At 45.9% G+C, this 288,358-nt stretch overlaps 1 protein-coding gene across 8 annotated transcripts; it reads left to right on the top strand.

Moving 5' to 3' along the window:
• The first annotated feature begins 73,200 nt into the window (after nucleotides 1-73,200).
• TMPO (thymopoietin) lies at nucleotides 73,201-268,762 on the top strand. 8 transcript variants are annotated; one of them, XR_003856674.1, is made up of 12 exons: nucleotides 73,201-73,483; nucleotides 99,826-99,952; nucleotides 153,676-153,831; nucleotides 187,105-187,202; nucleotides 202,332-202,436; nucleotides 202,827-202,946; nucleotides 203,042-203,137; nucleotides 219,005-219,151; nucleotides 238,364-238,462; nucleotides 238,550-238,617; nucleotides 238,786-238,880; nucleotides 257,637-257,771. XR_003856674.1 is itself a non-coding variant. In XM_029601545.1 (12 exons), exons 1-12 carry the CDS (start codon nucleotides 73,235-73,237, stop codon nucleotides 257,938-257,940), a joined length of 1,665 nt encoding a protein of 554 aa, XP_029457405.1. In that variant the 5' UTR covers nucleotides 73,201-73,234; the 3' UTR covers nucleotides 257,941-268,762. The 8 variants fall into 8 exon arrangements, 7 of the variants coding, with proteins under 7 accessions (XP_029457405.1, XP_029457404.1, XP_029457406.1 ...); XM_029601545.1 differs by having other exon boundaries at nucleotides 202,332-202,415; nucleotides 238,550-238,639; nucleotides 257,637-268,762; XM_029601544.1 differs by having other exon boundaries at nucleotides 238,550-238,639; nucleotides 257,637-268,762.
• Nucleotides 268,763-288,358: the final 19,596 nt, after the last annotated feature.

Below are 288,358 nucleotides of genomic sequence, written 5' to 3'. Positions count from 1 at the left end.
GAATATCCAGCTTATCCTGTTCCTACTTATCCTATTCTGAAGGAGGAGAATGCCATGAATTTTTATTGGGCTGGACATGGGGATGGTAAATTGGTCTAATTAAGGTCATTATTAGGGATGTGAATCGTTTTTTAACGATTAAAATTATCGTCCGATAATTTTAATATCGTCTTAAATCATTATAGAACACGATACAATAGAAATTCTAACGATTTATCGTTAAAAATCGTTAAATCGTGTTAGTGCGCACTAACGGGAGTTAGTGCGCACTAACTCCGAGTTAGTGCGCACTAACTGAAAATGATACAAATTGACACTTTCCAGGTCAGTAAAGGTCAGTTAGGAATGAATATGTGTTCCTATTGGCTGGCTGCCCTCTTATCTATTGATGTTAACCAGGTTCCCACTGAGGTGATGGTTGGGGGGATGGGAAATGGAAATGGAAACTCAGGAACACTAACAGAAAATGATACAAATTATTGACACTATCCAGATCAGTAAAGGTCAGTTAGGAATGAATATGTATTCCTATTGGCTGGCTGCCCTCTTATCTATTGATGTTACCAAGGTTCCAACTGAGGTGATGGTTGGGGGGATGGGAAATGAAAACTGTTGGTAGTTGACAAAAAAAGTAATGTGATCAGTCAATATGACTAGAACCTGTGCCCTATTCCTGATACCAGGGGTGTTGTGATCTTCCTGCACTCAGTGCCCTATCCCTGATACCAGTCTGAGACAGCTCCCTCCCTGCATTACTAGTGAGAGGCTGGCTTCACAGACAGGGGGGAGCTGCCTGACCCTCACTCCTGACTTCCCCCATGTCCCAGCTAGTGAATGGTGTGTGGGTGAGGGGGGGGGGAGGATGGTGAAGTCTGAGACAGCTCCCTCCCTGCATTACTAGTGAGAGGCTGGCTTCACAGACAGGGGGGAGCTGCCTGACCCTCACTCCTGACTTCCCCCATGTCCCAGCTAGTGAATGGTGTGTGGGTGAGGGGGGGGGGGGAGGATGGTGAAGTCTGAGACAGCTCCCTCCCTGCATTACTAGTGAGAGGCTGGCTTCACAGACAGGGGGGAGCTGCCTGACCCTCACTCCTGACTTCCCCCATGTCCCAGCTAGTGAATGATGTGTGGGTGAGGGGGGGGAGGATGGTGAAGTCTGAGACAGCTCCCTCCCTGCATTACTAGTGAGAGGCTGGCTTCACAGACAGGGGGGAGCTGCCTGACCCTCACTCCTGACTTCCCCCATGTCCCAGCTAGTGAATGGTATGTGGGTGAGGGGGGGGGGGGGAGGATGGTGAAGTCTGAGACAGCTCCCTCCCTCCCTGCATTACTAGTGAGAGGCTGGCTTCACAGACAGGGGGGAGCTGCCTGACCCTCACTCCTCCGGGGTATTGTGATCTTCCTGCACACAGTGCCCTATCCCTGATACCAGGGGTGTTGTGATCTTCCTGCACACAGTGCCCTAACCCTGACACCAGGGGTGTTGTGATCTTCCTGCACACAGTGCCCTATCCCTGGCACCAGGGGTGTTGTGATCTTCATGTACACAGTGCCCTGTCCCTATTAATACCAGGAGTGTTGTGATCTTCCTGCACAGAGTGCCCTATCCCTAATACCAGGGGTGTTGTGATCTTCCTGCACACAGTGCCCTATTCCTGATACACCCCCGGTATCAGGAATAGGGCACTGTGTGCAGGAAGATCACAACACCCCTGGTATCAGGAATAGGGCACTGTGTGCAGGAAGATCACAACACCCCTGGTATTAGGGATAGGGCACTGCGTGCAGGAAGATCACAACACTCCTGGTATTAATAGGGATAGGGCACTGCATGCAGGAAGATCACAACACCCCTGGTATCAGGGATAGGGCACTGTGTGCAGGAAGATCACAACACCCCTGGTGCCAGGGTTAGGGCACTGTGTGCAGGAAGATCACAACACTCCTGGTATTAATAGGGATAGGGCACTGTGTGCAGGAAGATCACAACACCCCTGGTGCCAGGGTTAGGGCACTGTGTGCAGGAAGATCACAACACTCCTGGTATTAATAGGGATAGGGCACTGTGTGCAGGAAGATCACAACACCCCTGGTGCCAGGGTGGCTTCACAGACAGGGGGGAGCTGCCTGACCCTCACTCCTGACTTCCCCCATGTCCCAGCTAGTGAATGGTATGTGGGTGAGGGGGGGGGGGGAGGATGGTGAAGTCTGAGACAGCTCCCTCCCTCCCTGCATTACTAGTGAGAGGCTGGCTTCACAGACAGGGGGGAGCTGCCTGACCCTCACTCCTCCGGGGTATTGTGATCTTCCTGCACACAGTGCCCTATCCCTATTAATACCAGGAGTGTTGTGATCTTCCTGCACACAGTGCCCTATCCCTATTAATACCAGGAGTGTTGTGATCTTCCTGCACACAGTGCCCTATCCCTATTAATACCAGGAGTGTTGTGATCTTCCTGCACACAGTGCCCTAACCCTGGCACCAGGGGTGTTGTGATCTTCCTGCACACAGTGCCCTATCCCTATTAATACCAGGAGTGTTGTGATCTTCCTGCACACAGTGCCCTAACCCTGGCACCAGGGTTGTTGTGATGTTCCTGCACACAGTGCCCTATCCCTATTAATACCAGGAGTGTTGTGATCTTCCTGCACGCAGTGCCCTATCCCTAATACCAGGGGTGTTGTGATCTTCCTGCACACAGTGCCCTATTCCTGATACCAGGGGTGTTGTGATCTTCCTGCACACAGTGCCCTATTCCTGATACCGGGGGTGTATCAGGAATAGGGCACTGTGTGCAGGAAGATCACAACACCCCTGGTATTAGGGATAGGGCACTCTGTGCAGGAAGATCACAACACTCCTGGTATTAATAGGGACAGGGCACTGTGTACATGAAGATCACAACACCCCTGGTGCCAGGGATAGGGCACTGTGTGCAGGAAGATCACAACACCCCTGGTGTCAGGGTTAGGGCACTGTGTGCAGGAAGATCACAACACTCCTGGTATTAATGGGGATAGGGCACTGTGTGCAGGAAGATCACAACACCCCTGGTGCCAGGGTTAGGGCACTGTGTGCAGGAAGATCACAACACTCCTGGTATTAATAGGGATAGGGCACTGTGTGCAGGAAGATCACAACACCCCTGGTGCCAGGGTTAGGGCACTGTGTGCAGGAAGATCACAACACTCCTGGTATTAATAGGGATAGGGCACTGTGTGCAGGAACATCACAACAACCCTGGTGCCAGGGTTAGGGCACTGTGTGCAGGAAGATCACAACACTCCTGGTATTAATAGGGATAGGGCACTGTGCGCAGGAAGATCACAACACCCCTGGTGCCAGGGTTAGGGCACTGTGTGCAGGAAGATCACAACACTCCTGGTATTAATAGGGATAGGGCACTGTGCGCAGGAAGATCACAACACCCCTGGTGCCAGGGTTAGGGCACTGTGTGCAGGAAGATCACAACACTCCTGGTATTAATAGGGATAGGGCACTGTGTGCAGGAAGATCACAACACCCCTGGTGCCAGGGTTAGGGCACTGTGTGCAGGAAGATCACAACACTCCTGGTATTAATAGGGATAGGGCACTGTGTGCAGGAAGATCACAACACCCCTGGTGCCAGGGTTAGGGCACTGTGTGCAGGAAGATCACAACACTCCTGGTATTAATAGGGATAGGGCACTGTGTGCAGGAAGATCACAACACTCCTGGTATTAATAGGGATAGGGCACTGTGTGCAGGAAGATCACAACACTCCTGGTATTAATAGGGATAGGGCACTGTGTGCAGGAAGATCACAACACCCCTGGTGCCAGGGCTAGGGCACTGTGTGCAGGAAGATCACAACACTCCTGGTATTAATAGGGATAGGGCACTGTGTGCAGGAAGATCACAATACCCCTGGTATCAGGGTTAGGGCACAAGTTCTAGTCACATTGACTGATCACATTACTTGTTTTGTCAAGCTACCAACTGGTTCCATTTCCCATCCCCCATATACTGTCAGTGGGAAGCTTGGTAACATGAATAAATAAGAGGGCAGCCAATAGGAATACATATTCATTCCTAAACTGACCTTAACTGACCTGAAAAGTGTCAAATTGTATCATTTTCAGTTAGTGCGCACTAACTCCCAGTTAGTGCGCACTAATCGGAAAAAAACGATTTTTAACGATTTTTTAACTAAAAAATCGTGCCTAACACGATTTTCTTGCCCTGCCACACAATTTCTATCGTTAAGACGATATGGAAAACGATTCACATCTCTAGTCATTATAGTCACTAAAATTCTCTGTGGGCTTGAAACATTGGACAAACAGAAGAGTCAGAAGTACTTTCCTGCCAGGGCCAAGTTTACAGGTTCCCATCTAAAAAATCTAAAGGAGCAGGGGTGTAGCCCTCTGAAGACCCTATTTCTTCCTCCCCCATGCCCAGTATCCCCTCCCTCCCGCTCAGCAGCATTCCCTTCTCTCTCTCGCCTCCTCTCCAGTACCACTCTCTCCCCAGCCCTCCCTCCCCCCACACAGCAGCATCCATCTTCTTCTCTTTTTCTTCCCCCTCCCCCCAGCAGGCTGCAGCTATCTCCAGTAAAAGCCCTCATTCCTCCTATCAGCGGTAACTCCAGGCCTCCAGCACAGTGCTCCCTCTTGTGGCAGGGGCAGCGCCCCAGTCTCACATTTAGTAGCTGGTGGTAGTTATAGCAGCACTTCTATGCCTGTGCCTGGGGTACAGGTATATAGGGTCACTGTCGGGCTACGTGACAGCCATCATCACCCATGCACTGTGCTACAGTCCTAGCGGCATGTTTTTGTTTTTTTTAACAGGTACACCATGCACAATCATTTGAACGCTGCTCCACATCAGTGCCTGCACAGCACATGACAGGGAACCTTGGTAGGAAGAAGTACAGGGATCTTGAACACAAGACACAGCATGGCTCCTCTCCAGAGGCAGCCACCCTAGGCAGATACCTACTTTGCCTAATGGAAAATCCAATCCTCCTCCCAGCACACCTTTACTACTTGTTTTTCATAAATAAAATATTTACAACATATAATTTTCTGTCTGTTTTCTTTTGGTTTTTACATCATGTATTTGGCCTGGCAGATTGGCTCCCTTGCAGAATCTCCATCTCTATTCTCAGAATTAGTCCTAGTTCAGTTTTGCAGCTTACCCAGGTGAACCCAAGCACAGGCTGAGCCGGTCATGGCTTTGCCTCCCATGGCATGCATGGAGTTGTAGTTCTGCTCTCCCTAAGAAAAACAGGTCTATGCTTTATGCATGCCATGGGAGACTAAATGAAGACTGGAACAGCCTGTTTGGGTTGATTGGCTGATGTAGCAGCTCTAGGCCCCGTAGGATTCTGGAAACATTTTGTAATGATTCTTTTTCTGGCTCTACATAGTTTCTTTCCTTCTAGACTTGGGTCAGTCCTGTTTACAAAAAAAACAAAACATAATGGAAGATGACCATACCATCCATCTGGTCTGTCCCATTTAATTTCTGATAAATGCCATATCCCCCAGTTGATCTCTAGCCTTTTCTTTGCCTCTCCACAGCCAAGGAGCCTCTGTGCTTATCCCGTACCTTCTTGAATTCCATTGCTGGTTGTTTTTACCCACACCACCTTCACCAATTTGATTACTAGTCTAGGAAACTTTTTCATTGCTCTCCCTGGAAACAATTCTGGGCATCAAAACTCTGAACAAGCTTGCATAGCAGCTCCACCCCTGAAGAGAAGGCACAATGAAACTGTCTTCTTAGAAGAATCTCAGTACTAATAACTAACCACTATCTAAGACTGCAGTCCCTTGTGCATTCCTTCTGGAATTCACTCTGTACTTTCCCAATCCATATTCAATTGATACACCCCAAAACTTCTTCACCAGTTACTATGTCAATCAATGTAATTGTCATGAGGCTTCATAGGAGATCCTGTACACCCAAGGAGTCAAACCCAAGCAAAAGGCCATAACCTCTACAGGATTTCAACTCATGTGGCTTCTCACAGGCTGACCCACACAGAGAGCACATATATAATATGAATGTGGTAGGGATGTGCGTGGAAACATTTTCGTTCCACTTATTATTTAAATTTGTTTGCTATTTTAATTCATTTTGTTCATTTCAATTCCCAAGTTAATTTGTGAATTTCATAGTTTCATTTAATTTGCTTCTATTAAAGTCAATGGGGGAAGCAATGCATCCTAACATTGGGATTTTCTATCCAAGTTTAATGAAACTTGCAGGTTGGCATCAGCAGCAGAGAGAACATCACTCCAATAAACCAAGAGTATCAGAGTGGCACCAAAGTGGCATGAACGGTCCAAGGCACTGTGGGAGAGACAAAGCAACACAAACAGTGGAGAGGATACTCTGTGGCACTGTGATAGAGCCAAAGCAGAACAGACAGTAACAAAAACACCCCAAGACACAGTCTGTGGCCTTTGGTACAGGTAGAATAAAATGCTTTAAATAAATGAGACAAAGCAGCACCGACAGTGGTAGGAATGCCCCAAGGCACTATGGGAGTAGTACAGCAGCACCAGTCATCCATGGCATCATAAGAAAAGCAAAGAGGCATTAACCAAACATAGGGGAAATAGAAGAGCTGTGGGCAAAACTAAAAGATATTGTAAGGACAACAAATCTTTCTGCTAGAAAAGTAAATAAAGGTAAGAGAAAAAAAAAAAAAAGAGGTCATATGGTTTTCTAAAGAAGTGGCTGAAAAGGTAAAGGGAAAAAGATTAGTGTTCATATATTTGCAGATACTAGGAGGTCTCCACTAGATGGCCCTAGTTCCCCACCCTTAGTTAGACAGCAGCAAAGGGCCATACCCATTCGATACAGCACCTTCCCCAGAGGATGTCTGGATTGGAAAACCCTTTAGGCACGGCGGGGCTAATCCTAGTTACAGTGTGGCAGTGTAGATTTGATTTTGAAGGAGAAGGAGCTGTTTCAAGTTAGCCTCCAGCTCAGCACAGAAGGGAGAGATGCTGTCCTGCCGGTTCCTCTGATAGGCCTGGATGGGAGAGAGTGAGAGACAGAAGGATTTTTGCAGTTTGTCTCAAGTGTTACTGTTTTTGACCTGTACTATTCCTGGTAGGCTGTGGTGGTCAGGAGGACCTGTGTACCTATTCACCTAGATCAAGAGGAAGTTGCAGTACCCTGTTAGGAAAAAGGTTTCCCAGTTTGTCTATATACAGAAGGAAGGAAGCTGTTTTTTTTCCTGTCATCCTTCCTTGTCCAGAGCTGGAAGCTGTAAGGATTGCTTTCAGTAGTTGGCCTTCCCTCCAGGGAGGCCTGAAGCTATCTCATGAAGAGGCATCCAAGGGAGAAAGGTGGAGAAAGTTATCTGGAGACCCCAATGGAGTTTCCACCCCTGGGAATACAGGACACTGCCAGGTTGGAGTTCAGGATTCATTGTGGATCTCAGGTACTGTGGGAAGGGATCCAGTCATGCTTAGGATATCCCAGTTACCTTGGGACAATTATCATTCCATGCCATGGAGGATAAGTAGGTTCCATGCCCCTGCACATCCACAGAGGTAAAGATCTTTGTAATCCTGGCTCTTGTACAGCTAAGGACATTGGATGTAAATGCAGACTTTATTTTTTGCACTATTAATTCTGTTGAGAGAAATCACAGTAAATTTTAATTTGAACAACCATCCAGTGAGTCTAATCTGTACCTGTCCCAAAGAGCTTTAATAACACACATACATGGGAGATCACTACTGCCTGGGCGAAGAAGGCTAACCTTCCTCCCACAGAAAAGAATTCACACCTTAAGAACATAAGAAATTGCCATGCTGGGTCAGACCAAGGGCCCATCAAGCCCAGCATCCTGTTTCCAACAGAGGCCAAAACCAGGCCACAAGAACCTGGCACTAAAAAGATCCAATGCTACTGATGCAATTAATAGCAGTGGCTATTCCCTAAGGAGCGGATTTTAAGAGCCCTGCTCGCCTAAATCCGCCCAAATCCGGGCGGATTTAGGCGAGCAGGGCCCTGCGCGCCGGTGAGCCTATTTTACATAGGCCTACCGGCGCGCACAGAGCCCCGGGACTCGCGTAAGTCCCGGGGTTTTCTGAGGGGGGCGTGTCGGGGGCGGGCCCGAACCGCGCTGCGTTTTCGGGGCGTGTCGGGAGCGGGTCCGGGGGCGTGGCTATGGCCCGGGGCGGTCCGGGGGCATGGCCGCGCCCTCTGGACCCGCCCCCAGGTCGCGTCCCGGCACGCTAGCGGCCCGCTGGCGCGCAGGGATTTACTTCTCCTTCCGGGAGGCGTAAATCCCCCGACAAAGGTAAGGGGGGGGGTTTAGACAGGGCCGGGCGGGTGGGTTAGGTAGGGGAAGGGAGGGGAAGGTGAGGGGAGGGCAAAAGAAAGTTCCCTGCGAGGCCGCTCCGATTTCGGAGCGGCCTCGGAGGGAACGGGGGTTGGCTGCGCGGCTCGGCACGCGCCAGCTATACGGAATTGATAGCCTTGCGCGCGCCGATCCAGGATTTTAGCGGCTACGCGCGTATCTACTAAAATCCCGTGTACTTTTGCTTGCGCCTGATGCGCCAGCAAAAGTACGCCAAATCGCGCGGTTTGAAAATCTACCCCTAAGTAAACTTGATTAATAGCCGTTAATGGACTTCTCCTCCAAGAACTTATCCAAACCTTTTTTGAACCCAGCTACACTAACTGCACTAACAACATCCTCTGGCAACAAATTCCAGAGCTTTATTGTGCGTTGCGTGAAAAAGAATTTTTCCCGATTAGTTTTAAATGTGCTACTTGCTAACTTCATGGTATGCCCCCTAGTCCTTGTATTATTCAAAAAGACAGAATAGTTGGGGAAGTGGCAGAGAAGGTATCTCCTAAAGAAATTATTTTGTGTGTTCTTAAGATGACAGTCAAATCCACCGAAAAAGGGTTACATATTACAAACAAACAAACAATCTCAGAACAATAACGACAGGCAACAATATCTGGAAAAGCTAAAAGAAATTAGGAAAGTAGCTAGGACAGCGAAGGCACTAATGGAAGAAAAAATAGCAAACAGTAATACAGAGGGATAAGACTATTTTTAGATATGTTAGTGACAGGAGGAAGCACAAAACTGGGATTTAAAGACTCATAATTGAAGGGGGAAATGTATGGAGGTTGATGAGGAGAAAATTTAATTCTTTAATAAGTATTTCAGTGTTCAATGAGGAAAGGCTTGGAGTAGGACCACAGGAAACTGTCAAACACTAATGGAAGTGAGACAGACCTCAATATTCATAAGACTGTATTCACGAGAATTTAGCAAAACTAAAAGGTAGATAAAATGATGGGGCCGGATAGGATACATCTCATGGTATCAAATTATTTAAAGTTCTGCCAGCTCTGCTTTATGCCATTTTCAATACTATTTTAGAGTCAGGAAGTGGAAGTGAGGAGGAGTATGAAAACTACAGGATGGTTACTTTGACCTCAGCTGTGAGTAAATGAATGGAATTGCTGTGAAATAGAGGACAGTGCAGTTTCTGGAATTCAGTGGATTATAGGAAGCATGGTTCTATCAGACAAATCTAATCAATTTCTTTGACTGGGTGACCAGAGAGTTAGATCAGGAGAGAGTGCTGGATGGAGTGTACTTAGATTTCAGCAAGGCCTTTGACATAGATCTGAATAGGCAATTTATAAACAAATTGAGTACGCTTGGTAATAGCTCTAAAGTGTCTGACTGGATTAGAAACTCATTGAGTGGGAGGTGACAGAGTGTAGTGGTAAACAGAGTTCACACCAGGAAAAAAGGGATTACCAATTGTGTACCACAGGGACTGGTCCTCGGTCTAGTTCAGTTCAACATTTTCATAAACAATATAGAGGAAAGGTTACCGGGAAAAGGTTCTGTCTTTTTGCAGATGATACCAAAATTTGGAAGGTGTGGAAAACATGATGAGGAATCTAGTAAAGCTTGAAGAATGGTCTACAGTCTGGCAGCTAAGATTTAATGTTAAACAATGCATGGAGGGGACGGGTGCTCTTCCGCTGGGGCAGGGAATGGTCGCATAGACGAAGGGCTCTCTCCTCGGAACATAAAACCAATCATAAACCTGGCAGCGTATGCTTAAATTAAATTCTGGATCTCCCCAAGCACTGCGGATGCTCTACAGATGGTGGCAAATCAGAAAACGGCTGACCTCAAGCAGTTTTCGTTCAGTAAACTGCCGCCAGAGATAGCAGCCGGTAGCGTGGACAGGCCCCAACAGGCTGCAACGAGCAGCCCCGCGACTCCTCCCCAAGATGGAGCCAGCGATGCCGAGCAGGCAGGGACTGAAACATCGCTGGTTTCACAGCAGTTGCGAGATGAGATATGGGGGTGGTTCCTGGAGTTCAGGTCAGATCTAAAAACACATAAACAAGAATTGCTGGCCTCTATTAATGATTTGAGAGATGATTTCAACAACTTCGTCCACCGGGTCGATGACATTGACGCACGAACGGACAGCCATGCGGTTACACTAAATAAATTGGACAAGCAACATAGTTTGCTGGAAAATGAAATGGCCTCCCTTCAGGACAAAATTGAAGACCTGGAGAACAGGTCCCATAGGTGCAATATTCGCATAAGGGGGGTTCCTGACTCGACTGAGTATGGTAATGTACAAGAGGTGGCTGAAAAGTTGTGCAGATTTTTGCTACAAGATGGGCACTCACAGCTAGCTATAGTGGAAGAAGAACCACGAGTTATTAAACTAGAGAGAGCGCACAGAGCGTTGGGATCACGGTCAGATGCTGTTGCGACCGTCGCTGCCCAACGTCTCCACTACGCCCACCTTACCTCTTTGGTGACTCCCTCTTTGCCTGTTGGAAGTTTGGCTGCCACGACGTTATCATGCCATTCTCCTCCGGCGTCCCCGGACTGGCCAGACGCCACACTCCGCCATGCGTATGAAGATTGTCATACCCACCCTGGTACATAGTGCTCAAGCGGGTTTTATACCTGCCCGTATGGCAAGCGACAATATCCATAAAGTGGTCGATTTAGTGGTCTGGGTTAAAGGCAGTAATATTCCACCCGTCTTATTATCTATAGATGCCGAAAAGGCTTTTGATTTGGTTCACTGGCCCTTTTTATTTAAAGTACTCCAGAAAATGCAATTTGGGAAGTTTTTCCAACAATGGATAGCGAAGTTATATGACTCTCCCAAGGCCAGGGTCAAGGTTAATGGGGGATATGGACCCAGTTTTGATATACAGCGCGGCACAAGGCAAGGATGCCCGCTGTCCCCTATGTTGCTTGCTCTTTTTTGGAGCCCTTTGCTACCTGGGTTGTAACTCAAAGAGCATCAGCGGTGTTATACTACAGGATATGCACTTTAAAATATCCCTTTTTGCAGACGATATTTTATTTACACTCGCAGAACAAGGAGCTTCTTTAACTGCAGTGGTGGGGGAGCTCGATAGCTTTCATAGGGTGGCCAGCTTCAAGGTGAATTATGATAAATCGGAGGTTTTAAACATAAACCTCCTTCCGGCCGAGGTGGCTCCTATAAAGAGAGAATTCCCCTTTCGTTGGGCCAAAAAATCAATTAAGTACCTGGGGGTGCAAATAGGTTCTGATCTGTCTGACCTCTTTGAACTCAATTACACACCTCTTTGGAAAAAGATTGAGAAAGACCTTAGCAATTGGAGCCCAGAACACGTTTCGTGGGTGGGTCGAATAGCGATAGTAAAGATGAACATATTGCCCCGTTTTCTGTATTTGTTTTCCACAATTCCCATTCATATATCCGCAACCATATTAAAGTTGTGGCAGAAAAGGATCTTTAGCTACATGTGGAGAAAGAGACCACCACGCATGGCTAGAGCTATTCTTTTTTTTGCCTAAAAAGAATGAGGGTATGGGGGTTCCTAACTTGTTATGGTACTTTGGGGCTGCATAACTTAGCGTCCTGATAGCTATTCATAATAAGGTCGCAATTAAGCAATGGGTACGATTGGAACAAGTAATGGTGGGGGCCATGCCGCGACAGGCACTTCCGTGGTAACCCAGGCAGACCTGGAGGCCAGTAAGGCATATGCCACTTGCATTGGCAAATACTCTTAAGGTATGGATCCAATGGAAGCCTAAATTGGTGGGCTCTTTTAAATATTTCCATCTTACCCATTTGTTTCACAACACCACCTTTCCTGCGGGCATAGAATCTCTAACCTTCTTGCTATGGGTTGCCCATGACATTTTGTGTGCCAGCCAGCTCTTGAAGGAGGGTGTGGTGGAGTCACATGCAGATTTTAAGGCTAAGCACCAGCCATGTGCAACTAATTTCCTAGGTTTTGCGCAAGTGAGGCACTTCTTACAAACACTACAAGACACCAAAACGCTTTGTGCAACCAAATCTTTATTTGAAAATTTCTGTGAACATGCTGATAAAATGAGGGGAATAATATCCAAAATGTATTCTTTATTCAGTGTACATTCCCCATATGTTTCTTCACACATCAAAGCATGGACACAGGATTTGGGGGAAGCACTAAGTGAAGAAGATTGGGACATTGTGTTTTACAAGACTGCAAAATGTTCCATTTCGGCAGCTATACAGGAGCATGGTTATAAAATTTTATATAGATGGCATTTAACCCCGGCTAGACTCCATGCAACATTTCCTAATGTCTCTGATAAATGTTGGAGGAATTGTGGGCAGACAGGCTCGCATATACATATCTGGTGGACCTGCCCCAAGGTGGTACTCTTCTGGGACAAGATCAGAGGCTGGCTAGCTGACCTAGGGGTTGGAGAGGAGCCCTTAGAACTCAAACATGTTCTGTTAAATATGCCCACAGAGAAGCTTAGTAAAGCACACCAAACATTTAGTTTACAGGTATATATTGCTGCTCATTGTGAACTGGCGAGGGCATGGAAGCAACTTGATCCTCAGTCTCTAGCAGTTGTGATCCATAGGCTCCACTCACACTATCGAGTGGCATACCTCACTGCTATGAAACGTGCCAGGGTAGCAGCTTTCCATGAAATATGGGACCCAATGAAGGTGTGGCTAAAAGGACACAGCTTCGTAGGATAAATGGAGCATTGTTCTGTTTTCAATTGTTCCATCTATTCCAGGATAGTCTCACAGACTTTCAGCTTCTAGGTTATGGTATTGCTCACTTTGGTTTCATTACATGATATTGCATTAATTTACTTATTTATTTTACTCTGTATAGGCACATTGGTAACGAATGGAGAGTCGGGGGGGGGGGGGGGGATGAGATCTACGGGGTAAGTTGTATACATTATTTACAAAATGTTTAACCAATAATATTTATGCTGTATTTTATGTCAAACACTCCATTGTCAAACCCCTCATCAAAAAACCCTCCCTGGACCCTCAAGACCCCTCGAACTACCGCCCCATTTCCAATCTCCCACTTTTCGCAAAAATTATGGAAAAAGTGGTCAATACCCAACTCATGGACTACCTTGACGTTAACAACATCCTTCACCCCGCCCAATTTGGCTTTCGAAAGCATCTAAATAATGAAACCCTTCTCCTATCTCTCTCAGACACCATTCTCATAGGCATTGATCAAGGACACAGCTACATCCTCGCCCTCCGACATCTCTGCTGCATTTGACACCATAAGTCACAACCTCCTGCTATCCCGCCTCACGGATATTGGCATCTCTGGTACTGCCCTCCTCTGGTTCGCTTCATACCTAAACAGAAAATTCTCCATCAAAATTGGCAACGCCGAATCCCCCCACAACCCCCTCTCCCAAGGAGTCCCTCAAGGCTCTTCCCTCTCATCCACACTATTTAACAAATACCTCCTTCCTCTCTGCCACCTCCTAACCAAATTGGGACTCAAATTTTTCCATCTACGCTGACGATGTACAAATCATCATCCCCATACAAAACTCCCTCTCAGAAACCCTCAATTTCTGGGAAAAATGCCTCAAATCCATAAACAACCTTCTCTCAACCCTTCAACTAGCCCTAAATTCATCCAAAACAGAGCTACTACTCATAACCATCAAACCCTGAAGCCCGCACTCGCAAGTGACCCTGCCTTTAATTCCTTTGCTACTCAACCCTGTGTACGAGACCTTTGAGTCCAAATAGACAAATCCCTAAACTTAAAAAATCACATTAATAAAGTATTGAAGGAATGATTCTTTAAGCTCAACGCAATGAAAAAGCTTAAACCCCTCCTACACACCCACGATCTCCATACTGTCATTCAGTCAACCCTCATATCCAAACTCGACTATTGCAACTCCCTATTCCTAGGCCTCCCCTCCTCCACCATAAAACCATTACAAATGCTGCAGAACGCTGTAGCAAGAATCATCACCCAAGCACATAAATCAGACCACATCACCCCCATCCTTAAAGACCTGTACTGGCTCCCCATTCCCTCCTGCATCCTCTTCATTGACTATTATTCACAAATCTATCTACTCACACAATTCAAACTGGCTCGATGAACCCGTCCAAACACAACCCAACCGTCCCACCCGATCCAACTGCCTTGGTATGCTCCAGATACCCTCCCTCAAATTAGCATGTCTCTTCCACAAGAGAAAGAGCCTTGTCTATTGCAGGCCCTACCCACTGGAACAAACTACCTCCGAACCTCTGTCTTGAACCCTGCCCTAAAAATTTTAATAAAAAAACTAAAGACCTGGCTATTTAAACAGGCCTACCCAGAATAGAACCCCCCAGGATTGCTTGATCACTCCCTTTATTTGTTTTGACTCCTATATTACTTTCCCCTCCTTCCCTGGAGAGATTCGCCCTGTTCCCTTCTATCTCTCCTCCTCCCCTAAATTATTGATCCCCATTCCCTTTAACTCCTCCCCTCCTCATGTACCTAATGTTGATTCCCTTAATCTTACTATCTCATGTATAATCTCGTTACTTGTAATTTGCAATATTTTTTGACCTCCATGTATCGCATTATTAGTTAACTCTTTCCTCCTCTCTGCCTCTTCTCCTCCTAGTTATCAGGTCCCTCCCTGTCCCATGTATTTTCATACTTTAGTTCTGATGTAAACCGAAATGATGTTCACACAAATACCGGTATAGAAAAGCTGTTAAATAAATAAATAAATAAATAAATGTATGTCTCCACACAGTCATGCTATGCTATTTTATGGTCAATAAAAATTTATAAATTAAAAAAAAAAAATGCATGGAGATGTGCATAGACAGACTGGATAAGCCAAATGGTCTTTATCTGCAATCATGTTCTATTTTTTTTTTCCCCAACAATGGCAGGAACACCCCAAGGCACCATGAGAAGGCAAAGAATACCAACAAAAGTGAAAAGCCTTGGTGAATCAGGCATTTAATGTCACTTTACATATGATCTGGCCCTTTTCCCTTTTAAACAGAGAACAAAAAAATTTAATTGGACCTTCCTAGATACTGACAGTCCTCCTTGACATCTCATGGAGATTAATAGGGGACATCTGTAACCTCTTAACGAAGTCCAAGGATGTTCCTGGGTAATGACTGGGCTCTACAGGGCATGACAGCATTAGAAGATTTCTAAAAAGGTATCTCTTTAAAAAATTCTGAATTTGTAAGATCTAAGTGGAAACAAAAGTCAATAAACAAAAACAACCATGTAAGGCGATATGAAATGTTAAGTTAGTTCAATACAAAGATAATTGTTCTTGTTACTAACATGGCAAACACATTACTTTATCTAAAATCTACAAGAAAATCATAACTCTACAAATTTTACATAGTTATTAATTTGTTTTCTACAAGTCATGAAAATGGATTGCCTCTATGTGAAAGTACATGGATGTCTTGTCCTCAAATGTAATTCTTGTAAATTTATCGTAGTAGAAAAAAAAAAACTCTTGAAAATAAGATCTGCTGTCTTCATAAAAAACAAATCTGTGATTCAGTCTATTAAATGGCAGGATCATCTATATTTCTTGTTTTATTTCCAGGGATGAAACTATGACACACGGATCTGATTTCTATAAAGAGTTTTTCTAATAGAGAAACCCCTTTATAAAAACTAGAGCCTTAGTTTGTCATCGTCTGAATGTATTTGCATCAATTTTGAATAGCCCATGTTACTGGCAATCTATGCAGACACCTATAGCCCATGTACATTGTGGATAGTTTTCAAAGAGCGACCACATGTTGATTCCTTTTGAAAAATAGCAGCTGCAAAGTGTGTGCACTTTTCACCTGCTATCGGTGCTGATGGCCAGGTGTGGTGGGGGTAGGCAAAATAGCAAATATATGTTTGAAAATCAAATGTACACTTGCTATTTTACTCCCCATGGGCACAGCTCTTTTTAACCCTTCTAAAAGTACACACACTATGGAAGCCCATGTGTAGTTTTAGCTGGGCAGAAGGGAGGAGACAATGTTCAGTCAAGTTATTTACCTGGGTTAAAGCTTTGAAAATTGTCTTGACTAGGTATTCTGACCTTCATTATTTCCTAAGAAGTCCATGTCATCAGCTTGAAGTGTATCTTTCCAAATGTACTGAACATGCAGAATGGGATTCTTAGAGCGGTACAGCAGGAAGACTAGCTGTTCTTACAGTTCAAACTTAACATAATGGATGATGGCAAATAAAGACCAAAATGGCCCATCCAGTTTGCCTAGTTGAGATTCAGCCTGTTTTGGTAGATATGCATATAAAATTCCCAAATGCAACTTAATACCAACTCCCCCTTGGGTCTTCCACTTGATCTCACAACCTTCCTCTCATATCTGCCCCAAGCATGGCCAAAATCCACCACATGGCCTCCCCATGCTTATTCGAAGCCCTGATGCAATTGTACATCTGCTGTTAACTGCCGCTCCATGTGGCTTACCCTCATATCTTCTTGGAGCCCTGATGCAATACTGTGGAGGGTTAATTTCCTATCTCATGCTCTTTTCCAACTCTTAAGACACAACCAATATTTTTTTTGGACTAGACTAGATTATTACAGTTCAAACAATAAATATAAAACTGGTCTCTGGTCTCAGTGACTGAGAAAGCAGCCATTGTATTTTGTGGTGCCAGAGTGTAAGAAAACAGGACATCAACCAAAACCCATCCTTACGAAACCATTAAAATGGTGGCAACAGAGGTGATCCCAAGCTTCTTATGTTACCTTCCAGAGTTGGAGAAAGCAGAACCTACAAACGAGTATGGGGGCACACAGATCTGGGAACCACCATGTAGCCTTTATGTAACTCATCCTGAACCAGCAGTTGCCTTGACCAAATCCAGCATACAATACAGATGCTCACATCTAAATAAAAATCAAGACATAACTGATGATCTATTTTTCCATACCATATTAATGGATTGTCCTTTGCAATAAATAGTCCAGCCAGAACTGCCACGGTGACCATCTTAATTTAGAAAAAGAAAAATCATATGGCTCCTGTGCAAGGCTCAATGGACCCTATGTTAACAATGCACAATATGCAATAGAAAAATCTATGAAACTGTCAGAAGCAGAGTGTTACAGTTTTGGCTGCAGTGCTACCGCCTCACCACCAGGGGTCCCTCTAGTGCTGGCTCTCCTGACAGGCTCAGTCCATCTCCTATGTCCACTCTATGCTCTGGGTGTGCCCTTATAACCCTGCCTGACAGTTGCCTCGGTGCTTCGGCATCGAGCTCACCTGGGCTCCCTGCTCTAGCCTTGCGCGGCCTTCGGGCCTTTCCTTGCCTGGCCTTCGGGCCTTTCCTTTCCTTGCGCGGCCTTCGGGCCTCCTTCCTCGCTGTTCTCACCTGGCCTACGGGCCTTCTGACCTGCCTGCTCTGCTTATGGTGTGTGGCCTACGGGCCTTCTGACCTGCCTTGCCCCGCTTATGGTGTGTGGCCTACGGGCCTTCTGTGTGTGTGTGGCCTACGGGCCTTCTGACCTGCCTTGCCCTGCTTACTGTGCCCTGACCCAGCCTGGACCCAGACACTGCTTATTGCCGCCTGCCCTGACCCAGCCTGAACTTAGACTCTGCTCCTTGCCGCCTGCCCTGACCCAGCCTGAACTAGACACTGCTTATTGCTGCCTGCCCTGACCCAGCCTGGAACCAGACACTGTTTCTAAGCTTCCTGTCTCTCTCCACCTGGAGCCACCCTGCTGGGTGGTGTTCACGCCTCCTGACAGGAGCCCAAGCGTAACACAGAGGCTTCTACCCCTCTTAGCTCAGTTGGATTAAAATGATTGATCTGCTTTTCTCTCTGAATGATGGGAAATCTATCTTGTGGAAGGCAATTTTGAAAGATATTTACCTGGAAAAAATGACCTGGCTGAAAATTCCTCTCCTCAAGTGCACTTAACACTATGCATGGACTCCATAGCATGTGTACTTTTAGCTGCATTAAAAGGTGACATTCCTGTGGTTGTTAATGTCACAGGCCATGAAGAGAGAGTGTGTACGTAGAATTTCCCACACAAATAGCAGGTGCAAAGTACAGCCATGGATGCTTTTAACAGGTGTATGTTTTGAGGGGTGACAATGTATATTGGCTAAAGTAGCCCACATACTTTTGCACATAAATTGGGCTATTGAAAATTGACCCCATAGTGTCAACTCTACCTCAAATTAAGGGGCCTGATGCACTGAAGTGCACTAACATCAGCCAATGTGCTAAAATACAGTATTTATTGTGCAAATTCATGGTCAATGTTAATGATATCCACATAAGGCATGTGTTATTTCAGATGCTAAAGTATATGCATACATGAGGAAGGAATCACAAAAGTTTAATTACATCTCTCTGAGGTGCAGTTAAATTTTTGCATTAATGTGTCTGCAAAGCATGTGTGCATACTTTTCTGCTGCACCAATAGGTACAGTAATGGGCTACTTTGCATACATTTGCATCTTTACCTCGTTAGCATAGATTTTTAGTTAATGCTATCGCAAGCAAGTTTATGCATGTTAACAACACAGTTACTGTAGCATTTAATGCATGTTAAAATCTGCGCTAGCATTAACACCCTATAAGTTATTATCTTGGTATTAGACATACTCAAAAATTAATTTGCTTATAATGACCAACTTCCAATAATATGTAATCTGCCTCTTCATCGGATGCTACAAGGCTGGGAAAATCTGACTGCTGACCCGGATCAGGATTCATCCAGTGGGGGATAGCTTTTGCTAGAAGGCCCAAGAGGATTCACAAAAATGCAGTCCCACGACAATTGGTGATAAACAAGAAAAAAAATGATTATAGAATCCAACTCTATAGTCCAGCTGAAAGGCAAGAAAAATCAGCAAAACAGTTCACAAATTTGAGAAAAATAAAGCACAGTTTTGAACGAGTTGCTCACTTTCTCATGTCACTAGAGTACAGTCCAAATGAAGGTTTTTCCCTCTCAGCTCCACAATAAGGTTTTATTCTTTCCTTTAGGCCCCACTAAAGAACGAGAAACTACTTCTTCTCTAACATCTGCAACTGGCTTCAGATCTCCCTGGCCGGGATGGCACTCTCCTGGATTAGGAGTTCCCATTCCTCCCAGATGGTCTTTAGCTCTTGCCAGTAAAGAGTCACTTACACTCTCCCCAGTGGATCAGGATAGCTCCAGCTACACTAGCTCGGAACTCCTCAGGACCAGACCCAGATTCTAAACACTCCAGAACTCAGCCTCTTTCCTATGACTCACTGAGCTATACTTTATACCAACTCAAAAACACATCCTTTTTTTTTTTTTTTGGGGGGGGGGGGGGGGGGGGGAGTGGGAGGGAAGGACCAATCAATCACACCTCGGACCTCGCCTTGCTGGAAAGTTCCCCATGTTCAAACAAGACACAATAACACTTGTGCAAATCATTACCATGTAATGATGTAATCTTGTTATTTTCTCTACAGTTCTTTCTTTTTTTTCCCATTTGCCATCCTTTAATTATTTCTTTAGTTTTTAGCCACTGTTATCCCACCCCTTTCCCTATCTTCAGTTTGGATGTAAACCAATATGATGTACCCACTAATATCGGTATAGAAAAACCTCTAAATAAATAAATAAAGTCCAAATTGTAAAAGGAATTTCTATTTAGGTATACATATTTTTTTAGTTTATTTCATCTTTGTGCTGTAACATTTTCCTGTTTTGCAAGGTGATTTTAATGCTGTTTAATTGTTATAATCACTTCCATTCTCAGCAAAAGTGGAAAGCAAGCATGTTGGACATTTACCACCTTTGAGTACTGTTGGGAATATTTTTCAGGTCAGTTGCTTAAGTTTAAGAAATAAAGAGGGAATACTGAAACACCCACAGGTAGCTTGCAGGTCTGTTGCTGTGATGTATCTGAGGATCTGCAAGCTAAGTTTCGAAAGGAAGCTTCCCATGGAGTCTTTTGAAAGTTAAAGGTTGGTGGAGACCCCTTGCTTTATAGCAGGTGCACACAGGGATTTCAAAATTAAACCCCTGTGCATACTTTGCCTCCTCTCACGAACCCTTTCCCCTGTGCAACAGCACACACGCTCTTTTAGCCAGGGAGGGGAAGGCAATTTTTAGCCTACACATGAGTGACTGATTAGTTATCAGGCAAACCCCTTTGAAAACTGTCCTTCCTGTGTACAGATGCTGCTAAATGCACACTTTGTGGAAAAGTTTAGAACTGGCCACAAAAATATGTTTTTTTCCCCTTTTGGCCATAGGGCTCAATGATTTTTAAATAAAATAAAAAAAAAAAAAATTTTAAATGGTTCTCAGAACCAACATTCACATTCCCAATTTCCTAGGTTGTGGCGCCATCATGAGGCCATTTGTTGTAATTTGCTCATCTGAAACTTCATATTCTATCTTTTCAACATCTATTCATCTACTTACTTACTCCTTTACTAAATATCAGCTTTAGTTTTTGATCAGATAGCACTTGATAAAAATATTGAGAGAAACTCAGATGCATAAGAACATAACATTTGCCATACTGGATCATCCCATGGGTCCATCGAGCACAGCATCTTGTCTATAAGAGTGACCAGTCAGGATCTCTAGTAAGCACCCCACAGACCCTAAAGAGTAGATAATTTCTTATAGCCTGCTCACAGGAATAGGCTAATAATTGTTTATGGACTTTTTTCCCAGGAATTTATGCAAATCCCTTTTAAACTCAGCTGTGGTAGATGCCTTGACCACATCCTCCAGAAAACAAATTCTACATCTTACTTTCTTCAATTTGTTTTAAATCTGCTATTTTCATGGAGTATCCCCTAGTCCTTTTGCTATTTGAAAGAACAAACATTTTATTTTTATATTCTGCCTTTTAGCACTTCAAAGCAGATTACATTTGAGACTGGAAGTATTTCCCTATCTACAGAGACTTACAATCTAAGGGGGGAGATTTATCAAGCCATAAAATTTTATCATCAGACGGGTGAAATATCGCAAGAGGTATTCCCTTGATATTTATCCCTTCTCCATGTCACGATTTCTCCTACTATGCAGCCTCTGTGCTATGGTTCAGCCTGCTGCACAATCTCCCCTCTACCATGGGTCCTCAGCAAGCCCCACTCACAGCTGTGCAAGTTTCCTCCTCACTGATCACCTGATGCCTCAGCCCCAGCCTTACTTAGCCGAGCCTGTCTTTCCCTCAATGCTTCCTTGACTTGGCCAGCCTAGTCTTGTTTCTCTGTCTTGCCTCATGGGTTATCTAGGCCTCCTACCTTGCTCTTGAGGCCTACCTTGGCTTCGTGCCATTCTCTAGAGCCTTCTAGGTTCTCCTGTATTGGTTAGTGGCCTTCTGGGCCTATCTATCCTGCCTTGTGGCCTCCAGGCTTACTAGAGTTACCTTGCCCATCTTATGCCCATTTGGACTTTGTTTTCTGTTGCCTCTTTAGCCCTGTTTTGTCCAGTCCTAGTCTAGTCTTGTCTTTGTCCCTGTCCATTCTTGTCCTTGTCTAGATCAGTCCTTGTCCAGTCCTGTCCTTGTCTGGTCCAGTGTTGATCTTGTCCGATTCTTGACCTGCCCAGTTCGTTTCAGTCCTTTTGTCTGTTTCCCAGGTCTTGCCCTTATTCTTGGTTCAAGCCTCCCTGTATCCAGTCCTTGTCTGTCCTCAGCACCAGTCTTTTCCGCAGCCCTGCCAGGATCCTTACAGGCCTGAAGGAGCACAGAGAATGAGATGGGATTTAAGGAAGCTAGAAAAGTGGTCGAAGATATGGCAGCTGGGATTCAATGCCAAGAAATGCGGAGTCATGCATCTGGGATGTGGTATTATGAAAGAACTATGCATTGGGGGGTGAAGGGCTGATGTGCACGGAGCCGGAGATAGACCTTGGGGTGATAGTGTCTAACGATCTAAAGTCGGCAAAACAATCTGACACCGCTATAGCCAAAGCCAAAAGTATGCTGGGCTGCATAGAGAGAGGAATATCTAGTAGGAAAAGGGAAGTAATAATCCCCTTGTACAAGTCCTTGGTGAGGCCTCACCTGGAGTACTGTGTTCAGTGCTGGAGACCATATCTCAAAGGAGACAGAGACAGGATGGAGGCGGTCCGGAGAAGGGCAACCAAAATGGAGACCACCCACCAAAGGTGGGTGGTCTCCATCAAATGACTTTTGAGGAGAGATTGAAGAACCTGAATATGTATATCCTGGAAGAGAGGAGGAACAGGGGTGATATAAATCAGACCTTCAGATACTTGAAAGGTTTTAATGATCCATGGTTGTCAAACCTTTTCCATTGGAAACAATTTAGTAGAACTAGGGGTCACGATTTGAAACTCCAGGGAGGAAGACTAAGAACCAATGTCAGGAAATATTTCTTCACTGAGAGGGTGGTGGATGCCTGGAATGCCCTTCCGGAGGAAGTGGTAAAGACTAAAACTGTGAAGGATTTCAAAGGGGCATGGGATAAACACTGTGGATCCCTAAAATGCTAGAGGATGGGAATAAATAAAAAAGCTTAACCGGCACGGAGTGGCAGTTATTGCCCTTAAGAGAAACATGGGGGTAACCTGCATGGAGCAGCAGTTACTACCCTTAAGAGAAACAGAGGGGTAAACCTGCATGGAGCGGCAGTTACTACCTTGGGAAGCTTGCTGGGCAGACTAGATGGACCATTTTGGTCTTTTTCTGCCATCATTACTATGTTACTATATGATCCAGTTCCCAGCCTGTGCTTGAATCCAACACAAACTGTGATGTTCCCCAGGAAGAAAGTCTTACTGGCCCCCAGAACCCAAGGACTCAATCTCAGGGGAGGAGGCTGGTTAGGCAGACCAGTTCTAGCCCTGCCTTACAGTCCTGTTTCTCTTCTGCAGGGGTGTTCCTGGATTTCAGCATGCCAGACAGTGACACCTTGACAAAATACTAAGGGGTATCACTGTGTGAAATTTTATTGCGAGACAAATGTGTGACAAAAAAATAGCACAGCGAAACAGGGCCTTCTTGCACAATAGCAGCCCAAAGCGGCCAGGACTCCCATCGTGTTAAAGGGCTGAGTCAGAAGAAGTGAAACAGGTCTCGATCAAACAGGAAGATGTAATAGGGCAAATTGACAAGCCAAAGAGTAGCAAAGTACCTGGACCAGATAATATACATCCCAGAGCACGGAAAGAACTAAAAAATGAAATCGCAGACTTATTAGTAATCTGTAAATAAATCATTAAAATCAGCTACACAGGGCCAGTGCAAGAATATTTGAGTCTAGGTGAACTTTGGCCATTCTCTCCCATTCCCCTAACCCCCCCATTTATATCCAGCACAACACTCTCTCCTACCAGTGACACTGTCTCCAGCATAGCGATCTCTTCTTTGGCAATATTGGCTCTGGCACAACACCTCGCTGGGCCTTGTGCTGATGGGATCTTGCTGCCCCTCAAATTTTGGCACTCTTGGCAAGCGCCTAGTTTTCCTAATGGCAGCATCAGCCCTGCAGCTTCAGTACCTGAAAATTGAAGGGTGGCCAACGTAATGCCAGTTTTTAAAAAGGGCTCTAGGGGTAAGCCAGGAAACTACAGACTGGTGAGCTTGATGCAAGTGAGGGGGGGAAATGGTTGAAACTATTATAAAGAGCAAAATTACTGAAAATATAAGTTGCCATAGTTTAATGGGACAAAGCCAACATGGATTTAGTCAAGGGAAGTCTTTCCCTAACCAATCTGCTATATTTTCTTTGAGGGTGTGAACAAGCACATTGATAAAGATGAGGCAGCTGATACTGTATATCTGGACTTTCAGAAAGCATTTGACAAAGTACCTCATGCGAGACTCTTGAGGAAATTAAAAAAAGTCATGGAATAGGAGGCAATGTTCTCTTGTAGACTGAGAAGTGATTACATTTAGAAAACAGAGTAGGGATAAATGGTCAATTTTCTCAGTGGAGAAAAGTGTATAGTGGAGTGCCCCATGAAACTCTACTAGGCCCACTGCTTTTTAACATATTTATAAATGACCTAGAGATGAATGAGTAAGGTGATCAAATTTGCTGATGATACAAAATTATTCAAAGTTATTAAATCACAAGAGTATTGACAGAAATTGCAAGAGGACCTTGTGAGACTGAGCATCCAAATGACCAGTGACATTTAATGTGAACAAGTGTAAAGTGATGCACATTGGAGAGAACCCAAATTGTAGTTACATGTCCACTATAGAAAAGGATTGAGATATAATCATTGATGGATGTGTTGAAATCCTCTGCTTAGTGTGAGGCAGCGGCTAAGAAAGCAAATAGAATGCTAGGAATTATTAGGGAAGGCATGAAGAATAAAGCAGAGAATATCATAATGCTTTTGTATCCCCCCTAGTGCAACCACACCTTGAGTATTGTGTGGAATTCTGGTCACCATATCTCAAAATATATACAGCAGAATTAGAAAAGATACAAAGAAGGGCAACAAAAACGATAATGGGGATGGTACAATTCCCCTGCTAGGAAAGGCTAAAGAGGTTAGGGCTTTTTAGCTTGGAGAAGAGATGGCTGAGGGGGGATATAACAGATATGGAATGGCATGGATAAGCACCAATCAGTTGTTTACTCTTTTTAAAAGTACAAAGACTAGGTATACACAAGGAAGATACTAGGTTACACATTTAAGATAAATAGAAGAAAATCCTTTTTTTTTTTACTCAAATCATAATTAAAGTCTGGAATTCACTGCTGGAGGATGTGGTAAAAGCTATTAGTATAGCTGGATTTAAAAAAGGTTGGACAAGTTCCTGGAGGAAAAATCCATAAACCATTATTAAGGTAGAGTTGCAGAAATCTACTGCTTATCCCTGGGATAACCAGCATAGAATCTATCAATCTTTTTGGATCCTGCCAGGTACTTGTGACCTGGCTTGGTCACTGATGGAAACAGGTTACTGGGCTTGATTGACTTTTGGTCAAACCCAGTATGGCAAATCTTATGTTCCTATCCCATCACTTTTTAGTTGCCAGAAGAGCCTCTCTTAAAGACTTTATAAAATGTCTTTTGAAAATCCAAATACACTATTGACTGGTTCACCTTTGTCCACACCTTCAAAAAAATTCTAATAGATCAGTAAGGCATGATCTCCTTTCGCTAAATCCATGTTTATCCATATGTTTAGTGATTAGCCTCTACCATTTTACTCAGCAATGTCAAACTCACTGGTCTGTAATTACTTGGGTCACCACCAGAACCCTTTTTGAAAACTAGCGTTACAGTGGCTACCCTCAATGACAGTTTAAAACTGGAATAGTTTAAAGAACTGGAGATAAAGAGACCCAGGCAAAATGATCCTTTCCATTTGACGGTTCTGCTTGTATTCCCCTACCCTGTCCTCTCCACCCAAGATGCAGATGATTTGAACTGGGATTTCAAAATATATTGTGGAGAAAACTATTTATCGTAGAGAAACGTCACTGTACTCATTAGCCTAAGCCCTTCATGGGGTCCTCGCCTTTCACATCAACAAACCATGAAGGGTTTAAGCTGAGTACAGTGATGTCTCTCTACGATAAACAGTTTTCTCCACAATGTATTTTGAAATCCATTTCAAACCAGCTGCATCCTGAGAGGAGAGGACAGGGCAGTACAGACAAAGGGAAAGGACTGTTTTGCTTGGCTTTATTTTTCTCCAGTTCTTTCAACTATTCCAGTTTTAAACTAAGTCACTTTCAGTTATAACTCAAACTTACAGGCAAATTTTAAAACAAGCGCGCCATGCGCCCACACATGCGTGTATCAGCGCACAAGCGGAGATACGCTAGAATTTTAAATCATGAGTGCACTTGCGAGTGTATGTTTTAAAATACGCCTACCGCGTGTAAGTATACTCCTAATTTTAAGAGGTTATTCAAGCAAGCCTAGTGCATGTATCTTCCATCGGACTTTGCCGACTCTAATGCGCGTAAATTAAATTTTAAAATATGCTCGCATGAGGGACATTCCCAGTTTTTCCAATACCAGTTTGCCCAGTCAATCTCATGATCTTCCAGACCCCTCTGGTTTTTCGCCCCCCAGGCCCCTCACCCTGTCACAAAAACCCTAAAAAGCAAGATTACAGACTTGCTCCTCATCTAGAGCAGCAATAAAAATATGTGGCTAACAAGCTGCCATGTGCTGTGGCCTCTGGTTTTAAAATAGGCTACACCCATGCGCCATCCCTTTTCCTTCCCATTATTTTTGGTGCACACGTATATATGGGCATAAACTGCAGCTTTTAAAATCCTCATTGCTCGCACGTGGCCCACATGAATTTGTATATGGCCATTTTTGCATGAGTAATACTTTTAAAACCGAGCCCCTAGAATTTAGTAAAGATCATAAATTAATAATACAGGTTTTATTGCTTAAGACACCCAATTGGTCAGGACAAAATACATTAGATTTCATCTTCTTTCTATCTTCCCTCCCTACTCCCCTAAGTTTGTTTACCAGAAAAAAGTTTCTCGGCATCCACATAAATATAACATGGAGTTTGGACTCCCTATCTCACAGAAATAATAACAAAGAAGCAGTAGAACCAAAAAAGTTACACACTGGTAGCCTAATACCTATGGAAGATTTATACAACTCTGTGCACTTGGAATATATTTTTTCCTGCTTGTACAAAGCTATTCTACAATATTGACAACAAAACAATTATGCTAGTTGAATCCCAGAGGTGCATGCATGCTATACTACTTATTGTTAGAAATATGTACTTGTGATATTTACATAGTATAAATGCTGCAGCCAACTTTTCAAAAGAATTGGGGTTGTTAAACACCAATTACTCCTCCCTGGACATAATGGGGCTGATGCAATAAGGTGTGCCCAGCCTAGCACACAGTTTAACGAGCGGTTGGATGCGTGTTTTGGTTGCACGTACATTACCCCGGATGCAATAAGGAGGATCAGCATATCCAAAACTCGCATCAAAACAAAGGCATAGCTAATAGCGCTCATCATATATAAATACTATGTAGATGAGGCTATTAGCTATTACCCTGCAATGCAAAGAATCCCCATGCGCCTGAGGTGCACTTTTTAACCTGTAAAATTTTACGCCTGCCCTGGAGCAGGCTTAAAGTCTTCCCACGCGACAAGGGTTCAGATTAAAAACAAAAAAATCCTGCTTGTCTGTGGTTCCTCCTACTTAGTATTGCTGCGATACTAAGCAGGAAGAACAGAAAGCAGCATCATGCAAAAAAAAAAAAAAAAATTTGACGTAAAAAAAAATAAATTCCGGGGCACACATTATACACCCACAATATACCCCCTCTGAGTCGCGTATATTGTGCAGCGTATTGAGTCTGTAAAATAGCTGCCGTGGGATAAAACAGATGCTCATAAATTAAGCATCCGTTTTCCTAACCCAAGCACAGACCCTTCTCCTGGGCACCCAATGCCATGGACATGCTATGGGTGCAGTAGCTCATTTACATATTGTATCGGGCACCCAGGAGAGGTGGATGTGCGCACGTTAAAAATCGTTGCCCAGTTTGGACTCGCATTTCTTACGTGCACTTTATTGCATCGGCTTGTATGAGGGAGTTTGCTCAGTACTGGGGGTTGCTCAAGCACTCATGGCACCCACAGAGTTGGCCCCTATGACTGCAGCATCACAATCTACAATGTGTGCCCTGGATCACTGCACGGCAGGTGCAGTAGGCCCGTTGGATTGCTTACAAAATAAAAACATAAGAAAAGCTTAGGAGAAAAGAAAAAAAACTGACTAGGAGTAAGCCCAAATGAGGCAGGCAAATGCCTATAAAAACAGGGAAATTGATATTTTGTAGACTGTGGCAAGCACTGCAGCATTAGGAATAAAAATGGTTCCAAGACACTGAAGTCGTAGCCCATAGTGTAAATCCTGTACAGGGCTCAGTCCAGTACTCACAAGCTGCTCTAAAAGTACTTTTTCAGAAGCTCCAGCAGTTGCTGCTCAGAGCCCGCTGGTTTTACAGGGGGGGGGGGGGGGGCCCAGGGAAAGCCTTGTGCTCCCTCTTTCCTTCATCCCACTCCCAAGGGAAAAAAAAATCGCAGTGCTGGAAATGATATAGCAGCTATTTTAAGCACAGTTAGTGAACACCAGATTAAGTTGCATTGCATGCCACTTTAATGCCTACATGTTGATTACAGGTAGGCAGGACTCGAACTGTGAAAGCAAGTAGTAATAGTTTGCTGCGCTTGCCTGGGATTCTTTTCTTGGTTTGTGGGGTTTCCTTACCCCTATATATTTTTATTCCTTGCTAAACCATTACCCCAGGTATATTTCACTCTCCTAGAATCCATACATTATTGGCATATAAGAGGAGTTTTCTATGAGGAGCTAGGCCACTGTAGAAAGGCAGGAGGAAGAGAACTAATGGGCCTAGTCCATGAACTATCTAAGGAAGAAAATCCCCAGGGCTTCAGATCTAGATTGACTTGTCTGTTCCTTAGTGTTTCTTTCTCATGATTTGGGATGAGGTCACAAGCTTGTGCCATGCATTCAGGTAGGTATTGATTGATTACGTGTGTCTGTACGCAATTATTTCCTAGGTATCCTGCACAAAACATAAATCACTGTACCCCCAAAGCATCCAGAACACATGGTGCGTATAGCAAATGTTGCTTACCTATAACAGGTGTTCTCACAGGACAGCAGGATGTTAGTCCTCACATATGGGTGACATCACAGGATGGAGCCCAATCACGGAAAACTTCTGTCAAAGTTTCCAGAACTTTGACTGGCCCCTACTGGGCATGGCCAGCATGGCACTAACCCTGCAGCCAGCAGGGGTCTCCCTTCAGTCTTATTTAAAAGCTACAGGCAGTACTGAAAAAAATAAAATAAAAAGTTACGAACCCAACACAATGGGGCAGCAGGCAGGTTTCGTGAGGGCTAACATCCTGCTGTCCTGTGAGAACACCTGTTACAGGTAAGCAACATTTGCTTTCTCACAGGACAAGCAGGATGGTAGTCCTCACATATGGGTGAGTACCGAGCTGAGGATGTCCGAACATGCACCAAATGTACCCAAAGGCGTGCAACAGGCACAACAACTGGGGTGGAATTTGGTAGAGGGCATCCTGAACCCCACTGGGCAGACGGAAGGGTGTTGGTACATCACGTTGTAAACAGGTTACGAAGGACAGAATGGCCGAAGATGGAATCTTGTCTTCCGGCTTTGTCCAAGCAATAGTGGGCTGCAAAGGTGTAGAGAGAACTCCAGGTGGCAGCCCTGCAAATGTCAGGAAGCGGCACAGATCGTAGGTGGGCTACTGAAGTTGCCATGTCCCTCACAGTGTGCTTTAACACGGTCTTGAAATGGAATGCTCACTTACTGATAGCAAAAGGATATGCAGTCCACTAACCAGGAGGAGAGAGTCTGCTTACCCACAGGCTGCCCTAATTTATTAGGATGGAAAGAGACGAACAACTGAGTGCTTTTCCTGTGGTCAGCTGTACGGTCTAGGTAGAATGCTAGAGCCAGTTTACAGTCTAGGGCAGCGCTTCTCAACCAGTGTGTCGCCAAGCACCTGAAGGCTATCAGCACGTTCAAGCCCAGTGGGATCAGCAGCGGTGCAAGAAGAAGCTGTGGCACCTGTGGCTGGCCTTTTCTTCTTCCCGCGCCTGCCCCGTGACCCGGAACAGGAAGTGATACACAGTGCGGTGCGCAGGAAGGAGAAAGAGCCGGGCCGCATGGACAAGTAGCAGCGGCGACAGCAGCAGCAGCAGCGGCCCCCGTGTAATCGAAGCAGCTGGTAATCAGGAAAGGAGACAGCAGCATGAGCCTCTCGCGGCCGATGGGATTCTTCTTTCTTGGCCTGCGGGGGCTGGAGGAGGAGGCTGCTGCAGCTACCATTTGTGCTCGGGAGGGGGGAAATGAATGAGAGAAAGAGAGAAGCAGCCAGCCAGCCTGTTTGTAAGTGAGAGAATGTGTGTGTGATTGAGAACCTGTGTGTGAGAGAATGTATTTGATTGAGAGAAACTGGTCAGAGAGCAGATGTGTGTGTGTATATGTGAGAGACAGTGAAAGTGACTGTTCAGGGAGATGACTGATGTGTATGTGAGAGTGTGAGACATTGGTCAGGGAGGTGACGTGTGTGAGTAAGCATGGGAGTAAGAAGCCTGGTGTTGTGGGGGTGGGTGTGAAAGAAAGCATGGGAGTGAGAAGCCTGATTATGTGAGAGAGAGCATGGGAGTGGGAAGCCTCTGTGTGTGCATGCATGACAGAGAGAGACTGGTTGGTAAGGTGATGGTGTGTGTGAGAGAAAGAATGTGATTCAGGGAATGAGAAGCCTGTGCACGTGGACAGCGAGCATGGAAATGAGAGAGAGAATGGTGTGTGTTTATGTGTAACAGAGAGAAAGTGATTATGGTAATGAGAAGCCTCTGCATGTGAAGAGAGTGAGCATGGGAGTGAGAAACCTCAGTGTGTGTGAGACACAGCATGGGAGTGGGAAGCCTGTGTGTGTGTGTGTGAGACAGAGAAAGTGATTATGAGAGTGAGAAGCCCGAATATGTAAGTAGAACACGAGAGTGGGAAGCCTGTGTGTGTGTATGGCATGAGAGAAACTGTTCAGGAAGGTGACTGGTGTGTGTGTCAAAGATTGTTTGGGAGATGATTGGTATATGAGAGACAGAAACTGGTCTTGAGGGCATGACTGGTGTGTGTGTGTGTGTGTGTGTGTGTGTGAGACAGACATGGGCCCTAAGAAAGAGGACCATGAGTATAGAGCTTAGCCACTACTGCTGCTTCTGGTGTGTGCTACGGCCTGCATGGAGGAGGAGTAGGAGAGCTGCTGGAGAAGGTAAGTAAAGGTGGCTTTTTAAGTTTATTTTTCTTGATTGACTGCCATTTAAATTATTTAATATTTATTTATTTATTTAAAGGCTTTTATATACCGGAGTTCATGCACTTGTGCATACCACTTCGGTTTACACAGAACAAGGAACAGAAAATTACATCAAACAGATTGAACAATTAAACAAATATACAATTACATCCAACAATTGGGTGTAAATAACATGGCTAACTTAGTAGGAACTTAGAGTTTGAGGTAAAGGAGAGAAATAGTACCAAGTGGTAACAGAACAATGTTAATAGCTAAATAATAAATATAAATAGTAAATACAAATTCTTATAATAAATACAGGTGTTTACAGATTATATTATGTGATGTCTGCTTTTTTGAAATATTTTATTGGTGTTTGGAGAATTTGTAATAGTTTTTATGAGTTTTTAAATTGTTGGATGTTGTTCTGTTCATAGCTGTTTTGTAACATTTATTCTGCTTATTAGTATAGTTTTACAATTATTTCTGTGAGGGATCTATAGCTGCTTGCTAGTTCTGTTTTCCTAATAAGAGGTGTATTGGTTTTTAGGGCCTGATTTAATATTTGTAGTGTTGCCTTTTCATAGATAGGGTTGCTCCTGTTTGAGTGTATTCCATAATACAGGTGTAACTGTGTGTGGATTAGTTTATGTGCATTACCACAGATCCTGGGAGTATGTTAGGTCGGTTCTGTATCTGTTACCGAGATGAGATATTTTACTAGCATGTAAGCGTTTGTATCAGTCTTATTTGTTGTGTTTTCTCAAGGAGGACATGCTTTGGTGGTAAACTGCTGTCTTTTCATAAGTAGGGCTATTGAGCCTGGAAGTAGAAGGAGTTTGAGTTGCTGTTACTGAGATGATACCAGAAAAAGAATATCTTTTTTGTAGGGTGAGTTGTATGGGGAATGTCAATTCTGCTTTACATCCACTATTGTGGGTCAGGGGGGATCCCATGGATGCAAACTGTACTTTTACATCTAGTCCCATGACGATCATGGGTCACTGTGTCATGCATGTGAGTACCACATGTCAGGTGTGTCCTGACAGAAAAAAGGTTGAGAACCACTGGTCTAGGGTACGCAGAACCTGCTCTCCTGGGTTGGAATGGGGCCTGGGAAAACAGGTAGGTAGTATGATGGATTGATTGAGGTGAAAATCAGAGACTACCTTAGGTAAAAGTTTAGGGTGAGCCCGGTCCTGCAGAAGTTTAGTGTAAGACGGATAGGTAACTAGGGCCTGTAATTCACTAACTCTGCGAGCTGAAGTGATTGCCAAAAGGAAAATCACTTTCCATGTGAGATATCGAAGTTCACAGGAGTGAAGAGGCTCGAATGGTGGTTTCATGAGCCGACCCAAAACCAGGTTAAGGTCCCAAGAAGGGGCCCGAGGACGCAGTGGAGGCTTGAGGTGAAGCAAGCCTCCCGATTTTTTGGGGATTAGAAAGTACCAGGAATAGAACCCTAGGCCGTGCTGAGAGTAGGGTATGGGTTCTATTGCCTTGGACTGGAGAAGGAGGGGAGACCTCTTGATCCAGAAGGATGGAATGATCGGATGTTCTCCACAATGCGGTAGAGGTGGGGAGTCTGGTGGCAGGGAGAGAAAGTTTTTCACTTGGATGCAGCTCCATCACTGCTCTCTATGATAATGGTGGGGGTGGAAGGGAAATAGAACCAAGAGCTAAGAGAAACAGATAAGTATGAGAGAAGCCTTTTAGAAAATGTGTTACAAGGCTACCGCACTGACATGCATCCTAATGGAAGACGTTTTTAGACCAGATTCTGATAAATGCCAGAGATAGTCCAAAAACTTTGTGATTGGAAAGGTAAAGGGGTCAAGAGACTGTGAAGAGCACCATGACGTGAACCTGTTCCATTTGTAAGAGTAAGCTTTTCTCATGGAAGGCTTCCGCGAAGCAATCAAGACACGGGAAACTGGTTCAGAAAGGTTAAGTGGCTGAAGGATTAACCTTTCAACATCCATGCCGTCAGACAAGGCGTGAAGATTGGGATGACGGAGGCACCCGTAGTTTTGAGTGATCAGGAGCGGGTCCGTCCCTAAGGGAATGAGCCTGCGAATGGAGAGATCCTGCAGTATTGGAAACCACACTTGGCGTGACCAGTGAGGTGCTATCAGGATCATAGTTCCCTTGTCCTGACGTAACTTCACGAGAGTCTTCAAGAGAAGAGGAAGTGGAGGGAATGCATAAAGCAGACCAGTTGTCCACGAGAGGGAGAATGTGTCTCTGGGCTGAGAATGTTTGCTGCGAATGAGAGCGCAGAAGTCCTCTACTTTGCGGTTTTGAAGGGATGCAAAGAGGTCTGAGGATATCCCCATTGTTGGAAGATGGAGTTCGCCACCGAGGGGTTGAGAGACCACTTGTGCGGTTGAAAGATGAGACTCAGCTTGTCTGTTAACACATTGTCCACTCCCGGCAACCAGGTGGCCCTGAGGTACATCGAATGGGAGAGAGCTTCTGCCCATATCTGCGCAGCTTCCTGACACAGAAGGAAGAATCCCGTGCCCCCTTGTTTGATGATGTACCACATGGCCACCTGGTTGTCCGTCTGGATCAGGATAACTTGATTTGAGAGGAGATCCTGAAATGCCCTGAGAGCATCTCTTATTGCTCGAAGCTCCAGAAAATGTATTTGATGTTTGGCTTCCTCTGGAGACCAAGATCCTTGTGTCTGCAGATTGGCCACATGGGCTCCCCAGCTGAGGTTGGAAGCATCGGTGGTGAGAGTTATTTGAGGGTCTGGAGCCTGAAAGGACAAGCCTTGGAGGAGATTGTTCTGATTTTTCCACCAGGCAAGAGACTGACAGAGTGAGTCTGTTACGTGGACAATGGTAGACAGGGGCTGAATACTTTGAGTCCATTGAGACCTTAGAGTCCACTGCAAGACTCTCATGGCCAAACGGGCCATTGGTGTGACCTGAACTGAGGATGCCACGTGTTCCAGGAGGATGAGAAAGTGGTGTGCAGTCGCGGAGTGCTGAGACTGCAGCTGGTGAGCAAGAGACACGAGAATGAGAGCTCGCTCTCAATGCAGGAAAGCTTTTGCCTGCAAGGTGTCCAAATCTGCCCCAATGAACGACAAGGTTTGAGATGGGACTAAGTAGGATTTGTCGTAGCTGACGAGAAATCCTAATGAAATTAGAGAGTGTGTAAGGTTAGTTTGAGGGACGACAGAGCAGCTTGCTGAGTGGGAGCCCTAATTAACCAGTCATCTAGATAGGGGTAGATGTGTACACCTTGGGTCCCGAGGAAGGCTGCAACTACGACGAGGCATTTTGTAAAGACTCATGGCGCAGATGCTAGGCCGAATGGAAGCACTCTGTATTGATAGTGCTTGGGGCCTACTAAAAACCTCAGGTATTTGCGATGAGATGGGGTTATCGCAATATGAGTGTATGCGTCCTGGAGGTCCAGAGAGCAGAGCCAGTCTCTTCTTTGTAGAAGAGGAAGAAGCGAGCCTAAGGTTACCATCTTGAACTTCTCTCGCTGGAGGTACTTGAGGACCCATAGGTCCAGGATAGGACGAACGCCTCCCGATTTTTTGGGGATTAGAAAGTACCAGGAATAGAACCCTAAGCCGTGCTGAGAGTAGGGTATGGGTTCTATTGCCTTGGACTGGAGAAGGAGGGGAGACCTCTTGATCCAGAAGGATGGAATGATCGGATGTTCTCCACAAAGCGGTAGAGGTGGGGAGTCTGGTGGCAGGGAGAGAAAGTTCAGATGGTAACCCTGAACAATTATTGCCAGTACCCATTGGTCTGAGGTGATTGAGTGCCATATGTTGTGGAAGTGGCACAATAGACCTCCCACTGGTATGTGAGGCAGTGGAATCTGGCTGCTGCTCTCTAGGTGGAAGTCAAAAACCTGAAGCAGGCCCTGGCTGAGGAGCTGCTTGTGGCTTTTCTTTCCGTGTCTGGCGAGACTGGGCTTTTTGAATAGGTCTCGTGGCACGGGATCTGGTTGGTGGCGGGTAGGACTTCTTCAGCCGGAAGGAGGACTTCTTAGAGTCCTTTCGGAAGGGCTGTTTTGAAGAGTAGTCAGGAGGAATCAAAGAAAGCTGTCTGAGAGTCTCATGATGGTCCTTAAGTTCCGCCACTGTCTGTTGAATCTGCTCTCCAAATAGGTTATCACCTACATAGGGTAGGTCAGATAACCTGTCTTGTACCTCAGGGCGAAGGTCAGAAGACTTGAGCCAGGCCCATCTCCTTGCCGAAATAGCTGCTGCAGACACTCTGGAAGCAGTATTGAAGATATCATAGGATGATCTGATCTCATGCTTGCCTGCCTCAAAACCCTTGTTTACTAGGGTTTGAAGCTGATCTTGGAATTGTTGAGGCAGGGTATCTGTCAAGTCTTGTATCTGCTTAAAAATGACCCTATTATATTGGGTCATATAGAGCTGATAAGCGGCAATCCAGGAGATGAGCATTGAGCCTTGGAATACTCTGCGTCCAATGGCATCTAGAAACTTCTGTTCCTTGCCAGGGGGGAAAAGAAGTGTAAGGCTTTGATCTCTTTTGTGCAGATTCAACAACTACAGATTGGTGATCCAATTGAGTTTTCTGAAAGCCTGGAGCTGACTGCACCAAGTAGGTAGTGTCAGCCTTTCTATGCACTGGAGCAATGGATCCAGGATGTTCCCAATTCTTCTTGAGGAGATCTAGAAGAACCTGATGGATAGGAATGGAGGTTATTTCTTTAGGAACATCCAAGAATTGGAGCAACTCCATCATCTGATGTCTGTCATCCTGTTCAGTCTGCAACTGGAAGGGAATCAATTCAGACATTTCCTTCACAAAATTTATAAAGGAGAGGTCCTCTGGAGGAGAACGCTTCCTACTTTCAGTGGATGAAGGTAAATCGGTGTCTGGCGAGGAATCAGTCCAGGTATCATAAGGATCAGCACCTGTCCCTCTAGGAAGTAGAGGGGGGACGGGGTGGGGGCTCCGAAGTAAAATCGGAGGAATTATCAGAGGCACCGATGAAGGCATCGATGGATGGCTCGGTGGCGCCGGATGTATTGGCACCAATGGTTGGATCGGTGGTGAGGTTCTGCAATCCTGGAGAGCAGCGGTGCCAATGCTGCCGGAACCGGGTCCGTGGATGGTTCCGCAATCAGTACCGGTGCCGGAGGAACCTGGAGTCGTTGCATCCCCTTGTCGATGGCCTCCTGAACCATCTGGGCCAGTTCTTCTTGGAGACCTGAAGCAAGCAGCCCCGGCTCCGGAACAGAAGAAGGAGGCAGAGGCATAGCCGGAGGGACCACCGTTAAAGGCGAAGTCACAGCTCCCAATCCCCTGTCGGGTGAGGGTTGCCTCGGTGACCCGGTCGCCAAAAAGGTCGGTGCCTTTTCTGGATGGAGTTTCTTCGACAAGCAGCTCGGATAATGGCAAGGTTGATGATTTCACTCCCTCAATGGCCCGAGACTTACGGTGTCGATGGCGATGTTAGTCTCTACGATCCCCTCGGTCCTGAGGGGGAGTAGAGGGTGTCGAAGGCCAAGATGCCGTCAATGCCGGACGGTTACTGGCCGGTGGTCGATGCTGGTGCGAAGACGATTGTGCCGGTTCTGACGACGTCGATGCAATGGATGGAGTCGGGGTTTGAGCACGGAAGAGAAGTTCCATCTTCTCCATTCTGGCCTTGCGACCTTTTGGTGTCATAAGGGCACATTTGGTGCAGGTCAAGACATCGTGCTCGCGTTCTAGGCACATTACACAGACTTTATGGGGGTCTGTGATGGACATGGTGCGATTACAGTCTGGGCACAGATGGAACCCCGACACCATGGCCATGGAAAAAATCGTGCCGCGGTTCGGTCAACAGCCAGTAGGCTGCGAGGGCCAAACTCTATGGTAATCGACGGAAAACGGGTAAAAACTTACCAGAGTACCGCGGACTGAAAAAAGTTAAAGGAGGGACCCCTGTGGGGCAAATAAACTTTTAGTAATTTTGTGAGGAAAGTTCCTGTCAGGAATCTCTGCAGAGCTCCTTTACCGCGAGGCTACTGCTGCATGGAAAAAAGAAGGCTGAAGGGGGACCCCTGCTGGCTGCAGGGTTAGTGCCATGCTTGGCATGCCCAGTAGGGGCCAGTCAAAGTTCTGGAAACTTTGACAGAAGTTTTCCGTGATTGGGCTCCATCCTGATGATGTCACCCATATGTGAGGACTACCATCCTGCTTGTGCTGTGAGAAACCTCTATAATCTGCACAACCTATCATGTTACTCCATATGTACTTTAGTTGCCACCAGTATTTTACTGCTAGAGGAAACATGATGCCAGAAGTCAGGAGATTTTCAGGAGTGGTAGAGTAAAGCACAGTTAAGAGTGTGAAACACTTAAAGCCTTTTTCATTTAGTAAATTTCCTGTACAACAGAAGATTCAGATACTCAGTAGTGAAAGATGTATAATTACTTTTGGTTTGTGCATTATAAAGAAACAATAGAAAAACTTTATGATTGAAGCTACTTGCCAGTGAGCTTTTAACCAATGTGGACATTTAAGGTGACTAATGCAAATACTGGACAGGCAGCATAAAAAAAAATGTACCAGTTTGGGTAGAACATGCATTATAACTGCTCTTCATTTTTGAGCAGAATGAGTATCTGGTTTTCCTCCATTTCCCTTGCTAATACAAATAAAAATGCACGCATATTAAAGTCCATACCAATCTAGTCTTTAACAAATAAATTGTTTATTACAACCCATTGCAGTAACCAGTTCTATTGCTTTGCTCTTATGTTGGCAACTAATTTGTCTCCATCTCTAACTTCCTTTTTAGATGAGCAAGCAGCAGGTGTTTGCCTCCTCACTGACAGCTGGGTCAAGTTGCTTCCCTGCAAGTAGCCTATGTAAGTAAATATAAAGCCAGGGTCATCGTTGGGCTGGAGCAGAGCCTGGTGTGGTAATGAAATGTGGAGCATTTCATAGGCCCTGCGCTCACTGACAACTTGCTGCCACTGATTTTACAGTAGTCAGACCTATGAATGACTCCAGCAGCTTCCCCACTTTGGAAGTGAACTGGTATAGAGGTGTGTGGGAGAAAAAGAGCTGTGCTTCCAGCCCTGCTCCCTCCTCCAACCTATGCTTGAAGGCTGTCTTTAGACCAATGTGGTGTGACCAGAACAGGCCCCCTCCAGCTCTGATGCCTGTTGTGATTAAACCTTAAAACACCTACCTAAAGATGGTCCTGCGCACAGGCCAAAGCTATTCTGTGGTCATGTAGGCTACAGTTCACTCAGCAGGCAGGCGCTGGAGAGGATATCAGGAAAATTAGTTTCTTTCTTGTTACATAGAAACATAGAAATGACGGCAGAAGAAGACCAAACGGCCCATCCAGTCTGCCCAGCAAACTTTCACACTTATTTTTTCTCATACTTATCTGATACTCTTGGCCCTTATTAGTAACTTTTTGGTTCTAGTTACCTTCCACCCCCACCATTGATGTAGACAGCAGTACTGGAGCTGCATCTCAGTGAAGTATCAAGCTTAATTGGTTAGGGGTAGTAACCGCCACAATAAGCAAGCTACTCCCACACTTATTTGTTTACCCAGCCTGTGCAGTTCAGTCCTTGTTTGTTGTTGTCTGAATATAAATCCTCTTTTCTTCATCCCCCCCTGCCGTTGAAGCAGAGAGCTATGCATTGAAAGTGAAGTATCAGGCTTATTTGGTTTGGGGTAGTAACCGCCACAAGCAGCAAGCTACCCCCCCCCCCCTGCTTTTTTGTGAATGCAAATCCTTTTTTCCACATTTCATCTTGCCGTTGAAGCATAGAGCAATGTTGGAGTCGCATTAACCGTATCTTTATTGAATAAGGGTATTAGTCACCAGGTAGTAGCTGTCATTCCCGCAAGTCATCCCCATGCCTCTTCTCTTCATTCACATCCTCTAGACTTTATGGATCCACAGTGTTTATCCCGTGCCCTTTTGAAATCCTTCACAGTTTTGGTCTTCACACTTCCTCCGGAAGGGCGTTCCAGGAATTCACCACCCTCTCCGTGAAGAAATACTTCCTGACATTGGTTCTGAGTCTTCCTCCCTTGAGTTTTAAATCATGACCCCTGGTTCTGCTGGGTTTTTTTTCCCAATGAAAAAGGTTTGTCGTTGACTTTGGATCATTAAAACCTTTCAAGTATCTGAAAGACTGTATCATATCACCCCTGCTCCTCCTTTCCTCCAGGGTGTAAGAACATAAGAAATTGCCATGCTGGGTCAGACCAAGGGTCCATCAAGCCCAGCATCCTGTTTCCAACAGAGGCCAAACCAGGCCACAAGAACCTGGCAATTACCCAAACACTAAGAAGATCCCATGCCACTGATGCAATTAATAGCAGTGGCTATTCCCTAAGTAAATTTGATTAATAGTCATTAATGGATTTCTCCTCCAAGAACTTATCCAAACCTTTTTTTAACCCAGCTACACTAATTGAACTAACCACATCCTCTGGCAACAAATTCCAGAGCTTTATTGTGCGTTGAGTGAAAAATAATTTTCTCCAATTAGTCTTAAATGTGCTACTTGCCAACTTCATGGAATGCCCCCTAGTCTATTATTCGAAAGTGTAAATAACCAATTCACATCTACTCGTTCAAGACCTCTCATGATCTTAAAGACCTCTATCATATCCCCCCTCAGCCGTCTCTTCTCCAAGCTGAACAGCCCTAACCTCTTCAGCCTTTCCTCATAGGGGAGCTGTTCAATCCCCTTTATCATTTTGGTTGCCCTTCTCTGTACCTTCTCCATCGCAACTACATCTTTTTTGAGATGTGGCGACCAGAATTGTACACAGTATTCCAGGTGCGGTCTCACCATGGAGCGGTACATATTTAGATTCTTCAATCTCTCCTCATAAGTCATTCGATGAAGACCATCCACCTTTCTGGTCGCCCTTCTCTGGACTGCCTCCATCCTGTCTCTTTCCCTTCGGAGATACGGTCTCCAGAACTGAGCACAGTACTCCAGGTGAGGCCTCACCAAGGACCTGTACAAGGGGATAATCACTTCCCTTTTCTTACTCGATATTCCTCTCTCTATGCAGCCCACCATTCTTCTGGCTTTAGCTATCGCTTTGTCACATTGTTTCGCTGACTTCAGATCATTAGACACTATCACCCCAAGGTCTCTCTCCTGCTCAGTGCTTCTTGCATATGATTAAGATTTCATGACAGCAGTCAGCTGTTGAATTTGGCAGAGATCAGCCAGGCCTGTATGTATGGTAAACTGGTTGAGTGTAGACCATCTTCCGTTGAGAAGGTGAATGGTCAGCCGTTTGTCTTTCTCCACATTCACAGGCTGCGGAGGTGCAAGGATTCCAACTATGCATACAAGTGTAGTTCCTGTTTCATGGTTTGGGAAAATCAGGACTGGCAGTTCTTCTCTATCAAAGAACCGCAATGTGGTTCGATATGGTTCCAGCCCTGGAGGAATTTCCCCATCTTCCAAGTAGCCAGGATCAACCTCATCAATGCCATCCAGATTCCTGTTGGGAACACCCGCAGGGAGCAGAGGCGAGCCCCAACGCGTAAGCATAGGACTGGAAGAGGGAGGAGCCACTGGCTGAAGGTCTGACCGGACAGAAATGGGGGAAGCGGAGGACTGCGCCTGAAGAAAGGCTTGTAAGCCTTGAAAAATTTCCACACAAGAAACGGCAGCTGGGTCCAGACCAAGCCCAGAAGGAACTGGAGCTGATCCCACAGAACTGATCTCACCAGTGGAGGAGCCAGTCAAGGGAGAACCAAGATCTGGCATCTCCCCAGTCAAGGCAGTGACCAACCCATTATCAGAATTGGAAGAGCCAGGCTTAGCAAAATCCGAGGAAGACAACTCTCCCTGAGCGTCTGAGCAGCTCTGACACAGGTTAGAAGCCAGGTCAGGCTGAGAAGCCCTATTATGACAGGCAACACAAATAGGAAGATACTTAGGCTTCTTGCATACCGGCACCATAGCTGCGATAAATGTGCGTTGGAAGGCTCACGCTAAAAAATGAAATGCACCAAAAAATAAGTGCCTAGAAGAAAGCGCGGCAAGGCACATGCACATCCTGTGCGCCAAGCGCATAAAAGTTTGTGTGCATAAAAAGCGCGTCCAAAAACCAAGTGTACAACGTGTGCATAGACCCAACACACTGCACACACCAACAGCGTATAGGGGGCAGCAGAACACACACAAGAGCACGCAAAAATGACTGCAGTGGCCTACCACGCGGTGTGCAAGAAAAAATCCTAAATGCGAGGGCCTAGCTCACTGGGTGCCGCTCAACCAGCCAGGCTGCCCAGTTCCCCAATGCCAATGGGAGCGGGAATAAACGTCAGCACAGCGCACCAAGAACGGAGAAAGTCCTGAAACTCCTCTGTCTCTGATTCAGGGAAAACTTTATTCTTTTTTTAAACTTACCTGAGCTCAGTGCTTACCGGCCGAGTACAGAGATGGTTTCCGGCTGCAGGGGGAGAGGGCATCTGCACCTGCTGCCTTTCAGCTGAATTAGCAGCTAAGTCCACGCCGGGAAATCCAGCTACCAGACCAAGGCACACCTCTGAGGGTCCACGGAAAATCGCCTCAAGAACTCTCAAATGGGGGAGGGATCTTTAGGTATCACCTCAGGAGAGCAGGGCTTTCTTTTCTTGAAATTAGAATTTCAAATTTCTCCTTTCAAAAAGCTCAAAGAAATCCCCATAGGGAGATGCATGTCCACCGTCTGCTGGAGACAGAGAATACTGGGAGGCTGGGGTCACTGCAGGGTTATGTATACTGTGACATCAGCTTGCTCTGTCTCCATCTGCTGGCAGGCGAGCATAAACCCACTGGTCCTGAGTCCATCTGTCTACATGCTAGGAAAATGGTATAATTACTAGGGGTGAGAATTTGTTTGCAACAAAATAGGAAATAAAGACATTTCCTATTTTGTTGCATTTCGGGAACAAAAACAATAGGAAAAACATACATACATACATACAACTTGGTCATTTGATCCTGGTGATTGATTACATTTTATACTTTGTCGTTGAAGCTTGGGTTCTAGATCTGAGTCTTAGATGGTGGTGCCTACAGAATATACATTGTAGTGAGTTCTATAATAAAATTATGAATTTGGTAAGGGTTCTGCTCTGGTTTTATATAATTATATATGTGGTGTATAACAAGCATGCCAAGATTAAAGGTGTCAGATGTCCTAAAAAAGGTCCTTGTCTAATTAAGACACTCTAAGATGCTTGATTCAGGTTGTGGGTTTATGGATTCTTAAGCCCAAGTTATAAAGGGCATGAGAAAGCACATACTTTTAAGCTTCCCTCCCATTTCCATGATGAACCACCCCCCCCCTCCCTAATATAGTGTTATATGGTTATAAAACTGATTCTAATATTGGAAACACTGTGACATCATCATCGAGCATGCAGCAGAGTCTACAGATTCAGACCAGATCTGATCACTGAGAGAGTGGGTTTGATTATGTGTCACCAGAACCACTTTTTTTTTTTTTTGCATAATGTTTTTATTAACATTTTGTAATAGGTTATCAACATTACAGGATCAGGCATCTACCAGATGGCCATAAATAGAGGGTACTAACGTCAGCTAACATTAACAAGTCCCCCCTCCCTCCCTCCCATCCCAACCATCCAGGGGAGGATGAGAATACCAAGTATTAGAGATGTGCTTCGTTTTTAGGAATCGGATCGGGCTTCGGTCGACCGATTCGTTTAAAAGTTTAGTTTTTCGCGTGTGATTTGGTTTTTTTTTACGAACAGAGTTAGTGCGCACTAACGGGGTTAGTGCGCCCAAAGTTCCCGTTAGTGCGCACTAACTAATGCTAGTGTGCACTACCAAAAATTGCAACTTTTAAGTAAAACGTATCAATTTTTAAGGAGTTCGTTAGCTAAATGTACAGTTCTGGGCTCCCACTGGTTCGCACCACCTGGAAAACAGCCAATGGGAATGTAGAATCAGTATTTTAACTCATCCGTAGTTAGTGCGCACTACCGCTGGATAGTGCGCACTACCGCTGGTTAGTGCGCACAAACGCGGATTAGTGCGCACAAACGCGGATTAGTGCGCGCTCTCTTGAGCATGCTCTGTGAGGTCCCCAGAGGCCATTTTGCTGCACGCACTAATAATTATTTTCTTACTACGTGCTGACAGAGGAGAGCAGCAGTGCCAGTGAGCTGAAGCTGATGAGCACAGTGTTTGAGCTGTGCACACACGTCACAGAGTTACAATATCATCAACTTCAACTTTACCACTGTAAGTGTATAATATAATAAATATATAAGATTCTGTTTTAGTTTTTATACAGTATTACTTTACTATTAGTTAGTTGGTTAAGTTAAATAGTTAATGCACTTTTTTTTCGGTGAAATAGCATAAAATAATATAAAAATAATATTAAATGAAGTTACTTACATTAGGGGAAATTAAAAGTTTAACACACAAAAGTACTTCATTTAATTTTATGCTAATTTAGTGAAAAAAAAGTTTAACAGAGATTGTCAGTGTCACACAGACAGCTCCCTCCCTGCCTGCATTACGTAGTGAGAGGCTGGCTGGCTTCACAGACAGGGGGGGGGAGCTCAGCTGCCTGACCCTCACTCCTCCCCTCCCCCCATGTCCCTGCCACTGAACTGAATAGCGTACTGTCTGTCACTGTGAGGGTGAGGGCCGAGACAGCTCCCTCCCTGCCTGCATTACGTAGTGAGAGGCTGGCTGGCTTCACAGACAGGGGGGGGGGAGCTCAGCTGCCTGACCCTCACTCCTCCCCTCCCCCCATGTCCCTGCCACTGAACTGAATAGCGTACTGTCTGTCACTGTGAGGGTGAGGGCCGAGACAGCTCCCTCCCTGCCTGCATTACGTAGTGAGAGGCTGGCTGGCTTCACAGACAGGGGGGGGGGAGCTCAGCTGCCTGACCCTCACTCCTCCCCTCCCCCCATGTCCCTGCCACTGAACTGAATAGCGTACTGTCACTGTGAGGGTGAGGGCTGAGACAGCTCCCTCCCTGCCTGCATTACGTAGTGAGAGGCTGGCTGGCTTCACAGACAGGGGGGGGGAGCTCAGCTGCCTGACCCTCACTCCTCCCCTCCCCCCATGTCCCTGCCACTGAACTGAATAGCGTACTGTCTGTCACTGTGAGGGTGAGGGCCGAGACAGCTCCCTCCCTGCCTGCATTACGTAGTGAGAGGCTGGCTGGCTTCACAGACAGGGGGGGGGGAGCTCAGCTGCCTGACCCTCACTCCTCCCCTCCCCCCATGTCCCTGCCACTGAACTGAATAGCGTACTGTCACTGTGAGGGTGAGGGCTGAGACAGCTCCCTCCCTGCCTGCATTACGTAGTGAGAGGCTGGCTGGCTTCACAGACAGGGGGGGGGAGCTCAGCTGCCTGACCCTCACTCCTCCCCTCCCCCCATGTCCCTGCCACTGAACTGAATAGCGTACTGTCTGTCACTGTGAGGGTGAGGGCCGAGACAGCTCCCTCCCTGCCTGCATTACGTAGTGAGAGGCTGGCTGGCTTCACAGACAGGGGGGGGGGAGCTCAGCTGCCTGACCCTCACTCCTCCCCTCCCCCCATGTCCCTGCCACTGAACTGAATAGCGTACTGTCACTGTGAGGGTGAGGGCTGAGACAGCTCCCTCCCTGCCTGCATTACGTAGTGAGAGGCTGGCTGGCTTCACAGACAGGGGGGGGGAGCTCAGCTGCCTGACCCTCACTCCTCCCCTCCCCCCATGTCCCTGCCACTGAACTGAATAGCATACTGTCTGTCACTGTGAGGGTGAGGGCCGAGACAGCTCCCTCCCTGCCTGCATTACGTAGTGAGAGGCTGGCTGGCTTCACAGACAGGGGGGGGGGGGAGCTCAGCTGCCTGACCCTCACTCCTCCCCTCCCCCCATGTCCCTGCCACTGAACTGAATAGTGTACTGTCACTGTGAGGGTGAGGGCTGAGGGCTGGCTTCACAGACAGGGGGGAGCTGCCTAGCCCCTCCCTGCATTAGTGTGTGAGCTTCTGAACAAACAGCTGTCCTATAGCACATACTTTTTTTCATCTTCTTTTTTATTTTCTCATGGTAGGATGGAACGTGAAAGGGAGTCCGGTGAGGACAGGGGGAGGGAGTCTGACTCCTCCTCACCGTCCTCCTCCAAGGTGGCAGCAAGGTCCAGGAAGCCCCGCTTTACCCAGGGCGACGTGGACCTCCTGGCCCGGCTCATGCTCCTGGATGAGAGGAACCTGTACACCCCCTCAGGCAGCAGGCCTAACCTGCAAAGGGAGACTGCTGCCTGGGCCTCTCTCCAGGAGGAGTTTTGCCGGCGGGCCTCCTACCCTCGTGAGGTGGAAGACCTCAAAAAGAAAGGTGAGAAATAATAATGTTGATCATATTATTCAATTATAAATTATGTATATTATTTTGTCATTGAAAATTAAATAGAGTATGATAGTAATACTAGCTACAGTAGCAGCTACTAGTAGCATACAGTGAGTTATATAATTATAATGTAATAATTAACTACTATAAGTAATAAAAGTTATAATGTTAAGTAAATATATTTTAAAAAAACAGAAATACTAGTAGCTAGCTACTAGCTAGCTAGCTACTAGTGTACCACCCTTACCCTATACTATACTAGTATTAATACTTAATAACTAGACTACAAAGGAAATAAAATTATCTGTGGTATATTATTGATATTTATATTTATCTTTTTGAAATGGTGGTATTTGGGATTTTTTTGAAAGCCACATTGAAATATAAATAAAATAGTATTTATGTATAACTAACTTTTGTATGTTGCATAAAAAATAATCTAGTAGGTCAAGGCAAAACATGGGCATGTTGTAAAAATTAATCAATGTTATTCTTTTTCCTGTATATTCCTCTAATTTTCAGGTCGCCATCTGCGATTGCACGAGGGTAGGTGGCTCGAGGAGGTTCGCCGAACCTTGCCCCGTTCCGTGCCTGGTAAGTTGTTTTCAGAATACTACACAAGAACAACACACATTACACAACTATTCAATTAATTGTAATGGAATTTGTGTTAAAAATGTTTCTTTACTATAACAGTGAATGAATCATTGTGTCTGATCTCATTCTTGTTTTTAAAATTCTAACTGTTGTTCTCTGAATTTTGATTTGTCTTGTACAGAACAACACCCAGGTAGGGACGAGGCGGGGCTTCCTGGGCCTAGTGGGAGGCAGAGCTGTCACCAGAGGAGGACGGAGGCAGCAACAACAAGTGGTCTAGGTAGGAAATAATATATCTTGGCACAGCCAGTACAGTAGTATATATTATCTGAGGCTGAAAAACAAAATCTTTTTTTTTTTATATCAGTCAGTTATAGTGGCTGGGGATTGGGAATGGGGGGATGTGTGTATTTATTTATTTGTATATATTAAATGACACTGAGTGGCTATGATAGTAAACTAAAGAATTGAAGGTGAAAAAAAAGAAGAGGTTTGTAGTGTATCTCCTACCATCATATTCTGTGTAACCTGAGATTGACTATTATTTCTCCTTCCAATCCTTCAAATTATGTATTCTCTCTAATCTATGTTGATAGATTTGATATCCCTCCACTCTCCCCCTCACTCCTTCTCCCCTGCAATGGACTCCTCATTTTTCTATAATCCTCAAGGTCAATAAACTAAATAAGGGGTAGATTATTTTATAAACTTGCTCACACGCATCCAGTAGTATTTGCTTTTTTATTTGTCATATCTGACTATGTAATGTATGTATAATGTATAGTTCTGTGTCTCATGTTGAATTATTATTTATTTTAATTTCTTTATAGGACCACCAGAAAAAGCTGCCAGGAGCCAGCGGCCCACCACTGCCACCAGCACCACCACCAGCACCACCACCAGCACCACCACCAGCGCCAGCGCCAGCACCAGCACTGCCGTACTTCCTCCAGGATCTCCTCCAACATGTAAGTGCTGCTGTGCACAATATTCAAAGTTGGAGGAGATCCTGCAGGAAGTACGGCAGTTCAAGGCGAAATATGATGCCGACTTCATGATGTTGCAGCAGAGGGTCGGAGAGGTGCAGGCCAGTGTGAGCAATGTGGAGAGGAGGTTGTTAGCCCTGGAGGAGGCCCCTCAGGAGCAGAGGGAAATGGCTTCTCCTCCTCATGAGATGCCTCATGAGGAGGAGGTGCCAGTTCCCTCTGCTTCAGAGGAGGTTTCTCCAGTGGCGACACCCTCCTCTCCACATGAGCCTGACCCTGCTGCAACATCATGAAGTCAAGGCATCATATTTCGCCTTGACCTGGGCTGCTGGCCTGGGTTTTTTTTTTTGTTTTGTTTTTTTTTTAAAATGTGTGCATGTACTGTGGTGGTGGTGTGAAATATAAATGTTAAAATAAATTTGTTTATATTGGAAATGTTTGCTTGTTCTTTTTTATATATTATTTTATTAGTCATTTAACTAATAATTATTATTCCAAAATAATATAGTATGGTACTACTAAATTACAAAGAGCAGACATGTACGGATGTATGTCTATTATAATCCAACACATTTCATTGTTTTAGTAGTAGTAACTAAGTTAGTCATACACTTCCATACAACATTCAGTCTGGCTGAATTAGCACAAGTTGTATACTTGTGAGCAGTAGCGCCAACGTCAAGGCTTCAACCGTGGCTACTGACCATTCACACATCTTTCAACCTGGCCAATACAATATTGTGCACTGTGTGCAGTGTGTGCAGCACTCAAGCTACTGCAATGACTCACACGTCAATGCCAAAAATTGCTCCATGACCAAGACAGCCATTTGAAGCAAAAAATGTAATGCTTGTGATACTAAAGTAGGAGTAAGGACTAGGAGAAAGCAGACTCATGAACAAAAAATCCTTCAGAAATGTACAACTTCTGGGTGCTCAGTTTTCTCTTTTTATTACACTCAAGGGTGTCTGTATATATTTGGTTAATCAATATATTGTTACAGTAGTGGATATAACAGACAGTAACAGTTTATATCCAACTAGTAGCTAGTAGTAGTAGCAGCTACTAGTTGGATATAAACTGGATATCCAAGTAGTAGCTAGTACTTGGATATCCAGTAGCTAGTAGCTAGCTACTACTAGTACAGCCACTAGCTACTTAGTTAGAGTATCAACCTCTCTGTGCACTGTAAGTGCAATTTAATATTGTATTGGCCTGAAATTCTTTCATACTTCATTCACACAATCATGCTGTCGGAGATGGACGCTGAGGCAGAAGAACCCAGCGAGGACTTGCCTGCCTCAGAGGTGGACATTGGGGGAAAGGAGCCTGGGAGTGAGAAGCCTGTGTTGGAGACGCAGCAGGACAGAGTGTTCATGTCTTGTGACTCCCAGACTGGCTTCTCCTGTGGGCCACAAGAGGCAGCAGCGGCAATGTTGTGGCCGCTGCTGCCTCTTGTGGCCGGGCGCCCCAGCAAGCGATGCGGGGAGCACAGCTGCATAGAGCCAAGCCTCTCTTCCACCCCTTGACCTTGGATCTCGGCCCTCGACAAGAGACTCACTCCTCCCAGTCACAGGGAAAGTTCGGATACCCAAGCTGTGGAAAGTTCGTTTTGATAAAAACCAATTGCTCGACTAAGTCTGGAGACAAACGTGCACGGTGTGGACTCACTATGTTCCCTGTCATTGAAAATACTCTTTCACTTTGCACACTTGTTGGCGGGCAGGAAAGAAAGTGCTGTGCTAGTATTGCAAGATCAGGCCACATTGAAGCTTTCTGTGCCCAATATCTCAAGGGATCTGAGTCCATGCTCTGAATTGGCTCAGACAGAAAACTCTTAACATGCAGTTCTGAAACATTCTCCTGCAGGTAGGACTCAGTAGTAACTCTTCTGCCAACAGCTGATGCGATTGCTTGTGACATGGCAGGCAGTTCATTAAATGTGGAATGACTCATATTTTGATGTGTTATGGAAGGGGTAGGGGAGCAGCTGATCATACTAGTACTTGAGCAGGATGGAGTTGGAGACTGAGAGGATGATACTAAATCTTTTTCATCGTTACCAGTGGAACAGACCCTGTTAAACATTATGTTTTCAACCATTGTAATCAACTTTTTTTTCCAATGTGTAAGAGCATTGTTCTTGAGAGCAATACTGCCTTTCACACGTGGGTCACACATCGTGGCTAACATATAGCAATCCCTTTGCATGAGAGGTTTCAATCTTTTTTCAACTTGCTCTTTTAAGCATTTAACAAGCATTAACACTTCCTTAGAGAAATCTGGATGATGCAGAAATTCCTCTAATACCTCCTCCAGATAGTTTATTACAGGGATGACACCACCCAAAGTGGCATTAGCTGAACTCAATGCATCAGTATATACTTTGAAAGGCTTGAGGACATGCACCATGTGTGCAATGTTTGTCCAGTCCTGACATCCAAGAGGATTTTCCAATCCAATTTCAGTTGCCATTGCCAAATCATGAAGAGGTGTCTGCTGTTCAGACAACCTCTCCAACATAAGATAGGTGGAATTCAATCTGGTAGGCACATCCTGAAGAAGGTTGTGCAAAGGTGCGCCAACTGCTATTTGCCTCTGAGTTGCTTCCCACTTTTTACACTACGATTGAAATGCCCAGCTATTTTGCGACACTTTTCAATCAACCGCTTCAGGAGTTGACTACTACAACTAGTAGTACCACCTTCCTTGCCACTAAGCCCCAAAGCATCCCTCACTATCAGATGCAGGGTATGTGCAAAGCATCGGATGCCGTTGAATCTACCATCAGCCAGAGCCTTAATAATATTGGAACCATTGTCAGTAATGAAAAATCCATTTAAGCATTCCATATCACTGCTTCTAAGGAGCCCATTCCATTTTTCCATCATCCCCTGAATTGCGTGTAAGATATTTTCGGAAGTATGTCTCTTGTCTAGCACTTGAGCATGCAGTAAAGCCCAATGGTATCCTGGCGAAACCTTTTTGGAGCTGCTGCCACTGCCACTGCCAATGCTGCTAGTGCTTACAGGTATTAATGCCTCATCCAGCTGCCACCAATGTGCTGTTAGAGATAAATATGCATGCATTGCATTCATACTAGTCCAAACATCAGTGGTGAGATGGATGCTCCTCCCCTTTGCCCTTGCCATCATAATCTGCATTTCAGCACGACATTTTCTGTATAGGGAAGGAAGCACCTGACGGCTAAATGTACTTCTTGAAGGAAGTTTGTAGTAAGGGGCGAAATAATGGAGCATCCGCTTAAATCCCTCATTTTCTACAATCTGCAGCGGCTGATCATCCAAAGCAATCATTAGAGCAATATGTCGTGTACCCACTTTAGACATTGCCTGCTTCCTGCTCTGTGACATTGCAGAAGAACACCACCCCATCTGCTCCATGGTAGCTTGCCGCTGCTGCTGGGGATGAGGAAGAGGAGACTGCTGCTTCTGCAGATGCACACAATCTGTATCTTCTTTATCTTTAGTACTACTACTACTTTCCTTCTGTGGCTGCTTCCCTGTTGCTTTACTTGAAGCCTGGGCAAGCACAGTGGGACCAGCTTCTTCTGCAAGCAACAGTGCTCTATGTTCTCTTTCAAGGTGATATTTCATGTTGCTGTTAGTAAGATGTCCAATAATTCTTCCACGGCTCACCATCTTTTTACAATGGATACATTGTCCAAATCTCTGGTCAGCCACAACATGATAATGATTCCAAATCTTTGATGTCCTTGTACTGTTCCTTACTCTAGGCTGGATACTTGTCATTTTCATACTAGTAGTAGAAATAGTAGTAGTAGTAGTAGTCACACGTGGATGTTCAAATGGTGTAGGGGACAGGGTACCAGCAATACTGCTGGCACTGGCAGTAGTTGTTTGTTTTGCAATCTGACTAACATTGTCATTGCTTCTGTTCTCCTCCTCCTCCTTCTCCTCAGAATGTTTACTAGCCAAAAACTCCTGATCATCATCCTCCTCCTCCTCCTCCTCCTCCTCAATATCTGATTCATCATCATCATCCAATACTTTCTGTAGCACCATTCTTTCATCTAATCTTTTCACCTTTCCCTCAAATTTTGCTCGTTCCTTCCCTTGCAACAAGTTTCCTTGCACTTCTACATCCTCTTTCTTCTCAAAAAATCGCAGTTTTTTCCTAGGGACTGGCAGACAGCTCTTTCCAGTAGCACTATCACTAGCAACACGTTTTTTTCCAGAGGGTACTGGTAGGGGCATTATGATTCTGTGGTCAAAGAAATATATAATAAATATAGTACATTAAACAAGTTAATAAATTAGTTTGGTATTCATTTTTAAAACTTTATTGAGCTAATAGCATTAGCTAGCTAGCTATTGCTAAGGCTACCCCCAGACCACAGGACAAAGAAGGATATAGTGATTATTTATTAGTCAGTGAGTGACACTGACAATTGATAATTTGATATAGTATACTTACTAATATATTATATTGCAATTTATACCATGCATTGGCCAGAGCATCAAACTGCAGCAGACTGAGACTGAAACTAGGCTGCAATACTTCAGTTCACTCATTACACTAGCCTCCTGGCAGGACTGGCTAGTGGCTAGGCTTTTCTGCATTGAGGTTAGAGAAGTCCTATTCCTATTTTTTCATATCCTTTTCAGGCCTATTCTGTTCTTTGAACTAAAATAACTTCTCCCTCCCACTTCAAGTCTTACCCACAGATCTCACACACAGGAGCAGAAGCCTCAAGCCAAGCACAAGATACATAATATAGGATATTGGACAGACTATTGGCCAATTATAGGTTTAGTAGTAGAATTGATTTGATAGTAGTGACTCACTGGCTTTAATAGCTAGCCAATATAGCCAGTGACACTAGGCTAATAGCCAAGCTAGCTATTAGCCTAGTGTCACTGGCTAGGGCTAGCTAGCTATAAACACTATTAGTGATAAATCTGGTAGATTACACATACATCTATATAATATTGATAAATATAATATTATATAATTTTATATCTTTATAAATCTATTAAAACTCTACTGCTGCAATGTTCAGAAAACAATCAACGCACCTACCTTAGTACCTTCACCTTGTCCTTTATAAGCAAGCCCTGCTGCTGGACTGGAGTGCTGGTGCCTGCCTATGCCTAGGCTAGGAATGCTGCGAACGAAGAGCTCACTCAAGAAACAGAAAAAAAGAGTAGAGCTCAGCTCAGCTCACTGGTTGTGGCTATTGGCTATTTTGGCTAGTGGCTTGGCTGCTACCAGTAGCTAGCTATATGCTACTGTGGCTAGTGGCAATGGCTGGCTACTGGCTGGCTGCTAGTATCATAGGCTGATACTAGTATCAGCTAGCTAAGCCAGCTAGCAGCTAGTACCCCTTAATAACAATAAAGGCTGTATAATATTAACTAACTATCAAATCAACAGCTGCAGCTAGCTATAAACTGATTGACTGATGTTTTCTCCTCAAACCCACAAAACAAAAGCAACACATAAGCAGAGCACCCCTTATTATATAGCTATTATTGCTACCTATTGACTAAAAGTAGGAGGGAAAATAAACCTATTAATTTAAGTGGCCAATTCAAAAATGATGCAAATGAATATTATGCATAATATATCAAACAAATTCTAGTCACATGATTGATGACATAATCACAATATCCACAGACACACTACTACAGTAGGATTAGAACTTCAAGCTAATAGCTCTATCCCCCATTCCCATTCCCCATCCCCCATATAAAACAATCTGTAAAAAACAGCACCTTGGCTGTTGGTAACCTTGGTAATGAATAAAAAAACAAGAAGACACCCAATAGGAATAGATATTCAACCTTCAATTTTAAAAAAAGTGTCAATTTAGTATCAATTTACGTTAGTGCGCACTAACATATATCACTGCGCACTGCCATGTACCTAGTGCGCACTAATAATCCGTTAGTGCGCAGTACGGTGAGGCGCCATGTACTGCGCACTACGTCCAGCGACTGCGCGCTAACGGATAGTCCATGCGCACTAACATCCGTTAGTGCGCAGTAATAAAAAACCGACTTTAACCCGAAAATTCGTGGAATTTTGATTCTTTTTCCCAACTTCCCCAACAATGACGAATTAGACAATGTCGTTGGCATTGGCTAAATCGTGAAAAACGAAGGCACATCTCTACCAAGTATAGCCCAACAAGTGAAATTACAGACCCTAAAAGGGTACCGCACAATACAATACAAAGAAATTATAGACCTATACACAGGGAATCGCTATTCAGTGTAGGGTACAGCTCCCATCAATAATAAGATTAACCTCCCCAGACAAGGTATTCACAAAAGGCTGCCAAATCTTGAGGAAAATACGGAGATAAGAAGGAGGTTTCAATCTAATGGATTCTGTTCCACTAGTTTCTTATGCCACATAGCTTCCAATGGAGAATCCCCATCCAACTATTTTAGCAAAATACATTGCTTACCCACTATACAGCCTTTATAAAGAAACACCTTCCCCTCTTTACTCGGCCCCCTCAATATCTGGGTCAATGTCCAATACACACATAGCAACCAAACTATACAGTGATTTCTGCCACCAATCCCCCCCATCAATCTACAAACTTTATCCCAACAATGCCACACCTCCGGACATTCCCACAGCCCATACGATGCCCACATTTTAAATAGTTCCCATGGTCAGCAATACCCGCCCAGAATGCACATTGGGGGCAAAAAATCATCCAATGGAAAATTCCGAATTGCAATTCCCTAAGGGTAATACAATTCAGCCTCCTGTATAGTACATAGGAGCAGACAAAGACCATCATCCACCAAATCCATTCCAAGGTCCACGCTCCATACAGAGCTAAAGATTTAAGGTTTCATACTCCATAATGAAATGCAAAATACAACCATTGGAAGGCATCTGAAAAGAGAAAGAAGAAAGAATAAAACTTCATCTTTAGGTATACCAAATAATCTAATTGCAGAAAACCCAACACAATAGGCAAAAGGTTGCACGCGCTTTAAATGTAGATCAACAAAAGGCAGCACCAATGCTTTACACATTGAAGATCGAGAGCCCTATACTGGGGTACATGCTCACCAGGGATAAAATCTGGATTACCTCTAAAGGGGATGAGAAGATCGATACCATGGGAGATTTAATTATGTTCTAAGTGCTTTCCAAGCCATACATACAGCTGTAATCCACATAGAACCTGACAGATGGGTTGGTAGGCGGGAGAGAGTTGAATGGAGAACATTACAGGCAGATATCTGCTCATCCAAAAAAGTAGCACAGCATATCTGAACTCCGATGTTGCCAATTTTCTCACCCCCGCCTCTCGACTGAATGAATAAACAGTGTCAGGCCAAGGAGGAATGTTTGTTATAATGTATGAGTCCATTTTCTCTCCACCTACACATTAGCATAGCTGTATTATCCACTGTAAGAAATGGAAGCCCAGGATTGCTTGTGTCCAAAGCCAATGTATGCTAATCGGGTGCAGACACAGTGCATGCTCTGGTGTATCATTGGTGTGGAAAGGAAGATAACGATCCCAACATCACTTCCATACAGAGATATAGACAGAGGCTAACTCAGCACATCACACACCCAGACACACAACACATTGGTTAGGACATTGTTGTTTACAGCTTCTCTCTAGCACTTTGGTTACCTACTGAAGCCCAATTTTGCTGTTCCTGGCCTGTTCGTCATCAACCATAAATGAAGTCTGTGCCAAGCTTGTCCCTACCTGCTAATGAGTTAATCAGTGACATTAATCCTTACAGAAGATTGTCTACATCTGGCAGTCTGACAGGCCTCTGTCAGAGGCATGTCTACTCACTGATTTGTCTTTGTTACAGATATGGGCCCCTCCAGGCCTCAAGTGCCCCTAAATGCTTATCTTTCTACATCGGGGTCCGAGCCCGAGCCGAAGGCCGCAGCCCTACCCGGATGCACGACGCCAGAGGACCGCCCACCCGGGGTACCTCACTTCCGGCGGAGGTGCCACTTTAAAGCCACTAGACAACCCTCGGCATCTCGCGCCGGGCGTCTCGCGCCGAAGGAGCAAGACCAAGGGGCCTGCCCCTTGGTGTGCCCCTTCCTTCCTTTCCTCTAGCAACTCCTCAGAAGTGTTACCCGCCCCTAGTCCCCCCTTCCCCTATTACGCCCTCCAGCGACGCACCCTTTCTCCACACATACCCAGCTCACCACATATAAAAGCTCCTAAACTCCAATTACAATGCTCTCCCATCCCATTCCCATCCTCAAGCACTTCACCACCAGATACAGAGCCCCCCAGCATTATCCTTACCCCCAACACCACAGATCTCTAATCCCCATCATGGCCTCCCCACTCACCCAACTAATTGGATTTACCACTTTCACTATCCTCCTCCTAAACGCGCAGCCTATTGTGAAAAAAGCCACTTTACTCAACGACATCCTCACGGACGACAGCCCCAACATCTGCGCAATTACAGAGACATGGCTAAAAGACGCAGACTTAATAAACCAACTCCCAAGCGACCTGTACAACATCTACTCAATTTCCAGACTCAAAAGAAGAGGAGGAGGCATTCTGCTTGCTGCTAAAAAGAAATTCAGACTCACCCTACAACCTATCACACCCCCCTCCAAATTGGAGATAGGTCTATTTAAATCACCCTCCCTCCAAATCTGTTTAATATACGCTCCCCCAGGGACTCTTGAAAATAACCCCTCCCCCCGACTGAATACATCACCAAACATTTAGACATAACCTCCCCAGCTATCATCCTCGGGGATCTGAACCTCCACATTGACTTCATCCCCCCTTCCCCCTTCCTGAGATTCCATCCTGGCCTCCTTGAATGCTCTAGGCTTCAAACAGATTATCACTAATCCCACACACTTGATCTCATCTTAACCAACTCCCTTATTCAACCTGACCCCCCCCCCCCCCCCCCCCCCGATGTACTCCCATCCCCTGGTCTGACCATTTCTGCATTGATACCAGTTGCACAATAAAAAATACTCCCTACCCCACACTCACCAAGAAAACCATCAACTTCCACAGACCACATTGAAGCCCTTTCGGATGAACTTCCCAAGCTTGACCTTACTGATGCCGACACCGCCCTTTCTTCTTGGTTTCAACTTACCAACACTGTGGCTGACAACCTATGCCCCACACAATATCGAGAAATCAACCCTGCCAATAATAAAAAGAAACAGTGATTCACCCCCGAACTCAAAACCATGAAATCTAACCTCAGAAAACTCGAAAAAAGATGGCACAAAGAGCAAGCCCCTGCCCTACAATCTAAGTTTCGATCCTACCTCCACTCCTATCGAGAAGCCACTGACAAAGCCAAAAAAGACTTTTACTCCCAAAGAATTCATCAGTTCCAATTCAACCCCAAGCCCTCTTTCAATACGTTTCCACTCTAATTAAATCCCTTCACAATCCCTCCCCTGACAATGACAAACAAGCCAAATGCGAAAAACTGGCCCTATTTTTCCACAACAAAATAGAGAAACTGATGTAACGCTTCTCCTCCACCCACACACCTACCAACACCCTATCCACAAGCTCTACGCCTACCCCTCTCGTGCTCAATACCACCCAAGCAGCTAACACCACTGCTATATAGGGATGTGAATCGTTTTTGAACGATTAAAATTATCGTCAGATAATTTTAAAATCGTCTTAAATTGTTAGAGTGCACGATACAATAAAAACACCCCCGATTTATCGTCAGGGGCATTGTATCGTTAAATAGGGCACGGGAATTATTTGGGGGAGGGCGGGAAAACCGGCACACCAAAACAACCCCTAAACCCACCCCGACCCTTTAAAACCAATTCCTTACCCTCCCTCCCCCCCCCCAAAAATGTTAAATTACCTGGTGGTCCAGTGGGGGGGGGGTCCCAGCACGATCTCCCGCTCTCGGGCCATCGGCGCCATTTTGGCTACCACTAATTAAAATGGCGCCGATGGCCCGATAAAAAAAAACAAAAAAACCACCTGACCCTTTAAATCGACCCCACCCTCCCGATCCCCCCCCCAAAACCTTTTAAAATTTACCTGGTGGTCCAGGGGGGCCTCGGGGAGAGATCCAGGGGGGCCTCGGGGAGAGATTTCCCGTTCCCAGGCCGGCGCCATCTTTAAAGATGGCGCCGGCCATCCAGTGCTCCTACCATGTGACAGGGGCTGGCCAATGGCACGGATACCCTGTCACATGGTAAGGGCAAAGGGGCATTGGCGCCAATATTTTTTTTTTAGAACAGGTGATACCTGGGAATGGGAAATCTCTCTCCGAGGCCCCCTTGGACCACCAGGTAAATTTTAAAAGGTTTTTTTTGGGGGGGGGGGGGGGGGGGTTTAGCGGTGCAAAAAAAAAAAATTAGCGATGTGAATTTGAATCGGAAACGATTCCAATTCACATATCTTAACGATCAGATTCCCCCCCCCCCCCAGCCGAATCTGATCGTTAAGACGATCTGGCACACGATTCACATCTCTACTGCTATACTAACTTCATTCGAGACTACCACCCCCTTAGAAATAGAATCCACCCTCAAGAAAATCAAACCTGCAGTGCATCCCTCAGATACAATCCCTACCAAGACCCTCCTCACCATTCCCAACATTAATAAATCTATATCCTTCAGCTCAGTCCCAACGTAACTTAAACATGCCATTATAAAACCCTCCCTTGATCCCTCTGAACCTGCCAATTATCGCCCTGTCTCCAACTTCCATTCTTTTTTAAAATCCTAGAAAAAATTATTAACCGGCAGCCATCACATTCTCTTCCCCTCACAATATGGGTTTCGCAGACACCATAGCACCGAAACCCTTCTCATCTCCCTCTCCAAATGCATACTGAAAGCTCTTGATAAAGGGCAATCCTACATTCTGGCTGTCTTAGCCATTTCGTCCGCTTTCGACACGATCAGTCATAATATCCTACTAAAACGCCTTAAAGAAATCGGCATTTCTGGAACCCCCCTCCACTGGTTCCAATCATATCTAAACAGGCAATTCAGTGTAAAAATTAGACACTGTGAATCAAAACCTATTGACCTGTTGCAAGGGGTATGGCAAGGCTCCTCACTGTTGTCCTCTACCCTCTTCAATATTTACCTCCTCCCACTCTGCCATCTCCTCTCCAAACTTGGTCTTCCGCACTTTATGCCGATGATGTGCAGATCCTCATTCCCATAATTGACACATTACCGAATTCTTTGAAAACCTGGGATTCAGCACTCAGACATTAGCACCCTACTCTCAGACAACTTCCTGGCTCTTAACACCTCTAAAACAGAGCTCCTTATTATTTCACCCCACAACAATACCCCCCCCCACACAATCATTTTCCACCACCTCCTCTCAGCATGTTCGCAGCCTCAGCGTAAACCTAGACAACCACTTCAATCTAAAAAAGTTCATCGCCTCCACCCTCAAAGATGGCTGTTTCAAGCTTCATACTCTTAAAAAAAACCAAAACTAAACTAAAGCCCTTTTTACACCTTCATGACTTTCGCTCTATTCTCCAAGCCACTATTCTAGCCAAAGTTGATTACTGCAACTCTATCCTCCTAGGCCTTCCTAAAAATGCAATCCAACTCCTGCAGATGCTACAAAATGCGGCTGCCCGTATCCTCACAAATGCCCACATCACGCCAGTCCTCCAACACCTACACTGGCTGCCAATTACCTCCAGGATAATATATAAATCCCTCACCCTCATACATAAATCCCTACACAACCAAAACATGCACTGGTTCACAGAGCAATTCAGATTTTGCAAGCCTGACAGACCCACCAGAACGCAGCATCAGGCAAAACTACATACACCATCGCCTAAACTCACTAAACTTGTCTCCACTAGACAACGCTCACTCTCCATAGCAGGACCAGCCCTTTGGAACAAGATGCCCCCAAATCTCCTTCAGGATTCATGCCCCAGGAAATTCAAACAGAACCTCAAACAGGCATACTCTTGATCTCCATGCACCCTCTCCCCCCCCCCCCTGTTAATCACTCAATATAAATCGGACATTCTGGCACTCCCTCTCAATATAAATTCTCTGGTAGTACCCTCCCCTCTCCTGTTAATTCACCCTGTAACCCTATCCGTTAAAGCATTTCCATTAATCCATTTTTGATCTGTACTTTTTTTGAACTCATTTCCATTATGCAGTTCCTGTTAACTTATGAATTTGTAATGTAAAGCCTGTTGCTTTTTGTTAGTTCTTTCACGTGTTTTTTGTAAAGCCCGTTGCTGCATTGTTTTATTGTAAACCAATGTTATGTTCCAAACGTGCTGCTGTATATAAAAACTCTTAAATAAACAAACACTGAAAGGGCAAAAGACATCATGCCCACCACATGATACCTCTGGGAGCTGTTGGTCTCTACATTTTACACAGTAGCAAGCTTCTGAAAGAGGACTGTTGTTGGCTCATGATGTTATCAGCTGACAACACCTTCTCTAGATTTAATGCTACGCACAGAACTTATGACTGAGAATCTATCAGCACACCTGCTTTCATCTCAGTATCCACAAAGTCAAAACAGCTCAAACAGCACAGGATACCCATCCTATAGGACAGCAACACTGCTATGTTGGCCATAAGTCATGGCAGCAATGCAAACAAGCAAGGGCTTCAAAATTGAAAAGACCTGAAAGGTTGCGACTCAGAGTGGAAAGTTACCATTCTCCTAGCTTGTGTCATTTCAAAATAAAAACTCTGACCTATATATTTCAGAGGTGACTTTCTACAACATGTGAAGGCATGACCCCATCCTATTCCCAATCATGCCTTCAGATAGACCATAATCCTTGGCTAGTCTCCCCGAGCAGTTAAGATAACCAACATGATAGGTCAAGTGACAAGGCCCTCACCATCTGTACATGAGAGTTGCCTGTTTGCTTATCTAGGTGTAGCAGAGCCCAGCTGTGCATGGTCATGTGCAACCCCTATGAGATCTGTTAGCTTGAAATGATATTTGACATGTGCTTCCCAAAAGGTTGTAAAGCGAAGGCCTGCTATGTGAGCACTCATATGTCAGCACAGCCTCAGAAAAGGTGAGGCCGTGCTGACCCCTGTGTCTTTGCAGGCCCATGTGACAGCATGGATATATTCCAATGCATACGGATGTCAGCTAGGGAATCTTGTAATATGTCGAGTGTGTGATTGATGATTGTAACCTTGTAGCTTCAGGCTGAGCCTTTAAGCAGCTGAGCTACTTGTGATTTCTAGGACTTATAGAGCACTTGGCACCATGTCTTGGGCCTGCTGAAGTTCCATCATACTATCTCGCCAAAATGTGAGGCCTAGGACAGGATCAAAGGCATAGCTGAGGCAAGCAAGAAGGTACAAGCTATGGTAAGCTATGTACACTGTAGTGGCAGTCCTACACGAAAACTATGGCAAGACGTGAGTCTTTTGGATTGACAATCTATATGAATAAATTAGGCCAGCCACATCTCTTTGGTGTTAGGTTTATTTTGTGTCTACTTTGTCTACTACTGTCTATTTCACTTACTGCTCCATTATCACAATGTTGCCTAATTAGACCTAAGTGGTTTCCGTTATACACTGACCCAGACAGAAGACCTGTGAGAAAAGGATAGAGATGAGACCAGGTAGAAGCACTCTGCTGGGTTCTCTTCCATGGAAGAGGAAGGAGTAGATGAGGACTAACAGGCAAAGTAGCATTGTATTGCTTTGCCGAAACTGGCTGCCAGTCCGTTTAGTCTCCTCGGCTTCTGCAGGGGGACATGGAGGATCCTTCGGTAGATCTGGAATGACATCTCCTGGGATACTGTACTGCACAGCCAGATTAGAGAGTACATAGCCAGAGCAGAGCGCAGGCCATTTGGCACCTATGGCCAAGTGAAAACGTATGCCCTCAGCCTGAACACAAACATGATCTAGGAGACTTAAATGCAGGGGGCTTTGTAAACATACCATACTAAAACAACATTAACTGCCAGCACTCAAAACACCTTACCTGTGAAAAGACAACACTGAAAAATATTACACCAGGTCCTAGAACACCAATACACCTTCTATTAGGAAAACAGAAAAAGCCTAGCTACTACAGATCCATATACAGAAACAAGCTAATAGAATCCCTCATCTTGGTCATACATGCAGAACACAGAAACTATCTCAAATACAGAATAGAGAGACCATAAAGTATAAATAGAAATGTGCAGACAAACACTGAACTGGAAACCGCAACAAGCAAGACTCTGTATGTAGTGCAACAATGGAAAAACAGTTATCGCCATTCATCATAAAACAAATGATAAAATAAAGAAATATAAAACATTCTAATAAAAAAAAAAAGAAATATTTCAAAACAGCAGATGAATAGAACATCCAATAATTAATTAATAAAACTTTTCCGAATGCGTGATTCAGTAAAACAAAATATGTAAATGAGGGCCCGTGGTAAAAGGAGGTGCTATGCACACTAGCGCTTCCCTAGCACCTACTTTTTGACAGAAGCGGCAGCTGTCAGCGGGTTTGACAGCAGACGCTCAATTTTTCCAGCATTGGTTCTTGAGCCCGCTGTCAGCCACGAGTTCGGAAAATGGACGCTGGCAAAATTGAGCATCCGTCTTCCAACCAGAGGGCAGATTTTAAATTTTTTTTTTTTTTTTTTTTAACTTTTGGGGCCTCTGACTTAATATCGCTATGATATTAAGTCAGAGGGTGTACAGAAAAGCAGTTTTTTCTGCTTTTCTGTACACTTCCCCGGTGTCGGCCGAAATTAAAATGTGCGGCTTGGCTGCACATTTTACTTTCTGGATTGCGCGGGAATGACTAATAGGCCCATCAACATGCATTTGCATGTTGTGGGCGCTATTAGTTTTTGGGGGGGGGGTTGGCCGCACGTTTTCAACGCGCTATTTTTACTCCTTATACAGTAAGGGGTAATAGCGGGCTAACAGTGCCCTCCGCTGGAGCGCACTTTACTGTATCAGCCCGATAGCTAGTTAACCAAAGAAGTGTTTAAACAAAAAGGCAGCGAAATTTAGTGTTAAAACACTAAGTAGATCACATTTAACAACTGAGTGGAATTTGGATTTGTCTAATTGTAATCCTAAACAATGCAGGTATAAAAGTGTTGGGACACCACGTTCCTTGTGGTTATGAAAATAATTAACATTAAGATTCTCTGTGGACAGTCGCACAGAACAGCCCCACATGTTAGGTGACATCACAGACTGTGCCAATACGGACCTATTGGAGTCTTCTTAGCTCCGAAGTTTCTCGAAGAACTTTGGGAGCATGTGTGTAGGTTCCAGAGCAGAGTCACTGTCCTGGAATACCTCAGTCACTTCTTTCCGCAGAATGATATGACATGTACCGTATCTCTAGTCTTCGTTGAGCCAAACGTCTAAACCATAGTCTGTTATTTTTGTTCAGTTTCTATCTTGCAATACTTCATGGAGAACCTGACAAAAGTTAAGGCTCTATTCAAAAAAATTCTGGAGATATCCCAGACACATGGGATCTTTAGATCTACATAATGTCTGCTTACAAAGTTTGGATCCTGACAACTTGTGGCCCGAGCGGATGCATTTCCCCTAGAGTCTTAAAGCATCATTATTATAAATTGGCGATGGAACTAAATAATATAAATCACTCGTAAACAGTCTTCTCTGGTGAGATTTTATAAATCTAAAAGACTTAGAAAGGCTACAAAGGAAAAATCACGAGTCACGTAAATCTAAACATGAAAGAATAGTCTAAACTCAAAAAACGGCATACCAGATAACCTTCATCTAAGACCCTCCCTATAGAGACAATGTTATTGGAGCCATCAGATAAGGAAAGTGCACACACCTCAAAGATATAATATCTACATGCCATTCGGGGCACTCACACTCTTCGTGCCAATATGTGCCATTCCAAATTCTGCGCCAGCTGACAAAGGCACCATCACCTTCACTACACCATAGGGAATAATCACATTCACCACACAGTATGGAGCCAACCATTTCACCATTATGTCACTGTTAAAGAAATTATAAAATGCAGCATCTCTGCGTCATCGCTCAGCTTAAACTACTCAAAGGGAGTCATCAATTTCATCTCATTATTAAGTAACCTCACACTCAGCTCATAGCAAACACAGATCGCCATCCAGAAAGCTTAGCATCTCTTCTCAGCTAGATTTCTCCCATTCCTCATAAAACCCAAGGGTTCTTGTACTTTAGTCTGAGGGAAATTCTCCTTCATCTTCTTTCACTCACAAAGAAAAAAGTTTTCAAATGCAAAGTGAAGAAAAAACATTCAAAATTAGCTTTAACTTTGGATTCTTCAGAAATTTCTGAAAAAAACATTGAAAAAAAGGAAAAAGCAGGTTTACTTACCGTAAACGGGGTTTTCCGTAGATAGCAGGATGAATTAGCCATGCTGTCTGGGACATCCTCCGGGCGACCCTGGGCAGAGGTTCTCTCAAAGATCACAGAACTTTGACTGTGTGTGACTGCGCGTCTCTTACCGCATGATCACCGATTCTCCTCTGTCTTTAACATAGTTTATCCAGTGCAGTGAGAGTGGAGAGGCTGTCCAGGGAGGTGGGTGGGTTAGCATGGCTAATTCATCCTATGTATGGAAAACACCGTTTACGGTAAGCAAACTTACTTTTTTCCCCATCAATAAACAGGCTGAATTAGCCATGCTGTCTGGGTGTCCCCAACTTAGGGTTGTGTCCCACACCCTGATGTACTCTGAAGGGGGTGCCCACCTCTTGCAGGTGTAATTGATCTTGTGTGCTCAACTCGCAATGGTCACGGACAGCCTCATTTCCTTGAGTGCCTTAACATTGCTGCACCCGAAGATGCCTGCTGGTCAGGGTATAGTGTAATGTGAAAGTATAGAGATGACCACATGGCTGCTTTACAAAACGCCCAGCAACAGTAACATGTGGAGATGTGCAACTGAAGCAGTTATGGCTCTCACTTGATGTGCTCTGAATGGGTTGGAAAGCTCTGCCAAGCGCTTTGAGTAACAAAAGTGAATGCACCGGGATATCCAGTTTGACAAAAGTCCTCTTTGCCACCAGTAGACCTGGCGCAATTGGTTTGAAAGACACAAAAAGTTGAGAAGTTCTATTCTCTGCATGCATTCATCGCTTGTAGTAAGCCAAAGCCCTTTTACAATCTAAGGTGTGAAGGAGTCTTTCCCTCTCATTATGTGGTTTCAGGGAAAAAGTTGGTAATGTGATGGTTTGATTCAAATGAAAAGCAGAGATTATCTTTGGTAAGAAGGAGGGATGAGTTCAAGGTAACTGTCATGGTGAAACTAAATACTGAGGGTAGTGAACAGGTATCCTCCAATAAGGGCGAGGAGTAAAGGGCGACTGGCAAAAAGGCGTTCCAAAAAAGGTGTCACGAAAAAAGGGCACGCCACAAAAAGGCTCGCCTTAATAGAGGCGAGGATTGATAAGGGCGTGCCTGTCGCCCTTTGCTGCCATTCCCAACACTCCCCCACTCAGCTGTCCAGGATACCCCCCCCCCCACACCGGAGGCGAGCAGTAAAGGATGACGGGTGCACCCTTATTAATCCTCGCCTCTTAAGATGAGCCTTTTTGTGGCGAGCCCTTTTTTCATGGCACCTTTTTGGCATGCTTTTTTGCCCGTCGCCCTTTACTGCAGTAAACCAGTGAACCAGGGCCTGCAGTTCACTAACCTGCCTTGCTGAGGTTACTGTGACCAGGAACACCACACGTTCCAAATCAGATATTTCATATGGCTACTATCCATGGGTTCAAAGGACGGGAACATGAGCGGCTCCAAAATCAGATTTATATCCCAAGAAACCAGAGGCTTTGTCACAGTTGGCCTCAGTTTCAGGATCCTTTTCATGAAGAATCGGGACACCAGAGGATGCTGTAGCCAACCCTGCTTGGTAAAGTGTATGCAAGTAGTCCAGCAGAATGGGTCGACTACCCTCTCATCACACCAGGTTATATAATGCTGCGATTTACTTTGGTAGTTTTTCCTTGTGGAAGGCTTTCTTTCTGACACTAAGATGTCCCGGATCCCTACTGACAACTGAATACTCTCCTTTCAATCTCCAAGCTGTAAGATGAAGCAAGCAGTGTATAGGGTGCAGCAGTGTGCTCCCTTCCTGAGTTGTAGATACAAGATAAGAGGCGTGATGGACAATCAAATTAGATAGGTGTACCAAGGTTGTCTTGACCATGCCGGAGCGATGAGTATCAGGTCCGCGATGCATTTCTGGATCATTTGGGATATTAGCACTATAGGGGGATGAGTGTAGTAGAGTCTCTCCATCCAAGGAATGATGAACAAATGCTGGGCAAATCGCTCCCAGCTCAGACAGATCGAGCAAAACTCTCAAACTTTACTTTAACTGTTGCTAGAGTGTGAAAGGTTTGAGCTCTTTCTTCTGGGAAGTAAGCCTTCCTAATGATGGTGTTTATGGTGGCCCCTATGAATTGAAGAGTTTGTGTTGTTGAAACTGGTTTTCTTGTAGTTTATTATGAATCCTAGACCTAAAAAATGTATTGTGTCCAGTATGTGTGTTTGGAGAGCAGTCGCCTCCGAAGACACCAGAAGCCAATCGTCCAGGTAAGGAAATAGTTGAATTCCCTTCCTTCTCAGGTGGGCCTCCGCTACTGCTAAACCTTTTGTGAAAATTCTCCAGGCGGACAAAAGTCCAAAGGGGAGAACTTTGTAATGATAATGCCGCGTATTGACCTGGAAACACAGGTAGCGCCATGAAAAATAGTGTATTGGTATGTGGGAGTAAGCATCCTTGAGATGCAGCAAGCACATCCAATTATTGGGCTGCAGGAAAGGCAGAATGGATTTGAGGGATGTCATCTTGAACATCTCCCTCTGCAAATACTTGAGGGTCCGCAAATCCAAAATTGGGCGAAGGCCCGTTTTCTTCGGAATAAGGAAGTACAAACCTTTGTTGCATCGGTGTGGAGGCACCACTTGTATTGCCTGTTGAAGTAGTGAATCCATTTTCCTTTGCAATTGTTGTGCTTGAATGGAGTCTCACACTAAGGAACAAGATGCGGTAGAGACGGATTCATTTTGAAGTTTTGCCTGTACCCTTCGTGGATGATGCTTGATATAATAGTTTCCCAAGAGTTATAGAATCTGGATTGTCTGCCCCACACTGGTAACAGTAGCGGCAGTTGGGCCCCTCCTCAAAAACCCTGCTGTGGTTTTGGTTTGTTGCCCCATAACTGTCTTTGTTGACGTTGGCCTCTTGATCTATTCCTGAGTTACAAACTGTTGCCTGGGCTGTTGGTATACTAGTGGACAGTAGATGCCCCGGAAGGGGCATTTTTGGTAACAGGACTTCTTGTAGGTCAGGTAATACTTCCTGTTTGAGGACTGTTGGTCTCCCAGGGTAGACAGGGACAAGACCACCATGTTCTGCTCTTTAAGCTGGGATACACTTTCCTGCAGCTTGTCCCCAAACAGGTTGTGTCCTTTACAAGGCAGATCTGCCAACTTCTTGTGTACATCCTCATATATGATACTGACATGCAGCCAGGCTATTCTCCAGGCCGCTATGGATCCCACCAATGTTTCGAACACCTCATACACTGTCTGAAGGCGGTGGCACAAGCCCTCTGCCAGATCTGTGAAGGACTGAGGCAACGCACTGTCCAACAGTCCAAACTTGATAAGCAGTTTTAGGGATTGTAAACACTCATACAAGTATTGAGTGATATAGAATTGGTGGTATTGGATTTAACATTCAGCATCACCACCTCAAAGCTTCTCTGTCCAAACTCATCTATGTATCGGTTGTCTTTACCGGGCAGGGTATTTGAGTGAAGCCCCGACTTCTTTGACTTTTTCATGGCTGATTCTATGACTACCGAAGCATGGGGTAGTTGTACTGTTCCATAGTATGGGAATTTCCTCATCCTGAACTTCAGGTCAGTTTTCCTGGACATTGCTGGTCCTGAGTAGGGAGATTCACATGCCTTGTCCATTACCATATCAAGGACTGAATGGGAGGGCAAGGCTGTAGGCTCAGCTGGGTCTTCAAAGATCTTCAAGATCCCCAAGACCTCCGAACTTGGATCTGGCACCTTTTTGGTTTCAATCTTCAAACGTATTCCCACCTTCTCAATAAACTTAGAGTAGGACAGGTCTTCTTGGGACGAAGACAGTTCAGGTGGTTCCTCTGGCTGGTCTGACAGGATTCCTGTAGAGGAACCTGGTGAAGTTGATGGAGAGTCACAGGGCTCCAAAGTTGACTCTGGAGAGAACTGTGACTGGGGGTCCACTGCCTCGTCTTGTGGGCTGTGATCATCCTGTGTGGGGGAAGAAAACTTTTAAGCCGGGGGGGGGGGGGGGGAAGGAACAATTTCAGTCAGCAATGCTATCAAAGCAAATTGCTGCCCATCAAATACAAATACCTGTTTAACACAATTCAGGATATCAAGAAGATGTCACACATCTTTTAAAAGATATCAAAATCCTAAACTCTCACCTTACTACTTTGGAAGAAGCAACTGGTCATTTAACAAGGGCAGTATGATCTTCAGCTACTGTCATTGCCTCCTGGCACCTAGCTTGGTTGAAGGCTTCCAATATTCGGGAAGATTTGATTGCATAGCAGTTGCCCCAAGTTTAGGGGATTAACCTTTTTGGAGTAAAGGTTCAAGAAGCAGTCAACACTATGAAAGAACATAGCACAGCTCTTCAGTCTCTGGCAAGTTCTTCTTTTGTTCCTTTCCAACAAGGAAAAACCATATGGATTCAATTATACAAAGAAACTTCCTGCATATCAACCTTATAGGGCCAGAACCTACAATCAAAATCAGTACCAGACACCCACTGCACTGACTACCAGAGGACAGAGATCTTCTAGGGGAGTATCTCAGTTTATTCAGAAGGTTAACCAATCTTTTTGACAATCCTCTTTGTTAATTACCAGTTGGGGGAAAGAGTGCAACACTTATCAATGATCTCAAATTACATCAGACAAATGGGTTTTTATCAATTATAAAGAAGGGGTTTATCTCAATTTCATTTCAAATCCAGAACAATCTCATTCTCCTCCCATAAATCTGATGAAGGAACATCAGAAGAAATAGAAGCCTTCCTATCAAAGCAAGCAATCAAGAAAGTTCCCCCAGATCAGGAAAGGTTGAGTTTTTATTCCAGATATTTCCTAATATCCAATAGTCTGGAGGGATGTGCCCAATTCTGAATCTTCATTTGCTAAACAAATCTCTGAAAAAAGAAAAGTAAAAATTAACTCATTAGGTACAATTGTCCCTTTCATTCATAGCAACAGTTGGTTCACCTCCCTAGATCTGGAAGATGTGTTATCTTCACATCCTTATTCATGTGCATTCAAAATTCTTAAGATTCCAATGCCTAAATCAACATTACCAATACAAAGTGTTACCCTTTGATCTCTCCTCTGCTCCAAGAGTCTTTACAAAGTGTCTAGTGCAATTTCGGCTTTGTTGAGGAAACAAGGAATTTCACTCTAACCATACTTAGAAAACTGGTTAAAAGCAAGTCCCTCATACAAATCCTCTTCTTAATAAACTTTACAGGTCATGAGAACATTGCAACACCTAGGTTTTCTCATAAATTGGGAAAAGTTCAACTTCACACCTTCTCAAATAATAAAATTCATAGGTGCCCGGCTGGACTCCATATCTCAAAAAGCTTTCCTACCGAATATCAGAATAATAAAGGCACTACAAAAGCAGTTATCTCTCAGTTGAACTTCACCAAAAATGTTTATGCACTTACTAGGACACTTGCTCCTTGTGATCTTGGGCAAGCCTCTTTACCCTCCATTGCCCCAGGTATAAACTTAGATTATAAGCCCTCTGGGGATAGGGAAATAACCTACAGTACCTGAATGTAATCTGCTTTGAAGTGCTGAAAAAAGTGTGACAAGCGGAATATAAAAAACAATAAATAAATATGGCAGTGGCAATACATTTGGTTCAGAATAAATATGTGAATGGCCTAACGGACTCTCAAAATGCAATGGTCTCAACTTCTCCACTCCCTATTGCAGAACATTCTCATTCCTCATCAGTTAAATCCAGTCTCAAATGGTGGTCAAATACTCAAAACCTGAATAAAGGAAAACCAATCTGTCCCACTGCGCCAGCAAGAACTCTGGTGAAGGATGCATCTCTCAAAGGGTGGGGAGTTCATTTAAACAACATGTGCACACAGGGTCAGTGGACAAGAAAAGAAGCCAATCTCCACATCAACTTATTGGAGTTAAAAGCAGTGTACAATGCGCTTTCATCTCTTTTCAAAATTTGCTGTCCGTTGTCATCTTCAGATCCAAATGGACAATCAAGTACAACATATTACATAAACAAGCAAGGTAGGACAAGATCTCTCAGTCTATGCTCGGTAGCAGTAAAACTTTAGAAAGAAGTGATCTCTCGAATGAATACACTTACAGGAAAGTAAAATCTGTTAGAAGATGCTCTCAGGACACAAATACTTCCACACGCGTGGGAACTGAAACAAATTGGTAGCCAATTCTCAGTTTCAGCATTGGCGGTTTATTTTATTTAATATTTATTTAGCCATTTTATATACTGTCACTCCAAGTGAAGATCACAACAGTTTACATCATGACATAAATATTATTGGTAGCCAATTACAATCACTTGATATGTTCATATATCATCAATTTTAGTGAAAGACGTACATTGACTAACGCGGTCAGGGGAGGGGAAATATATAGGGATGACGTAGTAGGGAAGAGGTAGCATTTTTAACAAAAGATGCTGTAGGGATCTAAAGAAGGGGGTTGAGCAAGGGTGTTTCAGATTTATTTATTTGAGTTGGGTTGGAAAGAAAGTGATAAGGGGTCCTGTAGATAAGTTCATAATGAGTTTGTCAGTGTAGGAGCAAGTGATGATTTCAGAAAGGTTAAGTGAGATTATAGGCATTTTGAAATAACCACATTTTGAGGTCACATTTGAATTTCTTCGTTTCAGTAGTTAGGCGCAGAGTCTCAGGTAGCGAGTTCCAAAGTGTAGGGCCTGCAGTGGTCTCATCTTTGTTAGGTGTGTATTCTGCAATGAGAGCACAGCTAGTCGTCTTATTATGAGATCTTAGTGGTCGCTGTGGTCGTCGGTTCAGTGTGCTGCGGCAGTCAAAAAAGCAAACAGAACATTGGGAATTATTAGAAAGGGAATGGTGAATAAAACGGAAAATGTCATAATGCTTCTGTATCGCTCCATGGTGAGACCCCACCTTGAATACTGTGTACAATTCTGGTCGCCGCATCTCAAAAAAGATATAATTGCGATGGAGAAAGTACAGAGAAGGGCTACCAAAATAAGGGGAATGGAACAGCTCCCCTATGAGGAAAGACTAAAGAGGTTAGGACTTTTCAGCTTGGAGAAGAGACGACTGAGGGGGGATATGATAGAGGTGTTTAAAATCATGAGAGGTCTAGAACGGGTAGATGTGAATTGGTTATTTACTTTCGGATAGTAGAAAGACTAGGGGGCACTCCATGAAGTTAGCATGGGGCACATTTAAAACTAATCGGAGAAAGTTCTTTTTTACTCAACGCACAATTAAACTCTGGAATTTGTTGCCAGATGATGTGGTTAGTGCAGTTAGTATAGCTATGTTTAAAAAAGGATTGGATAAGTTCTTGGAGAAGTCCATTACCTGCTATTAATTAAGTTGACTTAGAAAATAGCCACTGCTATTACTAGCAACGGTAACATGAAATAGACTTAGTTTTTGGGTACTTGCCAGGTTCTTATGGCCTGGATTGGCCACTGTTGGAAACAGGATGCTGGGCTTGATGGACCCTTGGTCTGACCCAGTATGGCATTTTCTTATGTTCATGTATGGTTGCAGCGCCACCCCTACCAGGCCAGCGTTGTCAGAATGGAGGGAGGAACGTATTAATGTTAAGACTTTGTAATGGATTTGGGATTGTATCTGTAGCCAATGCAGAGCTATCAGTGATTGTGAGATGTGGTCGAATTTCCTGGATCCTGTTAGGAGTCTAGCTGCTGTTGTCTACGGAGAACTCCTGGCACAGATATGTAACCCTGATATTTCTAGCAGTTATTATAATGGGGATAGAGGCCATGGAGAAAGAATTCATATAACAGAAAAACAGTAAGAAGATTTATCACCTGGAAGAGACATAGCATCTTATTTATTTAGACATTTTATATACGGTCGTTCCAAGTAAAGATCACAACGGTTTACAAAAATAACATTCATAGCTGTAAATCAGCAGGTAATGATGGGTTACAGAGTTAGTATTCAAACGGTCATTAACATCTATCAAATGAAGTGATCACTGCATATTAACTAAAAATCTAGAACAAAAGATGTGAAGTATAGAAAATAAATTAAAATAAATTTCACATTTTGGTCAGTGCATGGAGCTTTTTACAATCTCTGGTTAAATTTGTTCCTCATGTTCAATTAGTATCTCTTGTCCTTCTTGTTCTAGTTGATCTCTACATTCTGATGTTTTAAATTAGGTTGTATGCATTTTTGAAAAGCTATGCTTTTAGCTCACATTTAAATCTTTTTCTATCTGGTATCAGGCGTAACATTTGAGCTAGGGAATTCCAATGGTTTGGACTGGCTATGAAGAACACATGATCTCTTACATGAGTCAGATGTGTGCTCCATTTTGTGGGGACATTCAGTAGTCCATTAATTTGAGATCTAAGCGTCCAGTGCGGTGCATATGGTTGTAATGTTACACCTATCATACCAGTGTTACTCGAATGATTTTGATTAGCGATAATACTTTAAAATAGATTTGGACTGAACTGGCAGTGCAGAGGATGTGATGTGATCAAATTTCCTAGTTCCTAACAAAAGTCTTGCTGAGGCATTTTGTAGTACTTGTAATGGTTTTAAGAGACATGCAGGAAGACCTAGAAATAAGGACTTACAGTAGTCTAGGTATGAGAAAATTAGAGTTTACAATACAGTTTGGAAGTCTTTGAAGGTTAATAAAGGTTTCAACCAATATACTATACGCAACTTGGCTAACCTGTATTAATTTATTGATGTGCTTTTTCATAGTAAGGTTCTCATCTAGATGGATACTTAAGTCCCGTACTTACCTGAAAGACAAGAAAGCCACTAGCTATCTTTTAGTCTTATTTTATTAATCCTGTTTTTGTAATTTTTATTCTAATTATTTATATTTTATTTTTTTTAATTGGAATGTAAACCATAATGATAGAAACTTGTTTCTATACAACAGTGTATAAAAACTGTGCAAATAAATAAATACATAAAGTCCAAAAATTCAGAGTCCAGGAAGCCTAGAAGCACGAAGGCACGCACTAAAATATCGATGATGGAGGAAGTACTGATCAGGGGTACTCTAGCAGCGCCTGCAGCAAGCATGCTTCATTTAATACTTGTACCTTACAGTAAACATGTTGCAGCCTTATTTTACAAAATATCTTCTGTTCATTCTGTATAGTCCCACTAACACTGCCCCCACATTTTTTTTCACCCTTAGATTTCCCGTATAAACCGTAAAGTGTTTTGGGATATGAAAAATGTCATAAATCAGCACTATGTTAAACTAACACAATAATAATTTATTGCATTTAACTAGCCTAAAACTGGAAAGGGTTACAAAAGTTTCGCGTCTTGTTTAACACCTGACATTAATACCTTTGTTTCAGGACAAAGTATCATCGTAGTACACAGTAAACCACAAACAGCGGATAGAGAAGGGAGAGGCAAAACGCATGCGCACTCTTATCCGATTCAAATATTTGGCCTCCACCGTCCAGGCTCCCGCCATCTCTGCAGCTAAGGGGAAAGACCTGGCGTCGCGTAATTTTAACTACAGTTGAACCAATCAGAGATGTCCTTTGTCCCATCGCCATCCAATAGCGTAGCGTGTTGTTAGGCAGTGCGCGGAGTTCGGCCCCTCTTGTCTCCTTTGAACGGTGTGCGGAGTTTGACTGTTTTCGTTCTGGGCCCGTTTTTTCCTCGCTAGGATTGTGCTTCTTTGACCAGGCGGCGAATTGGAGGAGCAGGGATAGCAGTCCTGAAGAGCAGCGCGGAGGGGGTGAGAAAGAGAACGGACGGGGAAGATGCCGGAGTTCCTGGAAGACCCGTCGGTTCTGACCAAAGATAAGTTGAAGAGCCAGCTAGTGGCCAACAATGTGAGCCTGCCGGTGGGCGAGCAACGCAAGGATGTGTACGTGCAGCTCTACCTGCAGCATCTCACCGCCCGGAACCGAAGCAAGAACCGCAGCCCGGACTTCTCCAGTGATGAGGAGCGCGAAGCCACCCCGCTCCCTAGCAGCACCAATCCTGTGGGCAGGGGCAGACCTGGCAGGGTGAGTGAAGGGTGTGCGCGGGAAGGGGTAGATAGGGCAGGGCAGCTGTTTGGCTCCTACCAGTCTTAATCCCGCGGTTGGACTACCGTCCCTTATTACCCCGGGAGACTAAGCGAGGGGCGGTTTGTACATGGCGCCGGAGGAGGCGGGTCCGTTGCGTGCCTCTATGACTTCTGTCCATGGTGCTCATGGAGAGGAGGAGCGGGGGTTGCTCCTGACGTCGGGGCTTCTCTGTTCCTGGCTGGCCCAGTTTCTCCTCTGTCTTTTCTAGTTACCCGGGTGGCAGAGTTTAGGCCCTGCGAGCTTCATCCCTGGCAGCTGTAGTTTCTGGTCAAATCGTATGTTTTGGTGGGGAAATACTTTTTTTTTTTCCCCTGTAACTTTTTAGTTTGAGTCTGGGAAAGAAACGTGAGTATTTTTCCCCCCCCCCATTCTCTTTTTCTTGGTCTTGCGCAGATTAGTTTTAAACAGCCCTCGTTCTGAACCGAATCTTTAGCTCTAAACTGCCGTTTTATTTATTTATTTCATGTGAACTTGTTTTCTAATAGATAAGCAGGTGTAACGTGCAGAGGAGCCGTTTTCTTAACGTAACTAAGGGGATACCTTGGGAGGGGGCGGGTGTCGCATTGTTATTTTCCCGCTTAATCGAGTTTGCTGGAGAGCGCCCGCTGGAGGTAGAAAACGTTGCTAAATTTGACGTTTAAATTTCGTGAGTAAGTTTCTCTAGTCCCGCCTTTTTTAAATATTGGTTGTTTAAAAATTCTATAATGTTTTCATTTATCAGAAAAGTCATTTTTTCCATCTTGCTTCTTATTAAGCAAGACTATAGCGGTCTTTTAATCAGTTCTCGGATCAGTTAGATTAGCCATTGTATATTACATGGTTTGCTTCGGGGGCAGTTCAAACTTCATTTCTGCTTGATAGGTTCTTATTTTATAAGCGGCGTTTTATGTTGTACATCTTAAGACCATAGGGTAGTGGAATAAAATCTTATTCTTGTGCAGTCCTCGTTTTCGCCTGATTTTCTTACCCAAAGTTTTGTGACATGAACATTTTGAAGGCAGAACATAATTCATATTCCATAATGCAATATTATGGGCAGAGGATTGTTTTCCTACAAATGAGGGTAACATAATCAATCCTGTAACCATTGGGGAAAACCGAACCTTAGTACCGATTCCAGAGACAAATGTAGCTTTTAATTTGTGATCATCAGAGTATTCTTTTAGGTATTTTTGTAAGATTCCAAATAGAATAGATGGAATTTCATACTGGTAAATGTGCCAGTCATAGAGTGGAATTTGACTTTTACTTGAAGAAATACTTTACTTTTCACACGACTTCACATAATTATTTGAGCTTTCCAGATGGCCAAATGGCAGGAGATTTAGCTATAAAGTAGTTCAAGAATTTTTTTTTTGTAAAAGCTTATTTTGTCTTCAGGTAAAAAATGGCACTTTGCCAATTTTGTTAGAAATGTTTAGAGGTCATATCGCCATGATCAGTTGCTGATAATTGTATACCAGGGACATTTGTGAGCTATTTTATTGCCAGCCAACATATAAAGCAAGTAGAATAAGATAGTAAAATTTAGTATTTCTTCAGCGTCAGGGGTTTTAGCTCACTGTAATTAGGATGTACTTAGTTTTATGATTTTTTTTTTGTTTTTCATTACAAAGCACACCTAAATTAATTTGAAAAATATGAGCAGGGACTGCTATGTGAGATGGGTTTAGTTCTCTTGAGCCTGACTTCTGTTTGTTCCTATTTTTTTGGGGGGGAAGAGCATAGGAATGTGGTAGAGGCAGTCTTTCCCATGGTGAAGTAGGTAGTTCTAGTCATTATACAATGATGATGTCTCTTGGCACGGCTCAAGATGCATATTTACCTAATTCCAGAGGGGCAGCCATGGTCAGTGGTTCTGCTGACATTTTGTCTATGATCCAAGACTCAGTGGGTAACTAGCACATCAGGATTTTTTTGTTGGCCTTATTTGTAAGCCTCTTCATGTTACCAGTTATTAAAGTCTACCTCAAGGTAGACTAATAAAATGTCTCCCTCTTCAAGGTAGCTCATGTCACCTTAAAGGTCCCTTTCCATTCATGTGGCCTGTCGGTACTGTTAATGGAAATGGTCCAAAGATTTTTGTTAATTCATCAGACTATTTAGGGGTGAAATAAAAACAAATTAGACATGACATTGATGCTATCTGAGAAACATAACATGACTCAATTTTATTTTACTTTTTATCAGCATTCAAAAAAAACCTGTTACAACAGTACATTTATTTATTTATTTATTTATTTATTTATAGATTTTTATATACCGGTGTTCCTGTATTAAAATACAGATCACATCGGTTTACATTGAAACATAAAAATTACGCCAAGAGGCGGTACATATAACAAGGTTATGGAACTTGGAAAACATGGAAAACAGGTTCGAAAAATAACATTGAGAAAATTGTATAGTCTCTTTGAGAAACCAAATCATAAAATAAGGCGTAATTGTCTAAGATAAATGTGATCTGCGATGGTGAGAAAATCTTGATAGCTGGAGGTAAAAATAATCAAAGTTCTGGAAAAACTTGGCTAAAGAGCCAGGTTTTAATTTTCTTTTTGAAGGAAGCGAAGCAGATCTCAAGGCGGATGTCTGGCGGGAGCATGTTCCATTGGACGGGTCCTGCTAAAGAGATGGTACGTTTCTGATGTAAGGATATTGTTGAAGGAACATAGAGTGTGCCTTTATAAGCTCCTCTGATAGGTCTAGATGAAGAGTGAAAACGAAGTTGGGTACTTAAGTGGAGTGGGGATATGTTGTAAATAGATTTATGAATTGCTGTGTATACTTTATAGAGAATCCTTTGCTTAATAGGCAGCCAGTGGAGGAGTTTTAGTATGGGGGTTATATGGTCTCTTTTATTTGTATTGGTAAGGATTCTAGCTGCAGAGTTTTGAATCATCTGGAGGGGTTTGATGGATGAGGTAGGGAGGCCAAAAAGGAGCGAGTTGCAATAATCGATTTTTGTTAGAATAATGGCTTGTAGAACCATCCGAAAATCATTGAAGTGGAGAAGTGGTTTCAATTTTCTCAGGACAAGAAGTTTATAGAAGCAGTCTTTAGTGGTGGTGCTTATAAATTTTTTGAAGTTAAGCTGATTATCTATCATGACGCCTAGATCACGTACATATGGTGAGTGATTAATTATAGGCGTGGTGGAAATGAGTGGGACAGCTGGGTATATTAGATTGTTATTAACGTCATGATTGATAATTAAGATCTCTGTTTTGTTGTTGTTGAGAATAAGGCTGAGACTGGATAGAAGATGATTGATTAGTTGCAAGCAATTATTCCAGTGAATCAAGGTTTTGTGTAGGGATTCTGAGATTGGGATGAGTATTTGGATATCATCCGCGTAAATGTAGTGTGTTAGGTTTAGATTATTAAGAAGTCGACAGAGAGGGAGAAGGTAAATGTTGAAAAGGGTTGGAGAGAGGGAGGAACCTTGAGGGACTCCTTGATTTGCTGGGACCGGGTGTGATTCTTTGTTGTTTATCTTTACCTTGAATTGTCTATTAACCAGGAAGGACTTGAACCAGCTGAGTACTGTTCCTTTAATGCCTATGTCTATCAGACCTTGTAATAAAGATGAATGGTTGACAGTGTCAAAAGCCGCAGAGAGATCTAAAAGAATAAGGAGGTGAGGTTGTTTTTTATCCATATTAGTTAGAATATTGTCGGTGAGAGAGATAAGTAGGGATTCAGTGCTTAACGATTTACGAAAACCGTACTGGGAAGGTGCAAGAATGTAGTTTTCTTCCAGGTACTCTGATAGTTGTTTATTGACTATCTTTTCCATAATTTTGGCGATCATTGGCAAATTGGCTATTGGGCAGAAGTTAGCTGGATCTGTGGCCGGAAGATTTGGTTGTTTAAGAATTGCTAGTTTAAGTTGGTCAGGAACTAGACCTTGGGAAAGAGAGCAATTAATGATATCGGCAATTGGCTTTGAAATGGTATTCCTTATAGCAATGAGGAGGTTGTTTGGAATTGTGTCTAAGGGATGAGAGGATGGTTTCATTTTCTTGAGAATATTTTCGATCTCAAGAGCTGATGTGGTTTCAAAAGTTTCTAGAGTTGTATTTAGTTTTGGTGGGGTATTAGGTGGAGATGTAGGAGAAGAACTAGATGAAGAGAAAGAGACAGTCAATTTATCAATTTTTTCCTTGAAGTATTCAGCTAGTTCGGAGGCTTTGTTGAGAGCTTGATCATCTGGGATGGTAGGAGGGGTTGGTTTAGTGAGGGCAGAAACGTAGGAGAAGAGTGCTTTCGAATCAAAGATGAAATGATGTATTTTTTTAGAGAAAAGTCTTTCTTAGTTTTAAGAATGTTGATCCTGTAGGCATTGAGAGTGGTTTTGTATACAGCTAATGTTGTGGGGGATGGGTTTTTTCTCCATGTGTGTTCTTTATTTCTTAGTTTTTGTTTAAGCAGCTTCAGTTCAGTGGTGAACCAGGGTTTTCTGTTGTCAGGCGAAGGTTGTACTACTTTGGTGATTGAAGGACAGGTTAGATCTGCGATTTTATTGGTGATGTTGCACCATGAAGATATGGCTGTAGAAGCGTTGGAGAGATCAAGTTGAGATAATTCATTAGAGAGATGGTTGCTAAGAAGGTCTGTGGAACAGGGTTTCCTAAATTGAATAGTGGTTTTTGGGAATGAAGTGGGAGGATGTCCTGAGAGCTTGAGTGTCGTGTTGATAATTTGATGGTCCGTCCAAGGGACAGGAAAACAAGAGGGTGAATCAGGGGGCAAGATACACTGATTAATGAAAATAAGGTCCAACGTGTGGCCTGCTTTATGGGTTGGGCTTTTTATTATTTGTGTGAAACCCATATAGCTGAGTGATGAAAGTAGGGTAACACAGTTTGCTGTTTGTGGTGAAGCATCGACATGTATGTTGAAATCTCCCAATAAAATGGCAGGTTTATCTGGGTTGAAATATTTGGCGGTAAGTTCAATGACCGGAGAGGGGTCAGAGTCTATAGTTCCGGGAGGAGCGTAGATTAGGCCAATTTGTAGATGCTCGGATTTAAAAACTGCAAACTCTATGTTCGATGTGATATTTGAATATTGTAAAGTTAAACCTAGCTCTTTCTTGGATGCTAGGAACAGACCTCCTCCCTTTCTTTTGAGTCTAGGGATGGAGAAAAAATTGTAAAGTTGAGTAGGTAGTTGGTTTAATAGAGCTATATCTGTGGGTTTAAGCCATGTTTCTGTGATTGCACAGATATCTGGGTTTACTTCTGTAAGGTAATCATTTAAGATGTGAGTTTTTTTCGAAAGCGATTGTGCGTTGAAAAGTGTTAGGGATAAAAGAGAGAGGCCCAGGAATTGAGTGATAGGTGAAATCATAATTGGAATTAGCCTTTGTTGACGGTTGTAATGTTGTGGTAGAGGTTTAGTTTGATGATTACGTTGTTTCCTGATGATAGGAATGGAGTATGAACCATGGCAAAAATGGTGATGTAATGGGATTGGGAAACCAGTTAGCAGGTTGGTTGTTGGTGTTGACTCAGCTGTCTTGACTCTTGTTGCCTATGTAAACCTAAAGTTTTGAGGGTGAAACGCTGAGTTCTTTTCAAGATATGAAAGGAGAAAGACATGCATGGGTATGTTTACCTTCACTAATAGTGAGCAAATTCTTGACTTGTGCTTTGTTAGAAATTCTTGGTAGACTATAACTACTGTAACACTTGCTTTTCATTCCTATCCTTCAAGTGTTTGCAAATAATTTGTTAGTAGTGCTGAATGTTTTTAATTAACTTGAACTAAGGCATTTGTTCAGTTTTTCCCTACAGGAGAGAGACTGGCAGAATATCCATATTGTGTCATTAGACTGTTTGCCTTTTGGATTCAGTCAGGGCCGGTGCAAGGGGATTAGGTGCCCTAGGCGAGCCTTCTCCCTTGTGCTGCCGCCATCCCCCGGTCTCGGCCCAGACTCCTACCTCATTCTCGATCACACCCGCTGACTCTGTGGTTTTCTGGGTCGCGAGCAGGTTGGGCACTGCTTGCGGCCCGCCAAATCTCCACTCCTCTTTGCCACCGCTTGCAGCCCCCTTATGGCTTGCACCCAGTGGCGCACCAAGGGTCTCCAGCGCCTGGGGGCCAATGCATTTGTGTGCCTCTCCAGCATCTCCCCCCCCCCCAGTAATCCTTCTTATATTAATGCTTAAGGTCACAGAAAATCAGTGGCATCTCTAGACAGAAGAATTTTTTTGGGGGGGGGGAGCCAAAATGACATTTCTTCATCACACCCATCTCTATAGCATGGATCCTGCTTTAAAATTGGTTATAAAAAAAGTGTTGTTCAAAAAGTCCAAAGGATCTTCTGCATAATTTTAAAAAGCTGGCCAGTTTCACACTTCTAGTAAAACTACTATAAAATTATTTGATAGCCTCGTTCAACTAATTCTATATGGCTATGAGAGTGAAGTCTGGAATATATAGGAAGGGACACCTCCAGTTCTGTAACTCTGTGCATCCACTGAAATTCCCCCAAACAATGGAGCTTGGATGTTTCCCTTACAACTCATCATACTGAAAGATATTTTCAAATTCTGGTCTCACCTCACAGTAACAGCAGCACAAACACCTTCCACTGCCAGACACATTGTGAACTAACACAAAACCCCCGCAAAAAAGACACTCAACATCTATACTGCAATCCTATCATAACACAACAGTAATAACACCAAGGACTCAAACAACAATAACCCTACCTGTGAATAAGCAAGGCTAAATATTACACTGGGTCCTAGAAAACCAATACACCACCTACTGAGGAAACAAAACAAACCCGAATGCTATAGATCCCTATACAGACACTGTATGCTAGCAGAATCTGTCATTATTTGGAACATCTGATCGGTTTACATCGAACAGCTAAATTCAGCAACAGGCTTTACATGTAACTTAGTGTGTAACAAGATTGGCAGGAAAATAAAGGGGGGGGGGAACAACAAGGGCAAGGTAAACAGCAAGTGGGAAATAAATCTTTCTAAAAAATAATGAATATATACATATATTTACAGCTGGCGTATGGCAAAGCGTAGTATTGCAGTCTTGGATACAATTCGAGGGGGGTGTGAAGGGGAGTTAACTTGGCTCTTCAAGCAAGCCTTCAAGTTTTGAGGTTTTGTTTAAATTTTTTATAGCATGATTCTTGTCGTAAGGTGTGAGGCATGTTCTATAAAGAAGGGCCAGCAATGGAGAGAGCTCGGTTCGCGGTGGACTTTAGTCTTGTCATTTTGTGGGACGGGGTGTGAAGTGTGGCTGCATGTTGTTTTCTGGAGGGTCTACTGGAGTTGTGGAAATAGAGATGTACCTCGAACCATTGCATGTGATTGTTGTAGAGAGATTTATCGATGAGGGTGAGTGTTTGTTTTATATTGTATCCAGGAGGATATGGGAAGCCAGTGCAAATGCTTGAGAACAGAGGTGATATGTTCGTTCTTGTGTACATTAGTAAGGATACGGGCAGCAGCATTCTGCAGGATTTTTAGGGGTTGGATCGTGCTTTTTGGTAGACCTAGGAGAATGGTATTGCAGTAATCAATTTTAGTTAGAATGATGGCTTGCAGTATGGTACGAAAGTCACTTAGGTGTAGAAGGGGTTTGAGTTTTTTTAGTGTGTGTAGTTTGAAGAAGCCTTCTTTTAAAGTAGAGTTTATGAAGTTGGTTAGATTAAAATGAGTGTCAAGTATGATGCTGAGGCTGCGGACGTGAGATAATTGATTGGGTGGTGTAGGGGAGCTGGTGGGTTGGATGTTGTTGGTGATGGTGCTTGGGGAGATAGCAAGTAACTCTGTTTTTGCTGTGTTGAGGGCGAGAAAGTTGTTGGTGAGCAGTGAGTTAATGGCGGGGAGGGCTGATTCCTAGGTCTTGAGGGCATTAGCAGGGGTGTCAGTGATGGGGATTAGAATCTGAATGTCGTCCGCATATATAAAATGCGGAAGACCAAGGTTAGAGAGGAGTCGGCATAGAGGGAGGAGATGTATATTAAATAAAGTGGAAGATAGGGATGAGCCTTGGGTACGCCTTGCGCTAAGTTATATGGTTTGGATTCATGATTCCCTATTTTTACTTTGTATTGACGGTTACTGAGAAAGGAATGAAACCAGAGGAGGGCGGATCCTGTGACTCCAATTTCCTGAAGGCGTTTGAGTAATATATTGTGACTAACAGTGTCAAAGGCAGAGGAGATATCAAGTAGTGCAAGGATGTATGATTGACCTTTGTCTAGGGCTTTTAGGATGTAGTCGGACACCCAATAATTAAAACTAATAAGGATTTTAAAAAGCCCCTGCTGTCCATACATGGGAGCTCTTGATTTCCAGTCACCCTGATATTGTCGAGGATTAGGAGGTTATCCTCTCTCTCACACACACACACACACTGTTACATACATACACATTCATGCTCTTATACCCAACATAACCTCTCGCTGTCACAGACACTGACACACTCTCAGGCTGTAAGACACTCTCTCTCCCCCCCCACACACACATATACTTACTCCTCTGGATTTTCTCATACACACTCATGCTCTCACTCTCACTGGCTCCCTCACATACACACAAATACAGGCAAGCTCCCAATCATTCTGACACTGACCCCCAGGCAGGCTCCCATTCATTTTCACACCACTCCCTCACCATCCCCCAGGCATGCACACATTCATTCTCACACACATATACCCCCAGGCAGGCACCAATTCATTCTCACACACACGTACACCACACACAGGTAGGCACCTATTCTCACACATACAAACCCCAGGAAGACATCCATTCATTCTCATACACAGACACACCCTCAGGGAGGCACCCATGCATTCACACACACACCCCCAGGCAGACTCCCATTCATACACATGCACACACTAAAGGCAGACCCCCTCTCTTTCTTTTGCCAGCAACCTCAAAGCACCTCGCATTCCTCTGCTGCCACTGTCACTGCTGCCGCGTGGCTATTGGGGAGGTGCTGATTGCTGCTACTGGCACTGAAGCCCATTCTGCTGCCTCCTCTGTGCAGGCCCTGTGGGCTTCCACTTCCTCCATGCTGATCTCGTACATTGTGAGATCTGCATAGAGAAAGTGCTACTCTTGCACATTCCCAAAGATTACATGTGCCAATCAGTTAAAAAAAAAAGAAAAGTATTTTTATTTATTTATTTATTTTTTACATTTGCTGTCTGATCTTAGTTTTCTAATAGGTATTTCACAGGCTTTTTTTTTTTTTCACCTTCCCTTCCTTATTTTTTTGCCAGTCCCTTTTATATTATCTTTTTTTCTATTTCTTTTCTTTCCATCTGTCTTCCCTCAAACACACAGTCAGGTTCTCATTCTCACATGCTTTCTCTCTCTCTCTCTCACACACACACACATTCTCACTCACATGCTCTCTCTCATATAATCATTCAAGCACACAGTCTCTCACTGGCACATGCTTTCTGACTCTCACACACACAGGCTCGCTCTTACTGACACAAACTGTCTCTCTCACACACACAGAGGCTCTCACATGCTGTCTCTGCGAACATTCAGGTCCTCACTCCCACACACATTCTCTCAACTCACTCTCACACACGATCTCTCAACTCATCTTTTACACGCGCACATACACACTCTACAGGTCCTCAGCCTCTCTCTCACCTCTGGGCCTCCTCTTCACCGGTCGCCGCAGGATGGGCTCTGCAGCGGCCCTGGTCTTCTCGGGCCGCCCGCAATGTGGGATTCGCGGCGGCCCATAAGCGCTGCTCCTCTTCTGCATGCGGCTGATGCTCCTCCTCCTTCCTGCTCGCGTGACTCCAGCAACGTTTTTCTTCCGGGGCCGCGTGGGCAGGAAGGAGAAGGAGCACCTGCAGGTCTAGACGTGACCTTTTTCTTCAGGCCGTGGTGACGTGAGCTCCACCACGACCCTGCCAATCTTCTTTCTGTGTGTATCCGGCACACAGCACAGCAGTAGTTCACTGCTCAGCCGCCAGTGGGGTGATGTCCACCGGTGGCCGCATGAGCCTTCATGTTGGCCATCAGCGGCTCGGCGCCCTAGGCGATTGCCTAGTTCGCCTAGTGCTTCCATTGGCCCTGGATTCAGTTGATGCTTTCACTATAATTGGGGAAGTACCATTATATTTTTTCTTAAAATATTTGTTCATAAGATTGGAAAACACAAACATGACTACCATGCTTCCCTTGTCAATTTAGTTTAATGTGACGCATCCAAAAAAAGGAACTTAATACAAAAGCTGTTGTGAGTTTTTTATGTTCAGGGTTTGATCAATTTACTTGCCCATTCTTCTGTACTAAGAATTTTTTCAGCAGGCAAGGAGACATCTTTAGGTCTAATTGGGGCCAGGGGGTGGGGAGATGGTAGGAAGGGGCAGAAAAAGTGAGTGGGGTGGAGTAGGAGTATGAAGGGGTAGTAGAGGGTAAGAAGACTGCTCCTGAGTGAGGTGGGAAGTGGAGGAGGAGAGAGAGATGATTGCTTGAGGGTGAGGTAAGGGATGTGCATGTTTGCCAGGAAAGCTCTGGAATTTGTTGCCAGAGGATGTGGTTAGTGAAGTTAGTGTAGCTGGGTTCAAAAAAGGTTTGGATAAGTTCTTGGAAGAGAAGTCCATTAACTGCTATTAATCAAGTTTACTTAGGGAATAGCCACTGCTATTAATTGCATCAGTAGCATGGGATCTTCTTGGTGTTTGGGTAATTGCCAGGTTCTTGTGGCCTGGTTTGGCCTCTGTTGGAAACAGGATGCTGGGCTTGATGGACCCTTGGTCTGACCCAGCATGGCAATTTCTTATGTTCTTAAAGAAATGTGATCACCTTGTACACCTGTTACCTGCCCCCACCTCAAAACATTGGAAGATGGAAGGGAAGTGGCAGATCATGACAAATACATTTTGGCCCTGGCAATTAAGTCCTGGAGCAATTTTTGAAACCCTGGGCGTGTTGGTCCAATAAAACTGTCATAGCCTATGTAGAATACAGTGTCTGTGATGTGGTATATAGTGAGATCCTATTTCCCTCATATAGAGATGAAACCTAAAATGTTTTTAGGATTCTGTTATTAAGGGGAAAATTCTTGATTTGCATGATATGGTGATAACTGTGAACCACAGTATTTAAAATGTTAGAGCTGTGAACATTAGGTTCTTCATATCTGTTATCTTTTTAAGTTTTTAATGAGTGGAAACTACAAGGTTTGTTTGATTTTCTTGCTTTAATTTAGTTGTAGTGTTTGCATATGTAAGTATGTCAGCACTAAATCATTTTTAAGTAAACCTAAGTGCTAGTCAAAATTCTTAATAGCCAGGGGAGAAGGAAAACTTATTTTTAATAGCTTCCCCTCCCCCACCTTAGCTTTTTCTTTTGACATTTTTGTGTTCCCTGTGCACTCCAGTCTTTTCCCACTTCTTTCCTTCCTTTTACAGCCTAGCCACTGTTCACCCAGGCCCTAGCTTCTCTGCCTGATGGCAAAGTAGGAACCAAGTAACGAATTTTAGGCAGATTAATTTATGTGTTTCCAACTGATTGAGGAATAGCAGCAAGATATACTGGGTTTGCACACTGAGTGACCTTTTGTCAGACCTCAGCTCATTCTACATCAAGTTAAGTTTCAGGGTGCCAACTTAGTGTCCAGACAGATGCATAACCCACTGGTTTTGTATTCACTTCTACCAACAGATGGCGAACGAGCAAACTGACGTCGCAGAGTATATATATATATATATATATATATATATATATATATATATATATATATATATACTCCAGCAGTGACAGCCTGCCAGTAATCTCAGTCTCTAGCAGATGGTGACTGTGCATTTCCTTTCCAGGGATTACTTTAGATTTAGAGGAGAATTAATTGGAGATTTGGATTGCCCCGCTCTACTGCGGTGATACCTAATGGTCCCTCCCCCAGTTGAGAATTCCTGAGGTGGTTTCAGTGATCCCTCAGATGAGTACCTTGGTCCAGTAGTTGGCTGTAGGCTGGCATGGACTTAGCTGATTAAGCATTTGAAAGACAGCAGGTGCAGGAAACTGAGCGCAGTGGTGACAATATATGCCTTTTCCCCCTGCAGCCGGAGACATTCTGTTCTTGGCCAGGAAGGCTGCGCTCAGGTACGTTTTTTGGGGAGGGGAACCAGAGACAGAGTGGAGGGGTTAGTTTAAGACTTCCTCTGTGCTCGGTGTGCCATCCCGCTATGTTCCCGCTCCCATGGGGGTTAAGGGAACTGGGCAGCCTGGCGGGATAAGCGGCCCGATTGGGCTAGGTCCCGCCAATAGGCATCTTTTTTTGTGTGCCTTGTGGTAGGCCGTGGCGGTGTTTTGTGTGTTGTTTTTTTCTGCGCAGTCCGCTGCCCTCTACAGGATCATCTGTGCGTGCAAGTGCATCCTGCTGTACGTCCGAATTGTGCACACAGCCTTTGCACGCACTCTTACACATTTCGGCTGTGCGCCAAGGTTTGGAGCAGTGACAGTGCACTTAACCTTTTGACGCACAAACTTGGGACGTTTAAATTTGGTGCGCATAAAATTTGTATGCATAAACTTTGTTTCAGTGAGGCTTAGGCTGGGTGCACATCTTCAGTCGCCTGTTAAGTGCACTGATGGATTAATGGTGCTCGTGGCTAAGAAACCTAAGCAATTGATGTAAGCCACAGTTGTTGCGTTGTCCAACATTAATCAGACTGCTCAACCCTGCATCTGAACTGCAAGCACATCCACCGAACCTTTTTCTTTGTGCTGCCTGTCATATTAGGGCATCTCAGCCTGGAGTGCCCTCTAACTTATGCCAGTGCTGCTTAGAGGCTCAAGTAGAATTTATCTTCATCTGATTTTACTAAGCCTGTGTCTTCCCAGCCTGATGGCCTGGTCAAGAATATGTCAGAGGGACGTCTGACCTTGGAATTCCATTGACTGGTTCCTCAGCAGGGGACGGCAGCTCAGTGGGCATCGCGCAAGTGCCTCCTGGTCTTGGCATGGATCCTTCTGCCTTTTCTTGGGTACAGATTCCCTCCCCAGGATTGCAATCCTTCATTCAGACGCAGACCTCAGCACCATCCAAGCCTGTCAGTTCAGATCCTTGGGTGGTAGCCTCCGCCTCTTTCAGTACAGCGTTTCAGCACCAAAGTAATCCTCAAGCTGCAGGTGTACCTGACAGGCATCCAGATGGCACTGATGAAGAGGCAGATCCTGACTCCTGGGAGGATGGGGGAAATCCCCTGGAGCTGGAACTGTATAGAACTATAGAAACATAGAAATGACGGCAGAAGAAGACCAAATGGCCCATCCAGTCTGCCCAGCAAGCTTCACACATTTTTTCTCTCATACTTATCTGTTTCTCTTAGCTCTTGGTTCTATTTCCCTTCCACCCCCAGTTTTAATGTAGAGAGCAGTGATGGAGCTGCATCCAAGTGAAATATCTAGCTTGATTAGTTCGGGGTAGTAGCCGCCGCAATAAGCAAGCTACACCCATGCTTATTTGTTTTACCCAGCCTATGTTATACAGCCCTTATTGGTTGTTTTTCTTCTCCCCTGCCGATGAAGCAGGGAGCTATGCTGGATACGAGTGAAGTATCAGTCTTCTCCCATGCTGTTGAAGGAGAGAGCCATGCTGGATGTGCATCGAAAGTGAAGTATCAGGCACATTTGGTTTGGGGTAGTAACCGCCGTAACAAGCCAGCTACTCCCCGTTTTGTGAGTGCGAACCCTCATTTTCTCCCCTGCCGTTGAAGCAGAGAGCTCTGCTGGATGTGTGAAGTATCGGTTTTTCTTCTCCCCTGCCGTTGAATCAGAGAACTATGCTGTATATGCATTGATAGTGAAGCATCAGACTTATTTGATTTGGGGTAGTAACCGCCGTAACAAGCCAGCTACTCCCCTGTTTGTGAGTGTGAATCCTTTTTTTCCACATTTCCTCTTGCTGTTGAAGCTTAGAGCGATGTTGGAGTCACAGTAAGCATGTGTATGTTTATTTAATAAGGGTATTGACTCCAGGCAGTAGCCCTCATTCTGGCGAGTCACCCACTCTTCATTGGCGGCCTCTTGACTTTATGGACCCACAGTGTTTATCCCACGCCCCTTTGAAGTCCTTCACAGTTCTGGTCTTCACCACATCCTCAGGAAGGGCATTCCAGGCATCCACCACCCTCTCCGTGAAGAAATACTTCCTGACATTGGTTCTGAATCTTCCTCCCTGGAGCTTCAAATCGTGACCCCTGGTTCTGGTGATTTTTTTCCTACGGAAAAGGTTTGTCGTTGTCTTTTGATCATTAACACCTTTCAAGTATCTGAAAGTCTGTATCATGTCACCTCTGCTCCTCCTTTCCTCCAGGGTGTACATATTTAGATTCTTCAATCTCTCCTCGTACGTCATCCGATGAAGATCCTCCACCTTCCTGGTCGCCCTTCTCTGTACCGCCTCCATCTTGTCTTTGTCTTTTTGAAGATACGGTCTCCAGAACTGAACACAGTACTCCAGGTGAGGCCTCACCAAGGACCTGTACAAGGGAATAATCACTTCCCTTTTCTTACTCGATATTCCTCTCTCTATGCAGCCCAGCATTCTTCTGGCTTTAGCTATCGCCTTGTCGCATTGTTTCGCCGATTTCAGATCATTAGACACCATCACCCCAAGGTCCCTCTCCTGCTCCGTGCACATCAGCCTTTCCCCGCCCATCGAATACAGTTCATTCGGATTTCCACTCCCCATATGCATGACTTTGCACTTCTTGGCATTGAATCTCAGCTGCCATATCTTCGACCAATCTTCCACTATGTTGCATTTTTTTCATAAAGATGAATTTTTTTCATAAAGATGAATTACCGGCCCTGATTTCCCAGTCATTGAAGATGCTGGAGTCCCTGGGGCAGATTCCATGTCTGAACCAAAGAGAAATCCCATTTTGGTTTCTTTGTGTAAAGCCTCTTGTTTTTTCCCGGTTATGGAGGCCATTCAAGAGTTGACTGATGTTGCATGAGGGATGCCCCTGAGGCAAATTTTAAACGGGGTCAGAACTTGGAGACCCTGTAACCCCTGGATCCAGTGGTGAGAGAGTCTGCTTTTTCCGAAAGTGGATGCACTTGTCTGCCGTCTCTAAATGGACGACTATACCTGTGGAGGGAGGCATGACCTTGAAGGATGTGCATGATAGGACTGAGGCCATCCTTAAGCAAGCATTTGAAGCAGTGGCAATGGCATTGCAGATAGCTGCCTGTTGTTCCCTGGTGGCCTGCTCTTATTTGTTTCTCTCAGGAGATTGATGACCGATGTGAATTTCAAGGTAATTATGGAACCTGCCGCCGCCCTTTTATGGGCTGTGATTTGGTCAGTACCTCGGCCAGAGGAGAGGCTTCTGTAATAGCAGCCAAGCATCAGTTATGGCTGAAAAATTGTTTGGCCGATGCGACCTCTGAAGCTAATCTTACAAAACTGCTTTTTAAAGGCTTGCTCTTGTTTGGGAGTGAATTGGAGAAGCTAGCTAGAAGTGGAGTGAATCCCCGGTTCCTTGATTGCCGGAAGATGATAAGCAGTCCCAGTGCCCCTTTGGTATGAGGGGTCGTCTCAGAGGTTCTAGGTGTTTTTGTCCCTACAGAGGGGCGATCTTTCAGAGGACTCTGCCTTTTGGCAGGTCTCAGTCCTTTCAGTCCAGATGGGGCAAGGGCTCGGTTAGTGGAACTTCCCGAGTCTCCCAATGAAGGTTTGCTGATCTACCCCCTCGGAACAGGAGATAAGGAGATGCCTCTCTCTCTTTTATCAGAAGTGGGTCAAGATTATATCAGATCAGTGGGTCCTAGAGGTAATACGAGAAGGATATACGGTGGAGTTTCGCACTATTCCTTGGGACGTGTTCATGGTGTCTCCCTGCCATTCCACGCAGAAGAAGCATGCAGTCGAGCGTATACTGTCAAGGCTCCTCAGTCTGAGGACTGTGGTTCCAGTACCCACGTCTCAAAAAAAAAATACAGGTAGATATTCCATTTATTTTTTGTGCCCAAGAAAGAGGGCTCATTTCATCCCATCCTGGAACTCAAAGGGGTCAACCGTCATTTGCGGGTGACTCATTTTTGCATGGTGATATTGGCCCTGCAGTCAGAATTTCTGACCTTCTTGGATCTGTTTGAGGCATACCTCCATATTTCTATCAGATTGGAGCACCAACACTTACTGCGTTTTCTGGTGCTGGGGTGCCATTGCCAGTTTTGGGTGCTGCCTTTTTGGTCTAGCCACTGCTCTGAGATCCTTTTCCAAAGTTATGGTGGTAGTGGTGGTGGAACAACACCCATATTAAGACAACAGGTTGATTTGGGCCATGTCTCTGGAAGAGAGCCATCTGGTGACCCGCAGGTGATCTCCTTGTTGCAGGAATTCGGTTGGGTGGTGAACCTAGCCAAAAGCAGTCTTCAGCCATCTCAGTCGTTGGAATATCTGGGTGTGCGGTTCGACACAAAGCAGGGCAAATTTTTTCTTCTAGAAGCTTGTATTCAAAAGTTGAGGGTGCAGGTGCGCTCTTGGTGAACACTATATGCCCGACAGTGTGGTCCTATCTGCAGGTGCTCAGCTCGATGGCGGCAATCCTGAAGTAGTACCGTGGGCTCTGGAACATATGCGTCCACTTCAGCATTCTCTGCTGCCTCAATGGAACCCGCAGTCTCTGGACTATCTGATTCAGCTCCACCTGCCAATGGAAGTCTGCTCTCACCTCCAGTGTTGGTTGCACACGGATCATTTGAGAAAAGGAGTCTCTCTAATGTCGCTGGACTGTTTGGTACTAACAGATGCAATCCTCCAAGGTTGTGGAGCTCACTATCGGGAACTAACAGCGCGAGGGCACTGGAATACAGAGGATTTCTTGGTAGGCCCTACATTTTGTCCGCTGCATAGCCTTTCCTTGCTGTTACTGGTGGCAGTTTATTCTGCGTGAAGAATTTCCGAGCTGCAGGCCTTGTCTTGCCGGGAACCGTTCCTTTGGGTCACTCCAGGGGCAATGCAATTGCATACTGTTCCTTATAGCCTAAAATGGTCTCTGAATTTCACTTGAATCTATCCATTTCGTAACCGTCCTTGGATAAGGAAGGATTTGGAGGAATGCAGCCTGTTGCGTCCCTTGGATATCAAGACATGTCATGAGATTTCTGGTGGTTTCTAAATCTTTCTGAAAGTCGGATCGCCTGTTTGTCCTTCATGGTTAGGGAAAACAGTGTGAACCAGCTTCGCAGGCTACGATAGCTCGCTGGATTAAGGAGGTGGTCACAGCCGTGTATGTGGTGGCTGAAAAGCTGCCTACTCGGGTAAGGGCTCATTCCACTAGGGCTCAGGCAATGTCATGGGATAGATTTTCTGTTGACATTTGCCGAACCATGACATGGTCCTCCTTACACACCTTTTCCAGGTGTTATCGTCTGGATAGGCAGGCCTGAGAGGACACAGCCTTTGCACGTGCGGTTTTAACTGGACCGCAGGCAGCCTTCCGCCCTGTTCGGGAGTAGCTTGGGTGCATCCCACTGATTCTGGCTTCATCTGTCTGGACGCTAAGAAATGAGAAATTACTACTTAACTGATAATTTCCTTTTTCTTTAGGACAGACTGATGAATCCAGCAACCTGCCCTTGGCTGCCGAATGATTGAGTTTTGGTCTTCCTACAGGACTAAGTTTCCAGGGATTACTGATAAGTGTTAATCCAGTCCCTAGACTAGTGTTAATACAATCTGTGACTGAGCTCAGTGTTTCTTGCTTGAATACAGTATTGGTTGTCTAGAAAAAACTTGATTAAAAACAGTCTGTCCACAGTTGCTTTTGAAGAGAATACTGGCAGGCTGATATCACTGCAGGAGTATATATAGTATGACGTCAGTTTGCTCCGTCTCCATCTACTGGTAGAGGTGCATAACTCACTGTCCTAAAGAAAAGGAAATAGTTAAGTAGTAATTTCTCATTATAAGGCATGGATGATGCATAGTGCCAAAGGCCAAGAGTCGAAAAATATTGAGAAAACTTGGACACTAACCAAGAATTTTTAGCCCCCAGGGAACATTTTTCATGAAAAAGATTTTGCTTTTTCTATCTATAAGCAGGGCATTTAGCCATGCATAGTGGGTGGCATTGTCCATGACGTCACGGAGGCCGAGCTTTCTCTCTAAGCTCGAAGAGCTTTGAAGTGCGCATGATCACGACTTCCTGCGCTCCTCGAGCCTGCCTCAGTTTTTGTTTTCCGCGGCACTGCACAGTCGTGTGGAATAGCTCTCTCGCTCTCTCGTATCGCCTCACTGGACAAAAACTTCACTTTACCGAACTTCGACGGAAACAATGCCAAAGAGCCCAGGATTCAAGTACTGCTCCTGTGGGAAAATCATGTCTGTGACCGGGCATAATTACTGTAATTTATGCCTTGGTCCCGACCATGATCAGGCCGCTTGCCGGGACTGCGGAAGAATGTCCCTGTGAGCAAGGAGGCAAAGGGCAGAAAAACTGGAGAGGCTGAGGCACTCATATGCTCCCTCTCTGGCGGATGGAAGATCAACCAAGTCCTCCCCGGGTAAGAAAAAACCCCGGTACGGGTCTCCTCAACGCACGCATTCAGCCTCCGAAGGCCTTGCGTCACAGCCTGCATAGTCTATCACGCAGATTGCGTCGCGCGCCGTTTCTGCCACGACTCATGCGTCGGCAACATCTGCGTCAAATCAACTTACTTCGCATGCGTCGACTTCGCTGAAAGCGCAAATGTTTCGTTGCATCATGACGCAACTAAAGATCTCGCGATTCATCTCGATGCAACTAAAAAAGATTACGACGCATTCCATTCACAAGCGTCAAAATACTCATACTTCTTCAAAACGAAAAGCCTCAGTCCCTCAATGACCTGAAATACCAAGAAAATCAGCATCAAAGATGAAGCATATTACACAAAATCTACTAGACAACAATCCACATCCCGACATGGAGATCACCATTCTCCATCCTCTGTATTATCCGATATAGTAATTGATGAACCAGTGGGAAATTGGGATTCCTCACCAGATATACTCGCTTGACATCCACATTCCAAAAAGAGACTGACATCTCCATTACTAAAACACCTGTCAAGCGTATCTAGAAAGCCACAAGACCGCCTGAACATCCTCCTCGTGCTACAGCTGAAGAAACGATGTCGCAAATCACTTCTTTATTACACAGTTTTTTCCAAGGTTTACCTCCGGATCCAAATATTCTCACAAGATCCTACATCGCCACATATTTCTTCTTCTTTACCTCCAAATCTGCCGTCTCCGACACATTCTAATTCTCCAATATCATCTGCACACACGGTTTCTCCGGGTTTAACTCCATCATCTCCAGGGAGTTCAACTGGTATTCCTTCAGACCCTCCAAGAATTACCTCAACCAACATCACCTCCTGAAGATCTAACTTATGCTAAATTCCTGGAGAAGCTAGGTTTAGCTCTTAACATAGAGACCTGCAAACTCCCAGACCCAAGATCAGAGGTTATGGGAATTTTGCAGATTCTGGACATTCCATCTGAACCCACTGCTCTACCTCCACATCAGATTTTAGAGAGCCTGACATCCCACTCATTCTCACCCCAGTTTCCAAGAAACTGGATTTAAAATACAGAATGCAAAAGATGTCCTACTACTCACATGTTCAACTCCCTCATAATTCAATAGTAGTAGTCTGTGCTGAAAAAAGCCAAAAAGAACAGGCTCTTCTCTAATGCTCCCCCAGGGAAAGATAATAAGCTACAGGATGATTTTGCAAAAAAGATCTACCAAAATTCAATGCTGAATTCTCGCATTAATCATAATCAGTTTTATATCATCCAGTATCTTTTCAGTTGTACGCAGAAACTACAACCTTGGCTGCATAACTCACAGGGAGACTCTTCCTTGCCTCAGCCATTCCTGGATTTACAAGAAGGTCTACAGCATTTGTTACGAACCTCATATGAAGCTTTTGACACTTCAGCGCATGCGTCAGCAACCTCAATCTCGGATAGATGCCTGGCATGGCTTCGAGCCAGCAGTAAACCTGACGATGTTCATGATCGTTAGGTTGTCTGGCCTACATGGTAAATTAGCCAATTTGGAGAGAAACTTCAAGAGACCGTATCTTTAATCAAGGATCAGAATATTGCTGTTCAATCTTTAACAGCTCCTTTAGACACACAGTCTACATCCAGACGTTACTTTCCCCAATATAAAAGAGGTTACTACTACCGCAGACCATACCGGTACTATCAACCCTATCAATCCAACTATAGGCCGCAGGCTTTCCAACAACAGATCTCAATCTCAGATTCAGGGACAAAGACTACGTCAGAGATCCCAGAGGCCACTGAAACCTCAGGCTACTCAACCAACCAACCAAACAATTTTTTTAAGTTCAAATGCCACAACGGCAGCATATGTGGGAGGAAGACTATCCTTGTTCCATTCCCAGTGGACTCATATCACCATGGACCAATGGGTCTTCAGCATTATACAGCAGGGATACCGCCTACGTTTCAACTCCATAACCAACATTACCTCATCTCATTCACCCCAACACTCCATTGATTCAGATTCCATCGCTCCTGAAGGAAATTTCACTCCTCCGTCAACAGAAGGCTATCCAGCCGGTGCCTTCCAATCAAATGGAGAAGGGGTTTTATTCCCAATACTTCCTCATCCCCAAAAAATCAGGAGGCCTTTGCCAAATTTTGGATCTTCGAGCACTCAACAAATATCTACAGACAGAGAAATTCAAAATGACCTGTCAAGACAATCCTGCCTTTTCTCCAGAAGAACGACTGGATGTGCTCACTCGATCTAAAGTATGCATACACTCACATCCCGATCCACAAACATTCGGGCTGATACAGTAAAGCGTGGCCGTGGTTACCCGGTTTTTAACCCGCTTTGGATGCGTAAGGCGTATCCGTGATTCAGTATCGGCTTTTACACGTCCTTACAGCTTGCCGAAAAGGACGCGTATCCCTTTCCGCTCACCGCATGTATATGACATGTTAATGATCGGATTAGCTATTCCCTCCAATACAGTAACGTGCGCCCAAATTATCGCCCTGTTAACCAGCTCATTTACCGCGTCTTTAACCTGAATATTTACTGCCTACCCTGTCCCTGACGTTAGTGTGGTGTTCAGTCAGCTTCGTACCGGACAGCGGTTGAGAAATGCTTGAAATGCGAGGCCCGCCTGTGTGTGTAGTGGTGCGTGAGCATGCTGACATGATCACCCAGCATCCCTAATACTTTTATAATATAGAGAGACTAGCGGATTCGCTCGCCAGCCCTCGGCTTGGACATCAGAGGTCCCGGGCGCTCAAGGCAGCAGTGCCTACAGTTGCCTACAGCGGCTTGGACGTCCGCTGCCTTGAGCGGCCGGACGTCCAAGCCGCGACCATGGACGTCCAAGGTCGCGGCGTCCATGATCGGAGGCACCGCTGCCTTGAGCGCCCGGCCAGACGTCCAAGGTCACGGCTTGGACATCCGGCCGGGTGCTCAAGGCAGCGGTGCCTACAGGCGGGAAGGTCCATGAACGGAAGCCGCGACCTCGGACGTCCGAGGTCGCGGTTTCCGTTCATGGACCTTCCCGCCTGTAGGCACCTGTATCCGGGTGTCCATGATTGGAGGCACCGCTGCCTTGAGCGCCCGGCCGGACGTCCAAGGTTGCGGATTGGACGTCCGGCCGGCCGCTCAAGGCAGCGGGGTCTGTAGAAAAGAACCATTCACTTACCTGGTGGAATGACATTTGACATTTCAAAGGACAGGTACCAGCGCACCCTGGATACTGTATAGGTGCTGCATACCGCTCTATACAGTAAAATGGATTGCGAGCGCCTACCGCTTCATTGATGCGCTTTGGCGCCGCTTGGATTTGCGTCTAATTTGAATACTGAATCGAGCGGTATGTGAACGAAAATATGCGCACGGCAAACGAGTGGGCGCCCAGCACTACCGCACTGTTTCTTACGCGTCCTTACTGTATTGGCCCTATTGTTGGCAATACATCTGTTTTCAGGTAGGAAATCAGCACTTGCAGTACAGAGTGCTTCCCTTTTGGTCTTTCCTCAGCTCCAAGAGTCTTCACAAAATGTCTTGCTGTTGTTGTGGCACACTTGCGCAAACAGGGCATAAACATATTTCTTTATCTAGACGACTGGTTGATTGTATCTCACGATGCCCACTTGCTACAATCTCACATAGAAAACACACTCCTCTGTCTACAAGAACTAGGTTGGATAATAAACTACGAAAAATCTCAACTCCATCCAACTCAAAACATTCAATTCATAGGAGCCATAATCCAGACTCCACTTTCCAGAGCTTTTCTTCCTCCAGAAAGAAGTCAAACCTTACGATCTCTAGCTCAATCTCTGATACATCAGAAAAACGTTCCAGCTCGACAAGTTATGGTCCTCTTAGGTCACATGGCTGCAGCAATACATGTATTTCAGAATACTCGACTTCACATCAGAGGCCTACATTGGGGACTAAAATCCCAATGGAACCAACTCACTCAACCGATGTCACACAAGGACCAAATTACGAATTCCATGAAAAAAGATATCCGATGGTGGCTTCAACCATCTATCTTGGAACAAGGAAGCCCATTCCAACACCTCCCTCAACAATTGATTCTCACTATGGCTGCTTCAACAACGAGGTGGGGAGCGCACCTCCTCCATCTGGAAACTCAGGGATTTTGGTTCGCAGCCGAACCAACCCTTCAAATAAATTTGTTAGAACTCAGGGCAATAAAAAAAAATTCCCTTCTGGCATTCCAAATATGGCTACAAGGGAAATCTCTGATCCGTACCGACAATCAGGTAGCGATGTTTTATATAAACAAACAAGGCTGATCCGGTTCCTTGATTCTTTGCAAGGAAGCGGTTCAAATTTGGGAGTGGGCAGAAGACAACATCTTCCTTCAAGCATCCTACCTACCAGGACTAGCAAATACCAGAGCAGACAAACTCAGCAGGATTTTCCACCCACACGAGTGGTCCCTCAATCAGAGGGAGACAAAATCTTTGCGGCCTGGGGGCCTCCAGACATAGACTTCTTTGCATCCGAAGAAAACCGGAAAGTGAAAACATTTTGCTCTCTCCGTCCCTGCAGATACAGAATGTCGTAGGATGCATTCCTGATTCCGTGGGACAAAGGTCTCCTATACGCTTTTCCTTCAATTCCACTAATCTCGTGCACAATCCAAAAATGTATAACAGACTCAGCAGACTTAATCCTCATAGCGCCTGCGTGGCCGAGACAGCCATGGTATGCCTATCTTATTCGTCTGTCTGTGAATCCCCCACTACCAAAGGACCCACTCTTCCTTTCACAAGGCGGAGGAACCTTAATACACCTGATGCAAGCCTCCCTACATTTGACGGCATGGAGATTGAATGGCAACTACTGAATTCATTGGATCTCTCGTCCGGAATCACATTCTTGTTGCAGCAAGAAAACCAGCTACCAGACGTAACTACGCTTTCAAATGGAGACGATACTCCGCATGGTGCGCCCTCCAAAAGGTCGATCCTTTTTCTTGTCCACCAGCAACATTGCTGGCTTATTTACATACTTTATCCCTCTCAGGACTAGCAGTCACATCCATAAGTGTGCACCTCAGTGCTATTGCAGCTTATCGTCATTGGGAAAAATAGTTCCATATCCTCTCATCCCTTGATATCCAGGTTTATTATATCTTCACCCGCCAATTAAAAAACCAATAGTGCCTTGGGACATTAATGTTGTCCTGGAAGCATTGATGAATCCACCATTTGAGCCCATGTCAACTTCTTCACTCAACTTTCTAACATGGAAAGTTCTTTTCCTGGTTGCGGTCACTTCTGCGAGAAGAGTAAGCGAACTCCAAGCCCTTGTAATTAATTTTCCATATCTTCAGTTTCACCATGATAAAGTAGTCTTGCGAACTCATCCTTCTATTCGGCTTTTCACTTGAATGAGACAATCTCCTTACCCGTTTTTTGCCCGCAACCACATTCTAACGATCGACGCAAACTACTTCATACCCTTGATTGTAAAAGAGCCTTAGCTTATTACAAGAATACTACTGAAACAATCAGACATTCATCGCAATTGTTTTTCCTTCAACCCAAACAATTCAGGTCAACCAGTTTCGAAGCAAACTCTAACTGGCTAACAACTTGTATCCAGTACTGTTATTCCACAGAAGCGCCGCCTCTTGCGGGCCCAGTTAAGGTCCAGCAAATCAGAGCAACTGCGGCTTCTATTGCGCATATCCAAGGGGTGCCAATTCAAGACATCTGCAAAGCAGCGTCCTGGTCTTCCATACATACATTTACTTCCCACTATTGTTTAGACCAGCAGTCGGCAGCAGATTCCTCATTAGTCTGTAAAACTGCAGAACCTATTTCCAAATCATAATGGCTGTCCACTTTCTTTAGGCTGCAAAAAAAAAAAAAATTGTTAAACAGTGTGTTTGTTTTAACCATTACTTCATGTCTGATATTTTCATATCTGCACCTATAAGCTTGGGACTCCCACTATGCATGGCTAAATGCCCTGCTTATCGACGGAAAAATGCAAGTTTGCTTACCATAACCTGTGTTTTCCGTAGATAGCAGGGAATTTAGCAAGCATTCCTTACCGCCTCCCTGGACAGCCGTTACTTCTTACGACACCTACACCAGCATTAGCTTGGAAAACCAACTGAGGCAGGCTAGAGGAGAGCGGGAAGTCGTGATCATGCACGCTTCAAAGCTCTTCGAGCTTAGATAGCTCCGCCTCCATGATGTCATGGATGATGCCACCCACTATGCATGGTTAAATTCCCTGCTATCTATGGAAAACACAGTTTACGGTAAGCAAACTTGCTTTTTTTTTTTGCTCTTTCTGTTTTTGTTTCATTATGCTTATTTTGATTTTTTTTCTGCTTGTTTTGTATATTTTCTATTTTTGACTGTTCTCCCTTTCCATTGGCTTATTTTCCAACTTCTTCCTTCCTGTGCTCTACCCTTTTCGTTCAATGTCTAGCTTGAACCCCTTGACAGTCAGTTAAACCTCTATCCCAGCTGCAGATATCGGGTAAATTCAGTTCTTGGTTATCAAAAACATTTGAAGAACAATTCAATATTTGCAGTAGATGAGAAGGTCCCAAGAGTAGCCAAAGAGGTTGAGACATACTGAGGTTGATCGATAACCTAAGGAGATGTACTTTAAAAAAAAAAAAAAGAAAAAAAAGGTATGAATGACAGACTATTAGGAAAAATAGAAATGCCAATTACAGAAACAAGAACCCATTTGGAATCACTTATTGCATTTATATTTCCACTGTATCAGGAAGACAAACATGCAGAAATGGGAATGTCTTTCTTTTGGAATTGTATGCAATAATTTATACTTTTCTCTCATGCTGCCCTAATAGATATTCAGGCTGGTTCATATGGCTTGGCCCACAGAGACTTAGTCCTACATATATGATCTGCACACCTCCTAATTTCACAGAATAGTAGCCATAGACATGATTGGAAATTCCTTGGGTGCCAGATCATCTGACATTCAGCACCTGGCACCAATCTGGATAAATGAACCACATAAAACCAGGTCAGGGCCAAGAAGAGCTGCTGCTGCTGCTGTGGCTGCTACAATTGGGGCTAGGACAAGGTGAAACTAGAGGAAGACATTAGGGGTTATGGATAGTGTTGGAAGGAGGTGTTCTGCCATTGCAGTACATGTATGATTTTTTTTTGTTTAAAAAAAAAAAGTTTTTTGAAACACAAGATTGTTATTGTTGGGAATATTGTAATCAACGTTTTGGTGTGTTTATGTAGCCATCTGGTGTCTTGTGATATTGCACAGCTAAAGAGTTTCTACAGAGTTTTATCCTTCCTAATTAAGATTTTTATTAGAAATACTAGTGGCTGTACCTCTGCTTGCTTCTCTTGCCAGCCCTGTCAGTGAGCTTTCTGTTCTGGATACTGTGTTCCTGCCTACACGGAAAATGTAAAGAAAGTTTAAAAAAAAAAATGTTCTCTGGGTGCCAAAAACTTTTGGGTGGTTCCTAAATGTCCTAAATACTTTTCAAACCTTGTTCATAATATGAGGGTCCAGCAAAATCCATCTGTTCTTGATAGCAGACTCTCACTCTTATCTTTATGTAAATGAAATAAAGAATGGATGTCTTCCTTCGTGGGACAGTTAATTTGTCTAACTTCTCTGAGAAGCAAAAATATTTATAGCATGGATGTATGAAGTACAATAAGAAATACTCATTATAAATTAACTTACTTCTGTACAGAAAGCCACAAAGAAAACTGATAAACCAAGACCAGAGGAGAAAGATGATCCAAATATACCTGAGCTCAGTAATGAGGAACTCAAGGAACAACTCCATAAATATGGTGTGACCCCTGGTCCTATTTTAGGTATGTGTCTGTAAAACTGTATTTCTTCATTATTTATTGACTTTGTGCACAGATATATTTGGTACATGGAAAGCAGTCTATAAATATGAAATATAAATAGTTACAACTTAGATACAAGTTTTGAATATGTATGTCGTAGAAACAGAAAATGAATTTTTGAACAGTAATTGTTACCTTTTTTTTGTTTATGTAGTGTATGCATCACAAAACATATGTAGCAGGGCTTCTGGTGTTCAGCAATATTGTGGCAAGGGTCTCATAATCTAGCTGTTGCCATGGAATTGCAGGAACTGAATACTGAGTTGAGGATGTGTGGAGGCACTCCCCACCCCCCCTGCCCCCCAACCCCATGTGATCTCCACTCCCGTTTTCTCTCACCCATACCTCTTACCACCACTGGTCAGGCAGCAGAGGAAGAGAATGCACTACAGTCAGTGGCAAGGAGTAACTAGTGAATGAGAGGAGTAATCAAGTTAGGGGTGCAGAAGATCTGGAAGCTGAAAGAGGGAGTGATTGGTGATGAGACAGTTAGTAAGGGATGGGGATTGACTAAGTGGCAGTTAAGACATAGTTGGATTCACTTGGGGAAACGAATAGGGAATGGAATTGGAAGCTACTGATGCACATATCACATTTGCTGTCTTTAGTTGCTTCATTCATGAAATTTCTGTACAGTCAGCATCCAGTCTGACTTTTCATGAGTTTGTGCTAGCAGTGGTTAGCTCTTTATTTCATACCCAGTTCAATTAATGATTTAAAAAATGTTTTTATACCTTATTCTTGATTAAATATTCTGTCTTATGCAATTGGTCAGCCACTTCAAAGCGAATTACTTTCAGGTACTGTAGGTCATTCCCTCTCCCCATACGGCTTATAGTCTAAGGGGTATATTTACTAAGCAGTGTTAGGAGTTTCCTACAGATAAACAGGCTTAATTAGCCATGCTGTCTGGGATGTTCCTCTGGGGCAGTTGAGGCTCTCAAAGATCACAGCTTTGCTCTGTGTGGCTGCGTGTCCTTTCCTGTGCAGCACCATGTCTTCTCCTCAGTCTGTATTTTTTTTCCACGTTGCAGGTTCCATGCAGAGCTTTTCACTCCTCGGTCGAAAATTTTGTTGATCTACAAATAGTGCTTTTCAGTGCTATAGCATGGCTCCAAAACCATCTGACTTCAAGTACTGCCAGTGCAGGAAGATTATGTCCATCACAGACTAACATAATTATTGTTTCCTTTGCCTGGGCCCAGAGCACAACCAATCCTCCTGCAGGGACTGTGGTCAGATGTTGCCTCGGGCCCAGTGTCAGCATACTCTGAAGATTGCCCGTTTAAGGGAGGAGAGTTCGGGGTCCTGTGCCCCACCATCTGAGCGCCTGTCGGCCCACTTGTCACCAGGGCTGCACTTGGATCGCCGGGAAAAAGCCAAAAGGCCAGGTGGGTCAGCCCCCCACGGTGCCTACATGCACCCATGCCTCCCTGCAGAAAATGGCGTCAGGAGACTCACTGTCAAAGTCCGTGCATAAGTCTGCAGCAGCCAGCATTGAGGGATTGCCAGCATTGAAGCACTGTGCCCGAGAGGCGCCACCGCCTACCAACGCAACGCAGAGGTTGAAGCACCGTGCACAATAAGCACAGTCAGTATTTGCATCGTAGACAAAACATCCGCACAAAGATGCATCACGGCCCGACACAATGACGCGCGTCATTGGACACTACACAAGGGGGGATCTTGACGCAGTTACCGACACATAAACCATTACCATTGAAGCCCACGGCGCAGAGAGCATCGGAGCTGCCTGAGGAGATGATGGAACTTGATTTCTCTGATGTAGAGCCTATTTATGAGCAGCTGTTTACTAGTTCCTCGAATGTTTTATTCGGATTTGTCTTGTGTCCAAAAGAAATAGGTCTGTCTTACAACTGCAAGAACCTCTCCAAAAAAAGACACAAGGAGTTTTCTAGGACAGAACTGTCGGAACACTGCCCCAGGGGTCCAGGCTGTGACATCTTGCTAGCTGCTCTGCTTCCAGCAGATCATGTTCGGAGAGGAAAAAATCCTACCCCTAGCCAGGGAGATCTGGTGTTGCAGGCCATGTCTCAGATTTCCCATATTCTGTCACACTTCTTCCCCTCTTTTGAGGAACAGAGGGGCTGTCCATCTAGCCCTCCTCCACTGGAACCTCGCCTCAGGAAGGTCACTCTCTCTGCCTCCCAGGGAGAGCAGCCCAGTTCAAGAGCCTAGAAGCCTGTGTCTTCCGTTTTTCCCGCAGCCAGACACTGCTCCAGAGGACTCCCCTCCAAACTTGCCAGTTTCCTCAATAAGAACATAAGAAAATGCCATACTGGGTCAGACCAAGGGTCCATCAAGCCCAGCATCCTGTTTCAGTGGCCAATCCAGGCCATAAGAACCTGGCAAGTACCCAAAAACTAAGTCTATTCCATGTAACCATTGCTAATGGCAGTGGCTATTCTCTAAGTGAACTTAATAGCAGGTAATGGACTTCTCCTCCAAGAACTTATCCAATCCTTTTTTAAACACAGCTATATTAACTGCACTAACCACATCCTCTGGCAACAAATTCCAGAGTTTAATTGTGTGTTGAGTAAAAAAGAACTTTCTCCGATTAGTTTTAAATGTGCCTCATGCTAACTTCATGGAGTGCCCCCTAGTCTTTCTACTATCCGAAAGAGTAAATAACAGATTCACATCTACCCATTCTAGACCTCTCATGATTTTAAACACCTCTATCATATCCCCCCACAGTCGTCTCTTCTCAATGGGGGATCCCATCTGAGCAGCCAGAACGTCCTCACTGCCAGAAGACCGTTCCTACTCCAAGTTCATAGAAAAGTGGGGGTTTGTTTCAACATCAAGACCAAGAAAGCTCTGGATCCATGAGCAGATGTGCTGGGAATTCTGAAGATTTTTGAAGTCCCAGCCGAACCTACTACCTTGCCATCCCACACAGTTTTGGATTCAGTGATGGCAAAGACATGGGAGTCTCCCTTCTCCAGTCAGGCAACCTCAAGAAAAACTGACCTGAAGTTCAGAATGAGGTAGTTGCTGTACTATAGCATGGTCCAGTTTCCATACGCCTCAGTGGTGGTTGAATCTGCCATGAAGCACTCCAGCAGACCCGCATTCAATCAAATACCCCTCCAGGTCAGGACTACAAGTATTTGGATGACTTTGGCAAGAGAGCATTCCAAGCAAGTATGCTGAATGCAAAAATGCAACATCAATTTTACATCCTGCAGTATCTGTATGAGTGCTTGTAGTAGTCCCTGAAACCCCATTTTGCCTCGTTGTATACAACCCCACTGCAGCTTGGAGAAGAGACGGCTGAGGGAGGATGTGATAGAGGTGTTTAAAATCATGAGAGGTCTAGAACGGTTAATGTGAATTGGTTATTTACTCTTTTGAATAATAGACTAGGGGGCACTCCATGAAGTTAGCATGTGGCACATTTAAAACTAATCGGAGAAAGTTCTTTTTCACTCAACGCACAATTAAACTCTGGAATTTGTTGCCAGAGGATGTGGTTAGTGCAGTTAGTATTGCTGTGTTTAAAAAAGGATTGGATAAGTTCTTGGAGGAGAAGTCCATTACCTGCTATTAATTAAGTTGACTTAGAAAATAGCCACTGCTATTACCAGCAAAAGTAGCATGGAATAGACTTAGGGGTAGATTTTCAACACTAAAAAGAATCCATGCTACTGATGCAATTAATAGCAGTGGCTATTCCCTAAGGGGCGGATTTTAAAATCCCTGCTCGCGTAAATCTGGGCGGATTTACGCGAGCAGGGCCTTGCGCGCCTATTTTCCATAGGCCTGCCGGCGCGCGCAGAGCCCCGGGACTCGCATAAGTCCCGGGGTTTTTTGTCGTGGGCGGGGCCGATCGACGCGGCATTTTGGGGGCGGGCCCGGGGGTGGGATGTGGCGGGCCGGGGGCGTGGTTTTGGTCCGGGGGCGTGGCCGCGCCCTCCGGAACCGCCCCCGGGTTGCGTCTCGGCGCACCAGCAGCCCGCTGGTGCGCGTGGATTTACATCTCCCTCCGGGAAGCGTAAATCCATGGACAAAGGTAGGGGGGGGTTTAGATAGGGCCGGGGGGGGGTGGGTTAGGTAGAGGAAGGGAGGGGAAGGTGAGGGGGAGGGCGAAAGAGAGTTCCCTCCGAGGCCGCTCCGATTTCGGAGCGGCCTCGGAGGGAACAGAGGCAGGCTGCGCGGCTCGGCGTGCACTGGCTGCCCAAAATCGGCAGCCTTGCGTGCGCCGATCCAGGATTTTATAAGATACACGCGTATCTTATAAAATCCAGCGTACTTTTGTTGGCGCCTGGTGCGCCAACAAAAGTACGCGAACGCGCCGTTTTTAAAAATCTACCCCTAAGTAAACTGATTAATAGCCGTTAATGGACTTCTCCTCCAAGAACTTATCCAAACCTTTTTTGAACCCAGCTACACTAACTGCACTAACCACATCCTCTGGCAATAAATTCCAGAGCTTTATTGTGCGTTGAGTGAAAAAGTATTTTCTCCGATTAGTCTTAAATGTGCTACTTGCTAACTTCATGGAATTGCCCCCTAGTCCTTCTATTATTCGAAAGTGTAAATAATCGATTCATATCATCTCGTTCAAAACCTCTCATGATCTTAAAGACCTCTATCATATCCCCCCTCAGCCGTCTCTTCTCCAAGCTGAACAACTTACCTCTTCAGCCTTTCCTCATAGGGAAGCTGTTCCATCCCCTTTATCATTTTGGTTGCCCTTCCCTGTACCTTCTCCATCGCAACTATATCTCTTTTGAGATGCGGCGACCAGAATTGTACACAGAATTCAAGGTGTGATCTCACCATGGAACGATATAGAGGCATTATGACATTTTCCATTTTATTAACCATTCCCTTTCTAATAATTCCTAACATTCTGTTTGCTTTTTTGTCTGCTGCAGCACACAGCCAACGATTTTAAAGTATTATCCACTATGATGCCTAGATCTTTTTTCTGGGTGGTAGTTCCTAATATGGAACCTAACATCGTGTAACTACAGCAAGGGTTATTTTTCCCTATATGCAACACCTTGCACTTGTCCACATTAAATTTCATCTGCCATTTGGATGCCCAGTCTTGCAAGGTCCTCCTGTAATGTATCACAATCCACTTGTGATTTAACCACTATGAATAATTTTGTATCATCCGCAAATTTGATAACCTCAGTGGTTCATCTCTACAAAGTTCCTTTGGACATTTGTAAAGCCACCACGTGGTCATCACTACATACTTTCACATCTCATTATTGTCTTGATAGCAAGCCTCATTGGATACAGTGCAGGGCTCGGCAGTACTACAGTCAGCAATGAGATAGTGAGACTATAGTACAGAGCTTTCCAAACTTTTCATGTTGGTGACACACTTTTTAGACAAACATAATTTCGGGACACAGTAATTCAGTTTACTAGCAAACCAGAGGTTAAAGGTTAAACAAACTAAATGTATTTCGACAATTTATGTATGTTTCCTTAAATATATACATAATAAAATGTTTCACGACACAACCTATCTTGTGAAAACCTCTCATTTATATTAAAAATATATAATATTCCAAGCTTAATGTTAATGTACTAATTTATGAATAACAATAATAAAACAAAGTTATTGTGTTATTCAATTTACCTCTTTAATGAGATATATGAGCTTGATGGGATGAACACAGATTTTGAATATTTGGTGTTAATAAGAAAGTCCAAAGGGTCTTCTGCGTAATTTTAAAAAGCTGGCCAGTTTCAAGACTGGAATTTATAGGAAGGGACAGAATGTCAATATAAATCCTGCACCTCCAGTTCTGTAACTCTGTGCATCCACTGAAATTCCCCCAAACATAAGACGCACCTGACCATAAGACGCACCTAGGATTCAGAGGGGGAAAATAAAAAAAAAAAAAAAATTTGTGCTAAACCGGCTCTGCTTCTGGGCGTCTTATGGAGCAAATTAGGGGAGTGTATAGCTTTTTTTTTTTCTCCCCATTTTGTTTTCGGGACTGGGGAGGGCCATTTCGGTCCACTCCCCAGATCAGAAAACTTTTCTTTCTCTGGGAACCCCCCCCCCCCCCCCCCAAAAAAAAAACCCCATCCCAACCCTTTAAATTAACAACCCCCCACCCTCCTGACTCCCCCCCCCCCCCCAAGACCTACCGACTTAATTTACTACAACCCCCCAAGACCTGCCGACTTAATTTACTGCAACCCCCCACCCTCCTGACCCCCCCCCCCCCCAAGACCTGCCAAACGTCCCTGGTGGTCCAGCGGGGGTCCGGGAACGATCTCCTGGGCGTGGGCCGTCGGCTGCCAGTAATCAAAATGGCGCCGACGGCCCTTTGCCCTCACTATGTCACTAGGACCGACCGCTGCTATTGGTCGGTCTCAGTGACATAGTGAGGGCAAAGGGCCGTCGGCGCCATTTTGTTTACTTTCAGCCGACGGCCGAAGCCCAGGAGATCGTTCCCGGACCCCCACTGGACCACCAGGGACGTTTGGCAGGTCTTGGGGGAGTCAGCAGGGGGGGGGTTTGTTAGATTTTTTTTTTTTTTTTTTTTATATTCTCTCCATAAGACGCACATACATTTTCCCCCCACTTTTGGGGGAAAAAAGTGCGTCTTATGGAGCGAAAAATACGGTAAGTTCCACCACGGCTCACCGATCTTCATGCTGTGTGTCTCCGGCACACAGCCCAGCGAAACTTCACTGCTCAGCCGCCAGTGGGATGAGGTCCACCGGCGGCTGCATTGGTTCCCACTTGCCGGTGTGTCACGTGCACCGGGCTTGCGCGACACACCGGCACACCTCAGGCGACAGTAAAGTGTCGCGACACACACTTTGGAAAGCTCTGCTATAGTAGGTTGGGCGCACAGTAGCATTCTAGGATGGCAGGACTATTCTACGTCCCATCTGACTGCACTCACAACCTTCAGCTGGGGACTTCCAAATAGCATAGCTAATTCAACCTGCTTATCTGCGGGTGGGGGGGAAGCAAGTTTGCTTACCGTAAATGGTACTTTCTGTAGATAGCAGGATGAATTAGCTATGCTGACCTGTCCACCTCTCTGGACAAGCCTATAAGTTCAAAGCTTTGCTTGATGAGCTATGTTATAGACTGGGGAGAAACCATGGCGCCATGTGGGAAAGGACATGCAACCACACAGAACAAAGCTCTGTGATCTTTGAGAGCCGCCTCCTCTGCTGCCCCAGTGGGACGTCCCAGACAGCATGGCTAATTCATCCTGCTATCTGTGGAAAACACCTTTTACAGTAAGCAAATTTGCTTTTATCTCACAATATTTCACCCAAAATAATGTATGTATGTTAATATTGAGCTGCTTTATATGCATAGGTTTTGCTTATACATGCAAAGAATCTCCTATAATTTTATGTAAAGTAACACAGCTTGCCTCAAAAAAAAAAAAAAAAAAAAAAAAAAAAAAAAAATTGCAAGCTGCATTATTTTCTTGAAAGTTAGCTTCAACTCAAGAGTTGTAATTAACGTTTCCCAGGGGCAACTGAATGTTAAGCTCCATGCCGATTGCTTAAATCCAAAATGGGTCCGGCTGGCTGTCATACTAAATATGCCCTAATCGCCATTTTGGTTTGAATGATTGGCTGGCTCAAAGCCTAGAGGGTGAGGTAGGCCCCACTAGACTATTAGGTATACCCGGATTGGGGGGGGGGGGGGGGGCGGCGGCAGTATTTTGGGATTGGGAAAATTGCTTTTTTTTTTTTTTTTTTTTTTTGAAAGGGGGGTTTGGTAGGGGGCAGAGTATTGATGTGTGACTCTTAAATTTAATTTTTCTCAACTTTTCACTTTTGGGTTGCCTATAGAAGCAGTGAGCATATCAAGACCACCAGGAGGGCTTTTAAACATTGAGTGGGTGGGTGTGTCTTTAGGGATGCTGTACCTTTTTAAAAGGGGCTGCCCTGGGCAAAGGGGACACCATCTTGCAATTTTTGATTAAGTTCCCCACTATTTTTTCTTGCAGTATTTTTCTGAGGGGAAATACCGTCTGGGTTCCATAGATGTTATCTATTAGTACTACACTTCTGAAAGCCCCAGTAGTATTTCCTCTTTGTGGAGAAATGCCATGGTTCCCTGTACGTACCTGGATCAGTCCAGACAGTGGGTTATGTCCCCAATCCAGCAGATGGAGTCAGCACAAGCTTTGAGGGGGCGTCACCATAAGTACTACTACCCCCTCTGCAGGAGTTCAGTATCTTCTGACTCCAGCAGATGCGAGTAGGGGAATCAGGCTTCCCCTCCTTTTCCTTTTTCTTCACTTTCTTGCTTGATTATGGCTTGTTGTTGTCTTTTTCTGTGGATCAAGTTTGTATCAAGTTTAAAAAAAAAAAAAAAATAAGGCAGAGTTCTTTCAACTTCTGGGGAGTGGCTTCTCTTCCTTGTCTCTTCTCTGCGGCCTTGCTGTTTATTTCTCGTTGCAGCCAGGGGTAAGTTTGTTTTTCCTTTGTAGTTTTTTCCTTCACAGCTCAGTCCCCGGTGCCCGCGAAAGCCGGTGGAGCCGGCCTCTTCGCTCTTTACTCCCTCACCCGCGGCCATTTTACAGCTCCTCATGGGCTGCTGAGCCATTTAGGGAAAGATGTCTGGGGCGGGTCGTGTGGCCAGGAAGGCCCCCCCGCGGCACCCTCCTCTATTTTCAGACAGCGGGCAGTGCGGGCCGACCGGGCCCCCCCGCAGCTGCGCCTTTGTGCGCGTGGCCCCCCCCCCCCGTGGCTTTTTCTTTTCTCCTGCAGCGATCCCGATGCCGCGGCCGTCCCGCTGTGCGGCCTGCGGAGACCCGGGGTCCCGGATTTCCCGGGAGGGCATCTGTGCACGATGCCTTCCCGGGGGGGAAGGTACCTCACAGTCCCTGACTGATTTCTCTTTTTTGCCCGGGCGGTGCGGGCCGGCCACTCCGCCATTTTTGGCGGGAACGGCAGCCATTTTACATTCTGAGCGCCCTGAGGCGCAGGCCACGAGGGGGAACGGATCCCTGGAGGCCACGAGGGAGAACGGATCCCTGGAGGACTCTACCAGCGGGGGTGTTCCCCCGATTTTGGTGCAGGAACCAAGCACCCAGAGCCAGGGAGCAGGAACCACGCCGCCCCCGAAGCGCACCCGAGCAGGCCGGGGTTCTCTCCGGAGTTTATCCTGCTCATGCATACCGCTTATCTGCAGGGGCTGGAAGCACCTGTGGGCCCCCCCCCCCCCTCCTAAGATCCCTCGGATGTCGCCCTCGACGCTGGCCCCCCCCGACCCTCCGGGAGTGGGGGCCTCCCGCCTTCCTACCCGGGTCCGATCCACGCCCGCGGCAGTGGGGGCGGTGCCAGACCCAGCGGGACATGGACTTGACCTCCCGGACGGGGGACAAGGGGACGGCACACAGGAGGGGGATGATCCGCGTACCCTACGCCTCTTCCAGAGGGAAGAGCTGGACGACCTCATCCCGCAGATCATCCAAGAATTAGATTTGGATCCGCCACCAGACCCGCCTGCCCCAGTAGCTCCCGCTGTCATCACTTCTTCAAGGAAGGGAGATCCTGTCCTGGCGGCACTCCGGCCGAGGGCTCGGGCTTTTCCCATTCATGACTCGTTTTTACAACTTCTCACCAGGGAATGGGACACCCCGGAGGCCTCCCTGAAGAGCAGCCGGGCTATGGAAAAGCTGTACCCGCTCCCCGAAGATTTTCTGGACCTCATCAAGGTCCCAAAGGTGGACTCCGCAGTGTCGGCGGTCACGAAGAGGACGACTATCCCAGTGACGGGAGGTGCGGCGTTGCGGGACACACAGGATCGTAAGTTGGAAGTTTTCCTTAAGCAGGTTTTCGAGGTCTCCGCTCTGGGTATGCGGGCGGTGATGTGCAGTTCGCTTGCCCAGCGGGCTAGTCTCCTTTGGGTGCAACAACTCCTCACGTCTCAGAACCTGCCGTCCGATGAGGCTGCCCAGGCAGATCGGCTAGAAGCCGCAGTGGCGTATGGGGCGGACGCCTCGTACGACCTTTTTCGGGTCCTCACAAGATCCATGGTTTCGGTAGTGGCAGCACGACGACTACTGTGGCTACGCAATTGGGCGTCTGATACGTCCTCTAAGTCCAGTCTGGGCTCTCTTCCCTTCAGGGGCAAGTTCCTCTTCGGGGAGGATTTGGACCAGATCATCAAGTCCCTGGGGGAGAACGCTGTTCATCGGCTGCTGGAGGATAGGTTTCGACCATCCAGAGCGTTTTCTTCTTCTCGGACCAGAGCCAGAGCGCAACGGCGCTACAGGGGCTACAGACAGACGGGCTCCCGGCCATCCGCCCCCAGGTCTCAGCCCTGGTTGCGCGCCTTCCGCGGGCATCGGCCCGCACGCACTACTCCCGGAACCGGGAACCCCTATACCAAGTCTTCACAATGATGCCAGTCTCGCCCACTCCCCTGTCCCCAGGATTGGGGACCGACTAACGTATTTCTAAGCGGAGTGGGCACGGATCACCTCGGACCAGTGGGTCCTGGATACCATAAAACACGGCTACGCATTGGAATTTGTCCGCCCCCCCGCAGGGAAGGTTCATCTTTTCCCCCTGTGGCTCGGACCTCAAGAGAGGAGCGGTGCAGCTGACTCTGGACAGACTCCGGGAGATAGGCGCTACTGCGCCCGTGCCCTTCGGAGAGGTGGGCTCGGGCCACTATTCCATCTATTTCGTCGTACCAAAGAAGGACGGTTCCTTCCGGCCTATCCTAGTCCTCAAGGAAGTCAACAAATCCCTTCGAGTCGTTCGGTTCCGCATGGAAACGCTCCGGTCAGTGATTGCGGCGGTGCATCGGGGGGAGTTCCTCGCCTCCCTGCACTTAACGGAGGCCTACCTGCACATTCCCATCCGCCCGGACCACCACAGTTTCCTTCGTTTCAAAATTCTGGACCAGCATTTTCAGTTCACGGCTCTCGCGTTTGGATTGGCGCCGGCGCTGCACACCTTCACCAGATCATGGTAGTTGTGGCGGCAGCTCTCCGGAAGGAGGGCATCCTGGTTCATCCTTATCTGGACGATTGGCTCCTCCGGGCGAAGTCATTCGATCATGGACGCTCAGCGGTGACTCGAGTAGTACGGTTTCTACATTCCCTGGGATGGGTAGTGAACTTCTCCAAGAGCTCCCTCATGCCCTCGCAACGCTTGGGTTTTTTTTGGGGGCAACTTTCGACACCCTACTAGGCAAAGTTTTTCTGCGCCAGGACAAAGCTCAATCCTTGCGGGATCACACACGACGGTTCTCTGCGTTACCAGAGCCCACCTCCTGGGACTACCTGCAACTCCTGGGAGTGATGGGGTCCACCATCGACCTTGTACCTTGGGCTTTCGCGCACCTCAGGACCTTACAGTGGGCGCTCTTCTCCCGTTGGAAACCAGTATTGCAGGACTATCAGATGATTCTCCCGCTCCCACAGAATGCCAGGGACAGTCTGGGCTGGTGGTTGGATCCGCCGAACCTGGCCCGTGGCATGTCCCTCGATCTGCCAAATTGGGTGGTGGTGACCACCTATGCCAGTCTAGCAGGCTGGGGTGCAGTCTGCGATCGAAGCGCCACGCAGGGGACGTGGTCCACGGTGGAGGCGAAGTGGTCAATCAACCGTCTGGAAACCAGAGCGGTCCGGCTAGCTCTGCGACATTTCCTCCCGCTTCTTCGGAACCGAGAAGTCAGAATCCTATCGGACAACGCTACCACCGTGGTCTACATCAACCGACAAGGAGGCACGCGCAGCCCGCAGGTCGCGCTCGAGGCGGCGCTGCTGATGCAATGGGCGGAGCGTCATCTCGTCCGGCTAGCAGCCTCGCACGTCGCCGGTGTGGACAACGTCCAGGCGGACTTCCTCAGTCGTCAACTGCTGGACCCGGAGAGTGGTCTCTCTCCGACAAAGCAATGCAACTTCTCGTCCATCGGTGGGGGGCCCCCCACTTGGATCTGATGGCGTCCGCTCTCAACGCCAAGGCTCCACGCTTCTTCAGTCGCCGGAGAGAGCGCGGAGGGAGTGGATGCCCTGGTCCTCCCATGGCCGCCATATCTTTCTTTTCCACCATGGCCCCTGGTGGGCAGGATGCTCCGCAGAATAGAAAGCCATCAGGGGACCGTGGTTTTCGTCACCCCAGAATGGCCCAGGCGACCCTGGTTTGCGGACCTGCTACAGCTGGTGATCGACAGGCCAATCAGGCTGGGGCACCTCCCCCAGCTCCTACATCAGGGCCCGGTATTTTTCGAGCAGGCAGAATTCTTCTGTCTTGCAGCCTGGCTTTTGAGAGGCGCCGCCTCCGGCGTCGGGGCTACCTGGAGGCGGTAGTATCCACGCTATTGCGGGCACGAAAGACATCGGCCTATGTTCGAGTCTGGAAGGTGTTCAAGCTATGGTGTACCAGCCAGGCCACGAGACCCGCTAAGGCTTCTGTACCTCAGATCCTTCAGTTTCTACAGGCGGGGGTGGAAAAAGGGCTCACCTATAATTCACTACGGGTTCAGGTGGCCGCCCTTGGTTCGCTGTTGAGCGATGGGGGCTCTCTTCTACAGCATCCTGACATTGCTCGTTTTCTCAAGGGTGTCAAGCATATGCGTCCTCCGTTACGGGACCCTTGTCCCTCCTGGAGTCTTAACCTTGTGCTTTGCTCCCTGTCGGGACCACCGTTCGAGCCGCTGCGCAGCGCAACGATAAAGGATCTCACTCTCAAGACTGTATTTCTTGTGACCATCTGTTCCGCTCGACGCATCTCGGAGATGCAGGCTCTGTTGTGTAGAGAGCCCTATCTCCGTTTCTCCGACTCTGGAGTTTCGCTTCGCACCGTTCCCTCCTTCCTTCCGAAGGTGGTTTCTGCATTCCATGTGAACCAGACGGTGGAGTTGCTGTCCTTCTCTTCCTCAGAGCCGAAGTCTCTCCGTCTCTTGAATGTCAAGCGCACTCTGCGCCTCTATCTGGAGGCTACAAATGAGTTCCGAACCTCTGACCATCTCTTTGTACTCTGGGCCGGTCCTAAGAAGGGGTCTCAGGCCTCGAAGACTACCATTGCCAGATGGCTGAAGGCCGGCATTGCTGCTTCTTACATTGGGGCGGGTTGGACTCCCCCACCCGGAATCGTAGCGCATTCTACACGTTCTCAGGCGGCTTCCTGGGCGGAGGTTCGCTCGGTATCCTCGCAGGAAATTTGTAGGGCAGCCACCTGGAAATCGTTACACACGTTCTCGAGGCACTATCGTCTGCACCTCGCCTCTTCGGTCTCTGGACACTTTGGCGAGCAGGTTCTCCGAGCAGGCCTCGCAGGACCCCACCCGATTTAGGGAAGCTTGGGTACATCCCACTGTCTGGACTGATCCAGGTACGTACAGGGAAAAGAAAATTATTATTTACCTGCTAATTTTCGTTCCTGTAGTACCATGGATCAGTCCAGACGCCCACCGCGTTTGGGTTCTTGATCCTGCTCAGCTCTGCGCTACTTCTTGCTCGCAGTGTTCTGTGTCTTCACAGTCGTTTCTTTTCGCTGTTTTTCACAGCTCCCTACAAGTTGGTAGGATGTTTGCAGTTACTTGTTGCGGTTACAATTGTTTTCATTATCTGTTTCCACAAACTTGATCCTTCGGGGGTTTCTACTCGGGCTTTGATATACTCGATACTGAACTCCTGCAGAGGGGGTAGTAGTACTTATGGTGACGCCCCCTCAAAGCTTGTGCTGACTCCATCTGCTGGATTGGGGACATAACCCACTGTCTGGACTGATCCATGGTACTACAGGAACGAAAATTAGCAGGTAAATAATAATTTTCTTTTTAGTAAATGACCTCCTAATGAACATATTTGCATTTTGGGTATCATTAAGACAACTTCAAAAGTATTATTATTATTATTTATTTTTTTTTAGTTTTCATTTTATACACAATTTGTGTTCCTATATATTTTTTTTTTAATAGAACATGTGAAGCTAAAATTTTTGTTCATGATTCCTGATGCTCACATTTGACTATTTTAAGACTTCTATTGTGTAGCAGTGTGAGCTATTCCATATTCCAAATACCAGTTTCAACTACAAAATTATTTTAAAATGCATTTTTTGGGGGACAATTTTAGGTAGCTAGTATTGCTACAAAGTATTTCCCTTTTATCTAGGGTTCAAAACATTTATACTCAAAGCAGAGTAAAGCAGCATCATAAAAATGTCTTTGAAAATTTACTACAAGTTATATGAGTATAGAGTGTCTGCATACTTTGCACCTCCTGTTTCCATGTAGCGTGGAACATTGGCAAAAACCCCTGCATTTGTTAGAAAATGCAATCATATACGCATAGTTTACTATCCAACCAAAACACAACAGGTCCGCGTGTTGAAAGCTTGCATGCGTATGCAGCCAATGTGAGAGGGTTAATTTTCTACTATCTAATTCTCTCTGAAAGTTCTGAGTTTATTTTTGTTTTTGGTAATGAGAGCAGTATTCATATAACTATTCACATAATTCTTATTTGTTCCCAGCCAGTACAGAATTGTTTAATTCCTCTTAAGTTCAGTCAGGCCAGTCCATTACAAGTGGATTGTGTACACTTACACTGGGCAACAATGAAAGTGTTACTGACCTAAAAAGGTCCTACTCTATAGTATCTTGATGTGCTGAACACAAATATGACCATGAAAAGTTTTTATTGGCTCTCGTTTTGAAGATATTTAATATAGTTCACTTTCTATGTTTAGTCATGTAAATTTATCCAGTAAGACTGTAAATAAGCCTAGAATGATGTAATATTGCATAATACCATCATGCACACATCATCCAGAGTTTATTACATCATTTTCTGATGCAATGCAGTTCTGCTGCCATGCTGCTGCTGAGTAAGCTGACGTCAGCAGTGTACTATATGAATCCCAGTCAGAAAGGGTGAGCATTTGAAATATTCATGCTGGCTGACTACTGCTGGACACTCTGCAGAGATGCTCCCGAACAGGTGTACAAGAGACAAGTAAAGAAATCTAAGACGTAGTCTATGACTTCATTTTTCAAACGGTATTAACCGCAGGTCTCCTACTATTGGCATACAATTCAAGATGTAATTATATTATTGCATATTACAAAAAACTAGAGCCAATTTTGCATTTTCACATTCATGTTTAGCACATGGAAATGTATAAGAATTGACTAATTTCATTTCCGTAACATGACTTTTGTGAAAATTTGTTACCCAGTGTTATCAGCAGATGAAGACAGAGATCCACAGGCTCGATGATGTCACGTCTCTTGCTGACACCAGCTTGCCAGCATTCTCTGTCTCCAGCAGATGTTGGATGTACTTACCGCATGCTGTGGATAGATTGAGTCCTAGCTGAGATATTGAGGGCTCTTGAAGAGACAATTTGGATCTCACTCCCTCAGTTGATCAAAGGGGGATGCCTTGATTCTAATTCTTATTGCAGGGAAAGGGTACCAGAGGTGACAATTGGCATCCTCTCCCTCTGGGCTCTGTTCATTGGCTTCCAGAAGGGTAAGGTGCTCCTTTTGGTCCCTTGAGTTCTCTCTGTCTCTCTCTCCTCTCCTTTATTTGGGGCATTAGCAGCTGGAAAGGCCCCGGGGAGGATCAGGAGAGGCTAGGCAATAAAGTTTGGGGGGGGAAGAGGGGAGCTCAAAAGCAAGCAAAACAGGATGTGACAGTGTGTCTTGAAAAGGGGGCGGCTAAGCCTGTTTAAGATTTCAGGTGAGGTGATGCTGGATGTCGTGAAGGGGAGTATCCACAGTTCATCTCTGGCAGCAGAGAGCAGGCAGTGGGGCGCTCATCACAGGACAAGGTGACTTTTAAATTTGTTGGGCCGATCTCAGTTAAGAAGAGGGGGGAAGAACTTGCAGTAATGACCAGTGCAGGTCAGCAGGACAGCCTGCGTTCATGCACTTTGTACATCACCAACCCCAGCGTAGGCATTGACTCCAAGACTGCCTCCGGAATCGTGGCAGGAAGGTGTTTGCCTAAGTGCTGGGGAGGAAGCAGAAAGAGTGGCATGAGGCAGCGTGCAGACAAGAAGCAAGACTGGATTAGTCATTGCTGCAAAAGGGTTGCAATGCTGAAACTCCACCTTTAAATGAGTAGGCCACGGCAGCACCAGCCTCCAGCCAGATTGGGAACTAAGCGAACACTTCCAATGGGCCACCCCCAGGGAGCAAGAGTGGGGAAGCGGATTCCGGGTTGAGCAGGGGCAGCCGTAGTATACGTCAGCATACCCCCAGTTAGGGATTTTGTGATTCTCAATGGGAACTAGGTACAGTATGGGCCACAGGTGGGGCTTTGCAGCAATGCATCGAGTTTCCACTTGAGTATGCCTGCACAGGGCAGCAGTTTAGCCTAAGGCAGGCGAAATAAGTAATGGGCGTCTCCGTTCTATGCTGGTCCTCATGAGACTTATTCCTGGTAACCCCCCTTTTTGGCCCCTGTTGGGTGGGATCTGTGCCTACTTGGCATGGTGGCACAGTATCTTGGACCCCATAATAGGAAGGGCCAGGTGTTGCGAGTAGTGACGGGACCATGATGGGCGTGGTTTCAGTCCATTTGGAAGTTCAGCAGACCAGTTTTTGAAGGACCTGTGTCACAGGTGGGCCGGAAGGTCGATGTTGGTCTGGAAGCAGCGCAGTTCCAGGTCGGGCTGGAGACAGATGATCCAGCAGCAAGGGTGCCTAGTGGCAGAGAGAAACGCCAAGGTGCCGAATGAAGCTGTCCAAAGGGGTGAGTTGGTCAGAGAGCAGGGGGAGTTTCACGGGCGAATGGGGATGAGAATACTGGAAAAGGGAGTGGAAAGTCAGCTCGGGATCTAGGTCTGGAAGTTGAGGACAACTCTGATTCAGGTTCCTTCTCGGATGACAGTTGGCACAGCCAGTCACTGATGAATTGGAAGCAAGTAGGGCACTTCTGGCCCTTATTAACCTGTCCCAGCTGTGATGAAAGCGTCCCTAAGTCACTGTGAAGCAAGATTTTAAAAAGAGATGTTACATTGACACATTCCGGGTTTTAGAGGGTAGGAAGAACAAGGGGAAGAAGAGGGATGAGGCAGGGGGTGGTAAAAGAAAGATCCCTAGAAATATAATTAATTGGATTGAATTCCTTCGAATTATCAGTGAGGTTGGGCAGGATGACCCTTCTCAATATAGTCCAATGTTGAGCTATTATATTAGAGGCCTATAGGGACTACTAGAGGTGGGCATGGTTAAATTATGTTGAATGATTTAGGGATAAAATGGAAGAAAATCATTGCATGTCATGGGGGTCACAGGCTGTCGCATTATGGTTTAGACAGATGATCAATAAGGCCAATGATGTGGGTGCTTGGGGCAAATTTGGGTGCAAGAATAACACTGCTGCACCTGGCAGTAGCCTAACTTGGGCCAGCAATGGAAATAGTAATATGTGCTGGTGCTTCAACAAATCTTCATGTAACTTAGGCATGTATGTTCAATATGCTTTGCGGTGCACCCGGCTACTAGGTGTGCTAGGAAGGATATAGATGCAGGTGGGAGTTCTGGTAAAGCAAAATGACCCTAGGCTGGTAAAGGCCCCGTCATCGATATCCATGCTAGATAAACTTATCAGTCTATCCGTGGTGCAGGGATGCTCAAAGAATAGCGGAGGGTTTTAGGGAGGGATGTTTTACTCCATTCCAGGGGGAGATCAGTAATAATTGCTTTGGTAATGCACCTTTAACAGCTCATTATGCAGAGATTGTCCAGCAGAAAATAGATGCTGAGGATGGCAGGTCCTTTCACCGATCCCTCTTTCGAGGTGATGGTGCTTTCACCTCTGGCAGTAGTCCCTAAGAAGGAGCTAGGCAACTTCCGCCTCATTCAGAACTTGTCCTACACTTGCCGCTGGAGGAGTGCACAGTGCAATACATGTCTTTCGATAGCTTTGTTGAGGCAGTGCGGGAAAGGGGCATTGATGGCGAAAACAGACATTGAATCCACTTCTAGATTGCTTCCTGTGCACCTGCACAGTTTCCCACTCCTGGGTTTTCAGTTTCGGGGTTTATATTTGACAAGTGTATGCCCATGGGATTCTCTGTTTCATGTGCCTACTTTGAGCTTTTTAGTACTTTTCTGCATTGGGTAGTGGAGAGTAGGATTTGGATTCCTAAAATAGTACACTATCTGGATGATTTTCTGTTTGTGGGTCCGATTCCTGTGCACACATGTTGCAGGCATTCCAGTTCATGGCTGAGGACTTCAATGTTTGCGTGCACAAGAAAAGACTGAGAGTCCTTCAACTGTGATTTCCTTTCTGGGCAAAGAGCTTGATTCGGATGCAATGGTGTCTACCTCGGGACAAACTTCACAAGTTGTTGGATATGCTCCAGTAGGCCTTAATGGCCAGGAAGCTGATGCTGGTTGCCCTGCAGTCTATAATTGGCAGCCTGAACTTTGCATGCAAGGTGATTCCCATGGGTAGGGCATTCCTGGGGGTTTCGCAGCCACACAGTTTCATCCGAATTTCCAGGCCCATGAAGGATGAAATGGCGATGTGGGTTACCTTCCTGAAAGAATTTAATGGGGTTTCCGTTTTTGGTAGGAATCCCGTATTGAGTTGGGACCTCAATGTATATACCAATGCCTCCGGCGGTTGGGGTTAGGAGCATATTGTCAGGGATCTTGCAGTGCCACGCCTTGGCCCATTAGCTGGACCGAGATCAGTTTGACAAAGAATGTCACCTTCTTAGAACTATTCCCAGTTTTAGTCGCTTTAGTCATACGATGTTCTAGGCTGCGGGATAAAAAGGTAGCGTTTTGGTGTGACATTCTGGCTGTAGTCTGTCATCAACAAGCAGTTGGCTCATTGTCCACGGGTGGTGGGATTATTGATGGAGGTAGTCCTACAGTACTTGCGGCTAAATATGACTATGAGGTTAAGGCATGTCCTGGTGTGAGCAGAGGTATCGCAGACATTCTCTCCCATGCTAGCTGGGATTTGTTTCGACTGCAGGTCCCAGAGGCAGACTAAGACAGAGTACCAGTCCCAGAGCAGTTTTGGGAGATGGCAGCGTGACCGAATGGGAATTGCTGAAGGGATCGGTGGTGCCTGCAATATGGTCTGCATGTTATAGGTGTTATGATAGAGTGCACAGTTTCCTGAGAGGGTTGGGCTGGACAGGCTGGCAGTCTCAAATAGACATATTGTCAATTTTGTTTCTTGGGCCAGGGGTTATCAAGGTCAGTTATTTGGCAGGTTTCACTTTTTTCTCTAAGGTGCAGGGACGGGAGCGATCCTTCCAGTTGCTTTATTGTCAAAAGGATGCTGGCAGGGTGGACAAGGATGTTGGAGACATCCAGTGATACAAGATGCTCGGTAACCCACAGATTGCTAGTTTGCCTTTGCATGCATTGCCAGACATCTGTAAGTTAGGTTTTGAAATTGGTTTATTTCGGTCAGCCTTCAGGACCTTGAGAATGAGTGAGCTGGTGGCCACATCCAAAATGGATGTTGGCTTCAACAGTATCCTTCAGAGGAATGTAAAGGTGTAAGGTCAGGTAGCACACATTTAGTACATAGGTCCAAAACTGACCGGATTTAAAAGGGGGGGGGGGGGGGTGGGGGGGCGGGGGGCTGAGATATGTCTGCAGCAGGGTCCAATCGTAAAATGTTGTGCCCTCTACTTAACTTGAATGATTATTTAGTAGTTAGACACGTGGTGGTGGTGGGGGGGGGGGGGGTTGTAATTGTTAGTTCATGCAGACTGTCTACCTTTGGCCAGATTTTAATTTTCTGCAGTTTTTTGAAGGGTGCTTGCGCGATTGGGCTTGGACCCCATGGCACATATTTATTTAGAATTTGAGTAGCCACCAGCATGGTGCAGGCAGGTCTCAATACAGACACCATTCGAAGAATAGGGCGATGGAAATCTTTTTAGCTGTCAATTTGTATGTCAGACCTAAATTGTGCAATCTGCTTATTAATCTTTAACATTCTGTTGAGGTCTGCCTAAGAGCTGAAGGATGGACTGGATTCTGGGACACTCCTTTGTCTCATTGGGTGGTTAGGAGGGCGTGGCAGAGGCCTTGTGGTACTCACTTGGGTTTTACCCCTTATGGAGTCTGTGTTGTGGATGGGAAGGTGCGGCATGCTTTGGGGACAGTTGTTACTGAAACTACAGCACAAATTAGAAGGCTGGCTAGACTTGATGTATTACTATACCTGGGAGGCAATGACCTGGGGAAGTATTTGTGCAGACAACACGATAAAGAAGGATACATCCAAGATGATAGTATTGGCCCATCTGGCCAGGCTACTGTGGTCTGGCATAATTTCCCTGTACCTACCCAGATCAGTCCAGACTCCTGTATTTTACCTTCCTTCCAGAGGATGGAGACAGAGGTAAAACTTCGAGGGCACCCCCTCTTAATCCGGTGTGCCACTTGCTTCTCTTCGTTTTGAGTTTAAAAAATAACTTTACAGTTTTGGACTATTCATTTGGAGATTCAACCAGCTGGTGTGTTCTCTCGGCAGGCAGCAGAGGACGAACCGTTTCCTGGAAGGCCCGGCCCTCACGAATGTTTGCACACGCAGCGGGGAGAACTTTCGCTGCTTATCGCAGTCCCCTTCCTCCCTCCTTACCTCCTAGATTTCGGCGCTTCCGAGGGTGTGCTTTTGGGGCGGTCATGCCATGTTCAAGTCTCTGCTCTCTGTGCGGCGTGCGACTCCCGAGCCACACATCCTCCGATCCCTGCCCCTCGTTGCCTCCCCGGAGGGAAAGGGGCCTCCATGAGTGCGTCAGCGACTTCTGACTTCCACGGTCAGCCGCACAAGGTGCTCCAGATCCTCAGGCCAATCCGCTCCCCCTCAGCATAAGAACGGCGGCCATTTTAGATGCCTTCCACTCGGCAGAGGGGGAGGGGGAACTCCCTCACTTGGTTCCCATGAATATGAAACCCGGGGTTCTCAGGAACACTGAATGAGGAGGATTTTGAGGCTGTAGAAGGGGAAGGAGGGGGTCCCTCCAGCTTTTCCCCAGATTTTGCCCTCCTTGTGCACCAAGCCTTTCTAGCTAGCAGTGCTTCTGAGCAGAAAGGGGCCCCTTGAGGGGGGTTGTGAGCCCCCCCCCCAAAAAAAAAAAAGTGCCCAGGCCGGGGGACACACCAACCGCTCTCAAGCTCCGTACTGTGCAGACCCCCGTGGCACAAGAGATCTCTTTGAAGGGCTCGGGCCTGGATCCGAACTTGCTTGAGGCACTTCCTTCCCCGGTGGATCTGGGTGTTGGTGCCATCCTCTACTGTTGAAGAGGATGACCCTAGGGTGCTGCGCTTATTCCAGCGTGTGGGAGTTGGCCCCCCCTTGTTCCACATGTCCTGACGGAGTTGGGCATCACGTCCCCGCTCACGGAGCCAAGAGCGGATACGGTGAACCCGGTCATGCTGGGCTTGTGGGATCCAGCGAAAACCTTCCCTTTTCACGAGATGATGAGGCAGATGACTGTCCGCAAGTGGGATGCTCCGGAGACAGGCCTTAAAGTCAGCAGAGTCATGGACAAAACTACCTGCTGCCAGAGGATATGCTAGAGCTGCTGTTCTCTGCTTAGAAAAAAACATTTTAACTGGAATTCAGCTCAGATGGCTAAGCAAGTGGATTCAAAAATGAGTGTAAACAATACCATGCTCTTCCCCTCTTTTTTTTTTTTTTTTTTTTTGTTTTGTTTTTAAAAGCGCTGTATTTTCATTTTATTCAATACATATAGGAAGAAAAGAAATAATTTAATTTTTCCCTAGCGTTTAAACTAGGGCAAAGAACAGTTCTTGAAAGAGAGAAAACATCTCACCATTCAAGCTAATCATGCAATAAGAATAGGCTTGAACATCAGTGCAGTACAGAGAGAATACATTTGCTTTAAAAAAAAAAAAAAAATTACAAGTAGAAATTCCTAAACACTGGAGAAGGAATGGCAAGTTAATTAGACACAGTGAAATACCGGGCAACAGCACCACCCTTTTTTCTTCTGTAGAGTATTGTATAACTTGATAAGACGTTCTTCAGGCACACATAAGAACACAGCTGTATCTTACTTTCATTTTAAGCAGTAAAACAAACAATGTAATTTAAACTTGTAACTGTGCATTGTTCCCTACCATGCACAAATATTAAGCATTTTTTTAAACCTTTTTTTTTTTTTTTTTTTATGGACTTGAATTTGCTTTCTTCCAGCAGTTTGCCTGTATCATAAGCTTCTTGCATAGGGAAAGGGAGAAGTGTGAGTTAAAATTTAAGCCTATGTAACTACGATAAGTATTGTAGTTTTTTTCGTTGATATGCAGGCTGAATTAGCCATGTTTTCTGATGATGTCATCTGGGCACCACGGGGCAGAGCTCTCTCTCCAAGATGGAGAGCTTTGCTCTCTTGATCATGAACAGTTATTCCTGCACATTCCTGCATGGCTCCTTAGTTGCTTTTTTTTTACGCACTTTGCACGGCTATGTGAAGCATCTCTCCTTTTTTTTTTCCTCCTCAAATCTTTACTTGTTCACGAAGGCGAGCATCAACACCGCTTTTTTCAAAGCTAAAATGTCCAAGAAGACATCGGGTTTCAAGTACTGCCCGTATGGTCACATAATGTCCCTCATAGGCAGACAATAACTTCTGTCTGGGACCTGACCACAGCCAGATGTCTTGCCGCAATTGTGGACTGATACCCCTGCACGCTCAAAGACTGTGAGCAGCAAAAATAGCCAGATTAAGAGAGGACAGAGCATGATTAGAAGCAAGCAGCTATGCTTCTTCACCTCCAGGTTTCGATGGCCATTCAACGCAATTATCGCCAGGCCCAAAAATGCATCACGCTTGTCAACATAGGCATGCGTCATCAATAGGCCTGATGGGAGATGCCTCAACCAGGGAAATTTTAAAAAGGGCCAGAATGCGCATTAAGTCTGGGCAAAATCCAGTGTATGACTGGGTACCATTCAAATACCAGTTGCCGTGCATTCAATATCTGTGCACAAACCTTCTCACATAGCATCAAAGCCCCAGCTGAAACTGCGTCCCAAGTACTGTGCTGATGCATATGACACACAAACCAAAATCGTCCGAAAGCATGATGCACCCCCGAGCATGGCCACACATGGGTACATAACAGCTCAGGAATGACGCTTTATGCACACAAACATTGCGACTCATCAACCATATACGGCGCAGACAATGCTGTGAACTCTCAGCATATTCTGCAATGCACATTAGCGCACAAAGCAGGCATTGAAGCCTGTGGTTCATCCTCCAAGACTCGTAGGAACCAAAAGAGTCTGGGAAAGAAGAGCAAACTGCAAGAGAAGATCGCTTTGTCTACTATGCCCTGCAAGTCCACTTCAAACACAACAGAATTGACCTGAGCTACCACCAAAGCAATTAGAACATTCCAGCTCTTCTGAACATGGTTTTCTTAGTATCTTCTGTACCAATTAATTCTAGTGTATCTTCTACTTCTTTCTAGAGTGGAAACAGAATTTATTCCGGCCTAACTTCCCTTTCTCATAAAAGGCATTCTTCCCAACAACAAGAACCACTGGTAAAGAGCACAAGGATACTATTTCCTGGCCAGCTCATTAATGGCATTTCAAACACCTGACTGGTCTATACTGCTGGCAGCTTTAACACCTCCTAAATGATACGGTAAGAGGGTCTCCTCTTCGATACCTTCACGAGACCAGAGGTAATAGCACTAGACAAGGCACATTTGAACAAAAGAGGATTGGCATCTTCTTGGGCTATGGAGCAGATTGCCTCAACCTTAAATTTCTTTTCATCTTTAGAAACTCCTGAAACGTTCATGCCGCAAGAACTAGGGAGCCCCTTGGGGGGAAGATCTCTCCTCTCTTCAGAATATCTTGAATCACCAATGGAAGATATGGACAATGGCCCAAGTCCAATTAAAGGAGCCTAACCCCAATTCTTGCCAGAACAGGGACAACCAGAAGGATCACCATCCACTCCTCCTGGCAGCTCCACAGGTATCTGTTGGATCCTCTAGAGAACCATAGGAGCATTTTTCATCATCAGAAGACACAACATACTCAAAATTTATAGAAAAAGTTGGTTCAATACTGAAGGTGGAGATGCATAAGATACCGGACGCCAGGACGGAGATATTTAGGCATCTTGAAAGTCTTAGTCATACCAGCAGAACCCACAGCCTTACTGCCTCATTCAGTGCTGGATAACGTCATGGATAAAACTTGGAAATCCCTGTTTTCAGGATTGCCAGTTTCTCGTAAAGTAGTTTGTATGCAGAAATATCATTATGGTGCAGTACAACTACTGCATGCTTCAGTAGTTGTGGAGTCTATGAAAAAGTCAAAACTAGACTGCATTGCAACACGTCTCCTGGAAAGGACCATAAAATCCTAGATGACTTTGGACGCAAGTGCTTCAGAGTTTGATGCTCCACTCTTGAATCCAGCAGTACCAATTCTATATAATGTAGTATTTGTATGAATGTGTCCAAAAACTTAAATCATTCATAAGATCGGATGCAGGCAATCAGATTACAATCTCAACCTCTTACTGATTTAGATTTTACACACTTTAATGTGTATTTATTTATTTTTATTTATTTATTTCAAATTTTTATATACCGGCATTCGAGACAGCAGTCACATCATGCTGGTTCACATAAAACAGGGGTGCATAGTAAACATAACTATAACAAAGGTGCTGAAAAGGCAGTTACATATAACAGGGTGATAAGAACTTGGATGAGAAGGAAGAGAAAGGATAGGTTATTAATTTACATATGTAAAACAATAGAATGGATAACCAAGGTGTAGTTGGAGATTAGTTGGCTATGTTGGCGTCCGGGAAGGCTTATATTGAGCTTTATTGACTTATATTGAGGGGGAAGGAGAATAGCCTAGTGGTTAGACCAGGATTCGAGTCCACTGTCGCTTCTTGTGACCTTGGGCAAGTCACTTTACCCTCTGTTGCCTCAGGTACAAACTTAGATTGTAAGCCCTCTGGGGATAGGGAAATACCTACAGTACTGAATGTAAACCGATGTGATATCTCAGATCGAATGTAGATATATAAAAAATAATAAAATAAATAATATTGTAAACCAATGTGATGTTTCCTACAAATGTCGGTATATAAAAACAAATAAATAAATTGCAGGAGGACCTTGTGAGGACTGGAAAATTGGGCATCCAAATGGCAGATGAAATTTAATGTGGATAAGTGCAAGGTGATGCATATAGGGAAAAATAACCCATGCTATAGTTGCACAAAATTAGGATCCATATTAGGAACTACCACCCAGGAAAGAGATCTAGGCGTCATGGTGGATAATACATTGAAATCATCGGCTCAGTGTGCTGCGATATTCAAAAAGCAAACAGAACTATTAGGAATTATTGAAGAAGTGAATGGTGAATAAAACGGAAAATGTCATAATACCTCTGTATCACTCCATGTGAGACCGCACCTTGAGTATTGTGTACAGTTCTGGTCGCCGCATCTCAAAAAAGATATAGTTACGATGGAGAGCAGGTACAGAGAAGGGTGACCAAAATGATAAAGGGGATGGAACAGCTCCCCTATGAGGAAAGACTAAGAAGTTACAACTGTTCTCTTTGGAGAAGAGACGGCTGAGGGGGATTATGATAGAGGTGTTTAAAATCATGAGAGGTCTAGAACAGGTAAATATGAATCTATTATTTACTTTTCAGATAATAGAAGGACTAGGAGGCACTCTGAAGTTAGCATGTAGCACATTTAAAACTAATTGAAGAAAGTTCTTTTTCACTCAACACATGATTAAACTCTGGAATTTGTTTGCCCAGGAATGTGGTTAGTCAGCTGGGTTTTAAAAAAAGATTTGGATAAGTTCTTGGAGGAGAAGTCCATTATCTGCTATTATCAGTTGACTTAGAAACATAGCCACTGCTATTAACTGGCATCAGTAGTATGGGATAGACTTAATTTTGGGGTACTTGCCAGGTACTTGAGGCCTGGATTGGCCACTGTTGGAAACAGGATGCTGGGCTTGATGGACCCTTGGTCTGACCCAGTATGGCATGTTCTTAGTAGACAGGTTCTGTTCCATTTATCTGAGCCTGCTAAGGGGAATCTCAGGATGTGTCCCAATGCCTGGTCTATGCTTATCCCCCCTCTGATAGCTTATAAAATGCATACTAATCACTCCAGCATGGCCGAGACAACTTTGGTATGACTATTACAACTTTCCGTTCATGCTCAGATACCCCTGACAGGGCATATCTAACTCAAGAAAGGGAGGGGGGGGTCCTCTTCTCCATCCAGTGCATTCTTCCCTCCACCTGACAGCATGGGGATTGAATGGAAGGTTTTAGAATAATTTAAGTTGCTGGAGCATATTCAAGACATAGTGTCTGCAAGGAAACCTTCCACACAAAAATTACGCATTTAAATGCGAAGAAACTCCAGGTTGTCTCTCACCAACAACATTAACCTGTTTATATGCACTCCAGAAAGCCTGCCAGTATACCTACATAGTCTATCGAATTCAGGACTAGCCATATCGTCTATAAGAATACATATAAGTTCTATTGCAGCATATTATGACAAGAGAGAGCTCTTCAATCTCCACTTACCCTCTCATTTCTCAATTTATGAAAGGTCTCATTTGACTTCTGCCTCCCATACTATGAGACATTAATGTTTTAGATAAACTTTTGTTTCCCCCATTTGAACCTTTGGAAACTCTTTTAAATACTTCACTTGGAAGGTTTTATTCCTAATGGCAGTATAATCAACCAGAAGAATAAGTGAACTTTAAGCACTGGTACACTATGCCCCATTCTTACAATTTTACCATGACAATTGTCCTTTGAACCCATCCAAAATTCTTGCCAAAGGTAGTGTCCACGTTTCATTTGAACTAGACTAATTCTTTACCCACGTTTTTTTTCAAAACCTCACAGTAATGAGAGAAAAGTCACTGCATATTTAGGCTAGCACTCTTTTGCAGTCCAGTCACAAAAGAAGAACTCTTATCAGGCACATGTCTCAACTATTTGTCTCTTACTGCCAATTTTGGGGAATTTGGATTGTATCAAAGAGAACGTTATCTTATCCCAGGACAAGCAGGATGCTAGTCCTCACATATGGGTGATGTCATTGAACGGAGCCCAGGCGGGAAAACTTTCTGTCAAAGTTTCTAGAAACTTTTGACTGGCCCAGAGAGGCCACTGAGCATGCCCAGCATGCTATGATATTCTCTGCCACAGGTGTCTCTCTTCAGTCTTCGTTTTTTCCGCTGCAGCCAGCATCGCGGAACCGGAGCCGTTGAGTTTTTCTCAACTTCTTGTGACTTATTAGTCTAAAAAAAGTGATATTCTCTCTCACAAAATCTCTCGGGGTCTTTCCTTACCGGCCGGTAAGTAACCCAGTCTTGATTTGTTTTCGGAGAGTAGAAAAAATTTACCTCACTCGAATCGACAGCCGTCATTCGATAAAAATGTCGACAGGATTTAAAAAATGTCCTGTTGTGCTAGAAAATGTCACTCACAGACCGCACACCGAATGTGTATGTGTTTGGGTGACAAACATGACGTACAAAATTGTCCGCAATGTGCAGAAATGACGCCGAAATCGAGGAAAACCAGGCTTGAAAAATGGAACATTTGTTCAGCCTGCAACTTATACCTTCCCCGTCGCAGTCGTCGAGGTCGTCTCCGGCTGGAGCGACTAAGCGAGTGATTCTTAAAAAACCTCGCCCGGACCGTCGGGGGATCATTCCTCTCTTCCTCGTCTTCGACGTCACCAAAATCGTCCGAAAAATCAAAGTCAAAACATCGACATCGACACAGAAGCCCCCCGTTGTCTGACTCTGCTTCCCAGCAGCCCTCGACAGTGAAGCGGCCTAGAACACAGGACACGTCTGAGTCTTCAACGCCTCGGCCTACCTCGACTCCATTGATGAAGCCAGATCCCATACAAACTACGTCTCAGGAACTGGTACCTCAGCCTGCGCCACCGCCCGCAACCGCTCTGTTTCCAACGGTTGTGCGGCCGGAATTGTCCGATTTTATCCGACAAGCGATATCTCAGGCTTTCAAAGAACAATTTACAATGCCGACTTCATTGTCGATGCCGATGATTTCTACATCGATGCCGGCAACTTTGCCGATGCCGGTGGGCACACCGATGCCGGGGCCATTCTTGACCCCGACGGTACACAGGGACTCGACGTCGACACCGAAGGTCATCATCGACGTCCATATACGCTCAAATTCCGATTTCATCTATACCGTTCCTCCATGTTACCACCGTCGACGGACTCGACACCAAGGGCACCACCCTCGACAACTTCATCGAGGACACCCATCCTTCCCTCGACAGTACAGAACAGACACTAGTGATACTCAGAATTGGCACTTTTTCAACGCCTTTTGAAAAATATCACAAAGTTGTCGACAGCTCCTCAAAAAGCCATGGAAGTGACTCCTCCCACAATATCCATTGATGACCCATTACCTGGGCCATCGGGTGTTTTTACAAGGAAAGTCCCAAGAACTCCTTATCAACAACCAGAGGAAGAAGATTCTTGGGATGATCCAGGATCAGACACTTCTTCTGAAGAGTTCATGTCCGAACCATCACCTCTCCTGAAGAAAGGAAAAGGTCACCACCTGAGGACTTATCCTTTTTCAAGTTTTGTCCAAGAGATGGTGGATACAATACCATTCAAACTCTCATCAGAAGATGATTCCAAGACAGCATACCTTAGAGGTGTTGCAATTCGTGGACCGCCAAAACAAGTTCTGGCAATCCCCATCCATGAAGTCCTGTTGGAATCTACAGCAACGAGTGTGGGAACACCCATGCACTGTTCACAGCGGTCAATAAGCGTCTAGACACTACCTACCTAGTGCAGCAGGCACCAGGCTTTCAAAAAGCACAGCTACCACATCAATCTGTGGTAGTAGAATCTGCCCAGAAAAAATCTAAAAGGGTACGCTCACATTCTTCAGCTCCTCCAGGGAAGGATCATCGTTTCTGGACTCCCTAGGAAAAAAAGTGTACCAAGTTGCACTTTATCTTCCAGAATCTCTGCCTATCAACTGTACATGACACAGTACCAAAGGGATCTCTGGAAGCCAAATGGAGCACTTCACAAATTCTCTCCCACAGCAGTTCAAGAATCTGCACAATCCATTATCACCAAAGGCCTCGAGGCTGGAAACATGAGGTAAGGGCTGCTTATGACAACTTTGACACAGCCTCAAGAACAGCAGCAGCCGGCATTACAGCAAAAAGATGGGCCTGGTTGAAGGCATCAGATCTCAGGCCTGAAGTACAAGACAAACTAGTAGATCTGCCATGCCGTGGGGATAACTTGTTTGGAGAGAAGGTACAGGATGCTGTCCAACAACTTAAGGATCACACGGAGACCTTAAGACAGCTATCACAACTGCCTCAAGAACCAACCACCCAGGCCCCTAGATGTTTTCCCCAAAGGGAACCTAGATGCCCATATTACAGGCCAAGAAGGTACTATAATCAGCCTACCAGAACTAGACCTTCTAGGCCTACCCAGCGCTCTCAGGCCAGACAACAAGGACCAGCCCGTGCTCAGCCTCCTCCACAGACTGGTCCAGCTATGGGTTTTTAACACAATCCAGAGATCAGACCCACCCTCCAAAACCCCAAACAACACATACCAGTGGGAGGAAGGATTTCCTATTTCCAATCAAATTGGGAAAACATAACCACAGACCAATGGGCACTTTCCATTGTAGCTCACGGTTACAAACTAAATTTTCTCTCATTTCCTCCAGAATTCCCACCAACTTCCTACCACAACAAAATTCCCAAATAATTCAATTACAAATAGAATTATCCACCCTCCTGACAGCCAGGGCCATTCAACCAGTGCCAGGTCTCAGCAGGGCAGAGGATTCTACTCCAGATATTTCTTCATTCCAAAGAAAACTGGAGGCCTACGTCCCATCCTCGACCTCAGAATCTCAACAAATTTCTAAAGAAAGAAAGGTTCAGGATGGTTTCGCTAGGCACAATGCTACCACTTCTTCAAACAGGAGATTGGCTCTGTTCTCTGGATCTTCAAGATGCTTACGCCCATATAACCAATATACCCTCCTCATCACAAGTACCTGCGCTTCAAGGTGGGCCTTCAACATTACCAATACAGAGTACTGCCATTCGGACTAGCTCTGCTCCCAGAGTTTCCACCAAATGTCTGGCAGTAATAACAGCACACCTACACAAGCAAGGTGTACATGTTTTCCCATATCTATGACGATTGGCTCATCAGAAGCCAATCTCAACAAGGAGCAATACAGGCTCTCAACAAAACTATTGCTCTGCTACACTTCCATGGGATTTCTCATCAATTATCCAAAATCACATCCTAACTCCAAACCATCTCCTACCAATTCATAGGAGCAGATTTTAAACACCAACCTATCAAAGGCATTTCTACCAGAAGATCGAGCAAACACACTGTCTCTACTGGCAAAGCTCGATTCACTCCAAGAAAACAAGCAACAGCTCATCAGTTTCTCACATTACTAGGCCCACATGGCCTCCTCAGTTCATGTCACTCCTATGGCAAGACTGGCCATGAGGGTAACTCAATGGACTTTAAGATCACAATGGATCCAAGCCATTCAAACCACTTTATTCTCCAATTCAGTAACCCACCAACTACGCTCCTTCTCTACTATGGTGGGTGAACAAGGACAATCTGTGCAAGGGCCTACCCTTTCAACAACCAGTCCACAAGTAACTCTAACTACAGATGCATCCACCTTGGGTTGGGGAGCTCACATAGGGACTCTCCAAACACAAGGAACATGGACAAAACTCGAAGCAACGTTTCAAATCAATTTCCTGGAACTTCGAGCTATACGTTATGCCCTACATAAGGACTGCCTTTCAAACAAGACTGTGCTGATCCAAACAGACAACACAGTAGCCATGTGGTACATCAACAAACAGGGAGGGACAGGCTCGTACCTCCTTTGTCAAGAGGCAGCTCAGATATCGGGTTGGGCCTTGAACAACTCCATATTTCTCAAGGCCACTTACCTAGCAGGCATTCACAATGTAGTGGCGGACAGACTCAGTCGTCAATTCAAACCACACGAATGGTCACTAGATCCCACAGTAGTGACCAGGATATTTCAACGTTGGGGACAACCAACAGTAGACCTCTTTGCATCACATCTGAATCACAAAGTGGACAACTACTGTTGCCTATACAACCTGAACAACAGGCCATCCAAGGACGCCTTTGCTCGCCCTTGGAACTCAGGCCTGTTATATGCGTATCCTCCGATACCACTCATAACCAAAACTCTAGTGAAGCTACAACAGGACAAGGGGACCATGATACTCATAGCCCCATATTGGCCTCGACAAGTATGGTTTCCCACATTGCTAGACCTCTCAGTCAGGGATCCCATTCGCCTGGGAGTAGCTCCCACTCTCATAACTCAGGATCAGGGTCTGTTGCGCCATCCCAACCTTCAATCCCTATCCCTGACGGCTTGGATGTTGAAAGCTTGATCTTACAACCACTCAATCTTCCAGCTAACATTTCCCAAGTTCTTATAGCTTCACGTAAACCTTCCACAAGGAAGAACTACGCTTCCAAGTGGAAGAGATACACTTTGTGGTGCAGGCAAAAAGACATCAATCCTTTCACTTGCCCCACAAAGTCTTTATTAGACTACCTGTACCATCTTTCAGAATCTGGTCTACAAACTTCATCTGTAAGAGTACATTTAAGTGCAATTTCAGCTTACCATAATCAGGTATCAGATGCACCTATTTCTACACAACCTCTAGTAAAAAGATTTATGAGAGGTTTAATTTCTTCTTAAACCACCAATTAGACACCCAGTCACTCAATGGGATCTAAATTTGGTTCTATCTAGACTCATGCATTCTCCCTTTGAACCCATTGATTCCAGTGACCTAAAATTTCTTACATGGAAGACTATCTTCCTCATAGCCATTACATCAGCTAGAAGGGTTAGTGAGTTACAAGCACTTGTCACATATGAACCCTACACAAAGTTCTTACATGACAGAGTGGTTCTCCGTACTCATCCTAAATTCCTCCCTAAGGTAGTTACAGAATTCCACTTAAACCAATCTATAGTTCTAACCCACTTTCTTTCCAAGGCCTCATGCTCACCAAGGAGAAAGGGCCTTACACACCTTACGTTGCAAGCGTACGCTGTCTTTCTACTTAAACCGCACTGCAGTTCACAGGAAATCCAATCAACTCTTTGTTTCCTATGACCCAAACAACCAGGAAAGGCAGTGGGTAAACATACTCTATCAAACTGGTTAGCAGATTGCATACAGTTTTACTATGAGAAAGCAGGCCTTCCTCTCCAAGGGCGAGTAAAAGCACATGCCAGTTAGGGCAATGTCAACTTCAGTGCACACTATCGTTCAGTGCCAATACTTGACATTTGTAAAGCAGCAACATGGAGTTCTCTTCCACACTTTTGCAGCTCATACTGTCTGGACAAGCAAGGACGACAAGATTCCGCTTATGGACAATCTGTCTTAAAGAACTTGTTTCCTGCTTAAACCCAACTCCTACTCTACAACCGAACTGCCTGTGATCTTCGGCTGACTCATTCAACAAAAACATAGCACTACACAATGACTCAGCCTCTAGCTCGCTATTCACCCATATGTGAGGACTAGCATCCTGCCCTGTCCTGGGATAAAGGCAAAATTGCTTACCTTGTAATAGGTGTTATCCCAGGACAGCAGGATGTAGTCCTCACAGAACCCACCCGCCACCCCGCGGAGTTGGGCCTCATACCTTTATTATTTTATTTTTGCTAAAAGCTTTTGCTACATACTAGACTGAGAGAGACACCTGTGGCAGAGAATATCATAGCAATGCTGGGCATGCTCAGTGGCCTCTCTGGGCCAGTCAAAAGTTTCTAGAAACTTGACAGAAAGTTTTCCCGCCTGGGCTCCGTTCAATGACGTCACCCATATGTGAGGACTACATCCTGCTGTCCTGGGATAACACCTATTACAAGGTAAGCAATTTTGCTAAACTGGATAACTCATTGTATCACTACACTCACTACACTACTCATTATTCCCTACTTTCAGCACCAATTAAAGCTCATCAGGTTTGGAGAAACTGCTCATTTCCATCACACACCTTTGCAAGCAACATGGTTCGTCCATTTCATGCTTTCACATCCCACTAGGTCTGGACCAGCTATCAGCTTTTGACAGTTCAGTGGAGCCAGCAGTCATACGGAACTGGTAAACAATTAATGGGGAGCACGGGTTGCAAAAAGAAAAGTAGGAACAGTTGAATTTAAGGATTCAAGAATTAAATTTCATGGCACCCCTAAGCTTCCCAGAAAGCATGGCTAATTCAGCCTGCTTATCAACAGGGGAAAAAATCAAGTTTGCTTACTGTAAACTGTGTCTTCCTTAGGATGATTTAGCCATGCACCACCGGCCCTCCTCCTGAAACAGCCTTCTACAGTAGACCATACACTTTATTATCAACTGAAGAGCAATGCAGGAACGCCAAGGAATAACCGCACATGCTCAGGAGAGCAAAGCTCTGCATCTTGGGGAGATAGTTCTGCCCCGAGAAGCCTGGATAGTGTCACCAAAAAGCATGGCTGAATCATCTTGTCATCTATGGAAAACAGTTTATGGTAAGCAAACTGCCTTTATAAGATCCGTTCATGTATCAACAAATTTACAGCATGTTCCCTGCACCCGGCACACTCTTTTATACAAAAAGATTTAATGCAAGTATGGATATAGTTTGTTTTTCAGTGTTACATAAATTGCTTTAACAAGCTAGTTAAAATTGACTCCTTAAATTATAAATTCATATATTTGATAAGACAGGCAGCAGCTGTAGGGTTTTGTTTTTTTTCTCCTTCAGTGACAGAGAGAAGAAATAATGCTATATTTTAAAATTCCTAAAATGATAAACTATTCTTTGGCAGCCAGGAAAACTTTTTGCTATAAGGACATTAATTTTGTATTACTTTATAAAAGCAGACATTTCAGAGTTAATATTAACCCATGGCTTTAGCCAGTAATTGCTGAAAATATGAAATGAAAATAAATTTGAATAGTTCTAAAGCCCAGAGAAAATTCAAGAGACAGAAGTCAATCTAAAAAAATAAAATCTTGTGTTCTTACTAACTATAGGAAAAGATACACTTATTATACTTTAAAGGAAGAAACACATCAAAAAGAGATGAACCTTTCATAATTAGAAATCCACAGAATAGAGACAAGAAATTAAACATCTGAGACACAGGATAAACCATAAACATGAAAGCAACCTTTAAATATTGAAGCAGGATATTTTAAAGTTAGTATTTCAGACTTCATGAAGTGTATTAGTCATGGTGACCAATTTCAAGATATCTAGAGGGTTTTTATGTACATTTTTGTTTAAAAAGAAAATAAGCATTTCAGGTTCTTCATAGCTTTTTAGCCTGAGCTACTAGGAAACATGAAGCAGGAAACAGCTCCCCCTTCTGATTTTCAAGACAAAACTGATAAGAGAATTTAACATTAGTTAAAACATTGAAACTTTTTACGATACTGAAGTGAAACGGAGCAGAAATTTCAGCTAATTTCAGTTTCACAAATAGACCACATGGTGGCAGTATAAGCTAGTATTTGTTGTTTTAAACACTGGAAACTCTTTCTTTTCATCATAACAAAGCAGAAAGTACAGATTTATATACTGGTTAGTGTTTGAAAGTAATGCAACAGAAACAGAGAATAGCACAATTATGATGCCAATAAGAAAATGTCAGCACATTGCTCCCAAGGACGGTAACTTACCGGTGTGCAGGCACATATGTGTGCACATTCGTCAGCCTGCGCCTAGGGATGTGGCCATTTTATAATATAGTGCTTATATGTGCGTATGTTATAAAATAGCCTGAGTCAGCACAAAAGTGGTCCTGCATCTGTGTGCGCAAATGCTGCTGCTGCTTCTGTGTAAGTGGAGGGATTTTAAAAGCCATGCCAGCCGACTCTATTGGCCATTTTCCCAGTTAAGGGATAGGATTTTCAAATTTCCCCCCCCCCCCCACCCCCCCCCCGCCCATTTATTTGCCTCCCTTCTATGTTAGACCCGATCCTAAAACCTCACTGATCTATTTATCTTTATTTTATTACTTGCAACGTCATCCATAGCAGAAGTAAGTTATGTGGCAGGGGATCCCAGCACATGCTAATTTGAAATTGAAATCCAGGACTACCTATGCCCACCCAAGCCCATGCCCTGCCCCTTTTTTTGGAACTTTTCATTTGTGCACACACAGGGAGATGGATGTGTGACTTTTGAAATCCGGTCTGTGCATGCGGTCCAACATATTCTCGTATCTCCTAGTTTTGGCGCACATCGGCCTTTTAAAAATTAGCTGTAATTACCTCTTAACGTGTTAGAATAGCTATCTGTTATCTGTTTATCATCTCTAGCTAGTTCCGCATTTCATGGAGGCAGACAAACATGAAAACACTTTAAAATGTTTAAAACTTATCTAATTGTATCTATTGTAATGCAACTACTTCTGGGTCTCCCGAATAACACAATTCAACCCTTACAGATGTTGCAGAATGCCGCTGCTCGGTTACTTACGAACACTCGACGACATGAACACATTACACCAGCACTCATGTTCCTACATTGGCTGCCCGTATCCTACAGGATTACATTTAAAGTTCTCTCTCTCATCCACAAATCCATTCACAACCAAGAGATGCAATGGTTTTTCTGATCAGTTTATTTTTCACACTTCCAACAGACCAATTAGAACTATTCACCAAGCGAAACTAACTGCTCATCCTCTAAAACACATTAAACATGTATCCACCAGAGACCGCTCATTCTCCATAGATGGTATCAAAATCTGGAACAACATGCCGTTGGACCTGCGTCTTGAATCCTGTCACAAAACTTTCAAACAAAACCCTTAAAACATGGTTGTTTGAACAAGCCTTCTATCAATGATTTCTATCTATCCTAAAATTCAGCAATCCCATTTTTTCTCTTATTCCCTATTATCCCTTACCTGCTCCATGTTCTTACTCTCACTATTTGTTTTTTCGCATAATTCATTGATTTTTACCCCTCCCCTGTCATTCAAATTCTGTATATGGACGCTAATGTGACATAGAACTTTGCCTTTGACAGTTTATTGTTCCTACGTAACTCTTGAAGATTAATATATTATTGTTATTATAGTTAATGAAGTTAGCATATTTCCCTTGAATTCTGTTATTTTATTATTTGTAAAGCCTGTTACTGTTAAATGTAAAGCCTGTTTCTGATATTTGTTCTACTGTTTAAACCGTTATATGTAAAGCCTGTTGCTAATTTATTGTTTCCCTGTAAACCGAAGTGATGTATAACCATACGTACCTCGGTATAAAAGAATCTATAAATAAATAAATAAAATAAAGTATTAAAACTGATTCTTCAAAACCAATTCATTTTATTCACATATTAACTCATAATGCACGACACACAAAGAAAGTCACTCTTTAAAATACATCATTTCCTAGCATGTAGCAGATGGACTCAGGACCAATGGGTATAGTGTGCTCCTGATAGCACACTGTACCCTAACGCTGTGCAAGCGTGTATAGAGTCCCGAACTGCTATGGAGATGGAAAATACTGAGGAGCATGGTGTCCTGCAGGGGATTATACCCTCAGTATTTTCCGTCTCCATAGCAGTTCGGGACTCTACACGCTTGCATAGTGTTAGAGTATTCTATCCAAAGAAATCCAAACAAGAAGCAATCTTACCTCTACAGACGAGCCCTGCTCTCCTGCGGTGATACCTACGGGTCCCTCTCCCAGTTGAGAATTCCTGAGGTGATTTCCTCGATTCCCTCAGAGGTAAGCACTCTGTCCGGCAGCCGGTTCCTGGCGGGACTTAGCCCCCGACATCGGGCGCAGCTGAGAGGCAGGGGGCAACTTCGAGTGAGGCGGTGAAGGTACTACCTCCCACCCCCCCCCCCCCCCCCCCCCCCCCCCCCCGCAGCTGGACTCCGCCTGGAACGATACCGGCTAGACCCCAGTCTGATACAAGGATGGTCCATGTGGTCCTCCCACATGGAGACCCTTCGAGGTGGTCGCCTTTTTCGCCTGATCACTGCCCTGTCCGCCGATTCGAACCGTGTGCACAATCTCTTGTGCACACACCGGCGCATGCATAAGTGTAATGCGCACAGCGACACGTATGAGGGCGCCCAGCTCACAGCCACACGCTTACTGTGCCGGGCACATAAGTAACCCCTGTACGCACTGCGGTGCTCGCATTCGACCTACACGCACAAATTAGGCGCACCTGGAGCGCACAACTAAGCCTCCCGGCGTAATCTTGAACGCACAAACCGGAGGTTTCTGCAATCCTACGCGCACAAGCCATGGCACAACCGGACAAGAAGCTCAAGGCTCAGGGCCTCTGCCCAGCATGCCACATTAGAGCTGCGCAGCAAGAAGAGGCTACAGCCTTGTGTATAGAGTGCGAGGAGGCCCTGGGTGATCCAGCCCAAGGTCCTCCCCAGCTGGTACTGGGATCCGGATCCACCGACACTACACCAGACCTTGCTACCCCAGCCGGGGTTCCTCCTTCAAACGGGGCTCCCCAGGGATGCAGCGCCTCTCAATTTAGACTCAGCATCTTTCTCCTGGGTAGAATTCTTCAAAGGCCTACATACCTTTTGTCCACATGCAACCGGCGCCCCCGATGCCACAGCCTCGCCTGCCCAAAAGCCCCCAGCATTGGAGACACTGACAATTCTGACGAGGATCAAGACTCACTGGAGGATGGAGAAATCCCTCCAGGAACGGAACCTTACCGAACCATGAGGCGGTTCTTCGCCAAAGATGAGCTTTCAGACCTCATGGCACACAGCTTGAAAGAGCTCGCTATCCCAGGTACAAGTGCCACAGGGGAACCTATGACGAACCCCCTCCTAGAGGGATCCCGCCAAACCTCCCGCCATTTTCCTTTGCTACAAGCCTACCAGCAGCTGATTGACCTGGAATGGGAGTTTCCGGAGGCCACGTTCAAAGGGGGGCGGACCCTGGCAGCCATGAAGCCCCTGGACCCTGCTGCCAAAGATCTCCTGGCATTCTCCAAAGGAGATGCCATGGTCTGCGCGGTTGCAAAGCGCACTACCATCCCAGTCGAGGGAGGAGCGGCACTCAAGGATACCCAGGACAGACATCTGGAAACCATCCTCAGTCATTCGACGTTTCAGCTATGTCACTACAAATCGCAGCCTGCTGTGCCATGTTGACATGCGCCCCCACACCCATTGAAGCACTAGAACAGCAGTATCATTCCTCACGGATGCGATCTCCGACCTGGTACGCTCTGCAGCCAGGGGCGTTTCGTCCGTTGTGGCAGCCAGAAGACAACTCTGGCTCCGAAGCTGGTCAGCCGATGCGACGTCCAAGATGAGACTCACGAGAATGCCCTTTAAGGGAATCCTCCTGTTCGGAAGTGAACTGGAGAAGTTGGCCGACAAATGGGGCGAATCCCCACTACCGCAGCTACCGAAGAACAAGAGAAGCCAGCGCCCCTCTCCCCAAACATCTAAGGGCAGGGGATCACAGCACTTCAAACCGTACAAGAGTACATATCAAGCATTTCGCCCCGCAGGCAGGGGCCAGTCCTTTCAGAACAAGCACAACAAAAGGGGAGCTGGCTCTGGTCCAGGCCCCAGCCGCACCCTGCAATGAAAATCAGCCGGCCCATCCACAGGAAGAAGCCATAGGGGGGGCAGGCTTGCCCTATTCTACCAAAGATGGGTCGAGAGAACTTCGGACAAGTGGGTCCTAACCATCATTCGAGAGGGATTTTCTCTGGACTTCCCTCCGGACAAATTTGTGAAATCTCCCTGCCATGACCCCTCCAAGAGGATGGCAATGGAAATCACGCTGACCAAATTGCTTGCCTTAAAGGCCATAACGCCGGTGCCCATCTATTTTATCGTCCCAAAAAAAGAGGGTACGTTCCGACCCATCCTGGACCTCAAATCCGTCAGCAGTCACCTGAGAGTCCCTCGCTTCCGCATGGAAACCCTACGCTCAGTCATAAGGGCGATACAGCCGGGAGAATTCTTCACATCCCTGGATCTGTCCGAAGCCTACCTGCACATCCTGGTCCACCACAAGCATCAGCGTTTTCTGCGCTTCATAATCCTTGACCACCACTATCAGTTCCGGGCACTATCCTTCGGGCTAACCACAGCGCCCCGAACATTCACCAAAATCATGGTGGTAGTGGCGGCGACGCTGAGGAAAGAAGTAATCCTCGTACACCCATATCTGGACGATTGGCTGATCAGGGCAAAATCCCCAGAGGAAATTCATCAGGCGACCACCAGAGTCAAAACTCTATTGGAGTACCTGAGGTGGGTGGTCAACACGAACAAGAGCTGTCTGCAGCCCTCCTAATCTCTGGAATACCTGGGAGTCCGGTTCGACACCAGACAAGACAAGGTCATCCTAACTCCTACAAGGAGAACAAACTGATGAACCAATTGCGAAACCTGTTAAGCAGTCTTCGCCCCAAGGTGTGGGACTACCTCCAAGTCCTTGGCCTCATGTCATCCACACTGGAAGTGATCCCATGGGCAAGAGCTCACATGCAGCCCCTACAGCGTTTCCTACTTTCACGATGGAATCAGATGCCCCAGAACTACTTTGTCCGTCTCCGGCTCCCGGAGGAAGTTCGAACCCAGCTACAGTGGTGGCTAAAAGAAGACCATCTGAGCAAGGGAGTAAGGCTATCCCCACCAAACTGGACCCTTTTCACCACGGATGCAAGCCTATGAGGGTGGGGAGCCCACTGCCAGGAACTGACCGCCCAGGGACAATGGGACAAGGAAGAATCGGATGGAACATCAACCGACTGGAAGCACGGGCAGTCAGACTAGCCTGCCTATGGTTCAGTCACAGACTCCGGGGCGAATTGGTCAGAATCATGTCAGACAACGCCACAACAGTGGCCTACATCAACCGCCAGGGAGGAACCAGGAGCCAACTGATGTCCCTGGAAATAGACCCCCTAATGTTGTGGGCAGAATCAAATCTACGAGAGATCTCAGCCACCCACATTGCGGGAAAAGACAGCGTCACTGCGGACTACCTCAGCAGAGAAAGTCTAGACCCAGGGGAATGGAGGCTGTCGGCCACAGCCTTCCAGTTGATAGTAAACCACTGGGGAACACCAGTCATGGACCTCCTGGCAACCTGGTCCAACACACAAGTTCCCAACTTCTTCAGTCGCAGACGAGAACCACAATCCCAAGGGTTCGATGCCCTCGTCCAGGCGTGGGCACAGAAAATCCTGCTATACGCCTTCCCTCCATGGCTGCTACTGGGCAGGATCATCCACAAGATAGAACACCACAGGGGACCAGTATTTCTAGTGGCCTCGGACTGGCCAAGAAGGCCGTGGTATGCAGACATGCGAAGACTACTGACAGGGAGCCCTCTACCTCCGCACAGGGATCTGCTTCAGCAAGCCCCGATCCTCCACGAAGACCCAACTCTATTCTCTTATGGTCTGGCCATTGAGAGGACTCGCCTGAAGAAGAGCGGATACTCGGGGGCAGTGATTGACACCCTGCTCCGAGCACGCAAGTTTTCCACAACTCTAACATACTTAAGGATATGGAGAATATTCGAAGCCTGGTGTGAAGACCGCGACATCCTCTCACGGACAGTCAAAATCCCCATGATTCTGGAATTCCAGCAGAACTGCTTACAGAAGGGGTTGTGTCTCAACTCCATCAAGGTGCAGGTGGCCGCGTTGGCATGCTACAGAGCCAAGATGGAGGGCGGCAGCCTAGCCTCACCCGGACATCTCCCGCTTCCTGAAAGGGGTTAAACAGATCCAACCACCCCTAAAGTGGCTGTGCCTCTATGGAATCTCAATCTAGTCCTAGACTTCCTAGCGGGAACCTCCTTCAGACCATCCACGGTCTGTCCCTCCGACTACTAACATTGGAGACTGCATTTTTAGTGGCAGTCTGTTCGGCCCGTCGTATCTCCGAGCTTCAAACACTGTCCTGTCGAGAACCATTCCTCAGGTTTACACCGGGATCCATACAGCTACGCACGGTCTCCTCTTTTCTCCCAAAAGTGGTTTCTCACTTCCACCTAAACCAAACCATCTCGCTGCCATCGCCAGACGAGCATAAGGACTCTGAAGAATCTCACTGCCTTCACCACCTTAATGTCGGCAGACTCCTAGTCTGATACCTGGAAAGGACGGAATCTGTACGAAAGACGGACCACACCTATTCGTCCTTCACAGCTGGAAGAAACAAGGGGAAGCGGCCTTGCGGGCAACCATAGCCCGCTGGATCAAAGAAATAATCAAGGCGGCCTATGTAGAGGCAGGCAAGCCTCCACCTCTACAAGTCGAGGCCCATTCCACTAGAGCCCAGGCAGTGTCCTGGGCGGAAACAAAGTGGATGTCACCCGCCGAGGTCTGTTGGGCAGCGACATGGTCCTCTATCCACACCTTCTATAGGTTCTACCGCCTGGATGTTCAGGCTCGGGAGGACACAGTATTCACGGAAACCTCGGGGGCAATCCCCGAGAGCAAGGCAAACACGGGTAAGCCAAGCTTCCCTCTAATTAGGACACCCGAACATACCGGGTGTTGGCATTTCTCGGTTGAGTGCACTGGCAGTCTCCAGCTATAACCACATCAACCAGTTCAAGTTCACCAAGTTTTGCAAGTTATTCAAAGTTAATCAAGTTATTCAGTCACACATATATCCACAATTGCTTTTCAAAGAGAATACTGGGGAGCATGGCGTCCTGCAGGGGTATATATGTAGTAGGGCTGATGTCAGATTGAAATCCGATCCGTCTCAAACTGCTTTCAGGAGCACACTATACCCATTGGTCCTGAGTCCATCTGTATACACTAAGGAAAACGAAATTATCAGGTAAGTAATTTCTCCATTAAAAATACATTCACACTGACAAGTACTGCAGTTATCTGACTCTTTTCTTGATCTATTCTTATCTTGACCCTCCTAGTTAATAATCACAGAATAACTTTCTTTTAGATCCCAGTAAACTGCATATGTCCTAGTCTGTTCGAACCAAGTAAATTGTGTGCATCCTAGTCTCATAAGGATGACATACTTATATATCTTAAACTGTAAATTATATGATACATTTTAAATCTTATCCTAAGGATTTAACTATGAAGTTTTCTCCAGCTTTTAGCCTAGCAGGACAAAAAACAAAGGGTTTCCTTCTAGAGTAGAGAGAAAGCCAGTTGGCAGTGGAGAGGAAGAAGTTAAGGGAAAGACTTGTGCCCCTCTCCTTTAAACAGATCAGCCAAGCAGACAGTCTCTTCCAGATCCTATCTGGGTCTCTATCTGTTGGAGTTCTCTGAAAATATGTTGGCTTTGAGCCAACAGCTGTAGAGAAATGTTATATTAAATACTATAAAATAATATAAATATTAAATTAGGTACCTTATGGCGAAGCAGTGTGCCATGCAAGGCATCAACATTAACACCCTCTCAAATAATTGTATTGATAGACAGCTTTATATAGAATTTTTACTTGTACATTTTTATCCTCAAATTAGGTTACATAACTGTCAATTTCTATAATTGTTTCTATTATAAATAATCTACATGGCCATATGGATTTGCTCGTCTTCATTCTAATTATCCTTGCCTCATATGTAAATATCTGTGGCTCGCAGTTAGTTGGAATGTCAATTGGCCTTATATCTGTTCTATAGCCTTGTAGCTCAGCATCTTTAACAGCAACTGGGTGTCTAAGAAAACAAGTCCAACACTGAAGCATAGATATCATGCTTACAATGTTCTACTTGTTAAAGGCTACCTATGATCAAAAAAATTAAGGAAACTCTAATTTTTGTATATATTGCTTTTAAGTACTTCAAAGCAGATTACGTTCAAGTACTGTGTTTACTTTTCTGTCCCCAAAGGGCTCACATTCTAAGTTTTTACTTGAGGCAATGGAGTACTCACTTCGTGTGACATGTCAAAAACGCTTGTGAGCACCCACAACAGTACAGTTTTTGCAGGAGCTAGGTTGGGTAGTCAACTGTTTCAAGAGCAGTTTGAACCCCTGGAGTATCTGGGACCCCTGTTCGACACAAGGGCAGGTTGAGTATGTCTGATGGAGAAAGAGTTTGGAAGCTACATTGGCAAATCCTTTCATTGTTATATGCCCAGAGGCAGATGGTGAGGAGTTATCTTCAACTCATAGGTTCCATGGCTGTGTCTTTAGATCTAGTTTTCAGAGTAAGGGCTCACATGAGACCTCTTCAGAAGTTGTTGCTGTCCAAATGGGATCTGTAATCTCGAGATTACTCCTATGCAGCTGACTGTGCTGATGAACTCCAGAATAAGCTTGAGATAGTGGCTGAATCCAAAGAATTGATAGTGGAACTTGAACTCCTGGTCTGTGTGACAGTGACAGCAGATGCCAACCTGGCAGGATGGGGGCTCATTATCAAGGACAAGTCGCTCAAGGACGTTGGTCATAGGAAGTCCATTAATTGTTCAGATATAGACTGGCTACCTCTGCTGCAGTTTAGCCCACTTGTGAGGAGCCAAGCAGTCAGAATAATTTCTGAGCACATATGCGAATCATCAGAATGGCACCAAATGTTGGCAGGTGGTGGAAGAAATGGCAATATTTCCTGGCGTGTAGCCAGATGGACTCAGAACGAATGGGATAGTATCCGCGTGCTAGCAGTTGGAGACGGATCTGACGTCAGCACGGGGTATATATATCCCCACAGGAAGCGTAGCAACTCAGTAATTTCTGTCTCCAAAGCAGTTTGGAGAGCCTGCACGCTAGCTGAGCGTGTTTTCCAAATCTACTTTTCTTTTCTTTTTCTACTTACTAAAACTTCTATAGCATCGAGCCCCGCACTCCTGCGGTGATACCCTAAGGTCCCTCCCCTAGTTGAGTTTCCGGGGGTGATTTCCGTGATCACCCCGGAGGTGTAAGTCCTCGGTCCGGCCGAATCGTGGCAGGGACACAGCCCCCGGGCGAGGTTCGGGTGAGGCTTCGAGGTGCCTCGGTCCCGGCGTGGATGAGGCAGCGGGTGCATATCCTCAAACACGGTGGTGAAGGTACTTGCCCTCTCCCCCCCGCAGCCAGAGACCGCCCGGGTTCCAGCCGGGAAGCGCCGAGGATCAGGTAAGGCGTACATTTCTTATTTCTGGTCTCCGAGGAGCAGAGGATCGGCGGCGTGGCACGCCGTGGAGGACGCCATTTTGGGGCCTTGTTCAGGTATTGAGAGCCCGTAATAGGCGCGGCTCTATTCCTCCTTGTGCGTATATTGCCTTATTGTTGTGAGCATATGCACCGAGCGTGTATTACTAACCACCTGTTAATGAAAGCATATTGAATGCCACTGAGCGTGTATTGCTAACAGCTTACTGTTGTGAGCCTATGGACTGCCACTGAGCGTGTGTTGCTAAACCGCCTGTTGCTGAGAGCATATTGAATGCCACTGAGCGTGTATTGCTAAACCGCCTGTTGCTGAGAGCATATTGAAAGCCACTGAGCGTGTATTGCTAACCGCATATTGCTGAGAGCCTATTGAATGCCATTAAGCGTGTATTGCTAACCGCATATTGCTGAGAGCCTATTGAATGCCATAGAGCGTGTATTACTGACCACTTATTGCTGAGAGCCTATTTGAAAGCCATTGAGCGGGTATTGCTAACTGCATATTGCTGAGTGCATATTGCATACAATTGAGCCGTTTTCTTGGCCGCCTATTGCTGGGAACATATTATTATTATTGTGCGCCTGTTGTATTCAGCGCATATTGCTGCCGCATATTGTTGTTATTGTGCGCCTATTGTATTGAGCACCTATTGCTGCCGCATATTGTTGTTATTGTGCGCCTATTGTATTGAGCACCTATTGCTGCCGCATATTATTATTATTGTGCGCCTGTTGTGTTCAGCGCATATTGCTGCCGCATATTGTTGTTATTGTGCGCCTATTGTATTGAGCACCTATTGCTGCCGCATATTATTATTGTGCGCCTGTTGTATTAAGCGCCTATTGCTGCCGCATATTATTATTATTGTGCGCCTGTTATATTAAGCGCCTATTGCTGCCGCATATTATTATTATTGTGCGCCTGTTTTATTAAGCGCCTATTGCTGCCGCATATTATTATTATTGCGCGCTTGTTGTATTAGCATTCAGCGCATATTTTTCAATGGATCAGAACGCAGCAGCGTCTTCAGCGGCAGCGCCGCCTGCCTCAGGTATTAAAGCCCTTGGCCTCTGCTCTGCATGCCAGCTTAGAGCCACGCGCAGTGATGAGCCAGACTCCCTATGTGCCCAATGTGAGGAGGCCGTGGGACCCTCAGGCCAGGACCGGTCTCAGCCACGATTTGTTGATAGTTCCCCAGGGGCTACCCCGGATTTAGGGGGCAGTCTCGACCAATCGGGGATTCCGGGGGATCTTGTACCCCGGAGATTAGAGGCTGCTTCAATTTCCTGGGTGGATCTCTTTAAGGGGATTCATGCCTTTGTACAGATGCAAACGGCTTCCCGTCCAGGCCCTGCGGTTCCTGCTGTTCCTGTTATTCCTGCGGTGGCTGCGACTGCGGCGGCTGCTGCTGCGGTGGCGGCTCCTGCGGATCCTGTTCCTGGACCCTCACGCCCTTATCGTGAGCGGGACCTCCTGCCGCTGGACAGTCCGGATCAATCAGACCAGGAGGTTTCACCGGACGAGTCCGAACTCCCGGACGAGGGGGAACTTCCCCCAGGGATTGAGCCATATAGAACCATGAGGCGGTTCTTCCCTAAGGAGGATCTCTCCGACCTGGTGTCTCAGTGTCTGGCGGAGTTGGATATTACAGGTCCCAGTGCTTCGGTACCCTCTGCGCAGAACCCCCTGTTGGAAGGTCTTCGTCCTACAGCCCGCCATTTTCCATTCTTGCAGGCGGCACAACAACTGATAGATTTAGAATGGGCGGCACCAGCGGCTTCCTTCAAAGGGGGCCGGGCCCTGACGGGCATGTACCAATTGGCACCGGCTATCCAGGACCTGCTGGCGTGCCCTCAGGTGGACGCCTTGATTAGCGCTGTGGTCAAGCACACTACCATTCCAGTTAAAGGGGGGACGGCCCTCAAGGAGCCTCATGACCGGCGACTGGACGCCATTCTGAAACAGACCTTTGAGGTGGCCGCTCTATCTTTGCGGATCGCGACCTGCTGCACAGTGGTGACGCGTGCCTGTTTGTCACAGGTTAGGAACAACGCTCCAGCAGCAGACATGGAGTCAGCTCTTTCGTTCCTCACGGATGCTGCATCTGACCTGGTCCGGACAACAGCTAAGGGAATTTCATCCTCCGTAGCTGCCAGGAGGCAGCTCTGGATCCGAAGATGGTCAGCTGGTGCGCCTTCCAAAACACGCCTCACCAGATTGCCCTTTAAGGGCTCTTTCCTATTTGGTAGCGACCTTGATAAACTGGCCAGTACATGGGGTGCCTCTCCTGTGCCCAGACTGCCGGAAGATCGGTTCAGAAGGGGCCAGCGCGCCTTTCCAAGGCCCTCCAGGGGCAGAAGTTCCCAGCGCTTTGTTCCTTACAGGGGTCGCTACCAGGCACCACGTCCTCAGGCCAGGAATCAGTCCTTTCGGACCAAGCAGCGCAAGAGGGGAGCAGGCCCGGGCTCGGGTCCCGGCTGCGCCTCCCAATGAGAATCCGCGGATTCATCTGGGGGACGGAGCCATAGGGGGCAGGTTAACCCTCTTCTACCCCAGATGGGTCGAGATCACGTCAGACCAGTGGGTCCTCGCCATTATCCGTGAGGGTTATTATCTGGACTTTCATCACCTCCCTCCGGACAAGTTTGTGGAATCGTCCTGTCCCATACACAAAAAGGCAGCATTGGAAGCTACCCTGGCGAGGCTCCTGTCCTTGAAAGCCATCATCCCAGTACCTGCCTGGGAAGTGAATTCTGGACACTATTCCATTTATTTCATGGTACCCAAGAAAGGGGGCACCTTTCGGCCAGTTCTGGACCTCAAGTCAGTCAATCAATACTTATTTATTTATTTAACAGTTTTTCTATACCGACATTAAAATACACATCATGTCGGTTTACATTATAACAGCAGGTAGAAAATACATAGAACAGGGATGTGGGGGTGGATAACCAGCAAAAACAAGAGTAGAGAGGGCTCTAACGGGGAGCCCGAGGCAATAGTTAAAATTAGATAAAATGGGGGCAGGGTAAGAGGAGCTATTTACAACGAACTAGGGTGCGGGGAGGTAAGATGGGTGGCTATTTACAGGGGGGAGGGAGGGGGGGCAACTGTTTAAAAAGGGGCAGGGAGAGGAGAATAGCTATTCCGGGGAAGTCTTAGTGGAGGAATCAGAAGAGTTGCATATTGCGGAAAGGGGTGGGGGGGTATAAAAAAGGGAGGCTATTTACAGGGGGAAGGAGGGGGCAATTATTTAAGGGTCCCGAGGTTTCGCATGGAGACTCTGCGCTCCGTCAAGGCCGCAGTACAGCCAGGAGAATTCCTCACGGCATTAGACCTGTCAGAGGCATACCTGCATATACCGATCCATCCGGATCATCAGCGCTACCTACGCTTCAAGGTTCTAGGACGCCACTTCCAGTTTCGGGCTCTGCCCTTCGGGTTGGCCACGTCACCACGGACATTCACCAAGGTGGTCGTAGTGGTAGCAGCGGCACTCAGGCGGGAAGGAATTTTGGTCCATCCCTATCTAGACGACTGGCTGATCAGGGCGAAATCTCGAGAGGAGAGCCTTCGGACAACCGACAGGGTGATCGCCCTTCTGGAAAGCTTGGGCTGGGTAATCAACCTCAGCAAGAGCTGCCTACAGCCTTCCCAGTCTCTGGAATACCTGGGAGTACAGTTCGACACCCGGGCAGACAGTCAGTCTCACTACCAAGAGACAGTTGAAACTTTGGCAGCGTATCCAGTATTTGATGGGAGCCAGTTGGCCCATAGCCTGGGATTATCTGCAGGTTCTTGGTCTCATGGCATCCACCCTGGAAGTGGTGCCTTGGGCGAGGGCCCATATGAGATCTCTACAACACTCCCTGCTCTCTCGCTGGAGCCCCCGTCTACGGAACTATTCCACGCGCCTTCATCTGCCAGCCAGAGTGCGGACCCAGTTGCGGTGGTGGTTGCAGTCCAACCACATGAGCAGGGGGTCGAAGATGTCCTCACCCACGTGGATCTTGCTCACCACAGATGCCAGCCTGAGCGGCTGGGGAGCACACTGCGAAGAACTCACCGCACAAGGGCAGTGGAACGGAGAAGAGTCAGCGTGGAACATCAACCGTCTAGAGGCCCGGGCAGTCCGATTGACATGCCATCGGTTTGCGCACAGACTGAAGAACAGAGCAGTCAGAGTGATGTCCAACAACGCCACCACGGTGGCATACATCAACCGACAGGGCGGAACCAGAAGCCGACAAGTATCTCTGGAGATCGCTCCACTGATGGCTTGGGCAGAGGCGAATCTGCAGGACATCTCCACCGTCCACATTGCCGGGAAGGACAATACCACAGCAGACTTCCTCAGCAGAGAAAGCCTAAATCCGGGAGAGTGGCAGCTGTCACCCACAGCCTTCCAGATGATTGTGGATCACGGGGGGATTCCGGACATGGATTTACTGGCGGACAAGTCCAATGCTCAAGTACCCAGATACTTCAGCCGCAAGCGCGACCCGTTCTCGCACGGAATCAATGCCCTGGTCCAGCCATGGCCTCCAGGGACTCTGCTATACGCCTTTCCTCCTTGGCCTCTGCTGGGCGCCATCATCCACAAGATTCAGAAACACCGGGGCCTAGTTCTTCTAGTGGCACCAGACTGGCCAAGAAGACCCTGGTACGCAGACATGAGAAGACAACTGGCAGGGGAGCCTCTTCCCCTGCCTCCTCTCCGGGACCTTCTACATCAAGGTCCCATCCTCCACGAGGATCCAGCTCAATTCTCTCTTACGATCTGGCCATTGAGAGGGCTAGACTGAAGAAAAGAGATTACTCGGAGCCCGTGATAGATACACTTCTCCGAGCTCGTAAGTTTTCCACATCCCTCACCTACGTAAGGATCTGGAGAGTATTTGAAGCATGGTGCGACACTCACTGCACCAATCCACATGCGACCACAATCCCTATTGTGTTGGATTTCCTGCAAGATGGACTTCAGAAGGGTCTCTCCCTCAGCTCCATCAAAGTTCAGGTGGCTGCGCTGTCTTGCTATGGTCCCAGGAGGGATGGCAAGACCATTGCCAAGCACCCAGATGTTTCTCGCTTCCTGCAGGGAGTCAAGCATATTCGTCCGCCACTAAAGTGGCCTGTGCCCTTATGGAACCTCAATCTTGTTTTGGATTTCCTCGCGGGATCCACCTTCAGACCCCTTCGGGGACTATCTCTCCGTTCTCTAACCTTGAAGATGGTGTTCCTACTGGTGGTATGTTCGGCACACCGCATCTCTGAGCTACAAGCACTGACCTGCCGTGATCCCTTTCTCAGAATCACTCCTGAGGCTATCCATCTTCGTACGGTTCCCTCCTTTCTACCTAAAGTGGTTTCACAGTTTCATCTTAACCAAACCATATCCTTGCCTACCACGACGGGTTTGAAGAAATCTGAAGAAGGGCGTTTATTACGCCATCTCGACATTGGCAGATTGCTGCCCAGATATCTGGAAGTGACACAAGAACTACGAAAGACGGGACCATCTGTTCGTCCTGCACAGCGGGAGGAAGCAAGGTGAAGCGGCCTCGCGGCCCACCATCGCCCGCTGGATTAAAGAAGTTATCAGAGCAGCTTACGTGGAGGCTGGGAAGTCTCCGCCTCTACAAGTCAAGGCTCATTCTACCAGAGCACAAGCGGCATCTTGGGCAGAATCCCGGATGCTGTCGCCTGCAGAAATCTGTAAAGCGGCGACGTGGTCCTCCCTCCAATACCTTCTCCAGGTTCTACCGTCTGGATGTCCAGGCCAGGGAGGACTCGGCATTTGCAAGGGCAGTCCTACATGGGCCTCAGGCAGCCTCCCGCCCAGGCTGGGAGTAAAGCTTTTGTACATCCCATTCGTTCTGAGTCCATCTGGCTACACACCAGGAAATGTTGAGATTACTTACCTGATAATCTCCTTTTCCTTAGTGTAGACAGATCGACTCAGCATCCCACCCAGCTGCCTGTGTACATGGGTTTCACTGATTCAAGGTAAGCCATGGCATTTGTTTACATAAGAGCATACACTCTACCAGGTGTCAACGCCTTCCGGTTGTGAATGCTGGCGGTCTCCAGCCACTGTCAATCGGTATGGGGAATCATGTTTCACTTTTCACTGAGCGTCAGTACACACATCCATAACAGCTTTTGCAAGGAAGATTACTGAGTTGCTACGCTTCCTGTGGGGATATATATACCCCGTGCTGACGTCAGATCCGTCTCCAACTGCTAGCACACGGATACTATCCCATTCGTTCTGAGTCCATCTGTCTACACTAAGGAAAAGGAGATTATCAGGTAAGTAATCTCAACATTGCTTAGGTAGGTAGAAAACATCAGAGCTAGCTATTGGCCTCTCATATAGCAGGAGTGGAGAGTATTCAACCAGACTTTTAGTTTATATGCAGTGGGACCCAGGAGAGTGGTCATTGTCTCTGGTAGCATGTGACCTGATAATTTCCAGGTGGGGTATTCCACAGATAGATATGATAGACAACCTTTAAGAATAAGCAGGTAAACAGGTTTTATAGTAGAAGAAGAGAAAGATGCTCCTCCATGTTCAAGATTGGCTGACAGAGGCAGTTCTTTTACATATTTCCTGCTTGTCTCTTAATGGGAAGAGTGATTCAAAAGATTTTGGGACGTTTGGGTCTAGTAATTTTAGTGGCTCCAGATTGGGCAAGGTATCGATGGTGTAAGGATCTAGCATGATTGTTTCCTGGCAATCCATTGTGCCTTCCTCAACAAAGGGATCTGCTTCCTTGGGGTTCAATCCAGATCAGTTTTATCTTATGATTTGGCCCTTGATAGGGCTAATTTAGTTAAGAGGCTTTTCCTAGAATGTAGTGAATACTTTTCTGAAAGCCAGAAATGTTTCAACTTCCTTGGCCTACAGTGATGCACCAAGTAATTATGTCCCCAGAAAGCTTCTGTTCTGGAGTTTTGGCAGGAAAGACTCTCTCAGGGATTGGCACTTAATTCCTTGAAGGTTGCAAGTGGCAACTATTGTGTTAGAGATGGATTAATAGGTAAACCCTTTATCCTTTTCATCCAGGTGTTATGTTCTTTGAAGGGAGTAAAACTCATTGGGGTAAATAAATATTCAGCCACTGAGCGGCTAGTTAAGTTAGCCGGATACCCATATCCGGCTAACTGATGGGTCGATACAGTAACGTGCGGTTGAAGATTTCCCGTCTGTAACGTGCTGGGAGCGCACAATACAGACGAGTAAGGCGATCCAGCGATACAGTCTCCAGTTTCACGCGTCCTTAGCGCTTCGTAAAATAGACATATAACCCTGTAAATGAACGAATTAGCTGTATAATGAAGGAATTAGCTATTCCCCTCCGATACTGTAACGGGCGCTGATATTATCTCCTTAGTAACCCGCTGTTTTGCCGCGGCCTTAACGTGTTAGTTTACCGCCTCCCCCTAGTAGGAGTTAGGACTGTGAGTCTAGTAACAAATCCATCGACACCGCTTAAGATACTCAAACACAATAAAACACAATAAAAAAAAAAAGCGATACAGAGATGATCGAGAAAATGTAATGCTGTGGGACACATAAAACCTGTCAGAAAAAAAATAAAAATTTTTAAATACCTGTCGGAGGGCCGCGTGGGTCCAGGTGGCCGGCGGGCGGCGGCAGGAGCCGGGTGTTAAATCTAGGCCGCGGGCGGGTGGGCGCCTGTTCCAGGCGGCGGCGGGGGCGGGTGGACGCGCGTTAGTTTCAGGCGGGCGGCGGCGGGAGCCGGGTGGTCGCGTGTTAAATCTAGGCCGGGTCGCACAGACGCGCATTCATCCAGGCGGAGGAGCCTGGATGAATGCGCGCCTGTGCGACCCCCTGCGATTCGGCGCTCAAGGCGTGACGTCACGACGCCCGACGTCACGGCATGTGACTGCCTTGAGCGCCGAATCGCAGGGGTCGCACAGGCGCGCATTCATTCATCCAGGCTCCTCCGCCTGGATGAATGCGCGTCTGTGCAACCCGGCCTAGATTTAACACGCGACCACCCGGCTCCCGCCGCCGGCCGTCTGAAACTAACGCGCGCCCACCTGCCCGCGGCCTAGATTTTAACACGCGACCACCCGCCCCCCGGATCCCGCCCGCCAACCGCCTGGATCCACGCGGCCCTCCGACAGGTATTTAAAAATTTTTGTTTTTTACACTTCCTGGTGCCTGTCATTTCAAATGACATTTGAAATGACAGGTACCAGCGCACCCAGGTTACTGTATAGGCGCTGTATTAAGCGCCTATACAGTAAAATGGGTTGCGCGGGCATAACCCTTCCCTAACGCTTCACAGCCGCGGCATGCATTTGCATGCAATTAGAAGAGAGTATCAGGCGCTAGGTCAAGAGAACTGTGCGTGCGGGGAGGAAGGGTGCGCCTGACACTGCCGCACTGTTTCTACCGCAGCCTTACAGTATCGACCCTTTAATCGGGATATTCAGCAGTGCAGCCGTGCCGCTGGATATGTGGTATCCAGCTAATGTTTAGACCTGCCCTGTGAATTCAAAAAGAGAAAAAATATAAGATATGGTTTTATTTTGCCACAGTTAGATTGTTACAGATTTTACTGTCAGGCTGAGATCAGCACATATGCATAACCCATTCAACTGGACTCAAGGAAATTATCAGGTATGACCTACTTTCTTCTTTTTGAGCTTATTTCCAAATAGGGTATACAACAGTTTTCCAAACAAAACGGATTCTGCTGTAAATTTAGGTGGTAGAGCAATAGACCTACCCATATAAACACTTTTTTTTTCTCCAAAAACCAATCACATGAACAGAAGGAGAATGACCCAAAGTACCTACACCTATCTTACACTTTAAGCATGTCTTAGTCTATAAAGTTTGCTAAATATGTTTCTTTGAGATAAATAAGACCTAGTCAGAAACCAGTGTCTTTCAGCAAAACAGTTTGACATCAACATTTGTGAAATATGATTGCTTGTTATTTAGATGTTGTAGTATAAATTTTAGGTATCTTATGATTTATGATTATAATATTGTATCTTATGTGTACCTTAATTGTGTTTTTGACTTATATTATAAACCGATGTGATGTTTCCTATGAACGTCGGTATATAAAAACAAACAAACAATTGAAGCCACTACCCAATAATAGAGGTAAATGGCCAACATATTTGCCAGATTTATAAAAACTCAGGATCATAGATATTTGAAGTATAAACATTACACGGCAAGAAAGGTTTCCCAAGAAATTGTTCTCTTCTAATATGTATCTGCTTTCAATGCTGGTCATTTTATTTTTTTAAATGTGTCTGTTGCTAAGCACTGTGGTAAATTATACTTGTTTGTTGGTATTCCTAATGATAGTGCTCCTAGATGCACCTACTGATTTTTTTTAAAAAATATAAATATATTTACCATTCTGTCTTGTTATAGCAAGTACACGGAAGGTATATGAGAAAAAACTTGCAAAACTGCTAGAACCAGGTCCAGAGGGATTGTCTTCTATGCCTCCAACAGTTTCTTCAACAGAAGATGACGCCAAACAGAATGGGAATACTGATTCTGAGGAATACAGTGATAATGAAGAAGGTGAAAATTGTACTTATTTTGAATCTGTAATAGCATATTGAATGTGCTGTTTCAGGTTATATGTAAATGCAAATATTGTGTACAAACTGCTGAGCATTTATAGTATATCAATGCTTGGTTGAGATTTATTCAGAATGTTCCCTTCCTGAGGCCTGTATAGCATAAATTATTTGAATTGACAAAGTAAATTGGATAAAACAAGGTATAGTAATGCCATGCTACCACAAATATTTTTCAGTGGCGTGGATGCTTTAGAACCAAAGGGTCATAGTATATGGCAGAAGGGAGGTAGATGTAACATAAGAGAATATTTTGTCACAGAAGAGAAGATAGGTAGAAACATACTTGGAATTCAATAAGGCATGGGATAAGCAAAAAGGATAAGTGGAGAAGTGAGGGTAAAGCTGAAGTTCTAACTTTAATATGTGGTATTTCAGCGGGAGGGGAAAATGGGAAGACTGGAAAGGCATTGTGATCAATAACTGCTGTCATTCAATGCTTATATATAACATTGGGTGAAATGCTGCAAGAAAAGCATAAACTGCTTGACCAAGCAATGAAAGTAAGCATTGCATTTAAATATTGTTCCTTCCTCTGCATTCAGGCAGGCCAATCACTGACAATAGGTTAGTTATGAACTTCTGCCAGTAGATGGAGATGGAGTAAGAAACTGACGTGACGGATATATAGTCCCGCCTCGACATTAGCTCGCCAGTATTCTCCGTCTCCCACAGATGGTGGAGGTGCATTTCCCTATTAGGGATTGCCTATTAAAAAATGAAGAAGAAAACTAGAAGACGAGTCAATGATTATATAGCACAGTTTGATGCCTGAGGTGATACCGTTCGTTCCCTCCCTCAGTAGAGAGCCTTTAGTCCAGTAGCCTTGGTTGGCATAGACTTAAAAAAAAATAAATCTATGGGTTCCAGGCCAAGAGATGCTCATATGTGAAGGCTTTCCCCCTCTCCCCCTGTAGCCGGGACCCGGCAGAGCTCAGGTAAAAGTTTTTACTTCATATATAAAAGAAAAAAAGAGGAACTGTTTTAAGTGAGGATTCTTCCTACAAGGTCTTTCTCCTCAGTGTTCGGCTTCTCCCATTCACTTCTCGGGGGAGTTCTATGAGGTGTGGAGGCAGCTCAGGCACGGTGGGTTGAGCAGCCTTTTGGCTAGACTCTGCTCTCAGGCTTCTCCTTCCTAGTACGTGGTAGGCCACGACAATTCATTTGCGCATTTTTGTATGTGTTGCCAGTGCGCACCTGCCCGCCGCCTTGTATGTCTAGATTCACGTCTCCTATTGGACGCAAGTTGTTGAGCGTCTTTTTTTTCTGGGCACGCATTTTTGTGTATATAGTCTGGGCGCATGTCTGTACATGTGTGTTGAGCTTATATCAAGCATGGCACCAGCAGACAAAGAAGTCTAAGCGCTTAGCTATTTGTGCTACATGCCACATCAGGGTGATAATGCCAGAGCTTTCTGCAAGCCTGTGTCAGCACTGCCTGGGTGCTTGTAGGAGTTTGCCTTCTACTGATTTTGCTGATACTGGTCCATCCCCACGATTTGAAGGCAGTGAGAGCAGAGGCAACACGTTGGAGGTATCCCCCCTCCTTTGGTTGATCCACTTGCTGAGTTGTTTTCAGGGGAGACTCCTTCTTAGGATGTCAGGTTCGGGCCTATGGGGCCCGGCATTGAGCCATCTTCCTTTTTCCTGGGTGGAATTCTTCCAGGGACTACAGACCTTTCTACAGGGGCATCTGTCTGGGTTGGCGATACCTGTTCCTTTAGGTTCACGCCCTCAGAGTTCCCCTGTGTTTGTTTGCCACAACAGACTAATGCTGTGGCTCAGCACGTCCTGAAAATGTTCAAAAGGATGTGGATCAAGATGACACTGATGACTGTTGTAGCTCCTCTATTGAGAAGGGGAGATTCCACCAGATTTGGTGCCACATAAGACTCTTCTCCGTTTATTTCACAGAGGTGAGTTGTGGAACCTGATCTCTTAGACTTTGAAGACCCTCGGAGTGGTTGAGGGTGACTCTTCAGGTGTGCAGAAAAAGGACCCCATATTGGTCACCCTGTGCAAGGCTTCATGTTTCTTTCCCTTCCATGTGATTCAAGAGATGATTGACCTTGAATAGAGTGTGCCAGAGGTGATCTTTAAAGGGGGGTAAGCCTTGGTGGGTTTCTACTCCTTTGCTCCGCAGGCCAGAGAGCAGTTGTGTTTCTTAAGGTAGATGCTTTGGTGTGTGCTGTCATTAACCGAACTACCATCTCGGTGGAAGGAGAAGCAGCTCTTAAGGATGTTTGGTATAGGAGGATTGAGGCTATCCTTAAGCAAGACTTTGAAAGAGTGGTGATGAATTTGCAAATTGCTTATTGTTGTGCCCTGGTAGCTTGAGCTGTCTTGCATCTTTCTCAAGACACTGGCAGCACTGTTTTGTGTAATGGAGGTATGATACAATCAAGGGCTATCTTCTTAGCTGATGCAGACTGTGACTTGGTTTGCATAGCTGCCAGAGGCGTTGCTTCTATTATAGCAGCTAGGCGGCAATTGTGGCTGTGCATTTGGTCAGCAGACACTATTTCTAAGTCCAATCTCACCAAGCTGCCCTTAAAAGGTTCACTTCTGTTTGGCAGTGAGTTGCTAAAGATGGCAAGTAGATTGGAGGGGAAGCCGAGGTCCCTCACTTGCCAGAGGATGAGAAGCCAGTTTCTCGGACTTTTTGGGCAGGTGGCTGCTCTTGACTCTACTGGTGATTTTGTCCTTATAGAGGAGCTTCTTCCCAGAGATCCCATCCCTTTGGGTAGGTCTCAGTCCTTTTACCCCAGGAGGCCTTGAAAGGATACAGGCTCTGGAAGTGAAGCACCTCAATCTTGTCAATGAAGATTTGTGGGCTCACCTGTCTGTGCAGGAGATAGGTGGGTGTCTATCTCTCTTTTATCACAGGAGGCTCCATATTACATCGGCTCAATGGGTCTTCAAAGTGGTTTGGGATGGCTGTGCTCTAGAATTTCTTCGCATTCCTCAGGATGCTTTTATATCTCTATGCAACTCTCCCCCCTGCCCCCGCAAATGTGCCCTTGCCCAGTGGAAACTACATTGCAAAGTTTGTTAGACCTGGCAGTCATGATCCCCATTCCTGAATCTCAGCAAAATACAGATCGCTATTCCATTTATTTTATTGTACCTAAGAAAGAAGGGTATTTTGGGCCCATCCTGGATCTCAAGGGAGTCTATCATCATTTGGAAATGGTGCACTCAGTCAATGGTTATACAATCAGAGGAATTCCTTACATTTTTGGATCTGACTGAGGCATATCTGCATAAACTGTTCCTACGGTTTGTCATTCTAAGTCACCATTACCAGTTTTAGGCTTTGCCTTTTGGGCTGGCCACTGCGCTCAGGACCTCCTCCAAGATTATGGGCTTGGTAAGTAGCAGCCTTGTGCAAGGATGGCATTTTGGTTCAACCGTATCTGGACGACTGGTTGATTCGAGCCAAGAACAGTTTGCAGCAGTCTCAGACACTGGAGTATCTCGGCATTCGTTTTGATATGAAGCAGGGCAAAGTATTTCTGCCAGAGAATCAAATCCAAAAGTTGATTGCAAGAGTCCAAACCCTGACAGACATTTGTCAGAAGTGAGGTCTTATCTACAGGCCCTGGGATTCATGATTGATGCATTGGAAGTAGTTCCCTGGGCAAGGGCACCTATGCAACCTTTTCAATGCACGTTGCTTTCCTGATGGAGCCTGCAGTCTCAGGACTATGCGGTGAGGCTTCTCCTACCATGGGAGGTGGGGACTTTATTGAAGTGGTGGTTGCAGGCGGAAAAGCTCAGGAATGGAGACTCCGGATTGGTTGATGCTTATGACCAGATGCTAGCTTTCTGGGTTGGGGGCTCACTGTCAAGACTTGATGGCGCAAGGTTGCTGGAATGCCGAGGTGCGGCATTGAAGCATCAACTGATTAGAAGCACAGGCAGTTTGGCTAGTGTGCTTGTAGTTCGCCGAACAATTAGAGGCTCATGTGCTCCAGATAAGTTCAGATTGTGACGACGGGGGCCTACATCAATTATCAGGTCAGAACCAAGAGTCAGCAGGTATCAGAGGAAACATAGAAATGACGGCAGAAGAAGACCAAATGGCCCATCTAGTCTGCCCAGCAAGCTATGCACTTTATCCATTTTTTTTCCCCTTTTTTTCCTCTCCCACCTGTTACTATTGGCTTCCAGTACCCTCCAGCCCTAATTCCCCTCCACCCCACCACCAATTTAGAGAGCAGCGCCGTATCTGCATCCAAGTGAACGTCCAGCTCAATTAGGGGTAGCAACCGCTGTAACAAGCAGGCCACACCCTTACCCCATACTCTTACCCAGCCCTTTTTTATTTTTTGAGATAGCAGCCCTCCATCCTTCCGCTCTGTGAAGGTGGAACACCAACTACTGGCCACTGGCATCCCGCTCCGTGAATGCCTCTGTGGCTACTGCCGCTCTGTGCAGTATTTGAATGCCTCCTCTTTATTCACGCCCTCTAGACTTGATGGATCCACAGTTTTTATCCCACGCCCCTTTGAAGTCGTTCACAGTTTTAGACTTCACCACTTCCTCCGGAAGGGCATTCCAGGCATCCACCACCCTTTCCGTGAAGAAATACTTCCTGACATTGGTTCTTAGTCTTCCTCCCTGAAGCCTCAGCTCGTGACCTCTGGTTCTGCTGATTTTTTTCCGACGGAAAAGGTTTGTCGTTGTCTTCGGATCATTAAAGTTTTTCAAGTATCTGAAAGTCTGAATCATATCACCCCTGCTCCTCCTTTCCTCCAGGGAGTACATATTTAGATTGTTCAATCTCTCCTCGTATGTCATCCGATGAAGAACCTCCACCTTCCTGGTCGCCCTTCTCTGTACCGCTTCCATCTTGTCCTTGTCTCTTTGTAGATACAGTCTCCAGAACTGAACACAGTACTCCAGGTGAGGCCTCACCAAGGACCTGTACAAGGGGATAATCACTTCCCTTTTCTTACTCTATATTCCTCTCTCTATGCAGCCCAGCATTCTTCTGGCTTTTGCTATCGCCTTGTCGCATTGTTTCGCAGACTTCATATCATTAGACACTATCACCCCAAGGTCTCTCTCCTGCTCCGTGCACATCAGCCCTTCTCCCCCCAGCGAATATAGTTCATTCGGATTTCCACTCCCCATATGCATGACTCAGCACTTCTTGGCATTGAATCTCAGCTGCCATATCTTCGACCACTCTTCCAGCTTCCTTAAATCCCGTCTCATTCTCTCCACTCCTTCCAGCGTGTCCACTCTGTTGCAGATCTTAGTGTCATCCGCAAAAAGACAAACCTTACCTTCTATCCCGTCCGCAATGTCGCTCACAAATATATTGAACAGGACCGGTCCCAACACCAATCCTTGTGGTACACCACTTAAAACCTCCCTCTCTTCAGAGAGAGCTCCATTTACCATCACACATTGTCTTCTGTCCGTCAACCAGTTTGCAATCCAAGTCACCACCTCGGCACTCACTCCTAAGCTTCTCATTTTATTCACCAGTCTCATGTGCGGGACCGTATCAAAAGCTTTGCTGAAATCCAAGTAGATGACATCGAGCGCTCTTCCTTGATCCAATTCCTTGGTTACCCAGTCAAAAAAGTCAATCAGATTTGTCTGACAGGATCTTCCCCTGGTGAATCCATGCTGCCTCTGGTCCAGCAATTCTCCCGACTGTAGATAGTTCACTATTCTCTCTTTCAACAGTGTCTCCATTACTTTTCCCACCACCGAAGTGAGGCTAACCGGTCTGTAGTTACCAGCCTCCTCTTTGTTCCCACTCTTGTGAAGCGGAACCACCACAGCTCTTCTCCAATCACTCGGCACCACTCCCGTTTCTAGGGATCTATTGAACAGGTCACACAGTGGACCCGCCAGCACATCTCTGAGCTCCCTCAGTATCCTGGGATGAACCTCATCAGGTCCCATGGCTTTGTCTACTTTGTTTCCCCAGCTCTTCCCATACATTTTCTACTGTAAATGGAGTTACATCTACTCCACTCCCCTCCTGTATCTTGTTAACTAGGGACGGTCCTTCTCCAGGGTCCTCCTTCGTGAACACAGAACAGAAGTATTCGTTTAATATTTCTGTCATTTCTTCGTCTCTCTCCACACATTGATCCTTTCCACCTTTCAATTTCACTATACTACTTTGAACTTTTCTCTTTTCACTGATGTATCTGAAAAATGTTTTGTCACCTCTCTTTACCTCCTTGGCAATACTCTCTTCTGCTTGACTTTTTGCTCTCTTGATTAATTTCTTCGTCTCCCTCAGTTCTACCTGATATTCTTCTTTGTGTTCCTCTCTTTGGGATCTTTTGTATTTCTTGAATGCTGTTCTTTTAGCCTTTATTTTGTCAGCCACCTCCTTTGAGAACCAGATAGGTTTCATTTTTCTTTTGCTTTTCTTTACTTTTCTAACATATAGATTAGTTGACTTGGCAATTGCTCCTTTTAGATTGGTCCACTGTTGATCCATATCTCTCACATTCTCCCAGCCTTTTAGTTCTTCCTCCAGGTACTTCCCCATTTCATCAAAGTTTGTGTTTTTGAACTGCAGAACTCGGGTTTTTGTGCTTCTTTTCCGTATCTTTTTTATGATATTAAACCATACCGTTTGGTGATCACTGGTGCTGAGGTGGGCGCCCACTTGGACATCAGAGATGTTATCTCCATTAGTGAGCACTAAGTCAAGTATTGCTCCTTCTCTTGTGGGTTCCATAACCATTTGTTTGAACAAAGCTACTTGCAGGGCATCCACTATTTCTCTACTATTATTAGATTCTGCAGATGGGATTCTCCAGTCTACATCTGGCATATTAAAGTCTCCAACGATCACCACTTCGTGGATAGAAAAGGGGGAGGTGTGGCTCTTTATGTCAGAAACAATATCCAAGCATCTGAGCTGCAAGGAAGTTGGGGCAAGGAAGAAGCACTATGGGTCGACCTAAAAAAAGATGACGGAGCATCCATTTATATTGGAGTGGTTTACAGGCCCCCGAACCAAAAGGAAGAGCTGGACAGAGACCTGGTTGAAGACATCCATAAGATAGGTAAGAAGGGAGAAGTGGTGATCGTTGGTGACTTTAATATGCCAGATGTAGACTGGAAAATCCCATCTGCAGAATCTAAAAATAGTAGAGCAATAGTGGATGCCATGCAAGTAACTTTGTTCAAATAAATGGTATTAGAACCCACGAGAGAAGGAAATATACTCGACTTAGTGCTCACTAATGGAGATAATGTCTCTGATGTCCAGGTGGGCACCCACCTCAGCACCAGTGATCATCAAACGGTATGGTTTAATATCACTAAAAGAATATGGAAAAGAAGTATAAAGACCAGAGTTTTACAGTTCAAAAACACGGACTTTGACGAAATGGGGAAGTACCTAGAGGAAGAACTAAATGGATGGGAGAATGAGAGAGATGTGGATCAGCAGTGGATCAATCTAAAAGGAGCAATCACCAAGGCAACTACTCTTTATGTTAGAAATGTAAAGAAAAGCAAAAGAAAAATGAAACCTATCTGGTTCTCAAACGAGGTGGCTGACAAAATTAAAGCTAAAAGAACAGCATTCAAGAAATATAAAAGATCCCAAAGGGAGGAGCACAAAGAAGAATATTTGATTCAACTGAGGGAGACGAAGAAATTAATCAAGTTGGCAAAAAGTCAAGCGGAAGAGAGGATTGCCAAGGAGATGAAAAAATGGTGACAAAACATTTTTCAGATACATCAGCGAAAAGAGAAAGTCCATAGTGGTATAGTGAAATTGAAAGGTGGAAATGATCAATGTGTGGAGAGAGACGAAGAAATGGCAGAAATATTAAATGAATACTTCAGCTCTGTGTTCACTAAAGAAGACCCTGGAGAAGGACCATTTCTACACAAGAAGCTGGAGGGTAGTGGAATAGATGAAAATCATTTTACAGTAGAAATGTATGGGAAGAGCTAAAGAATCTGAAAGTGGACAAAGCCATGGGGCCTGATGGGATTCATCCAAGGATACTGAGGGAGCTCAGAGATGTGCTGGCGGGTCTGCTGTGTGACCTGTTCAATAGATCCCTAGAAACGGGAGTGGTGCCGAGTGATTGGAGAAGAGCGGTGGTGGTCCCGCTTCACAAGAGTGGGAACAGAGAAGAGGCTGGTAACTACAGACCAGTTAGCCTCACTTCGGTGGTGGGAAAAGTAATGGAGTCACTGTTGAAAGAGAGAATAGTGAACTATCTACAGTCCGGAGAATTGATGGACCAGAGGCAGCATGGATTCACCAGGGGAAGATCCTGTCAGACAAATCTGATTGACTTTTTCGACTGGGTAACCAAGGAATTGGATCAAGGAAGAGCGCTAGATGTCATCTACTTGGATTTCAGCAAAGCTTTTGATACGGTTCCGCACAGGAGACTGGTGAATAAAACAAAAAGCTTGGGAGTGAGTGCCGAAGTGGTGACCTGGATTGCAAACTGGTTGACGGACAGAAGACAATGCGTGATGGTAAATGGAACTTTCTCTGAAGAGAGAGCGGTTTTAAGTGGTGTACCGCAAGGATCGGTGTTGGGACCGGTCCTGTTCAATATCTTTGTGAGCGACATTGCAGACGGGATAGAAGGTAAGGTTTGTCTTTTTGCGGACGACACTAAGATCTGCAACAGAGTGGACACGCCGGAAGGAGTGGAGAGAATGAGACGGGATTTAAGGAAGCTGGAAGAGTGGTCGAAGATATGGCAGCTGAAATTCAATGCCAAGAAGTGCAAAGTCATGCATTTGGGGAGTGGAAATCCGAATGAACTGTATTCGATGGGGGGGGAAAGGCTGATGTGCACGGAGCAGGAGAGAGACCTTGGGGTGATAGTGTCTAATGATATGAAGTCGGCGAAACAATGCGACAAGGCGATAGCTAAAGCCAGAAGAATGCTGGGCTGCATAGAGAGAGGAATATCGAGTAAGAAAAGGGAAGTGATAATCCCCTTGTACAGGTCCTTGGTGAGGCCTCACCTGGAGTACTGTGTTCAATTCTGGAGACCGTATCTACAAAGAGACAAGGACAAGTTGGAAGCGGTACAGAGAAGGGCGACCAGGAAGGTGGAGGGTCTTCATCGGTTGACATACGAGGAGAGATTGAAGAATCTAAATATGTACACCCTGGAGGAAAGGAGGAGCAGGGGGGTGATATGATTCAAACTTTCAGATACTTGAAAAACTTTAACGATCCAAAGACAACGACAAACCTTTTCCAACAGAAAAAAATCAGCAGAACCAGAGGTCACGAGCTGAGGCTCCAAGGAGGAAGACTAAGAACCAATGTCAGGAAGAATTTCTTCACGGAGAGAGTGGTGGATGCCTGGAATGCCCTTCCGGAGGAAGTGGTGAAGTCCAAAACTGTGAAGCACTTCAAAGGGGCATGGGATAAACATTGTGGATCCATCAGGTCCAGAGGACACGTATAAAAGAGCAGGTAGCAAAACACTGCACGGAGCGGCAGTAGCCACAGAGGCATTCACGGAGCGGGATGCCAGTGGCCAGTGGTAGGTGTCCACCTTCACGGAGCGGAAGGATGGAGGGCTGTCATCTCCCAATTAAATAAAAAAAAAACAAAAAACAAAACAGGGATGGGATCCATCAGGTCTAGAGGACGCATATAAAGAGCAGGTAGTAAAATACTGCACAGAGTGGCAGTAGCCACAGAGGCATTCACGGAGCGGGATGCCAGTGGCCAGTGGTAGGTGTCCATATAAAGAGCAGGTAGTAAAATACTGCACAGAGCGGCAGTAGCCACAGAGGCATTCACGGAGCGGGATGCCGGTGGCCAGTGATAGGTGTCCACCTTCACGGAGCGGAAGGATGGAGGGCTGTCATCTCCCAATTAAATAAATAATAATAAAAAAAAACAGGGATGGGTTCCATCAGTTCTAGAGGACGCATATAAAGAGCAGGTAGTAAAACACTGCATGGAGCGGCAGTAGCCACAGAGGCATTAACGGAGCGGGATGCCAGTGGTAGGTGTCCACCTTCACAGCGTAGAAGGACGAAGGGCATCCATCTCCCAATTAAAAAAAAAAAAAAAAGAAAAAAACAGGGATGGGTTCATGGGCTATAGGTATTACCAATTATTAGGCTTTTCAATATTTGATGATAGTTAATGTGACTTTCAAGGCATGCTTCACTTTTGGTGCATGTCCGGCATGACTCCCTGCTTCAATGACAGGGGAAAAGAAAAACTGATACTTCACACATTTCCAGCATTGCCCTCTGCTTCATGGCAGAGGTTAAGATACAGAACAAAGAATCTTCACGAATGGACGCATCCATAGGTGTCCCCCAGGGCTCCTCACTGTCACCTACACTCTTTAACATTTCTCTTTTACCTATCTGCCAACTCCTCTCCAACCTTAACCTCAAACATTTCCTCTACGCCGACGACATCCAGATCGTGATACCCATTAAAGAATCTTACACAAAAACATTGGTTCACTGGGAAAACTGTCTCTTCGAAATTAAACATCTCCTGGCTAACCTAAACCTAGTTTTAAACTCCTCTAAAACAGAACTGCTTCTCATCTCCCCAGATAATAATGCCATCTCTAATCCTCCAACTATCCCAACTACTACACAGGTGAGAGATCTAGGAGTATTAATTGATAACCGGATGAACCTTAAAGCTTACATCAACAGAACCACCAAGGACTGTTTCCACAAACTCCAAGTTCTGAAAAGAATTAGACCACTCTTCCACACTCAGGACTTCAGAACCATTCTACAAGCTATCATTTTTTCTAAGATCGATTACTGTAACTCTATCCTTCTGGGCCTACCTTCCTCCTATACTAGACCCCTCCAGATGTTACAAAACGCTGCGGCAAGATTACTGACAAACTCCAGGAGGAGGGACCATATATCTCCAATCCTAAAAGATCTCCACTGGTTGCCTGTTCACTTTAGAATCCTCTACAAATCTCTTTCCATAATATACAAAACCATCCATCAACACACCCCACTCGACTTACAAGTCCCATTCCAAATTTATAACTCCTCCAGACCAACAAGAGACACACTCAGAGGATCTCTTCAAGTGCCCCCAGCCAAAACTACCAAACACATTACCTTGAGAGATCGGGCCTTTTCAACAGCCGGCCCCCTTCTATGGAACTCCATCCCACCGGACCTTAGACAGGAGCCCAGCCTCCCAACCTTCAGGAAGAGACTTAAGACCTGGCTGTTTAAAAAAGCTTTCCCGGACACCGATTAATTCTATTCAGCCAGATTCTACCACTTCCACATGTAAAAATGTTATTACTAATGTAAATACCTATACCTAATGTTATTCTCTTTCTTTTCTTCTCTCCTCCCAGTTCTATTACCTTGTTATTTGTAACTGCTTCCTTCTACACAAATAGGTTATTGAATTGTTTACTGTACACCCCTGTTATATGTAAACCGGCATGATGTGTTTGCAACATGAATGCCGGTATATAAAAATTTTAAATAAATAAATAAATAAATGGCAGAGAGCTATGCTGCCGCTTACCCAACTAATCAAACTTAATATTTCACTTGGAAGCAGCTCCATCACTGCTCTCTATATTAATAGTGGGGGTGAAAAGGGAATTAGAACATAAGGTTACTAAGAGCCAAGAGAAACAGTTAAGTATGAGAAAAAATAAGTGTAAGGCTTGCTGGGCAGACTGGATGGACCGGTTGGTCTTCTTCTGCCGTCATTTCTATGTTTCTATGTTTCTATCCTGTGGATGTCTTCAACCAGATCTCTGACCAGCTCTTCCTTTTGGTTTGGAGGCCTGTAAACCACTCCAATAAAAATGGATGTCCCATCTTTTTTTAGGTTGGCCCATAGTGCTTCTTCATTGCCCCATCTTCCTTGCAGCTCCGATGCTTGGATATTGTTTCTGACATAAAGAGCCACTCCTCCCCCTTTCCTGTCCTCTCTGTCTTTCCTTAACAAGTTATAGCCCGGTATTGCCGTATCCCAGTCATGAGTTTCCGTAAACCACGTTTCCGTGACAGCAACAACGTCCAAGTCCGCCTCCACCATTAGGGCTTGCAGATCTGGGATTTTATTGCCCAAACTACGAGCATTTGTGCTCATAGCTTTCCAGCTTTCTTCATTCAGGTTACTGCTGTTTCTGGACTCATTTTGTGACCTCTTTAGTTGAGTTTTGTTATCCACTTTTCCCTTTGCCTTTGTGTAAGGGAAAGGATTAGTGCCTCTGATGGCAGAGTCATCCATCACAGTGAGCTTATTCCTTTGGTTTCTGATCTGGAATTTCTGTGTGCATTGGGTTTTTTCTCTCTTTTCAGATAACATTTCAATCTTTTCCTCAAGAACTTCTTCAGTATTTAATACAGAGAAGGCATTTTGTACTTGTTGCACTTGATACAGTGTGTGTCTCTGCATCACAGGTCTGATTCTACCAGAGCCCACTATAATTCTGTATTTTGAGTTCATTAATGCTCTATGAGAGTGAGAGGGTAATCTTGTGGGCTGCACAGCTGTCAAGAATGGGTGTCTGTGGGTCACAGTTCTTATCCTGCCTGAGCCCACTGTAAACCCCTTTGTTTTTGACTTTTGGTTTTTATGTGGTAATGTGGGATTAACTCCTGAATTATATAAAGTGGGTGAAACTTTCTTTATTGCTTCCAATTCAGCATTATCTTCAGCCAGCTCCTTTTTCAAGGAAGACAGTTCTGAGCATTTAGGGCAAGCCCTAAGTTTCCAGATGACTTCCCTGACAATAAATGCTCCACAATGGTTACATTGGATAGTCCTCATTTTGATAAATTTATCTGATGGATAACACCTAAGGAACAACTAAATTACCAATTTATCCTGTTGCCAATTGTATTTAGGTAGACTATATTAGACTATATTAGGAGATAGATGTGCTCATGATATGGACAGAGCAGTGTCTTCTAGGCATATCTGTCTCTCTCATTGCTGGAAAGGACATTATCAGAGTCTACGTCCTCGGCAGGAAAAAAATTTGACCTAGGAGAATGGGAGCTGGTGAACGAAACCTTTCAGCCACTCATACCCCTAAGGTTGTTGGCAACATCCAACAGCACTAAAGTTCTGAGGTTTTTTAGTCTCAGACGGGACCCAAAAGCGCTGGGCATAGACATTCTTGTTCAGGACTGGCCATTTGGTGGCCTGGTGTATGCATTTTCATCCTGGTCTCTGATAGGCAGGATCGTCTGGAAGATTGCAAGTCAAACCAACACTGTGCTTTTGGTGGCTGCAGATTGGGCCTGGAGGCCGTGGTATGCCAATCTGCAGAGAGTGCTGGTGGGGAGTCCCCTCAGGTTACCGCCTTGGAAGGATCTGTTGCAGCATCTACATGACAATCAGAGTCTGTTTTGTCTTATGGGTTGGCCATTGAAAAGGCTCCCTTGTTAAAACTGTGTTTTGTTATTCCTCTTCTGTGATTTCCACTTTACTTTGGAAAAGGAAATGTTCTATGTCTCTGGCCTTTGTTTGGAGAGTTTAAGGCCTGGTGTACTGAGCGAGGTTCTCAGCATCTCAAGGTGGATATTCCCTTAATTTAGGAATTCATACAGGATGGATTGCGTAAAGGACTGGCCCGTAACACCTTGAAGATTCAAATGGAAGCCTTCACTTAAGTCAATGGGCTTTTGTCTTCCCATCCTGATGTGTGTCTATCCTTGAAGGGAGTTAAGCATCTCCATCCTCATTTGCAGATTCCGTGCCTTTGTGGGAACAATCTGGTCCTGGAATTTTTGGCAAATCCAACCTTTCAGCCGCTGTGCTTCTTTCATTGTGACTGCTTACCTTTAAGGTAAGATTTTCTGGTGGCAATCTGTTTGCGTCTGGTTCCAAACTGCAGGCCCTTTCTTGCCATGAGTCCTTTCTGTGTATGACTCTAGGCAAGGTACAGCTACGGACTGTGCCTTTATTTTGTACCAAATGTGGTTTCGGAATTTTACTTGAATCAGTCCATTTTCCTGCCCGTCTTCGACAGGGACTGGGATGGAAATGAGTATCATCTTTTGTGTTCCTTGGACGTCTACGACATTTGCTGCGTTACTTGGAGGTTACTAAAGCTGTCCGGAAGTCTGATCACCTGTTTGTGCTCCATGGTGGCGCTAAACAGGGGGCACTGGCGACACAGGCATCTATGGCTCTTTGGGTTAAGGAAGCAGTCACGGCCGCCTGTGTGATTGCTGAGATTCATTTGCCATAACAGATTAGACTGCATTCTACAAGGGCTCAGGCGGTATCATGGGCAGAACTGTCACCTGTTGAGAATGGCTGAGCAGTGAAATGGTTATCCTTGCTCACCTTTTCCAAGCACTACTGCTTGGATGTTCAGGTTAGGGAGGACGCAGCGTTCGCAGAAGCCATGTTAACTGAACAGCTGGCAGACTCCCGCCCTCTTCGGGAGTAGCTTTGGCATATCTCACTGGTGGGGATTGGCCTACCTGAATGAAGAGGAAGAATAAATTACTACTGATTTCCTTTCTTCTAAGCAGGCCAATCCCAGACCTGTTCTCGGCTGCCAATGTTTAACTTTGGTTCTCTTTTTCAGAGTGGACTTTGAAGAGAGTTCCTGCTGTTCTTTGAAGACTGGTAAGTGTCTTATCTAGCCCCTCAGTTTAGTGAATAAGTTACTACTTTTGGCTGAGCTCAAGGTTCCTTATAGGCTGGAAGCATGAGTGGTTGATTAATAATCATGTTCAAGTATAATCAGTTTGTCCACAGTTTGGCTTTTCCAGAGAAAACTGGTGGGCTGATGTCTAGGCAGGACTATATATATCCTTGATGTCAGCTTCTTAAACTCAGTCTCCATCTGCTGGAGGAGGTGCATACCCCATTGTTGGGGATTGGCCTGCCCTCGGAGGAAAAGAAATTATCAGGTAAGTAGAAATTGCTCATTTTTCTGTCGCTAAGCAGGCTATTATCCATGACAGGTGGGAGATGTCATCCGGTGATACCAAATGGACTTCTTTCTTAGCTAATAGAGCTTTTAACTTTACTGAGCAAGTGTGGGAATTCCCGCACCGGTGTTGCCTCGTGATCTTCCAAAGACTCTTTTAATCTTATTTTTTTTTTTTTGTCTGAACACAAATATGGACATCTACGTAATCTTTCTAGATAAATTTTCTCAAAAATCCTTAATCTTTCATTTTTGTTTCTTCAGTTTTTACTTTTTTTTTATTTTTGCCTCTGTGCCCCTGCAGCACACATAACAGCACTTGTTGAGTACTTAAAAAAAACAAACTCTGCCTTCTCAAAAATTTTCAGTAACAAAAAAAATACAGTGAGCTGGTTTAAGAACTGTGTCTGCAATAAGGTAATGTCCATCGCCAATGACTGAGTTGTGCTACTGTTGCCTCAGTCAGACCGTGACAGAACTGTATTGCAGGTAAATGTCCTCGGGTCCTCAATGTTCCAGGGCTTACAGAATGGAAGAGCTGCGTAAGTCTCTTAAAAGCTGCAGTCTGTTCTCCTCTGGCAATCTGCCAGAACAAGAATTGAACAGGAGCTCCTTAAATTCCCTCATCAGTACAGCAGGCCAGCACCTGTCTGCCTTGCATGACGGAAGAAACAGTATCACTCCGTGGGGCCGTTTAGAGCAACCATCACTGAAGAAACATATGGTCAAATTTGAAACAGCAGCACCACGATGTGCAATCCATTGATGTATCAAGTATATATGGCAACAATGTTTCCTTGATGTAACAAGACTTGAGACAGTCGACACATGCATTGTTGCTGCATCCTTACTAGACATCGGCTTCATCAGTGCATTTGAATTAATCCTGCAGATTTCTGGCTAGTGACAGCAATGCACTCTGCCACTACACGATCTAAAAGGATTTTAGACAGAAGAAAATTAATCCTACACATGTCAGGCTTGTGGCAATAACAGCAAGCAATCTGCCACTACAGTTTGTAAAACTGATTTGAAGCTGTGTCTGACCTACCACTGGGAGATAACTATTTGCTATCATTACTAATTGACTCTACAGACCTCTTTGAACAGTATAGCCCCTGAAGCAGCCCATATTGATGGGCAGAACTCTGCCCAAGTGGGCACAGTTTGAAATTACCAATAAAAACTCTTTTCACCCAGACACCGATTCATTTGTTTGCACTTCTGCTATATTGGATTGGCTTCTGTGTTGTTTTTTGTAACGAGACTTGAGACAGTCGACATATGCATTGTTGATGCATCCTTACTAGACTTCGGCTTCATCAATGCATTTGAAGCAAAGCCACTCGATGCACTTGAAGCATTCTGTGTCACTAAAATATACAGTTCCAAGCCAAAGGCACCAATGCAACTGCAGTGTCATTTGACCATTGAGCCTCATATTCAGGAACAGGAGCCCATTCTTGTCTTGAAAGATGTTCCACCACCTGCGCCAGATCAAAGGACGTGCCATTCACTGGACTAGATAGATTTGGTGAAGAATTTCTTTACCTCTTTGACTAAGGGGACACAAAGTACTTTCCATCCTGTTCTTTCCAGCATTGCTACGGTTCTCCCACAGGAGAGAGTCCCAGTCTCCCTTATTGGATGAATAAATCATCAGAATTCATCCTCAGAGGTTCTTCATTATTCCACTCAGGTGCAGCAAAGTAAAGTTGTTCAGAAGTGAATAGACCAGGGTTTCTTCCCTCAGACATAACCAGGAAAACCTCCCAATTCACCCTCCTCATTATTGGGGTCTTGGATAAGGAAGGTCTGGAGAAAGTTCAACAGAAATACCTTCTGAACTGCTTCTGGATCCTTCAGAGCATACCTATTTTGGAATACCTCACTTTTTCTAAATTTATAGAAAAGATGGGCAATGCACTCGGGAATATACATAAAAACAAAAGATCCCTGTTTCTGTATCTTCTACAAATACTGGAAACTACATTAGAACCAGTGGCTCTTTCAGTTCACAATATTCTTAATTACAAATGAGAATATGGGAAACTCCTATAACCTGTCTTCCTACAGAAGGGAAGCTGGATCTTAAGTACAGAGTACAAAAGGCAACGGGGTTTATACTGGTATAGTTTACTCTTTCGTGGAATCTGAGCTGAAAAATGCAAAGATGTAAATATATTCAAATTCGCCTACAGGGAAGGATCCCAGGCTTCTTGACAATTTTGGTAAGAGAACAGTATGTGTTTGGTTTTGTTTTGGTTTTTTTTTTGGGGGGGGGGGGGGTTCCCCAGAGCGTGATGCTAACTACTTTTATTTCTATTCACTAGTTTTATATGGTACAATATCTGCATGACTGTATGCAAAAGCCTAAACATTGCCTTCCACCCACTAAAGGAGGAAATTTTTATCCACAATCTTTTTTAGACACAGAAGTGCATGTGGCATCTTCTTCACTCTGTTTATGAATCTTTTGATAGCATATCACATACCTCATCGGCCTTCATAGGGGCTTGAAATATGACCTGGCTGGGGTCCAGCAGCATTTGTGGTGGTGATCATGAATAGTTAGCAGATGTACTTTGTCTGGGAGAACATCTGTTCAGAGACAAGCTGAGGGAAGTGGGTTGTGCAGATAAAGAACAAGATGTGGGGGTCCAATGTCTCATCAGGACCCAAGCACCCTTCTTCAAGAAGCTCCTTCTTTTATAAGAGACTGTACTTTCAGAAACGCCCTTTTTGATCTTATCAATGGTACCAGCTCCCACCTGTTCCAGCTCAGCAAAAGCAGCAACTTCTGGCTAGACCTCATCTGCAAGAACGCCATCTGCCTAAGGCAGCAAAGACAGCACAGCCAAAATCTGGACCCAGTTTTTGATCCTTCCAAATTCTAATCAAGCACACTCTCCAGAGTCCAGTCCTATCTGGAGGAGTGGTGCAAGATAAGAGAGAACATATGGGTCCTCAAGATTGTAGAATTTGAATACTGTTTGCGTTTCTCACATTATCATCTCTTCCTCTTTGTTCAACCTACTGTCTAGCTCAGTGATGGCTAACCTATGACACGCGTGTCAGAGGTGACACGCCGAGGCGTTTTTGCTGACACGTGCAGCGTTTCAAGGACTATCGGGAATTTTTTTTTTTTTTATCGGCTGTGCCGAGCCTTTTCTTTTTCAGCTGCACCGACCCTTTAAAATTTGTTTTTTTAGTATGCCCCCGGGCGCAGGGAGGCTCATGCGGTGCAGTGATGAGGCTCAAGACAAAGATCGCATTTTAAACGCGCTGATGCTCCTCCTCCTTCCTGCCTGTGCGTCCCCGGAAGTAAACGTTGCCAGAGCCGCATGGGCAGGAAGAGGTGAAGCATCAGCATGTGCAGAAGAGGAGCAGCATTTGCGTTTACGGGCCGCCGTGAATTCCAAGTCGCAGCGGCCCGAGAAGAGGAAGAGGCCCGGTAGCAGGGCCGCCGCGGCCCGAGAAGATCAGGGCCGCTGCAGAGCCCATCCTGCGGCGACCCGCGAAGAGGAGGCCCAGAGGTGAGAGAGAGGCTGAGGGTCTGTAGAGTGTGCATGTGTGCCTTTTTGAGATGAGCTGAGAGACTGTGTGTGAGAGTGAAGACCTGAATGTTTGCAGAGACAGCATGTGAGAGCCTCTGTGTGTTTGTGAGGGAGAGAGAGAGAGAGCATGTGCCAGTGAGAGCCTGTGTGTATGAATGATTGTATGAGAGAGAGCATGTGCCAGTGAGAGCCTGTGTGTATGAATGATTGTATGAGAGAGAGCATGTGCCAGTGAGAGCCTGTGTGTATGAATGATTGTATGAGAGAGAGCATGAGCCAGTGAGAGCCTGTGTGTGTGTGTGTGTGTGTGTGTGTGTGAGAACCTGACTGTGTGTTTGAGGGAAGAAGATGGAGAGAAAAGAAACAGAAAAAAAGACAATATAAAAGGAATTGGCAAAAAAATAAGAAAGGGAAGGTGGGAAAAAAAAGCCTGTGACCAACCAATTAGAAAACTAAGATCAGACAGCAAAGGCAAAAAAAAAAAAAAAAATTACTTTTTAGTGATTGGCACATGTAATCTTTGGGAATGTGCAAGAATAGCACTTTCTCTACGGATCTCACAATGTACGAGATCAGCATGGAGAAAGTGGAAGCCCACGGGGCCTGCACAGAGAAGGCAGCAGAATGGGCTTCAGTGTCAGTAGCAGCAATCGGCACCTCCCCAATAGCCATGTGGCATCAGTGACAGTGGCAGCAGAGGAATGAGAGAGGTTCCGAGGTTGCTGGCAAAAGAGAGGGGGGTCTGCCTTTAATGTGTGCATGTGTGAATGCATGGGTGCCTGCCTGGGGGTCTGTGTGTGTGAGAATGAATGTGTGCATGCCTGGGGGATGGGGAGGGAGTGGTGTGAAAATGAATGGGAGCCAATAAAAGAAACCGACTGACAGATGAAGTTTGTAACGCTTGCTTGGACTTGAAGTGTACGAAACACCAACCTTCAATTGAAGATTTAGCCAATGAAATTCAGCAACAAAAAAGTCACTAAGGTAAGGTAAAGAATTATTTGTTTTTGCTTTATTAATAAATACAGTACATATATTAAAATTATAACTTTTTGTTATTGATTAGAGCTACAAATATCACAAAATTATGGATTTTTCTAGGTGACACACCACCCGAGTTATGCTCTGTTTTTTTTATGAATTTTGACACACTGAGCGCAAAAGGTTGGCCATCACTGGTCTAGCTCCATCTCACATGATATAAATCCAACTGGAAGTGGAATCTCTTCAACAATGTGTAATAATACCAGTCCCTGCATCCCAGCATAAGATTTCTACTCCCAAGATTTTCTCATCAAAAAATCAAGGGGATGGAAATCCATTCTGGATTTGAGAAAATGGAACAAACGTTTTCTCAAGAGAAAAATTCAAACTTAATTCTCCCCTACCTCCAGAAAGGGGTCCTGAAGGATGTACCTGCTCATGGCATGGGATATACTTAGTTTTGGGGTACTTGCCAGGTACTTGTAGCTGGCAAGTACCTGGAAACAGGATGCTGGGCTTGATGGACCCTTGGTCTGACCGGGTATGGCAATTTCTTAAGTTCTTAGCAATCCATCCCTCCTGCTTCAAGGTAGTTTCTTCGTATTATCAATACAGAGTACTCCTCTTCAGCCTATCAGCGACTAAGAGTATTCAAATGCCTTACAGTAATAGTGGCTCACCTATGGCATCAGGGAGTAGAGTATTTCCATACCTGCACGATTAGCTAAATCACAGCAAGCTCCCAGGAGGAAGTATTACTCTCCCTGCAAAAGATAGTTCAACATCTGCAGAACTTTGGATTTCTGGATAATTTTAAGAAGTCTAATCTAGTGCCAATCTAGAAAATCTTATCTGAGCATGGATTGATTCACTGTAGGGTAGTGTGTTTTTTTTATTGTCCAAACAAGCAAACACTATGAGATCACTTCTTTCTTAGCTACTTGTCTTGCAGTGCTCGACAACCAGAGTGATACTCATTGTCTTGAGCAATATGGCAGCAGTTCATGTAATTCCACTAACCTGCCTCCATATTAGTCATGTTCAGTGAGGCTTGAGTGCTCAGTGGACGTAACTGTTGACAACCACAGTAGCCTAGGACATGGCTCAAGAGTTATGCTGATGGTTTTGAACCCCCACATTCTTCAAGAGGGAGTTCCGCTTCACATGCTTTCCTACAAGTAACCTTAACAGATATCTCCACAGAAGGATGGGGCGCTCATACCGGAGCTGAAGGAACTTGTCTCTTGAGGAAAGTTACTTTCAGAAAAATCTACTGGAGTTGAGGACAATCAGATACATCCTAATGATTTTTCATGCATCTCAGGGGAGAACATTCTGATACAAATTATCAACCAAGTCGACATGTTTTGTGTCAACAAAGAGGCACAGGGTCAAAGCCTCTATGCCAGTAAGTGATGAAAATCTAGCAACAGGCAGACACCAGACTGACCTACAAACTGCGTATCTTCCAGGGATTTCCAACACACTGGCAAATCACCTCGGCAGTTTTCTGACCACACATGGTCTCTTTGACAATCAATGGCCAACAAACTATTTGACTTATGGGGGTCTAACAACAGTCAACCTATTCATTTCAAAACAAAATAGGAAGTTGGAAACTCAATTAGCGCAAGATGCTTTTTCTACTCAGCTGGAACACAAATCTCAGGTGCACTTTTTCCCCGATTACAGCTGATCCCCAGCACAGTGCAGAAAGTACTACAGTTTTGAGCTCATCTGATCCTCCATAGCCCCTGTGTGGCCCAGGCAGATATAGTTTGTATATCTCATACAGCTTTCCAGCAGTTGTCCTGTACATCTGGGAACAGACCCTGCCTTGTTAACTCAAGATAAAAGTACTCTTTCATTCAAATCTTCTTTCCTTCAACCTGAAGACTTGGATGTAAAACACTTAATTGTGGATCTCTCTTTACCCAAAAGAGAATGAAGAATAGTTTTGGCAGAAAGCCTTCAAGTTGGAAAGCTATAGTTTTCAAATGGAAAAGATTTTCCAGATGTTGTCAACAGACCCTTTTTCGTGCAACCCAAAGAATTGCTAACCTACTTGCTTTTTCCTTCGCTACATTCTCTGTGAAGGGGACATCTTGATGCCAAAGCAGCTTACCATGTAACAGTTGAGATAAACCCATCTGAACTCATCCATTGTTTTCAAAATTTATGAAAGAAAGGCTTATGGCATGTTAAACCTCCAATACAGAAGCCTCCGGTTCTATAGGACTTCAATGTCGTCCTCAATTGATGAAGCTTCCTTTGAACACTTATAATTGGCTTATCTCAAAATCTTTACATGAAAGTGGCAGTAACCTCAGCCAGAAGTCAGCGAAATCAAAGTTCTCGTTCACTATCCACCATACATGCAATTCTTCTGCACTGAATGTCATCTCTGCTTTCCAAACGTATCAGTTCATCATTTCGCCTATCTTCTTAACATAGAAGCATAGAAATGTAGAAATAACAGCAGAAAAGGACTAAATCGTCCATCCAGTCTGCTCCACAAGCTTATGGTAGTATCTGCTGCACCATTCAGGTCACCTCCATACTTATCAGTTTTCCAGACCATAAAGTCAGGGCCCTTGTTGGTTGCTGTCTGAGTCCAATTCCCCATTAACTCTTGCCATTGAAGCAGAGAGCAATGTTGTAGCTGCATATAAAGTATCAGGCTTATCGGCTAAGGGTAGTAAGAGTCGCATCAGCAAGTTACCCCCGTGCTTATTTGTTTTCCCAGGCCGTAAAATTCATTGTCCTTGTTGGTTGCTGTCTGAATCTAATTCTCCCTGTTTCCTCTCTTCTCCCTGCTGTTGAAGCAGAGAGCAATGATGGAGGTGCATCAATAGTGTGAAGGCTTATTGGTTAAGGGTAGTAACCATCTTATCAGCAAATTACTCCTATGCACTTTTTTCTTTATGTCCATCCTCCAGCCATTAGGGATCCACAGGCCCTTTGAAATTTTTCACTGTTTTTGTCTTTACCACCCTCTCTGTGAAGAAATATTTCCAGACGTTGGTTCTGAGTTGCCCTTTCTGGAGTTTCATTTCATAATCCCTAGTTCTACTGATTTTCTTTCCAAAGGCAAAGATTTGTCGATTTGTGCAACATTAAAACCTTTCAGGTATCTGAAGGTCTGTATCATATTTCCCCTGCACCTCCTCTCCTTCAGGATGTACATATTTAGGTCCTTCAGCCTCTCCTCATAAGTCATTTGATGAAGCCCCTCCCCCCCCCCCCACCACCATTTTGGTCGCCTTTTCTGGACTGCCTCCATCCTGTTTGTCCCTTTTGAGATATGGTCTCCAGAACCGAACACAGTACTCCAGGTGAGGCCTCACCAAGGTCCCGTACAAGGGGATTATTACCTCCTCTTTCTTAGTGGTTATTCCTCTCTCTGCAGCCAGGCATTCTTCTGGTTTTAGCTATTGCCTTGTCACATAGTGTCTAGCAATCTGAAGATGGTGAAGCAATCATCCCAAGGTCCCTCTCTTGCTCCGAGCACAATAGTTCTCTCCCCCCCCTAATCTCATACAGCTCTTTTGGATTACCGCATTCCAGATGCATGACTCTGTACTTTTTGGCGTTGAATCCCAGCTGCCATATCTTTGACCACGGTTCAAGCTTCCTTAAAACACTTCTCATTCTCTCTACTCCTTCCAGCATGTCTGCTGTTTCAGGTCTTGATATAATCTGCAAATAAGCAAACCTTACCTTCTATCACTTCTACAATGTCGCTCACAGATATTGAACGGAATCTGTCCCAACACCGATCCTTTGGCACTCCACTTAACACTGTTCTTTCTTCAGAGTATGTTCCATTTACCATTACAAACTGTCTTCTATCCATCAACTAGTATGTAATGCACACCACTACCTTGGTGCTCCCTTCCAAGCTTCTCATTTTATTCACAAGCCTCCTATGCGGGACTGTATCAAAAGCTTTGCTAAAATCCAAGTAGATCACATCAAGCGTACTTTTTCGATCCAATTCTCTAGTCACTCAATGAAAATAAATCAATCAGATTTGTTTGACAGGACCTTGCCCTGGTGTATCCATGCCGCCTCGAGTCCAGCAATTCCCCTAACTGTAGATGGTTCACTGTCCTTTCCTTCAACAGAGTCTCCATTAATTTTCCCACCACTGAGATGAGGCTAACTGGCCTGTAGTTTCCAGCCTCCTCTCTGTTACCACTCTTGTGAAGCGGGACCACCACCGCTCTTCTCCAATCACTCAGTACCATTCACGTTTCCAGGGATCTATTGAACATGTCATGCAGCGGACCCACCAGCACATCTCTGAGCTCCCTCAGTATCCTGGGATGAACCTCATCTGGCCCCATGGCCTTGTCCACTTTCAGTTTTGCTCTTCCTATACATTCTCTTCTGTAAACGGAATTTCATCTGTCCCATCTCCATCTACGGTCTTGTCGACCAGCAACAGTCCTCCAGGGTCTTCTTTAGTGAACACCGAACTGAAGTATTTGTTTAATATTTCTGCCATTTCTTCATCTCCATACAGTGCTCCTCTTCACCTTTCAATTTCAGTATACCACTTCAGGCCTCCCTTCTTTCTCTGATATATTCATAAAAATGTTTTGTCTCCTCTCTTTACCTCTTTGGCAATTCTTTCTTCTGCTTGACTTTTTGCTTTCCTGAAAGTCTCCCTCAGTTTTAACAGATATTCTTCCGTGTGTTTCTTTTTTTTTTTAATCCTTATAGTTCTCGAATGCTGTTCTTTTTGCCTTAATTTTTTCAGCCATCTCTTTAGAGAACCAGATCGGTATCTTTCTCTTATTCTTCTTTACTTTCCTAACACATAGATTTATTGCCTTTGTAATAGGTCCTTTTAATTTGACCCACTGTTGTTCCACGACATCCATTTTCTCTCACTCTTAGAGTTCTTCCTCCAGGTAAACCCCCATTTTGACACAGTCTGTATTTGTGAAATTCAAAACTTGGGTCTTTGTGTGACTTCTCTGTATCCTATTCGCGATATTAAACCATATCAGTGGTGATCACTACTGCTCAGGTGAGCCCCTACCTGAGCATTAGAGACATCCCCATTAGTGAGCAATAGACTGAGGATGACACCTCCCTCGTGGGTTCCATTACCATTTGTTTGCGCAGAGCATCTTGAAGGGCATTCACTATCTCTACTTTTTGTAGATTCCGCAGAAGGGATGCTCCAATCCACATCTGGCAGATTGGAATCTCCAACGAGCAACACTTCTCCCTTTTTTCCCAACTTTTGGACGTCCTCAGTTAGGTCTTTGTCCAGTTTATCCATTTGGGTTGGAGGCCTGTAGATCACACCAGTAAAAATGAAAGCACCATCTTCTCTTTTTAGGACAATCCATAATGCTGTCCCTTGTAAATTAGTTCCTTGGATATTGATTTTGACAAAAAGCTACTCCTTCCCCTTTTCTGTCCTCTCTCCCTTCTTAAGTTATAGCCCAGGATGGCCGCATCCCAATCATGAGACTCTGTGAATCTATCTCAGTAATGGCAACAATATCTAATTCCCCCCTACCATTAGTGCCTGGAGGTCTGGTATTTTATTGCTTAAACAACAAGCATTTGTGGTCATAGCTTTCCATCTGTTCTTCCTATTTGCCTTTTCTGGGTTTTTTTGAACTGATTGATTTTGTTACTTTTATCTTCCTACTTCCTGTATTGCTTGGGGGTGACATTCTCATTTCACTGGCCACCTCCTGCCACCCCTACTCCCTGGTTTAAATGCCTGATAATGTATGATCTGAATTTTCCACTTAGCATCCTCTTTCCTGCCACAGACAAATGTAGGTCATCCTTACCATATAATCTTTTATTGCTCCATACACGGCCCCAGCCTCCAATGTATCCAAAACCATTTTCCTTACACCAGGTCTTGAGCCAGATATTGAAATTATCTATAAGTCATAGCCTTTCTTTTCCCTCTCCATGAACAGGTAGTGCTTCTGAAAAGGCAATAGTCATTGGCATGTGTCTAATCTTCTCCCCTAGATTTTGGAAATCTTCCTGTACCTTATGGAGACTGTTTTATAGTAAGGTCATTGGTTCCCAGAGGATGGTAACATTGATATCAGCGTTCCTACTTCTATAATTGCACTGACCACCTGGTTTGCAATTCTATTAGTTGAGCATCCTGGAATGCATTTAACTATTGTGTCCTCATGAAATTGAGTTCACAAGTTGGTTTCTCTGTCAGTCTCCCAGAAGAAGCAGCTGTCTTTTTAGGCATTTGACCATGTTGAAAGGTTTCTGGGTATATTGGGTGACTACTTCCATTTCAGATATCACTTCATGTTCTGTTGCTGGGGCTTCTTCACTTTTCAAAGCAGAAAAATTATTATGTGAGGGTAACAGTTGAGAGAATGGGTTCTCTTCATCACGGACCTTATTCTGTCAAAGCCGACTGTAATCCAGTTATTCCTGGGATTCTGAATCTTGGATATTTGACTTTTCTGTGGGAATGATGGTGAGAATTCAGGATGCTATCCATTTGGGGAGATTGGGTGCCTTATAGTCACATGTCTTGTTCTACCAGATCCCACAGTAAACCATTTATTCTTTGGATTCTGAAGAAGATATTCTTATTGCATCAAGATAGGGCAGGTTTTTTTGAAATTGAACAATTTCTCTTTCAAATGATTCACCTGCTTTTTCATTGCAGCAACTAAAAACAAATTGGACAACCCATAAGTCTCCAAACGGTAGGCCTTGGGACATAAGCTCCACAAATGTTACACTGAATAAAAGCCATCCTGCTAATAGTGATGATATACAAGTTGTTAGATTGGTACTTTAGTCTTATTGTTCACTTAACCAAGTCCTTAGAACTATTTAGGAAGAAGAAAACCTAGGGGTGGAAGGAAACAAACTGCTCCTGCAGATAGCAGCCCTTTGTTCTATAAATTATAGTTATTTCAGTACACACTAGCCAGGAGTCTAAAAACAATAGCTAGATTAGAGATTTCAAAACACACAGCAACAGAGGAAATATAGCAGAAAAGAGAAGAATGTCAGCAAGAAATCAGTCTATATTATTGCTAGCAAATTAAAAATGTAACTTCTCTGGTCACAAGCATAGGTATGTGTGCATTCTGGTTTAAAAAAACAAATACCTTCTTATTCTGGATTACAAAAGAGCCTAAGCCTACTACAAGAAAAAAACTCAGTCACATTGCCAAACTTGGTAGCTCTTCGTATCGTATGATCCTAAAAGACTTGGTACAGCAGTCACAAAACATACATTGTCCAAATGTATAGCAGATTTAATTCAGCACTGCTACATATCTGCAGGCCTACAAATTAGCCTCAGTTAAAGCTCATAAAGTAAGAGCTATGACATCATTTCCTAGCGTGTAGCAGATGGACTCAAAACAAGTGGGTATAGTGTGCTCGTGCTAGCAGTTGGAGATGGATCTGACGTCAGCACAGGTACATATACCCCCACAGGAAGTGTAGCAATTCAGTAATTTCCGTCTCCAAAGCAGTTTGGAGCTACCTCACGCTCGCTGAGCGTGTTTCCAAATTCTACAACGACTAATTTCCTAGAAGAAACCTAATGAAGACGAGCCCCGCACTCCTGCGGTGATACCATTCGGTCCCTCCCCCAGTCGAGTTTCCCGAGCTGACTTCCGTGGTCCCTCGGAGGTAGGAGCCTCGGTCCGGTGGCCGACTCGCGGCAGGGACCTAGCCCCTGAGTGAGAAGGGCTCGGGCGCGGCATAGAGGCAGCCTCGGTCCCGGCGAGGACTTGGCCCCCGAGCGAGACGAGTTCGGGCGCGGCCTAGAGGCAGCGGGTGCACTTCCTTGAGCGCGGTGGTGAAGGTACTCACCCTCTCCCCCAGCAGCCGGAGACCGCCCGGGTCGCAGCCGGGAAGCGCCGAAGACAAGGTAAGGCGTACATCTTTACTGTGGTCTCCGAGGAAATGAGGATTTGCGGGGCCTGCCTACGGGGCGGCCCGCCAAGGAGGTCGCCATTTTACCTGCCTACTCGCCTTCGCCACCTAGACGCACGCTGAGTTAGGCGCCCGTTGCTAAGCGCATGCGGATAGGCGCACGTTCATAAGACGCCGTTGGTAGGCGCACGCTCATAGGCACACGTTCATAAGACGCCGCTGGTAGGCGCACGCTCATAGGCGCACGTTCATAAGACGCCGCTGGTAGGCGCACATTCATAGACCCACGTTCATAAGACGCCGTTCATAGGCGCACGTTCATAAGACGCCATTGGTAGGCGCACGTTCATAGGCGCGCGCTCATAAGACGCCTGTGGGTAGGCGCGCGCTCATAAGACGCCCGTTCATAGGCGCATACAGCTAAGCGCAGGTTGATAAGCGCACACTCATAAGATAAGCGCATAGTAATAGGCGATACATATTGCAAAGCGTATGGAGCATAAGAGAGCCCATACGTCCGCAGAGCCGGCACCTCCAGAATCAGGCATAAGAGCTCTAAGCCTCTGCTCAGCATGCAACCTCAGAGCCACTCAGAGCTTGGAAGCAGACTCACTATGTGCCCAATGTGAGGAGGCCATGGGAGTTCCAGGACAGGACCAGTCCCAGCCCAGCGGTTCCTCAGGGAACACCCCAGACTTAACAGGCCGCAGGGAGCAGCCAGGGAACCCGAGAAACCTGGTGCCCCTAAGGCCAGATCCAGCTTCACTCTCCTGGGTGGAATTATTCAAGGGGATCCACGCCTTTGTCCAGATGCAGTCTGCTCCTCGAATGGTTCTTTCTGTTCCGGATGATCCGGCCCCTGGACCCTCGAGACCTAGGCACGGCCACCCGGAAGCCCCACTTATGGGGATTCGGATTGCTCCGAGGAAGATGAGGAGCCCCCCGATGAGGGAGAACTTCCCTCTGAGATAGAACCATATCGGACCATGAGACGCTTCTTTCGGAAAGAGGATCTTCCAGGCCTGGTCTCACAATGCCTATCAGAACTGGCCATTCCAGGCCAGGACACCCCAGGGGACCCTAAAATGAACCCCTGTGAGAGGGCCTGCGCCAAACGGCTCACCATTTTCCCCTCCTACAAGCAGCACAGCAGCTAATCAATCTGGAATGGACCGCGCCGGAGGCCTCATTCAAAGGGGGTCGGGCCCTGTCAGGCATGTACCCTCTGGACCCGGCGTCCAAGGAGCTGCTGGCGTGCCCCAAGGTAGACGCCATAGTTAACGCAATTGTGAAGCGCACCACCATTCCGGTTGAGGGGGGAGCAGCCCTCAAGAATACACATGACCGGCGCATGGACACCATTCTGAAACAAGCCTTTGAGGTAGCAGCCATGTCTCTACGAATCGCGACCTGCTGCACCGTGGTGACATGTTCCTCTTTATCGCAAGCTAGAAACAACACCCCGGGAGAAGACATGGAATCAGCTCTCGCATTTCTCACTGACACAGCCTCCGACCTCGTCCGTACGGCAGCCAAGGGAGTGTCATCCTCAGTGTCAGCCAGGAGACAGCTCTGGCTACGCAATTGGGCAGCCGACTCTTCCTCCAAGACGCGCCTCACAAGAATGCCCTTTAAGGGATCCCTACTGTTCGGCAGCGATCTCGAGAAATTGGCTAATAAATGGGGTGCCTCTCCATTACCCCGTCTACCAGAAGACAGGTTGAGGAGGAGCCAGCGTTCTTTTTCTAGACCATCCAGAGGTAGAAACTCTCAGCGCTTCAACCCTTACAGGGCTCGCTATCAAGCACCTCGTTCTCAGGCCAGGAACCAGCCCTTTCGGGCTAAGCACAACAAGAGGAGACCACTCGGGTTCTAGTCCCGGCCGCAACCCACAATGACAATCAGCCAACCCATCCGGGGGTAGCAGCCATAGGGGGCAGGCTAACCCTCTTCTACCGCAGGTGGGTCAAGATTACTTCGGACCAGTGGGTCCTCGCCATCATCCGAGAAGGATATTACCTGGATTTTCTTCGGCTCCTGCCGGACAAGTTTGTGGCATCTCCTTGTTCACCTCTCAAGAAGGCGGCACTAGAAGTGACCTTACAGAGGCTCCTGGCCCTAAAAGCCATAATCCCAGTACCTGCAGGGGAGATAAATTCTGGGCATTATTCCATTTATTTCATAGTACCCAAGAAGGAGGGCACTTTTAGGCCCGTCCTGGACCTCAAGTCAGTCAACCGACACCTACGGGTCCCCAGCTTTCGCATGGAAACTCTACGGTCTGTCAAGAATGCAGTACAGCCAGGGGAGTTTCTCACCTCCCTAGATCTGTCAGAAGCCTATTTGCATATCCCAATCCATCGGGATCACCAGTGCTATTTACGCTTCAAAGTCCTGAATCAGCACTTCCAGTTCCGAGCTTTACCCTTCGGGTTAGCCACCGCGCCGTGGATCTTTACCAAGGTCATAGTAGTAGTGGCAGCAGCACTCAGGAAGGAAGGAATTCTCGTCCATCCCTACCTAGACGATTGGCTGATCAGGGCAAAGTCACCGGAGGAGAGCCACCGGACAACCAACAGAGTTATAGCTCTTCTGGAAAGCCTAGGATAGGTAGTCAGCATAAACAAGAGTTCCCTACAGCCGTCCCAGTCACTGGAATACCTAGGGGTTCAATTCGACACCCAGGAAGACAAGGTCAGCCTGACCTCCAAAAGGAAGTCGAAACTCCGGAATCATCTGCAGGCCCTGCTGAGCGCCAGCCGGCCCACAGCTTGGGATTACCTACAGGTCCTCGGCCTCATGGCATCCACTCTGGAGGTGATACCATGGGCGCGGGCTCATATGAGACCATTACAACACGCCCTCCTATCCCGGTGGAGCCCATGATCACAGAACTACACCATACACCTACCTCTACCAGCCAGAATGCGGAATCAGCTACGGTGGTGGTTGCAGCCCGGCCACATGAGCCGGGGGTCAAGAATGTCCTCCCCAACCTGGACCCTGCTCACTACAGATGCCAGCCCGAACAGATGGGGAGCACACTGCGAAGAACTCACCACCCAAGGGCAGTGGAACAGAGAAGAGGCAAGGTGGAACATCAACAGACTAGAGGCACGGGCAGTCAGGCTAGCGTGCCTGTGATTTGCCCACAGACTTCGCAACAGAGCGGTCAGAGTAATGTCAGACAACGCCACCACGGTGGCATACATCAACCGACAGGGCGGAACCAGAAGCCAACAGGTATCCCTAGAAATAGCCCCCCTGATGACTTGGGCGGAAGCGAATCTCCAGGACATCTCCGCCGTTCACATCGCCGGGAAGGACAACACCATGGCAGACTTCCTCAGCAGAGAAAGCCTAAATCCGGGGGAATGGCAGCTGTCGCCCACAGCTTTCCAAATGATTGTGGATCAGTGGGGGACGCCGGGCATGGACCTATTAGCAGACAGGTCCAACGCTCAAGTACCCAGATATTTCAGCCGCAGGTGGGATCTGCTATCCCAGGGGATCGATGCCCTGGTACAGCCATGGCCTCAGGGAATCCTGCTATATGCCTTTCCTCCGTGGCCCCTGCTGGGTGCCATTATACACAAGATTCAGCGACACAGAGGCCTAGTTCTTCTAGTGGCCCCGGATTGGCCAAGAAGACCCTGGTACGCAGACATGCGAAGACTACTAGCAGGGAATCCTCTACCTCTGCCTCCATACAGGGACCTGCTGCTGCAAGGTCCCATCCTCCACAAGGATCCAGCTCAATTCTCTCTTATGGTCTGGCCATTGAGAGGGCTAGACTGAAGAAAAGAGGATACTCGGAGCCGGTAATAGATACACTCCTCCGAGCACGCAAGTTCTCCACATCACTGACATATATCAGGATCTGGAGAGTTTTTGAAGCCTGGTGTGACTCTCACAGCAGCAATTCACATGCCGCTAAGATTACTATCATTTTGGACTTCCTACAAGATGGACTTCAGAAGGGTCTGTCCCTCAGCTCCATCTTGCTACGGTCCCAGGAGTGACGGCAACACCATTGCCAAACACCCAGACGTCTCACGTTTCCTGAAAGGAGTCAAACACATTCGCCCGCCACTGAAGTGGCCAGTGCCCCTGTGGAACCTCAACCTAGTGTTGGAATTTCTAGCGGGACCCGCCTTCAGGCCCCTCCGAGGCCTGTCTCTCCGTTTGTTAACCTTGAAGATGGTGTTCTTGCTGGCAGTGTGTTCAGCACGCCGCATCTCAGAGCTACAAGCACTGTCCTGCCGTGATCCATTTCTCAGAATCACTCCAGAGGCTATCCATCTTCGCACGGTTCCTTCCTTCTTACCCAAAGTAGTCTCACAATTTCACCTCAACCAAGCCATATCCTTGCCAATCACAGAAGGTTTGAAGAAGTCGGAAGAAGGTCGAATACTGCGCCATCTCGACATCGGCAGGCTGTTGTCCAGATACCTGGAAATGTCAGAAGCGATACGAAAGACGGACCACCTGTTCGTCCTTCACAGTGGGAAGAAGCAAGGGGAAGCAGCCTCACAGCCAACCATTGCCCGCTGGATCAAAGAAATTATCAAGGCGGCCTACGTAGAGGCGGGAAAACCACCGCCTCTACAGGTCAAGGCTCATTCTACCAGAGCGCAAGCGGCCTCTTGGGCAGAAACTAGGATGCTGTCGCCTGCAGAGATATGTAAAGCGGCGACGTGGTCCTCCCTCCATACCTTCTCCAGATTTTACCGTCTGGACGTCCGGCCCAGGGAGGACACAGCATTTGCGAGGGCAATCCTACACGGTCCTCGGGCAGCCTCCCGCCCAGTCCGGGAGTAGCTTTTGTACATCCCATTTGTTTTGAGTCCATCTGCTACACGCTAGGAAATGTGGAGATTACTTACCTGATAATCTCCTTTTCCTTAGTGTATGCAGATGGACTCAGCATCCCGCCCAGCTGCCGGTATACATGGGGATTCGCCGACTCACGGTAAGCCATGTTTGCTTATATAGGGCCTCCACCCTGCCGGGTGTCGACGCCTTCCGGTTGAGAACACTGGCGGTCTCCAGCTACCATCAATTGGTCAGGGTAATCCTGTTTATTTAATCGATCGGTCAGTCACCCATATATCCATAAAGCTTTTGCAAGGAAGATTACTGAATTGCTACACTTCCTGTGGGGGTATACGTACCCGTGCTGATGTCAGATCAGTCTCCAACTGCTAGCACGAGCACACTATACCCACTTGTTTTGAGTCCATCTGCATACACTAAGGAAAAGGAGATTATGAGGTAAGTAATCTCCACATTCGTTGCTTACTGGTCATCAATACATACCTCTTACGTCCCTTAACTGTCTTGGCAGTCTCCCAAGAACTGACAGATTTGGTTAGGCAGTTTTATATAACCTAGTTTCACAGTAGTATACTTTCCATAGTGGAGTCTAGGTTGCTTTACTCAGTAAAGGTGTTGCTGCAACCCTCAGCTTAGGACTTTCCACATGTCAGGGCTACTTCAGCCTGCTTGTAGACAAAAAAAAAAGAGCAAGTTTGCTTACCATAAATGCTGACTTTTGTAGATAGTAGAATGAGTTAGCCATTCTAAATACCCGACCACCTCCCTGGAGAGTCGACTACCTAGCTAACTGTAAAATCAACTGAGGGGACTCATGAGGCAGTGCTGGAGCAGGAATTCTTACACATGCTGCTTAGAGCAAAAGCTTTCCTAGCTGAGAGGTCTGTTTGGTGCCACTGGATGATGTTGCCCAGGTATTATGGTTAATTCATCCTGCTGCCTATGGAAAACAGCATTTATGGTAAGCAAACTTGCTTTCTAGTAGTAGCTTCTGTAGAGTAATAGCACTAATCTTATTTCTAGAACCTAAGATACACCTCAGGCTTGAGAAGAGAGAACCCCTGAAGAGCAAGTTGAAGACTCCAGTAACACTCAGACAACGAAGATTTGAACAAAATGAGGTATATTTTTAATGTTTGTTATTTTGTTTTCATGTCTTGATTGCTAAGTAGATGGATACATCTCCCATACAACCTAGCCTAATCATGGTCTCATAGATATCTGCTTAATCAACAGGCTTGTCTTCTAGTATATAACGGTTTTTAGCATTTTTCCTAAAGTTTTTCCCATTACCCTTTTTATTTCCCCCCCCCTGCCAAATTCTTGTAGAAATCAAAACTCTTCTCAATTTCCAAATAAATTAGTTGATCATCACAATAATGCTTTATAGCTAGCACAAATAACTGTGACATTAAATTTTTTTGTACAGGGGAAAAATGTAAAGATGGTGTTCTAAATTTGTACTTTGTGTATATAGATCTGCCTTTATTAGAATGACATTTGTATCCAGTCGGTGAGCTTATTCCCATAGCTGATCATTCTGATTCTTTAAAGACAAGCAGGATGCTATCTTTAAAGACACGTAGGATGCCATCCGATGGAGCCCTTCATGGAAAACTTATGTTAGAGTTTGACAGTGCCTCACTGGACATGCCCATGCATGCTGTTATACTATGCGTCTACGTCAGTCCCTTTAGTTTTTCTTTTTCCATGGAGCCTTCCAGTTGTATTTTTGTGCCTCATGCTCCTGTTCTGAGCCTTTGCAGGTTTTTTGTTGGAATCACAAGATCGTTTGTCACAAGGTCCCTTGATTTTGTTCCTCATAGTTTTTTTTCAAGTCTTTTTAAGTTTTCATTTGATTCCCTTTCTCGCGCTGCAGAGTTTTGCCATCTGTGCTTGCCGATTTTCAAGCCACTGCTGACTATTAAGTTTGATTTTTGCCTACCTTTTTGTTTCAGCCAAATATGTCTAGTGAGTTTCAGTGATGCCCCCGATGCACAAGGACTATGTCTATCGTGGTTCCCTGTACATAAGAAACATAAGAAAATGCCATACTGGGTCAGACCAAGGGTCCATCAAGCCCAGCATCCTGTTTCCAACAGTGGCCAATCCAGGCCATAAGAACCTGGCAAGTACCCAAAAACTAAGTCTATTCCATGTAACCATTGCTAATGGCAGTGGCTATTCTCTAAGTGAACTTAATAGCAGGTAATGGACTTCTCCTCCAAGAACTTATCCAATCCTTTTTTAAACACAGCTATACTAACTGCACGAACCACATTCTCTGGCAACAAATTCCAGAGTTTAATTGTGCGTTGAGTAAAAAAGAACTTTTCTCCGATTAGTTTTAAATGTGCCCCATGCTAACTTCATGGAGTGTCCCCTAGTCTTTCTACTATCTGAAAGAGTAAATAACCGATTCACATCTACCCGTTCTAGACCTCTCATGATTTTAAACACCTCTATCATATCCCCCCTCAGTCGTCTCTTCTCCAAGCTGAAAAGTCCTAACCTCTTTAGTCTTTCCTCATAGGGGAGTTGTTCCATTCCCCTTATCATTTTGGTAGCCCTTCTCTGTACCTTCTCCATCGCAATTATATCTTTTTTGAGATGCGGCGACCAGAATTGTACACAGTATTCAAGGTGCGGTCTCACCATGGAGCGATACAGAGGCATTATGACATTTTCCGTTTTATTCATCATTCCTTTTCTAATAATTCCCAACATTCTGTTTGCTTTTTTGACTGCTGCAGCACACTGAACCGACGATTTCAATGTGTTATCCACTATGACACCTAGATCTCTTTCTTGGGTTGTAGCACCTAATATGGAACCCAACATCGTGTAATTATAGCATGGGTTATTTTTCCCTATATGCATCACCTTGCACTTATCCACATTAAATTTCATCTGCCATTTGGATGCCCAATTTTCCAGTCTCACAAGGTCTTCCTGCAATTTATCACAATCTGCTTGTGATTTAACTACTCTGAACAATTTTGTGTCATCTGCAAATTTGATTATCTCACTCATCGTATTTCTTTCCAGATCATTTATAAATATATTGAACAGTAAGGGTCCCAATACAGATCCCTGAGGCACTCCACTGTCCACTCCCTTCCACTGAGAAAATTGTCCATTTAATCCTACTCTCTGTTTCCTGTCTTTTAGCCAGTTTGCAATCCACGAAAGGACATCGCCACCTATCCCATGACTTTTACTTTTCCTAGAAGCCTCTCATGAGGAACTTTGTCAAACGCCTTCTGAAAATCCAAGTATACTATATCTACCGGTTCACCTTTATCCACATGTTTATTAACTCCTTCAAAAAAGTGAAGCAGATTTGTGAGGCAAGACTTGCCCTGGGTAAAGCCATGCTGACTTTGTTCCATTAAACCATGTCTTTCTATATGTTCTGTGATTTTGATGTTTAGAACACTTTCCACTATTTTTCCTGGCACTGAAGTCAGGCTAACTGGTCTGTAGTTTCCCGGATCGCCCCTGGAGCCCTTTTTAAATATTGGGGTTACATTTGCTATCCTCCAGTCTTCAGGTACAATGGATGATTTTAATGATAAGTTACAAATTTTTACTAATAGGTCTGAAATTTCATTTTTTAGTTCCTTCAGAACTCTGGGGTGTATACCATCCGGTCCAGGTGATTTACTACTCTTCAGTTTGTCAATCAGGCCTACCACATCTTCTAGGTTCACCGTGATTTGATTCAGTCCATCTGAATCATTACCCATGAAAATCTTCTCCATTATGGGTACCTCCCCGTACCCGGATCAGTCCAGACAGTGGGTTATGTCCCCCTTCCAGCAGATGGAGTCAGAGCAAAAAACGGAAAGGACGTCCCCCTATAGGCTGGAGCGCCCCCTGTGTCCCTTCAGTATTTTTCTCTGACTCCAGCAGATGGCAGGGGACACCTTCGGCTCCCCAGCATGTCTTTCTACTTTTTACTTTCTTTAATTTAGTATGGAGCAACTTTAAAAAATAATAATAATAATAATAATAAAAAAGAGGAATTTTTCAAACTTTATAGGCACTTCTCCCAGGTCTTTCAGGCTTGCAGGCAGAACCTGATAGGCTCTTTCCTTCTTTGAACTGTCTGCTTTTGGGGGTAAGTGTTACTTTTTCTTTTAATTTTCTTTTTAAAGCACTCACCTGGGTGAATGTTGGTGGCTCCAACCTCTCCCCTCCCCTCCCCCCCCCCCCTGCAGCAGCCAGCCTTGAGAAGCTGTCTTTCCTCAGGCCCTCTTCAGCAGAGAAGTGCCATTCCTCTGCCTTGCTCTTTTTAGTGCAGCTGCTGTTAGTTTCGGGAGAGCAGTCTGTCCCCTCCCATGCCGCACTCAGTAAGTTGTTCAGCCTGTGGGGAGTCGGGCCGACTCTCCCGCAAAGGCTTCTGTGAGGACTGCCTCCCCGGCGGGGAGGGTTCGTCTACCTCTGAGGGCCGTTCTTTTTTGCGTGCTTCTGTGCGCCCGCCCTCGAAGAGGCCTGCTCCGACCCGCTCTGAAGAAGGAGCGGCGGCCATCTTGGATTCTGAGCTGTCGGCTCTGGTGTCTCCCGGGTTGCCGGATGACCTCGTTTCTTCCCCTTCCCTGCCGATTCTGGCGCCGACAAGACCTGCCTCTCATATTATTAGCGAGGGGCAGCTTTCCGGGGTCCCTCCTGTTGCGCCCCCCCACCCCGGGACCATTTTTAGCGCAGTTTATCTTTCTTATGCACAGTGCATACTTAGCAAGTCTCTCTCCGGATCCTACAGCCCCCCCCAGATTCCTAGACTCCAGGGTATGGGAGAGGTCATTGAAATGGCCTTTCGGGATTCTAAGGACAAATATGAAAAAAAAAGTTCTTACCTGCAGTTTTTAGCAGTTTGGTCTGGTTTTTGCCAGTGATGAAGTGGTAGTCCTGAAATTTCGTTGGGTGCTACCCTTGGTTATTTAGTTCTGATAGCATGGGCTTGGGTACAGGTCAATACTGAGTGACTGCAGGTGGCACTCTAGTATATATGGCAGTGCCCAAAGTTCTAATTGTTCTTGGTCTCCACCTGCTGGTAGGGATACACAACCCACTTCTCTGGACTGATCTGTGGTATTACAGGAACGAAAATTAGCAGGTAAGAACTTTTTTTTTCATATTTGTCCTTAGAATCCCGAAAGGCCATTTCAATGATCTTGTACGAGACTTACCCCCATGTTGTCATCCACGTTTAAAATGAAATTAGAAAGGAGAATGTCACTGATTCTAAATGAACTATTGGTTCTGAGGTTAGAGCATAGATTTCATTGACTTTGAGTGCATCTAGCAATCTGCTAATAGAAACGGGCCCAGTTTTAGGAATAAGTAACTGCCTCTGGTGCCACATTTTCATAGGAACTAGAGAATTGCTACTACCATGCTGCTAACCTGGCCTGCCCCCACCATGGTGCAGACTGTCCTGCAAAGTGGCCCAGGCCCTACAGGAACAACTCTTTACAACAAATTCAGTGCTGAGTCTGGAGCTCTTGCATGCTGACAGGCCCCATGGTGCCCTGCCCCTTGCATGGGTTTACATGGTAATAGGAAATCCATGTAAGAGGAAGGGGTGGGGCTGCTTCAGGGCTGTTGGCATGTGAGGGCTCCCAGGCCCTGCATTGAACTTTCTGCAAGGGTTTGCTGCAGGGCAGGAAAGTGAAGGGAATGGTTTAGGGATGTGAATCGTTTTTGAACGATTAAAATTATCGTCAGATAATTTTAAAATCGTCCAAAATCGTTAGAGTGCACGATACAATACAAATGCCCCCGATTTATCGTCAGGGGCATTTGTATTGTATCGTTAAATAGGGCGCGGGAAAACCGGCACACCAAAAAAAACCCTAAAACCCACCCCGAACCTTTAAAACAAATCCCTGACCCTCCCGAACCCCCCCAAAAATGTTTTAAATTACCTGGGGTCCAGTGGGGGGGGGGGGGTCCCGGCGCGATCTCCAGCTCTCTCTGGCCACGGCTGCGTTAAGAGAAATGGCGCCGGTGGCCCTTTGCCCTTATGTGACAGGGCAAAGGTAGCACCGGCGCCATTTTGGTTCCTGGCTCCCGACGTCGCCATACGGTCGCCCGTATGACAGAGTGTGGGCAAAGGTAGCGCCGGCGCCATTTTGAAGATTGGCAATACGGCCCGCATGCAGGAGGTCACTCCCGGACCCCCGCTGGACTTTTGGCAAGTCTTGTGGGGGTCAGGAGGCCCCCCCAAGCTGGCCAAAAGCCCCTGGGGGTCCAGCGGGGGTCCGGGGGCAATCTCCTGCACGCGTGACGTCGGGAGCCAGGAACCAAAATGGCGCCGGCGCTACCTTTGCCCTGTCACATAAGGGCAAAGGGCCACCGGCGCCATTTCTCTTAACGCAGCCGTGGCCAGAGAGAGCTGGAGATCGCGCCGGGACCCCCCCCCCCCCCCCCACTGGACCCCAGGTAATTTAATACATTTTTGGGGGGGTTCGGGAGGGTGGGGGATTTGTTTTAAAGGTTCGGGGTGGGTTTTAGGGTTTTTTTTGGTGTGCCTGTTTTCCCGCCCTCCCCCGATTTACGATTTTTAACGATTTTTTTAAAAAAACACACGCCAATCAGATTTCTCTCCCCCCCCCCCCCAGCCAAAATCGATCGTTGAGACAATCGATCACACGATTCACACCCCTAGAATGGTTAGTCTCTTTGGAGATGAGGTCAAGGAAGTGGTGAATCTCCATTTAAAGCCATTGTTCCATGCTACAACATACACTACACTAATGCATCTGATCTGACTTGAGTATCCCAAAGACGACAAAGTAGTTTCCTAAGGAAGAATTCTATTCATTAAGAGATACCACTAAGAGCTCTCACCCAAGACAGTAGGCTTGAGACATCACACTAAAATAAGAAGAATTTAAAAACTTATGCTGCCACCAAGTCAAAACTAGAGTTGGGGTTTAGACTGGATCCAAGGGAGCTAGCCAGTATTTGTCTCTATTCTGGAAGACCTCCCTGTGGTAGGGATGGAGGCTGAAGATTTTATTTATTTAAAATCTTTCTTGCCCATGCCCTCTAAGGGTCTGTTACATGATAAATTACATAGTTAAAAAAAAAAAAAGGAAACGCCATAATTTAAAAACTGCAACAAAGACAAAAACCAGTTTTGCAGCTGCCAAAAGATATTCTTCATACTTATTAACCTGCATCAACGATAGGTCACCTAATCAGGTAATTCAAATGCTTCCTTGAAAAGGTACTTTTTAAGCACTTCTTTTGTTTCCTTCCTGTTTTGAACCTGGGCGGGGAGAATGTTCCATATTATGGGGCTGGCAATAGAGAAAGCCCTTTCTCATGTCTCTAAGTGTGCCTCTTTTGGGGATAGAACATCCAGTAAGTTCTGATTGGTGGAGCAGAGGGACCACGTGGGGATTAAAATCCTAAGGGCTGCACTGATCCATGGTGTATGTTCATTAGTAAATTATTTATTATGACTACCATTTTATATTTTATGCACCGGTGCATCAGGAGCTAATGAAGTGACTGCAATACTGGGGTCACATGAGCATGAGGGGTCATTCCTGTAAAGATGTGGACAGCTGAATTTTGTATTATCTGAAGGTGCATTGTGTTGACAGGAAGGCCGATGTAAAGAGAATTGTAGTAATCTAAGCCAGTGATTACTAGTGATTTGGATTACGGTATTGAAATCAGGAATAACAAATGTAGGCTCCCCCCCTCTCTTGCACACACATGCCCCCTCTCACAGGCTTCCCTTTTATCTCACCCACAGACATGTCCCCTCACATAGGCTCCCTCTCTTTCTTGCACACACATGTACATGTCCCCTCACACAGGCTCCCCTCTCACAAGTATGCACTCACTCCCACACACAATTCCTCTCATACCCATAACCTCACTCACATAGGTTCTCTCTCTCTCGCCTACACACACACTTCCTGTCTAGCGTCTCACTTCCACTTTAGTCAGTCATCCTACCAGCATACTTCCCTAGGTTTTGCTCATAAAGGTGAATCAGCACTCCATATTTTGGATTGCAAAAGAGCTGTCATCTTCTCCACAGAGCAGATATGAGCCTTTAGAAAATCCATCCAGCATTTTGTGTCTTTTTATCCTACCATAGCAATACATAATACCATTTCCAGTTGGGTAGGAGGCAGCATCATCTTTTTGTTATGCCCAGGCAGGACTGACCTTAGAGGGTGTATATCAGGACCTATCCTGTTTGGGCTACAAAGACATTGGTTGCGCCTAAGGTCTACTTCCCTTTAGGAGATCTTCAAGACTGCAAGATAGAGTTCAGTCCACACATCCATATCATGTTATTATCTGGGGATGCTAAGTTTCAAATGACCATTCTTCTGATATTTTTGAAGAGCAGCGCCCAACTTCCCCTTGGGCTAATGTTTATGATTTCAGGTAGTCTTTAAAGAAAATTAAAAAAGGTGTCGGGCTCTGAACAAAAACCTGTTTTCACGCATTAGAAATTGTCTTCAACAAAAAGGAGAATATGGCATCTCTTAGCTAGGGAGACCCACGTGTGTGACTGGTATGTTTACTTGTCCTTAGAAGTTCAGACACACAAACCTTCCTCTTCCCCTTGGGAGTTCTCTTCTTTCTTTAGGCTTGGCTGAAAAGTAAGCTTGAAAGAAGCAGTGGGGTCACTACACTGTGGGAAGTCTGTCACATGCACCAGAAAATTCTGGAAAGTTCCATCAGTTTGGTGCCCCCCACATAGTCACATAACCACTTGTGTGTCTGAACTGCTGTCTTCAGAGAACACATTTTGCATGTTTGTTTGTTTATTTATTTAAAGTTTTATATACCGTTATTCGAAAACGTCAAAATAACGCCATCATAACGGTTTACAAAATAGGTTATAGGGAAAATGGGGGGGGGGGGGGGGGAACAAGGGTTGTAAAGTATGTAGGTAATTTTCCTTTACTGACAGGCCAGTGCAACATAAACATTCTAAAAATGGGCATTTTTTTGAATGCCTGTTTTCCTAATGTTCATCCATCCACTTCTGGGTGTATGATGCAACATGTTAATGAACTGCCACATTAAATAGGATGTGTTAGAGGAAATTGTGTGTCCCTAGCACGTCCTTGACATTGGGTGCCCAGGAGACGTGGCTGTGTACCGGTTAGGAAAACGGATGCGCAATACGAGTGTCCATTTTATCCTGCAGCAGCTAATTGTCCAGCACATATACACTCACAATATGCATGACCTGGAGAATGTATATTGTTGCTTGTGTTTAGTGCGCTCAGAAATGTCTCTTTTTTTTTTTTTCTTTTTTCTTTTTTTTTCAGGCATGCCTTTTTAAATTTTGCATGGTGCTGCTTTCTTTGGTTACTCCTACTTAATATCGTGGCAATAGTAGGAGGAACCACAGAAAAGTAGTTTTTTTTGTTTTTTTTTTTAAGTTGAGCCCTTGACTTGTGGCAAGACTTTACACCTACTTTGGGGTGGGCGTAAAATTTGATGGGTTTAAAAAGTACACCTTGAGCGCACGGGTAATAGCTAATAGCCTCATCTACATGGCATTTATATGTGATGAGTGCTATTAGGTACACTTTTTTTTGTTTGGACACGCTGATCCCCTGCATCCCACCCCCACCTTGTCCTCCACCCTCTCTGATTTCCCCCTCCCAAGCTCTTACCACTTATATCCCTTTTCTCATGTTAATAGTTAATAGTTAGACATATCTTCACATGTTAAGAGTGAATAAATAGACTCCTTTGATTAATTGCTTTACCTAAAAACACGAAGTTCTCCCACATAATATCTCTGCCTACCCTCTTAGATTTATCTCTGTTAGACATTAAACTATTGAAAAACTTGTTGCTATGTTATGTTACACTGTGAACCGAGGTGATGTTTCTAACGTGCCCCGGTATATAAAAATCCTGTAAATAAATAAATAAATAAAATTGCATCCGGGGTTAGTCTAGCTTGTCTAAAACATGTGTCCAACTGCTCGTTTACCTGTGCACACGGCTGGGTGCACTTTACATCTACTCCAATATGTTTGATTGTATTTCTTTAACGCCTTTCCAAAGGTAATAAAAGGCAGCTTACCGAAAGTGAACCACTTACTCTGTTTTTAAATACATTTTTGTACTTCTATTTGGGTGAGGTTCCATGATTTAAAAAAAATACTTCTCTCAGATCTCAGCAAAATGTTTGCTTTGTAACATATTTCATGTGCATATCTCTGGCATTTATTCTGCTTGTGAAAGTTTTATTTGAAAAAAAAAAATTGATAACTTTTTTTTCCTAACGTGTAGCAGATGGACTCAGGACCAATGGGTATGTGTACTCCTGTTAGCAGCTGGAGACGGATCAGATTTCAATCTGACGTCAGCTCCTAGTACATATACCCCTGCAGGAAGTGCAGCTCTTCAGTATTTTTCGTCTCCATAGCAGTTAGGGACTATCTGCACGCTCTCGCAGCGTTTGAACAAATCCAAAGAAGAAAACCAAAATTTAAAGGGGAGAACCTACCTGAAGACGAGCCCCGCTCTCCTGCGGTGATACCCTCTGGTCCCTCCCCCAGTGGTGATTCCCGAGGTGATTTCCCTGGTCCCTTGGAGGTGAGCCTCGGTCCGGCGGCCGAATTGCGGCGAGGACCTAGCCCCCGATCTCCGGGCGTGGCTGAGAGGCAGTGGGTGCACCCCTCAAGCGCGGCGGTGAAGGTATTGGCCCTCTCCCCCCGCAGCCGGAGACAGCCCAGAACGAAACCGGGAAGTGCTGAAGACAAGGTAAGGTGGAAATCTGCTGTTTGAATCCGGTCTCCGAGGATCGAGGAGGAACACAGGTCACCGATCGGAACCAGTGCCCCACCGGGTTGATCCGCCCTAGCAGGGCCAGGCCCCGGCTATTTCCAAGGGTCTGCCCAAGTGGAGACCCTCCAAGGAGGTCGCCATATTACCCGCATGCTCGCCGTCGCCATCTTGGCCCTATTCGCCGCGCCGTTCGATCGGAGCGCACAAATCGAGCTACGCGCACATAAAACCTTGTGCGCATAAGTTGCACGCACAGAGCCGGGCGCATATCTACAGCTAGGCACATATCTGCGCGCACATCTCAGGCGCACTGGAGCACACAAGAGCTTATGCATCCACAGACATGGCACCTCAGAAACAGGAATAAAAGCTCAAGGCCTCTGCCCTGCATGCCACATCAGAGCCGCACAGAGCGAGGAGGCTGACGCCCTGTGCACACACTGTGAGGAGGCCCTTGGAGATCCAGGTCAGAGCCAGTCCCACCCAGGGCCCAGTGCTAGCTCCTCAGGGGGTACCCCGGACCTAGCAGACCCCAGTAGGTCCCCCCCACAGACGGGGACCCCCAGAGAACCTGTGCCCCTCAACTTAAACCCAGTGTCTGTATCTTGGGTGGTTATTCAAGGGGATTCACGCCTTTGTCAAGATGCAAACACATGCTCCACCGGCGGACCCTCATGCCCCAGGACCCTCTAGGCCTAGGCACAGGCTCCCACCACCCAGAAGCCCCGCCTACGGGGACACGGATTTCTCCGAAGAGGAAGTTGAGCCCATGGAGGAGGGGGAACTTCCCTCGGGGACAGAGCCACACCGAACCATGAGACGCTTCTTCACAAAGGACGAGCTCAAGGACCTCGTATCCCAATGTCTAACGGAACTCGCTATCCCGGGCCAAGGCACCTCGGGGGAACCTAGAACGAACCCCCTGCTGGAGGGCCTTTGACAGACGTCTCGCCATTTTCCTCTCTTACAGGCGGCACAACAGCTAATTGACCTGGAATGGAATGCCCCGGAGTCCACATTCAAAGGGGGATGAGCCTTGTCAGCCATGTACCCCCTTGGACCCAGCGACCAAGGAGCTTCTGGCATGCCCTAGAGTGGACGCCATAGTCTGCGCGGTCGCCAAGCGCACTATCATCCCAGTGGAGGGAGGAGCGGCGCTCAAGGATGTACATGACCGGTGCCTGGAAGCCATCCTAAAACAGTCATTTGAAGTTGCAGCCATGTCACTGCAGATTGCGGCCTGCTGCACCGTGGTGACACGTGCCTGCCTATCACAAGCCAGGAACAACACTCCGGGAGAAGACATGGAACCAGCAGTATCATTCCTCACTGACGCTGCCTCCGATCTAGTGCGCACAGCAGCTAGAGGAGTGTCGTCCGCAGTGGCGGCCAGGAGACAACTCTGGCTTCGAAGTTGGTCAGCTGACGCCTCTTCCAAGACGCGCCTCACGAGGATGCCCTTCAAAGGATCCCTCCTGTTCGGCAGCGAATTAGAGAAACTGGCCAACAAATGGGGCGACTCCCCATTACCACACCTGCCGGAAGACAAGATGAAGAGAAACCAGCGTCCCTTCCACAAGTCCGCCAGGGGCAGAAGCTCGCAGCGCTTCAGCCCTTACAAGAGCAACTATCAAGCACCCCATCCTACAGGCAGGAACCAGTCCTTTCGGACCAAGCACAACAAGAGAGGAGCCAGCTTGGGGACAGGCCCCAGCCGTGCCCCACAATGAGAATCAGCCGACCCATCCAAGGGAAGAAGCCATAGGGGGCAGGCTAGCCCTATTCTACCGCAGATGGGTCGAGATAACTTCGGACAAGTGGGTCCTAGCCATCATCCAGGAGGGGTACTACCTGGATTTCCTTCGAACCCCTCCAGACAGGTTCGTGGAATCCCCCTGCCACCACCTCCTCAAGAGGACGGCAGTGGAAGCTACTCTTTTCAGACTTCTGGCCCTCGAGGCCATAACCCTGGTGCCTACACAGGAAATGAATACTGGACATAACTCCATCTACTTCGTCGTACCCAAGAAAGAGGGTACATTCAGACCTATCCTGGACCTCAAGTTGGTCAACCGCCACCTAAGGATCCCCCGCTTCCGCATGGAAACCCTACTATCCGTCATACGCGCAATACAACCAGGAGAGTTCCTCACATCCCTGGATCTTTCGGAGGCCTACTTACACATCCCAATTCATCAGGAGCACCAGCGCTACCAACGCTTCAAGGTCCTAGATAGTCACTATCAGTTCCGGGCACTACCCTTCGGGTTAGCCACAGCACCCCGGACATTCACCAAGGTAATAGTAGTGGTGGCGGCAACACTGAGGAAGGAAGGAATCCTCGTTCACCCTTACCTAGACGATTGGCTGATCAGGGTAAAGTCACCGGAGGAAAGCCACCAAGCGACCAGCAGAGTGATAATGCTACTGGAAAGCCTAGGATGGGTGGTCAACACAAACAAAAGCTCCCTACAGCCCTCACAGTCGCTGGAATACCTAGGAGTCTGATTCGACACCAAGGCAGAAAAGGTCAGCTTGACCCCCACAAGGAGATCAAAACTGCGGAACCCGCTGCAGACCCTGCTGAGCATTCCTCGTCCCACAGCATGGGACTACCTACAAGTCCTCGGACTGATGGCATCCACACTGGAAGTGGTGCCATGGGCACGAGCCCATATGAGGCCCCTACAACGCTCACTTCTATCGTGGTGGAGCCCACGGTCCCAGAACTACACCATACGCCTACCACTCCCGGGCAGAATCCGGACCCAGCTATGGTGGAGGCTGCAGACCAGCCACATGAGCCGGGGATCAAGACTATCCTCCCCAACCTGGACCCTGCTCACCACAGATGCCAGTCTACACGGATGGGGAGCCCACTGCGAAGAGTTAACTGCCCAAGGACGGTGGAACGCAGAAGAGGCGGGATGGAACATCAACCACCTAGAAGCATGGGCAGTCAGACTAGCCTGCCTGACTCCGTGACAAAGCAGTCAGGGTGATGTCGGACAACGCCACGACTGTGGCCTACATCAACTGACAGGGCGGGACCAGAAGCCAACAGGTGTCCCTAGAAATAGACCTCCTGATGGCGTGGGCGGAAGCAAACCTCCAGGAGATCTCCGCCGGCCACATCGCCGGGAAAGACAACATCACGGCAGACTTCCTCAGCAGGGAAAGTCTAAACCCAGGAGAATGGAAGCTGTCGTCCACAGCCTTCCAGATGATAGTGAATCGGTGAGGGACCCCAGACATGGATCTTCTAGCAAACAGATCCAGCGCTCAAGTACCCAGATACTTCAGCCGCAGGCGAGATCCGCAGTCCCAGAGGATCGATGCTCTGGTACAGACCTGGCCACTGGGGACTCTGCTATACGCCTTCCCGCCGTGGCCCTTGCTGGGAGCAATCATACACAAGATACAGCGACACAGGGGTCTAGTTCTTCTGGTGGCTCCAAATTGGCCAAGAAGACCCTGGTACGCAGACATGAGAAGACTACTGGCAGGGAATCCACTACCCCTGCCCCCACACAGAGACCTACTACAACAAGGTCCGATCCTTCATGAGGACCCAGCTCAATTCTCTCTTGCGGTCTGGCCATTGAGAGGGCCCGCCTGAGAAAGAGCGGATACTCGGGGGCGGTAATAGATACTCTCCTCCGAGCACGCAAGTTCTCCACATCTCTAACGTACATAAAGATCTGGAGAGTTTTTGAGGCCTGGTGCGAAGACCACAATGTGAAAGCCACGCTCCTCCAATGTCCCCGTTATCCTGGAATTCTTACAGAATGGACTACAGAAGGTTCTGTCCCTCAACTCCATCAAGGTACAAGTGGCAGCATTGTCATGCTACGGCTTCAGGAGCGAGGGCAACAGCATAATCTCACACCCAGATGTATCACGCTTCCGGAAAGGAGTCAAACACATCCGCCCACCACTAAAGTGGCCAGTACCTCTATGGAACCTCAACCTCGTCCTGGAGTTCCTAGCGGAATCCGCCTTCAGACCCCTCCAAGGCCTGTCCCTCCATCTGTTAACCTTAAAGACGGTGTTCTTGCTGGCCATGTGTTCGGCCCGCCGCACCTCGGAACTACAAGAACTGTCCTGTCGTGAGCCGTTCTTCAGACTCACCCCGGGGTCTATCCAACTAAGCACAGTGCCCTCATTCCTTCCCAAAGTGGTCTCACACTTCCACCTTAACCAAACCATCTCACTACCAACGATGGATGGCTTGAAGAATAAGGAAGAAGCCTGTAGTCTACGCCATCTCAACATCGGCAGACTCCTATCCAGATACCTGGAAATGGCGGAACCAGTACGAAAGACGGACCAACTTTTCGTCCTTCACAGTGGAAAGAGGCAAGGAGAAGTGGCCTCGCGGGCAACCATTGCCCGCTGGATCAAAGAAGTCATCAAGGCGGCCTACGTAGAAGCTGGAAAACCCCCACTCCTACAGGTCAAGGCCCATTCTACCAGAGCCCAGGTGGTATCCTGGGCAGAAACTAGAATGTTGTCACCTGCCGAGATCTGCAGGGCGGCAACGTGGTCCTCCATCCATACCTTCTCCAGATTCTATCGTCTGGATGTGCAGGCTCAGGAGGACATGGCATTTGCAAGGGCAATTCTAAATGGACCACAGGCAGCCTCCCACCCGGTTCGGGAGTAGCTTTTATACATCCCATTGGTCCTGAGTCCATCTTCTACACGCTAGGAAGTGGAGAAATTACTTACCTGTTAATTTCGTTGTCCTTAGTGTAGACAGATGGACTCAGCATCCCACCCTTGGCTGCCATTATACATGGTTTTTTGTCAATGAATCAAGGGTAAGCCATGTTTTCATCTACCTAAGACATCCACCCTGCCGGGTGTCGACGCTTTCCGGTTGAGTACACTGGCGGTCTCCAGCTATAGTCAATCAACCAGTTCAAGTTAATCAAGTTTATCATGATTTAAACGTTCTAACAAGTTATTTAAGTTAATCATATTAAGTTAATCAATCAGTCAGTGTCACATATATCCACAATGCTTTTCGAGGAGAATACTGAAGAGCTGCACTTCCTGCAGGGGTATATGTACTAGGAGCTGACGTCAGATTGAAATCTGATCAGTCTCAAACTGCTAACAGGAGTATACTATACCCATTGGTCCTGAGTCCATCTGTCTGCACTAAGGAAAACGAAATTATCAGGTAAGTAATTTCTCCATTCCTTTCCAATTTAGTGACATTAGGCATTCCCTTGGTACTGCTATTGCATATTAATAGTACCAATGAAGATTTTAATCTTGCTTTTAAGTCATTTTTGCATTCACATGTAGTATGTTTTAAGCTGCATCAAAACTTAACCTTAATATGGTGAAGAGATTAAGTTGTAATGTTTAGTATTAAAAAAAAAAAAGGTATCCAAACTTGATCATAACAATCTACAGATATACAGCAGGCTTACTTTTTTATTTAGACAGAAGATGCAGATGTGATACCAGAACTAAATATCAAACGGAGTAACAGATCACCCCCAAAGACATTTGTCCAAGATGAACCTGTATGGGTCGGCGATGACATTGTAAATTATTGCATGCTATTTCAATACAATTTTTTTCTTTCACTAAAAATGTTAATTTGAACTTATATGGAAATTATTACTAACTGGACATGGGGATTTTCACTTCAGTCTATTATCCATGTGCAAAGTATTGAGCCTCGTATCAAAGTCTAATGTTTAAAAATAGAGATATTTAAAGGGTTTTAATGTTTCAATGCACAAATGCTAGCTTTGTTTTTCTACTAATAGCATGTGAAATGTCAATGCACTACTTTGGGAATAGAGCATTTGAAAGAGAGAATACCTGATAAACCTTTCTTTTCATGCATGGCTCTGCTTTTGGACATGGGTATATGGGTTTCGTTGTGCATTTTGGCCTTTTATTTGCTGATGTGTTTGATACTCAAATAGAAGTATGCTGAAGCTACTGTTACTGAGGCTGATTGGACAAGCGGATTTTCACGAAGTGGACCTCTTCGGGTGATTACTAGGGAGTCTACAAAAGTATCAAGACAAGCACCAAGGAAAAGGGTGACGAGGCTTACTGAACTTTAGAAATGGCTATTTTTGTCATTGGCAGGGTCATGGTTACTATTGTATTTATTTGTTTGTTTTTTGACTAACAGGTGGGGACAACAGAACAGTTGCCTTTTGATGATGCAGTAATTTCAGAGTGTACTCCCATAGCTGAAACTGTAATGACTTCGAGCAACCAAACTCTAGTAAATATATTTAATAAGTTATGCAAGTGCTGGCTTTTTGTAATTTTACCATGAAGTTCAACTAAAAAGGTTTGGAATTTACTAAAGCATATTTGGAATTTCTTTATTTTATCAAAACATTAATTAAATATTAGATGATGAGGGTGCTTTAATTTTCCTTAGCTGCTCACAATCGGGGTGAGCAAACTGGTGCCTTGAACAGTTCTGAAGGGGGGGGGGGGGGGGAGATAAAAATGGCTATGTGGTCAAGTCTCTGTGCCATGGAGGAAGAGAGCTGCCAGAACATTGTGATATTGTAAGCATGCCATGGCTTAGCCATGCATCTCTTTGAGTGGGCCAGGAAGAGGAGTTGTTTCTGCTGTGGTGGGCTCAGGCAGGGAGTCACTTTGTGGTAGATGATCTGCCACTCAGACCTCAGCCCAGGAGGAGTTCCTGCTGCTGCTGCTGCTAGGTCCCCTAACCAAGAAGAGAGAGCACAGCTGTTACTAATTGGGGGTGAGAGTGCGAATGGTGAGAGAGGGCAGGGGAATGGACAAAGAAGCCAAGAGAGAATGAGGAGAGGGGGGAGGAGGTGTGGAAGGGCAAATAAAGGCAAAAAGCATAAAGTTTAAAAAAAAAAAAATGAGCAGACTAAGAATAAAAAGGAAAATTAAGTTGGGCTGGATAGGATGGAGTTTTTCTCAGCTCTTAAAATATTTTGGCTGGCACCTAATTTTTGGGTTGTGTGTTTTGTTTTGTTTTTTTGGCTTTTCTGTTTTTGATTTTTATTTTTTTTATTTTCTGGCTCTTACCATTGTGGTGTGTGGCCTGGGTGTAGTATGAAACATGTCTTTCTTTTTGGCTGGTGGGCTGTATCTCTGTGTATGTGATGTATTCTGTCTGCCTGTGTCCCTTTGTGTCTGGGTAAGATGTTTTTGCCTGTATTTGTCCAAGTATGTTGTTTGCTGTGGTGTTAGTCTTTTTTTCTGATTACATGTGGTATGTCTGTTTCTGTGCCTATCTGGGTGTTTCTTTCTCTCTGTTAGTATCTATGTCTAGGTATCTTTGTCTTTCTGTTTGTCTGGGTGGGGGATAACTCTGTGTTTGGGTGTCTAGAGTGTGCGGTTTCTGTGAGGTATGTTTCATCCCTATGTCTGTCTAAGTATGGGGTGTATGCCTCTCTGTGCCTGTGTGTGTGTGTGTGTGTGTGAACTTCTTTCAGCAACTTGAAAAGAAATAAAATGGGGGCTTTGAGCCACTGGTTGGTAGTGTGGTTGCCTGGGGAGTATCATGCATGTGGTTATATGTGTGTACAATTGTGCTCATAAGCTTACATACCCCTGGCAGAATTTGTAAGATATGTAGCATTTTAAGAAAACATGAGTAATTAGGTAAGACACATGTCAGTTTAATTTGAAACACATTAAAAATAACAATCTTATGCATCATAGAATAGCACAATCATTAAACAAACCATAACAGTAAAGGAAATAATAAAATGGACCTGTTCAGAAGTTTACAAATCCTTAATGAAAAAGAAAACATTTCCTGATAATGTGCCCTGCTGTTATCAGGTTGGGCGCTTCCTTCTGGCTTTATTTTCCTTGTAAATGCGTTATTAAACATAAAGGGGTCAAATATGTCTTTTTTTTGATCCATCCCAGCTTAATATTTTTCTAAACGATAAAATAAGACAGGATTCACCCACCATTATGATCAGCTCTTAATTATTGTGCCCAGACGTTAAAATTTAGATAGTTCTGCACTTTAGTGTGGTTGAGTCTTTTTCCTATATTTTTTGTAATTAAAATCTTTGCTTCTCATATTTACTAGTGGAATACCCATTAAAATTGGTGGTCTAACAGGGTATTATTGAGATCTTAGTATTTATTTGTATGTTTTTCTTATATTTGTTTGGTCTCTTTATACCATTTCTTGTCAAGTTGTTCAACTTATTAACTGATTTAAAATGATAGTTTAAAAAAAAAGTTTACAAATCCTTGAATGTTTGGGATGATAATATACACTCACAGGTTGAGATGGCAATGAAGGGTAGGTATGATTCCTCCACCTGCAAACCCTGTGGGAGAATGTCGCCCAGAGCAGTGAAATTAAAATATGAGCTGCTGCCTTTGTCCAGCAAAGAAGGCTCCCCAAAATGACCAGTACTACACAGGTCAAAGTTGAGAAGGCACAGATTCATGTTCCTTCTCCAAGGAGAAGCAGGATGGTAGTCCTCACACATGAGTGACATCATCAGATGGAGCCCCGACATGGAAAACTTATGTCACAGTTTATAGATATTTGACTTGCCACACTGGTCATGCCCAGCATGCTTTATTACCACGCATCCACGCCTGGTCCCTCTTTGATCGCTTTTTCCGTGGAGCTGTTGGTGGGCGGTTGCCGGTTTTGGAAATCTTTCCATTTTTCACTTCCCCTTGCCTGCATTGAATGCAGAGTCCCTCTCAGTCCTCCCCATAGTGTTCCTAGTCAAGGTTTTCAATTTTTATCGGTAAGTTTCCTTTGTGATAGATTTCTCTCCTCCCCCCCCCCCCCCCCCCCCCCCCCGCCCGACAGCGGTGCTTTGGTACCCACCGCCATTGATTTTTTTACCTTGCTTCCCATTTATTTTGCCCCATCATAGCCACATCTGGTTTCCATTTCATCATTGTCCTCTGTTTCCTGAGGACCTTGTCCATCGCGGACCCCCATTGATGTATGTCCTCTGCCTGGGGGCATCACATGCACACAGATGACCCCCAAAGAGACCTAGTCTTCGGCAGAATAAGATGGAACAACTCTTTGGGTCGGAGAAGATCGAGCTATCGGCATCAAAGGACCTCTGAGTCGCCCCGATGGACACTGAGCCATCTACATCGGCTGGACAGTTGGTGCCATCGGCTGATAGGAACCCCGGAGACCAACCACTGTCTGGCTCCTCCAGGCTAAGGACACCAGGTTCTTTGTCATTGGCCTAGGCACCAGAGGAAGACCGTGGAAAGCACTGATGGAAGCTGAAGAAGCATCAGTCCCCATAGATGCATGGGGATGCGCCAGCTCTCATGCTGTGATGACCCCGCAGCAAGGAGCACCAGTCATCCATCGGTGCTGGGGGTCTAAGACTGTCTCTCTTCTTTCCTCCCAGTCAGTTTTGGCATCGGCAATTTTTGAGGAGGAGTTTGAGTGGCGAGTCCAACTGGTGGGCAATGCAGGGTATAACTGAAACCCTGGCGGAATTACATTGGTTACCTATTGAACATAGAATTAAATACAAAACCTTATGTACCATACACAAACTAATACATGATGAGAAATCGGACTGGCTAAACACAGCATTACGAGTACATGTCCCACACAGAAACCTTCGATCAGCAAATAAAGCACTTTTAACCATTCCTTCAGTAAAAACGGCAAGACTTACCCAAGTGAGAGAAAGGGCCTTATCACTAGCAGGCCCCATACTTTGGAACACAATGCCTCTAGAGATCAGATTACAAAGAGATCTCAAAACATTTAAGAAAAGTTTGAAAACATGGCTTTTTAAACAAGCATTTTATAAAGCGATGGGAGAATAGAAAATATACAGGAATAGGCAGAAGAACACCGGCGCACAGCACTTAGGAATACACAGTAGAGTGGTCTACAAACTCTACACCACTATAAACATAATTGTAACACTATGAATAAATGAATTTTACCCGTGAACAGTACCTTACTGGTACATTTGGTCATGACCTACTTCACTGAACAATTGATTGTCTTTAATGATATATTGTAACCGAACCTTTAACGGCACTTGTTAGAATGTACTACTGTACGCCCTCACTTACACTAATTTATGTGCCTACATGTAAACTGTTGCGATGGTATATAACTTAGCGACTGTATAGAAAAGATTTTAATTTCCTTGAGGAGAAGTCCATAAACTGCTATTAATCAATAGAGTAGCCACTGCTTATTGCCAGCATCAGTAGCATGAGATCTATATTGGTTTGAGTCATATTTAAACAACAGATATTTCCAAGTACAAATCAAGAATACACTTTCAGACAAAGTCAAACCCGCTAACAGGTGTCCCACAAGGATCAGCCCTGTCTGCAACACTCTTTAATATTTACTTACTACCAATCTGTCACCTAGCAGGACTAGGAATCATACACTACATATACGCAGACGACATACAACTACTGTTACCCATTGTAAACACCATTGAAGAAACAATGAAACTAGCCAATATGTATCTTGAAATAATCAAACAGCTCCTAAACCAGATGGAACTGGTAATAAACATCGACAAAACTGAATTCTTACACCTCGAAAGAAAAAACATACACCCTATACAACCTATAATAGCAATCAAAAATAATCCAGCCGTGGTAGATCAACAAAAGTACGGAATCTAGGGGTAATAATTGACCCTGAGCTAAGCATGAAACAGCACATCTCACAGAAATTAAAGGAAGGATATGTTAAACTAATGACCCTGAGAAGACTTAAACCCCTGTTAACACTAAACAATTTTCGCACAGTTCTACAGGCAATGATTTTCGCAAGCACAGACTATTGTAACTCCATGCTTCTAGGGCTACCTCAATCTACTCTAAGGCCGCTACAAATACTAAAGAATTCCGCTGCTAGAATTTTAACCGGCAAAAAAAAAGTGACCACATTACAGGAACGCTTGCCGAACTACACTGGCTCCCAATTGAACAGAGAATACAATACAAAGCTCTATGCATAATTCACAAGCTAATCCACGATGAAAAAGCCGACTGGCTTAACACAGCACTGCGCGTACATGTTCCGCACAGAAACCTGAGATCTGCTAATAAGGCTCTACTAACTATCCCCTCTGTTAAATCAGCATGCCTCACTCAAGTAAGGGAAAGAGCACCGTCACTGGCTGGTCCTGTGCTTTGGAACACCATGCCACTCAAAATAGGCTGCAGAGAAATTTGAAAATATTCAAATCTAACCTGAAAACCTGGCTCTTTAAACAAGCTTTTTATAAAGAGAAAAACAGTGGATTGATAACGAAACACTGAGCAAACAGTTATTGTTTTTAACCAACAAATGCATTGTAATGTTAAATCTGAACCGCTGAACAACTTCCTAACAAACAGGATAAGCTCAAACACATAGTGTATTGTACTAAAATGTTACCGTATTATGATGGCACATGCTTAAATGTGTACTCTATACCACTCATATTTTTCTTTATCATGCCTTTCTGTACACCATTGTGATGGTCATCTAACTTAACGACGGTATAGAAGAGTTTTTTTAAATTAAATCAAACTATTTAATATTTGGATACTTGCCAGGTACTTGTGACTTGGATTGGCCACTGTTGGAGACAGGATACTGAGCTTGATGGACCCTTGGTCTGACCCATTATGGCATATCTTATGTTCTTATGTAATGAAGAAAATAGACACAGATAGGGTACAAGTTTGTGTTGGTGCTCAGACAAAACAAAGACAGAGGCTTACAAGGCAAAATCTGTGTGGGAATTCCTGCACATGCTCAGTACAGCAAAGGTCTATGAGCTTAAAGAGAAGGATCCATTCGGTGCCATCGAATGACATCACCCATGTGTCATGGCTAATTCAGCCCTGCTTGTCGACAGAGAAAGCAGTCTACATGAGGGAAAAAAAAGTAAATTGAAGCTATTATTGAAATAGATTTTGAAGAACGTTTTGGCCAAATACAGATTCACTGCAGGAGTGTTGATCTAAGCAATAGTGTTTTATGAAGGTGTGAATGGATGTCTGTGTAGCAGCCTTAAAAATGTCCTGAGTAGATGCTATTTGTATTTGGGCTACAGAAACTACTACGATGGCTCTTTCTTGGTATACTTTTACTTTTTGTGTTAAGTTGATCTCTGCTTTTGAAAAGCAGACTGGAAATCCTTTTTTGCTTATATCAGTGGTCCCCAACCTTGTCCTGGGGGCCCACCAGCTAGTTGGGATTTCAGGATATCCACAATGAATACGCATGAGAAAATTTGCATCACTGAAAACCCGACTGGCTGATGGGCCCCCAGGACAGGGTTGGGGACCACTGGCTTATAGCAAAATAAATCAACAACCTTCTGATAAGTTTTGTTTTCTTCATAGAACATAGCAATGCTCTTCTGTAATCTAATGTATTAAGTGTTTCTTCTGCTGAGGAAGAAAGTCAGTAGGTTAATCGATTGGTATAAATGGAAATGAGATACCACATTTGGTAAGAATCTTGCGTGTGTCCTGAACATGACTGTTTGGAGCACTAAGAGGAACGGATCACTTTACTGGTAGCTGGAAAGAATGAGTAAATACTGCTTGGAGAAATTTTTAAAACTTAAAAGTACTGGGGAGAAGTAAACTATTGAGGTATATTATTTAGTGTGTTCGTGTGTTTTGTTTTAAATAGATAGTCACAAAGGCAGGCAACAAACAGAAGTTTGTGTGTTTGTTTTTCCCAACTCTCTCATCCCTCTCCATCCTTTAATTTATAGGCAGCTGTCACTTTCACACTTAAAAAAAATAAAAAATAAATAAATAAATCTGCCTTTTAACTTAAACTCAGAAATTTCCCACACCTTATCAAGAATTTGATCATTCCCTTGTAAGTCATTACCAGATATATAGTGAATACAATAATAGATTTAAAGGCATTCCTACTCCCATAGCAATATCAAACTTAACTAGGAACTGAACAAATTTAAGATGAAGGCAGCAGTCCATTAGCAAGAGGGGAGCCTTCCAGTCTTGCATAGAGTGTCACGTGTGTAACCTTTTATCCACCGGTGAGAAATTGTACATGTGCATCTGATGTAAAGAGCTCAGATCTCTGGAGGCTAGAGCAGCAGATCTGGAGGAGCTGAGGCAGACAGAGGTATATAGATGAGACCTTCAGGGACATAGTAGCCAAGTCCCAATTCCAGTCTGGCAGCCCTGGTGCTGCCTTAGAGGACGAAGGTCTCATGATCGGAGATCATCAACCTGGTGCAACAGGAAATGATCCTGTAGCAAGGACCTGCTCTCCAGGTGGTGCATTGTCCTCTCGCATAGAGGATGTGTCCCAGGGCTACTACCCAGGAGGGAAGGGTTAGGCTGGCCATCATAGTTGGTGATTCAATTATTAGGAATGTAGACTGCTGGGTAGCTGGTGGGCATAAGGATCACCTGGTAACATGCCTACCTGGTGGTGGATCTCGCGCATCACCTAGATAGGATTTTAGATAGTGCTGGAGAGGAGCTGGCTGTCGTGGTACATGTGGGCACCAATGACATAGGAAAATATGGGAGGGAGATTCTGGAAGCCAAATTTTAGGCTATTAGGTAGGAAGCTGAAATCCATAACCTCCAGGGTAGCATTCTCTGACATGCTCCGTGTTCCACGCACAGGTCCCCAGAGGCAGGAGAGCTCTGGAGTCTTAATACGTGGATGAGACTATGGTGCAAGGAAGAGGGATTCAGTTTTGTAAGGAACTGGGGAACCTTTTGGAAAGGGGGAGTCCTTTTCTGAAGGGATGGGCTCCAGCTTAACCAGGGTGGAACCAGGCTGCTGGTGCTATCTTTTAAAAGGAGATAAAGCAGCTTTTAAACTAGAACAAAGGGGAAAGCAGACAGTCTCTCAGCAGCGCATGGTTCGGAGGGAGGAATTTTCAAAGGATACTAATGAAGCATTAGAGTTAGGGCATCCCAACAGAGAAGTTCTAATATTAAGAAAAGTAGTCCAAGTGTCTATAATTAAAAACTAAACTGAGCTAAAAGATTCCAATTTATCCCTGTCAACTGAAAACTAGAATGTAAATACAAACAAAAAACACACTTTGAAATGTTTGTATATTAATGCCAAAGTCTAAGTATTAAGAGTGTATAGCAGTGAATGACTACATAGACTTAATTGGCATCTAGAGACATGATGGACAGAGCAGTGGCGTAGCCACGGGTGGGCCTGGGTGGGCAGCTGCCCACCCAATTTAGACCCAGGCCCACCCAACTGACACCGGAACTGCAAGGCTGTCGCGGGATCCCATCCCCGCGACAGTGAAGAGGAGAACCCACGCCTCGCGCGCCATCACGGCACACGTGGGGAAGCGGTCCTACAACCATATGGCCAACCGATCTTCCTGTTGGGGGGGGGGGGGGGAGGAGAGCGGAAGCGCCGCGCACAGTTTCCGCTTCCTCCCCCCAGAGCAGGAAGATCAGCTGGCCTCTCCTGCAGCCACTGGCCTCCTGCTATCTTCGGGCTGTATGGCCGACCGATCTTCCTGTTGGGGGGGTGGAAGAAGAGCGGAAGCGCCGCGCACAGCTTCCGCTTCCCCCCCCAGCAGGAAGATCGGTCGGCCGTATGGCTCGAAGATAGCAGGAGGCCAGTGGCTGCAGGAGAGGCCAGCTGATCTTCCTGCTCTGGGGGGAGGAAGCGGAAGCTGTGCGCGGCGCTTCCGCTCTTCTTCCCCCCCCAACAGGAAGACCGGTCGGCCATACGGCCCGAAGATAGCAGGAGGCCAGTGGCTGCAGGAGAGGCAGCTGATCTTCCTGCTCTGGGGGGAGGAAGCGGAAGCTGTGCACGGCGCTTCCGCTCTCCTCCCCCCCCCCCCCCCCCCCCCCCGCAAACAGGAAGATCGGTCGGCCATACGGCCCGAAGATAGCAGGAGGCCAGCTGATCTTCCTGCTCTGGGGGGAGGAAGCGGAAACTGTGCACAGGCTTGAATGTGTATGTGAGGATGTGAATGGGAGCCTTGTGTGTGTGTGGGTGAAAATCGGACCCTGGGTGTGTATGGGAGTGAGAATGGAGTCTTGAATGTGTGTGGGTGATAATGGAAGCTTGAATATGTGGGTGAGGATGGAAGCTTGAATATGTGGGTGAGGTTGGAAGCTTGAATGTGTGTATATATGGGTGAGGATGGAAGCTTGAATGTGTGTATATATGGGTGAGAATGGGAGCCTGGGTTTGTGTGTGTGTGTGTGGGTGAGAATGGAAGCTTGAATATGTGGGTGAGAATGGAAGCTTGAATATGTGGGTGAGGATGGAAGCTTGAATGTGTATATATATATGGGTGAGAATGGGAGCCTGGGTTTGTGTGTGTGGGTGAGAATGGAAGCTTGAATATGTGGGTAAGAATGGGTGCTTGAAAGTGTGTATGTGTGGGTGAGAATGGGACCTTAAATGTGTGTATGTGTGGGTGAGAATGGGTTTGTGTGTGTGGATGAGAATGGGTGCCTGGATGTGCGTCTGTGTGTGCATAAGAATATAAGCCTGGGGAGGGGTGAGAAAGTGAGAGCTTGTATGTGTGTCTGCAGAGAATGTGAGCTGTGGGGGGGGGGGGGGGAGCATATGAGAGTTAGAGCCTGAGTGTGTGAGGGAGTCTGTGAGAGAAAGCATTTATGTATATATGTGTGTGTGTGTGTGTGGAAGGGAAGAAGACAGTAGTAGAAAAGACACTGAAGAGGAATTAGGAAATGAGCGACAAGGGAAAAAATGGGAAAGAGAGACCAGGACCAACTGATTAGAAAAATACAAAGATCAGACAACAAAGGTAAAAAAAAATATATGTATATATATATAGAGAGAGAGAGAGAGAGATGTTAGCAATTTAAATATGTCATCTTTGGGAATGTGCATTCTTATATTTTGTATTTTGCTCTTTCTTAAGTATTCCACTGTTCAGACATTTTAGTTTCTCAGGCTTTCTATTTTGGCTTTATCTATATGTTTCTGTTTCTAATTTATAGTCTCTTATTTCTATATTAGGTAAGGGTCGGTCTCAGTTTTGCCTGTTTGTGACAGAAATGAGTATTTCTAGCATATAGTTTCTCTGTAGTAGTAGTAGTCCAGCCTGTTCTGTTATTCCCGTAGGTGATGTATTAATGTTCTAGGGCCTGGTGTAGTATTTGCATTGCTGCTTTTTCATAAGGTTGCTGTTTGAATCCTGAGAGTCAGTGCTGTGATTGTTTGGCAAGGTTCCAGATGCCTCTTTCTTTGCAAGAGTTTGTTACTTCACAAAATAGCAGTGGAGGGTTATTTTTTGCTGAGATTACACCAGAATTTGAATTTTTTTTTTCATGTTACTTGTAATGTGAATTGCCGCAGCTTTGCGCTGCACCTGTTCTGATGATTAATTATATTTTATTGTATTTATGAAGATTTCTGGGTTTCGCAAAGATGGTTCATGAAAGAATACATTAATTTTTGTTTTATTATATGATTGGATTTGATTGTTTTCTATGCTTGAAATAATTGAAGTAAATTATTTTAAAGTTTCATACATGACACATAATGGCTGTTGCAAACTACTTAGAAAGCCATTCTAGGGTGCAGTATATGGCATTATTTATCAGTAAGAAAACAACTAGTAGACCTGCATGCCTTGTGCCCACCTATGTTAACCTTGTGCCCACCCAAAAAATCAATTCTGGCTACGCCACTGGGACAGAGGATAACCAATGGGATAGTGCTATACTGGGGTACAAATTATATCGCAACGACAGAGAGAAGCACCTTGGTAGCAGGGTGGCACTTTATATCCAAGATGGCATAGAGTCCAACAGGATAAAGATCCTGCAAGAGACTAAATGTACAATTGAATCTTTCTGGATAGAAATCCATTGTATGTTGGGGAAGAGTATCGTGACAGGAGTATACTACCGTCCACCTGGTCGTTAATGGAAAGACAATTTCAGATCAACTTCTTAGAACTGTGAGCGATCACATATACTCAGACAACTTTCATGTGTCTTCTCCAAAGGAGGAGCATTCTCATTCAAACCGACAGTCATGTTCTACGTGAATAAACAGGATAGTCAGGGTCATGGACTCTTTGCTAGGAGGCAATAAAGATATGGGAATGGGCATGCAAACATCAACTGTCCTATAAGCCACCTACCTTGAAGGATCTCCAACATGTTAGTAAATAGTCTCAGCAAAGTTTTTTGAGCACATGAATGGTCCCTGCTACAATGAACTGCTGACAGATTGTTTAGTCTGTGGGGATTTCTGGCAATCGACTTCACGTCTGATGAAAACAGAAAAGTGGAAAAATTGTGCTCGGTTCTGCCCAGCAAACTCTGGTTTGCTCAGGATGCTTTTCTGCTAAACTGGAATGTGGATGTCATGTACACATTTCCACCGATCCCACTGATAGCCAGAACGGTGCAAAAAGTGTCTAATTCTCATTTTTGCAGCATTGCCCAGACAATCATGGTTCATATATAGTACAACTATCCAGCAATCCTCTGATCCTTCTCGGGGCAGATCCATCCTTATTAACTCAAGATGAAGAACGCCTGTCATCCAAACCTTCCCTCCCTCAACTTGATAGCCTGGATGTTGAGTGCTCGCTGAGCACCAAATTCTCCATGCTCAAAGAAGTTGAGGAAGTAAGTGTCCACCAGGAAGTCATTCACTAGGAGAGTTTATGGATTTAAATACATTTTCCACATGGTGTCATCAAAGTTCCTTAGGCCAGTTTGCATGTGAACCAAAAGAGTTATTTAAGTACTTGCTTTCCCATTTTTCCACAATTCTTAGCACTTCATCAGTGACAGTATCTCAGTACCATAGCCTACCATACTCAAATTGAAGGTAGGCCAATCTCCACTCATCTATTGGTATCCAAGTTCATGAAAGGCTAATGACATACTAAATCTCCAGTGGTAAAGCCACCTGTACCTTGGGTCCTGAATGTACTTCTCTGACAATTAATAAAGCCACCCTTTGAACTATTAGAATCATTTTCTCTGATTTCTCACGTGGAAAGTATTTCTTTGGGCAAACACGACAGCAAGAAGAGTCTGTGAACTCAGTCTCCTAAAACCAGCTTCGCACCCATCAGACCCTATACCACCCAACCTTCTTTTCAACATCCCTAACACCAGTGCAAAGCCAATTGCGGATATCACCTCGCCTCGATCTCATGGTGACCTTTCTCAACGCCAAGGCTCCACGCTTCTTCAGCCACAGAAGAGAGCGCGGAGGGGGTGGATGCCCTCGCCCTTCCGTGGCCGTCTGATCAACTGCTCTATGTGTTTCCTCCTTGGCCTCTGGTCGGCAAGGTTCTCCGCAGGTTGGAACATCATCGAGGGACTGTAATTCTCGTCGCCCCAGAATGGCCCCGTCGGCCATGGTTCGCAGATCTACTTCAGATGACGGTGGACGGCCCACTTCGCCTGTCCCATCTTCCTCATCTTCTGCGTCAGGGGCCGGTATTTTTTGAGCAGGCAGAACTCTTCTGTCTTGCGGCCTGGCTTTTGAACGGCGCCGTCTCCGCCACAGAGGCTACCCGGAGACAGTGATCTCAACGATGCTTCGTTCCCGCAAGCCTTCGACCTCCGTCGCTTACGTTCGAGTTTGGAAGGTCTTCGAAGCCTGGTGCTCCGACCGCGGGGTCCAAAACATGGAGGCGACTGTCCCGCTGATCCTTCATTTCCTACAGGATGGTCTGGATAAGGGTCTCGCCTATAATTCGCTCCGGGTTCAGGTGGCAGCCTTGAATGTCTTGGTACAGAAGGACTGCTCTCTACCCCTTCAGCCGGATATTGCACGTTTTCTGAAGGGTGCCAAACACCTACGGCCACCGGTCAGGGATCCTTTCCCTTCTTGGAGCCTCAACTTGGTGCTGCGAACGCTATCTGGCCCTCCTTTTGAACCCCTGAGGGGGTCCTCCCTCAAGGACCTGACCCTCAAGACGGTTTTCCTGGTAGCCATCTCTTCTGCTCGCCGGATCTCAGAGCTCCAAGCCTTGTCCTGCCGGGACCCTTATCTGCATTTCTCCGACTCCGGGGTTTCCCTTCGTACGGTGCCATTCTTCCTACCAAAGGTGGTCTCGGCCTTCCACGTCAATCAAACGGTGGAGCTTCCAGCATTCGCTCCAGAGGAACCCCGGTCTCTCCGGCTCCTGGACGTCAAGCGTGTGCTGCTCCGTTACCTGGAGGTTACCAATGACTTCCGGGTATCCGATCATTTGTTTGTCCTCTGGTCAGATCCGAGGAAAGGTTCTCAGGCATCCAAGAATACTATTGCGCGCTGGATAAAGGACGCCATCTCATCGTCTTACTTTGCGGCAGGGCGGGTGCCGCCTCGCAGCGTGTCGGCTCATTCCACGCGATCCCAAGCGGCGTCCTGGGCGGAATCTCGCTCCGTTTCCTCCCAGGAAATCTGCCGTGCGGCGACGTGGAAGTCGTTGCACACTTTTTCCAGACATTACAGACTACACCTGGCACCTCAGTATACAGGTTCTTTTGGCGATCAAGTTCTCCGAGCAGGTCTCTCAGGACCCCACCCGGTTTAGGGAAGCTTGGGTACATCCCACTGTCTGGACTGATCCAGGTACGTACAGGGAAAAGAAAATTATTCCTTACCTGCTAATTTTCGTTCCTGTAGTACCATGGATCAGTCCAGACGCCCGCCACTAGGGGTTTCATTAGGTCCTGCTTGGATTCTTCCAGGTAACTTTCATTCTGTTTGTCTCTATTGTTACTGTTCACAGCTCCTCACAAGTTGACTGTTGGTGGTCCCGTTGACCGTTTGTTTACTTATATCTTTCTCTGTTCCTTTTTGGGGACGGATCTGGATCCAAAATGTTGTGTTTTGCTTTTGGGCTTTGCTATGCGTAATACTGAGCTCTAGCAGAGGGTGCACTACTCTATATGCTGACGCTCTCAAACTCTGTTCTGACTCCATCTGCTGGTCGGGGGATATAACCCACTGTCTGGACTGATCCATGGTACTACAGGAACGAAAATTAGCAGGTAAGGAATAATTTTCTTTTCAATTTCTAGAGAGGATGTCTCAAAAAGTGTCCAAGGGGTGGTATTTCGAGGCTGTAACATTATATTCTGATTTGAAGATGTAGTAAAAACTATTTATTAATTTTTGGATTTTTTCCTTAAAAAAGATTGCAAACTCATTGCATTTACTTCCTGATATTTCAGGATCTATCATTTGGTCATCCAGATTAGATTTTGTCAAATATTGTATCATCGAGAAGAAGATTTTTGGATTAAATTTCAAATCATGGATTTTTTTGGTGTAATATTCTCGTTTTGTGTTAAAGTTCTACACTTAGAAGGGCTGTATATTTCTCACAGGACAAGCAGGATGGTAGTCCTCACATATGGGTGACATCACAGGATGGAGCCCAATCACGGAAAACTTCTGTCAAAGTTTCTAGAACTTTGACTGGCCCCTACTGGGCATGCCCAGCATGGCACTAACCCTGCAGCCAGCAGGGGTCCCCCTTCAGTCTTCTTTTTTCCGCGCAGCAGTAGCCTTGTGGTAAAGGAGCTCTGAAGAGATTCCTGACAGGAATTTTCCTCACGGAATTACTTAAAGTTAAGTTGCCCCCCAGGGGTCCCTCCTCTAATTTTTCTCAGTCCATGGTACTTCAGTAAGTTTTTACCCATTTCCCATCGATTACAGTCGAGTTTGGCCCTCGCGGCCTACTGGCCGTCGACCATACCTTGGCTCAATATTTTTCCATGGCAATAGCGTCGGGGTTTCGTCGGTGCCCAGACTGTACCTGCACCATGTCTATCACAGACCCCCATAAAGCCTGTGTAATGTGGCTAGGACGCGAGCACGATGTCTTAACCTGCACCAAATGTGCCTTAATGACACCGAAGGGTCGCAAGGCCAGAATGGAGAAGATGGAGCTTCTCTTCCGTGCTCAAACCCCGACTCCGTCCATTGCATGGATGTCGTCTGAACCGGCACCATCAACTTCACGCCAGCATCGACTACCGCGGTGTTTGGTTCGTAACGTTTTGTTATTTTATTTTTCGGCACTGCCTGTAGCTTTCAAATAAGACTGTAGAAGGGGCCAGTCAAAGTTCTGGAAACTTTGACAGAAGTTTTCCGTGATTGGGCTCCATCCTGTGATGTCACCCATATGTGAGGACTAACAGCCTGCTGTCCTGTGAGAACACCTGTTACAGGTAAGCAACATTCGCTATTCCCAATGTCTGATCAGAGGGGTTCTTTCACCAAAATCTGTCTTTCTTTCTGACCAGTCTTTTAAGTTCTCTTTATATCATGGGTATACCATGGAGTATTTGGCCTTTTATAATTCAGGTTCCTGCTGATAACAGGTCTAAGGGCTGGATTCATCATTCTTCGCAGAATGATGAATCCAGCGAAAAAGGGGCGGGGGGGGGGGGAGCCAAATGGGGACGGGCCTGTGAAAGACCCGGCTGCAGCCTTTTGTGCAAATAGCGCCTCTGTGAAAGGTGATGCTATTTGCTGCGCTACTGCAGGCGATAATGTTCCTCACATTATCGCCAGCAGCAGTGCTGCGGCTGACTCCTCCCCCTCCCAGCCTCTACTCCTCCCCTCCAGCTAATAACATCCTGTTGCACGCGAAAAGTCCCTTTTTTGCGTGCGATAGTGGTTTATCACGTGCTAAACACGATAAACGTTTAGAAAAAAAACCCCTAAGCTTATCAGTGATCATAGTGGTTATATTTATCCAGGATATCATTGAATCTATTTGAATTATTGATGTAGTGCTGCAAGTTTTTGTTTTTGTTTTTTTTATATTTCTTCAAAAAGGTTTTTGTATAATCATTATTGTCAGCATATTTATAGAATTTTAGTCACTGTGCAGTTATGTCAGCCCCAACACACACTTTAATATTACTTATTTAAAATGTAGACTTTTCATATATTTTATCATGTAGCACTAGAAATTCTCATGTTCAAGGAACGTACTTTTACCATCATTTTTCTTATATCATGGAATCTAATTACCCTCTTAAATGTGCATCAGAAGTTAAGTTCTGTATATATTTCATGCATTTATATGGCTTTAGGTTTTTATGTTAAACTGTTCCCATGAATTGATGGGAATTCTTAGTTTGTCTGACTCTTAACATGTCCATTTTCTCTTTGTTTACTTAGGCCTATTCTGAGTATGAACAGTTTGGATCTCGGCAGGTTATCAATAAGGTGCCTGGAAATTTCAAGCATACAACTCCTGTCGTTGCAATTTGCGAATTCTCAGACATGCCTGGAAGGACACCAAAGAAACCACTGATGAAAGATGAAGTAAATGCATTAAAGTTTAAATTGGCTTTCTTATTTCTATATATGTAAACAGATTTTGAAACTGTATCTCTTCACAGTGGGAGGTGTATGTAACACATACAGTAGATTGGAGTGAATCTGTGTTTGAGATGCTTTGTACATTTACATTCAGTTGCTTTTTATGAAAACAGTGCATTCCTCTGCACACAGACAAGCCAGTCCACACCAGTGGGTTTGCACTCCTACCAGGAGATGGAGAAAACTGACTTGCTGACATCACCAACATATAGCCCTCCCCCATCATAAGCCTGCTAGTATTCTCTATCTCCTGCAGATGGTGGACACGTGTTGAGAAAAAAGAAAAGAGACTGAGCTACTGAGGTGACACCAGGCTGTTCTCTCTCTCTGAGCAATTAAACCTCAATGCCTGGCTAGATTTAGACTCTAAATATTGAGGAAGGTGGAACTTAGGGGTGAAGGCTTGTGCCTTCTTCCCCCGCAGCCACTGGCCCAATTATGCTTCGAGCCAGGGAGGGATAAGCTCAGGTAAAAGAAAGGATTCCCTTTCCCTGCCAGGTTGTTTCTCCTTCCCAGTGTTAACACACTTCCGCTGAGTGAGGGGAGAGTGAGCAGTGTTCTAGCAGCATGGGTTGACAGTTAGGGATGCGTTTGCTCCTAGGCCTCGCCTTGCAGGTCCTGTCCATTGGCTGTGTGGTGATCACCTAGGCTGCTGCGAAACAGGCTTAGGCTGCAGAAGGTGGGGGGTTTTTCCCCCACACGCGAGGGGCTTTAGCCTAGAGTCAGCGCGCATGTATGCAGCCTAGACTTGAGCATGTAATTGCACAGTACATCCATGCATCCATTGGCGTGCATGCAGGAGACTGTGTGGCCTTTTGGTGAAGCATAATGACACTAGGCCCAAACAGTATGTGACTTTCTATTTGTGTGGCTTGCCATATAAGGGCAATCCAGCCATCGCTCTCACACTGTAAGCCTTGTTTGGAAATTCGAAAGGATTTTGTCACTGTTGGGGCATCCCCCTACCAATAGAGTACTCAGTGGATAGGCGTGCAGGAGGCAATGTGTTAGACAGTTCCCCCCCCTCTTTGTTCCTGATGGGAAGGATGTTCCCGGGAGAGGGCTCAGCATAATGTTTGGTCCTATAGGTCCTGGTATTGATTCAGCTGCCACCTCCTGGGTGGATTTTTTTCCAGGTGTTACAGACCTTTTCTCCTAGGACAAGCAAGGAAGGTAGTTCTCACGTATGGGTGACATCATCTGATGGAGTCTGGCACGGAGAACTTTTGTCAGAGTTTCTAGAACTTTGACTGGCACACTGAGGATGCCACCATCTGTGCGTCCTTGCGAGGTCCCCCTTCAGTCTCTCTCTTTCCGCAGTGCAGTTGCCTTGTGGTTTTTGGAGCTCTGCTTCTTTTTCATTTTTTGTATCTAATTCGGGATTTTTTCCCCATTCCATTGTCGGGTTCCCCCTTTGCAGTCAATGCCTCTCCTTGGCACGGTAGGTAAAAAACATAATCTTTCCTTCCTTTGCGGTTGATTTCCAATATCCCACTTCCCGGTGGCCCCCAGTCATCGCCCGCATGCCAGTTATTTTTCATGGCATCGTCTGGCTTTTGTCTGTGCCCCCAGTGCCTGCAGACCATGTCCATCACGGATCCACATGAGGTTTGTATCCTCTGCCTGGAGGCCTCGCATGATGTCAGAGGGTATCAAATGACCCCCAAGGGCCATCGCGCACGCCTTGACCAAGATGGAGAAACTTTTCGGTTCCAAAAAGTCCGCTCCATCCACACCTGCATCGGAGTCTTCAATACCCAGGGGTTGAGGGGAACCGTTCAATACGCTTCCCCTCGCTACTCCTCTGACTGCATCCTCAAAGGACTGAGGGAATGGCGATTAGTCTTCCTTGATCTCGCCATTTTTCAGGACGTCAGGATCTTCTGCTTTCTCGGTGCTTGGGAAAGACCAGGTCGAGCACCATGGGAGATCTCGCAAGCATCTTCAATGTCAGTCGCCTCCAGTTCCTGGGCGGTACCGGCAGCTGCCATGCTACCACCGAAGCAACCCCATGGCTCAGAGGCCCTGTCTTCGATATACCCGGAAGTCCCAGGTGTTCCCCACAGATATCTGTGCCGGGCACCATGCCACCTCGTAGAGTTCCGAGGAAGCACCAGTGACGCTTGTCCCCCTCCCTCAGTCTGGCTTCACTGGACTTTCAGGAGGAGTTGGACTGCAGGGTGCACAGTGCGGTCCTCAGAGTTCTGTGGAGTGTCGAGCCACCCCTGCCACCGGCCCCCATATCGGTGCCGGAGTCTATGCTATCTCTCTTGGCGTCCCTGCTTGAGCGTCTGGACGTCCTTCTTGGCGTCCTCCCAGTACAACCAGTGCCCAAGGGACCTTTTGTTCCCTGGCAGCCATCGATGCCCCCCTCGGGAGCGATCCCTGTTATTGAATCCTCCAAGGAGGAAAGACGCGGCCGGTGCTGAATTTGAGGCCACTATTCCCCGAGCCTTTGCCCGTGCCCTCTGAACACAGGGCTAGGGTTCTCAACAGGCCTTGCCCGCGCCAGCCCCATGGCATTAGTGAAGAGGAAGGTTCTTAGGACGTGGGGGGGGGGATGATTTCTAGGAATCTTCATCCGAATTCTCAGATGACCCGCATTCCGAGCCCTCCCCTCCGAAGGAAAGGCGTCGGTCTCCCCCAGAGGACCTGTCCTTTGTGGGATTCATCAGGGCCATGGCTGAAGCTATTCCCTTCCAACTTCTCACGGAGGAGGATGCGCGACATAAGATGTTGAAGTACTCCAGTTTGTCGGTGCTCCTAAGGATATCGTGGCACTTCCCATCCACAACATGTTTAAGAATCTTCTCCTTCAGATGTGGGAACACCCGATCTCCATTTCTCCAGTCAGTAGGAAGGCGGATGCTACCTATTTGGTACAGCAGGCCTTGGGGTTCGTGGGGCGGCACCTCCCTCACCAGTCAGTGGTCGTGGAATCCGCCCTCAAAAAGGCCAAGCACTCCTGTACCCATGCTTCTGCTCCTCCGAGGCAAGAACATAGGGAATGCAATGCTCTGGGGAGGAAGGTTTTTCAGGGCGCTATGCTTTTCACCTGTATTGCCACCTACCAGTTTTATATGATCAGATACAATCGGAACCTGTGGAAGCGGGTCCAGGACCTTCTAGAGGGCTTGCCGCAGCAGGCGTCTGTCTGCTGTTGTCCTGCATGGTCTAGAGACTGCCTAAACACGAGTTGAGGTCCACCTATGACATGTTTGAGACAGCGGCCCGAGTGGCCGCCATGGGTATCAGTGCCTGGCCTGGCTCTGGGCTTCTGACTTCCTCCCAGACATGCAGGAGAAGCTGGCTGATCTCCCATGCACAGGTGACAACGTTTTGGGGATAATGTCCAGGATGCGGTGGCTCAATTGATGGACCACCATGAAACCTTCCAACAGCTCTCCGCTAGCGCATCTGGATGCTCCTTCCTCTGCCAGGAAATCTTCTAGGCCAGGCTCCAGGAAATACTTTTACAGGAAGAGGAAATGTTATCCCCTGCCTCTTGGGGTCACACGCTGTGCAACAGCTCCAGGGGCCGCTCCCGTCAGCAGCATGCACCTAGGCCTCAGCCAGCACCCAGCAAGCCCCGGCTATGGGCTTTTGGCTGGCAGCGAGGAGCGTGAGTCAGCCAAACATACCCCCTTCTCCAGATCCCCCAGTAGGAGGCAGGTTTATTGGCTTTGCCCGCCACTGGAGAGCAGTCACTTCGGACCAATAGGTCCTTACCATAGTCCATCAGGGGTGTCGACTCAATTTCAGATGGCTTCCAGAGAACTCTGCCCCATGTCTATCGTGGGGTTCGTCTGCCCAGCAGACTTCAGACAACTCTTCGCCCTTCTCTTGGAAGGAGCTGTGGAGCCCGTTCCTCACCCCCAACAGAGCCGAGGGTTCTATTCAAGGTATTTCCTCATTCCGAAGAGAACAGGTGGCTTGCGCCCCCATTCTCATCCTCAAGGCGTTGAACAAATTTCTCTAAATAGAAAAGTTCAAAATGGTTTCTCTGGGCACTCTGATCCCCCTTCTCAAAAGCGTTTTCACCAAATGCTTAGCGGTGGTGGCTGTGTACCTCACACGCCGTGCGGTGCACGTCTTCCCATATCTGGACAAGTGGTTGATGAAGAGTGAGTCCCGCACAGGGGTGCTGAACGCTTTAGCCCTAACTGTGCAGACACTGCAATCCTTGGGCTTTATCAACTACCCAAAGTCTCACCTCTGCCCATCTCTCCAACTGGATTTTATAGGAACCAGGCTGGACACTGTGCAGGCAAAGGCGTTCCTACCCCATGATCGGGCTTTTACACTTGTCACGTTGGCAACCTTTGTGCAGCAGCAGCCAGCATGTGAGTGCCCACCTGATGCTCCGCTTGTTGGGCCACATGGTGGCTTCAGTCCATGTCACCCCTCTCGCCCTCTTGTGCATGCAAAGGGCACAGTGGACCTTGCGGTTGCAGTGGCATCAGGCCTCCCAGGACCTTGAGACCTGTCTCTCTGTCAAGGAACCTCTGAGGATGCCTCTGGCCTGGTGGGAAATTCTATCCAGTTTGGAGCAGGGAGTTCCCTTCCAGGCTGCCCCGCCTCAGGTGGTCCTCATCACGACTCCTCTCCTCAGGGCTGGGGAGCCCATGTGGATGGGCCTCCACATGCAGGGCCTCTGGACCGCCCGCAAAACTCGCTATCAGATAAACTTTCTAGAGCTTCGGGTGATCCGTTACGCCCTCTGGGCGTTCTGGGACCAGTTGTCACACAAGGAAATCCTGATTCGGATGGACAACAAGAAGGGAGGCACGGGATCATTCCTCCTGTGTCACAAGTGATGCGGGTGTGGTCCTGGGCCCTGTTACAGGGGATATCGCTGCAAGTGATGTACCTGCCTAGGACCCTGAACATACTGGCAGACTGGCTGTGCTGCTCCTTTCAGCCACACGAATGGTCCCTGAATTCCGAGGTAGTAGCCAGCATTTTTCATCAGTGGGGGAACCCCAGATGTGGACCTCCTTTGCCTCCCCTTATAATTATAAGGTGAGCACTTTCTGCTCCCTGTTGCCGGGGGTCGGGCATCTGGCCATAAACGCCTTCTCCCTTCACTGGGGGAGGGGTCGTCTGTACGTGTGCCCTCCTTTCCCGCTCCTCTTGAAGACCCTACTGAAGCTTCAACAGGCCAGAAGGACCATGATCCTCATGGCACCTTATTGGCTCTGTCAGGTCTGGTTCCCTCTCCTTCAAGATCTGTTGATCAGGGATCCCATTTGTCTGGGGACCGCGCCCGATCTGATAACTCAGAACCAGGGCACCGTGCACCATCCAAACATTCGGGCATTGGCCCTAACGGTGTGGATGTTGAGTACCTAGTTCTTCAGTCCCTGGACCTCTTGGACAGTGTCTCCCAGGTTCTAGTGGCTTCTAGAAAACCTTCTACCAGGAGGTCTTACAGTTTGAAATGGAAAAGATTCTCCACCTGGTGTGCGGGGCATGATTTGGATCCATTCACATGCCTCCTTCCCAAGCTGTTGGACTACTTGTGACACTTTTACAAGTCTGGGCTTCAAACCAGCTCAGTCAGGGTTCATCTTAACACAATGCATACCATCGAGGGGTTGCTGGCATGCCCATATCGGTGCAACCTTTATTGGGTCATTTTATGAGGGGTCTGCTTCAATTGAAGCCCCCTTTTCGGCTTCCTATTGTGTCTCGGGACTTTAGCATTGTCCCGGCCATCTCATCCGTCATCCTTTTGAGCTGTTACGCTCCTGTGACCCAAAGTTCCTCACCTGGAAAATTATATTCCTAGTGGCAATTACTTTGGCTCGTAGTCAGTGAGCTACAGGCCTTGGTTACATACCCACCGTACACAAGGTTTTTTCCATGATCGTGGTCTTGCGTATGCATCCTAAGTTCCTGCCTAAGGTCTTGATTGATTTCCATATCAACCAGCCCATTGTTTTACCCACCTTCTTTCCCAGGCCTCATTGTCACCCAGGACTCTTCATACTTTGGACTATAAGAGGGTCTTAGTTTTCTATTTAGAATGCACAGCTGGTCACAGGCAGTCCATTCAGCTCTTTGTGTCCTTCAATACCAATAGACTGGGAGTGGCTGTAGGCAAACAGACTCTATCCAGCTGGCTGGCGGATTTCATCGCCTTCTGTGCGCAAGCAGGCCTTCAGCTGGCAGGCCACATCAAAGCTCACTCTGTGTGGGCCATGGCAATGTCTGTGGCTCATCTGAGAACTGTTCCCACCATCGAAATTTGCCACGCTGCAAAGTGGAGTCCCTTTACACATTCGCGACCCACTACTGCTTGGACAAAGACAGTCGGCCAGTCCATACTACACAATCTCTTCCATACTTGAACTGAACTCTCCCTGCCTAAAGCCCCTGATTAGTAGCCACTCTATCCTCTGCTGACCAACAGTACTGCTACTGTTGTTATGCCCATTGGCAAGTTGTTTCAGTACCTATTGACTGCGTCTGGCGGATGGGGACAGCCTGGAGCTTGGTATTCACCCATACGCGAGGACTACCATCCGGCTTGTCCTAGGAGAAAGCCCAGTTGCTTACCTGTAACAGGTGTTCTCCTAGGACAGCAGGATGTTGGTCCTCAGGAATCCCGCCCATCACCCTGCATAGCTGGGTTCTCCTTAAGTTTTGTTGTTTTTATTTTTCACTTGTATTTTTTCTCTATTACGTGACTGAAGGGGGGGCCCTTGCGTGTACACACAGAAGTTTTCCATGCTGGGCTCCATTGCATGATGTCACCCACATGTGAGTACTAACATCCTGCTGTCCTAGGAGAACACCTGTTACAGGTAAGCACCTGCGCTTTCTGAAAGAGCATCCAGTGGAGACTAAGCAAACCCGTAAACAGGGGACTCATAGGTCTTCCCACATGGCGCCCAAGTTGGGTAAGCACAGTAAAGAGACTGTCCCTGGTGAGGTAGAGGAGGATGAGGATTGTGAATCGCTGCATGATTCCAGGGATGACTCTGATTCCACACCACTGGAAGAGTGGGAAAAGTCTACCTATCTTGCAGCCACATAGGACTCTACCCCACTTTTTGTAACAAGGATGAGTTGCCAAGACTATTAATCTAGATCCTAAAAATGCTCGGAGTACACGGGGGTGACACTATAGGAGTACAGAAGAAAGATACAATCTTGGTCACCTTGCACAAGGCATTCTGTTTCTTTCCACTCCTGGATCCAGTATAGGAATTAATTGACCTTGAATGGAATACTCTGGAAGTGAATTTTAAAGGTATGTATTCCTTGATGGGCCTGTACCCCTTGGATCCAAAGGCAAGGGAGCAGTTGCGATTCCTGAAGGTTGACACCTTGGTATGCGCTGTCACCAAGCAAATCACCATCCCGGTCAAAGGGGGAGTAGCTCTGAAGAGTGCTCAGGATAGAAGAATTGAGGCTAACAAGCAGGCATTGGAAGCGATGGCTGTTAATTCATAAATAGCTTCTAGATGCTGTTTGGTAGCCCAAGCAGATTTGCGTCTCCCACAGAAGGCTCAAGGAGTGGGAGCCAATAGTGGGCCGGTGATAGTCAGGAGCCGCATTTTTAGCAGATGCAGGCTATAACTTGCTGCATACAGCTGCTAGAGATATAGCTTCCGTGATAGCGGTAAGATGCCTGCTGTGGAACTGATTGGCGAAAATGATTTCTAATTTGACAGGTTTACATTTTAAGGGTTCTTTCTTGTTCGGGAGTGAGTTGGAGAAGATGGCAAATAGATGGGATGAATCCAAGATTATGCGATTGCTGAACGAAGTGAAAGTGAAGTCACGTGCTTTTGGGGAAAGAGGCCACTCCAAGGGCTCCAATCATTTTCGCCTTTACAGAGGTGCTGCGAATCAGAAGTTGCATCCTTTCAGAAGTTCCCTGTACGTACCCGGATCAGTCCAGACTACTGGGTTTTGCCTCTCTTCCAGCAGATGGAGACAGAGAAAAACTTCGAGAGTGCCCTCTCTTAACCTGATGAGCCACCTGCTGCTCCTCAATATTTCTCTGTCTCCAGCAGATGGAGGTGGTACAAAACCTGTGGTTCTGATCCAAGCCAAAAAAAAAAGAGAGAGAAATTTTAATTAGGTGATCTTAGAGTCTCCCAGGGGGTTTGTGAGGTCCTGGTGGGACCATCCTCCCTGGTTGTAGGCGTCTTGGACAAGCAGGGGTTGGGAACCCCAATCTTTGTCCTGAGTCAGCCGGTGGGGTGAAAGCTGGTGGTCCAGCTCCCTCCCCTGTACCGATGCCTTAACAGACTCTTCAGGGATGTATTCTTATTCTTTTTTGGTTGCATTGTTAAAGCTGTTTTAAAAAAAAAAAAAAAAGTGATGGTGTGGGCAGCTGTTATTCGTCGACTTCCCTTCAGCAGCAGGTAGATGGGATTCCCTGAAACAGGGAGCTCGGAGTTATTTTAGTTTTCTAATTTTTGTCTGGCCGGCCGGCAGCTGCCTCGTGGCGTTTTCTTCTCCCCTCAGCCATGCCACAGTGTTGGGCTCTCCAGCCGCATTTCTTCGGGGTTTGCAGTCTGTGCCTCCCTGGTGGGGAGGGAGGATTCCAGCAGGACTGCAGCAGCTGAGTCGCAGCAGCGCTGGGAGGCTGCTCACTGCCTTTGAAGCTCCGGGTGATCTGTTCCCCCCTCATAAGAACATAAGAAATTGCCATGCTGGGTCAGACCAAGGGTCCATCAAGCCCAGCATCCTGTTTCCAACAGAGGCCAAAACCAGGCCACAAGAACCTGGCAATTACCCAAACACTAAGAAGATCCCATGCTACTGATGCAATTAATAGCAATGGCTATTCCCTAAGTAAAATTGACTAATAGCCATTAATGGACTTCTCCTCCAAGAACTTATCCAAACCTTTTTTGAACCCAGCTACACTAACTGCACTAACCACATCCTCTGGCAACAAATTCCAGAGCTTTATTGTGCATTGAGTGAGAGAGAATTTTCTCCGATTAGTCTTAAATGTGCTACTTGCTAACTTCATGGAATGCCCCCTAGTCCTTCTATTATTCGAAAGTGAAAATAACCAAGTCACATCTACTTGTTCAAGACCTCTCATGATCTTAAAGACTTCTTATCATATCCCCCCTCAGCCGTCTCTTCTCCAAGCTGAACAGCCCTAACCTCTTCAGCCGTTCTTCATAGGGAAGCTGTTCCATCCCCTTTATCATTTTGGTTGCCCTTCTCTGTACCTTCTCCTTCGCAACTATATCTTTTTTGAGATGCGGCGACCAGAATTGTACACAGTATTCAAGGTGTGGTCTCAGCATGGAGCGATTATAGAGGCATTATGACATTTTCCGTTCTATTAACCATTCCCTTCCTAATAATTCCTAACATTCTATTAGCTTTTTTGACTGCTGCAGCACACTGAGCTGACGATTTTAAAGTATTATCCACTATGATGCCTAGATCTTTTTCCTGGGTGGTAGCTCCTAATATGGAACCTAACATCGGGTAACTACAGCAAAGGTTATTTTTCCCTATATGCAACACCTTGCACTTGTCCACATTAAATTTCATCTGCCAATTTGGATGCCCAATCTTCAAGTCTTGCAAGGTCCTCCTGTAATGTATCACAATCTGCTTGTGATTTAACGACTCTGAATAATTTTGTATCATCCGCAAACTTGATTACCTCACTTGTCGTATTCCTTTCCAGATCATTTATATATATATATTGAAAAGCAGCGGTCCAAGTACAGATCCCTGAGGCACTCCACTGTTTACCCTTTTCCACTGAGAAAATTGACCATTTAATCCTACTCTCTGTTTCCTGTCTTTTAACCAGCTTGTAATCCACGAAAGGACATCCCCTCCTATCCCATGACTTTTTAGTTTCCGTAGAAGCCTCTCATGAGGGACTTTGTCAAACGCCTTCTGAACAGTGGGAACAGCAGCCATTTTGGGTGCTTTTCGCACCGCGGAGAACAAAGCGTTGGGGGGGGGGGGGATTTACCTCCAGCCCTCTCACCGGCTGATTCCAGCTCAGGGAGCTACTGGGGGGCTCCCTGGGCTGATGCAGATCTTGACCCTTTAGAGGGTACTTTTGCGGGGACCCCGATGTTTTCCCCACAGTTCATTTTGTTAAAGCGCCAAGAATTCCTGGCTAGTTCTGGTGACAAGAGGGGACCCTCTCCACTACAGGAGCCTAGCGGCCCACCGTGCAAGGTCCCTAGAAGGGAGGAGACGCCGGTGGCTATGCGGATTTGTCGTATGCAGGCTGCGGTCCGCTCCCCAGGAACACGCTTCTGATGACTCTGACCAGGGGGAAGGGCCGGTGGCCCCTCTCCCTCCTTTGGATGACCTGGATATTGGCACCATGTCGGACCAGGTTCCGTCCTCCCCCCGGTGGAGGGCAATGACTGGAAGGTGGTCTGCTTATTTCAGAAAGACGAGCTAGCACCCTTTTTCCCACGTCTTGGTGGAACTGGGCATCGTGGACCCTCTGGATCCAAGCCCAGTCACAGTGGATCCTGTCTTGGGGGGCTTGCGCGGTCCTGCTCGAAACTTTCCTCTGCATAACATGTTAAGACAGATGATACTTCAGGAGTGGAATTCCCCAGAAACAGGCCTCAAGGTTAGCCAGGCCATGAATAAGTTATATCCCTTGCCTGAAGACATGTTGGAGCTGCTGCGGAGTCCTAAGGTGGACGCATCAGTCTCCGCAGTTACTAAGAGGATGACTATTCCAGTAGTGGGAGCAGCAGCTTTGAAGGATTTGCAGGATTGCAAATTAGGGTACCTTAAGGGATTTTTGAGGTTTCTGCCCTGGGCATTCGTGCTGCGGTCTGTAGCAGCTACATGCTCCGGGCGAGCCTGCACTAGGTACAGCAGTTGCAGAGTGCCAAAGATTTTGTGCTGGTGGAGGCGAAGCAAGCTGAGTGTTTGGAGGCTGCAGTCCCGTATGGGTCAGACGCCCTTTACGACCTCCTCTGCAAGTCCTCGCAAACTATGGTCAGCCCGGAGGCTCCTATGGCTACGAAATTGGTCAGCGGACGTATCTTCTAAGTCTTAATTAGGAGCTCTTCCATTTAAGGGCGGACTTTTATTTGGAGAAGATCTGGAGCAGCTCATCAAGAATTTGGGCGACAATAAGGTCCACAAGTTGCTGGAGGACAGGCCGAGGGGCCAGAAAGCCTTTTCCTCCACCCACTCCCGGTTTCGGAGACACAGGCATTTTCATCAGAACAGAACTCAGAATGCGGGCAACAGGCCAAGTCCTCTCAATGAGTCACGGTCCGTCCACTCAGAGGATCCCATAGTAGGGAGTGGGCCCATATCACGTTAGACCGGTGGGTTCTCAGTGTGATATAACATGGCTACGTATTAGAATTTGCTCGTCCAATCCGAAGCCCTTTTCTGGTGTCCCTTTGCGGTTCCCCAGCAAAAGAGAGTGCTGTTCGCCAGACCCTGGGGCGCCTTCAGAATCTAGGGGCTATCTTACCGGTTCCTCCAGCAGAATGGGGGAAGGGTCGTTATTCCATTTATTTTGTCATCCCCAAGAAAGAGGGAACTTTTCTGCCCATCCTGGATTTAAAGGTTAATCTAGCCCTCAAAGTGCCCCATTTTCGCATGGAGACGTTCCGGTCTGTCATCACAGCTGTGCGAATGGGCGAATTCCTGGCGTCTCTGGACTTGACAGAAGCCTGTCTTCACATCGGCATTCGACGGGACCACCAGAAGTTCCTCAGATTTATGATCTTAGGGAAGCACTTCCAGTTTTGTGCCCTACCATTTGGCCTTGCTACAGCTCTGTGGACATTCACCAAGGTAATGGTGGTGGTGGCAATATCCCTGAGAAAGGAGGGAGTGCTGGTGCATCCCTAACTGAACGACTGGCTCATTCGGGCAAAATCAGCGGCCCTATGCTGGCAAGCTGTGGAGATGGTCTTAGTCCATCTGCGCTCACTGGGTTGGGTGGTCAACCTCACCAAGAGTCATCTTGTTCCCTCCCAGGTCCTAGAGTTTTTGGGAGCTCGTTTCGACACTCAAGTCAGCAAGGTTTTCCTTTCGGGGGACAGAATAATCAAATTGCGTGATCACGTGCAGTCCCTGTTTCGAGCCTCCGTGCCCAGAGTCTGGGATTATTGCAGGTCCTTGGTATTTGGTTCCGTGGGCCTTTGCGCATATGAGGCCTCTGCAAGCAGCTCTTTTGTCCCGTTGGAACCCGCTGTCGGAGGAGTTCTATCTTCTGTTACCATTCACGGATGCCAGCCTCTCTAGCTGGGGAACAGTGTGTCAGGGTCGGGCGATACAGGGCCAGTGGTCTCCAGAGCAGTCGTCATGGTCGTGTCAATTGTCTCGAGACATGGGCAGTTTGCTTGGCTCTGGAGAGTTTCCTCCCCCTTCTGCACCATCAGGCAGTTCGAGTTCTGACGGACAATGCGATGACAGTGGCCTATATCAACCAGCAAGGAGGAACAAAAAGTCATCCCGTAGCTCTAGAAGTGGATCTATTGCTGGCCTGGGCAGAATGCCACCTAGAGATGTTGGCAGCATCTCACATTGCAGGGGTGGCGAACATACAGGTGGACATCCTCCGTCACCACCAGTTAGAACTGGGAGAATGGGAACTGTCTGACGAGGCTATGCATCTGATATCTCGACGGTGGGGCAAGCCTTGATGGATCTCATGGTGACCCACGCAAATGCCAAGGCGCCACACATCTTTAGTCACAGGAGAAATCATGGTGCAGAAGGTGTCGATGCTCTAGTAGTTCCCTGGCCTCACGACGTTCTCCTGTACGTATTCCCTCCGTGGCCACTGGTGGGAAAGACACTCAGGAGGATCGAGCTTCTCCTGGGCAGAGTCATGCTCATAGCTCCAGAGTGCCGTGCCGTCCATGGTTCGCAGATCTTGTGAACCTGTGTGTGGAGGGACCCCTACGGATGAGTCCTCTACCGAATCTTCAGCAAGGTCCCATGTTTTTTGATTGGGCAGCTTGCTTTTGTCTTGCAGCCTGGCTTTTGAAAGGCGTAGGTTGCGGAAAAAGGGATATCCAGAAGAGGTGATCTCCACTCTTCTTAGGGCTCAGAAGACTTCTACCTCCCTGGCCTATGTTCGTGTTTGGAAGGTTTTTGAGTCCTGGTGTGAATCGTGGGGGGGGGGGGGGGTGTGGATCCTCGCAAGGCCTCTGTTCCCCTGGTCCCTTTCTTTTCTGCAAATCGGGCTTCAGAAAGGGTTGTCTTTTAATTCACTTAAAGCCCAGATCTCCGCGTTGAGATGCCTGGGGGGACAGATTCAGGGCTCTGCTCTCGCGGTTCATGCTGATGTTACAAGTTTTCTTCGCAAAGTGAAACATCTGTGACCTCCGACTCGGCAGCTATGTCCCTTCTGGAACTTGAACTTGGTTCTGCAGGCTTTTTGCGATGCACCCTTCAAGCCTATTAAGAGGGCTACCTTGAAAGACCTCACGTTGAAGGTAGTTTTTCTGGTGGCAATCTGGCCAGGAGGGTATCGGAACTTCAGACCCTATCCTGTAGGGTACCTTTCCTGCGCATTTCAGACTCCGGTGTTTTGCTTCGAGTGGTTCCATCCTTTTTGCCAAAAAGTGGTTTCTGCCTTTCATCTGAATCAGTCAGTGGAGCTTACAGCGTTTACGGATGTGGAGTTGAGGGATCCTCATTCTAGAGAGTTGAAGCATCTGGATGTTCGAGCTTTATTGCACTATTTGGAGGCTACCAACGGACTCCGTTTATCAGATCATCTTTTTGTCTTATGGCATGGCGCTAAGAAGGGACAAAAGGCATCAAAAGCCACTATTGCTCGTTGGCTAAAGGAAGCCATTGCATCAGCATATATCTATAGTGGTCACTCGGTTCCAGAAGGACTGAAAGCTCATTCTACTCGAGCACAGGCAGCTTCCTGGGTGGGATGTGTTAAGCACCAGGCCATTATGATGCTTATATCCATGGATACAAGAACATTCAGATTTTGTAGAAAGTATAATTTTTTTATTGATCAATATAAGTATTCTTGGGAGATGCTGATGCCATTTCTCTGACAAACTGACTACCAGCATCTCGTCGTGTATATGAACGGATCCTTCTTTTATAGGTAAAATACAATATAGTACTAGGTTAGAAATTCTAGAAGTGCGTGACTACCCAGAGAATAATTTATAGGTTGTCATGTCAACAACATGATAAGATTATCCCTAAGCTACCTTGATTATTTCTCCAAGGTGGAGCCCATTTACCATCACTCTTTAGATAGTCCTTTGTTCTGTTAGAATCTTGTTGGTCAGGGCAATTAACACATCTTAGGCTGTGTTTACAAATACCCCTGAAAAATGGTGCTGCTGTAGCCTGAAGCTCCAACCGTTGCCTTCTGCTTTTGTGACCCTGTAATTAGGCATCACAAAGTGTCGCCAGCTTCAACTGCTGTCCAGGTGTCCTTGGAATTCCTGCAGGTCAGGCTCAGTAAGGCATTTGAAGTTCATATAGCCAAGAAAGGCTACGAGAGCAGAGGATTCTGGGTCAGTTACCTTCTCCATGTTGGTCTCCAGCTCAGGCACATATAACAAATGCCAATTGGTCTCCCCACAGGAAATCTGCAGGGCAGCTACCTGGAAGTCTTTGAATACTTTTGGTCAACACTACCATTTAGATGTCCAGCAGGCGGGGGCCTGCAATTTTGAGGCCAGTGTCGTTCGAGCGGGACTCTCGCAGTCCCACACTGTTTAGAAATAGCTTGGGTACATCCCAGCAGACTGGACTGATCCGGGTACATACAGGGAAAGGAAAATTGGTTCTTATCTGCTAATTTTCATTCCTGTAGTACCACGGATCAGTCCAGATGCCCGCCCACTGTGGGGTTGAAGGGTGTAGAAGAAGAGTCCGCTCGAACTGATCTATGTTTTGTAATCTTTCCCGAAGAATGGTATAGGCTTGTCCTATCCGTTTAAGGACGATTTTTGGTCTGTTTTCAAAGTTCTGTGTTTTCACCCTCTGCTCATTTGGGAGATAAAACTTAGGTTAATTTATGTGTGGTTTAGTTTACAAAGTGGTTCTGCTTGGGTATGAGAAAATACTGAGGAGCAGCAGGTGGCTCACCAGGTTAAGAGAGGGCACTCTTGAAGTTTTTCTCTGTCTCCATCTGCTGGAAGGGAGGCAAAACCCAGCAGTCTGGACTGATCCATGGTACTACAGGAACGAAAATTAGCAGGTAAGAACCAATTTTCCTGTCCCAGTCCTTTCAGCCTTAGAAGCCAAATAAGGATGTGGGTTCTGGAATCTGAGCCTTGCAATCTTTGGATTGAAGGTACAGGTATCCATATACCAGTTCTGGAGAAAGGTGGATGTCTCTTGCTTTTATCACAGGTGGGCCCAAATCCCAATGGACCTGTAGGTCCTGGATGTAATAAGAGATGGCTGTGCTCTAGAACTTCTTTTAATTTCTCCGGATGCTTTTATGATCACTCTATGCAACTCGCTAGTGAAGAGAGTGGCAGTGGAGGCTATGTTGGGAAGGCTGATAGACCTCAGGGCCTTAATTCCAGTTCCCAGATCAGAGGAAAATATGGGGCAATATTCTATTCATTTTGTCATTGCTAAGAAGAGGATTCCTTCCGGCTGATCCTGGATCTAAAGAGAGTCAGCTGGCATTTGCGCTTGACTCACTTCCGAATGGAAACCTTACACATCAGAATTATGGCAGTACAGAAAGAGTCTAGCTACATAATCCCCATTCAACAAGAGCATCAGCGGTTTCTTTGTTTGCCAATCTAGGGCATCATTATCAGTTTCAAGCCCTACAGTTCAGTTTAGCTACGGTGCCCTGAACCTTCTCCAAGGTCATGGTGGTAGTAGTAGTGTCTCTGTGCAAGGAGGTCATTCTTGGCCATCCATATCTGGGCGACTGGTTGATTCGAGCCAAGAGTGCAGAAGAGAATCTATTTGCATCTTGCAGAATGATCTACCTCCTTCACGAGATAAGCTGGGTGGTGAACTTAGCCAAAAGCAGTTTAGTCAACACAGACCCCTGGAATACCTCAGAATACAATTCAGTACAGAGTGGGGCAGCTTGTTCCTGTCAGAGAAACACATCTGGAAGTTGGTGGCACAAGTCCAGACCTTGAGGATGGCCATTCGTCCAGCAGTGTGGATTTTTCTGCAGATCTCGGAGCTGATGGTGGCAAGGATGGAGGTAGTACCCTGGGCGAGGGCGCATATGTGGCTGCTTCAGCATGCGGTACTCTCACGGCGGAATCCGCAGTCACAGTAGTACACAGTAAGGCTCCCCTTGCCAATTAAAAGTGAGTGAACAGTTGCAGTGGTGGTTGCAAAGGGATCACCTCAGAAAAGGTGAGATATTTTGAGATATTGGACTCATTGGTGTTAATGACAGCTGCGAGCCTTCTGGGTTGGGGGGTGCTCACTGAGTTGATGGCGCAAGGTCAATGGAATGCTGAGCAATGACAGTGGATCATAAATTGTTTGGAAGCCTGTGCAGTTCTCTTGGCTTGTCTAGGGTTTGCCAAGTGGTTGGCAGGTTGAGAGGTGAGAGTAATGTCTGATAATGCCACAACGGTTGCCTACATAAATCAGGGCAGATCCAGAAGTCATCAGGTGTGAGTGGAGATAGATGCTGTCATGGCATGGGCAGACCAACTTCTTCAGGTGTTATCTACCTCTCACATTGCCAGGAAGGCCAATGTAAGGGCCGATTTTCTCAGCAGGCAGGCCTTAGACCTTGGAGAATGGAGGCTGGCAGATGATGCCTTTCGGCTCATAGTTTATCGATGGGGTCAGTCATATCTGGATTTAATGGCAACATAAAGCAACATGAAGTTGCCACAGTTCTACAGTCACAGAAAGGACCCAAGAGCATTGGGAATCGATGCTGTTGTCCAATAGTGATAGTTCCAAAAAGCAACATGGAAGCCGATCCAATGTAGCGAGAAAGCAACCAAAAAGAAGCAGATCGGAGATGTAAAATATTTTAATACAAAATGTGGAACACCAGTGCTAGACTCTGGCCGAGTTTCACCCGCACAACTGTTATGTTAATTGAAGATATCACAATTAATTATACTTGTATTCTTGTAGCCCCTGAGGCAGCCCAGTTTGTGTGGGCGAAACTCGGCCAGAGTCGGGCACTGGTGTTCCACATTTTGTATTAATAAAATATTTTACATCTCCAATCTGTTTCCTTTGGGTTGCTTTGTCGTCGTCCAGCAGTGGCCACAGAATGGGTGTTGTGTTTTCCCTCCTTGGCCGATGATTGGCAGGGTAATTTGGAGGATTAGGAGTCATACCAAGATTGTGGCCAATCCGGAGCCACCAGAATCACAGAGACTGTGGTACACCCTCTGAATCTTAGTGGGCAGTCCTATGAGACTGCTGGTCAGGAAGGATCTTCTGCATCAAGGGATGATTGTGCACCAGAATTCGGATCTGGTCTGTCTTACGGTTTCGTCCTTGAGAGGACTTGTCTGCTGAAGCATGGTTATCTACGGCAGTGATATCCACATTGCTTCAAGCTAGAACGTTTTCTACATCTCTGGCTTATATTAGAATTTGGAGAGTATTCGAGAACTGGTTTGGGATGAGATGTTCTCATCCTCTGAGTAGAGATCCCACTGATTTTGGAATTTTTGCAGGAGGGATTAGTTAAGGAGTTGGCTCTAAACACCTGAAGGTGCAGGTGGCAGCGTATAGGTGCAGGTGACAGATGTGCGTAGGTTCTTCAAGGGAGTTAAGCATCTAAGGTTTCCTTTGCAGCTACCATTGCCTTGTTACCTTAATATGGTATTAAGATTTTTGGTGGACCCTACCTTTCGGCCACTGTGTGAGCTCTCCTTGTGACTGCTTACTTTGAAAACGGTTTCCCTAGTGGCGATCTGTTCGGCAAGGCATATTTCTGAGCTGCAGGCTTTTTCTTGCTATGAGCAGTTTCTATGAATAGCTTCAAGAGCAGTTCAGCTTAGGACTGTCTTTTTTTTTTTTTTTTTTTGGCAAAGATGGTATCGGCATTCCATTTTAATTGGTCTGTTTCCCTGGCCACACTGGACAGGAAGAGAGATGAGCAGGATTTTCGGTTGTTACATGCCTTAGATGTGAAGTGGTATCTGATGCGGTACTTAGTTACTTGCTCTTTGAGGAAGGCTGATCTCTTGTTTGTTCTCCTTGGAGAAGGTAGACAAGGAGAACCGATATCACGGGCAACAGGAGCCCATTGGGTTAAAGAAGTCATCAAGGCTGCCTATGTGGATGCAGATGTTCCATTGCCTAGGCAAGTCAGGAGCATTCCACTAGAGCACAGGCGGTCTTGTGGGCGGAGATTCGGTTATCATCCCCCACGGTCGAGATTTCCTGAGTGGCAGCTGGGTCCTCCTTACATACTTTCTCCAAGCATTACCACCATTAAGGCTCAAGAGGACGTGGTCTTCATACGGGCGATGTTGATGGGAGTGCAGGCAGCCTCCCACCTGTTTCAGGAGTAGCTTTGGTACATCCTCACCGGTGTAGATTGGCCTGCCTTCCTTCCTTTGAGGAATTTACTTCATACCTGATCATTTCCTACTTGATTCTGGTTTCAGTTCGTCCCTTATTCAAGGATGATACAGAGTTTTCTTTTATTCATTTGACGGCCTGGTAAGTGAAAAACCAGCCCCAAAGATCATTTGATTTTTTTTTTTTTTTTCTTACTGAGCTCAGTAATTCTCAATTGGCTGGAAATGAGTCGTCTGTGGTTAATAGTAATGTTTCAAGTATAATCAGTTTGTCCACAGTTTGGCTTTTCTAGAGATACTGGCAGGTTGATGTCTGGCTAGGGCTATATGTCGGTGATGGCAGTGAGTCAGTTTTCTCCGTCCTCACCTGCTGGTAGGAAGGCATAACCCACTGATGTGGATTGGCCTGCCTTCCTTAGAGGAAAATAAATTATCAGGTAAGAAGTAATTTCTCAGTTTTCCTAATGATATATATTTTAGAGGAGTATCTCATTATCGGTCAGTATTGTACTTTTTCTGTTTTGTACTTTGAATTTCATCTTAGCCTTGGTCACATAGTTGTATAATACCCCCTGAGCTGAATAACATATAAAATAATAATCTGTCATTCTGAATCGTTAACAGTGCAATAAGTTTATATTCCAATGTCTCTTATATGTTGAAGCATTTTCCCTTGCTATAGCAAGAAGAAACAGATTGTCTTTGTCATGAAAAGCTCATGGACGTTGATGATATTGGTCATACAAAATGCAGGGATCTTCTGAACACTGCACTGATAGAGGTGATAATTAAATCCTTTTGATCCTCTGCACATTTGTCAGTGGTAGCAATATTTATGTAACTACATAAAGATGTTTTCATATTGAAGGAAACTAAGGACAAGACTGAAGATACCATGGAGACAACAAAAAAGACAAGACAATTGAAAATAACCAAGTTTGTAATGCCAGTTAAACAGGGAAGCAGCTGGTTATAGTGCACTGGGTGATCCAAAACATTTTCTGTTCCAATTCACACCGGGCTATGTCTGTCTCTTAAATACTCTCTATCACCTGGTAAAAGAGATTTGCACACAAGTAATTATTTTAATTTGTGTTTTTTCAGATGGTGGGAAAAACAGTAATCGAAGAGAGAAGAACTGAAAAAGACATCCTTAAAGAGATGTTCCCTTATGAAGTATCAACACCAACTGGAATTAGGTAGAATAAAGGCAACATATTTGTTCTTATAGATTTCAGTCTGTATTATTAGTTAAACACAACAACAGTTAAAGCTCTGTATTTAGCCTAGTGGTTTTATTTATGTATTTAAGAGAACAGGATATAATCTATCTGCTGTATTAAGAGGGTGACAATCATTACATTTCTTTTTAATAAAGACTGGACCACAATAGTAGCATAAATTAACAGAAAACATAGATTAATTAGAAGACTAACTAGTTACAAAATGCTTACGCATAACCAAATCATACAACTCCACACATTATTCTTAATCATAGCATATTGTCATTAAAGTCAGTAATAAGATATTTAAAAAGCCATGCTCAAACACTTGCTTTGGTAAAATATAAAACCTTCAGTTGCTTGCTAAAAGATTGAGCACAAATGATAGCTCTTAGGCCAACTGTCAGAATTCCATAGCAGAGGACAGCTGCAGAAAACATTTGCGCTCGAGACTTGGAACATCTAATTAATTGCACCTGTAGAGGGCCCGCTTAAATCGGCTCCTATGAGGCAGTCTAGCAATTTTGTAGATTTTTAAGTTTTTCAATTTTTGCATCAGGCCTTCTGTGTGATAGAGGTGCCCAGGGGGAACTGCGAGGCTTCCTCTGGGGGCAATAAGCTTCTCCTTGAGGAACCAGCTCCTAGCATGCGCTCAATTGAGACAGCAAGTCTATCATTCCCAGTGGTAACTGATATGCAGGAGGAGCCTGAGAACCAGCTGGACTCTTGTCAGTTGTGGATCCATGGAATAAGTTCCCTCAGAGGATGGCTCTGTTATCCATCTGTTTCATAGGAAGGAGGTTGGGGGGCTTGATTAGTTGGTGATTTGTCTCTGGCCTGCGAATTCCAAGGTTGAGATCCTTAAATCCACCAAAGCTTTTCCCCTACATTCTGAGGTGGAAGAAATGGTACTGATGGAATGGGAAGCTCTGGAAAGTGGCCTCGAGGTAAAATCTCTCACTGTATTCTCCAAGGACAAGCAGGATGGTAGTCCTCACACTTGGGTGACAACATCAGATGGAACCCGGCACAGAAAAAGTTTGTCAGAGTTTCTAGAAACTTTGACAGACACCCTGAGTATGCCCAGCATGCTGCTAACCATGCATCCACACGGGGTCCCTCTTCAGTCTCTTCTTCCACGAAGCTGAAGCTGAAGCCTCGCGGCTGAGGAGCTTGTGCTTTATCTGTGAGAAATCATGTTTTTTCTTCCTTCTCACGTTGTGTTGGGTCCCTCTATGCTTTTGAGGTTTTTTTGCTCATCGCTTTCTTTAAGCTTTGTGGTACTTCACGGTCGATTACAGACTGTCGCCTCCAGGTGGCCGCCGGCCATCGACCGCGTGCCATGTTCTTTTCAATATGGCATCCAGCTTTCGCCGGTGCCCCCAGACCATGTTCATCACAGACCTCCACGAGGTCTGTCTTCTGTCTGGGGGCTTGGCACGATATCAGAGTTTGCGATCTTTGTGCCCAGATGACCCCCTAAGGGCTGTCGGGTGCGTCTAGACTAATTGGAAAAGCTGTTCGGTGCTAAAAAATCAGATCTGTCATCAGCATCCGGGACTTCTACCCCATAGAAGGGGAGTGCCTGCATCAGCCCCTTCAGTGTCCCTTCCACTACCAATCCTCGATCCCAAGGTAGGGGCAGGGGGACAGAGTGAGGTCAATAACCTCACGATCCAATTCTGGTTCCTCTCCATCGCCGTCGATCCTGGAGAAGCCTCAAGTTGAGCACCGAGAAAAGTCTAGGAAACACCAATACCAATCATCCTTGAAGTCTGCTTCAAGGGAGACACAGACACGGTTGATGGCTTCCTGTGGCCTGTCTCGTGCGAAGGAGTTGATACCCTACGGTTCTCCCGAGGACTCTCTGCAGTCCTCACTGATACCATTGGAAGGTTTGGTTCCACCCCGTGACTCTGGGATTGATCCAATTGCGCTGTCTCCTCCTTCTCAAGCCATCCTGTCCTCTGCAGCTTTTGAGGAGTTAGAGAGGCATGAGCGCTTGGCGGTCAGCCGGGCCCTGCAGGGCGTCGATCCTCCGATTCCACCAGGACTGCCACCACTGCAAGAGCCGACTCCATTGGTGCTTGCGCCTCTCTTGGAACAGCTGAACCTGCTGCTCAGTTTCTTACCAACGCAGCAAGTTCCGATGCCCCAAACCCTTTCGCTGTCAAAGGGGGAGCATCGCTGCTGCCGCCACCGGTCCCCCTTCCAGTGAGCAACTCCTCGGACGAGTAAGGTCCATTGGGGTCGACGGCGCCTTGGTCACGCACAGCACCCTGGCAACCTCTGGCAATCCGAGGCTATCAAAACCGTTGCCATCGATGCCCCTGGCGCTCCAGATGCTGGTGGATCTATCTGTGCCCATGCGGCCCAGAATCCCACCGGTGCCCTCTGTACCATCTTCAGTTCCACCGGTGCCCCCGCAGCCCTCTTGGTCGAGGCTTAGGGCTCAGGTGGGAGCTTCTCCTCCTGCGCCTCCGGATGTTCAAAGCGAAGGGGAAGCCTCCTATGTTCCTTGGAAAGGAGAGACATCACTCTCCTCCACGGAGGAATCGGAGGACTTGCCTTCTGAACCCTCTCCACCAGAAGAGAGGCAGAAATCACCTCCAGACAATCTTTCTTTTGCTGGGTTTCTTAAGGCCATGGCATAGTCTGTGCCTTTCCAGCTATTAACAGAACAGGATTCTTATCACAAGATGTTGGAGATCCTGCAATTTCTTGATGCTCCTAAGGAAGTGGTGGCTGTTCCAGCACATGACATTTTTAAAGAGCTAGTCATCCAACTTTGGGAATATGCCATATCCATTCCGCCTGTGAACTGGAAGACTGACGTGGTCTATATGATCCAGCTCACCACCGGGTTTGAACACCATCAGTCTCCTCACCAGTCAGTGGTGGTGGAATCGGCCCTAAAGAAGGCAAAGAAGCTTCAGACTCATGCCTTAAGATATGCCATACTGGATCAGACATATGTTCTTATGTAATGCCTCAGGCCCCTCCCCCCCCCCCCCCCCCCCCCCCCCGGGCTGTGAGCACAGAGCTCTGGTTGCCCTCAGATGCTGGGTGTTCAGGGCTCAATGTTAGCAGCCAGGCTTGCTTGCTTGCTATCAACTCTATATGGGACAGAACTCCAGAAACCTCTGGAAACAAGCCCAAGAACTGGGGAAAACGCCTCCCACAACAATTTCAGGAGGACTTCCAGAAAATAGTTCAGTAGGGCCTGGATGTGATAAACACAAAGTCCACTCTGCGTATGATGTGCTTGAGACAGCTATGAGAGTTACTGCAGCGAGCATTGGGGCTCGTCACATGGCTTGGCTGCGCGTCTCCGACCTGCACCCTGAGGGTGCCAGGACTGTCTAGCTAGTGGCGTAATCACAAACATAAGAACATGCCATACTGGGTTAGACCAAGTGTCCATCAAGCCCAGCATCCTGTTTCTAACAGTGGCCAATCCAGGCCATAAGAACCTGGCAAGTACCCAAAACCTAAGCCTATTCCATGTTACCGTTGCTAGTAATAGCAGTGGCTATTTTCTAAGTCAGCTTAATAAATAGCAGGTAATGGACTTCTCCAAGAACTTCTCCAATCCTTTTTTAAACACAGCTATACTAACTGCACTAACTACATCCTCTGGCAACAAATTCCAGAGTTTAATTGTGCGTTGAATAAAAAAGAACTTTCTCCGATTAGTTTTAAATGTGCCACATGCTAACTTCATGGAGTGCCCCCTAGTCTTTTTATTATCCGAAAGAGTAAATAACTGATTCACATCTACCCGTTCTAGACCTCTCATGATTTTAAACACTTCTATCATATACCCCCTCAGCCGTCTCTTCTCCAAGCTGAAAAGTCCTAACCTCTTTAGTCATTCCTCATAGGGGAGCTGTTCCATTCCCCTTATCATTTTGGTCGCCCTTCTCTGTACCTTCTCCATCGCAATTATATCTTTTTTGAGATGCGGCGACCAGAATTGTACACAGTATTCAAGGTGCGGTCTCACCATGGAGCGATACAGAGGCATTATGACGTTTTCCGTTTTATTCACCATTCCCTTTCTAATAATTCCCAACATTCTGTTTGCTTTTTTGACTGCTGCAGCACACTGAACTGACGATTTCAATGTGTTATCCACTGTGACGCCTAGATCTCTTTCTTGGGTTGTAGCACCTAATATGGAATCTAACATTGTGTAACTATAGCATGGGTTAATTTTTCCCTATATGCATCACCTTGCACTTATCCACATTAAATTTCATCTGCCATTTGGATGCATTATGTAATTAGTTTTTTATAATTTGCTAGAAATGTTCTATAGGCGTTTAGTAGTGTCTCTGTTTTGTTCCTTCCCCAGTTTCGCTCTTTTTTTCAGAGTTCTCGTTTTGCTTCTCTTATTCTCTCGTTGTACCAGAGGTTTTGGTGTTTCGGTTTTTTTATTGATTTTATAATAGTAGGGTTTAATCTGTCAGCAATGTCTTTGGTGATGTGATTCATGAGTTTGTGGCTGTTTCTGAGTTTAAGTCAATGTTCTTGAGTTCTTCTTGTAGATTTTGTTGTAGTGTTTCAATATTGTTGTTTTCTTTTTTGTTGGATTTCCTGTTGTGTGGTTTGTATGAGGGAATGATCGGACCACGGGATTACAATTGTGTTGGTTTTGTGCGTCTTCCAATTGTCCCTGTTGATAAAGATCAAGTCAAGTCTGTGTCCTGCTTTGTGCGTTGGTCCCTCAACGATTTGTTCTAGACCCATTGACGTTAACGCGTCTATGATTGAATTGCATGTGGTAGTGATGGGATGGACGTCAATATGCAGGTTGAAATCTCACAATATGATTAGTGGTTTGAGCGTTAGGTTGGCTATGAAGAATTCTATTACTGGAGAGCAGTTTCTGTCTAGTGAATTAGGTGGACAGTATACTAGGCATATTTGTAAATTTGGAGAGTCGAAGAGTTCAATTTCGAATGGTGTTGCAATCTTAGAAGTAATTAGTTTCATCTGCAAGCTTATTTTACTTATTAACATGAGACCTCTGCATTTTTTTTTTTTTCATTCTAGGGATCGAGATGGTTTTATATGTTGGGTTATCTATTTGATTAGTACGTTGTCAGTGTTTTTTATACAGGTTTCTGTGATCGCTATTTATTTATTTATGGTTTTTATATACCGGAAGTTCCTGTATACAATATATATCACTCCGGTTCACATTTAACAGAAATAACTATCGCCGGAGAGGCGGTTTACATGGAACATATCGAATATAATGAACGGATGATCTATAAAGTCTATAACGTCTATATCCGTTATAACGGATATAGACGTTATAGATTTATAGATCATCCGAAGTCTATATCCGTTATATCGTCTATAACGGATGATCTATAAAGCTATAAAGTCTGGTTTATTGTCTGAGTAGATCTGTAATGATGGGCATTTTTTTTTTACTATTGATTGAGCTTTTAACAGAATGAAAGATAGAATCGTGCATGTGCTGTAGGTTTTTAAATTCTGGTACATGTTTGTTCGGTTGCACTCACTTTTTTTGTTGTTCTTCCAGCTTCTGTGCTCTTTAAGATGTTTGTTTTTCCTTTTGTCGAGTAGTTGTATCCATTTTGTTTTGTCAGATGTTCCGATGAGCCCTATTGGACTCCGTGTACGCACAAAGGGGCGTACTCCTTTGTTCGCACTCCTTCGTGCGTGCGGCGCAAGGTGCCGTGCAGGTAGGCCCTGATTTAAAGGGCTTCAGTCACAGTGCTGTACCATCACGCCCTGATTTAAAGGGCTTGATAAAATTATTTAAAGGGCTTGACAAAATATGAAAATGAACTAAAGTCTCATGAAAAATAATAAGAAATAAAGGAGACTCAAGAAGGAAGAAGAAAAGGAGCAATGCATTAATACTATAAAAATAAAAAGGAGAGGCAACATTGAGTACACACTCTACATCCAATGAAATTCTATATACTTAAGCAGAATTGGCTTGGGTGTGTGCATCAAGATAGAGATGTAACTGATCAGGATAAAGAAAACAAACCTTAATTCCAAATGAGAAATTACACATTTACAAGGAAATCTAAGAATAAACTTTGTGCCTAGCACTACAGTTTCAGAACACATACTAAGAAATTTTTTACAGTGTTCTTAGGATAAATCCAGACTCAATGACCATAAAAAGAAGACAATCTGTGGCAAAAAACAGCTCTGAGAACAAAGTCTCTGTCTTGAGAGAAAACAAAATAAATAAATAAAATCCCACATTGAGAAATAGATACTGTGTAGATGTTTCCAATAACTGAGTCAAGTCAGGATCCATGACTTAAAGTTGGCCAGGTATATTGACTTGTGTAGACTTTATCATATAAAGTTTAGCAATAGTAGGTGAAGCTTCCACAGGTATTTTAAGAATTTCTAGTGTATATTTTTTTAAACATATGAATAAGTGAAATTAAATTAGATTGAGTAAAATTCAGAATTCGAAGTTTTAAATAACTAAGTATTTTCTAAATTTTCCATCTTCCTTAATTGAGAGATGTCATACTTTATCAAGGACTCTTGAACTTGTTGAATAGAAGACAATCTTCAATTTTTTTAGTATGAGATCCCAATTCAGTTTCAATAACTTGGATATGAGGGGGGAAAGGTAGAGGTAACATCAACTAATGCATACCAAACTGAGTCCAAAGTAATCAGAGGGTCGTGGCAGAGAGGGACAAAATAAAAAGTAGTCCATACCTTGACCAATTTGGGTAACTTGAGCCTCTCATGGATTTCCCCCATTCATCTCTGGTGTAGAGTCAGGATCCGAGGCCTGACTACAGGCTGTTCTTCGCCAGTGGTTGCTTGAGAACATTCTAAGGGCGCCGGAGATAGCTCTGGCACCCCGCTGGAACGTACCGTGCTTTCGTCTGAGGGCTCCTCCCCAGAAACCGCTAATCTAAGAATTTGCAAGCCACTCAGCGGTGAGGAGTCCCCCAAGATAGCCCTCTGGAGGCGGAGAGGTGTGGTCAACAGAGCACTGGGGCTGAGAGTGACATTGAGGTCCAGCATGGAGGCCGTTTGCTCTGCAGCTCGACCTGCCAAGGACGCTGCCGGTGAAACCTCAGATGCTGGGATAAAAAAACCTCAGTTGACGGTTGATGGGAATCAGACCTGGGGTTGACTGGTATCATCTCCTTGATCCTAGCCTTCCGCTTGGTATGAGGCATTTTGAAAAAAACAGCTGAGGAAATGTGGAGCTCATATATTTATTTATTTATTTAGAACTTTTATATGCCGATATTAGTGGGGAACATCATATCGGTTTACATTGTAACTAAAGGCTGGAAAGTACAAAAAACAGGGGAGGGGGACAGGGAATGAACAAAAGAGACAGAGGCCGGAATAGTGCAGGAACTTAAATAACAGTAAATACATCTAACGATGTTTGTACTAACATAGCATGAAAAGCATATTTACAGAGAAAGTACAAATTTACAGGATAAGTACAAATTGTAAGTACAGGGTTAAGTACAAAGATTCAATAGCGGTGAGGGGGGGGGCGTGCCCGGGGGTCAGAAAGAAAGGAGCATGAGGCCTGGGGGAGCAGCAGCGGAGGTTAGAGGTCTAGTCAGGGAAGGCCTGTCTAAAGAGCCTGTCTAAAGAGCCTTCCCTGATACCCAGTTCTCCTATCAGTTCATTGTAAAGCCCAGTTGGCTACTTTTATGTTATATGGAAACCGATATGATGTTCCCCGAACGAATGTCGGTATATAAAAATTGCAAATAAATAAATAAATAAATAACTTATGGGAGCATGGTTCGAGTCGGAGGGTAGTGGGGAGAGCGTTCCAGTGCTTGGGGCCAGCGATGGAGATAGCGTGCTCCCGAGTGCTGGATAGGTGGGCCTTTTTAAGGGAGGCTATTTGGAGGGTTCCTGCTTTGTTTGCCCTAGTGGGCCAGTTGGAGTGAGTGCGGCAGAAGGGTTCATCTAGCCAGTTGGAATTGTGGCTGTGGATCGATTTGTGGATGATGGTGAGTGTTTTGAATAGGATACGTGAGGAGATGGGGAGCCAGTGAAGGTCTTTGAGTATGGGTGTGATGTGGGCGCTTTTTTTAGTGTTTGTGATGACCCTGGCTATTGCATTTTGAAACATTTGTAAAGGTTTTATAGTAGAGTAGGGGAGTCCTAGCAGGAGGGAGTTGCAGTAGTCAAACTTGGATGAGCGGGTGGTCTGGATGACTGTCCTGAAATCATGTTGGTGGAGTAAAGGTCGGAGTTTTTTTTTTTTAAGACATTGAGTTTAAAGAAGCCCGCTTTAAGCATTGAATTGATATGTTTTTTTAAGCTTAGGTGCTGGTCCAGGAAGACCCCTAGGTCTTTTACACTTGTTTGTGCAGAGATAGAGCTGAAGGCTGGGTCTTTGGAGATGGTATTTAGTTTAGGTGATTGTTGAGAAATGAGGATCATTTCCGTCTTGGAGGTGTTTAGTGTTCACCTCAAAACAATTCCATTCCACTGTTATTAATTCTCTGATAGACTAATGTAGGGGAAGCTCTCCTGCAGGCTCTCTTTCCTGCTTAATTGGAATTCCTACAAACCTGTTCCTTAGAAATGCCCAGAGCTACCAAGGCTGAAAATAATTCTTTCCTCCTAAACAGATGGATCGCTGAAGAACATAAGTGCCATGCTGGGTAAGACCAGGGTCCATAGATCCCCTACTCTACTATAATTATCCGTGCTTCTCAATAGTCGGCCATCTTGAGTCTCTTATCTTTTCTAGGTTTTATTGTCTGGATGTGCAGACCCGGGAGGATGCAGCCTTTGCACGTGCAGTGTTGACTGGACCATGGGCAGCTTCCCACCCTGTTGGGGAGTAGCTTTGGTACATCCCATTGGTCCTGAGTCCATCTGTTTATACTCTAGGAAATGGAGATATTACTTAACTGATAATTTTGTTTTCCTTGGTGTAGTCAGTTTGACTCAGCTTCCCGCCCTCAGCTGCTGCTTAAGTGTATCAATAGTCCTCTCTTGAGGTTCTGGGTCCCAAGGGATTACTGTTCTTCCAGACCCTAGATTGGAGTACCTAGATTCTTACGTGAGTTCAGATTTGGTTGCCTGTTTTTAATCAAGTTTTTTGCTAATCTGTCCACACTTACTTTTCAAGAGGATACTGGCAGGATGGGATCACTGCTGAAGTATATATACTGTGATGTCAGCTTGATCCATCTCCATCTGCTGGCAGGTGAGCATAAAGCCACTGGTCCTGAGTCCATCTGTCTACACTAAGGAGAACAAAATTAACATGTAAGTAATATCTTCATTAGCCAGAGAAATGGAAAGCCAATGCATATCTCTGGGAATGAAGTGCAAGAAATAGATCAACTATTGGGGATCTGCTGGGGACTTGTGACCTAAACTGGCCATTGTCTGAGACAGAATACTGGGATCTATGGACCCTGGTCTTACCCAGCATGGCACTTATGTTGTTCAGCGTTCCATCTGTTTAGGAGGAAAGAATTATTTTCAGCCTTGGTAGCTCTGGGCATTTCTAAGGAACAGGTTTGTAGGAATTCCAGTTAAGCAGGAAAGAGAGCCTGCAGGAGAGCTTCCCCTACATTAGTCTATCAGAGAATTAATAACAGTCGAATGGAATTCTTTTGAGGTGAGCCTGTTGCTATGATGGGGAGGATTTACTCTTCATGGAAGAAGGTAGAGAGACTAAAGGTGCCTCAGGTAGATGCGCTGGTGTGCGTGGTTACTAAGATGACCACTGTCCTCATGGAAGGCGTTACGGATCTAAAGGATTCACAGGAACATAAGACCGAGTCTCTGCTCAAGCAATCCTTTGAAGTCGCTGGTCTCACAATTCAGAAGGCTATCTGTAGTAGCCCTGTGGCTATAGCATGTCTGCTCTGGACTTGGCAGATTTAGGAGGCTGGTATAGAGCTGAAGGAAGTAGCACACCTAGAAGTAGACTCTTTCTTGGTGAATGCTTCATATGACAGTATCCAGGTATCGGCAAGGAACATGGCCATGATGGTAGCAGCTATTTGCTTTGATGAGAAACTGGGCAGTGAATTCAACTGCAAAGGCTTGCTGTGCCAAATTTCCATTTAAGGACAAGCTTCTCTTTAGGGAGGACTTGGAAAAGTTGTTTAAACATTTGAGAGTCCTAGTCTCCCACACTTTTGGAGAATAGAGTTAAGGGCATTTCCTGCTTCACCAGCAAGGACTTGCTTCAGGGAGCGAAAGAGATACATCCCAGGAGATCAACAATGTCACAGTAGAACCAGCCATCTTGTAGGTTACAGTCTATTTGTTATCACCCAATTGCTATCCTCTCCCGCGCTCCCGCACCATCACTGATTGTGATAATTCAATTATTGTTAAAATAACAGAATATTCCTTTGTTCAATTTAGTTACGGTTGTTACTATCAGCTCTACTATTGACATTTATGCACTAAGGTTTTGGTTGGTTCATTAATTATTTCTAGAAAAATCCGAATTCATTATTGTATGTAAAACATTATATTAATTTTTGGTTTACTGTCTGTTCTGCCTGTTATCTATAATACTTGTTAACTGTAAAGCCTGTTGCTAATTATTGTTAATTGTAAACCGCGGTGATGTATTTCTTACGTACTGCGGTATATAAAAACCCATAAATAAATAAATAAAATAAATAGTCCTTTTGAGGGGACAAAAAAGATAGTGCCAACGGTAGCTGAAGCTCCCAATGAAGGTTTAAGGACCCTATCTTTGAAGGTTCAGGTGGGCAGTTTCTTGGCCTTGTACTGGAGGTGTGTCCAAAGCACTTCAGACTAGTGGATCCTGGATATCATCACACAATTACACCTTGGCATTCTTTCCCTCCCCCACACCCATTTCAGATGCCAACTTGTTTATACCCCTGTCGCTCTCCTCTAAAGAGAGATGTGGTTCAGGTCAATCTGGATCATCTTTGTCATTTGGTAGTGGTGGTCCTGGTTCTGGATTCAGAATACTGATGGGGAAGATATTGACTTTACTTTGTGGTTCTCAAGAATGTGGGTACTTCTGGCCCATCTTGGATTTGAAGCAGGTCAAACAAGGAGATGAGGGTGCCTCAATTCCGGATGGAAACTCTAAAATCAGTCACAATGGCAGTGAAGCAGGCAGAATTTTCAGCTTCCCTAGATTTGACAGAGTCCTATCTTCACATCCCCATCAGGAAGACCGAACAGATGCGAACATTTTGAAAACAAAAGTGATATGACAGTGGTAGTAGCCTTGCACCAGGAAGATATTCTGGTGCATCCTTATCTGGACATAGACATGGGAAGAAAGTCAGGCCTCCCAGCCAGAGTGGAACATCTCTTGCAGGAACTGAGCTGGCTAGTGAACTTTGTAAAGAACAAACGGGAACTCATTCAGTCTGCAATATGAAGAATGGTTAAGTATGTGTGACAGCGAAAGAAATCTTCAAGATTGAGTCAAGTGCACAGTTTGCTGTCTGAACAAAGCCCAAGGAAATGGAATTGCCTGCAAGTTTTAGGCTCGATGGCAGCAACCCTGGATTTGGTTATCTGGGCAGGGGTGCACAATCAGCCAGTGAGGAAGTCTCTTTTGTCCTGTTCTTCTCCTCCAGACCCATGAGGTATATTCCACAAGATTCTCTCTAAGAGCGTTGACATACTCCTTTTGAGTCTCTTGAGGGTATCCTTGAAGGATTTAACTTTTGGTTACAATATATTCTGTAAAATGGATTTCAGAGCTGCACGCTTACTAAAATTTTCTGATGAAATGGTGTTAATCTGCACCGTTCCTTCTTCTCCTAAGGTGGTGTCTCAGTTTCAGATGGTGTTTCTCTCTTCTTTCAGGAGGTAACAAAGATTTTCACCAGTTGGATGTTCACAAGATGTTTCTGCATTGTTTGAAGGTGACTAATTCCTTCAGGAAATCTGATCACTTGTTCATTTTGGTTAGCAGGTGAAAGAATGGAGAAGCTGCTTTTAAAGCTTACTTGCTTATTGGATCAAGGAGACCATTGGCTCCCCTTAAATTTAAGGGTTTGACTGCTCCCAGAGGTCTGAAGGGCCCATTTTGACAAAAGCACAGGCTTCTTTATAGGCGGAGCTGCACCTGATTTCATCCTTGGAGACTTGCAGGGCTGCTGCTTACATTCTTTCATGAAGCACTATTGTCTGGATGTCTGAGCTGCAGAGGATGTGACCTTTGGTGTGAGCATTTTTTAAAGCAGGCCTTACAGTATCCCATTCAGTTTGAGGGATCGATTTGGTACATCCCATGTGTCTGGACTGTTCTGGTGGCATAGGGAATGTGAAATTGTCTTACTTGCTAATTTCCTTTCCATGAGTCCTGCCAGTCCAGGAACCTCTGACTGCCGGTTTTCAAGCTGCTCTCATTTTTCATTCTTTTGCTGGGATTCAGCTGCATTTGTGCTGAAGATGTACACCATCCAGGTAGGAGTCTTGTTGGACTTCTTGTTAGCAAGAATTCCAAGGTTAGGATGGATTGCTGTTGTCTCTGTCACTATGAAGCCCCCCTATGAAGTTATTGGGGGAGGGGCTATGGGGAAGTTTTGTTATATGCCCGTTAAATACTGGTAGGCTGGAGTAAGCATGGGACCCTATATAGGGTGACATCAGCAAACCAATTGCTCTGCCTCCATCTACTAGTAAGGAAGTGTAACCCACTATTCCCTGTACGTACCAGGATCAGTCCAGACTGCTGGGTTATGCCTCCCCTCCAGCAGATGGAGTCAGAGAGAAAACTGAAAGCACCCCCTAGATATACTGGTGTGCCACCTGCCATCCTTCAGTATTTCCTCTGACTCCAGCAGATAGAGAGACATAACCTGCAGTCCTGTCTAGATCCTGACAAAAAGTCTTTCAGGTGTCATTTAATTATGTTATTCAGTTTTTGCTGTCTAGATCAATTAGATACTTTCTTTACTTAGTTTAAAAAAAAAAAAAAAAAAGTTTATTCTTCAGAGGGCTGTTTTGTTTTTTGTTAGTCCTTCCCTGTTTTCAGCGCAGCGTGTTATACAGGCAGGCTGTGAGAGCGTTGCTCTCCTTACTGTTCCCGGTTATTGTGTCCCTTGGTCGGTGGGAAAGTCTACCGGTGGTCCGGTCACCCTCCCCCATCTCTGTCTTTTGATTCCAGGTTTTACCTGAAGAGGGCTCTTTTTTTTCTTAGTTTACATTTTATGTGAATCTAATCAGTGTGCAGACCCGTAAGCCCTGTTGGGGACAGGCTGCGGTCAGTCTTAGCCCTAGCCTGCTGCGCACACCAGGGACCCCGGAGGGGGTGAGTTTCTTCACCCGGCGATTTCTCCTTGCAAATGTTTGGCGCGAATTGTGGGTTCCCCGCCGGCTACTTACTTTTTCAGGATGCCCCGATCTTCGGCCTGCACGGCCTGTGGCAAAACGGGGGCGCGACTCTCCAGGGAGGGTCTCTGCTCCCATTGCATTCCCGGGGGTGAGGGACCCTCCCGGGGGCCGAGCGCAGCCCGTAGCTCAGGTTTTCGCTCCTCCTCGGAGCGTGTGGGGAGCCTGGCAGCCGCGCGGTCTTCTGCCCCGCCCCCCACTGTTAGGGAGCCGGCGGCCATTTTGACCATGCGGCTGCCTGCTGATTCGGCATCGGAGGAGGAGGATTTTGCTCATAGCTCTCCTCCTGCCTTGAGCCCGTGCAGCGGATCGGAGGTGGAAGCCCCCAGGGCCCCTCCCCCTCGGGACCAGTCTATGGGGGGCTCCAAAAGGAAAGTACCCTTTTCTTCAAAATTTGTTTCATTAATGCATCAGGCGTTTTTGGACGCGGAGGCAGGCTGGGAACCGGATGACCCCCCACCTCCTAAGGTCCCCAGAGTTTCCCCGGAGCAGGGTCCATCAGGGTCTCGAGGCAAAACGGGGGGTTCGGATTCCGCCAGAATTTCTTCCCTGGGGGGAAAGGGGGAGCCCGGGGAGCCGGATCTCACCCCTGGATCTCCGGATGGCGCAGGCTCTCCGGATGGCACAGGGACAGAGGTCTCTGATGCTCTGGGAGCGCTCGAGGGCGATGATCCCCAGATTCTACGCCTGTTTGGCAAAGATGAACTTAACTTTTTGATCCTTCATGTTTTGAAGGAGTTAGAAATCCCAGCGCCGTAGCAGGACACTGACACTTCCACAGGAGACATTGCTATGGCAGGTCTGCGGGCCCCCCCGCAGACTTTTCCCTTGCATGCCAAGGTTGTACAGCTAATATCCAAAGAGTGGGAGGTGCCAGAAGCTTCACTGAGAGTCAGCAGGGCAATGAATAAGTTGTATCCCCTGCCTGCAGATTCTTTAGATATCTTTAAGGTCCCTTCCGTGGATTCTGCAGTGACAGCTGTAGTCAAGCACACTACCATACCCGTCACAGGAGGGGTAGCTTTGAAAGATCTCCAAGACCGCAAGTTGGAGGTGCTCTTGAAGCGCATATTTCAGATAGCGGCCCTGGGTGTCTGTGCAGCGGCATGTAGCAGTATGGTTCAGCGCGCTACTCTCCGCTGGGTACAACAATTGCTTACCACGCAGGAGCTCCCTCCAGCCGAGGTGGAGCAGGCTAACTGTGTGGAGGCAGCGGTTGCTTACACAGCGGATGCCTTATATGATTTGTTGAGAACCTCGGCCCGCACGATGTCTTCGGCGGTCGCTGCTCAGCAGTTGCTCTGGCTTCGACGGTAGTCGGCGGATGCCTCGTCTAAGTCGCGCCTCGCCTCTTTTCCCTTCAAGAGAAAATTACTGTTTGGGGAGGAGCTGGACCAGCTCATTAAGGACTTGGGAGACAACAAGGTGTATAAGTTACCGGAGGACAAGCCCCGTTCATTTCGTTCTTTTGGTAATGGGCGATCCCGCTTTCGGGGCCAACGCCGGTTTCGGATGGGAAGGGGGGCCCCTTTCCCACAGAAGCAGCAGGGTCCCCGGTCTCAGCCTTGGTCTCCGTCCTTTCGAGGCAGGCGTCCTCAGCGTCCCGGATTCTCACAGACCTCGTCTGCCGCCAAGCCTTCGTAATGAAGGCGCACGGACCCATTCCTCCCTCCCCCGCATCGGAGGTCAGTTGTCCCTGTTTTGGGAGGAATGGGTCAAGGTCACGTCGGATCAGTGGGTCCTCGACGTCGTTCGTTACGGTTACGAGTTGGAGTTTGCTCGGCCCCTCTGGGATCTTTTTATGGTCTCTCCCTGCGGTCCTCAGGAGAAGCGGCAGGTTATCGCCCACACCGTGCACAGGTTGCAGTCTCTGGGAGCGATATTGCCGGTTCCTCCGGAGGAGACCAGAACGGGCAGGTATTCCATTTACTTCATGGTCCCGAAGAAGGAAGGTACGTTTCGCCCAATTTTGGATTTGAAAAGAGTGAACAAGGCCTTGCGTGTCCCCCGGTTTCGGATGGAGACGCTAAGGTCTGTCATTGCGGCCGTCCACAAGGGAGAACTTTTGGCTTCTTTGGATCTGGCAGAGGCGTATCTCCATATCTGGATCAGAGAACATCACCAGAGGTACCTCAGGTTCGAGGTTTTGGGGGAGCATTTCCAGTTTTGCGCCCTTCCGTTCGGGCTGGCTACGGCCCCGAGGGTATTTACCAAGGTTCTAGTTGTGGTCGCCGCTTATCTGCGACGCCAAGGAATTCTGGTGCATCCCTATTTGGACGATTGGCTCATCAGGGCGAAGTCGGAGGTGGAATGCCGGCGAGCAGTCCAGTCAGTCATTCAACAACTTCAGTCATTAGGTTGGGTAGTCAACTTCGCGAAGAGCCAGTTGGTCCCGAGTCAGCAACTGGAATTTTTGGGGGCGCGTTTCGATACCTTGGAGGGCAAGGTATTCCTCACTCAGCAGCGGCTAGAGAACCTGATGGTTCAGGTGCAGACCTTGCTCGCTCTCCCGTTACCTACGGCCTGGGATTATTTACAAGTCATTGGACATATGGTGTCTACTCTGGAAATGGTACCGTGGGCCTTTGCGCATATGCGTCCTTTGCAGCGCGCTCTCCTCTCACGTTGGGACCAGAAATCAGAGGATTACGGCGTCCAATAGCCGCTCTTGGAGCCGGCTCGTTCCAGTTTGGCTTGGTGGTTAGTCCCGGACAATTTATTGCAGGGAGTTGACCTAGAGCCGCCCCTGTGGATCGTGGTGACGACGGATGCCAGTCTGACCAGCTGGGGAGCGGTCTGTCAGTTACGAGCGGTCCAGGGAGCATGGACCCCTCTGCAAGCCACTTGGTCCATCAACCGTCTGGAGACCAGAGCGGTACGTCTCGCCTTGCGCTGCCTGCTCCCGTTGGTAAAGTGTCGGGCGGTGTGAGTTCTGTCAGACAACGCAACCACAGTAGCGTATATCAACCGTCAAGGCGGCACAAGAAGTCAGCCAGTTGCGGACGAGGCGTCGCTGTTGATGTCCTGGGCGGAACGTCATCTATCCCGCATAGCAGCCACCCACATCGCGGGCGTCGACAACGTCCAAGAGGATTATCTGAGTCGTCAATTCTTGGATCCCGGAGAATGGGAGCTTTCGGCTGCGGCAATGAATCTCATCACTCGGCGATGGGGCATACCGCATCTGGACCTGATGGCGACTCGACAGAATTCTCAGGCGGTGCGTTTCTTCAGTCGCCGGCGGGAACACGGCTCGGAGGGGGTGGATGCTCTGGTGCTCCCATGGCCTCCTCACATCCTCCTCTATGTGTTTCCCCCGTGGCCTCTAATCGGAAAGGTGTTGCGACGAATAGAGTCCCATCGCGGGCCGGTGATTCTAGTGGCCCCGGAGTGGCCAAGAAGGCAGTGGTTCGCAGATCTCGTCAATCTGGCGCAGGACGGTCCTCTGCGGTTGGGGCATCTTCCGCACTTGCTTCGGCAGGGACCCGTATTTTTCGATCGGGCGGACCGCTTCTGTCTGGCGGCTTGGCTTATGAGAGGAGGCAGTTAAGGAAGAAGGGATATTCAGAACCTGTCATTTCCACCCTCCTGCGGGCACGCAGGCCCTCCACCACGCTCGCCTACGCCAGAGTATGGAAGGTGTTTGACTCCTGGTGTGTTGCAGCTCATATTCCGCCTCGCCGGGCCTCAGTGGGAGATATCCTTACGTTCTTGCAAGCGGGCTTGAAAAAGGGGTTGGCTTACAGCTCTCTGAGGGTTCAGGTGTCGGCTCTGGGGTGTTTGAGGGGCAAAGTGGACGGGTCCTCTCTTGCGGGTCACCCGGATATAGCTCGATTTTTGCGTGGCGTTCGGAACTTGCGCCCTCCATTTAAACCCCCTTGTCCTTCTTGGAATTTGAATTTAGTGCTCAAAGGTCTGGCCAAGGCCCCCTTTGAACCTCTCAGACAGGCCTCGCTAAAGGATCTCACGTTCAAAACCATGTTCCTAGTGGCTATTGCGTCGGCCCGTCGGGTGTCAGAGTTACAGGCCCTTTCGTGCAGGGAACCGTTCTTACGTATTTCGGACACTGGGGTGTCTCTGCGTACGGTCCCTTCGTTTTTGCCGAAGGTGGTCTCGGCTTTTCATGTCAATCAGACGGTGGAATTGCCTTCCTTCTCGGAATCGGAACTGGAATCCTCGCGCGGTTCCGATTTGAAGCGTTTGGATGTGAGACGCGTGCTCCTGAGATATTTGGAGGTCACTAATGAGTTCAGAAGGTCGGATCACTTGTTTGTCCTGTGGCAGGGGCCCAAAAACGGTCTACAGGCATCAAAAACCACTATTGCGCGTTGGTTGAAGAGTTCGATCGCTTCCACTTACATTGGCTGTGGTAAGTCTGTTCCTGAGGGGCTCAAGGCGCATTCTCTGCGGGCTCAGGCGACTTCCTGGGCAGAAAGTCGTTTGGTTTCTAGCCAGGAGATTTGCCGTGCGGCAACGTGGAAGTCCTTGCATACCTTCGCTCGTCATTATCGGCTTGATGTGAGAGGAGCATCAGCTGATTCCTTTGGCAGCAATGTCATTCGAGCGGGACTCTCTGGGTCCCACCCCAATTGAGGCGGCTTGGGTACATCCCAGCAGTCTAGACTGATCCTGGTACGTACAGGGAAAGGAAAATTATGTTCTTACCTGATAATTTTCGTTCCTGTAGTACCAAGGATCAGTCCAGACGCCCGCCCGTGATTGTCTATCCAGAGAGTCCGCTCCACTAGCCAGTTCGTTTTCAATATTTCAGCACGGTAGGTACCTATCCCTTTTCTTTACTTTTAGAGGGTGGTGCCCTTTTCTCGTTCTGTTAATGTTCGCCAGTTTTTGGCATGTGAGAATTTAACTATTTGATCTAGACAGTTGCCATGGTTTTATTCGTGGCTAAGTTAGCGGAGGATTGTTTTTGGCTTTCTTCTGCTTTGTTATACTTTATACTGAAGGATGGCAGGTGGCACACCAGTATATCTAGGGGGTGCTTTCAGTTTTCTCTCTGACTCCATCTGCTGGAGGGGAGGCATAACCCAGCAGTCTGGACTGATCCTTGGTACTACAGGAACGAAAATTATCAGGTAAGAACATAATTTTCCTGTCTGGCAGGATGCAAGGAAAGGAAATTAGCAGGTAAGATAATTTCACCATAAATAGGAAAAGCACATTTAGTAGTATTCCTCCTCTTCCCATGCTGTTCAAGTCTCTTTCCAAAGTAGAAGGGATTTTACAGAAGAGCCAGACTATATCCAACACTTTATTTAAAATGTGTAATTTTAAAAAATGATGTATAGATCAGTGATTTACAACCATGCTATTTACCTCACTTTTTTTTTTTTTTTTTTTATGTAGTGCCAGTTGTCGCAGACCCATCAGAGGAGCTGCCGGTCGACCCATACAAATCTCAGACTACAGAACGGAGGAAAGTTTTTCATCCAGGATTCTTCCAAAATATATCCCCTTGGCAGGTGTTAAACCTGAAAAAGCAAAACAAGGAAGTTCAATTCCCATCTGGATAAAGATCTTCTTATTTGTCATTGTGGTCGTTTTCTTGTTTCTGGTGTATCAAGCTATGGAATCCAACCAAGGAAATCCCTTTTCTGCCTATCTTCATGGAGCCTCTGATGCAATTAATATTGAAGAAACTGAAGACTAATTATCTCCTGAAGTTACCCAACTTGGTTGGCTATTTTTATATTTTCGGGAAAGAAAAAAACTCTTCTGCCCTTACGTTGGCTCAAAACTACTTAAAATAATGTGATCGCGCTTAATGAGTTTTTATCTAAATGGGGAATGAGAGACAGTACAAAAGGACATCTGATTTAATTGACAATTTTGTGCCATATGCAGTGTAATCTTTTTTAATTAGATATCTATTGAACTTTTGTAGACTGTTATTTTTTTAACGTGGACATCTTAAATTCATTTCTGAAGTCATAACTTTTTTTTTTTGGTTTTGCAAACTTGGAAGATAGAGGGCAAAACAGTAGTATAATGTGAAGCTATTTGTTTATATGCTTTGATTACCTACAGGAAATAAGTTACATTGAAAGTCTTTCACTTAGCATACTGTTTGGGTTTTGGGAGGCAGGAATTATAAAGGGTGGGGTAGCATTTGGAAGGGAGGAAGCTAATCTGGAATGCAGATGGTTAAGGGAAGGTTGCATATTGCTATACTTGTGAAGGTTTAGTATGTAATTGTTGCTTGCAAAAGAAAGTAGGCAATATATTTTTTTTCTGTAGAATTCTGTATCTTTAGTAAAATGATGTATAACTGTAATTCTGTATGCAATTTCTATAATGAAGCTTTCTAAAATCCAGACTCCTACTATTAGCAGCATCATCCCAACATACCATCAACATTATTTTTGTTGTAACTCACAACATAGTGCTCATATATACTGTGATAGAAGCTTGGTAATTGCAGATATCGATTTGGCAATAGACATGTCTTTTATAGAGAAATTTATTTATTAGTTATGTGTGAAAATAAATTTACATCAAATACAATCGTATTGGTACCAAAATGTTCTTTCTCAGATCAAGTGACTAAAGGATTTTTTTTTTGTTTCAAAACACTGTATTCATAAATTTTCCTCACCAACTTCACTGAATGAAGTACTTGTTTACATTTTATCGAACTGCTGCATTTTTTACAAGGATGTTTCCAGTCTAATCTGCTAAACATTTGCTTCTGCTTTGTAGACTTTCATTATGTATACAATTTACTTTACTTATGATTGCTTTTTTAATAATTTGCTTGATTATAAAAATTAATTGCTAATTTTTTTCCATTACATTTATGTTAATGTTAGAGAAAAGTCATACCTTTAATCTTGGCTCAAATCTTTTTTCATTTAAAATGTCTGATGTATTGTGTAATACCTGAAAACAAGGCAAGCACAATATTTTATACTATAGTGCACAATGCAGTTGTTTTAGCAATGAGCTTTTTAATTCTTGTACATAATTTCCAAAATCATGCAGTTTGATGTCATTGAATGATTCTTAACTGTATGCCACCATAGTTATGTATTTTCTTATTTAAAGCAGCAGTGCCACCTAGTCACAAAAACAAAACCCCCCAAAACTCTTGCAGAGAGTCACTAACATTTTGAATTTGTTTCCTCTTTCAGGCATACTAAGGGTCTGGGGTGGTCATGCTTACTATTCCTGCCAGAGCATCTAACCTCCTTAAAACTTTCTTCTCATTTTTTTGGTTTGGTCAGTAGAAGCTTATATTCATAGTAGAGCAGGAGAGGCATGTTGATCCATTAAGCCAGGAGAAATATCAGAAAGTAAATATCTCCTATATTCAATCAATTAATGTTGTGTATGCAGGTATTTTCAGTATCATGGGAAGTAAATACTCCTATCGGAGCTGTACTATTCACCTCATCAAACCAGTGTCCTGTCAGCCACAAAATCTTGTATTTCACCATTGACCAGCAGTGCTAAATTAGCCATGATACTTGAGTGTTGTCATCTGGCGCCAAATGTACCCAGCTGTCATAGCTCAGTAAAGGTTACTGAGCATGCATGATGGTTCCCACCTGCACACCACCTTATGTGCTCCTCAGACTGTTTTTAATCAGAGCTTCTGCACAGGTGTGTACCCTCTGTTTTAAAGCTTTTTTTTTTTTCTTGGTGGGCTTTGAAGGGTAAATGCTGACATGAGTCTGGGCATCAGAGCTAGTCCTTCACCTGAAGCAGGCCTTCCTCAGGATCTTGGCATTTGGAACTGGGCTGAGTTTCCTCACCCTCTATTCCCCACATTGTCAGTGGAGCACCTCCACTGTGGTGCCAGTTCCCAGATCATCACAGGTCATGGGTTGAGAAAGGCGAAAAGGTCTTTGCTGGAGGGGCATGGTGTAAAGCACCCAAGCAGAGCCCATCCCCAGGGCAGACTCTATCAGAGTGAAAGAATAGAAATTGATCCAGAAACAAGGCCATATTTAATACCAAGGAAAGACTATGCCACATTGGCACAGATGCCATCTTTAATGGTGTGGAAAGTTCCCATGGCACCAATGCACCTTTTATAAGGGCACAGTTTGTCACATCAGTGTGTAGCACCCGTTCTTAGGCATCATCTTTCTCAGCGTGGAGACTTGTGGCAGCACAGAAACTATGGCACTGTCAGCATCAGAAGCTGTGGCACTTTGAAGAAAGTTACCAGTCTAGTTGGGAGATCCCAGCACAGAAGAGTCAAGAGTCCAGTTTCCTCAGAATGCAGCATCTTGGAGCCAACCAGGATGCCATTTTTGTAGCCAAGTATTTTGACAGTATTGTAACAAAGTGAAGAAGAATCCATGTTCCCTTTAACTGCCACCTTACTACCCCATTGCTCTGTACCTTTACCTGTTGTACTTTAACCTGACTGTACCTGTCCCTCCCTGTACATATACCTGACCATGATGTTGATCTTTGTACTACCCATCTAAACTATCCCTCCTGTCGAAATTTGTAAACCGTTGTGATGGCATAACCGAATGACGGTATATAAAACTCGATAAATAAAATGTTTTTGAAGATGTATCACATCCAACCCCAGCCTAAAGTGCACCTTAGCCTGTGCCTGCATCGTGGAGCCTTGCCCAATTTGACACTAGTGCATGTCTCACCACTGAAGTTGCTAGCCATAGACTTGAGCCTGCAGCAAGTGAGGCAGTATTCACCTCAGGTTTTCCCATCACCTGTCAGAGGATGAAGAAGGGTCTTCAGCCCAGTCACTCTGTCCCCACATGATATGAGCTCTCCACCCCCCATCACCTCCTTCATCATCTGGGACATGGCTTATTTCTCCTTGATTAGGAATAGAGGAGAATTCTATGGGAATTCCATTGGATACTTTACCTGATTGCCATAGCATACTTCTCCCCCTGAAGATCTCTGCTACTCCCAAGTTCTAGATAAGCTGGCAAAAGTGCTTACCATCAGTCTCCAGAAATAAGCTGATCAGAAGATGGATGTTTTTGGACTCTTGCAGTTCCTGCAACTGCTAGCTGACTCAATGTACAAGCTACTACAGGATCTACAAACAAGGATGTAGCTATCTTCCACCTTGTGTCTGCTGGTGGCCGGTAAATGTGACCTGAAGTACTGTGTGTGAGACATCCCTGTGTTTGGAGTGGGTCTTCCTTGCCATTCACTAGTGGTAGAGTTCTCCAGTATGCCCCTGGAAAAAGATCCGAAACTTGTAGATGCTTTTGGCAAAATTGTATTCCAGAGTTCTATATTAAGTACCTGCATTTGCGGCCCTCCAGTTGTATATGGTGCAGAACCTACATGAGTTAAAGCACTTGCCAGAGTTGTCAGACCCCAGCCCAAGCAGATGTGTGTAGGGTGGTGGAGAACATAGAAGAATGTGAGGATCATCTGATCTGCTCTCTCTACAAAGTTTTTGATACTGCAGTCAGAGATTTGGCAACAATCATTGGGGCATGACAGCTAACTTGGTGACGGACTAGCAGTTTACATGAAGATGTTCATGATCATCTCGCTGATGTCCTCTGTATTGGAGACCATATTTATGGGGATAAAGTCAGAGACATTTAATAACATAGACACGATACAGTCATCCAGTGGGGATCAGCCCTCTTTGACCAGACATTCAAGTGTCTACTCAGAGATATCCCTCCTGCACTTATCAACATCATTTGTCCTCTCCTGTTCTGCTGCTTCCTGCTAGGGATCGGAGGGAAAGGCTCAGTTCAGATGCAACCCAAAACAGGGCCCAGTTTTTTATGGGGTGCTATCCTGTCTTCCCACCTTTATTGGTAGGGGAGTGTATCCAGTCCTTCCTTCTGGAATGGCAGAAGATCATTAAAGTCTGGTGGGTCCTAAAGATTGTGGAATGTGGCTTCTGCTTGTGTTTTTCTCATCTCCCTCCGACACAGCATTCTTCAACCCCAGGAAAATATAAGGCATTATTCAGTTTATTTTGTCGTACCCAAGAAGAAATTTCCTTTTGCCCCCATCCTGGACCTCAGGAGCATCAACCGTCACTTGCAAGTAACTCAATTTTGCATGGAAACCTTATGCTCTGTGATAATGTCTGTAGAACTGGGAGAGTCCCTAACCTCCCTGGATTTATCAGAGGCTTCCCAACATATTCCAATCCAGCAGGAACACGGTTTCCTATGCTTTGTGGTGCTGGGTCATCATCCGTTTCAGGCGTTACCCTTTGGCTTAGCCACTGCCCCAGAACCTTCTCCAGGATCATGGTGGTCATGGCAGAAACATTAAGAAAAGAAGGTATCCTGGTGCACCCATACTTGGACAGTTGGCTGATTTGGGCCAAGCCCGTGGAAGAGAACCGCCTGGTAACCAACAGGGTGTTCTCCCTGTTACAGGAACTCGGTTGGGTAGTAAACCTGACCAAGATCAGCCTTAAGCCTTCCCAGTCCTTGGAGTATCTGGAGTCCAGATAGACTTTGCCCTGCCTGGTGTCATTCTTCCATTCGCACAGACACAGAAGTTAGTGTACCAGGTGCATCACCTGGTGAACACGATATGCCCAACGATGTGAAGCTATCTCAGAGTCCTCGGATTGATGGCGAAAACCCTGGAAGTAGTGCTCTGGGCGAGGGCACACATGCATCCTTTTCAACGCTTTCTGCTACCACGTTAGAATCCACAGTCTCAAGACTATTCGGTTCGTCTCCACCTACCAATGGGAGTCTGCTTTCACCTCCAGAGATGGTTACAGGAAACTAGTCTATACAGGGGTATGTCCCTGCCCTCCCCACACTGGTTCTCAAGAGAGATGTGAGTCTCCAGGGCTGGGGAGCTCACTGTCAGGAGCTGACAGCCCAGGGACAGTGGAAAGAAGAAGAGGTCCTCTGGAACATCAATCGACTGGAGGCCCGGGCAGTCAGATTGGCGTGTTTACAGTTCAGCCACAGACTACAGGGCCAGGCAGTCCACGTGATGTCTGACAAAGCGACACCAGGGAAGAACCAAGAGCCAACAAGTGTCACAGGATATAGACCTCCTGAAGGAGTGAGTGGAAGTCCATCTACAGATGATCTAAGCTTCTCACATCGCAGGAAAAGACAACATCAGAACAGACTTTCTAAGCAAGGAGAGTCTGGATCCAGGACAATGGGGATTGTCGGCCAAAGTGTTTCAACTGATAGTAGATCATTGGGGTCTCTAGTCAGTCAGTCAATCTGCTGGCCGCATCCCACAATGCAAAGGTTTCTCGATTTTTCAGTCACAGAAGAGATCCGTGGTCCCTGGGAATCGACGCTCTTGTCCAGATTTGGCCAGAAGACTAGTTTCTTTACACCATCCCTTCATGGCCCCTGCAGGGCATTCGCAGAATTGAACACCACAGGGGCCTAATTCTACTGGTAGCTCTAGATTGGCCCATGTGTCTGTGGTATGCAGACACTCCTGGTGGAGAATCCCCTGCACCTCCTACTGCACAGGGACCTGTTTCAGCAGGGGTCCTTCACGAGGATCCGACTTGGTTCTCTCTTATGGTCTGGTCCTTGAGAGGGCTCGCCTGATGAAGCGAGGATATTCTGTGGTGGTATTTGTCAACTTACTCCATGCTCTGAAGTTCTCCACGGCCCTAGCTTACATGCAGATCTGGAGTGTATTTGAGGCCTAGTGCGAGGAACACAGTGTCATTACTTAGGCAGTCAAAGTCCCACTTATTCTGGAATTTTTGCAGAATGGTTTGAATAAAGGTTTGGACCTTAACTCCTTGAAAGTGCAAGTAGCAGCTCTCTCCTGTTTCAAGGGTAAGGTGAATGGGGCCACCCTTTCAACCCACCCTATGTGGCCCGTTTTCTGAAGGGAGTGAAGCACCTTCGATCTCCCTTACAGTTACCGGTCCCCTTGTGACATCTCAATTTAGTACTGGAATTCTTGACAGGTTCTTCATTTTTAGCCACTGCGGAGTCTTTTCTTGTGCTTATTGATCTTGAAGACTGTGTTCCTGATGGGTATCTGCTCTGCACTTTGCATCTCAGAAATACAGGCGATGTCAGGCTGGGAGCCGTTCCTCCGGATGACTCCAGAGACGTTACAGCTATGTATTTCTCATCCTTGCCCAGTGTAGTCTTGAGTTTCATTTGAATCAGTCCATTTCATTGCCATCCCTAGATAAACTCAAGGACGATGGAATATAGTCTCCTCCGTCATTTGGATATCAAGAGACTTTTAGTGTGCGGTATCTGGGAGTTTCAGAACCGGTCCGAAAGACAGACCTCCTGTTTGTTCTTCACGGCGGAAGGAAACAGGGTGAACCAGCTTCACGAGCTTCCATCGCTCACTGGATTAAAGAGGTGGCCAGAGGAGCCTTTGTAGAGTCTGGAAAGCCAATACCTTCTCAGATGAGAGCTCATTCCACCAGGGCTCAGGCAGCCTCATGTGCAGAAATTAGATTGTTGTCTCCCATTGATATTGGCCGAGTGGCGATGTGGTCCTCCTTGCACCCCTTCTCCAGGTTTTATTGCCTGGATATACAGGTCTGATAGGATGCAGCCTTTGCACGGGTGGTGTTGACCAGACCGCGGGCAGCCTCTCACTCCAATCGGGAGTAGCTTTTGTACATCCCATTGGTCCTGAGTCCATCTGGCTACACGCTAAGAATTGGAGAAATTACTTACCTGATAATTTTGTTTTCCTTAGTGTAATCAGATGGCCTCAGCATCCCGCCCTTGGCTGCCCAATAACTGCGCTACAAGTCCTTCCGTGGAATGGGCCTTGAATCCAAGAGATCATGGGTAAGGTCATCCAGTCCCTGGATTTAGGTTACTTATATTCTTACTGAAATTCAGTGTTTAAGGTTGGTTGAATACCTTTGCGGTTAACCATTTTAATCATATTTTTAGTTGTCTTTTCACTAGTAGGTCCACAGTGGCTTTTGAAGAGAATACTGGAGAGCTGAGGTCACTGCAGTGCTATATGTACTGTGACATCAGACTCCGTCTCCATCTGCTGGCATTGAAGCATAACCCATTGGTCCTGAGCCCATCTGTCTACACTAAGGAAAACAAAATTCAGGTAAGTAATTTCTCCATTAAGAGGGACAAGACTCCAGCAAGAGCAATCCTGGTCCTCCCTAGTCACATGGCAACTGCAGTGCATGAAGTTCCCACAACTCATATAAACATAAGCTGCCTTCAATGGGGTCCTCGAGCCAGTGAGACCAGCTAACACAATCATCACTCCATCCATTATTGATAACTACCAGAATGAAAACATCCCTCCTGAATTTGGGTCTCTCTCTCCAGCTTTTCTCATGAGGTGACTGGTATACCCATGCCTCCACCAGGTGGTGGGGAGCTCTTACTGGTGGGGTACAGACACAAGGAAACTTAGTCTTTGCTGGAGGAGGTGTCTTAAGTTGAACTTCTGGACCTGTGTTTCATTTACTTGCCTTGGAAGCTTTCTCTCACCTCTTGTCAGGAAAGAAAATATTAATCCAGACAATCAGGTGGCTGTGTTCTACATAAACAAGCAAGGGACCATGGTCTTATTTGCCCTCTGTCAGGAAGATATACAGATCTGGTCCAGCAAGGGGCCCACCTGTTGGCAACCTATTTTCCAGGAATACAGAATGACTAGTAGTCTGTGTCAGCAGAGTCCTACTTGGAGCAAGGACAGTTTCAGTCTCTGGGAACAGCCAGTGATCGACCTAGTTGCTTCGGAAAGCAACAGAAAAGTTAAAATTCTGCTTCAGTTCTAGAAGGTTTTTGTAGGCTGGTTCAGCTTCTTTTCTGCTAGGCTTGAATGTTGATCTACCATATACATATTCTCTGATTTGGTTAATTGCAAGGACTGTTTAGAAGGTTCTCTGGGACCAGGCCTAAATTATCCTCATTACACTGGCTTGGCCATGGTAAGTTTGGTTCTCATATCTTGTCAGATTACCTGTTCAATCTCAACTCCAGTGGGATCTTCCCAGATTCTCACATGGCAGGCCTTGCCACATAAATGTATCCTCTCTGGCTCTCACAGCATAAATGTTGAGCTTGCAGTAATCTCTTCTTTGATTCTCTCAAAAGATAAACTAGTATCAGCTAGAAAACCTTCAACTAGAAAGTCCTACAACTTTGAGTGGAAGAGATTCATGTCTTGGTGTTAATTCAGCTCACTAGACCCCTTTTCTTGTAGCCTGAGGATATTTGCTCCAGTACTTGTCTTAATACCTCTTCAGTAAAAGTTCATCACAGATTATCACCAACAGATGGAAGGAGCTCCTATCTTTATCCACCCTTTGGTCTCCAGATTTGAGAAGACACTGGCATTTCAAGCCTCTGGTTAGTAAACTCCATGCTTTGAGACCTTAATGTAGTAGTACTAGCACACCTTATGAAAACTCCTTTTGCACCTCTAGAATTGGTGAGTTTGCAGTTTCTTACTTGGAAAGTTGTGTTCCACTCAAAGGGTCAGTGATTGCAAGCACCGGACCTTCAATTCTTCCACAAGTGGGTGGTTCTAAATGTAACCGTCTCTTTTAGTCAGAAAGAAGGCCCAGACAACTGTACTTGACCTAAATTTCTTCCAAAATTGGTGTTGGCTTTCAGCATTAACCAAGCAATTATTACTGACCTTTCTAAGACCACATGTGCCTAAGAGGGAAAAGGTTGTTCACTCGCTGGATTGCAAGAGAACTTTAATGATTAAATTAAGACCTTCTCAAATAATACATTAAATTTTTTTGTGGTGTTTGATTGCAATAGCCAGCTTTTCAAAAAATGATGGTAGCTTTGGACCTGCAATTTTGTGTAGCTTGTTCATCCAGTAGTACACTCCTCTACTAGTGATACTGGGTTGCTTTTTTAGTAATTGCTCCACTTAGCAACCTTCAGCTTGGGACTCCCCACATTTCATGGCTACTTCAGCCCTGCTTCTCAACAGAAAGCAAGTTTGCTTACCTGCAACAAGGTTCCTTTAGATACCATGCTTATTACCTGCCTGCCTCCCTGGAGAGTTGACTACCTTGCTAAAACGTAAGCTCTGGAAAAGACTGAGGGCTTTACAAGGCAGTGTATGTGTGTGAGGGAGCCACTGCACATGCTCAATAAAGTTTGTTCTGAGCTATGAAAGATGGGTCTGTTTGGCACTATTCAATGAGGTCACCTATGTGTCATGGCTAATTCATTCTGCTGTCTATGGAGAACCCTGTTTACAGGTAAGCAAACTTGCTTTCCTCTATTTCTGTTAGAGCTGGGGTTGTGGGCCAGTTTCTATTCAGTATAACCCGTTTTTTAGTTATTTATCTCAACTCTGACCTTAGAAGTAAATCACATAATAGTACACTGTGGTGTACCTCTGACTTTGTTTAGAACAGACTTTGTGTTGGTATTTACAGTGCTGTGAAAGTTAAGGAGCTGATATTCAAAGGGATCTAGCAGCTAGATCCTGTGGGATAATTGCCACCTACCCTTACCTGCTGAGCAGCTAAATCTAGCCACCTAGTTTCACTAAGCTGCTAGATGTAGCTGCTTAAAAAATGGACAGTTTGGGAGCGGAGTTTTGTCAGGGCAATAACAGCTGCCTAGCTCAGAATTTTCAGCATTAACTGGAGTGGACTAATAGAGCAGTGGGATAAGAACCATGGAAGCCAGGATTCAAATTCCACTGCTGCTTCTTGTGACCTTGAGCAAATCATGTTACCCTTCATTGCCTCAGGTACAACTTGAGTTTGTAAGCTTTTTAGGGACAGGGAAAATACTTGCTGTACCTGAATATAACTTGCCTTTAACTATCTGTGAAAAGGTGTGATCTAAATGTAAGTAAATCTTAAGTGCAGTCATAACTGGCTAAGTTTAGCCAGCTAGATTTGTTTTAGCCACAACCTAGCTGACAAGGTTTGTACCTGAAAATTATCCTAAACATAGCCTATTTTGACTGCTGATCAGTTCTTTGAATACCTACCTGCACATTTTAGAAGTTACTAGTTATTTGTTACTTTAAAAAAACAAAACCTAACTTGTTGCTTTGTTTTATACAGCTACACTGGACCAAATTAAATTTTTCCTCAGCCAGGTTTATAATTGATACATTCTGTGGGCATTCATACAAGAAATTTAGAAATTAATTCAGATGCCATTTTGGGACTTATCATTTTAACAAGTTAAACTGACTCGCGTCTTTTAGTATAGTCTTATTAAAAAAAAAGGTTTTTTTGTACCAAAAGTTGGATGAAAATTACATTGCTGTGGAAAAAAAACAAATGTTCCACTTTTAGCTGCTTCCTAGGCAGCAAGATAATCTGTTATGTTGCTTGGTTACTTAAAGGTGTGATTCTTTTGTAAGTAACTAGTTATTTATAATTTGATATGTTACAGCACTGTGTATCCACAAAAATATTTCTAAATCTGGAAAATAGGAGAAACTTTGGAATGTGGAACTTCTGAGCTTTTCTGTGTAAACTTTGCTTAAGTTGACATTAGTTAAGGTGTTTGTCTCTAAATAGTTTAATAAGACAATAAATCATCTTCATTTTTTTATGATGTCTGTCTGTCTAAATGATTTATATCCTCTGAAGGTAGGAGGAGCATAGAAATAACTGATGCTTTTCTCTTAATATTTTCCTATTTGTAATCCGCCCTTCTTCAAGAAATTAGTCCACAAAGTTTGTGCTTCTTTTGTAACTTCATGTTGGGCCCTCTGCATGTAGCAGATTGTAAATTACAATCTGGATGTGTGTGTGTTTATTTTGTGCTCATTTGCCTGTTTAGGATAGATATCAATAAAGACAATGGCTGTAACCCACTAACTTTTATTTATAATTTCAAAGTAACACAGGATATACAGCCAGATAACCTAGACAGGATATTTAGCAGTGAAACTATTCTACTGAATATACCTAGATAAAATCAGTTATTTTCATAATGTTGGGACTGCCCTGTGGCATGACCAGACTTATCTGAATAATGCTGAACATAGGAGTTATCTAGATGTTAACCCTGCCCCAGAATGCCCCTGATTTAACCAGCTATTGTTTTTTAATCCTGATAAAAGCTGTTGGATATATTGACACTTTTCTGCATTAAAGTGAGGATTTTCAGGTATCTCAATTTTTAGTTTAGCATGTTTTGGTTTTTTTACTCCAGCTTTTTTATATTCCATTAGCTTATTTTAGCTTGTGGTACTGTAAGCCTCTATGCGTAAAGGAAAACCCACACTAAAATTTAGTGTGTGGTTTATTACATCAGCCCTTTAGTGTCACCATTATGCAATAGCTGAGAACTCTTGCTCTCCAGGAATCCCAGCTAGCCTGAGCAGCAGGAGCTAGGCTCAGGAATCAAGCCCAGATTTGCATGGCAGTGCATAGCACCCCATGGAGTCTTCAGGCTGAACCACAGTATAGTCATTACTAATAATTCAAACTATGCGTTTTACTTTTCTGTATTAGTTTAATAAATGGCTTCCAACTGAAACAAAAATTTGAGGCTTGAGCTGAAATATAAAAGTTACTCTGGACTTTTGGCTGCCATCTGCAAAATCAATTTTCTATAATCTGAAGTTGTTAATAACATGGAAAGTAAGGGTTAATGTTAGAGGCTGATTTTACCTCTTCTCTGTTTAATCTAACTACCTGCCAAAGCCGCACATGCATATATTTTTAAGGAAATAGGCTAAAGATGTTTCTCACAGGACAAGCAGGATGGTTGTCCTCACAAATGGGTGACATCGAGGACGGAGCCCCACCACGGAAAACTTCTGTCAAAGTTTCAGGAACTTTGACTGGCCCCTACTGGGCATGCCCAGCACGGCACCAACCCTGCAGCCAGCAGGGGTCTCCCTTCAGTCTTCTTTTTTCCGCGCAGCAGTAGTCATGCAGTAGAAGAGCTCTTAACCACATTCCTGACAGGAATTTCAAACTCTTAGTTTTGAAGAAAATTTGCCCCACAGGGGTCTCCCTTCGACAAATTTTCGGTCCGCGGAACTTCGGTAAGTTTTTGCCGTTGTTTGGTCGACTTCCGTCAACTTTGGCCCTCGAGGCCTGTTGTCAGTCGACAGTCCCGCGGCTAAATTTTTAGCTTCTCGCCATGGCGTCGGGGTTTCGTCGGTGTCCAGACTGTACCCGAACTATGTCAATCACAGACCCCCATGGAGTCTGTGTTTTATGTTTAGGCAGTGAGCATGACGTTCTGACTTGCACCAAATGTGCTCTCATGACACCAAAGGGTCGCAAAGCCAGAATGGAGAAGATGGGGCTCCTCTTCCACGCTCGTACCCCAACGCCATCGATTGCATCGACGTCATCGGAACCGGCACCGACGAGGTCTCATCATCATAGACAACCCTTCGGTGACCGTCCACCGTCGGTGACTTCACGGCCATCGACTCCCGTTCCTTCCCCTGATGCTCGAGGGGATCGAAAGGAGAAACATCGCCATCGACGTCATAAGTCTCGGCCTGTCGAGGAATCGACATCATCGCCCTCCGTGCAGACCGAGCCACCGCCAAAAAAGCCTCGATCAGAGATGGAACCGTCCACTCCTGTTTCGCAGGCTCCGAGGCAACCCTCACCCCCTCGGGGTTTGGGAGCCGAGATTCCACCGGTCACGGTGGTCCCTCCGGCTCAGCCTCAGCCTCCCTCTCCCATCGAGCCGGGTCTCGTCACCCCTGGTCTCCGGGCAGAACTGGACCGGCTGGTCCAGGAGGCCATCGACAAGGCGATGCAACGATTCCAACCTCCTCAGACACCGGCACAGAGGGTGGAACAGACCACCGAGCCGATTGCAGCAGCACTGGCTCCGTTGCTAAACCGGATGGAAGCGCTCATGACAGCCCTTCCACCGGTGATACCTGTGTCACCGACACCGGCAAGACCGCTGTCACCGACAGGTTTTTCATCGGGTGGAGAAACACCGTATCGGATTCCCCCTTCGGGGATAGTTCCATTGGTGCCAAGTCGTCCCTCGCCACCGATCCTGTCTTCGGGGGCGATACGCACCTCTGCTCCACCGAGGTTTCCGATGCCGGCACCGATTCCATCGAGACCGACACCGGTTCCTTCGGTGCCCACACCGACACCGATTCCATCCAGGATTTTCTCGATGCCCTCGGTGACTCCAACCAATATTTCGGAGCCTCAACCTGGGACCTCAGGGGTTCAGCCCCCTCGAGGTCCTTCAAGTCATCACCAAGATCCTTATGACACTTGGGGTGATGATACCTCTACTGACACCGATGATTTGCCTTCACCACCCTCTCCTGCAGAGAGTAGAAAGCGTTCTCCCCCTGAGGACCTCTCTTTCATAAATTTTGTGAAGGAAATGTCAGAGTTGGTTCCATTCCAACTCCAATCTGAACAGGATGACAGGCACCAAATGATGGAATTACTCCAATTCCTGGATGCCCCTAAAATCATCACTTCTATTCCCATTCATCAGGTTTTTCTAGACCTCCTTAAAAAGAATTGGGAATCTCCTGGCACTGTTTCCCCGGTCAACAAAAAAGCTGACTCTACATATCTTGTACAGTCAGCTCCTGGTTTTCAAAAACCTCAATTAGACCACCATTCCGTAGTTGGAGAATCAGCTCAAAAGAAAGCTAAACGACTGAAGCCACACTCTTCCATGCCTCCTACTAAGGAAAACAAATTCCTAGACAGCATAGGTAGGAAGGTGTATCAAGGAGCTATGCTGATTTCCAGAATAGCTTCTTATCAGCTTTATATGACTCAATATAATAGGGTCCTCCTGAAACAGATGCAGGAATACACGGATGCCTTGCCTGAACAGTTCCAACCACAGCTTCAATCCCTCCTAAATAAAGGATTTGAAGCTGGGAAGCACGAAGTAAGAACAGCTTATGACATATTCGATGCTTCCACTAGAATTTCTGCCACAGCCATCTCAGCCAGACGCTGGGCTTGGCTTAAGTCATCTGACCTGCGACTAGAAGTTCAGGACAGGCTATCTGATCTACCCTGCCTAGGGGATAATTTGTTTGGTGAACAAATTCAACAACTTGTTGCTGAATTACAGGATCATCATGAGACACTTAAACAGCTCTCATCTATCCCTCCTGACTTGCCTTCTAAACAACCGTTTAGGAAGGACTCCAAAAAGTCTTTCTTCCGGGCACGGAAGTATTATCCCCTTTCCACCAAGTCTAGGCTTGCAAGGTCTTATCGTAAGACTCAACCTCGCCAGACACACAAACAAAAGCCAACAGCAGCTCCACCTCCTGGCCCTGCTGCAGGTTTTTGACTTTCACCTAGAGAGCATTTACCAAACCCCTCTTCCAACTATACCAGTAGGAGGACGGCTGTGCCACTTCCTAGGAAGGTGGCAACACATTACCACAGATCAATGGGTAATAACAATCATTGCACAGGGTTACCACCTCAACTTCCAGTCTCTCCCTCCCGACTCCCCGCCTCTGCAGGCGTGGAGACACACCGATCACTCTGCTCTTTTAGAGCAAGAAGTCTCTCTTCTCCTACAATCAAACGCTGTAGAACCCGTTCCTTACTTACAACAAGGGCTCGGGTTCTACTCCAGGTACTTCCTGATCCCAAAAAAGTCGGGAGGACTTCGTCCAATCCTAGACCTACGGGCTCTCAACAATTAGCTTTACAAGGAGAAATTCAAGATGGTAACCCTAGGCTCCCTACTCCCCCCTACTACAAAGAGGGGATTGGCTATGCTCTCTAGACCTCAAAGACGCATATACCCACATTGCGATCACACAATCTCATCGCAAATACCTGCGTTTTCTGGTAGGCCAAAACCACTACCAATACAGAGTACTACCGTTTGGCCTGGCATCCGCACCACGAGTCTTTACCAAATGTCTCGTCGTGGTAGCAGCATTCCTCAGGAAGGAAGGTGTCCACGTCTACCCCTACCTGGACGATTGGTTAATCAGGGCCCCAACCCAGCAAATAGCTCGGTCCTCCCTGACTCTAACAATTCAAACATTACTTTCTCTAGGGTTTCTTGTCAATTACGAGAAATCCTACTTAGTCCCATCTCAAACCTTATCCTTCATTGGGGCAGACTTGGACACCTTACAAGCAAAGGCCTACCTTCCTCATCAAAGAGCAATAGCTCTTGTGTCCCTAGCTCGCCAGCTGCAGTCTCAACACACAGCCACTGCTCGCCAATTCCTCGTACTCCTGGGACACATGGCCTCCTCAGTCCATGTAATTCCCATGGCTCGTCTGGCCATGAGAGTCACACAATGGACTCTAAGACAACAATGGACTCAGGCTCTTCAGCCTCTGACCTCCCTTCTTGCAATCACAAATCCACTCCGGCTGTCTCTTCTCTGGTGGACAGATCAATTCAACCTCCTACAGGGCTTGCCCTTTCTTCCACCAGATCCCCAGGTAATCCTCACCACCGACGCTTCCAAAATCGGTTGGGGAGCCCATGTAAACAATCTACAGACTCAAGGATTCTGGTCACTAGAGGAAGCCAAACACCAGATAAATTTCCTGGAGTTGAGGGCAATCCGTTATGCTCTCAGGACTTTTCAAGATTGCCTTTCGAATCAAGCCATCTTAATTCAGACAGACAACCAGGTGGCCATGTGGTACATAAACAAGCAGGGAGGCACAGGCTCCTTCCTTCTGTGTCAGGAAGCTGCGCAGCTTTGGGCAGAAGCCCTCTCCCGCTCCATGTACCTCAGGGCCACCTACCTGCCAGGAGTGGACAATGTATTGGCAGACCAGCTGAGCCGTGTCTTCCAACCACACGAGTGGTCACTCAATACCTTGGTAGCGACCTCTCTATTTCACAAGTGGGGTTATCCCCACATAGACCTCTTTGCGTCCCCTCAGAACCACACAGTGGACAACTACTGCTCTCTCATTTGGAGCCAGCACTCTCGGCCGAGGGATGCATTCTCCCTCACGTGGACAACCGGTCTGCTCTATGCATTCCCTCCACTTCCTCTTCTGTCGAAGACTCTCGTGAAGCTCTGCCAGGACAGGGGAACCATGATCCTGATAGCACCGCACTGGCCACGCCAAGTGTGGTTTCCTATACTACAGGATCTCTCCATCCGCAGGCACATTCCCTTGGGAAAGGACCTGCATCTGCTCACTCAAAACGACGGATGCCTCCTCCATCCCAACCTCCAAGCCTTGTCCCTGACGGCATGGATGTTGAAAGGTTAGTCCTTCAGCCATTTAACCTTTCGGATTCAGTTTCTCGTGTCCTGATAGCTTCACGAAAGCCTTCAACAAGAAAATCTTACTCATACAAATGGAAAAGGTACACATCATGGTGCACTTCTCAGTCCCTTGATCCCCTTTCCTGTCCAATCTCTAAATTCTTGGACTATTTATGGCACCTATCAGAATCCGGTCTAAAGACCTCTTCTATAAGGATGCATGTCAGTGCGGTAGCCGTCTTCCATAAAGGTATCGGGGGTGTCCCTATCTCAGTACAACCCCTGGTAACACGCTTTCTTAAAGGCTTGCTCCATTTGAAGCCACCTTTACGTCCTCCGGCCCCATCTTGGGACCTTAATCTGGTTCTTGGTCATCTAATGAAACCACCTTTCGAACCTCTGCACTCTTGTGACTTAAAATATCTCACATGGAAAGTGTTATTCCTTTTGGCTATCACTTCAGCTCGCAGGGTTAGTGAATTACAGGCCCTAGTTACCTATCCGCCGTACACTAAACTCCTGCAGGACCGGGCGGTACTCCGCACTCACCCTAAATTTTTACCTAAGTAGTTTCGGAGTTTCATATCAATCAATCCATCATACTACCTATCTTCTTTCCCAGGCCCCACTCCAACTCCGGGGAACAGACTCTGCATACCTTAGACTGTAAACGTGCTCTAGCATTTTATCTAGACCGTACAGTTTCTCACAGGAAGAGCACTCAATTATTCGTCTCTTTCCATCCTAACAAGTTAGGACAACCTGTGGGTAAGCAGGCTCTCTCCTCCTGGTTGGCGGACTGCATTTCTTTTTGGTATGAGCAAGCTGGCATTCCTTTCCAAGACCGTGACAAAGCACACTCTGTGAGGGCCATGGCGACTTCAGTAGCACACCTTCGATCGGTGCCGCTTCCTGACATCTGCAAAGCTGCAACCTGGAGTTCCCTCCATACCTTTGCAGCCCACTATTGTTTGGATAAAGCTGGAAGACAGGATTCCATCTTCGGCCAATCTGTCTTGCGTAACCTTTTTCCAACTTGATGTACCAACACCCTTCCACCTCCCGGTAGGGTGCGGATGCCCTTTACCAAATTCCACCTCAGTTGTTGTGCCTGTTGCATGCCGTTGGGTATATTTGGTGCAAGCCAGGACATCCTCAGCTCGGTACTCACCCATTTGTGAGGACAACCATCCTGCTTGTCCTGTGAGAAAGCAAATGTTGCTTACCTGATGTAACAGGTGTTCTCACAGGACAGCAGGATGTTAGTCCTCACGAAACCCTCCCGCCACCCCGCGGTGTTGGGTTCGTTTATTTTATTTTTCGGCACTGCCTGTAGCTATAAAAACAAGACTGAAGGGAGACCCCTGCTGGCTGCAGGGTTGGTGCCGTGCTGGGCATGCCCAGTAGGGGCCAGTCAAAGTTCCTGAAACTTTGACAGAAGTTTTCCGTGGTGGGGCTCCATCCTCGATGTCACCCATTTGTGAGGACTAACATCCTGCTGTCCTGTGAGAACACCTGTTACATCAGGTAAGCAACATTTGCTAAATCTGTTTCCTTATTGTCCTTACCACATCAGTCCAGATGCATGGATTTTTCTTAGCTACCACCAGATGGAAGCAAAAAAATGAAAGCTACTGGAAACAGCCTTATAAAGAACTGTGCCACCTGGGGGGGGGGGGTTCAGTGCCCCCTTTACTGGATAAACCCTGATATTGGAGGACTGAAAACCAGTGCTACTGGTTCCTTCCCCCTCCTTCCTGAGGACCATGCCCCTGGGAATTGTGGAGAAAACAGCAAAAGAAATACCCCTTTTTTCTTTCTTTTGGAGGTTTTCCCGGGGTTTTCCTTTCTGGGTAGCTTTAAGAAACTGCGAAGGAGATCATATCTACTGTGGAGTTATTGCTAAAGCAGCATAATTGAAGCTAGGAATTCCCATGGTATTTAGGGGGGGTAGGGTGCATGAGCAGAATTTGGGCCTTAATAGGCAACGTTCAGTGCAGAGCAGCTGCAGGTGATAATGGGAAGAACTGTGCAGCTGAAGGACAAAGGCTGCTACCATGGAATGCAGGAAAAAGATGTCCCGTAGGTGGCAGTTGCCATGGCAGTGTGTCATCTTTGGACCTGCTTTTGGGGTGGGGTGGGGGATGAAAGTCCCCAGGTGAAGCTAGGAAAGTTTCTAAGCACTGCTCCTTGATAATTGCCTCCAGGGGAGAGTGGATACAGTCTGCAGGTGGCTCCTGTTTGGAGGCAGTGCTACAGATGGCAGGTAATTCTTCACAATCCTCTGTTGCTGTCTCTGATGAAGCAGACTTCTCCTCATGCCTTCTTACTGAGACAGAGTTGGAAGCACAGGTAGAGAAGATCACTCCATTGGATCCATTTTCTCCTGAATGTGTGGTATTGATTCATCAGACTTGTTTAAGCAAGGTGTTGGTAAAAAAATCTGTGGTTTTTTTTGTTTTTAATCTGCTCCGGCATTGCCGTTTCGGGCCAAGAGACCTAGGAAAGAGTTGGGGCAGAATTTGGTTGCAAAGTTGGGGGGTTTGAGAGAGAGGTCTTTGAAAGGCTTCTTCTCTAGATACAACTTAGAAAGCAATCCAGATGCGGACCCTCTACAGGTGGACAAGATTGCGGTAGCGGAGGGAGATGATCCTGAGGTGATTCCTTTTGTTTAAAAAGAAAGGACTACTGATGTTGATTACTAAAGCTATGGTGGAGCTCAGTATTAAGGAACTGACACAGGGTGAGGATCCCTTTTTGGAAGGGTTCCTGGTGCAGTGAAGGTGTTTTCTTTCCACAGAATGCTGAAGGCTTTAGTCTCTTGGCATGGGATACTCCAGAGGCTGGCCTCAATATGGGACTGACATGTCTAAACTTTATCCTCTATCGTAAGAGGCCTTAAAATTATTGAAGTGGCTTAAGCTGGATGCATTGTTCTCAAGTGTTATGAAAAGGACTATCATCCCAGTCAAAGGTGTACTGGTCAGGATAAGAAGATGTTCTATCGTAAGCAAGTTTTTGAGGTTTTGATCTTGGTGCTATGGGCTGCTGTGTGTGAAAGCTGTATGGTCAGGGCCTGCTTTATGCTGGACACAGGAGGTGCTGGTGGGAATGTCTGGAAAAAAAAAAGCCTTTCTGAAAGGGAGTTTGAAACTGGTGTGGCCTTTCTTTCTGATGCCCTTTATGATCTCATTTGCACTTTGGCTTGAGGGATAGTGGCTTTGGCATTGGTCAGGCACCTGCTATGTCTGTGTAATTAATTGACTAATGTTTGGTCTAAATTGGCTTTCAATGGGGAACTCCTATTTGATGATCCCACTCAAACTTCACTCCTCTTCCAGACCCATCAGGGAAGCTTATAAAGGATCTCTACAGCCACCCATCGGTCAACCATCAGAGAACGAGCCTTCTCGACAGCGGGACTTACAATCTGGAATGCCATTCCCCCGCATCTCGACAGGAATCTTGTCTGTTGACTTTCAAAAAAAAACTTAAGACATGGTTGTTCAAACAAGCATTCCCCTAATCAATACAAGCAATTGCCATATCACATTTCAGTCTTAGGCCTACCAAGCACCTTCCATCTCTATAGTTGTATTTGTTTATGAGTTAACTGTCTCCCTCTGCATTTCCTTCTACCCAGTTCCATACCCCTGTTTTACTGTAACTTTTTTGCTCCTTCTGGCTGTTAATGTTATGATACTATGTTTCCTGTAAACCGATATGATATGACCTGCATCATGAATGTTGGTATAAAAAAGCATTAAATAAATAAATGATGATCTAGAAAAGCTGGTGATGCATTCTGGTGAATCTGAGTCATTTAAGCATCCAGAAGTTAAGCCCAGGAGTTCTTGGAAAGGAATTCCCAGTAGACCGAAGTTTAGAGATGTGTGGTTCTGCTGGCCAGGGAGGCTTTCAACCTTCTCTTCTGTGTCCTACTCTCAGAAATATTTATTTATTTATTTAACATTTTTTATATACCGAAATTCTAGCAACAATGTTGCTAATCATTTCGGTTTACATATAACATTGGAGTGACTAACATGTGAGTCTTACATGGAACAGGAAAATGAACTTGGAGAAAATTGAAATAGCATGATAGCAAGTTGCAGCACTTTCATTCAAGCCGGGAGGGCGTTGGCTGTGGTTCAGCAGGAGCAAAATCAGCACAATGGAGGTCAAGAGGTCCACTCTCTTCATTGCAGAAAATAGAATTGTTGGTCCAATTTGATGGGGAGTGGACCTGCCTTACGATAGATCAGTGGTTCTGTCAGTCATAACAGATGGTTACCACTTAGACTTTGTTCAACCAGTGTTGGATGCATTCGTTGTGTCCCCTTGTCAGGCAGGAATGAAGGAGTCAACAATGCAAGACACACTGACAGTCTTCTCAGTTGCCAGCAGTGGTTTTAGTGCCAAGGAACAAATAAGGTTAGATTTATTCAATTGACTTTGTGTTCCAAAGAAGGCTCCTTCAAATCCATTTTAGATATATAAAAAGATGAAAGTATCCTTGAGGGTTCCTCATTTTCATGTTGAGATGATCTGCTTGATAATTGTGGCTGTTTGCAAAGGGGATCTCTCTAAGGTGTAGCTTCGCATTCCAATTCAAAAAGATTCTCAAAGGGTCCTTTGATTTGCAATTCTAGGCGCACATATTCAATTTCAGGCTCTATCATTTGGACTTGTGACTGCCCCCAGGACCTTTTCTGAGGTAATAGTAGGGATGGCAGCAGTGCTCAAAAAGGAAGTAATTTTGGTCTATATGTATCTCAACAACTGGTTGGCTGGCAAAATCAGAAGACGAAGAGTGATTGGTCATCTCCAGAGGTTCATTTCTTACAGGATCTAGGTTAGGTGATCAATTTTGCCAAGAGCAAACTTCAGCCTTTCAGGTCCTAGAATATCTTAAGAGCCCATTTTGACACACTGCAAGGGAAGGTATTTCTCATGTAAGAGAGGATGATTAAACTTCAGGCTCAAGTGCAGCAGTTTCTCCAACAGACAATGCCCAGGACAAATGGCATCAACCCTGGAGATGGTCCCTTAGGCAGCAGCCTACATGCACTCCTTGCAGAGAGCTGCTCTTTCGCTGTAGAATCCGCAGTCTCTGGCTTACAAGGTCCAGTTACCCCTTTCTTTGGAGGCCAGGTGCAATCTAGAGTGGTAGTCCCAGAATATTTGCAGAAGCATCTGAAAAGATACAAAGTTCTCTGAAATAAGCTGCAATGAGAGAAATAGAGGTATACAGACATGGAATCAAGAGCTGCTTGAGATCACACAGTGAATCCTATGTTTCTCATTCTTGTTTTTTCTCTGGCGGTAGCAGGGCATCCCACTTTTTTGTGTGATGAAATTTCTCTTAATAAAGACTTCCCTTATATGGTGACTGGATCATATAAGCTGTTTACTATGGATGGGATGCCACACCGTTTCTCCTCGCTTGAGACTTGTACCGTGAACTATAGGAGATATCAGACGTTTTTGCCACTGTATGCAACCAAATAAGACTGAACCCACAAAAAGGATGCCAACATGTATGTTTCAACAGTAAAACAAGATGATGAACTTTTGACAAGAATGACATTATGTGCCTAGTTTTCTCACAGGACAAGCAGGATGGTTGTCCTCACAAATGGGTGACATCGAGGATGGAGCCCACCACGGAAAACTTCTGTCAAAGTTTAATAGAACTTTGACTGGCCCCCACTGGGCATGCCCAGCAAGGCACTGACCCTGCAGCCAGCAGGGGTCTCCCTTCAGTCTTCTTTTTTCCGCGCAGCAGTTGCCACGCGGTGAAAGGAGCTCTCTAACCACGTTCCTGACAGGAATTTGGAAATTAATTTCCTAAGAAAATTTGCCCCTCAGGGGTCTCCCTTCGACAAATTTTTTTAGTCATCTTACGGAACCCGGTAAGTTTTTTGCCTTCTTCCATCGACTGCCGTCGAATTTGGCCCTCGAGGCCTGTTGGCACTTACCGATCCCCAGCCTAAATTTTGGCTTCCAGCCATGGCAACGGGGTTCCGTCGTTGTCCGGATTGTACCCGGACTATGTCCATCACAGACCCCCACAGGGTTTGTGTAATGTGTTTGGGTAGTGAGCATGATGTCCTGACTTGCACCAAATGTGCCTTAATGACACCCAAGGGTCGCAAAGCCAGGATGGAGAAGATGGGGCTCCTCTTCCATGCACCCACCCCAACGCCATCGATAGCATCGACGTCATCGGAACCGGCACCGTCGAAGTTGTACCATCATCGTCAACCCTCCGGTGACCGTCCGCCATCGATCGCTTCTCGGCCGTCGACTCCCGTCCCTTCCCCGGATGGGCGAGGGGATCGGAAGGAAAAGCACCGCCATCGACGGCACAAGTCTCGGCCTGTCGAGGATCCACAGCCATCGACCTCTGCTCAAGCCGAGCCACCGACAAAGAAGCCGCGAACAGACCGGACGCCCTCCACGTCTCGTTCGCCGGCATCGAGGAAACCCTCACCCTCTCGGGGTGTGGGGGCCGTGATCCCACCGGTTACGGTGGTCCCTCCGGCCCTGCCTCAGCCTCCCTCTCCCGTCGAGCCGGGTATGGTTACCCCTGGTCTCCGGGCAGAACTGGACCGGCTGGTCCAGGAGGCCATCGAGAAAGCGATGAAGAAATTACAACCTCCATCGGCACCGTCTCCGGCACCGGTTCCAGTGCCGCCCCCGGCACCGACGCCGGCACCGGCTTCGCCACCGAGGAGAGAACTGACCACCGAGCCGTTGATACAAGCGCTAGCACCGCTACTGAGCCGCATGGAGGCACTCATGACGGCCCTTCCATCGGTGATTCCAGTGCCATCGACAACACCACCGTCTCCGACTGGTTTCTCATCGGCAGGAGAAACACCGTTTCGAATTCCCCCTTCCGGGGTAGTTCCATCGGTACCTTCTGGTATATCTCCACCGATTTATCCTTCGGCTCCATCGATTCCGCGCCAGGCACCGATTCCATCGGCAGCACCGAAGCCATCGATGCCATTTCTGGTTCCACCTACCGCACCGATTCCACCTCGGTTTCCATCGATGCCTTCAGAGCCTCAGCCAGGTCCATCAGGGCTACAAGCCCCACATGATCCCTACGATACCTGGGGTGATGATGATGATACCTCTTCTGACACAGATTTGCCTTCGCCACCATCTCCTACAGAGAGTAGAAAAAGATCTCCTCCTGAGGATCTATCTTTCATTAATTTTGTGAAAGAGATGTCAGAAGTTGTACCTTTTCAACTACAATCTGAAGCTGATGACAGACACCAGATGATGGAACTACTTCAATTTCTGGATGCTCCAAAAATCATCGCTTCCATCCCTATACACCAGGTGTTTTTGGATCTGCTCAAGAAAAACTGGGAATCTCCTTCATCGGTGTCACCAGTTAACAAGAAAGCTGACTCCACATACCTTGTCCAGTCAGCACCAGGTTTCCAAAAACCTCAACTGGATCATCGCTCTGTTGTGGTTGAGTCCGCGCAGAAGAAGGCCAAGCGTCTTAAGCCGCACTCTTCTACCCCACCTACCAGGGACAACAAGTTCCTGGATAGTGTGGGACGGAAAGTGTATCATGGAGCTATGTTGATTTCACGCATAGCTTCATATCAACTTTACATGACTCAATACAACAGAGCCATCCTTAAGCAGATGCAAGACTATGCTGACACGTTGCCGGACCAGTACCAACCGCAGCTTCAAGCCCTTCTTCAAAAGGGATTTGAGGCAGGGAAGCACGAGATTAGGACTGCCTACGACATTTTCGATGCTTCCACGAAGGTTTCAGCCACAGCCATCTCAGCCAGACGTTGGGCTTGGTTAAAGTCATCCAACCTTCGCCCAGAGGTCCAAGATCGTCTTGCTGATTTGCCCTGCTTAGGCGACAATTTGTTTGGAGAGCAAATTCAACAGATTGTGGCGGAGTTAAAAGACCACCATGAGACGTTGAAACAACTCTCATCTGTCCCACCTGAGGTAACCTCCAAGCAACCGCAAAAGAAGGACTCTAAGAAGTCGTTCTTTCGACCACGCCGCTACTACCCTCCGTCAACTAGGGCTCGTCCTGCACGGTCCTCTAACAGGCCTCAGCCTCGTCAGCCGAGAAAGCAAAGACCTACTGTAGCCCCACCTCCTGGGCCTGCGGCGGGCCTTTGACTTCCCTGTATTGAGCACATGCCAACTCCCTCTTCCACACATCCCTGTGGGAGGTCGGCTGTACCACTTCTTACCCCGTTGGAAACGGATTACCTCAGATCAGTGGGTGCTAGCAATTATCGCACAGGGTTACCACCTCAACTTCATAACACTTCCGCCAGACTCCCCGCCCCTTCAGGCATGGAGTCTAACCAGCCATTTGACTCAATTACATCAAGAAGTATCCCTTCTTCTACAATCAAATGCTATAGAACCCGTCCCTCCTTGTCAACAAGGGAAAGGATTCTATTCCAGATACTTCCTAATACCAAAGAAATCAGGGGGGTTACGTCCAATTCTGGACCTTCGGGCCCTCAACAAGTATCTGCAAAAAGAGAAGTTCAAGATGGTAACCCTGGGCGCCTTGCTCCCTCTGTTGCAAAAGGGGGATTGGCTGTGCTCTCTCGACCTCAAGGACGCTTATACCCACATTGCGATAACACAATCTCATCGCAAGTATCTGCGTTTTCTGATAGGCCACGACCATTATCAATACCGAGTACTACCTTTCGGGCTGGCATCTGCTCCACGAGTCTTTACCAAATGTCTCGTAGTAGTAGCAGCATTTCTCAGGAAGGAAGGTGTCCACGTCTACCCCTTTCTCACAGGACAAGCAGGATGGTAGTCCTCACAAATGGGTGACATCGAGGATGGAGCCCTGTACGGAAAACTTTTCTGTCAAAGTTTCAACAAGCTTTGACTGACACTGGCACACTGGGTGCACTGAGCATGCCCAGCCTGCAATTATCCCTGTGAGCCACAGGTGTCTCCCTCAGTCTTCTTTTTTCCGCTCTGCAGTAAGCATAGCGGTTGGAGCTCTGTGAGGATTTTTTTTTTTTTAACTAATTACCTCATGGAAACACAACTTTTCACTTCAAAAAAACACTTTTCCCTGCACAGGTCTCCCTCCGCGTACGTTTTTACGACGCTCGGTGAGTACTAATTCTTATTTTTTCGGTCGGTTCCTGTCACTATCTTAAGGCTGTTAACTGACTGAAGCCTTCCCTTCCCCCATTTTTCAGTTAACTTTAAACAGCTTGCGAGTGTCTCTGTGACACTCTGCTTGCTTATGCTAGTGGGGTAGGGATTTTTTCCTTAACTTTAGGACCTCTGTAGCTTCAAGTCCTTCGTTCCCTGGTACCCTCACGCAGTCGATACCTATCACTACACCGGTACCCTCCTAAACCGCCCTGGGCTTTTATATGTCATCAGCGCCCCTCCCCCCACGGTGCCCTGATGCCTTTATCCATGTTTTTTGCTTTTCAGTGCTACCAGGCTTTTTTCCTCCTACGCACTGTTTTTTTCCCTTGGGCTTCCTCGGTGCCGTCCCTACCCGGATGCATGCCATTGACGCACACGCTGTTAGTCACTGCCATGCATACTCGGGTCGCCGCCACCGTTGCCCGAGACACTTTTTAACGATCCCAGGGTCACTTCATCGATGCCACCCCCTTTTTGGGGATGCCATCGATGCCCCATCCTCCCCACCGATGTCCGGCCCTTTTCCATCGGTGGGCATCGGTGCCACATCGATTTCGTCGGTGGGCATCGATGCCGGATGGTCCCCATCAGTGGACATCAGTGCCGGATGGTCCCCATCGATGGACATCGGTGCCGGATGATTTGTCCGTCGATGGCATCGGTGCCGGATGGCTTGTCCGTCGGTGGCATCGGTGCCAGGTCCTTTTGCATCGATGGACACCGATGCCCAGGTGTTTCATCCATGGGCATCTATGTTAGAATGCATCCATCGAGGGCAGTCGATGCCAGGCTGCTCCCATCGGTGAAATTCGATGCCCAGGTGGGTCCCATCGGTGGGTATCCATGCCGGCTCGATTCCGTGGATGGGCGTTGATGCCAATGCCAGCCTTATGGCTGGCATCGATGCCCATGCCGATTCCAGGACTGGCGTTGATGCCGGGATGGAATTCATCGACTGGGAGATCCATGCCATCGATTCCATACGTGTCCATATCGATGCCACCGACACACGTGTCTGGGGCACCGATGCTATGTACACTTGGAAATCTGAGTCTGTCCAAATCGATACCGTCAACGTCTGTGGCCCTATAGTTGATGCCCGTGGCCATGCCACAAACGGCATAAATGCCCGCCTCCATGCATCGATGCCCTCGACACCTCCGTTTTCCTTCGGTGTCCTTGACGCCCTATTGATTCGACTTCGACTCAGTCGATGCCGGTATCTTTTTCAATAACGGCAATGTTTTTCGATTATTCGATTCCACATCGTTTCAAAGATACCTATGCCAGTGCTGTCAGTGCCCGTCACTGTCATCATTCTCCTGGCCAGTCATCGACGATTTTTCATACCCATTTTGATGATATCCTCGAAGCCCCTTAGGTTGCCTTCAATATCGTCAATACCGACATAGCACCGCCACATAATACCCTCGCCTCCTCACATTGCTCCACGCTTTGGGTTCTTTTTTAAGCCCCGTATTAGCTTAAGACACTCCATTGTGTCAGGAGCAGAGCAGGCGTGCTGACAGTTCGTTATCGATCGCCTTCCAGGACGACGAGGGCTTCCATCTCGGCGCTGGGGAAAGACCGGGCCGAGCACCGTGGCACCCATCATCGTGATCGTCCGCCGCTGACGCCATCCAGCACATCGGTGCCATCCTTCTCCAGGCTGGACAACGCTCGGGCAGAGCGACATCACCACTGCCATCAGCACTGTTCCTACAGTTTTGGCAGTCCTTGGTGATCCAGAACTTCCGGATCCAGGTCCGACGGCTTCTGCATTGGCGTCACGACACATCGAGCCGCTGTGACGAGGGAAGGGAACATGAGTTCCGTTAGGGCTCCTCTGTTCCTGGCGTGCCCCACCGTCAAGTGGTGTGGGACTATGGCCATCTGTTACACTTAGCAGTCTAAACGCCACTCACGCCTGGCCTGTCTCCTCTGTACCTGTGCCACCATACCGGGTTTCAGAGCGAGATGGACGTTTACGTCCCCGGCCTTACCCTCGAGGACTCCGGAGACCGTCGGAGTCAACAATCTTCACCGGCTCGTCTTGCGGCGATCCACGTCGGATGGTAAGTACCCGCTTCGGCAGCATTCCCATAGAGTTGTGTTCTCCCATTCGGACCGTGGTTCGAAAAGTTCTGGGTCATGTGCCTTTTAGAACTGTATTAGTGTCACATATCGCTATGTTAGCTATGTTAGCCACAATATCAGGAGAACCCCTCTATCTTCTTGGGATTGCAGCAGGGCTTCTTCTCTTGTCAGTAACAAGTCCCTGTGCCGACCAATGCTCTGACTCTTGGTTCCCTCCCAACCAAGGTCCAGCTGCATTGGCTGATCTGCTAAACATGAGATTCAGCAACCATTGCCCCATGTACAAGTCCACCTTGAGGCCTGGCCACAGGTCTCAGTGTCTCCTTGTACAGCATACAGAAATGCGGGTACCACTTACCGCTCACACACCTGCAGGAGCCTACATGATATCCTCCATTGGGACACCTCCTGGTCTCCCATCTGGTCAGATATCAGAGCGGACACCCCACCTTGTACCAAAGTCCCGGTACACTCCCCCAGGCGCTACGAAGTGCAGAGGGGAGAAGGGAGGGGGGTTGGGGAGTTTTAATTGCACTATTCTTTCTTTTAACAGAAAATAGTTACTCTCCGCACATCCTGGACCTAAGAAAATCCAACTTTCTTTAGACGTCACAGGTACAATGGTATCTTTGGTTACCATCACTCCATACTGCAGTAAGTACATTATTTTAATGTTTCTATGTGCTTTATGGTGAGTCAACATTACAACCCCAAGCTCTGCCGCTGGCACCAGCTTCGGTAAGTGAACTGTCTCTTGCATCACTGTTGGTGAATGCTGTTTTCTCTGCGGAGTGTAACATCATTCACTTTCCTTGCATAGACTACTGCTAACCACTTTCAGTACATGCAAGGAGCTCTCACTTTTTTCAGGACTCACTATACATTTACTAACTGGGATTACTGTCACTGCCATAAATCCCTTCTGTAACACTTCTGGACACCACAGTCTTAAGACCCTCTTGTCCAGCATGCACACAGACATTCTGATACATTGTTATATGTCCCTGCGCATATTTTCCATAACCTCAGCCTTTCAACTTTTCATGGTTGGGCTATGGGGTTTCTTCCCACTATGCATTTTTCTCATAATTCAAAACTGCTATGGGTTATATTCAGTGACATTCTATACTCAATGGACCTAAGTGGTTTCATTGCTTTCGTCCCTGATTCTTATCCCAGTTCGAACTAGGACCTAGTCTCCTTCGACTCATGCTCGCAATTCCTTAGGGTTATAAAGTTTCTCCTGAAAGCTTTCAACCCATTATGCATCTATTGCACTCCAGCATAGTTTCTCATAAACTTCCTGGACGTTGCACCCATGAGTTATGCCCTTATGCCTTCCAATACTGCTTTTGCAACAATTCTTTGTGCATACAGACAGACAGCATAGGGACAATGTGCTTTCCAACTCATAAGCACGCATTACCTCTTAGCTGCTCTGCTAGACAGCTGCGCAGCTCTACCCTTGGCCCTTGTTCACTTCATGCGACCTTGGGCCACATATCTAAGAGATTTAATGAACGCTCTATCAGACCTTCTCCATGTAGGTTCTATCCTCTCGAATGGTCTCAATTACATGTGTACAGGGCAAATCTTTTAACGCTGAGTTTAACTAAACTTTCCTCGGCGTCTGCATCATTCCATACGATGCACAGGTTCTGCTCCCTGCACATGTTTCCTATGCGTTCCCTTAGATGCCTTTTCTTCCATCAAAGGCCTCTTCAATATATCTCTTCTGCTGCCTCTCGTAGCCAGCATTCTTCTAATGTTGAACTGGGATGGGGTTCAGTATTCTTTTCCCCACTCCCTGACTGAGATCAGTATGCTTCCCATACTTCTCAATCCATCATATCAGTAACCTTTTATTCCCTCACCAGTCAGTCCCAAATCATAGACTTACTGATGTTCTTAGGTTCTGGTAGCGTCACATAACCTTCTAAACATAAATCTTGCCGTTTAATATGGCAGGCTTTACCTCCTGACGCTAAAAAAAAAAAAAAAAAAAGAGGTATTACCCCTTTTACTTTTCCACCATTTTTTCTTACTCCCTCGGATTCTGTTCTCCAGACATCCTCCACATAGATACACCTTTCTCTTAGGAGGTGTATCGTTTTGGGAGTTGGGTTCCCGTTTTCGGTAATCCTCTCTGAGTCGGCTTACCATGGATTATCCACTGATCAAGCCGCCTCTATTTCTCTAATCACGGAATGAACATATATATTCTCCTTATAAGTCTCATACATTCTACGTTTGAGCCTTTCCATTCCTCTCTTCCACAGTTTGGCAAGGGAACTTCTTTCCCTCTTAATGTCATTCCTGCCAGCAGGGTCCGTGAGTTATGCACTCTTTCCATACTCACCTGACTCCGTTCCTCTGCCACTGAGTAGTTCTACGCATTCAACTTTCTATCCTTTTCAGGTAGATGTTGTATCTCCTTTCCTCAGGAAATACTCTATTAATTTTTCCTAACCTCTCTCTCTCGCCCTAGGGAGAGAGTGGGTTTTCCACATTCCTGGACAGTAATGCTGCGCTTACATTCTATCTACATTGCACTGCATTCCATGTGAATTCCACTTGACTCTTTCCTTCATGCAAGGGTCAAGCTGCTACTTCCAGTGGCCACACAGACCTAATCCTTCTGATTAAGTGGTCTATATTTCCTTTCCTACCAA

Source organism: Rhinatrema bivittatum, chromosome 4 (genome assembly GCF_901001135.1).
Source record: "Rhinatrema bivittatum chromosome 4, aRhiBiv1.1, whole genome shotgun sequence".
Lineage (NCBI taxonomy): Eukaryota > Metazoa > Chordata > Amphibia > Gymnophiona > Rhinatrematidae > Rhinatrema > Rhinatrema bivittatum.
The sequence above is the reverse complement of the archived record's forward strand: the minus strand, read 5'-3'. Positions and strand labels throughout refer to the sequence as shown.

Excerpts from the sequence above, each read along its gene's own strand:
- TMPO (XM_029601544.1), top strand. The coding sequence starts at position 73,235 with ATGCCGGAGTTCCTGGAAGACCCGTCGGTTCTGACCAAAGATAAGTTG. Across the intron at positions 202,437-202,826 it reads TATGGGTCGGCGATGACATT|AAGTATGCTGAAGCTACTGT; the intron begins GTAAATTATTGC and ends ATACTCAAATAG. Across the intron at positions 238,640-238,785 it reads TTGTAATGCCAGTTAAACAG|ATGGTGGGAAAAACAGTAAT; the intron begins GGAAGCAGCTGG and ends GTGTTTTTTCAG.